The sequence below is a fragment of the Grus americana genome, chromosome 25 (genome assembly GCF_028858705.1).
Source record: "Grus americana isolate bGruAme1 chromosome 25, bGruAme1.mat, whole genome shotgun sequence".
In the NCBI taxonomy this organism is placed as follows: Eukaryota; Metazoa; Chordata; class Aves; order Gruiformes; family Gruidae; genus Grus; species Grus americana.
Window position 1 is genome coordinate 3,605,195 of NC_072876.1, and position 260,706 is coordinate 3,865,900.

A 260,706-nucleotide genomic window follows, 5' to 3' on the forward strand; every position below is an offset into this window, starting at 1 on the left:
AAGAAAACCTTAAGCATAAACAGAAAGCATTAGTCATGGCTTCGGGAGCCAGCAGCTGCGTTGGCAGAATACAGGAAAGTTTCAATCTCTTGTATTGTCCATCAGCTCCAAAATTCACAAAGATAATAATAATAATAATAATAAAAAATAAAAGCAAACCCTTGATTAAAGCATACCCTGCTGCACCGCAAAGTTCAGCGTGAAGCAAAGAGCTTTGCAGGGCACCGTCCTAATGCATCAAAGCATCCAGTGCCGCACGGTGGTACAGATACAGGAAGTCTTCTAATGATGAAACAAGCATTATGAGCATCATTGTTAATCAGGTTTTATGGATTTATGAAACAAATATGCACACTTATTTTGTTTAATATTATTTTCCAGTTGGAACCTTCTTTTAATACAGATGCCCTGAAATTATACCATTCATAAATAATGCAAGCAATAAAACCTTTCTCTTATCCCTTAGCGCACACAAATGCAAGCTTAAATGTGGATTTAAACAAAAAAATGGTAGAACTTTGGGGTTAAAAAACAAAACCATGTGCAAAATGCCAGTCACTCTGAAACCTGGTGGGCAAGCTTCCAAGCTCCAAGTCACAAATGAGAGTTTCTTTTTAAGGAGAGAATTCTCACCCTTGGTTTTGTGGTTAGATTTATATCACTGGGTTGTATTTGGTTTGTTCAGACATGGGGCACGGACGTGTGAGCAAACCGGCAATGGAAGCACACGCACCCACGGCGTCTCTTCACCCCGTTGAGCTTCACTGGGGCCCCGGGGACTGGCAGAGGTTTTCATCCCCCTTCGCCCACGGAGTTTTCACAGGTCTCAGAAGGGCCCCCACGGTCTCCAGTGAAATGCTCTTTGGAGGATGGTGGGACGAGAGCGAGCTGCTGGAGGAGCTGGACGCTTGGCACGGGAATACGCCGGCTGTGTTAAAACCCGCCAGTGCTACAGCACATTCTCTATGCATCTTCTGCATAATTCATATCCCAGAGACTGTTGAGAACCAGGAACAATAAATAAGGCAGCAAAATTGGTATTTTTGGTCTGGTTTCCACAAGGCAAAACACATCTAAAAGAAATCTGTGGTCTCCCTCTGCTGAATTTGGCCAAATCTTATGATGGACAGAACTGCATTTCCAGCCAGTAAGAGGCAACTGCCTTTTTCCTTTTAAGTTTTGGAAGAATCAATGTGTCTTTTGTGCTCAGAAGCCTGGGGCCAATTTTAATGAGGGGGGGAGAAGGAATGAAAACCTATGACCTGTGGGGCATTTTGCAGGCACAGAAAGGGCTTAGAGCAGGCGCAGACAGAAATGCCCGTTAGGTTCCCTGCAGCCTGATCTCCTGCCTTGGTACCTCCCCTGCTGCGCACCTCCCAGCATGTTCTAGGAGTTTCTCCAGCCAGCTTTCAGCTCCTAAGCAATCTTCTGCTCCATGGAGATCACCACCTAGGAGAATGTGCTTTAACGGCTTTTTTCTTGCTGTTCAGAGCGCACGCTCTGTGGTTGGAGTTACCAAGGGCACGAGGCACAGAGGTCTGATGGCAGTGGGTCCTGCTGCAACTCCTCCGGCTGCCGGCCTCTTCCTCCTTCCCTAGGCGTGCTGGAATACGGTTTTATGAAATGCATCAGGCCCTGAATGCAAGAAGCCCGTGCCCTTCTGCAGCCAAGAAAGGTGATTTCCCTGCAGGGCAGCCCGGCCATGAGTCCCGCAGGCTGGAGATGCCCCTTGCTGCAGCACAGCCCCGCAGCCCCAGGAAACGCAGGAGACGCGGAGCTGGAAGAATCCTGAGAATTCGAGTGAATTGCGCTGGGGGACTCGGCACAAACCCCGTGGTGTTAGAGTAACAGTCTTTAGAGTAACAGGCTGTCTCAGACTTGTGCCTGGACGCCAGCCTGGGGAGGTAAGCACAAAAAAAAAATCTGTTTTTCCAGCACACGCACCACCGGCAGCCCATCTCTGCTCCTGCCAGCTGGACAGGGTACGGCGCTCCACTGCCGTACAGGTGAGCCTGCAGACAGCAACGACGGCAGCCTTTAGACCTGCTGGCACCACAGCGGCAACGCCAGCTGCAGCCCGGGCTGGAGCTCGCTGCTCCCCCTGACCACGACCCAGCCGAACAAAACCCTGCTGCATTGCCTGGTGCTTCCCAGCCAGAGCTCCCCGCTCGGCCGGGGGCTGCCCCCCATGTGTGTCCCCACCTTTGCACCCCGTTGCGATACCTGCCTGCTTCCTCCCTAGCGCTGGCAGACCCTGCGTGCTCGCTTTCTGCCCGCTGCACGTGTGAGATTGCACGAGTGAAATTAAATCTGTGCGTGAATATGAGTATGTACGTCGTCCTCCCATCATTCATTCCTCCCCCCCCCCACCCCAGCTCTGCGTCTCCCCTTTCAATCCACGCAGCTCCTACCCCTGCACACGCCTGTTTGGGTGGGAGGCAGGCGAATGCGAGAGGCTGCAGAGAGATTAGAGCCTGATGTTTCAGGAAACCGATGCTGACAAACCGCACAGTCATCACTCCCAGCAGCCGCCTGCTCAGCCAGCAAACAAGGGAAGAAAATAGGCTCAGTGGCTCGAATAAGCCCCAGAGCCTGCATTTGAATTTACAATGAGCTGCTCAGTGGAGCTCAATCTGTCAAGCACCATGTCCCATTAAGATGAAAATTTGAAGGTCTCAATAGAGCAGATAGATAACCTCTTTTATTCTCTTTTATTAGAGGATGCTTGTGAGGCTGGCAGGTCAGGCCGGCTCCGGCAGGACCGCGACTCTTGCGAATGCTTCCCCAACAGAGGCCACTGTTTCAATGACTGTGTGCTCCTTTTCTAGCTTGTTTGTTTGTTTCTTGGGCTTTTATTAATTCTCAGCTCATCACATTTGCATCTTGTGCTGGTTTTGGCTGGGATGGAGTTAATTTTCTTCACAGTAGCTAGTATGGGGCTGTGGTTTGGATTTGTGCTGGAAACAGCGTTGATAACACAGGGATGTTGTCGTTCCTGCTGAGCAGTGCTGGCACAGAGTCAGGGGCTGTTCTGCTCCTCACACCCGCCACCAGCGAGTAGCTGGGGGTGCACGAGGAGCTGGGGGGGGGACGGGGACACAGCCGGGACAGCTGACCCCAGTGACCAAAGGGCTATCCCATCCCGTATGGTGTCATGGTCAGCATATAAAGCTGGGGGAAAAGGAAGGGGGGACGTTTGGAGTGATGGCTTTTGTTGTCCCAAGTCACCGTTATGCACGATGGAGCCCTGCTTTGTGGAGATGGCTGAACACCTGCCTGCCATGGGAAGTGGGGAAGGAATTCCTTGTCTTGCTTGTCTTGCTTTACCTATCAAACTGTCTTCATCTCAACCCAGGAGTTTTCTCACTTTTACCATTCCGATCCGGCCGGGGGGCAGTGAGTGAGCGGCTGCGCGGTGCTTCGCTGCCGGCTGGGGCTAAACCGCGACACACGTGCTTATACCGGTGCCTCAGTCCCTGTCTCCTTGTCTGCGTGGTGCCACGCGGTGCAGGATGTGCTGGACTAAAGCCCCCCATGCTACGCTCGGGGGGAGGTGTCAGCATGGACCCGGCTCTGCCCAGACCCTTCCTGCAGTTTGTGGGAGACCTGGGCGATGCTGCCCCAGCAAAACAGGCCAGTAGTGGTGGGTCTGTGGCTGTGAACAAGTACAGAAGGAGAAAACGGGAACATCTGGGTTACAAGTGACCTCTCCCCCAGGCGGAGGAGCACTCAGAGCTTTGGTTTCACCCAGAGCAACGCTTTTGGTCTCGTCTCTCCCTCCTGACAGCCTTGTTCCAGTTCAGAGGTGCTGCCAGTGGCAGCTCCAGTGGGAAACTGCATTTAGCTGAAGCTTTGCACTAGGAGGGGATGCCTTTCCCGGTGTCACCCAGCCAGAAGACGTGTGCTCCTCTTCTGCAAACCCATTAACCCTTCCCTACGGCGCACCCAGGAGTGACGGAGCTGCGCTCGTTACTCCTGCCTTGCCATGTGTTTTGGCTACTGCAAGCACTGAATATTTGCAAAGCATTCCGTGTTTGTTGAAATATTCTCTCTGGATCAAAGCTCAATATTTCTTGGCTTCTCTACACTTTCTGAGCTGCCTTCTGCTCGCTGTTATATATTTGCCATTCTCTCCTAGGTTGTTAATAGGACTGAACAGCTTTTGTTTACTGGTTGGGCTTCCTTTCCAGTACAACCCACCAAAATGCTTTGCCCTCTCAGACCTTCCCCCTCTCCCCCCTACCAGCGTGCAGGTGGGATGAAGGAAACCGGCAGGCAATTTCTCTTCCTTGGCGTCAGATTTACTGGAGTGTTTTAAAACACCACCCAAAACTATCTTTGTGGGGAAAAATTGCGACACTTTAAAAACCAGGTTCTTAGGGAAAAAAAAAAACAACCCACCTTGTTCTTGTTCTGCTTTCAGCAATTCAGGAGACAACTGTTCTGCTCAATATTACAGAAGTCCATAGCAGTGAGCTATTTTCTTAGGCAAAACCCTTGCTCGTGTATCGAAGGCACCTGAACAAAGTGAGGTTTCTCCCTTGCTGCCCGACCCCCGGCGAGCAGGAGACCCCGCCGCTGCGGAGGAGACCCGGGGAGGACGGCAGCTCTCCAGGGGCCTTCCCCACCACCTTACCCTGCCTGGAAACCTGCTGCTGCCTTGCATTTTTAGAGGAAAAATGATGTGGTCTTGCCAGCAGCCGCCAGTTCTTTTTATTGAATTTAGAATCAATAGTGCATCAAGTGGCTTGGGATGTTATTAATCAGAAAATTGGCATGAAGGACCAGGAGGTAATAACACTGCAGCAAGCCCGCTCTTTTCTTGCGGAGTGGCTGTACATGGTTCTGGGTAGTGCTAATTACTCCTTGGGACCTGCCTTTCAACTGCTTTATAGACAAGGCAAACCACTACCTACCGGCACGGCAAAGCCCAGCTGCTCCCGGTTATTTTCCTGTCACTGTGATTGTAACCTGCGGCAAAATATTATATTGCATTTCCTCCAACCCAGAAGAAAGGATGTGAAAGTTGGGTAAAAAAGGGCACACGGGGTTGGGTTTTTTTTTTTTTTTTTTGGACAAAAACCACTGAAAAAATATGGGGCGTCCTGCCAAGCCTGGGAAGAGTATACAGCAGCTTCTCCTGATGCTGTTATTTCCCAGGTTATTACGGCTCTCTGTATATCCAGGCTATAGCTAACAACTGTCTTGCATCTTCCAGATGCTCTCTGGGTCTCGCCGGACAGCATGATGAACTGCAATGTCCAGATCCTGAAGCTGCCTGAAAACTGGGCTGGTAATTGCACGGCGCCTAACGAGGTCTGCCCACGGGTACCCGCAGCCCATCTCCTGACGGCAGTGATGGACAGAAACCGGCCGCTTTCCATGGAAACTAGTTAATCAGATTGACAGCATTTAAACCAACCTCTCTAGCACCTACTTGTCACCTCCACCCCGGCTCCCTAAATGCAGCAGCGCGTCTAACGAGCAGGTTGCGTGTCTGCAGCACCGGGGTTCGTTATACGCGGGTCTGCGACAGGTAAGATATACTCAGCTCTTAGAAGATTTTCCATGATCTGTTTTCAAAGATTTGAAACCTTGTCATTTCTTTTTCACTTACCTTTTATAAAAAAAGCCTCTGTTTGCAGGACCTGTTCAGGGTCAACAGATTTAGTAGTATCTCTATAAAAATAACACAGAATTTTGGAGCCTCTGAATTCATGCCATACACAGCGTGCCGCGGAAAGGAAAGTAACTTGAAAAGTATTAGAACATACTTTAATAAGCTCAGGGCTCCTGCCTGTGACCCTGAAAGTGTGTTTATCTCCGGGCTTGTCTTGAGCAATCGTTATTCCACCACCGCCTTAGGATAAGCATGAATGCATGAATTTGCAGCTGCAAATCCCACTTGACTGCATGTAAGCTAGTGGTTTTCCATGGCAAAAAGGTTTGAAATTCTGCACCTGTCTTGCTTTTGCGGAGGCGGGATTATGTTCTTATATAATTATTGTATCATTGTGTCTAACTGGATTTCCGATGCCATTTATTTCATCATGAGGCTAACCTGGAAGTAACCTCCAAACACATTTATTAATCTTAATGAGGTATCAAATTTGTGACTAATAAACACCAAAGGGAATGGAGACAAACATACTGCTACCCCCACTGAAAGGAGTGTTAGGCATATAAATGATGAAACCTTTTCCCACATCATCCCTCCAGCTCTCACATCCCTCTGCATAGCCACAGGGAGTTGGTCTGTCATCTAAGGACCTCCACATTATCAAATTATTGCTTTCCTGCAGCCTTCCTGGTCTCCTGAGATAACCTCTGGTCTTCTCCCAGGTTCCTCCTCATTCCCAACACGTTATGGAGCTTTTCTTCTCTCGTGACAATTGAAAGACGTAGAAAACATTCCCAAAATTACGGCAAATGTGTGCATCAAGGTATAATCACACGGTAACGGATGGGATGTTTGTGCAGCTCAAGTGTCAGAAGAGGAGCGAGCAATACAGCACGGGCGCTGGCAGCCTGGATCTGGGGCAACCAACCTGTCGCTTACGAGATGTGCAGCGTAAGCGCATTCTGTGTGAAATCGCTTATTCCACGCATTGCTCAGGCTGGGTTGCTGGTGGATAAGGTGACCGTGCGTTTGTTGTACCACCAAACGATACCCGCCGCTGGGTGTTGGTAAAATGGGAATGAGTAAACTTCAAAAAAAAAAAAAATCAAACCCCACAAACTTTGTGCTTGCAAGTCCCCCTGAATAGCAGCTTTTTTTAGATAATAAAGCAGAAAATTAAATATTGTATAATATTGAGTATCTGCCAGGGAAAGTGGCAGTTCTGGGGACAGAGAGAGCTGCTGGAACCGGGGCTGGGCACCGTTTGCAATCAGGCTGTGCCCATGCTGCACCCCATGTGTCAGGCTTGGGATGCGTCCTCCCTGACTCCTGCCCGCATCCTCCTCCGGTCCTTCACCCCCACTTGGAATATTCAGAAAAGAAAAAAACCCCTGATCTTTCTAGCAACTATATGATGGTACCCGGATCCCTTCTAAACTCCCTTCATTCCCGTGTTACAAATAGGTCTTAAACTTGACAGTTTACTGCTATTCTCGTTCAAAGAAAGCCATTCTGCCGCCTGCCCAAGCTCTCATTTCTGCAAGCTGGTGCCCAAAGGCACTCAAATGAAGGCAGGGGTGAGCCTGGGAAGAAGCAACACTGATGGAAAAGCTACAGAAAGCACTCCACCTAAAAACGAGTCTCTCTCCTGATTTTCCCTTCCCCCTTGCACACTTTGTCGGTTAAATCTCTTCCTCTTCCTCGCTGCAGTGGCCAGAAACCCATCCCGCCTCTCCTTCCCAGCCCCGGCAGCACTGACACCACTAAAAAGGGCTCCAGTGCAGAAAACAGGTCCCTGAGAGCTGCACGTGGGCTGAGGCTACGTCCGAGGGAAGCGGGATGGATTTCCTAACGTTAGCATTCAAGCTAGCACACTGGCACGGTGGGCATTCGGGGGGGGGTAAAACTTAGATACCGTACAATAAAATCTCAGTGCAGTAGTTCTACCTGCTCTGTAAAAGGCAGCTGTAGATACCACAGTCATTTCTAATTAAAATGTGTGATCTTCTCAAATGCATGACTTAGTTTTTTAGGCAAATCCATATTCTTCAATTTGTAGGCCGTTCCCATTTTAGGATGATACTGGCAGATCAAACACACGGCAGCGAAGCCCTGTGATCACTGCTACTGAAATTTCAGCTGCTTTAGATCTCTCGTCTTCACTCAGGTTTATTTATTTATTCATGATGATGTCTTCTCCTGGCAAGCTCTTGACCCTCCTGTTTCATGGCTGGCAGCAAAACTTCATCAACAATGACTGCTTTTAGTTAAAAATCTCCCCATCGAGTGGTATCGAGATCAAGCTCTTCTTGAATTTACATCTCTCCGTGGACTGTGATTTTCTCTCTGCTGCTGCATTATGTGATTTTTCATATTGCTTCCAAGAAATGGGGCTGTTACGTGGTCAGCCTCACCGCTCCGCTGCACGTCTGAGAGTCGATTCCTCGTCCCTGCTGCTGCTGCGGCTTCTTCCTCTGATTTTTAATCAACAAAGTGCAGGCATCCTTGGTTTAAGATAGATCCAGGGGCCATAAACAGAAACTTTCAGAGCCTGCTGCCCCCACAATGGGAACTGGCACATAAAATATATTTTTAAATTAAGTAATTTGATTCAATCATCACATGCTTTAGATAGGAAACAAATTCAACTTCTCATCCCCTGGCTTCATGTTTCCCAGCGCGCGGCAGAGCCCAGCTGGGACAGGAGGAGAGGGGCTGAGCCTGAATTGGGGTCCCTGAGCTGGGCTCAGGCGGTGCCACCCGCTTCCTGCCAGGGCCCAGCAGTGGCCGTGCTGGGAGGGGGGACGGCAAGGGGACGGCTGGAGCGAGGGGAAAGATGACAAAAGCAGCCGGAAAAAAACCAGATGCCGGGAGATGCGGGGACACTGGGAGTTTTCCGCAGCACCCAAAGGTGCCGGGGGGAGCTGGAAGGGCTGGGGGGGGAGCAGCAGGGCTGCCCCGGCCACCCTGCGGCTCTTGGACAGGAGGGAGACGGGAGCAGCCTACGGCCTCAGCCCCAGGGCTCCGGGGTACATTTTCCCTTTTTTGTAAGAATCTGGTTGTTACTGTGGGTATTCTTACGGAAAGTATAGAAACAAATTTGGAGAGATACCATGGACACAAGCTGCAGCACGCCCCGCTTTGCACTAAAAAGCCCGCTCTTTTACAGCAGCTATTTGTTTCTAGTCCCTACTATTTATCACCTCAGTATCTGATCACCACGTAGCAGTGTACTAAAGATGCAATTAGCATTCTCACAGATATTATCTGTAGCGATACACAGCAATAAAAGCCAAGAAGAGAAGGCGGCAGCGTCCAGCACAGCACCCACCCTGCTTTCTGCCTGGATTGCAGATTTGTTTTATACGCTGGTATTTCTGACAACCACAAATAATTGGAGTTTCAGTTTAATCTAAAATATAGCAACGGCTCCTAGCATCAAATAGGGCGCTGGTTCACTATCAGTGCGTCCTGCAGAAACACCACTTACTGCTTTTTCCCCGCAGGTTCCCCATGTGAACACCGACCCGCCTCAAACCTGCTGAAGTTCCAACAGCCCCAGCGCCGCATCAGGGAGAGGTACGATCGCCTGCGATTCACCTGCCCAAAAGGAGACCTGTAACCACGTCTGTTGTTTGCCCAGCTAACAAACCCCCCCTGTAATCAAGTCTACAATTCCAGCCCTGAGATGCCCATTTTGCTTGGTGGGGACCTGGGTGCGGAGGCCAGGGAGGTGGGGAAGCGCCAGGGTTTCCCAGCGCTGAGCACCCCTGGGTGCTCAGCTCCTCGCTGGCTCAGGGGCTGGGGCGGGGGGGGGGGGGATGGGAGCCCACCGGCCCCCCACCAGCCCCCCACCAGCCCCCCACCTTCCCGCAAGAGACCCAAGAGCTGCTGCTCAAGAGTGCAGGTACATTTTTCCGCACAGTTTTCATCCGGGCCTGTTTGGGGAAGATTATTAGCATTGGCACCATGTCAAAGATGAGTTTAATCTCCTTATGAATATTCATCTGTTCATGTTCCGTGACAATCTTCCTTGGAGTCTCAGTGTGGCGGTGGCCGCGGCAGGCCGGAGCTGGGCGATTTCCCTGCGGTACTTCTGGCTCCAAATACATGGAAACAACTGTGGGGGAAACTCTACTGTTCAGCAAGTTTATGGGCAATGCAATTTATTTTATGATCAAATTACACCAGGGTAATGCTGCCTTTTGCATCAGACAATTCAGTTCTAGTAATTGCTACCCTGGGGGTCTCTTCCCTTCTCTGTATACCCAGCCCATTTATAACGCTAATGGTAGCAATGTGTGAGCAGAGGATAATAGACCTTAAATAGCACCAACATCTTGCTGGAGGAAAGACAGAGCTTTGTCTTTATATTTCCAAGACTTGTTGAGCCTTATGAGGTGCATGCCTCTCTCAGTGAGCTGTGAAACAACCCGAAAAGTTGATGCCACGTGAACTGATTAGATCAGACGGCTTTCGCCGTGTCCTTCCTCAAACTCTGCTACCTCAGGACGGGTTCTGTTTCCGTAGACAAACGCTTTGCACCTGCATTAGCCTCTGCGCGCATTGGTACACGCACGCACGTGCACACATCCACTGACCAAAGAGACGAGTTCGCGTGCATATAAGTTGCAAAGAACTGAGAAAAACCTGAAAAAAAACTGGGAAAAAACCCCCAGCCTTTTTATTGTGAAATGTAGCCAACTGATTTTTCCAAATGCAATAGGTAGGAAAGGTTAAAGTGCTCTGCTAGGTAAAAATTGTGAATATTTCCAAAATACAGAAAGGCAGACACCGCAAGCAGAACGCAGTTATATGGAATCATCTCTCTGGTTGCCCATGGTAAGCAATAAGGCTGCTGTAAGTCCCTCAGATGTCTGAACATGTTCTATTTTTACACCAGTTTTGAAATTGGAGATGAAAATTCTTCATTCTTACACAATTTTTGGTGCCCGTTCCCGAGCTGGCCCTTGTTCCCTGTGACCTCTGCTGCAACGTCCCTTATGATCTTACCTGAGCTGGGCAGCGTGGATCGAGTTTGCTACTGCACGAGGCAGAAAGCGCAGAGCAGGACAGCGTCTCGGGGGCACTAACAGCCTGCCGCGAGGTCTCCACTCGCTCTTTTACACCATCCCTCCCCTCCTTCCTTTTACTCGCTATTGTATTTGCAACCACCTCATCGTATGATTTTGCTGCCTGTAACACATGACTCTGGACTCCGATTCAGATGAGATAAAGGCTTGGATTGCCTTTTTTTTGGTACACTTAACAAAATACTCGTGTATAAAATCAAGCTCCCCTCTCAAGCACCAAAATGAGGTGAATAGGGCTCAGCATTTTTCATCTTACAGATACGAAGAGCTGAAATGTCACAGAAACACGTTGTTAAGAATGAAAATCTTTTCACAGCCTTCCTTGACTTTTTTTAAAAAAGGTGACAATAATTCTGGGAGTTGAGCATGGTATTGCTAAAAATTGGATGCTTGTAATTAATCAAAAGGAATACAAAAGTAGCTCCAACTTGAAAATCCATATAAGCATTCATTATAATGTGATCTCTAAGTCTCAAACTCCCTTCAGATTTGTAATTCTCAGGTAAGCTGGGATATATCAAAATGGGCTAAATTCAGCCAAACTGGTGAACCTGTATCAGCAGCTCTGGGGACCAAGGTCGGCGTTACAGTCTGCGTGTTCTCCGCTACATCCCCCAGCCGAACGCGAACGCGCTGGGCAACGCTGGCGTTGGTTTGGCCATTAACGGTGCCAGCTCCTGTTGGGAGAGCTTTGCCAAACCCTGCTCCGCTCTGCCAATGCCTTTTTCCACTGTCACGGCTGTACCCGGGGACGGCTCCTGCCGTGTCTCTGGCGATGCGGTTTGGGCTGTGCTGGCAGCGAAAGCCCGGCCGCGTGAGCAACGGGCGCGGGGAAGCTGCCGGAGAGTCTCTGCGCACCGAGGGAGAGCACAGGTCACCGGCTGTGAAGGTTTTCTGCCGTGGTAGCGTGGCGACAGTTTTAGTGTCTAATTAATACCATCCTCGGGAGAACAGGACGGAGCTGAATGCCAAGGTTGCTGGCCGCAGAGAGGGGATGAATAAGAGCTGTTGAATTCAAGTGATCAAGGAGGACAGAAAGGAAAACTGTGCTGGGTGGAGGGAGTCAGCGGTGGCTCGGCCTGAACAGAATGAGAGACTCTGATACCAACGCTGGGAACAGCAAACGTCTGCTCCCCCTCAGAGGTGCCACCCCGGGGGGGGGGGCTGCGGTTTGGAAGATGCAGGTCTGAGGGTACCTACCTGAGCCCCCCACCTGCAGGAACTTCTGCTGCTGAGCAGCGTGTTCAGCCACCGCCTAACCCCTCTGCTCCTCCCGTATTTCTGAAATGAAGATGGCAGTTGCCTTCCTCAGAAGTGACCCGCGAGCTCTGGAGTTAATGCCCGGGGAGCTCTGGCAGGCGAAGGTCAAAGCCTCAGCGGCATCGCCGCGTTCTGCGCAGATTGATGCCGGCCAGGAGGGAGCAGGAGGACGATCTGTCTAGGCTGACGCCTGTCAATGGGAAAGAATCTGAACAAATGACACTGCATAATGTATTTTGAAATAATGTCCTCTATTTTGGGGAAAGTCACACACCGCAAGCTATGTTGGAAGCAAGTCTTGATCTATTTAAGCTGTTTTGCTCGGGGTTTAAAAAGGACGAGAATTTCTTGGGGGTGGGAAAGCAACGGCAAACTTTCAACCAGCTGTATAATTTCCTATAAATATTCCACGGCCACTGGGATCCCAACGCCCTCATTGAACACATGGTGTCGAGCACTGTGGATCATCTCATCCGTGTGACGAGGCTAGGAAAGCGGTTAAAGGAGGCCTGGAGGATACCTGGACGATTGCAAGGACGCAAGGCAGCCCTTCCGCTGGCGCTGGGCTCCTGGCACTGCCGGGCAGCCGGGCTACAGCAGCCTTTTAACCATGAGTTAGATGGATTCTGAGAAGGAGAAATCATTGCCTAATTTTTGCCAAGTGCCTGTGTCCCCACCCTTGGACATCGGCAGGTAAACGGCGGCAGCAGATACACCACGGGCTCCCGGGGAAGGCATTTCTCCCAGTTCTGCCTCATCCCACCCTGGCATTTCACTCGTTTCAGCTGCCTCAGTTCCTGGTACGGATCCCCGGTGCTCGGTGGGGTCCTCCTGCCTGCCCCTCTCCTCCATCCCGAACTGGTGTTATTTCACTCTACCTTTCACGCGTTCTTTCGCCTGGGCTGCTTTCCAACCCTTTTTGCTTTGATCCGGCCCATTAATGGCAATAAGCTATTTTTGGAAGCACCGTTCCAGATGCCTTCAGATACTCTGCTGCCGTCTCCGCTGGCGTCTGCGGCGCAAGAGCATGCATGGCCGCAGCCAGAAGGGCTTTGAATGAAACAGAGAAAGCAGCGAGTGCCCCGCACAGCGCCCGGCTCCCAGGAATCGCGCCGGCGGGTTTGCAGGCACGTAAGCTAATCCGAGGCTGCTGCACGCCCTTACGCTGCAACGTGACAAAAAGCGACTGCTGGCCACGGAGAGCCTCGCCGCAATTATTGATTTACTTTTAACACTTCATTCCTCAGCAATAATATAAATCAGCAAGAGGAAAAGAGGAATAGGAAATAGCTTCCAGCAATGCTGAATGGACTTTTGGTGCTTACGTGCCGCAACCTTGGTGTTACCCAGCAAGGTTACAGCTCGGAGGAGTTACGCTGGTATCTCATAGCTCATATTTTTTCCCCTTATTCTTAAAATAGCTTAAAGTGGTTAAGACATTTCTGTGATATCCCTGGGTGAGCTTCTAGACGCACCGAATCAGTTCAGTGCCTCCGGAAAGTGAAGAGCAGCAGTTCCGCCGGCAGCCGGCTCCCCGTGGGCACCGCAGGGGCTGGGGGGGCTGGGGGCCGCCCCGGAGCAGGGCAGAGAGCTGCGGGCTGGGCACACGCCGGGAACACCGGCTGTGCCTGCACCGTCCCCTCCTGCCACCGCTGTCCCACCCAGCAAAACCCGACCCTGCGCCGGCCGTGGGCACCCTGCGGTGTGTTATCTGGGAGCAGAGAATGGAAACGGCTTCGGTGGCACCGGCTGAGCCCCAGGCACAGTCAGTCCCTGGGCAGATTTGCCGTTAGACACCACCGTCCTCCGAGGAAGGCACTAATGGAGAAGCTCCTGGCCGCTGCAGTTTCCAAGAGCCGCCCAGAGCGGTGCGCTGTGCTCAGCGGCACACTTCTTGCGCAGGGAAGGCATAAGGAAACGCAACCTCTGAACCAGGGTCCTGTCCCAAGCCAGAGACCGCAGAGAAGGGCTGGCCGGGGTCGGATGCGTCCTTAATATGCCCATCGACTGGGTAGGCAAGAGAAATGCTTCTCAGCAGTAATCACCATCACAGAGCAGGACCCGTGTCTGAGCACAGCCCGGCTCCGGCCGCTCATCCCTCGCCCCGCTCAGAGCCGCGTTCTGCCCAAGGGAGCCCGGGAGGATGGGACCCCCGAGCTGCCCAAACCCCAGCTCCCAGGGGAGGGCAGCGGGGAAAGGACGAGCATTTGAGCATTTCGTAGCAGAAGAGCTCAAAGGGTTATTTTAAGAATGAAAGTGTTCCCGTTAGAAAAAGAAAAAAAAGGTTTGGCTGATAGTCTCCCAGGTATAAGGGACCACAAATAGCATAAAGTAAAATAAAAAGGAGCAGGAAATGGGTACCTGCTGAAACAAAAAATAGAGTATACTTCCTCAGCTGAAAATTCCCATTTATCATCTCATGCATAGACCCACACACTTTTTCTACAGAATTATTGTTCAGAAAATTATTGATCCACGTCCACTCTTAAGTGTATCTCTCATTTTTCTTCCACTTTCTGCTCAACAGTCATACTTGATAAATCTCTGTTGTATATGCACTTACCCCCTGACACTCACACTGCGCGCGCGCGCGCACACACAGAGATCCTCTTGCACCTTTAAACACAACTGCTTCGGTATTTCCATGCGCTCACATACATGTATTTGGTCTCATCCAGTCAAGCCGAAAGAGATTTCCTGAATAAAATGTCAGTCCGCTTATGGAAATGAAGTTAAATATCTATCTAATACCTGCCGGAGTTCCCGAGCACCGGGAATTGTGGCTTTTGCGCTGCCCAGCCCTCTCCAAAGCGTGCGGAAAGCACAACCCCACTGCTCCGCATCTCGGCCGTGTCCCCGTCAGCACGCAGCCTGGCAGGCTGTCCGCCTTTGTACAGAGCGCGTTTATTTTCTGCGGACGAGCCAAAATAATCATAATTTGCAAAGATTTTTTTCAGTCTGCACCTCCTATATACCTGCAAGGGTGGATGTGAGAAGTGGGACGTTAATCTCAGCCTTTTGTACGTTTTATCCTCAAGTTAAATGAATGCAGAAACAACATTTTCGTTGGCGTTGGCTTGTCCTTATAGCCTGCGTCGCGGGTGACGGAGGTTTCTGATTTCAGGAGCTCAAGCAGCCTGAAATCTGCCAGGTCTTAAATTTATTATTGATTCCTTCTACTGTCTCCAGGGACCGCTGCGAAAGAGCCGGGCTAAAAACCCTTATTTATGATGCATGGCATTTTCAGCACAGGATGCTGACTGAGGAGGACTTCAGGTACAGCAATTATTCAACCACAAACACACCAACGTTTAACTAATAATCCGTTTTACCATAAAATCCTCTAATCCCTAAGGATTGGGGCACTCGATAGATGATCTCGTAGCGCTGTACCTTCTTGACCTCATCACTCCATAAACAGAATGAAGTCAGAGGTGAGCTGGCGTGGGGAGACCTTGCAGGACAGGAGGACCTGGGCACCCCAGGAGGACAGGACAGGCTTCCTGGCCAGATCCTCACCCTACTCGGTGGACCTTCTAGAATTAGTAGATATGCAGAGAAATAAAAAGACTGGGGAAAATATTAAACGACTAAACTCAGCAAAATTCCTATTTTGGTTTTTGGCAGAGACTCCTTTGGGCAGAACGTCCTCGATCAACATCTGCCGTTGAAAGTGATTGCATTCAGGGGTGAAATGTCCCGAGAGGTCTTGCTACAGGAGGACAGTGAGAAGCCAAAATAAGACCATCTGCGGAGTTGACAGTGGAAGAGCCAGTGCAAGAAATACCATTACATATGCACTTGCAGATTGTTAAGCACCTTTCAGGATTTTAATGAGCATTTGGATTTTGCAATGAATGTTTTCTATTGTGCTACAAGGTCTTTTAACGGCTGTACTGACAGTGAGACACATGTTCGCAGAGGAAACCACTTTCTAGAGAAATAGGGCACCATATGAGCAACTTCTACTTGTAATGAATGAATCTGATTAGAGAACTTCTTCTCTTTCATCCTGGGAGGAGGAGGATGAAAAAGGATTAAAATGGAAAGTGAGCCTGGCGTTAGGGAGGTGCAGGTTTGATTGTGCAGATTTTTATCCCATTTCCCTTTAAAGAGAAGTGCATTTTTTCAGGATTCTTGCAACACTCACTACACTGATGTTCATCCACTTCTCCATCATTTTCCATTTGCCTCTTTTTTCCCCCAGTTGTCTGCAAAGAGACAGATCCTCATGTTTATACACATCTGCATGCCGAAATAAATACCAGGATAGGTGTTACTCTCTAAAATATGACCATGGAACACACAGTAATCTCAATTAATGATGGTGAATCGCAGGCTTTATAGATTGAGGCAAAGTGACTGCTTTATAATTGCCTTTTCATACAAGGATGAACACAAAGCTGTGGCCTCACCACAACGTATTTATTTATCCTGGGTTAGGTTTAACTTGGAAATGCCACCCTGTTCGTTAAATGATTAACAACTAATGAAATCTTGCAGCCAACTTCTCTGAAAACGTCACTTGGAGAAATTAAACCATCTTTTTTGCACTTCTCCTTCCTCCACATGCTTCTGCCTCGCTCAGTAGGAGCAAGAGTTACAATCACTTGCTGCATTTGCCCCCCCGGCCCCGAGGGCACGACATGGTCCTGAAGGTGGACACGGACTTCAGGTAAGCCCCAGTCCCCGGAGAGCTTTTAACAGAGAAACCTCTTCCAGCCAGCTCAGAGCACCTTCAGCACAGATGGGTGACACGGCTTGGCATGGAGGTTGTATGTGTTTATCTTCTCTAGAAGTCAGTTCATCACCTGGATGTGGTCTGCTGTGAAGCCGCTGTGCTGGGAGCCCATCGGGTCTCCAGGTCTCCACTCAATGGCCCGACGCCCTTTGAATAAACCCTGCGACATGGGGCGGACCGAGGGAGGTTTACGGCTATCAGGTTTCCTCATCAAGCAAAAGAGCCGTAAAGAATTACAAATGAGAGCATCAACAATCTTCTTCAGCCTTCCACAAACTGCTGGCGTGTGTCATCCTTCCCTGCACACCCGTGCTAGAGACTTCCCACGTCACCATCAGTGAAGCTGAAACTGTTCTGTGTGTTGCATCTGAGACTTTGTCGATGGCGATGGGTAGTTTGGGGCTTTTTTTTGTCCTTTTCCATCTCTGGTTGAGTACTCTCCATTGGCAACAGCTTCAACCTCAGACCATGCTGTGAGGGAGAGATAATCTACACATCACTGTCTTTTTTTTTTTTTTCTGCCCTAGAATTGTTCTTCATCCCAATATGGAAACATGTGGTTTGAAATATAGCAACCTTTTTTCTTTATATACCTGGAGTATGCTTGAAGTCAAATGGAGATAGAAAATTCACTTGCTACAGCCACCAAAGATTTTTTTCCAGCAAATTATTCAGTTTTATTAAGCACATAAAGACCTACAAAGTTGGTCTTTTAATGTACTTACATAGTCATAAACTTATATCGCTGAAATAATTGCATTTTAATGATTTTTTTATCTTCGCATAATTTGTATATTTAACAATCACACCAACAGAAAGAGAAATGCTCACTGTAGAAGCTTTCTGCTTAGAGATTAGATGCACGCTTATTCCTCATCCCCACGCTGCTGATGAAAGCTTCCTAATTCCCTATTATGTGCTCTTAATGGCTTCTGTGAAGATAATCTAGCCGTTATGACGTCCTGCCCGGGTATCTTACGGAGCCTTGGGGCTTCGCACACCAGGTTTGAAACGCTCAGGCTGCTCTAGAAATGCAGGTTCAGTCCTACCTGGGCAGATTTGCTCTTCTGCAAACCATCTCCGAGGGCAGCTCGTCTCTGTTGGGAGAAGCAGCCAGAGGACTCTGCTCCCTTGAGCCCTGGGCTGAGGATTCCCATGGGATGCAAGAACCACACACGCCTGGACCGCAGTCAGCCAGGCTTCTTTTTTACAAAGGAAAATAAAGAATTATTATTTTTTTAATAAAGCATAGAGAGATCCCCCACTGGTTTGGCTGGTAACACCTTTCGCCTCGTGCTGTATCTGGTTTGCCATCTCCATCGCAGGCGTCCCGGTCCTGCGGGGCTGGGGCTCATCCCGGGCAAAACACGGGGAAACTCTTCGTTACGTTTGGTTCCTGGGTTGCGATAAGTACGCAGCAGTGTTTTAAACTGCCTAATTGAACCTTTAATTTAGATTTAATAACAGTTTAATAACATTTATATCTATAGATAGATATAAATTAGCAAAGAAGTGCTGTTTTCTAACAGCATATAAAATACTGTCAACTGCCACACAGTTCACAAAAAAGACCTATGCAGCAAATGGTTAATTAAGTTCTCGACTGAGCATTCCCTGGAATAATTTCTGGCTATTTAGTGAGATCAGAATTACAAATTATTAAACCCAGTTAATAATTAGTTTAAGTGGACATCAATTAGCATTGACTAATAACCAGATTCTTACTACACCCACTTGCTTATCCAGAGACCTTCTCCTGTTTAATGAGACAGAAATGAAAGCCAGATGAATCAGTAATATTTACAGCTTATTGAAAAGAATTGCCCGAGTCAGAAGGAATAAATTAGCTGCTAATTCCAGAAAAGTCAAATGTATAATTATCGTGCCATAGGGTGTCTTGTCCTGTACCAAGCTCCTGGCTGCTCCTGCTGCTGTCGGGCTGTGCACGAGCTTTTCTTCGTTAATGCTGAGTCTGCCCCGGCCGCTAATGAGCTGCAATCATCAGCACTGCACGAGAGGGGTCTGTGCGGCACTCGGCATCGCCGAGGTCCCTTCTTCAGGGCTGGAGGACGAGTTCAGAAGAAACACTCGTGCACCTTTAAGGGCACGGGAGCTGGGAGCGCATTCTCAAGTTCCGCTGATTTATTTTTTTTTTTAAAGTAATTGAGGTCGAGAGGACTCGAGTCTCCCACTGAGCATGTGCTGAAGTGGCGATAAGAATCAGGCCCCCGTCTCCCGCCGGCTGTCGGGAGGAGTTTTGCTTTTCCAGAAGCAAATACTTTTGGGAGGCTCGCTCTTGCTGCATGCTGCTGTCGTAGGAATGGTGGTACCCCGCTCATCCAAGAAACAATAAATAATCCCCCTCATAGTTAAATTGTAAATGCAAATAAACCAATTAAACGCCTTACACAATGAACTACAAAAACTGAATTCCAAATATACCTTTCTATCTTTGTCATAATTTCAAAGTCTTCACATGTTGGGTTTTGGGGTGGGGTGGTTTTTCTTTCTCTCTTTAGCAAGCTGCAAAATGTTTTATCACACTTTTAGCACATCCTCTGTTAACTTATTATGCACGCGTGTAATTCCTGTGAGGTTTTTTAATCACTTACAGAGTGATGCACAGGTCTTTGCAATCCTTTTCGTTTTGGCTCCTTGCACATGTGGAAATGGGGCCGCAACACGACATGTTATGGCGAAGTTTCTCCTTTCTGCTTTCGGAATGAATTACATTGCGGCAAGCTATATTTGGAGCTCTCCGGCACTGCTCTCCATCCTGTGGCTTTTGATGTTTTATACATTTGTCTGAGCTGCCTGTCTGCCGTTCGAGCTGGCTTGAAGTTATCAAAGTTTTATCATTTCTCAAGTATAAAAACACTTTCTCCAGCCCCTCCCTTTCCAGCGGTTTTCTTCCCAATGCAATCAGCCTGCAGACAGCCCCAGCCCCGCTCCTACCCCCCCAAAATCAGGAGCCTTTTCCTGCTGCATGTCGTTTCATCAGGGATCAGCTCCTGACTGTGCCGGGACCTGGGCAGGGCAGATGAAGGCAGCCGCTGCGACGGTATTTAGGTAAGGGAGGGTTAGCAATGACGATGCTTTGAGCTCCTAACGCACCCTTCATCCAGGAAGCTCCCCGTGTCTTGGCATCCCCTGGTCAGCACTGCAGCCCCTCGAGAGCTGAGGTCCGGGACAGACATGCGTGGGTGGGGAAGCCGGCGGAAGAACGTAAGAGGGATGACTGACTTTGCCATCAATTGCTTAATTCCTTGTATCCCTCCTCCACTTGTATGTTTGCTAGTCACTTGCTCCAGAGAAGTTAAAGCCGGTCAAAGCAATGTATCCGTAGGGAGCTCAGGTGTGAGCGCCCACCTAGACAGGCACAGAACAGGACACCCCCTGGTAACTGCTGTGGGTTTGATTCGGTACCTCCGCTTCGTAAGCCACGGTACCTCCGCTTCGTAAGCCACGGTACCTCCGCTTTGTAAGTCCTGGTACCTCCGCTTCGTAAGTCCTGGTACCTCCGCTTCGTAAGCCACGGTACCTCCGCTTTGTAAGCCATGGTACCTCCGCTTCGTAAGCCACGGTACCTCCGCTTTGTAAGTCCTGGTACCTCCGCTTCGTAAGTCCTGGTACCTCCGCTTTGTAAGCCATGGTACCTCCGCTTCGTAAGCCACGGTACCTCCGCTTCGTAAGCCACGGTACCTCCGCTTTGTAAGTCCTGGTACCTCCGCTTCGTAAGCCACGGTACCTCCGCTTTGTAAGCCATGGTACCTCCGCTTCGTAAGCCACGGTACCTCCGCTTCGTAAGCCACGGTACCTCCGCTTTGTAAGTCCTGGTACCTCCGCTTCGTAAGTCCTGGTACCTCCGCTTCGTAAGCCACGGTACCTCCGCTTCGTAAGTCCTGGTACCTCCGCTTCGTAAGCCACGGTACCTCCGCTTTGTAAGCCATGGTACCTCCGCTTCGTAAGCCACGGTACCTCCGCTTTGTAAGCCACGGTACCTCTGCTTCGTAAGCCATGGTACCTCCGCTTTGTAAGTCCTGGTACCTCTGCTTTGTAAGTCCTGGTACCTCTGCTTCGTAAGCCATGCTGAACTTGAGTACAACAGCTAATCCCAAATATTCATCTCTCTATCGTAGTGTTGCACATTATTTCAGACTTTGCTCCTGTCTTGAGGTGTAAGCCCACAGGACGTGCTTTTCTTGGTTTTCGCGTTTGGAATCGGCAGCCCTCTCCTGGAACTCGCAGATGCCTGGTACCACTGCCAGAGTTTGGCTTAGAGCTGGGGAGAAGATGGGGAAAATGACTTCTGCTGTAAGTAAGGTCTAGCATACTGTAGGCAAAAATTAATTTTCATTGCTTCTTAATGACGATTAGTGATTTTGATACCACTGATCACATGCATTCCCAGAACATTTGATTAATGAGACCATTTCTCAGACGAAATAATAAGCCTGTGGCAAAAATATGACAGGAACATAGAGATCTGTCTGTACTTCTCTCTCATAAAAGGTCCTGACTGTAAAGAAATTCCTAAAGGTTGTAAACAAAAGCCTTATAATGGTTTTCTTCCTCCCATTTCCCTTTCCCTCTCCCACAGGCTGCTTGCATCATTAGATGCATTAGCTGTAGATCTCTTGCTCTGGGATTGCAAGCAGATAATACCGAAGTATTTCTAATCATACCAAAGCTGAATTTCAAAAGCAGTAAAGAGGAATCGGAGATCGACTCCTGCTGATCAGCGGGAGCATCTGCTGCCCCCGCAAAATTAACACGGGCACCTCTTTGCAGGGATGGACCTGAGGGCCTGTGACTGCCATGGGCATCACTAGCACAGCCCTTTGGTGGCAGGCAACGGGTGGTGGGGTCAGTTCAGAGACAGCCCCAGAACATCAGTTCCAGCACCACCACCCTCGCAAGCCCTTTTCCAGCACGCCACGGCAAGTCCCTAAGCTGGTCCAACAGCAGGAGCACAGGAGAGAGGAAGGTCACGGCCACGTTTCTGTGTCCTTGGAGCAGTAAAGAATGTCTTTGGTTAAATGCCCTTACCTGCTCTCACTCATCCAAGGGTGCTGAAAAGCTTGTATCAATTCTCATTTAAACTAAGTCACCTATTTTTACACCAGGTTTTGTACAAAGAACTCACATTTGGACTTGCAGCAATGACCAACCCGGGAAATATTATTTGTCCTTTCTAGTACCACGATGACAATACAAGCGCAGTGGGAATTGTCAATACAATTAGAAAGAGGCAGAAAGTAGTGAAAGAAATGAGTTCATGCCGTGCTGAGGAAACAGCTACTGAAGGCGTACGGAGCCTGTGGCTTTATACGAATACATGGGATAAGCAAGATTAGGAGGAAAACAGACTCTCCAGACAGGCACCGCTTGAGATGGACACTTGTTCTGCCCCAGCCCTGCAGCTCTTGTTTCTGGCGAGTGAGAGTGGGCAATAAAGGTGCAATTATGTTGAGACACAAGAAGAAAGAAGACAAATTATGGTCTTGCATTTATATAGCACATTTCATCCCAAACCATTGAGTTAACTGATTGATATACAAATTACATTTTCAGAGATCACTCTATCCATCCCTGACATGCAGATATATATAATGTAATCATTATTTTTTAAAGCAAACTTACTTATTAATGCAAACCCTACAATTGGGGTGAGCTCTTCTGGGCAAAGATGAATCAGAAGTGACAAAACTCCACCACCTCGTGACGAGCGTGCTTAAGAATGAATGGAATAATTTAGATACTTAGATCCCTCCAACACGACAAGTTCAAAGCCAAACAGAAAATGTCTCTCTTCTCTAAGGATTCAAAACAGACTCTGCTAAAATGTAATTAAGTGCTAAGTCCCTTGAAATCAATCACTTCCAGAAACTAATACCCACCTTGCTGATTAGGCAGTGGGTAAGCCAGGGGCAATTAATGCATTAGTATGAAAATTGTTAACCATGAGAGCAACCAGTTTTGATGGGATAATTGCTCTGAGAAAGACTACTTGATGGTTAATATCAGAAGAAGTGATGTATTGGGGAGAGGGGAATCCACCACGTTAACTGCAGCTAATTAAAAGTGACCTAATTCTCATTAATACTATGTTTGATTGGATACAAACTTGAATCTGGGAGGCTAATTGGGAGCGTCGGCACATGTTGCCCCAGCTGATGCTTTTTTTTTTTTTTTCCTGCTTTATCTCAGACAGGGAAAAGAGGAGGGGAGCTATTCTCATGGCGGTGGGAAGTGTCTGTCGGATTGGAAAGGTTAAACTCTGCCTCCTCGTTAAGTTCTTTTCCAGCCCGCCCCGGAGGCAGACGTCCATCGCTGCCCACCAACTCCAACAGGTCACAGCTACGTTTTGTGGAAAAATGCTTGTAACTGCGGTGTAATCCAGGCTGTAAACGTGTCAGCCAAACTCACTTCAGCAACTAGGAACGAGCCCAGTAAAATTAAGGCCATCGTGTTTAACCGCTTTGAATAACGTGTTACATTTCTAAATTTTCAAGCATGTGTTTGTTCAGTGTGGCTGAGTGGAAGTGTCAGGGAAAAATGTTTGGTTTTCATACTCCCGCAGTTAATGACCATTTTTCCACAAATCATAATAGTCTTACACCATTAGGTTTTATAATTAAGTCTTTATTATGTGACCCTGTTTCCTCAACACACACAGGAATCTGACAGCCACCCCGCTCGCCGTCAGACAGTGCAGAAGTCACTTGTGCTGCAGCACAACCTCACAAATGACGGCTGAGCTCCTCCGACAGCACCAGAGATCGCAACTCCGGGCGAGGAGAGAGGCAATTTCAGCAGGAAACATACAGTAACCCTGACACGGAACCGATGCCGGAGCTGATGTGAGGCAGCGTAGCACTATCCATCCTCATCCGCTGAGAAGCTCCACGCTGGAGCATCACCTCTGCATTGACTTCGGTGGGGATGCCCCGTGGGAGAATTAGCCCCAATGGTATCACAGCCGCCTGGCCGACGATGAGGAGGATGCCCCACGACTGCCAACATCCCTAACAGGCAGCAGTTAAACGATTGCCCAGCTACAACGCTGCTGTACTGTCCTAAGAGGGGATGGATGTCATCAGAAAAGGGAAGCGTGACCGGAAACGCGGGATCCCAGCACGTGTCCTGGCTATGTTCGTTGCGTGGGAAAAGACGCCCTTCAGGTTTTCCCCCAGCCCTCGTTCTGCAACCAGTTTTTCCTTCATGGAAATCGCAGCCAAACGGGAGCTTTGTTGCTTGTGAATAAAGATGTGGGTGATTCACTGGGCAATCAATATTCATTCCAGAAGGGAACAACGGCTGCATTCACTTATGTACAACTGAGGGTGAAAGGTGGTGATCGTTGAATTAATCATTAATTGCGCATTATACTGCTATTTAAATGGCTGGGCAATTAATGACAAAAAACCCCAACCACAAATAATTTATTGAACAAAAATATCAAAATTATTTGTGTAAATTGTTGGCAATAGATAATCTGACCAACCCTTATCAATTCCTCTGCTCATTTCCTAGGAAGGTTTCGAACTGCTGTGCCAGTGACTTTCCGCGGCGGGTGGGATTTGTCACCTTCGCTGCAGACCAGGGTCAGGCCACCCCAAACCACAGCTATCCGTGGGAACAGAGGGCTGTCCAGATGGGGCTTTGTACAGACCAAATAACCAAAACGTCACATAAATAAGCGCTGAGGTTCGGTATTCCTGCCCTCTAGGTCTGTCCGTGCAGGACCTCATCTCTCATCTCACCCACACCACCACCCAACGCCCTCCTCTGCCGACGCGGAGCTCTGCCGCGACCCGGTTTCATGCTTTTCCAAAGCTGCCTTGAGTCACCTCCGCGATTATTCGCCAGAGCAAACGGAGCTAAAGAGGAATGAATATATGTTGGACCTGCCTCATTGGTTTCACACCATTTTAAAGAGGATTTAGAGTAGCATAAAGTTGTTGTGGCAGGGTGGAGAAGCTGAGCGGGTATACGTATTTACATTGCGTTATACTGCTCGAGATAAAGCCCAACTTAAAATCCCTTAACTCTTTCTGACAACAAATTAGTTTCAGATCAAGGGCTCCTGCTCTGTCACAAAATATGATTTTCACTTCCAAATTATTCATCTTGCCAGAAGCTGTTGCTAACAAAAAAGGCAAATTTTTAATGGTTTGTATAACGTCTTGTTCACTTCCAGTTTTCTTCATAGAAAATTCTCTTTGTCACTTCATGCCAGAGAGTAAACTTTTCTATCACACTAATTAAGCAAGGCAGCCCAGGCTTTTGGGTAGAAACCTGTCTGCGGGCGCGCTTTGTGCAACCACTAAACGCAGCATCCCTTGCGCTGGGCTCCAGGCTGAGCGGAGTCTCAAACAATGATCTACAATCCCAATGACAATGATCCAATTTATTACAAAGGTCTTCAAAATCAGAAATTTGAGTCAAGATGCCGGTATTAAAGCTATTTCTGGAAGGTGTTTCAGCAGGCAAGAAACTTCAACCCCCTAAACCCTCCTTTCCTCCTTTCCCTCTGGGCTGTCCACTAGCATCAATTTTCTTTTTCTTTCTTAATGTCACTTGAAGCATCCAAGAGCTGTTCTGAAAACACACGTAAACAGTGCAAGAGCAAAGTCCCTGCCCTTGGCAGCCGTCTGGAAATCACAGCGAGGAAGCCAACCCGAGCGAGAGAGCGGAGGCACAAGCGTTAGGAAACCGAGGCACCGAGTCACGAGGCGCTGGGAGCTGGTGGAAGGCTCACGGCACCCGGGGCAGGAGCGGCGAGATGCGCGTGCGAGGAGGGACGCACGAAGGGGGAGGGCACGTGGATGCACTGAGAGCTGCAACCTGAGGGGAAACCTGGATTTTCACGAATCCCACAGCTACTTGTTAATACATGGAATTTATCCTTTAAGAATATTATTCTTTCAATGCTGCAGTAGACTGAAAACTTTGTCCCCGATAGCTTTTCTATCCCCAGCGGAAAATGTCTTCCAGACAAAATGGATAATAATTTAAAAAAAAAATAAAATCTAATTTTATTGTCTATATTTCCATTTGAGAAAAAGAGGAAAAGGAAGGGTGTCCAGTAAAATAAATAAAACTATTTTGTGGAAAAATCAAGTTTGATGTTCGGATACAGAAAACAATGTATTTTGGGGATGTTACTAACCAACTAATTCAGAGAACAAATGTCCTAATTTTCCAACCTACCAAAGTGGCTTTTCCATGACCGTGTGACTCTACACCACTTCTCCATTTCATCCAAAACGCTGAAGCAGAAGCAGAGATGCCATACAACAGCATCCCTTCCCCGGACCTTCTGGGGCTGATGGCAGGTCTGGTCCGGTTCTGCAGCACCGACTCCAGCCTGAGCAGGGCAGGCGTGCGGAGGGACGGGAACCCAAGCGGGACCCCGGGCTCACCCCCAGCGTCGCTGCAAGCCACGGAGGAGCGGAGCAGCTCCTGCCAGGGCTGCTGTATTGATGATGGAAACGCCAATGCACGAGGCTGGTGCTCAATGAAAGGGGAGGACGGCACCTTGCACCACTCAGCGCAGCTCTCGCCAGCACAAAGGGACGATAACTACCACGAGCTTCTGTTCGCTACCGTTGCCCGAGCAAGCTGCTGGCAGCTCCCGCTTCTCTTGCTGGAGACCATGAGAGGGCTGATGCACGATGACAGCAATCTCAAGGCTCTCGGCTTGTCGTTGCAGCGCTGGGCGAGCTTTAACCTGGCGCAGATCCTGCTAACCGTGGTTTGTACAAGCACCGAGTTTGGCACAGAGCAAGTTTCCAGTTCCTTTAATTGCTCAGAGAGAGAAAAGCAGCTGTAAAAACGCGGGAGCTTCACCCGTCCTGCAGCACAGGGTGTGCCATCCGCACTGCCCGGCGTGCCCGAGGCACGGCCTGCCCGGTCCAGGGCCAGCGGTGGCCGGGATGCTCTGTGTGGGCACAGCACCCTGCCCTCCGCCACACGCACCGGCCCTTCGGCTGGGAACAGCGCGTTCTGAGATGCTGAAGAAAGGATATTACACACGTCAGGGAGAATGGGGATATTTTTCCCCTTTTAATTGTTTGCTGCTTGGCTAGCTATTGATTACCTTTTTTGCAGAGTTGCTATTTGTTTCTCTTTGCAATATATTGGATTCTCGAGGCTTTTAATCAACTGTAATTGATTGTGATTACCACTAGCTGCTCTCGAGCCTGCCTGGCTTATTCCACGTGCTCCAAGCAGGAGCTGTCTCGCTCCACGCGTGTGCGGAGACGCCTGCAGCCCTGCCCGCCTCCTTCCCCCGCCAAGCACGCAGCCAAACCCGAATTTTGGGACAAGCTACATCAGCCAAACACGTCAGCAGAAATGAAGGCATTTCTCCTAAAAATTCCCAGTAGCTCTTCACTCCTTGCAGAGCTCACATCGTCATCCCAGCTTCCCTCTCCGCTTTTGAGGGGAATCCTGGAACTTCTGATTCAACTTTGCAACCGAGCCTTTAAAAACTTAACTGCTTGCTGAACTTGGAAAATTCCGCAGGTGTTCTGGTTGCAGCTGGAGCAACGCTGGGATAAGTCTTCTATTGGCTTAATGATTAATTGTATCCAGTGGAAAATTATTCCACAGGCACAACAATCAGCACTCAGTGTTTCCAAATGTTAGTTTCTTCTACAAATGGGTGTTAGCAAAAAGCAGATGGCAAAGATAATTCACTGTCTACTGCACTATCCTCACCCATTGTCTGTGCCTATTGCTGCGAACTTCAGTCAGGCTCTATTTACAGTTATCTCTTCAGCTGCTGGATATCGCGCTGTGACAGGCTGTGATTTATGGGTATTTTGTCTGCTCTTTTAATTACAAACTTGTTGTTCTGCGATTCAGTTTGAGATCAGAAAGGTCTCTGCGAGGCTGAGAGACAGGGGTTAATTTTGATGTTCTCAGAGCAGCGGTTTGCAGGTTCAACTCCTTCTGCCCAGGCGGATGCTGGGGAGGAACAAACACTGGAGGAGGACGCTGACTTCCCCCAGGGCCACTAACATTTGGGCTTTCTGGCTTCTTAATCACCTGCTTTGGCCACCTGAGCAAAGGTTCAGCCACCCATTAACTGCGAGCACCAGAGGCACATAAATCGCCTGCGGTTCACCGAGACATTCTCCCTTCTGTGACCACAAGTGCCTTGCAATTCCGGAGCTAAATTTTGGGCTGATAAATGCTCCTTTTACAACATTGTAAGGGTCCAGCATAGATTACTTTTGAGCGAAGAGGCTTCCCCCTTGGTATGTGACTGGCTAACCTGGCATCACCTCCAGCCCTCTGCCCACCCCTGCGCCCGTCTCTCAGGACCTCGCAGGCTGGATCTCAGCCTTTTGTCAGCATCCCACCTCTGAGTTCAGCACGCTGCCATCTCTCTGCGGTGTCCCTTGAGCCAGGTATTCTCTTGTTTACAGTTCCACTCAGGGTTTTCTGATTAAATTATTACTTGGTCGCTTTTTCTGTTTGCTTTTCCCTGCAGGCTTTTCTCAACCAGACCATCTACCACACAAACGTTTCTGTAATCTGAAGACGAAGTTGTCCCTGCTAGCCATTCCTTTGCCCCTCTGAGGCACCGATCACTGAAAAAGCCCAAGCAACCTTAACACTCTCAGCTGTCAAGATGTCACGGAAATTTTGAAACATGTCAACTCCTTTTTAGCTTGTGAGACAAGAAATCAGCTAGATGAAGGCTTAAAGGAAAGGAGAAGAAATCGTTCCCCAAACTAAACAATGCCAATTTTCTTCCCTGATACACGCAGAGCATCAGCACCGATAGAAGATGCTGCTTTCAACTGCTCCAGCGCAAAAACGTGCGGCTGCTTCGTGACTTTGATTTCTACGACAGCCTATTAAAGATTATCACTGCCATCTGTTCCCTCTGCTAGGTGAAGGGCTCGCTGGCTGACTGCGCTGCACCGAGAACTCGCCTGAACGTGAACTCCGTCCGTGGAAGCTGTAATTAACCTTGGCCACGGGTGGCTTTAGCCTGCGGTGGGAGCTGATGGTCCCTGCAGGACACGTTCCCACGGGGAACCCGGCCGGCGCTCGTGCAGAGCAATGACCTTCCTCCAGGTCTGCTGAGCCACCCCACCAAACCCTAATGGGGACAGAGCTTCCTATTACGTTTTCCAGGGTGGTTATCCGTCACTGGTTAATACTGTACACCTGTAGACTAGTTTCTTCCAAATGCTATTCCATTCCACGGAAGCCTGCTAATTTAACCTGTGTTAGTGGAAAATCCTCCAGGATACCTTGTGCATGCCGGCTGCAACTGGGGTTTAAGTGCCATTTAACTCTACGGGGTTTGAGACCGGTATGGGGATCTTTCCGGACCAACAGTCACGGGCAAGGCTTGACCTGGTCATTCTGAACATTGCTGAGTACTCCTGGATCCTGTAACTCCTCGGGAATCAAGCTGTTGATGTCCCGTCTGCTTGCCTGCTTTCTCCTAAAGGCATCGGTCGCTTGAAAGGAAACACAAGGTGTCATAGGGGGTCAAATCAGCAAAATTGAGAAACACATTTTCTTCTTCAAGAAAAAAAAACACCCTTGCCATTTAAAAGAAAAGCAGAGCACATCTGGGATGTGTGGAAGGGATGCGATGAAAGACATACGGTCACTTACCCCGAGCTCTGGGAAAGACAAGCACTGAATGCTGTTCTCTCATGGACTTGAAAATATTAAAAAAAACCCAACCCAACAACATCACAGCAAAGTTTCTGATCAAACCTGTTCCTTTTGGTACTCCAGCTGCAACTTTGTATGACGCAAAAGCACTTCCTTCAGGAAATTCAGATTCAAGCACTTCTGAACATTGAACTCAAAGTCAAAATCCAAGGTCTGCAAGTACCCGTGTATCGCTGAGAGAGAGAAATGTCTCTCATCCTCAGAGCCAATGCATAACTCTTTCTGAGGCCAAATAGCCTGCGTAGGATATCCCTCACTAGTGTAATGCAAATAGAAGCCTATTTTTATATAGCATTAGGTCTTGGAGACAATCCAGAGGCAGCTATTACAATCCACGCTGACTTCAGGCTGACTCACATCCTTAACTCACACACGGCATTGTCTTTATTCAGATTTCCCATTTACATTGCAGGCATCTGACATTGGTTAATTACAGCTTTTTTTCAGCAAATATTTCTTTTGTTTCTCCCCTTTATATTTAGTACATTTATAAAGGGGTAAAGCAGGCATTAACGAAGATGTTCCAGTTGCAAAAGTCTGCAGTAGCAGTGGAGAGGAATGGAAAAAATTCTTCATATATGGTAAACAGAGGCTGGAAGCTGGGACCATCGCTGGGACCATCGCTGGGACCATCCCCTGCCCAGCTCCTGGCTGGAAGCTGGGACCATCGCTGGGACCATCCCCTGCCCAGCTCCTGCCACATCAACCAGCCGCAAGTGCAGGGCACAGCCCCCAGCCACGGTGAGGAGCCAGCTCACACCGAACAGAGACGTGGCCAACCAGGACGAAAAAGCCATTATTGTTCCTTAAGGAAGAAATGGCATAAAATTAATTTTTACGTCAGAATCTGCCTCCAAGCTAGGATCTCCTGGATTGCTTTGCCAAGGCTCATACGATCCAGGTCCCCGTGGCTGGGGGACGGGCACCAAGGCAGCCTGGCTGTCAGAGGGTGACAGCCCAGCGGCAGGGTGTCACGGATGCCACGGTGTCACATACGCCAGGCAGAGATGTAAGGAAATGCCCAGAGATGTAAGAGGAGTGTGTCTGTGGATGGAGGAGACAGAGCAGGGGCGCTCAGAAAGATCATTTTAATGCCTTAACAGGGCTTAGCTGAAAATAAAGGCTTTCAAAGATATAACCTAGAGAATGGTAGACAGAAATGTATTTTTTATTACATTCTAGAAAATGGCTTTCTCTCACCAAAAATTGTACAGACTAATACAATTCTCTGTTGACAAACACCGTACAGCCTACTGCAGAGGACATCTCCGGTACGGGGCAACTCTCATCCCTCCAGGATCGAGGGTGTGTTTGTGAGGAGGGAGGCACTGAAGAAGAGCTGGGGGGTGGGAATGTCCCGAGGGGAAGGGAGAATCAATTCTTCCAAACGCTGCCCGGGTACCGTTTACAAGCAATAAAGGGATTTGCTGGCTCCAGAGACAATAGTGGGGGTCCCCAGAGAACGGGCAACCTAACAGCCACCAGTCACAGCAGAAAGAAAAGATGATTAAAAGAGCAATTGCTACATGCAAAGCACATAGTTGTGGAAAGGGTAATTTATAGACAAGGAAAATAACTCATTCCTGTTAACTCAGGTATACAAACTGATGGCATAACACAGAAACAAGGGAGGGAAATGAATCACTCACTCGCACTTGCCAGCTATACGGGTTTTGAAGCACCAATCCATAGCATCCTTGGCTTGCCGTGCAGCACCAGGGGAACTCTGTCCCCTCCTCCCGCAGCCAACACCGTTCCTCTGCACGAGGCGCCCTGTCCTCTGCGAGCCCCAGGCAGATGCAGATGGGAAGCCTCAGCCTGCCAGATTTTATGCAAGACGTTTTATTTATATACTCTTCCTCCCTGATTATACCCTGCTTGAAATAGAGCAACACTTTTTCTTTCCACCAGCGTTCACAAGTCCTGTCTACTAGTAAATTTACACACAGAGAGCGAAAAAAATTAAAGGGATAAAATTCTCCCTGGCTAAGCTGAGCAGTTGGGTTGTAGCTGGTGCTGAGCCTGTGTCTCGTGTCTAACGGCACGGGCCCGTGCTCTGAAGGGACACACCGAACAGCATCATTTGACTTTCCTCAGTTTATTTTACCAAAGACAATTCCCATTTTATTTTGCCTCTTTTTCTGGGGCCACTTCATAAAAGCAGAGAAATGAGAGAGATTAAAGTAGAGGCGGAAACGCAGAAAGTGCTGAATAAAGGCGACGGCGTAAATCCGAGGGGAAATGGATTTAATGGTCTGATGCTACACCATGCCCAAAGCACAGGGCAGGAATAAGGACTCATTAGACCATAACTTCAGAGAATTGGCCAAAACCCGCTAGATTTAACAGATTACAGCAGATTACACTAAATAGTGATGTATTTCTTTGGAGCTGGATTTCACACCTCTGGCTTACAGCCTAACCACACAAACTGGCAGAGAGCTAATCTGGCCGACGTAAGCGAGTTTAAGGGAACGCAAAACACTGTTAACGTGTTGTAAGTCACAGGCATGCGGGTATACGATGGTGCAAATTTATAACGATGCTTTTCCCAACCTCAGGCCTTACACACTTGTTTCCACACCAGCCTCCCTTTTAAATCAAACGGCTGCGACCCGGAGAAGAGGGTGCCGAGGTGGAGTGTCAGGGCAGTCCGCATCTGTGCGGGTGAACAGAAAGTTTCAAAGAAGAAAATTTCGATGAAAACCAGAAATGAAAACGTATGAAGCTTTTCTTGCCTTCTGTTTCAAAGAAATGATGTGTTTTCAAGAATGTATCACTGGTATTTGTGAGCCCAAATACTTACAGATAAAAAGAAAAGCACTGAAAAGTCCCCAGAAACACAGGCAGGTAACAGAGCACCCCAATCTCTGCTAGCCCTTACCCTTCTCTCCCTTGTCCAAGAAGTTTTATCCCAAAAGGAGGAAGGAAAACTGTACGGAAGGCAAGAGGAGAAGTCAACAAAGACTCAGCAAAGAATTCAAATGGTGTGACCGATGTGGCATTCATTCCACTTATCAACTGCACTTTTTATTATTATTATTTTTTAAGACTGGCTTCAGACTCTTTATTCAGTTACTCGGACCTATTGATGTCTCTTGTGCCGAATCAATACACTTTCCTAGAGAACATGGAGTAAAAATCCATACTCCTCCTGCTCAGCAGTAAAATCCTGCAGGCTCGGTGCTCGGGTGCCTGAGTGATTGCTCTGCAGGTAGGGTATTAAAGCTGTCAACTGCGGAAGCTTGGGTAATAAAATAACCCGTTTCCTGCGTCGATCCGCACGCATCCCCTCTTGGCCACTGACCTGGAACATCATTTGCAGAACGCACGTGCAAAGCAAAATGAGCTCCCAAAGACTCTGGGTCCTACTCGGAGACGGTTTTTGCTAGCAAAGTCATGCTGGCCCAGAAGATGTGATGTCAAGAGAGGCCAGGGCTCACATTAAGAACTGTTGCAAACGTTACCCTTGAGCACAGGCGCTGGGGAATGGTTTACACCGGTGGGAACCTGATTCCTCCTGCACGCCTTGGGCGCAGGCGGGTGCTCAGGAGGTGCCACCTCTTCACTGACAACGGGCCGGTGGCAGGGAGAGGTGACCACGGAGGATGTACGTCAAGGGAAAAACGCGTTTCTGGAGAGAACAGCGTGGATCACCGCGCATTGCCTGGGGATCTGCTAACACAGCAGCAGCATCGGCCGCTGTGCTGCACCCGGGCAATCCCCAACATGCTCCTCGTGGCTGCGAACGGTACCCAGGGCACGTGTGGAAATACTGAAAACATTACAGTACACCATCGAATAACCTGTTCACGAAGGCAGCTCTACTTACCAGGCAGCGCAGAGCGTTTTCAGCAGCGCCTTCGCCACCAGAGACGGCATTAGCATCGCCAACGCCGCCCTCACCTAACGTGCTGGAAGTTATTTGTTTTCTGCTAGCCCAGGCAGATGATGATGGCATTTATCACGTTTTTGCTCCGTGCCTAGCTGCAGGGCATGGGGCTAATTTAAATCAACCACCAAAAACTAGATGGAGAAAAAGTGATTTCCTCCATCAACATTTATTGACCACGCACCTCAGTTCTGGACCTGCTGGAAACTGCAGCAAAACCCAGCAAAAGCAGCACTGCTTCGCATCAGCTTCTGCACCACAGGGCTGGCAGGAATCTAATTGTGCCACTGCTCTGTAATTTCAATTCCTTCTCATGGGGAGGAAGCGGGGAAATGCTTTTTGCTGTGATTCCTTCTCTGCCCACCCTGAGTTTAGCAGATCACAGAAGAGATAAAATTGGCTGCCTTTGAAACTTGCTGGGAAAAATACCCCGCAGTCACTTGCACAAGGATTTGCTAGCAACAGTGTACAGCCATTTCTCCCGTTATTGCATTAGTGGATTATGTTATCTTTATATTGTTCAATATAAGTAGGCTGAGTGCTGCTTATAGGCTTCTACTGACTTATTTTATTGGGTTCCTCAAAGTACCTAAGCTACAGCTGGTTGAGGAGTTTTGAGCCATTGTCAGAAGTGACAATTTAATACTTTTGAGTCTTTTCAAAATATTTTGTACTTATCTCAGCAACAGCAATAACGACAAGTCATCCGAATTTTAGTTCCAAACCCCACAAGAACCAGTACATAACAACGTAGTATAACGCAGTCCAAGTCTCACTCCCTCTCACGAACATGGCAGGCAGATCTATAGTGAAGCTCAATTCAGGGCGCCTCTGCTTTCCTGGTCGGGCCTAAAGTTGGGGTTTGTTGTTGGGTTCGGGGTTTTTGTTGTTGTTTGTTTGGGTTTTTTTGAAAGAAAAAAAAAAAGACTCTGAAGAGCTATACAATGTTTGTGGAGTGCACACAGAAACTCCTTCGAGACAGCTAGAGTCTGAGAAATGAAACGGGAATGGAATCAAATTTTGGCCTATTCTTATTTTTTCTACTTTATAACAGAATTATAGATGGACTTTTTTTCCATTTCAATTTTTTCCTTAAATCAAACTGTCTTGTCTTTTCTCTGTATTCCCTCGAGGCTGGCCCTCTTCGTTTCAATGTCTGCTTATTCAAAAATTGGCCAGGCAGCCAAGCCTCGAAACGACTTTGCTCCAGGGAAAAACCCCCGGGAACGTTTGATATCGGTCTTATTTGGATGCTCTTGCTCACCTGGTGAACAGATCCCAACTCCTCTTTGAAGAGGCAGATACCAGGCTGGCATGCTGGGAAGCTCCATTCCAGCACATGGTTTCATTAATCCAAGAGTTTATTAACCCATGAATAAGAAACTGGGTGATTAGAAACTTATGGAACCTGCCCCTGTGAAATAATTGCCCTTGCTCCATCAGCAGGATGAGCAAGAGCCTTCGTGCACCACATTTCCCTGTTTTATCAAGACGGATAAAAAAGCAGAACTGCTCATTAGAGACAAACAACTTATAAGTTGGGGGGTTTTTTTGTTTTGTTTTCCTTGCAGCTCCAAACTACCTTTTAATTGCTTTGACTTGATGCAAGGCATTTTTCAGTAATTTTTTTTTAATATAGCCAAAGAGCTAGGAAAAAATATTTTGGTTGGAACAAAATGTTCGCTTTGATGCAAAGGTTTTTCTTTCCCAACTGCTTGGTTTTCAAACACACACAGAGATTAGAGTTATTTGTTCTATATTGTCAAACATACTGTTTCAAGTGTATAGATTTGTGACTGATTTTTTGAGATCGGATTTATTACGGAGTTAAAAACAACTTACATTAAAATGAAAATTGCGCTCATTCACCCCATTTTATGATCATTGTAATAACAGTCTATTCTGGATCATTTCTCGGTTCATATTCAGTACAAGAGCATTTTAATGAGTCTATTGCTGTGGATTTGAGTGACTTCATTGAAAGATGCTACTAAGCTGCATCTTCCTCTCTTCGGCTTTACGAGGATAATTTTCTCTTGCTGTTGCTTTTCTTTAGCATTCCTATTCCATTTAAACGCGTGAACGTTAAACCCACCCTATAGTGCTTGTGGAACCAAACCCACCCTCCCTCTGTGTCTGGTAGGAGATTTTGCGTTTCGTTAGCGAACCCCAGCATTACTCTTCCCTCCCCGGCCCAGTGAATGCGGGGAGGTGGTTTTCTAAGGAGCGTGTCAATAATTGATCTTAAAAGGATTTATGCCTCTCTCAGTCATGCTTTCCCTGCCACGTTTACTCCAACATATGTCTGCAGTCTACAGGGGCAACACAAACGGATCAGCCGTCCACATGACTGCACTCGGGAGCTAAAAATAACCTGCCGAAGTGAATACATTAAGTTCTGTATGCAAAACGCCTTGTGCTAAGTGTCTGTTTGCTCTACTGATAAAATGTGTGTTGAAATATCCGTGGCCTTGATGTCTCGTATTCACAGAATAGGGCTTTGGCAGCCAAAAATCCCACCCACCACACACGCTTAAATAGCAGGCATATTAATCTGTTTAATTCTTCCGTTCTCTGCTGTTTTGAAGGTCAGGTATTTCCCTACTATGCCTAAACAGCTTTCAAACTACAAAACAAAGAATAGTTAGAAGTAGAGAGGTAGGGCTTAGAGAGAAGTGTCTCTGAGTAGTCATTCAAATCCAAGAGGAAATTTCAATTAGATCATGCTTATTACTCCTTCAGGTTTGCTTTCTGCTAATCTTTGAGCACTTAAGCACCGAGAACATAAAATAATCTTTCTGCCCCTCCAAGTGGGAGCTAATGGATGAGCTGATGAGGAGGAGCTGAAGCTCCGCACGCATCTGGAACTGTGTATTTGCTGGAGCTAGAGGAAATGCAGTTACCTTTCTTCTCTTGCTGTTAGTAATTAATAACAGCTACTGAATTCGGTTATGGAGAAGAAGAAATACCAAACTAGCAGCTGCCTTCGTTGCTGCTGACAGAAACCTGGATGCACTCAAAAACCTCAGGGATTTGCCGGCAAGACGCCCGTGGGATTCTTTCAGCCGTGACTAGGAGCAGCCCGTGGCGCCGGCCACCTTGGGACACCGCGCCAGCCTCCCCACGGAGCAAGCCACCTCCTTGCGTCCTGCCACGTGGATTTTCTGGGCATACCCATCACAGCGCTGGCCTTTCTGGTTCAGCGCAAAAGTCAACCATAAACAACTGTAACCACAAAGTAATTCTTTTACTTCAGGAGCTTTGGACAATCCTTACTGTCAATATTTGCTGCTTTATCTAGTTTGATTACATCCTTTAATATTTTTCCAAAAGATCCGCTGGTTTAAACAAAGTTCACTAAGGCTGAATGCTTTGAGATTTTTTTTTTGTGCCAGTCCTTAAGCGTTTTCTCAATTTTCTCACTATTTGGTTTCTTCTGCAATTATTTACTTAGTCCAAAAACGGATGAGTATCCCATGCACCTTTATGAACATACTCACGCATGTGCTCAAATACATATACACATTTAGTTATTCACATGCAGTGAACGTGCCTACATGTTCTCCGAGCACCCTTATTAACACCGAAGGTATTTGCAAGACAATAAACACTGGCTATGGGTCTTGTATCTCCAGTAACCGTAGTACCTGAATTCACATTATTTCACATTAGTATCCTCAAAACATTTCTGTAAAGCAAGGTAAAACTATGAGCCTTGCTTTATGGGAGGGAAGAGAGACAGGAGAGGCAGCACAGGGACGGACAGACAGATGCTCATCTTCCTCCATTCCGAGCTACCTTTATCTGGAAGCTGTGCATCTGCGCAACACAGCTCCATGCCACGAAAAATCAACAAGCTTGAGTCCTCCAAGTGACAAACATTAGTAAAATTGCATTAAAAAAAAAAAATCCACAGTAATTTTTGCTGCAAAACCAGATACAACTTTGGGGGGATTGTGAGCTTTTCATTAAAGATGCAAAGGACTGCCTCCATGGCCAAGGGAAACAGAATTTGGCGCTTTCATGTTGGCAGGAACTTATTCCTGAATGGCCGTTTGTGCCATTGATCCATCGCAGCGGGAGCACAGAGCCAACGCCAGCGCAGAAGAACCCCGCGAACACACGAGCTCTGTTGTCAGAACAGCATTAGTATGAGCCGATGCACTCCGCGGCAGTCAGAGCTCCAAACAGAGCGAGCTGGAGGTAAACGCAGTGGATTTGCCATCTCCGAGATGTGCCGAAAGGAAAGGAAAGGAAAGGAAAGGAAAGGAAAGGAAAGGAAAGGAAAGGAAAGGAAAGGAAAGGAAAGGAAAGGAAAGGAAAGGAAAGGAAAGGAAAGGAAAGGAAAGGAAAAAAAAAAAAAGGGCAGAGTAGAAGAATGGGCTGAGCTGGTCTGCCTGCCTTCTGGTTTGGAAAATACTCTGATCTTGAAAATAATCTTTATTTTGTATAACACTGAACAGCAAGATTGTTTCTTTCATAACGATAACTGACAAAATTCCTCTGTGGGAGGGAGGAGATGAGTGTCATTACCTTTTCTATTAAGATAGCTCTGTCATGGGAACTCCTTCCCACGGGGAAACCTTACTGCCCCGGAACACGCCATCCCGTAAATTAAAAGAACCCAGACACCCGTACACAGCAAGAGCTGAGCGGGGCAGAGGATGGGTGACGGTACCGACGTCAGCGCAACGCGTCGGCCGCTCATCTGAACCGATCACATCCCCATCGGTACTGTCACCCAGGGGAGCGCACGGGCACACCCCCCGCTCACTTTTCCCCAGGATTTAGTCTGAGAACCTTCTCTTTTGGGCTGTCAGCAAATGTGACACGCGGACACAAACCAGCAGAGACTGCTTTTGACAGCTCACGTTAAAAGAAAGATGAGGTAAAATGGATTGAAATAAAATAAGGAATGAGGTGACAGAAGGGGCTTCATCTCATGGAAAGGATTTCAGAGCGGGATGTCTGATAGCCTTCATTAATCACCATCTACAAATAGGAAAAAGCTTTCATTTGGTTCACACCACTATTTTGTTTCTACTTATGCCTAAGAATTCACCTGAAAGCGAACCAGGCCAGGAACCCGTAGAGCCCCAAAGGGAACGCGCCACACGCCAAAGCCCAGCTCCCCTTCCCGAGCCGCTCGGCACGGCCACGGCCAAACAGGGCTGGGGCCACACGCTCCGGCCACGGGGCCCTTGGCTGCGCCGGCATCCGCAGGAGAGCTGGGATATCGTTGGACACCTCCATATCAGAAACCAGATCAATTAACTCTGTGCAAAACATTTGTACTCAAGAGGAGGGCTGCTGGGTTACAGAAAGCTTACAGGGCAAACCAGAAGTATTTCTGGAGCACAAATAATATCTGCTATCAGAGTCAATTCCGGCTGTCTTTGGCTAACTTACTTAGCCTGAAAGAAGCCATCATCCCCACCTATTCAACAGGATCGCCGTCTCCTCTGCTGTTCCCCAAATGAGGGACGGCTGCTTCTGCTGTGGCACTGGCAGAAGCGTCCTAAGCTGGTTCCCTAATTCTTCTAATTGATATTTCCATAATAAGCTTTTTGCAAGTGAGAGAATTCACATTAAGTAGCTTTTCTTGTCCAATATTCCTCCTCATTTTTCTTCCTTGTCTGTTACTAACATCTGTTGAACAAAATTGATAACAATAGGGGATCCATTACTGTCATTCCAGGGGTGCACCATCAATCCAGATGCTTCAGAGGTTAAAATAAAAAATACTCTGATGTTCCAAAGGAAGGGACGCAAACGCTAAGTAGATATGCCTTATCGCTAAAAAATTAATTTTTTATGGAAGCTGTGTGATATCTGGTTATTCGACTTATTAGTACGTTTCGTACTTTTCTGCTTTGCGCGTCGCTTCCTATTTGTTTTTCTGTTGTTTACAGTCAAACCATATTATCTGGTTGCATCACTCAGTCATCCTGTTAGCTGGCACCAGTCCAGTTTTATCCAGCGAGCATATTAATCTTGACAATGCACCTGGGGTTTCACTCATTCTTACTTGGGCTTTTAATAGACATGTCCCCATGCACTCAATTTATTACCTTGTTTATATCAAAGAGCGAACTGAAGAGCTGTGCACCCGAGTAAATCACCTCAATTATCAAACTCTGCTACTTGACCGAAGGCTTTAAACCATTATAAAGTTATACTTAAAACTCTACGCTCAACTACATGAAGATATCTTACTTTGCATCCCATAATACATGCCTACCCCAGAGAGGCAATACATTTATAGGAGTTTATGTGCTTTTTATATTAGCAATCCTTTAGAAGTTCTTTGAGCAGACAGATGTTCCAGGTAAGAAAGAGTAAAGCGGGCTGTGGCTGTAACGACGTCCTCAAGCGAAGAACGCCCGCTCCACGGTTGACCAAATATTGCCGCCCCAAAAAGCGTAGCTCTTGGCTAGCAGTATCCCAAGTTAAGACAAATTTGGCTAGGACATATAAGCATTGAAGAATAAATAACACATGAATAAATAACAATAAGGCAAGCAGTTTATCACAGGTGTGTTAGTAAAAACAAACAAAACAAGGTACTGTAATGACTCAGATAAAATAAGCAATCCTGACAAGCCCCTGATAGTTTCTATACTTCTCCAAAGCCTTATGAGTCTCGGTTCTGCAAAATTAAACCAGAAATCTAAAAATCATTAGCATTATTCTAAGGGGTTTTTTGCCTGGTATTCCCATTTCTGATCCAATTAGCAATACCTCAAAACCAATTTCTCTCTCCTGGCATTTCAAATTCCTACAGGAGAGCTGTCTGCTTCAGCAGGAGATGTAGCTCCAGTGTGGGCAGAAGCCTGAAAACCCAAGGACGTTGCAGAGATGAGGTCTGGCTGGAGTCAGACGTTGCTGACACCAGAGAGCATCCATTTTCATCGAAATCATGAGAGAGATGTCACACTTAATTCAGACAGAGCCACGTGCCCTCCAAAACAGAAGATCAGGAATCAATGCGGTTATTAATGAGTATTGGAGAAAGAAGCCACCTGAACAGATGAATATGCTGAGAAAACCTGAGCAGAACTACTTCAACGAGCAACCCGTCGAGCGCGTCAGCAACCAAGAGAACCAGCCGTTTGCTGGTGTGCTTCGGAAGCCTCCAGTAACACCCCCCTCTACTCGCCGTCAATATTTAGCCTCTCATCGGGCATCACCTCCTTATTCTGTTCACGCGCTGAGAATTGGGAGGCAGATTTGGAACTGAAGCAGCCACATTTACCGGCACCTTCTCCTCCAAATAACTGGCAAGCAAACTTACTGTCTGACGCATATTTGCATTTCTACAAAGTCTTCTGTTTGGGTAGGCGCAAGTTGGTTTTCCTCGGTTTTGTGCAGGGTAACGTGCCTCTCGAAGTTTCCCTGTGTCGAGGCAGCGAAGCTGATGAAAACACCCTTATCCGATCAGAGACAACAGCCACACCAGGAGAGATTATAACTGTTCCAACATCATTCCCTGCTCTGCCTCTCACGCAGTAATTCGGATGGGGGGGGGCCGGGTGAGGGGTGCAGGGTTACGACCACTTTCATTTAAGACCCCAATTACTTTAACAGATCGCTTTCAAAAGACTCTCTCGGTCCTAGCTGTTTGGTCACGATCTCTCCATCATCCTCATCTCAGGACACGGATCCAAGCTGGCAAATATTTGGGTTTATCATTACGTTAGTAAATTCCAGATTTTCACATCTCCTGCTCCCGTGAGGGTGCCAAGACTGACACCAGGGCAAGATCATGTTCTCCTTTAGCCTTTGCAGTCAAGCCGCTGGCTTCATCCCGACTGAAAGACACCGCTCCCAAGGCCTTGTGCCCCAAGAGCGCCCACCGCTTAGGTGCGTGCTTAAATCCCGCCACAGCCCAGTTAAACACTTTCCTGAATTTTAGACCAGGCTCTGATTCAGAGCAGGCTGCAGAGGGGAAAAAAAAAAAAAAGGGGTCTTTTGGACATGTTTTGAGCAATTTTATTGTTGCCAAGAGGTGGTTTTTTCCTTTCCCATCCAGAGGATGAATTGTTCCATTTCACTCCAAAGGGACATCATTAATTCAGGTGTCTGTGTTACAAATGTGTATTTTGCCGATATGTTCTGTGTGTCATTCAAAGCAAAGTCTCTCCCATCTCGTAGTTCTGCAGCACAACAACTATCACGGTCTGGAGCCAATGCACCATTGAGGAAAATAATTATCCAAAAAAGTAATTAAATTAATTGACCAGGGAAGTGATTCTGTGAGGCTGTGGGGATAATTAAAACTAACACATGTTTTGATGCATTTATAGCATAAACGCTCAGGGCCAAAACTTTAACTGGCGTATTTAGCTCCATTTTTCACCCAGCGACGCCATGCAGGCATCCCCCTCCCTGTCCACTGGTGCAAACTGGAGTAATAAATATGTATAATGCACTTTTTTCTTCACGATATTCACGTGAATGGGACTCACATTCTTGAGGCTCGAGAGGAACACGACTGAGATTTGCAAAACCATAAAGGCAGAAGAGAAGGTTGACGCAGAGTTATTTACCAAATCCCTCAAAAATAGAACCCATTGAAGCTAGCAGGGAGGATGTTTGAAAACCGATAAAAGGAAGGGTTCTTGAATCGTCTGGGTTTAGTTAGTTTTTTAGAGCAGGTAGTGAACTGGAAACTGCTGCCAGGGGAGGCCACGAGGCTGCAGCATGAAAAAGGAATTAGGTGGATTCGTGGACAACGGGTCTGTAAACGGATACCGAAAGCAGCAAGCAGGGATGGACCCCAAAGCCTGGAGGTGAAAGAAAGAAAGAGATTTTCTACCTCATATACTTCTGTCCCTTGGTCTGTGGCATCCCCTTGCTCTGCTCTGCATGGGGAGACCTGGGGACCCTGTGCCACCCATGAGATGTCCCACAGCTCCTGCGTGCGCCCCGGCGAGGCATCCCGGGATGGAGATCTCTGCCACAGCTTCGGGGAGGGTCAAAAGGCTCGTGCTCAGACGGCCACAAAGACATCAAGACCCGCTGAAAGCAAGTTTGCTTGTACATACGTAAACTTGAAACAACAACCATCTGAGCAGGAGAGAGATGGATGGACAGTCTTAAATAACTGTTTCTTGTGGCATATTCTTAATCATTTGGTTGATATTCCTGCAGTCCATTACAAACTTCATTAAATTTACTTGCCTCGCAGGCATTTCTGCCTCATAATCAGCCTCATTCCTGTCAAAGATAAATTGCTTAATGGGATAAGTTGATCCTATACAAATGGAGCTTGCTTTGAACTTGCGTTGATAAGTAGTGTAACACTACGGCACCAGACGGAAGGTTTCTCTGTTGTTTATCTTTGCAGCGATATGCCACGAAATAAAAACAGGTGCGACTTCACTTCAGCAGGCGGCGCAGAGATTAGGGAATACTGGTCAAGTCAAACAAGCAAACCAAACTGAACTAGAACACTTAATAAAAGACTTCTAGTTCTTTGATGTCTGTATCTAATATCGATGTGCTGCAGCTACCAAGACATCATTTTTAAAACTTAGTATCTTCCAGTAGACCGAAACCAAGCTCCACAGTTTAACTCATTGTTTTAAACCATCTCTTGGTAGTTGTACCAAATCCCTTAGTTCATATTTTTGAGAAACAGCTGATAATACCTCATATGTTTTATACCTGTCGTGACTTTATAGCCTCCAAACATCTCTCTGCTTCTGCCCTCCCTTCTCCAAAGGATAAAAACCTCCAGTACAGGGAAACACCTCGTCACCCTGCCTGGGCCAGAACAAGGTGCCCGAGAGCAGGTCTCCGATCCCACCCGTTTTATTGTGTTGCCCCATGTCTTGGGAAGTTGCTTTTCATTCCGTGAGTCATCCCACTGAAATCAGACCGATGGGACTCTGTAGTATTGTGCCATGGCTGGAGAAACCAGAATCTGTTCTATAATTACAGTAACTATAATGCTTTAGTGTTGATGTGGGTGTAATCTCTTAATTAACACATATTTTAAAAAGCGCTTAATGCTTATGACAAAAAGCACGGAAACTTAATGCACTAACTCTAACAGCATAACCTACTTTCTTCCAAATAAGAAAGCAGGGAATTATTAGACATCAATGCATCATTCGCTAATGAGTTGTAATTCTATATTAATTTACCTACTCATGGATTAGATATGAGAGATTTACAAAATAGGTTAGAGATTGTGGTTCCAGAAAACTAGCTCAGTATCAGGGAAAAAGGGTATTAAATTTTCCTCTGTGGTGCACCTGGAATAATTAATTAGTTGGCATTTAAATAAAATTAATAAAAAATTAGATCTCAACTGACAAATTCCAACATTAGAAAGAGCACAGGCGTTTTGCCACTTCCATAGTTTGGGCTTTCCCTTTTGTTTCTGAAGCTATGACCCTAGAAATTTGTTGCCTATAATTTCCAGTTATTAACAGAGTTGGTGCTGCTACTCTGGCCTTTCTGAAAATAAACACTATGAATCTATTGTAACATCAGAAAAACTAAGGCTTAGGGAATTTTCTCTGCAAGATCCACGATGGAAAAGCATTATTTTTTAATGAAGAGAGATGGTTCAAAGTTGCTTCCTGACGCTACCTCCCTTTTACTACCGTAACAGTTGCAATCGTGTATTTCACATTCTCCTAATGCATACGCTCAAGACTTATTTCTGGAAAAAGATAATGAGTAAATAACAGGGAGAAGAAAAACATAACAAAACCCAAGAGATAAGCCCCTGGGTTGGGGTCGGTCTCTGCATACAGAGCAACGCACCCGCTCTGCAGCGAGGATCCCTTCTCCCTAACTCTCTCCGCAGCATCCGTGCACGGGCGCAACCTCGCGTCGTTAACACCTCCGATGGATAGAAATGCTATAGCAGACGTTTATGAAAATACCGTGGTGGATTCAAAGACCCTGATGTGATTTTGAGACCCGAAGGTCCATTTTCAGAAGGGACACAATGAAACTCCAGCAGAGCTGCTCTTGCTGTAAGGGAGAGCCCCATCGACTTCTTCTGGTTTAGCTAGTGTAAAAACATACTGCATTAGCCCCTATAAATAGTTGATGCGCGTATACAGCACAATTTCTAAGATGTGTGCTTAAATCCTCAAGGTTTATAGCTTTCAGAAGAAAGCTCCGATTTCCTTACCATCTGCTACCGATGTTTCCACAGCAGTAACACAGTGCTGGTGCTGCTCAAATTCCCAAAGCGGTTCCAGATTTAGATAGGAGATATTTGTGTAAATTCTATGTAGTAGTCTCCTATGGGTCTGAGTATGGCCCATTACTCAAAAGTCCTATCAACACCATCCTCATTCAAAAACCAAACCAACAAACAACCGCAACTTATTTTCCACTAAAGCATCAAACTTTGCTTGAGAGATTTGAGGGACTGCAGAACTATAGAAACAGAACATCAAAAGGATCTATACAGTAACTGAAACAAGTACTTAAACCCACACATTTCAAGTAGGTCAGACTATGCATGTTTTCCTGCTTGTTATTTGCTACTTTTAATACGCTTTCTTGTCATCCCAGCTTACCTTGAAGCACAGATCGATAATTCCGGAGGGTTTTAAGCACTAGTTGGGCGCTGGGAGAGAACTCCCTCATGCTGCCAAAGTTTCAGGTGTTCCTCTTCTATGTAACACGCTGTTTTGAACATTTCCTGCTTTGTGTTTCAGCTTCTATTTTTAGATTCCTTTAACCACATTGGGTTTCTGTCTTCGGGAAAGGACTGTGATGACATTAAAATACTGCACATTATCTTGAGTCTGTCATAACTCAGAAACGTATCAAGGAGAAGTGTCAAAATGTTAATTTAGGAATAAGATTAGTAATTTATCTATTATATGTCCCCTTTCTGTTTTGCCAATTGCTATACACTCAGATTCATCTCCCACCTTTGATGTTTGACTTTTTCAAGATCTGCTTTATTATATCCTGCACAAAGCAAATTTGAGTTTTGCAATTGTCTATTTTGTGTCAAATGTTTCTCCTTTAACATGCCCAATTAATTCTGCATCTTCCCTGCTTTTGAAACTGCCTTGAAAATTGCGTACATTTTCTATGAGCTCAGTTGTGAGAAACTGTTAAATGCAAGCAACAAAAAAATATCTTCGACGCAAATAAATTAAGCTAAATCTTAAAGCAGGTTACCTGAGCAAGACGACATAGAAATCCTCCCTACCGCTTTCTCTCAAACACTCGCTTCAGAAAACAGAGTTATGGGGATCTGTTGGGGGACACGGTTTTCTTAAAAAAAAAGAAGTCAGCCTGGCGGGACTCATCCGTGTTTGTCCACCTCTTACGTTTCCAAATGTCTTTGGAGGTGGAAATACAAGCAGCATTAAGACTGCCAGCTTTAAAGAAATGACAAAAAGCAATTAAGGATTAGGATAAACAAACGAGAGGAACTGAAAGACCTGAATAAGAAAAACAACTTGCTGCTTTAACTGCAGCAAAATTAAGCACCTGCCCTATTCTTGATGTTTTGCTCCTTTCCCTGGAGCATTTTCCCCATGAAACGCTGTAATCTCAATAGTTCCCGACACAGAACAGTCAGTGGTACCAAGAGGAGGAATCAGGCAAATCCAGCGTCTCATGAATAGGAAAGCGGGATGCTGAGAGGTCTCAGGGTAGAAAAGCACAGATGACATTCCTCACAGTTAGCAGAGGTGTCTTACTCTGCTGAAACTTGAAATAACCAAGAAGAAAGAGCTTTCATAAAAAGATCTCGCACATCTAGAATAGCTGCAACATCAGGAGGGAAAGTAGCACAAGAGACATGTGTTATTGTTGCCCAGGACTGTGAAGTATTTTTGCTCATATGCCCAGAGCTGAGCACCTACTTCCATACATTAAAACCTAAATGAGACATACTTACATGAAGGATCTAATGATCTGCCCACACCACTTACTTCATTTGTCACAGCAGCAGGGGAAAAAAACCCAAATCCCCCCAAAACCCCCAGAACACACAAGACCCTTTCTTCCTCTAATCCTCAGCTTCTGCACTGGCTTGGCAAACTCCTGCCTAGCGTAAGCCTAAGTGATAATTGGGCTTTGTCTCAGCTCAGACTCCGGTTTTGTATCCGATGCAGCGATTTCCTGCAAGGGATGTTTATATAAAAGAATAAATGCCGACACCTGCAAGCATCAGCTTTGGGAGCGGTGCTGCTCTAACCACAGCGAGCTCCCGACAGCCCCAAAGCCACTAAAGCAAAACCCCTCGGGGGTCCCAGCCCCATCCCGCCCCGTGAGGGGCTGCACCCCCAGGCACCTCCCGCTCAGCCTGGGGGCTCCGAACGCTGCAGCAGCAGGCGGGGAAGATGGCACAAGTGTTTTAAGCAGGCTGTGAAATCATCTGAGGCCCATCTAGCTAAGACTATTCTCCTTTTCCTCTCTCTCCGCTCCATTTTTCCCCGCAGAGACCAGCTTTGTTCCAGGAATGGCAACACGAAGCTTGCCACTCCGCCGTGAAAGCGCTAGGTTGGATCAGGAAGATTTCATTATTTTGTCACGCTAAGTCTACCACTCGTCCCTCTGCAAACGGGCGCCCACGGAAGGGGTTGTGCACGCTGAGGACATGGGATGGGGTGGGGGTCAGGGCAGCCCCTCCTGGCAGCAGGGACATGCTGCTCACCTCACTGGGATGGTAAGACGGACCGCGCTGCTTTTCCCCAGGGATGCTTTCTCCATGGGGGTTTGGGACCTCACCCCGAGTCCCTTCTCCATTTCCAGGAGGAATAAACTGCAGAGGGCTGAGCCCCACCGGGCTCCCAGCTGACGACCGAGGCTCGGCATTTTATGCATCACCAGCAGTAATAAAGTGAGTGCGCGGGCCAAATTATTTCCTCGCTTACATCTGTGCAAGCCCATTACCCTTTAGTGCAGTTGCACAGGCGTAACCAAGGGCACAACGTGAAGACGACGCACCCGAACAAAGAATTGCCGCTGCCTCGTCCTTGCGGGTTACCTGCGCCGCTCCGCAAACTCATAGCCAACAGGGGAGAAACGCGCCAGCTGCCGAGACAACAAAATTCAATGCTGAATTAAAAAAAAAAACAACAAAAAACCTCATTGTTTCAACACAGGATTTGAAGCAGTGGAAACAATCACACTAATTGAGAAAACGTGTCCCAGGAAGGAGGCAACTCTTCCGCCCGCTCCCCGAGTAAAGCCCGCAATCGCCACACAACAGCTGGACTCCCTTACAAGAAATGTCATAGAAAAGTACATAATCTTATAATCATTGCCTCTGTAAACAAGTCATAACGTCTCAATTACAGCGAGGGTCCCCTCGGCTCTGGTTGTCTGTATATAATATTGCTAATTTAAAAAACAGAAGAGATTCTCAGAAGTTCAGAGAATTACCCACCTCCCTCCAAGTAGAATCTAAATGGAGTTTTCTGCACTACCCATCTGTTCATTTTATATAATACGTACACTTTTTTCGAGATTAGATTGTTTTCCTCATCTTTATAGAGATCTGCAGAGCTTTTGTAAGGATGATAGACTCAAGCTGTAGTGAAAGATCCCCTGCATTGACAGAGCAGCCCCAATTATTATGCAAGTATTTAAACAAGAAGAAAGAAAAAAAACAATACCACCACTATTTCTTCTCCCAATTATGAGAATTATGGGCAACTCGGATGAGGTTATCAAGGAAATAAAGAAAAAAACATTTATTTCAGGTGCAGGAGCAGGTCAGCCTTAATCCTGCCGCTCATTTGTCCATGTACAAGCTGCTGGCTCGTTCCCACCCGAAGGGGCACGACAAATCAGCGCCCCTGTAAATGTGATGGATACAGGAAAGAGTTTCCCACATTCTACACACGTGAATATTGGGAGTGAGTTTCAAGGAGGAAGAGAAATAACCCGTTTGGGTGTTTTCAGCTCCCTGTCGTAAAGCAGTTAATGACGGTTTTTCATTTATTCATCTTCCAGTGAAATAGGCCTGTGAACTTTTCTGACACAGGTAATGTTCACAACAAATGGAAAATAAAGTGATTACAGGGCAGGGGAATAAACCACACGAGCCCTTGCTCTGCCCAGATGCTGTGGAGCCCCACACCGAAAACTCTTTTCTGCTTTTGTGCAGCACATTGCAGCTGCAGAACGGAGCAAAGCCACCTCTGCAGCAGTCTATCTTCCTTTAGTGATAGAAAGATGCACATCTGGAACATCAGGCAAGAGACTGCATCCTCATAACCATCACTGAGATGGTCCCAGAAACAAGGAAATACAAATTTGGAGGCTTGTTTCATCTCATTGGAAAGGCTTCTTTCAGCTGGAAAAATACATTTAGCAATTAAAAAGCTCCTGGTACCAACAGGCATCCCAAGGAAGAGCCACTGTGGTCACATCAGGGACCCCGCTTCTTTTTCTCTACCCCATTTTCAGAGATCCGAGTATAAGCAGCTGGTGACAACTCCAACCACAGCAAAAACTTCATTTCAGAGATGGCACGATTTTCTTTTGAAAACTTTCCTGTCTCCTTTTGTCCTTTTTTTTCCCCAGACTAAGCGTTTGAAACTCGTGAAGCCCAAATTCAAAAGCAAGAGTCACCAAAGAGACTTTAAACAGAAATAATGAATAAACAACTTCTTAACCTCAGACTCATCCTCCACCTAGACACAACATGTCATTCTGTAAGCCAAAAATTTCAGACTCTGGGTATTGTACTTTTATCTTCCACCATGACAACCTGAGCTTCTTCTAGCTGCTGTGTCCACGCTTCCCCCGCAAGTACGGAGCAGAGCGCTTTGCTTACTGCACGGCAGGCGAGGGAGGACGTGCTTCCTCCCAGGAAAGGGGTTGGTTTGTTCACACTTGGGGAACCCCAGCCCAAGGCCCAGGGAAGTGTCACACTCACAAATCCGTGCTTGAGAAGCCTCAGGAGATGCTCTGGCCATCGGGCAGCCACACGGCTCGCTAGCACACCCTCCGTCTCGTGGGCTAACCTGGTTTGGTTATCGCCACTGCCTGCACGGCACAGGCAAGGAGCTCCAAGAGATGCGGTGGAAGACTCTGCTAGGGGAGCAGGAATAGCACTGGAGAGGTTCTGCAGCAAGGAATTGCCTTCGGCAGAGAAGATAACCGAGGGATTACGTCCAGGAAATGTGAGATAAGACAGTTTCTCTCCAGCCACAGAGACATCTGAGCTCCCAGCCGGAGCTTCCTGCAGATGAGATGGCTTCATGGTCAGCGCTTCCGTTTCAAAGAGCCAAAGATCTCATAATACCACTATAAGCTTTTTCAGGTCTGATAAAAAAAGCAAGCAAATGTACTTTAAGTGAACAGATGCCTTTTTGTGTGCATTAAGATGGTGCATAAACGCCAAGGTTCTCCCTATGCCTCCTCCTGTTTCTTAACCTGCAAATCCAAGACCGGCTGGGCTAGCTGCTCATTCCTTCCGTCACTGCCTACCCTTCTCCGTAGCAGAGAGGAGAAGATAGGAGCTGACAGTGTCTAGATTATTTATAAGGATTAACTCCCACAGGGCTCCCCCTGATGCACAGCAAACACTTGTTATTATGCTATCCCATCCTAGCAAAAACCACTCGGAGCTGATGCAGTAATCAGTCGTCCACAGAACAAGGTCCTTTAAAAAAAAAACCAAACCAAACCAAACCGAACCCTCGCAGGCTCGAGCACACAAACAGCGAGATAGCTTGTGGTTTGCTTTCGTTCCCCCATGGCTCTCATTTCCTTTCCAGGTCTCGCTCTAATAGACCAGCAAGAGTAGGTGCTTCTCAATAATCTCAGACCACATCACAAAGCTTTGTGCACTTCCAGGAACAGACTGTCCCTCCATGCGGGGAACACACTCAGAGTATGGGCACATTCAAACAGGGATTTTTAGCTTTTGTATTGACCCTTCTTACGGAGTTTATCAGTATAATACCTCTAAAGCCGGAGCAGATGTTTTAGTGTAACCACTGTAACCTTTCCAGAGGTTGAGTTAAGGTGAAGTCTCGCAGCTGCAGGAAATTCTGGGCACCTTATGTGAGTCATCCCATCAGTAGGCACCCCCAGGGCTGCCAACCCAAACACATTTTAAAAGCTAATCAGCGCCAAATGAGGTGGATAATTTGGTGGATATTCCCCGGACATTTCCTAAGTCATTGCTGCATTTCAGAGGGAAGCGGGGTGTAAAGGGCAACACCTGATCTGGTGTCTGAGGAACAGGCAGATTGCTTCGCAGATCCCACCCATTGCTCACACTCGACCTTAGCTGCAAATCAGGAGCAGCCAAACGGACCCTCGGTCGCACTGGTCACAGCAGCGACAGCCACTGGCAGGCACGTGGCCGCTCCGTGCGTCAGCATCGCCCTGCTCTGGGCATGCAGAGTCCCCAGCACCGGGGTCCTCACCGGCACCAAGTCAGGGATACGGTACCAGGGTCATCGGTGGATGAAAACTGGCCTGGGCGCACGGGGTGACGCAACGGTCCGTTCTGGTTTTGGACGCACCGAAATCCCTGGGGGGAAAAAAAAAGTATTGCACTTGGCTACTGAGAGAAAAAGCAGCTTTCCTCTCCAGAAATGAGCTCAACTTCCCTGCAGTGCTCCCCCAGCTTGGGGAAGAACATTTCCCCCAGGCCTGACCTCGCAGCACAGTACAAGCAAAGGGTTAAGACCATCTGCAAAGATCGCGGCAGGGAAAACGCTATACAGCACCCCGTAATTTGCAAGAAACACCATTAATGCTAAAACAATAACCCTCTGCGCATAGACTCCCACACAGCCCTGCCCAGCACCGCACCACCGAGGGCTCAGCGGCTTCTGCATTCGCAGTCGATGTAGGTGGGTTGAAAGGAAAGAGAAACGCGTTCTTTTTCCGATGAAGAGAAAAGCTCCAGCAGCCAAAGGAAAGACGTGAGAGTCCAGGCTGGTGAGCCCTGCAGGGCACGGAGCAAGGGGCGTTACGAAGGCAACGGATCAGGCACCGCTTCCAGCTACTGATCTGCTCCAGGCTCTGGCTAATTACCCTTATTTCACCTCGAATTTTACATTCCATTTTAATTCCGTTTAAATTCCAGTGCAGATCTTTGAAAAGCAAGCAAGCAGGAGGCTGGGGACCCCGGGAGAGCGCAGCGAGGTGCTGTGTGGGAACAAAACACTCGCTCCCGGCTGCCTCGGGAGGCTGGGGCTCCCAAACCAAAACACATCCCCCAGAAACGCCTCCCCTTGGTACCTACAGCCGTTCTTCACCCAAGGCCCACCTCAGCCGCAACGATAACACCAAACTAGTCGGTACTGGAGCGAGGCACCGATGGACTCAGCTTGCGCTGGGCGTACTGGCTCAGCACGAGGACCAGTATATCCCCACCGCAGCCCATTTCATACCGGTTCCTGTTACCCTCACCATTACAGTAGGCGACTGTCTGCCAAAAGAGCATTTAGCACCATGACTAATCTCTTCCTCTGATGGTGCTCTCAGCCCCACAAGGGAGTATCTCCAGGGGAGAGTTTCATCGTGTTACAGGCTCTTCTACAAAATAGGTATGTGCAAAACCAAAGTAAAACCCGAGAGTCACGGGTGTTGCTGCCTCGCTGGCTGTTACGTGCTTGCATGGTTTGCTCCTGACTTGTAATTTCTTTTGCATTAGTAACTCCAGTCCTGAGACACATTGTTTAACTAAATTATATTTTGGGCTTTATTTTCCCTGCTGTAGAAGGGTATAAACCCAAAAGCATGCACAATGCTTAATATTTTCCCAAACTTTTATGTAAAAGCATCCCAGCAGACAATAAATGCCACAGATAATTCTTGTGTTTCCAGAGAAAATCAATGTCCTTATCACCAGCAAATGGTAGCTGCAGTTATGAATATTTAACATACAGTGTTGCTACGAGTTTAGAAATGCCTTGTATACCCCCAACCCAGTCCTGTAATAAACCCTATGGTCTTGTGGTTTTGGGTTTTTTGGGTTTTTTTGTTTTGTTTTGTTTTAAATAAAAAGAAATAAAAACCATTAAAGCTAAGTCATTAAGTGCTGGAAGTAGTCGTGAATGCCAAATGCAACCCATCAGTATAACCCAGCCATAAGTCAGGGCCACTTCCTAATGTATTTCAAATTTATTCTTTTTGCGCGATAAAACCATAAAATGTTCTTTGCATTGCTAAATAAACAGCAAGCGCAGTTCACTTTAGGATGATACTAGTACTTAAGAACTGAGCCAAAGAATAAGTCAAAACCAAGGGCAGGCCCGTCCCTGCACGTGTAACTGCCGTCGCCGTTGCCGCAGCATGTCCAGGAGAGTGAGTCGCCGTGGTTTTCCTGGATTTGGCATAACCAAATAGCTTCTTACCAATGAGATATTCTAGAAGTGCCTGGCTGCTGGTGTTCCTCTGTTCCCTCTAAACCCTCCAAGTTTACAGACAAACACTGAAAATAAACCAATAAACCAACCTCCTCCAGGCTCACGAAATGCTTTACAGCTCATTCTAATGCAGTTCCGGGAATGAAAGTTTCTAGGTTTGTTTCCCCGAAATCTTTCAGAATCCTCTCAAATCTATAAAGTTATTAAAAAAACCCTTCTATTTTTCCTTTAGGAAGAGAGAGCTGCCTGACCCGGCCATGCAAACTTGTTGAGGTCCTGGGGTGAAAATATTTGAATGAGTTATTTTTGGTGTTCTTCATAAGAGATCCTGGACTTTATAAATAGGTTATATGATTTTTGGATTGCATACTGAAATTTCCTGTGGAGATCACCCAAAGCCCTGCCATTTGCTGGGTAGGAAGAGATGTGAATAAATACTCAATGTTAAAGTTTCCCTTAAGTAAATGACTCGTATGCAAAAATAACATGGGGAGCTGTCAATAAAATCATCCACAGATTCTGTCAAATAGAAGAGTAATTATGGCTTCTGCTTGTTAGCAATAAAATGATACATTAGCTGAGCTTACACAAAACAAAAACACCTTCTGATTTCATTGAAGATTAATGCTAATGTGCCAAATTGCCAGACTAAACTTAATTGCTCTTTTTTATCTTCATTAAATGATAAGCAGCAACCACAGAAGTGGTTCTGGTGACCTTGGATTTACAGAGACCTTCAGTCACAGGAAAATCTATTGCTTTTATTTCTAACTCGGCGAGTTCACTGGGGGCCGCAGCATCCCACGTCCCCTGCCCAGTTCAAGCCTGCTCTGCAGAGCCCGGCTCTGGGGTTCATGCCTAACGGAAAACACCCGAACCCCCACGGTCCAAGAGAACTACTTTTGCCTCCGTGTGACAACCTAAAACTGAAGTTTTTACTTCTTCAAAGATGATGTGGCTCCTTTTCCTTCCCTCTGTGTTTTGCAACAATATATTTGCAGAAGAAAAAATATCACCCAGCTACTTCCCATCTCCATGGCAACATCCTGCTCTGGCTCCAATTGATAAATACTTTGCAAAACCCTGCTACTGTAGGTTAGCTGTTTGCAAAAATTATGCACTATCACTCACGAATAACTTGATAATATTTGAAACCTTCTCTGCATGAAGAGTAATGGTCTGATTTTAGCCCTTGTACATCTGAGCTTCCTTCGTGTTACCCGTGGTTTTCCAGAGAGCAGGTAATTGCAGACAGAGTTTAAGCCATTTCGGCATCCAAGCAGTGCATTTGCAGGGTGCTGTCAGGTACCTCAATAACTAAATGGCTTCGCACGAGACCGCGGGAGAGGGAGAGTACAAGATCCCACTTAAAACCACGTGCAGTTTCACTTAGAGAAAGCTGCTGTTGCACATCTGTCCACATCTGCTCCTCCCACCCCATCCCTTCCTCCGTAAGCCTACCCCTACAACTACAGAGAGGAGAGGGAGCAAAGAAACGTCCTTGCTCATCTCCTGGGGCTAAAACCTGGGAGGGATTGAGCAGAGAAACCAGGGGAGAAGGGAAGGTTTCCACATTTGTGTTCTCCTGCACAGTAAGGAAAGGGGCAGAACCACTTTGCCCAAACGAACTGGAAGTCTCTGTCCAAAGCTGTGGCCTTCCTCCTCCTCGACTCTTCTTCAGTGGAATCTCTCTTCTTTCAACTTGTGCCGCACTGAGTCAGCGGCATCGTACTGTCCCTGCTGGAAGGGCCCTCCAGGCAAAGTTCAAAAGACCAATTAGTGTCTCTATGTACTTTTAAGCTGCTTTCCCAGCTCGCAAAGGCTGAGTCAGTAACCTTTAAAAAAGCAAAGCTTATCGTGGGATGCTTGCAACTGCATCCTCAGACATCGCTGCCTGGTGATGGGAGCGTGTTGCTGGGGCTTGCTGTCTCATTCTCTTATGCCGTCGGTATTTTAAGACCTCTCCAACATACAAACCAGATCCTGACCTGGGGTGAACTGGCCAGGCGAAGACTTAGAACCACCCCAGAAAGTAACGCTGGTTTGAACCAAGACTCCTGTTTCACGCTGGTCCCTACAGCCTGCACAGCCGGTCAGGGCAAGCGTCCAACGCTTCAGCTGCCAGACCAACCCTGCACGGCACAGCCCGGGTAAGGCATCTTGGGAAGAACGTGGGATGCTCACGGACCCAGAACGTAAGTCAGCTTGGGCTGCCTTATGGGATGCCCAGGAGGTAACAGGCAACCAAGTACTTTCCTCTGTATCGATGAGTGCCGTCGGAGCAGATCGCTCAGGAAAGCATTAGATCCGGACCTGAAGACATCCAGGGAAGGGAGGAGCTAGCCAAATTTTCCCAGTACTTAATGATCCTCAAAGTTCAAAATTTCTCCCTTGTTAATTGGATTTTTCTGGCTTTAGCTCAAAGCTATTGGGTCTTTTTGTGCCTTTCTCTGAAGAAAAAGCCTTTCGGTACCTGGAGCTTCCTCCCTGCAAAGGTACTTATCCACTGAAATTAAGTTACAAGCTTCTTTTCGATAAGATAAACAGACTGAGCTCCTTAAGTCTATCACTGTAAAATATTCTCTCCAGTGCTTAATCATTCTTTATTAATCTTTTCAGCTTGGTGACATGGCAGCAGAAAGGTAAAAAAAAAAATCAGGAAACAAGCAGGAAAAAAAAGAAAGCCTCACTGCAGGAGATAAAGGGATATGCTATCTGAGGGAGTGAACAGTCCAGGATTTCACAAAAGATGCTAAAGTCATTATACAACTATAGTACAAAATTACTCCAAAGACCTTACCGATGTGTAACACCGCTACCCTGAGCGGGGAAAGGCGAAGCGAGCCGAGGGGAAGCTGTCTAATGCAGGTCTGCGATAAATGTACATGTTCTGTATTTCTTAAAGCGTCTGAGACAGGGAGTTGGAGTCAGACTGATAAGGTGGGCTGTCCTTTTAGTCAAGGATGTCAACATGGATTTCAACATGTTCTTACAAAATCCCTTACAGATGCGCATCAGGCACCAGAGGAAAAGGCAGATCTCTATCACAGCGCTTGTGAACCTGCATCAGGGACTACTTCAAAGATTACTTTATAATGAACATAAACTAGGCTTAAATTAGGCAGTGCGAACCGGATAGCCGGGACTCCTACACATTATATTTATTGATTTACAGATTTATTTGCAGTATGCAAGTAACTGAGTGCTCCAAGGATAAACTAAGCCCACTGAGACCATGCTAGTGATTCCCAGAGCTGCGTGCTCACGCGCAGCGCGTTCCTCTGCTCACAATCGCAGTGCCGGGGCAACCACAACGAGCGCCAGCACCCAAGGAGCACCGGCGGCACGGCAGCCCGGCACCCAAGCGGCTCCTTTCCCAGCCCAGGGAAATCTGCAGCAGCACCCTTAGCATCCTGCAGTAGGATCCTTAGCAACACCCTGCCATTGAAAACATGAAGAATACATTTTGGTCCATAAAGATCACTATTTTTTAAATTCTCATCACAAACAGCCACCTGGTAGTTTCTCCAAGACTGAAAATCAGAGCTGGCTCCATGAACAGAGACGTTTGCAGGACTGCGCACGATGCCGAATTACACCCGAAGAGCACGTCGCAAACTGAAGAACAGATTCATTCGTGTTACCCCCGTCACTGGGAGCCCCAGACCACACCGAGAAGAGCAAAACGCCTGGTCACACCACACTGTCCCCATTTACACCATCATTCCTGCTAGTTATGACACGGCAATAATTGCTCTGCTGCGACGGTGAGAATTAATGCTCTTTTTTGCATATTTTACAGGTGCAGTATAGAAATCACATAGGTCGTCTTTTGATATCTTCTAAAAATCCTTGCTCCTGACTTTTAATAGCTAGCAATAGTTAACACTTGCAATTCTCATTTCATTTTTAAAAAACTGGTTCAGTTAAATATGACACTGACAATGACAGCGTCATTTTTTATATTACTGACCCCTTCACTTTATTCATTTATAATTTAATTGTCAGTTACATTTGATCAAATATGTCTGAACTGAAGCCATTTACATTAAAAATAATACATCTTTTCTCTTTTATTCCCTGTATTGTGGCAGGTGTTACTCAATAATTCAATCAGTGCCTGCAGAAAGCTGTTGGTTAATTAATAAGAAAATGGCTAGCTGCATAAGGGGGAAAAAAAAAAAAACCAAAAAAAACAGGCATGGATGAAAATCCCTGATGAGAAACAACGGATCCTGTTAAGGACTACGAGATTCAGACGTTCTCATTTGCAGCGTTGCTGGATTAAGAAGAACCGGACCTTCACGGGGATGGCAGCAACCGCCCGGCGCAGCTTTAGGCACTCGAGGCACCACCAAAGGGACGGGATTCGCTTTGCCCGATACCTCCGGATCTGCGATAGCAGTCGGCTCAGGCTGCCAGGCTCTCCTTAATCCAGCTCCTCCCCGCGGAACGTTTGCGGCTGCAAAATGATGAATAATGTTGCTTTCGCTCGGAAATTCAGTGTTTACAAACCGAGAAATTCACTTGTACACTGTCCAGCCTTGGCAGCCCGCGTCATCACGGGCTCGGGAAATGTCCCGCACTGCCGGGGGGATGATCTGAGAATTGTTGATGCTTCACAGCTCGTGAATTGGAGAAATATATCTGACTGATGAAATGGATTTTTTTTTTTCCTGATTAGTATATTGTAATTAATTCTCTGAAGAATCCTTGCTTAGGAACTTTATTAAATCCCATTAAGACTAATGAATTGTTGTTGTTTCCTAATTATATAGTTGTTTCTAGTTTAATGAACTGTATATTAACAGACTTATAGAATGGACATTTTACTTTTAAGATGGAAATACTTTAAATAAGAGATATATATTCTTGCTAATAGCATCAGCTGTCAGTTACAGTCTTTTTTAATGAATCTGTCGGAAAACACTGCGCTTTTGAATACGGACTTTGCTTATTTTGTTAGCTAAAGAGGCAAACAAAAAAGAAACATGTTCTGATGCTTTATGTAAAGCAGATTTTTTTGCTCCTGTTAATGTATTTCTCATTGCAAAACAAGATCTCCAGGCCTATGCGACTAGCTGACTACTTCTGACTCAAGTGATACCATAGAGGACAAGTAGTACAGTGCAGGATGGGTGCCCGTGGTGCTGTGAAATAGCTTTTAGTGCCACGTCGAGGGGCTAAAAGGCCCGAGAAATTCAGTAACACGCTCCAGGCGGTTTATCGCATCCTGGCGATGCGACACACAGAATCCCGGAATTGTCTTGGTTGGAAAAGACCATTAAGACCATCAAGTCCAACCGTTAACCCAGCACTGCCAAGCCCAACCACTAAACCACGTCCCTAAGCACCACGCGCCATGTCCAGAGCACACCCGCCAGTCGGGCCGATACACGTTTATTTTATTGTCCTCACTAAAAACGCCTTTGCGAGAAACTTCGCAGCCACTCAAAAGTTGTACGGAATTTTCCCCCATGGGACTGAACTCGCTTTAAGGCTGGCGTCTAATGCAAACGCTCCCCGGGCACTTCTGTGCCAGTTTGCCCCCAGAGCTGCTCAGCCCGCGCAGGTCAGCGTTACCCGAGGGGGTTTGTGCTTCATTAATCCCCTTGCAGCCTCCCCAAGGCACGTGTCCTTCCACCACCGACCCGAGGAGCCACTCGTCACCTGAATGAGCTGAAGCCATCTCCGAGCCGTGAAGCCGCTGCACCTCGCTCACAAGCTCTGAAGTCTCGCTGCAGGGTCAAACTCGGTGTCCAGGGCTGGAATAAAGGACAAAAGGGTCAGAAATTCTGTCCTTGTCCCGGCCTCAGGCGTCTGTTCTCCAATGAACTGGTCTAACATAGAGCCTGGGGTACGCTCAGACAGGTACAGCCATACCCGCAGCCGGCTTTATCCAAAGAAGTAAACACGGTTTCTCTGCAAAGATCTCCTGAACTTTTCCTGAGGATATTTTGTAGGACGAAATACATATACGCCTAAAATAGGAGCTGCTTAAAAAGTAAGAATTGCTACTGCTTAAAAAAAAAAAAAGTCATCATCTTGAATGCTAATACAGATAATCTTCAACACACTGCAGCCACACCACAGATTAATTTCAGTGCAGAGATTATGTTAATATACAAAAAAAAGAAGTTGTGATATTGAGTTAGATCAAAGATTTTTCATTTTAGTCGCTGTCTTTGGCGCCAGTCAGTAATGCCTGTTTCAAAGTAAAGCCAAAGGCCTCTATAATGCAGTGAGCTGAACAGTAATTATTACAGGGAAAGGCATAAAGTTTAGACCAGAGCGTTGCTTGATCTTGATCTGACATTAGTTGCTTAAAGTAACGGGTATTTGGTGAGGAATGACAAACTCCTCGTAGGGCCAGGACGGCTCCTTGCAAAGACTTAGGTCTTTCTGCTTCCTAACCTGGGGACAAAACGAGGCAGCGGGTCCAGGTTTCGCAGCCCGCCCGGTACAGACCACTCCGGTCACACGGAGAGTCAAGTCACTGCTTTTTTGGGTTCTGTTTGCACTACAGTTAAACCCCACCGAGACAAGAGCGCCGGGGGAGGCACACGAGGGGGTGCGAGGCACGTTCACGTGCCGTCGGCAGAAGCTCTCAGCATCCTTCTGCTGCATCTGACGGGTGTTTACTCAGAAAGCTGTGAACCATTTAAGTTTTCTGTACTCTGACTAGGAGATGCAATCAGACGGGAAGGGAAGCGCTTCCAGAAGTGAGCCGTTATGGATGTAACACATAAAACTAGCAAACGCTCTTAGAAGCGTTGCTCCAGCTGCCCTAGGACACCCAGCCATTCAAGGACACCTAACCAGGGATGCGCTGGTGGGATGCGCATCCCGGCCGGTCCACAGCAGGGTCCTCACCACAGCAAAGCATCCTCGCTGCTGCAGCCTGGCAGAACCCGCAGCTCATCAGCCACTGAGCGCAACATCTCTCAGCTTCACCTCGGACTTCCCAGGCTGTTGCAGAGATGCTCCCCCAGGCAGAAAGCTGCCATCCCCAGCTCGCTGGCAGCCGTATCGCGGTTGCTGGCTTTTGTTTCGCTCTGCCTTCCCTGACACGCTCTCCAGAAAAGCTACGGTTCCGGCCAGGAACGTAACCCTCAGGTGAAGGCACTACATAACTGTACTGCCAGGGACTGTATTTTCGCCCGCCTGTTCCCTGCAGCAGAGCTGGGTGCTCGCGGGGGGACGGGGAGAGGCTCCGGGAAGGCAGAATGAAAGGCAGCCCCTTCCCCTAGCCCAGCAGCAGCCTGCGGGTACCCAGCCACCCCCCTGCCATGCACACGCCAGAAAGTCCCTGTCTGCTCCCTTTCCATACGAGATAAATACGCTTAGCCCGAACAAGCACATTACGGATAGAAACATTAAGCTTTATAGGTACACTATAGCTGAATGAATTAAGCTTGATAGTCCCTCGGGAGGCTGATCCACAACTAGACCCATACATCACCTTCTCCTGCACTTTAACCACCTCTTTCTCTCCCAGCAAAAAACCAGAGATTTTTCTCCTGTTTCTAGAGTCTCCCAAAGCACGGCAGCTCTTTGCCTTAATACACTGGTGCTTGGAAGGGAAAGTGAAGCCTATTTCCAGGCACCCTGGCCATAACTTCCAGTCAATTCCCCACGGGCTCCCCAGAATGGCTCCTGGCTGGCACCGAGCCCCCGGGAGACACGGAGCCCCCGGCCTCGCTGGCACAGACCGTGCCCCTGCTTCCCCAGCAGACAAGCTGGCTTTTTATTTAAGCCTACTTAGTTAAAACTAATACCTTCCTACAAACTTTTCTGTCAAAGACTTAAATGGTGCATCACCCCATCTTTTAAGAATGGAAATAAAAATCCAAGAAGCCTCTTCTTGCTAAAGGAAAAGTCTGAAAGTACCTTAAAGAAGCCTTGAACGAGAAGCACGAGAAGCCCATCCCCGCTCCTCGGGAACCTCAGCCACCCTCCCACGGTTAGAGGAGAAACCTGCAGCTGGGACAGACGATGCTTTTGTAAGTGCCCGGGGAGGAGCAGCTGGGAGGGGGTGATCACCAACCCGCCGCAGGTGAGCCCCTGCCCACCCGGGGCTGTGCAGGGACGGCCGGGTACCCAAGAGCTTCAGAAACTTTCAGTCAGTGTTCCTTCAAATAAAGAGCAGAGAAATGTCAACTGTGGGAGAACCCTAACAAATTACAGAACAACCACTTAGCCCTTGACAATATTGGTTAACAATATTTAACGCAGGCTCTGGTTAATTACAAATGAGCCGTTCTGCTCAGGCACGGCTTCGCTCCAACCAAACTTCACCTAGGTGAGATAACACCAGTTCTGTTACAAAGAATGCAGACAGCTACCTGGACAGGGGTGGGACCCACGCAGAGTTCTGCGTTCGCCAGTTCGCAAGGGATTAAATGCTGCTGGGGATTAAATGCAACGTTTTGTCGTGAAGTCACAGCACGGGTACGTGTTATTACCTTGCTCCTACAGCAGCAGAAGCAACATTTCGAGGCTGAGTGGGAGACAGTGAAGGAACGCACAAAAGACCTAATTCTCTGCCGCTCCCTCACTCGTGCGCTTGTTCCTGCCAAGTCTGGCTGCAGCCATTTGATGTCTTCACGTTTACACCCTCCTCCAGCTTCGCGCCTTGGTTTTTTGCCAATGAACACAAAGGCAAATTGCAGCCAACGTCCCATTGTTACGGTTTTGCCCGGGCTGCAAGGACAAGATTTCAATACAGCAAGAATAATATACATGTTATAACTTTGCCATATTTTTCTCCCAGGAAAAGCACAAGGGGAGTCTTGCTTTCAAGAGGCAATGGCATTTTCTTCCAATTTTTCTTTTTGGAAGGCTCCATCAGTATTTGCTTTGCAATATGTAAGTTTGTTGCTGCTCCGCATTGCTCAGAAGTGTTATGAGTTTTAATTAGCAGGTTTTCAGTCTTTCTGGCTCATTATAATAACAGACAAGAAATTACAGTTAAATTAATAAATCAAGTTTCTCTCCTAAATTGCTGTTGGGCAGAACTCAGAATGTTTTTAATAAGTGTAATTATGTTCAAGGATCTTGTCAATCATTATATTAATATGAATCTAACGGAGACTTTTGGAATCCACAGAAAGCTCCGGCTGGGCCCAGGGCAAGCGTTACGTTAATATTTTCTCCTCCAGCCTGCGCGCGTGCTTCTGTACGCTCCAGTGCTTTTCTGTAACGCGCGGAAAACCCACGCTGGTCCCAATCCTGAACATCCTCAGGTAAGCCTTACCAGGGGCAAGGCTGAGCCCAACCCAGCCTGGCAGAGGGGCTGTGTCCGGCCGGAGCTCCTGCCTCAGCCCACGAGAAACCCACGTCTGCTTCGGACGAGAGGGAAGAGCTTTCCCCGGCCACCCCGTCGGCACGCCGGCTCTTGCTGCCGCCCTACTTCCAGCACCGCAGGGAACAGCAAGGCGGCACGATCCAGACGGCTTCTTGTCAGCAACCCACCGAATAAATAAAAAAGCCTCGCTGTGTTATCCTGGAGATGACCAAGCAGAAAAATTCTTTGTTACTTGAATCCCCAGTTCAGAACAAATGCTGATCTGTAATCGCATTTGAGACTCGAGCGTCTTGCCACCGCTTGCCAAAGAAATCTTGTTTGGAGAAGACAGAGAATCACTGGGAAATGGAAAGAGTATAAAAGTCATAAACACATGAACCTTTAAGCGTTTTCCCATTGTTAAAAGTCTGAATATTAAACACGGTTGCTTCTCCAAACATCCCTCCATCAGGTACGGGTTTCTAGTCCTGTCAATGGCACCACGGGATAGATGCATACATTAAGATTGGCAGGATTGAGTTTTTCACCTAAAATTACTTTTCTGCTGTTAGAACCAATTCAACGACTACAGGATGTTATTGGTGATCTAAAACAGATAGGACAGAGACATCTGCGCTGCTGCCCTGCCTTTAGCACGTCATTCAGCGGCGCGGCAAGCCCTGAGCGGTGCTGGGTGCGCTGACCAGCCCGGACCGCGTGTCTGTAACAGCCGCTGTGCTGCCAAACTTCAGAGGAATCTACAATTCCCTTTTTTTTTTTTTTTTTTTTGCCTTTAGCTCTAACAGAATACCCAAAACCAGGCAAAACTGAGCAGTTACTGTGACAACTGTCTATCGCGTACTCCACAGCACACACGGCTTCTCGCTGTTTTGCATTATTTACAAAGCGCAGCTCCAAACAATTCACTTAATAAGGGCGACCAAAAGAATAACAACTTTCTAGGTTTGAAAATACAACATTTGCTGTCCTCTTCAGTGACGCACATGGGCTGGAACGGGAAGGAGCTGAGGACTTGCTTCTCTCCCACTTGTTTACCGTCCTCCAGCAATGCCTGATGGCTGATACCTGGGTGCCCCAGAGAATAGACAAAAATATATGTTCATATATGTTTGCTGCTGCCATAGAGACAGCGCCCCTGGCTAAATGTAGAGTGTTATTTCACAGAGGAAAACTACCTTTTGTGTTCAGAAAGGCAGCAAAGAAAAACAGATGAGTATTAAAATATATACCGCAAAAATATAAAGCGAAAAGCGCTTCTGTAAATTCCTCATAATTCTAACGCAATTTTTTTTCTACTAAGTCAGAACAGTTACAGATTGAATTTTCACCCTGAGATGCCAGGAGAGGTGAGGAAGGCACGTGCTGAGATGCTGAGAGGAGAACATCTCCTCTGCTGCGGGTGCGGATCTGGGGAGGTTCAGACCTGCAGGGAGGATGGGACCCTCCCCGGGGGGAGCCCGGAGCAACGTGGACAGAGCCGGCCGCACTGGTGTGTGTCTTCTGGGTGGGGGGCGGGAGGTTTCCAGCCATACCCGTGGGTCGACTCACAGGTCCACAGCTAAGCACAACTTCTGCTGGCTGGGGAGGGGGTCTGAAGGTGCTGGCAGGGGGTGATGTGCTTCCCTGCCTTTAAAAAAAAGTTCTTCTGTTTGTCTCTCTTCTTCCCCTCCCATGCGGTTGCAAACCAGCCTTTTGAAAACAGACATCCAGCACCTCAGACTGACAACTGAGTGCTTCAATCTTGTCACAATATAAGCCCCGAGTACTTCACAGCCGGAGGAAAATAATGCCATTAATACAGCAAAGGGATCTAGATGCATTAGCTACACCCAAGAGAGGGCTCGCGCTGCACATCTTAAGCGTCCGAGACAGCAGATGGAAAAGCAGTACTAGAAGGGGTTTGACAAGCGTGTCTCTCCTCTCCCTGTTCCATTTAGGAAAGCTCTGAATCACGGAGGCACGATAACAGAGGCAGCACCCTGCCCCCAAGAAGCACTACAGGAGCCCAGGCTGCCACGAGCAGGTCTCATTTTTCGGCTTCAAGGAGCACTCGCAGAGGCTCCCGCCGAGCCCACGCGTCTCGGGCACACGCAGCCACCTTTGGAGCCAGCGTGGAAGGGTTCCCGGCGCCGACCCCGCGCCCAGAGTTAGGTGAGCGAGTGCTAATTGCTCCGGAGTGAAGTGACACAGACTGCCCAGCCTGACACGATGCTCCACGTCAGCACCGGCTCTGCAAAACCACAGGGCTTTACCTGCTGGGTTCAAAGCTCAGCAACAAAATTAATTGAATTAATTCTTCCCTTAGGGAGCAATAGGCTGAGTGACGTGGATTGAGGAACCAGGAGAATACAGAGTGAACCATCTTCTAGATTTCAAACCTTCAGAATTGAGGCAAGTTTAGAGACTTAGCTTCTAAACTGGATTGTTTCATGATCAGAAATCCTTGCTTTGGAACTATTAATGCAAAACTGCAATACTTCCACCCGTAGCTGCAGTCAGCAATATGTATAACAGACAGGTTCCCTACATATTACACACATCAAACACTGGAAGAATCCTGGAGCCATTTGCAGATTGTGCATCAGTGCCTGTGTGTGTCACGCTGTTCGCATCTCATTTTGACACTGAAGAAGAGGAGCATCAGTGTAGTAGTTATTGCTTGAGAGGGGACCATAAAGAGCATATTGCTAAGAGGTTTCTCATTAGTAGTTGAGAGCTGGAGATTGTATGATTCATCATCCCCTTTTTTGGAAAGCTTGCAGAGTATGCAAACAGCACAACTACAGTTCCAGTTGCAACGAAACACCGTGTCTTTGAACATTAGCTTTGCTGGGCAGTAATAATCATCTCCATTTATATTATTTAATCCTTTAAGTGCACAAATGTAAAATGGTTCTGTAAGTACCTAGAGGATAAATGAGGTTAAAACATTCACGGGCAGTGGAATCAAGTCAGGCTCATGCTGGTGTTTCGTACATTCAGCCCTCTATCATTTTTGCCAGAACCATTACTAAGCAATCAGCTTTAAACATTTCAGACCTTGGTGGCAGGGCTTCTGCATAAAATGTCTGTCTGCTTTTACTGAAATCCAACTCTTTATTATAAAAGAGCTGCACAGAAAAGATAAAATGTAATAAACACACCTCACTGTAGTATAATTGCACTGGAATGGGGAACAAACTGCAGGGTTTTTGGAAAGAGACTTATTTTGTCAGAGCTCTGGAAAAGCAGATCCGCGCTGCACTGCAAACCTCGCTGGGTCCCAGGCTGAAGGCAGCACGGCTTCGAACCGGAGGTCTGTACGGAGCGAGAGATGCCACGGGTCCGTGCACAGCCAAAGCCGAAGGAGAGGCAGCAGCCTGGGACGCGGGCAGGGCTGGAGCGGCGCCGGGGGAGCGGGCAGCCCAACGGGCAGGAGGAGAGGAACCCCCCACCCCGGGGTTCGGTTCTTCTTCCCCAGCTGCCGCCGTTGTTGGCGTGGACCTGGCTGCTGCGAAGGGCGAGCTGGGGCCTCCGCAAGGATTAAACACACATAGATATTTGAATTCACTGCAGTCGCCATCTTCATGTAAATCTGCGATATGAAAACTAGGAATAATTTAACACCTAGGGAAGGCAAAATGAAACAAAAGCCTGAAAAGCTTGGCGGTCTCTGTGAAAGCAAAGGCAACATCACAACTCTCTTAAACTGCATCTTCATTTTTGCAGGAAAATTACAAGTCCAGGTTCAGACGTGGTTTTGTTCTGCCATTCTGCTGTGACAGTGTATGCTGGCACCCTCTAACTCATTCAGGAAAATCCACACTAGAAGCGAAGAAGAGAAAACAACAGCTTTGTGCGGCTCCTGTTTCCTCCCTGCCAGGCGGCAGCCGACACCGACTCTCAGCGTAAAGCGGTTTTAGGACTTCCCGAGCCCTTCTTGCCGCTCCTCAGGCCCTTGCCCGTGCCTCCGGATGTTTTCCTCCGGAATATCCAAATCTGAACCATCACGAACTCCCTGGTTCACTCCTCAGCTTTTTGTCTTGTCTAACGGACTTCTGTGCCTGATCGGTCCAGAAACAAAGGGCAAACAAGATGCACAATAATTAACATAGATGATCTGTGCTGTTCCTGTAGCTGAGATTAATACTACACATTTTCGGCGCCCTCAGGGATATAGATTCTGGAAGTCTGATATATGGGTATTATTCTTTTCAAGGAAAATAGATTTACCTAATTTACAATCAGTTCTGATGGTGGGAGGAGGAATTTAATTTTTTTTTCTTTTGATAAATATACTGCAACTTTTCTATAATCCCTATTAATCTGATCTCCTAGGGAAAATTTTGCTTATCCATCATCTTGTGGCAATCTTAATTCCCTTAGTGCCTCCAGGCAGGAGAAATGGATTTCCTCGTGCTAATCTCTTATGCCTCTAAAACTTCCAAGTGAAAAAACTCTCTGGGAAATTCAGCCCTTGTCCATGGGCAAGAAAATGTATCTGCGGAGGCTGGAGCAAAGGTGCCGTGGGGAATCACTGCAGTGCCTTCATAAAGCGTTCCCGTGGGAAAGCTGAAATCCTGCAGGTTCCCTCCCTCCCCGACTGCTCGTGCAGACGGAGACACTATTCAACGCTCTTCTATTGAAAAGCAACAGGGAAAGAACATCTGTTGAAAAATAAATGCAGGACTAATTATATATGATTGAGGATTCGAAAGTGCTATTTTTAGCTTCGCATTAAAAAGATTTGATGAATCAAATGTTTGTGCTCAGCATTTTGAACTAAAAGAGGAGCAGAGTGTTGACTGCAGGACCTGCAGAGATGGAGCACGAAGCCCAGAGGTGCAATGGTCGCCGTAGCCTGCCGCGTAGCTGTGCATCCGTCAGCGTTTGGGCAGATTGAACGGAACCAGCAATTCATTTCAATAAGAAAGTCTCTATTTTTTCCTCCAGTACGAGCGGGAGCAGCTGAACATCAAGGCTCTTTTCATTATCAAGTTTACTTCAGCTCATTCCGCTGGGAAAGATCCAAGCAGCACGTTGCGTTGGTGACACATCTGAAGATGCGCATAAAAGGGCCCGCGTGCATCATCCGAAAGGCAGACAGGTCCCACAGAAGGATTCCTGGGTTCTGCCGGGCTCTGATCTCGCATCGCTGCAATGATGTCATTGGCAGAGAATCACAAGAAAATCTTGACAGAATTGTTTTTCATCTGCTGCATTGAAAAGTAAACGGACTCCGCGGCGATTATTTTAAAGGGGCAACAAACAGAGGGAAGGCGAAGCTGCAGTGAGTGCTCGCAGGCACGGCCGAGCGCCCAAGCTGCCGTGCAGGAGCCGGGCTGGAGCCTCCCTCTGGGAAGTTATGTGCTTAAAGAACAAAGCCGGAGACACAAGAGGAAGATGGACACAGTTCTGGTGTCTGCCAAGAGAGCCATGAACGCCCGGTGCAAACACACTTGCTCAAGCGATGGGATTGCTTTTATTGCCAGCGCCCCGAGCCGGGTGGGATGCTGCTCGGGGGGTCCCATGCTGCACCCAGGACTGCAGAAAAGGCCAGGAGAGCAGCTCCCGGGGGGCTCCCGGGGCCCCGGCGCACAGCCGGGAAGGTTTGGGGGAGCGGTAGCGTCCCCAACAGTGCCCAGTGCTGGGAAAGGCAAATTGTCGCTATCTGAGCTGCTCATCCTGCTGCATTGTCCCTCTAAAGCTGAGCGCAGCTTCATAACTGAGGGAAAAGCGACTAATGTGCAATCAGGAGAAAAGCTGTTTTTCACACTTATTGCCCTTGAATTGGCAGAGTGAGACATCATGTTTTATATTAACTTCATAATAATTACAGTTATTACTGAATTCATGTATACCAAAGAGGTTACAGCTCCCTAGGAAAGCTCATAATATTATTAATGGATATGCCATTCCATTGGCGTTATCGTGTAACGAGCTAATTCAAACATTTTGATATTAAAGAGCGTACCTCCAAAAACCCATGGATTTGCGCGTGGTTGCTGGGAGCAATGGCAGTTACACACATCTGGCACGCACGTCAGCATCCTTTGAACAACTGCTTTACAAAGCGCCAGTAGCACAACCCACGAACGGTCAGAAGCGCTGCCTTTATTTGAAGCAGCGAAACTAAAACTGAAGATTTTTAATACAGAGGAAAGGTGCGAGAAATTAAGAAACTTGCTAGCTGTGGAGAAGCAATGGAAAGGAAGATCTCGCCTTTAAGAGCCAGTAAGGAACTCACCCAGCCTGCTCCCATACTTTCCACATGATTAATTGCAGAGATTTAATTTCTGTGGGCATGTGTTCGCGTCGGCAGACAAACCCTTCCATCAGATTAGAAGAGGTGACCCATCTACGGAGCAGCTGTTATTGTTGCTTAAAGATCCGGAGAGTGGCTAAAGAAGTCAGGAAAGGTCATCTTCGCACCAGAAGGCTGGGGGAGGAAAGCAGGCTGGCGGCAGCAGCCAGGGAAATTCCTATACAAGGGAAAAAATGTTTATGACGAGGATGGCGAAAGATCGGGGCAGCTCCGTCTCGTCCCGTCTCCCCATGCTCGGCACGGCCGAGGACACCTCCCCGGCCCCGGGGCACCGCCGGGCCCCTGCACGGATGACGAGCAGGTTGTGGAAGCAGGAATTCCGTCTCACGTGTGCCGCATCAAAGCGACATAAATTCAGACTGGGCCTATAACCTCCCATCGATTTTTACTGTAAATCTAATACTTGGAGCCTGCCATCAAATGAATTGTTGCACATAAAACCCAACCGTATACATGATAGGAGTAAAATTAGACAGCAGGTCTATTCCAAGACTGTTGCAATTTCCTCCATAATGTCAGACTATAGTAACACATACATATTTCAAAAAAATTAAATTGCTATTAAACTTTCTGACCATCTTTGTAAATTAACCTCTCTTTCATCTCGGCAAGGCCTAGCTTTTGATTTAGCAGGAAATAATTTTTTGAGCAGTTTCCAGACTTCTTCCATTAGGAGTTTGGGCTGTGGTCAATAAGCCTGAGTTAATTACCTGCGTAAAACAGATCATGCTTCTTGCGCGAACTGGTGGCTCGTCTGCACCGCACACGCTGTTTTTCTCCCCTTCTACTGAAAGGCGAAGCCAGCCCCCAAGGCAGAGCTCCCCACGGGAGCTCTAGGCACAATCTACACTTCATTTTTCCGAGCCCTTGGCCATCAGGTCTCAGGAGAGCAGCCGAGCGCATCCCAGCAGCCGGATTTGCCGTGTCCTGGAGGGCTGGGAGGGTGAGCGGAGCTGTGCTGCAGCCTGCGCAGGCTGTGGTCAGCACAATAAATAACCACGCAGCTTCAGCACGTGGTTTTTCCCCAAAAGAAACAGAACATTTCTTGTGAAAACTAAGGCAACAGGTCCTGCTCCTACCTTTCTTGGTGTGCTGGGCAGGACCCTCCAGGCTGGTGCCGAATGGGTCACTGTCACATACAGCTTTGGTGGGATGTCTCTCTGGCCATCAGCAGGCACAAGGTCTTTAAGTCACCCCTAGGAAGATCAATGCCGCCTTCTGCCTTTCCCCAAGACATATTCTGTAACCAAAAGCAGAAATGCAAACCATAGAACCATCGAGTCATTAAGGTTGGAAAAGACCTCTAAGATCATCAAGCCCACCCATCAACCCAACACCACCATGCCTGCTAAACCATGTCCCAAAGTGCCACGTCTACACGTTTTTTGAACACCTCCAGGGATGGGGACTCCACCACCTCTCTGGGCAGCCTGCTCCAATGCCTGACCACTCTTTTGGTGAAGAAATTTTTCCTAATATCTAATCTAAACCTCCCCTGAGGCAACTTGCGGCCATTTCCTCTTGTCCTTTTGCTAGTTACTTGGGAGAAGAGACCAACACCCACCTCACCACAACCTCCTTTCAGGTAGTTGTAGAGCACGATGAGGTCTCCTCTCAGCCTCCTCTTCTCCAGGCTGAACAACCCCAGTTCCCTCAACCGCTCCTCATCAGACTTGTGGAACCAAGCCACTGCACTCTGCTGTGACCGGGTCGGCTGAGCCTTGTCTCATAAAAAAGATCTACGGGGCTGCAAGCAGCTGGCGATGGATTGGGCTGGTTGTGAGCACCTGACTTCAGCGACAGATTGCTTCCGCGGGCGCTGCGAAGCTCGGGCACATGGTAATAAAGTGCTGCAACCACAGGGTAAATGATGTGACCTACAGCAAAAGATCCACCGACCGCGATGCCTGAGGTCAGACACCGACGACGTTTATGGCATCGTTACTTGGACAAGTGAAACAAAGGTACGCTCGGGGTAAGGCACGCAGCTCCCACGGCAAACATCTGGTATTCCGCAGTATTGAACAAAGGGATGTGCTTATGTTGGAACCCTTGATCTGCATCCTGAAATCTCACCTCTCTGATAAGCTGCATAAGAAGATCTGATTACCGGTGTGATAACTTCCCGACATAATCTGCTCTAGATTTACACCTGAGTCTTTGCTTTTACGTTCACGCATTCACGGCTTCAGCCACAAATCAGTCCCTGTGCTCAGCCTGTGCAGCAAGGGGGAAAAAGCAACACCAAAGCGATGGGCTCTTTTTTTTTCCTTTTAACGTGCGATCTTTCACGTGAAAACCTTGGCCCACGACCAGACAAATCTGCGTCCAAACCAGGTGAACCCTCATTTATCCAATATCAACAAAGCCCTAATTGAGAGATCAATTGGGAACCTGCCTCTTCACGCGCAATTTGGAGAGCTGACAAAGCCACCTGTAGGGGCTGGAAAATAAGTTCTGCCTCATTACAAAAGAAATTGCATCTAAATGAAAAACAACATATAATAAGAGCTCTAAAATGCCTGCAAAACGCTGCCAACCAGACAGGTAATCCAGTGATATATAGCACACACCATGTCTTTGACAAGGGTCACCCTTAATTATTCAGCAATTGAAGGAGCTAAACTCATTTCCCCAAAGGCTTAAATGTTTTTTATTATGATGTGTAAATTCCAGGGCAGAGAATTAGCTGGCCAGAACCTAAGAATTGCACCTCTTTGATAGATTAAAACCAAAATAATCATATGGATAGCAAAGCTGAGGCACATTAACCAGGCTTTTCGCTAATATTTTGAAAAGATTTCTAAGTCAGGATACCCTTCAAACATTCCCCTCCTTTTCTGTTTGGCTGTAGCTGTTATTAAAATTTTAATGGCCTAAACTACAAAAGATTTATTAAATCTGCGGGAGGCTGGGTTAGCACATCTGCCAGGCTCCGCAGAAGTTGTTCACGACAGCGGTCCTCGCTGCAGCAGGCGTCAGTCGGATGGGCAGAGCCTGCGTTTTCCATCACTGCAATAAAAGCTACGGGCTCCTCACCAAGAGGAAGCAGAAATAGATGGTTTGCTGTGGGGAGAGACATCTTCAAGGTGTACAGAGCACTTCCTCCAGAAATTTTATCTTCCTTTGCTGAAAAACACGCACTTTTCTAATTACTTCCACAAGTAAATTTAATCTCATCGTATCTTCTTTATGCGTGATTCAGGGGGTTTTTTATTATTGGGGTTTTTTATTATTGGGGTTTTTTTAAAGCACCTACCACAGTTGTGCGTACACGAGAGCAAGTCCGGCTGCCGAGGACGCCGGGCCGATACGGATTCACCCAGTCCATTTGGTGGAGCGCCTTGGTTTGCACGGTTGGGACCGGCTGAGCAGGAGGAGAAGGGCTGTTCCCTCTTGCTGCAGTCTCTCATAAATCTGAGGGAATACAGCCAGCTCCGTGCCAGTTTTCTGGGCTGCGAAATGAGATCAGGATAATAAAAGACATCCTGGAAATAGACAATAATGGTAAAATTATGTTTTGACATGGAGGCCATATATGGTTGATGGGAAAAATTGAACTAAGTCGATGATAGAGGAGGTGCTGGAAAAATAGTCTCTAACAGCTGATTAGACTCCTATTCAGCAGATCCCAGACAAACGTGATAGATTTCATCGAATAAATCCCTAGCTGTCTTGGTTTATCTCCACGCTTCTCTGCTTTCTTTCCTTCAGGATCACATAGTCTCTTTTCTTTTTTTTTCTTCCCCTTGTTGAGGGCTGTGTTTCAGCTGCATCCTCCCAGTGCAAATACCTTGTTCCGTGGCACGCCAAAGCTGGCAGATGAAGTTCTGAAGTCCTGAGGTCCCCTGGCCGTGGAGCTGCTGCAGGAGCAGAGGGTTGGCAGGTTGGTCAGACCACCCCTGCGGTCAGTCCCGGTGCTGGCCGGTACCCAGGGAGGTACCTGGGCGGCCACACCGCGGGGATGCTCGGGGAGACGACATTGGTCCTCTCGGGGACTGACGGTGAAAGCAGAAGCCCCCACTGCTGTGAGCACAGGGTCACCCCGTGGGGTCCCTAGGACAAAGTGCTGCGTGCCCGCGGCAGCGGGGTGCCCCGCCGCCTGCTCCCCTCTCCCAAGCCCCGCAGCTCCGCGTGGGTCTTGCGTTCGCCCTCTGCCCCTCACAGCAGCTGCACCCGTCACGCAGGACCCCAGCGCAGGACCCGCGTGTGCAGCCCCACTGGCACCTCCACTCCCCGGCACCCCTGCCCGGGGCTCTCCTGGGGAGCCGACACCAGGGACCGCTCCCCAAAGACGTTTTCCTTCCCCTTGGCTCTTTGCGATCATCTGCTGGCGCGACGGCAGCGTCGTCGTCCGTGCCTGCCCACTGCAGAACAACGCCTCGATGCAAGATTCATGAACAGAGGGGAACATCGTCAGCTATTAAAAATAAAAGGTGCAAGACGATACTGTTGCAGGCGGGAGTACCACCAGCTGCATCAAGATCTATATTATTTAACAACGTACATTAAATTATTACAGACTTTTTTTTAAACCTGACTCTGCTCTCACACACACCACTGCCAATTCACAATAATCCTCCAACCCGTTTATTTTATTCTGTTTCCATATTTCCGTCTAGTCTCAATGCGCTCGGCAAAGCGCCAGTTTGTGCAACGGCACCCCGATGCCCTGAGGTTCACTTCTTCTTTCATAAAACTTGGGAAAACCATAGAAAACAAAGGGAAAAGCAAGCTCAGAGACAGAAAGGTTATACCGGGGTCAACGCTTACAGAAACGGGGTGCTGGAGCATCAGCCAGGCGCGTGCCTGAAATCGAGTGGGACAAACACTGCTCCCACTCGGCAGACCTGGGGTCACTGATTTTTCACAGGCTAAACCAAAAGAGTGGGGCAAATATTTTGAACCAACCTGAAAAATATGATTTTTCTTTCAAAACCGAGCGTGCCCCAAGACTGGTTTCTGAGTATTCTGTCAATTTTCAATCTAAGCAAAATACTAGTTAATTTTTTTAGGGGTTAGTATTATTTTTAAAGTAAATCTTACTAATATTTTTTAGAAAAATGTTATTTCAGACCTTAAAAACGTAGCCGCTGCATTTAATAAACATCAATAGTAAATGTTTTGACTTTCTGAAAAATGTTTTGGGGATTTTTACATGCTGAAACACTTCAACAAATGCAACATGAATTCACAAGTACTTTCAGCTGACTCAAACCTGCATTTTTTTCAAGAAATAAAACATTCAGCTGAAATGTTTTGCCCAACTCTAATGTTTGTCCTGTGCCTAAGGGTGAATTTCGCTCTGTGTGAATAACAATGCGGTGCAGACAAGATCAATAAAACTCATATTTCGTTTTATTCACTGTCATGTTCCAAGCGAACCTGGCGCACAGCTGTGGCATTACCGCGCAACGCTCACAAAGTATCTTTAATTCCATTGGAATGAGGAGCAAATTGCCTTTTAAATCCTGGTTATACCCCAGATTTGACGGTGAGCCCAGAGAATGATTGGAGTGGATAGTGGCGGGCGTCAATGCGGGCTGGTCCCCGCGGGAGCCCTGCTTGGAACACGGGAAGCTGTCTCACCCCTTGGCTCGGGCGCAGCATCGACTCCAGCAGCTCCTTTCCCCCCCGTCGCTGAGACACGTCCAGAATAACGGAGCCGCGTTCTGCTCGGTGTTTGTCGGCAGCTCCCCAGGGACAGACATGGGCCGGCAGCAAGCCTGCTCCTGCCGACGTTCAATGGGCCGCGGGAGGGAGGGACTGTGAAACCTGCCCAGGGTCCCAACAGACCCCTGAAGTGCCACCTTTTCAGGAACAGTTTAATCCTAAACTATTGGAGAGCGTCCAAAGGAGGGCAGCAAAGATGGTGAAGGGTCTAGAGGGGAAGACGTATGAGGAGAGGCTGAAGTCCCTGGGTTTGTTCAGCCTAGAGGAGACTGAGGGGAGGCCTCATCGCGGCCTACAGCTTCCTCGTGAGGGGAGCAAGGGGGCAGGCGCTGATCTCCTCCCTCTGTTGACCAGTGATAGAACCCGAGGGAACGGCATGAAGCTGCGACGGGGGAGGTTTAGGTTGGACATCAGGAAAAGGTTCTTCACAGAGAGGGTGGTCGGGCACTGGAACAGGCTCCCCAGGGAAGTGGTCACGGCACTGAGCTTGACTGAGTTCAAGAAGTGTCTGGACAACGCTCTCAGTCATATGCTCTGCTTTGGCTGGTCCTGTGTGGAGCCGGGAGTTGGACTTGATGATCCTTACGTGTCCCTTCCAACTCAGGATATTCTATGATCCTAACACCAGTTAAAGACCGTTGCACGTCTCACAGCCATGATGCCCAGGTAATCTGGCACAGTGGGAACGGCTGGTGTGTGGGAAGCAGGTAGTCATGCCAAAGTTCAGGCACCGAGGGTCCTCACAAACACCCTAACCCCGTCACTGCTCCCTGACACGTTTCTTGTTCCCACCCAGGGTCCCAGCAAGTCCCAACCCTCCCGTCAGCAGTCCCACTCCCCTTCACAGACCTAGGGACCCAGTGGAGATCATGGCTCTTGATTTGGGAACTTTTCACTTGATGTTTCCTCACCATTACAGAAGAATAAGTTAAATATTCACTGCTTTTGGATTATCAGGGAAAGTGTTATTAAAAGCTTCCAGGTTAGAAGAGAGACCTGCACATGGCACAGGGCTGCGAGGATGATGAGGGGACTGGAGCATCTCTCCTATGAGGAAAGGCTGAGAGAGCTGGGGCTGTTTAGCCTGGAGAAGAGAAGACTGAGAGGGGATCTCATCAACACTTCTTCCCTCTGAGGGTGACCGAGCACTGGGACAGGCTGCCCAGAGAGGTTGTGGAGTCTCCTTCCCTGGAGAGATTCAAAACCCGCCTGGATGCGATCCTGTGTGACCTGCTCTGTGTGATCCTGCTCTAGCAGGGGGGTTGGACGAGATGATCCCCAGAGGTCCTTTACAACCCCGACCAGTCTGGGATCCTGTGATTCCCTCAAGAGACACCCCACCAGCAGTAAGCCCTGGCTGCTAGCCCGTGGGACTCTCATTCCTCATCCATGGGAGGATTTTGTATTTAAATTTTTTTTGCTTTAAAAAGGCCAGTTCCAGGAATGCACTTCTGCTCAGCATCTTCTCAGAGGCTGCACGGATCGATACTGCGCTGCTCAGCTGCTGTAGCACACCATTATTATTGCATTATAACATGTTGTAGTGAGCTGATCTATTAGACTTTCTGCTTTTTCAGGACTGCGCGAAGACCAGCGTTGTATCAAACAGAAATGAATTTAAGTCAAACCACTAAAACTAATCATGGAAAAGGATCGTGGAGATGTCAGCTTGCATGTGCCTGTGTGGTGAAGGATTTTTCTCCGTGCCATGTTTTGTGCGATGCAGCCATCCTGCTCCAGTTCCCAGGGCTGCAGCTCACCAGAATATAAGCTCAAGTCTTCGCATCAGCTAGAAATGGGTTGAAAACAGAAGACGAGGACCAGCAGCCTGTGCCGAGCTCTGTGCTAGCGAGAGGAGAGCACCGCATCCAGGCTTCATTCCTCTGCTGCCTGCTGTCCTACCCAAAACAATTACAGGGATTTTTTTTTTTTTAATATGAACTACAAAGGGATTTCACAAATCAGTGGATTTTGCATTTCTCATTTGGAGATCACTTCAGATAAAACAGATGTGAAGGGGGAGTTGCTCAGAGGTTACAATAATACAATAATAAGGTCAGAAAGCCATTTATGACCCTACCTCGCAGTGCCTAAGCCCAGCAGGGAGCTGCTGGTTGCTCCGTGACTTGTGCACCCGCTGCTGGAAGCGGCTCATCAATGGACATGCTCCTGGCCACCCTGTCTGTGCAAGGGAAACTGGTTGCCAGAGACCAAAGCATTTATCTGCCAGTCAGTTCCTTGTACAGACAAGAAGGGTAGGGATGCCACCAGCACTTAGGCTGGCACCCTGCTTTGGTAATTAAAACCCAAACCAACACAAAAAAAAAGAACAAATCTTATGAGGAATGGCTGAGGGAACTGGGGTTGTTCAGCCTGGAGAAGAGGAGGCTGAGAGGAGACCTCATCGCTCTCTACAACTACCTGAAAGGAGGTTGTGGTGAGGTGGGTGTTGGTCTCTTCTCCCAAGTGACTAGCAAAAGGACAAGAGGAAATGGCCGCAAGTTGCCGCAGGGGAGGTTTAGATTAGATATTAGGAAAAATTTCTTCACCAAAAGAGTGGTCAGGCATTGGAACAGGCTGCCCGGAGAGGTGGTGGAGTCCCCATCCCTGGAGGTGTTCAAAAAATGTGTACATGTAGCACTTTGGGACATGGTTTAGTAGGCATGGTGGTGTTGGGTTGATGGGTGGGCTTGATGATCTTAGAGGTCTTTTCCAACCTTAATGACTCTATGGTTCTAAAATCCACAGAACAGTTCTCACCTTATTTTCCTTTGCTCTTTCCACACTGGAAAGCCTGGCTAACTGGCACTCGCAGTGGGCTGGCGGTACTTGCATCTTCCCATTTCAGCTACTGTCTTCAAACTGCTTCCCTTACCACAGCTGTAAACATCTATCACCAAGCCAATATTTACACTGCAAATGAAGACCAGCTACATCTGGGATGAGTTTACCCTGTTTTGCTATCTCCTCAATTATTCCTCCATTTGTAAGCTGCAGTGGGGGCCGACACATCGGGGTTCAGATGCAGAGGCTGGGCACAGTGGAGATGGGAGATGCAAAATGCCAATTTTTGCTTCACTCCAGAAAGGTTTGACAATGATGCAATGCTGTTAGAGAATGCTGAGGAACTGTTGTTATGTTGGCCACATTACAAAAATGTTTGGGTGATTAGCTCGTGAAAGGAGAGATCAATCCACTGGAGTGAAATAATTGTGGGTTCATTTTGCTACATGCTCTGTTCTGCATTTGATGACTAATTATCAGCATCTAATAAGAGAATGTTATCTTCAAATCATGTAAAGGTTAAATGCGTTGCTTTTACATGATGTTGAAGACTGCCCACACGAGAAGGCCAAATATTTCTTTTATTGCTATGTTTGTCTGGTTTTATCTGTGTCGAGTAGAAAATACTCTGCTTTAAAAATACATTGTGGCTTCTTTGATTTCCTAAATAGATTTATAATTATCTCAAAATTGAACACACTCAGCTTCTGTACAAGTAATTACCACGCGCTGTCCTTCGCAGGAAGTGCAGCCTTTGGCATATTTTCACTGTTCTCTTCGGATGCAGGAAATGAGGGGAACGAGATAAATCAGCACAGGTTTGTGTAACGGCGGGGCTGAGGGCACGCACGTGGTCGGGCACTGCTGGGTCTGTGCCCTTCCACTCGGCTGGGTGGTTTTTCCTCTGACCTGACTCTCAGGGGAAGAAAAAAAAAGGGACCGCACTAGACAGAGCTGGAGCAACGACTATAGAGACAGAAACTGCAAATCTTCAGGCTGTACCTGCACTGGCTTTTCTTTCCAATATATTCTGAAAGCATTACAAGGTCCTGATCAGGCAGCATTTCTTTCCCTAAGGTGTTGCAATGCCAAGAACCATTAGCCAAACCACTTGCACTCTGACATGCATCTGCTGCAGAACACCTTCTGAAAACTGATAATAATGTCCTCACATTGGCATAAGTTACCTCCTAAAAAAACCTTTTCCATAAAGACATTTATTATTGATGCACACAAAGAAGAGAAGAGAGGTGGAAGAACAAACAGAAACTTATTGGGCATCATCTTAAAATTCTGAGCATTTAAATCTTTTTAAAATTTCAGATCAGGCAGAGCCCAATTTAGGCCAGGGCCGCTCCTCCCTGCCCGTCACATCGCACCGAGGCTCTTCCCCCCGGCATCGGCAGTGCTGCCAGTGAGGGCTGGGCGAGCGTGGGCATCCCTCCTCATGAACAGGAAACTTTAATCTCTACTGAGAACGAAGAGGTGAATGGAAAGCACGAACAGCCCTCCCTCTCCATCCTCTCCCCATGCCGACCCTCACACCGGCGGCTGGCCGAGGTGGGAGATGGCTCATTGAGAGCCACATCTGGACTTCAGCGGCCACCCCTGAGTTTCCAAAAGCTCATCCTTATTACAGCCGTCATTCACGTAAGCCTCCTCTGCAGTCCACGGGGACAGACAGGCACCTCCAGAGTATAATTCAAAGACTAAAACCGAAGGCTCAGGCTCCTGCTGTGAGTCACCGTCACAAAGAGCCTCTCGCCACCGGCAAGACCGAGAGCCAAGAGCAAATGGGATCTGACGGAGATACCGCAGTTAGATGCTAAAGCTGGCAGGATAAATCTGAGCCAGTATCTACAGCGCGAGCAGATCCTAAACCTCTTTCAAGATCCACACAAGCGCAGTGGTCTGTCAGATATCGGACTTCTCGGTTCACACCGGCAAGGGGGCAGAAAAAGCAGAGAGCTGGGAGAAGAAAAGCAAAAATTGTTCCCAGGGAGTTCTGGCCCTGATCGGGAAGGGAAGAGCTGAGCTTCCAGGAAGATATCCTGCTCTCATATGACCGGTGTCACAGCCCAGGTTAATCTGATCTCTCAGGGCTTCTCCGAACTATTCCCATTTTTTTCTTTTTTTTTATTTTTTTTCCAGTCTCAGGTTTAATCCTCCAGTGCAAATGGCATCCAGCCAACTGCTTGCATTTCAGGTTTAGAAATAATTTGTGTAATTTTTGTAACTCAGTAGAGTGACTGTTGTTAGCCTATCCTCAAAAGAAATTGAGGAAAATAACTGCAAGTTAGAGCAAAATAACATAAGCATGCTTTAATTCTGCAAAATCTAGGCAATTCAAGCTCCTCTTTCTAAATGGCACTCAGTGCCATTAAATTAAACATGCCGGCTGGAAGCGTGTCTGTCCAGCATGCTGTTAAAGGAAAGGTTTTCTGAAAGTGAAGGAATAAGTAGAGAGTCATGTCTACAAGAAATGACTGTAGAGTCAGGTCTGCTGCAGAGCCCCAATGTTTCATCGACGCCCTTCGGCAAGCGAGGAGTCAGCCGGCAGAGATGTCAATAGCCAATTTGTGGCTTGTTAGAGTTTACACTTGTTCACTGCCCTTTAAGTAGACCAGACATTGATGCTAAGAAAGTGGGAGGGAAACGGTTTGAGCCAATAGTTTGTCTTGTTGGGAAAAATTAATTTGACTCTGGTCTTTGTGCCCCAAACCGCAGGGATAATCCGTTACGGGAGGACTGGCACTGCTGAAAATGAAATCGGTAACATGGAAGAGTCAACAGCTCCTCCAGCACAAACCCAGTTCAGTGTTAATTTAAAGCTCACACAGGACATCTAACAAGTGCCGTTTATCACAGAAAAATTTAAAAGGAACAACATTTTCTGACATAAATGTCTCTGCTAACAACAAAGACCAGAAGTAGCTTGTGGCCAACGAATAAATGTTTTTCGAAAGCTTAGCAACAGCTCATGCACTGAATGTCATCATCTGCCTCGGAAGGCTAGCACTGTATTGTCAGGATTATGTGAAATTATCCCGAGTCCTGTGTGCAATGGTTTTTTTAGCTGTGCATCTTATCTTTCCGTCTGAAGGTCAACTGAGAATTATCCATCCCTACTCTTGGTCATGAATAGAGGCTATGATTAAAAGTCAGGAAGTGCTAACTGCTATTTATTATTAATAATAGTTGTTATTATTATTATAGTATTTTTGAAAACTCCTGGAAATTAAGAGTGCAGAGAAAATAGCGCATTTTGCAGCCCTGAGCAGTGCTAGCTATTAGCGGTATTGACTGGTCCACGGGCCAAATTCTCTTCCCATGTGCTTTGATATTCCTCTGCAATAGCTGCTAATGCTATTATCTGGATTTCCATGGGAGTAAGTTAGAGCAGGAGGTGGTCCAATACAGAGAGTTGATCCTGTAACATGAGTCATCCCTGTAAAATGCTATTTTCATAAAACCATTTTCTATGTGCACTGGCACAGAGCACCACGAAGCAGCCTTGTCCCAAGTGCCCCCGACAGGGGTTATTTCCACCGCAGCCCTTTGCGGAGGTAGGACGGGCAGGTCAGGGCTCTGCTTTCAGACCGCACGTAGACTCAAGCAAACATAACACGGTGCACATTTTCAAGCTTTTTCTTATTATTTACAGGGGCAAGAAACAAGATTTAAATGAAAGCTGGGAACCTCACTCTGTGCTCTGTTACAGTTTCTGATTTTTCAGAATCTTGGGGGGAATACGGTGCTCGGTGCCTCCACACATCTATACGCGGGTACTTTAACGGGAGGCACTAATCATCTTTGCATCGTGCCGAGCCATCGGCAGGCGAAAAGCACTATATTTCTGTTATTGCTGCCGCTTTGGTTGACGCTGGTAACGCAAGTGATTATCAGCTGCACCGTTCTTTCTTGTTTTCTGTCATTTACCTGCTCTCCAAGTTGCACACGAGTGGCTTTCCGGATTTATTGTGACATGATATGTGCGTATATTTGCAAAGAGACACGTTATAAGAGTATGACCCCAGACCTGGCCCAGTTCCTTCAGCAGTCTTTAACAGGGGCTCAGATAAGTGATATATACCTTGAGTTTCATTGTTTTGACATCTTTCCAGCGCTAATTAAAACCTGAAGTACTGTTTCTTTCATTATTTCATTTTGTGCTTTAGAATCGTAAATGTTTGTTTTTCCGAACAGCAGAGCTTCTGCTTTCAGACCTGAGTGTCCCGCAGGGTCCCTCAGGCTGGAGCCAAGAAAAGCACCTCGATGGCGTGCGAGGCGTTGGTCTCCTTCCCTCTGTGAACCAGCGGGAAATTTAAATGAACATCTATTCATACGTCTGTTTGTACTGGATTAATTAGGAAATCATAACCATTCTCTTCTCCTCACTGCCGCCCTTACGTGAAGGAAGGGCTGTAGCTGTTTCCAAACGGTTGCCTGAAGAGCCCTACGGCAGAAAAGCTCTACATCCAGCAGCAGGTCCGAATGCCACGTGACAACTTTTGTTATCAGCTGGGTCTAAAATCCACATTTTAATAGGAGCCGGGATCCTACAGAGTCAGCCCCCTGGCTACAGACCAGCAGAGCACTTAGTGCATCTTTACCTTTATGCGCATTAACACACCCTTGACTTGCTGGGCCTTTAGGATCCTCACTTTAAACACGCGCTTAAATATTTCTGAGCGGGCACCGCAATGCTCCAGAGAGTCAGCACCTTGCAGGGCTGAGTGCTCAGGGTTAGCTGTGGATTTTACACGCCAGCCCTCCCCAGCTCTGCTTGGCCCCCGGGGCGCAGCCCTGCACGTCGCGTCTGCACAGCCGGGATTAATCCGTGCTCCGTGGCCATGGACCGAGTGACCCCCAGCCATTCCCATGAGATCAGCTTCCCAGTAGGGACTCCTGGAAATAAGCAATCATGGGAGTTCAGCTAGCAGATTTACCAGTTCCTTTGCCTGCATGTTTGAGCGCTTTAGATGATTTATCTGCTCAGAAAAGGATTATTTTTGAGCCTCCCTTTGCCAAAAAATGTAAGCCTTATCAAATGGAAATCAGAATCTATTCTTCGGATCAGCAGCCTGGATCAAAGCTGAGGTGGAAAGGAGGTCACATAAAACGCAGACACTTCCGTGAATATTTGCCTTGCTTTTCCTTAAGCTTTACATCTGAAGGTCTGATCTTGAACACGCGGCGTGCCTTCACACTGCTGCATGCTTCCAACTCCTAACACAGTCAGTAACGCAGCCAGGGGAATAAGGTACAGTTTTATTTGGCTTCTATAATATGTTAGCTTGCAAAATACTGAAAAGTTCTCTTTCCTTTCTTTGTGCCAGTGTTTATAATAGCAATAAAGGAATCCTCAGATCCAAATTCCTAGTTATCCGTGTCACGTCTAACCCAGAATAGTTTACCCCTGTTCCTCAGCTAACTTCATGCAGATGAAGGTAGCATCTCAGGCGGTAGATCTTTGCAACAAATAAACTAAATGTGGAAAAGGTTCTTTAACATTTTGAATACTGAGAAAAAGAGGAATTTTATATGCCTCCATTTCTGCAATCAGCAGAATTAAAGAGCTGCTTCTCTCTCAACTGGCTGTTCTGAGAAACTGGGCAATGTCTGCAAACTCAGTTATCCAAATAAGAAGTGGCATAAAATTGGGAGGTTTCCTCAATACCAAAGCCATCATTTGGCTTGAACTCTATTTGAATGCTATTACATGGATTTATTGCTTGCCATTTAAACATTTCCTATGTTCCTATTTAAGCTGGCTCGTATTATGCCCTGCTACATCATTCTAGATTGCGCTGCTTTTTGTATGTTACTCCTTGCACAGAAAAATACTACACAGTGTTAGAAAATACGTCATCTAAGCATTCAGCTAAGCGATGAATGTTATCTTATCTAATGTAAAAAAGGAGTTAATGTAACCCATTCCTGGGTGAACAATATGAATTTTCATTCTAGAAGGCTTCTTGGTCAGCAACGTGCACACTTGCCAGCTTGTCACCTAATACCAAAATCAGAATTACTAATCTATGAGCAAAACCAGACATATTTAAAAAGATGTGCCAATGTGTCTTAACCTCACCCCTGCCTGTAAAAGAAGTAAAATTGTGTTCAACACCAACAAAGTTTGCATATTTGGTGATATTACACATTTTCCTAGTAGACATAAGCAGCCCAACAGCCATTATCTTTTTACACCGCAAAGCAAGTGGGATCATCTTTCCAACATCTGCACAATCTTCAGACAGTTCATCACTTTGACAAGCCAAGTGAACAAAACCTGCTTTGCAGTTAGTGCCAGGGAAAGCACGGCTCTGCTCAGGCTCTGTTTTCCAGCTGGAGGCGGCCACCACCAACCCAACTCGGGGGCCATTCTGGTAGCCCACAAAGTGTATTGCCAGATGGGACATCGGTAACAAACCAGAAAACCAACATACAGACAAGGTCTGCTTGCTTTCAGAAACCGGGGGTCTCACAAACAAGCAAACATCAGCGGTGTCCCGGCAAAGGGGCTGAATATTTCAAAAACCCCTTTAATGAGCTGCTCTTCCAGCCTGTTAAGAAGCAAGGTCTCCCTCACGTGCACATGATCTCAGAGCAAGAGAGCCTCCTGCCCAGGGAGATGTTTGCATAAATATCCCTTTTGAGCTTCTTGAGAAGCTTAGATGAGAGATTTTCCATTCATGAAGACCTTAATTTAACACTGGACTATCCAAGAATACTAACTGAATTTACTTCCGAGCTATCAGCTACTGAGCAAGAGTAAGTTAATGCATTAGCAAAAGCTCTGTTTCTGTATCAGAGGTCTGTACTGAGGATTAAGATCTGAATTCCAGGTTAGCCCTTAATGACACACATGCACACAGAAAACCTTCCCTTCAGCTACAGACCACATCCTACTATGGCAAGACAGAAATAATGATCTTACTGGATTCAATAATTAAAAAAAATCAGATTAAGACTGAATTCTAGTTATAGAATTTGTCTGCAGGTAAAATTATTTTTAATCTGTTCCAAGATAAAAGAGTAAATCTATTTCTGCCCATTAGCATTCTCTTATCTATAGAGAGGGGCTTGGAATGATCAATTGGTTTGGGGCTAGAATCCATCTCCACTTCCCGCCCCGCGCCAATGACTTGGGAGCCATTCCCTCCTCACCCTTAGGAAACTGTCTGAAAAAACCATCCAGGTCTGGAGGTCCAAGCTCGCTGTGCTCGTGGTGAGACAGCCTTCACCACAGCAAACCTGCCCCAGCACCTGCTGGCAAGGGGCTGCTCCTCCTCCAGACCCTTCATCTCTTCCTAGCACAGACCCGAGCCACAATCCAACAACTGACAGAGAAATCACAGCCCTCACCTCATTTACACACAGTTCACCTGCAGCAAGTCTTGTCTACTCCAGGCAATCAGGGACTGAGGTGGCTCAAAACCCGCAGCAGCCCCGTTCTCACGTGCTGCTACGGTGCATCTCACCCGGACCACAGCACTGGAGGTCAGGCGTTATCTCCAGTAAGGACCTCTCACGTTGCATTTCTCTACCAGCAGACCCGTAGCACAGCCCCAGGTCTGTCCTGGATCCCTGCCCTGGCTGGAGAGGAGAGCGGGAGCATGCGGATGCAAAGTGGGGAAGCTCTGAAGGGGACAAGGTTTGCTGCAGAAAGCCTTCATCTCCTCTTCAAGCTATTTTTATCTTCAATGTGATAATTAAGCAGCAGGGAAAAAAGGGCTTACAAGAAGTAGGGCCTTTCATTTTTATTTTCAACATTTTGTCTGTCTCATTAAAAGTTCCATCAAGGAGGAGAGAGCCACCTCTCCAGCGATGCCATCGTCATAGAAACGGAAATTCACCCTTGTACAGATCACAGCCAAAGTGCTGCGTGAAGCCACCGGGCTTTGGAAGGAAAGGCAACCCCCCAAAAAAATAATCATCAAATTCTTATCACAGGGCCAGAGGTCTAGAGGCACACGTAGGAAAAGGGGAGGATGGGGAATGGCAGCCTCAGCTCTGCTCTCCGGGACACACCAGCAGCCCTTGCTCCTGCCACCTCTGGGGAGGGGTCACCCCCCCACCTCGAAGCTGCCCCAGCACATCACATGGGGAGAAGCTCCTTTCGCCAGCAGACAGGACCTCCCTGTGTGCCGAGGGGAGTGAAGGGACCCACCAACCCCACAGCAGGAGCCCCGCAGGGCTTGGCCAGCAGAGAGGCGGCTTTCACCCTCCCTCTCGGCCCCCGAGAACCATGGGGGTGAGCGAGCACCTCCTTCCCCCACCCCAAACAGCTAACAGGGCAGCTGCGGCTCCTATCCCAGCCTTGCTGTGTACTTCCAAGTGTGCTGCACCAAACCCCAAATGGAAAACAAACACAGGTTTCCTTCCAGAAAAGGGAATTCACTGAGGAGACGAGGTTTGCATCTAGAAAAACAGCAGTTTCCTCCCAAAGCAAGAAAACACAAGAAGTAGGTACAAGAAAAAGCAGCAGCAAAGCTCTTTCCAGGAGCCCCTGGTTCTTCCTTCTCTCCCGTGTCCTTACACAGCCACCTCATCAACAATGGGCGTCCCACCACAGCCCAGGCTGCTCCTGCTGCCTTTTGGGAGGCAAAACTCCCACCGGCCAGCCGCTCAGGAGGGCACGGCACCCACGGGGTGCCTGGGGTCCCTTCCACCTGACAGCTTCCATACTTTATTTTACACACAAATATTTTAACGTTTACTGTCTCTAATTCAAAAGCTCTCTATGTACTGCTGCAGAAAAACATACATTTTTGTACAGGTCTGAAATTCAGTACTAACCTCACAGACACGGGTCCGTGGCCACCAGCCAGCACCGCGCACGAGACGGCAAGAGACGGTGGGTCCTCACGGCACGAGCCAGAAGCGAGCCGAGCACAGCGCTGTAAATCCAACACACCACACAGGTCCCATAATCCAATTAACTCTTTGTCCTGCCTGTCTGGGTCACGGCTGCCCACGCTTGCTGCCTGGGTCCAGAGGGAACCTCTGCCACGAGGGTGGGAAAGCTCCTTCCCTGGATGCAGGGACGCCTGGAGAAGCAGGCTCAGAGCTTGCAAGGAGAAACTGCCAGCCTTGGCCTTTTATCATCTCCCTTCCCAACCAGGCCACACTGATTGATGCTGTATCATGACGATCTCACATGGTGAATAGCTTATAGCGGGTAGGTGAGCTTAAAAAAAAAAGAAAAAGAGAAAAGCAAGGCTCCTGGCTCTCACTGGCCATCCCTGGCACGCTCTGATGAACATCTGCGTAGGACACTAAAACACGAGGGAGCAGCTGTTTTCTACTCCAGTTTGCCCAAAACAAGTAACCAAAGTGCAGGCCTTGGGTAGAGGAGACCTCGTTGCCTTTGATGCAGCCATATACCCTCTATACTGGCCAGCTGAACAAGGACAATCGCTCTCCCAGGTTTCTCCTCCCTGCCTCCATATCTGATAATAATAAAAAGGAATCATGACAGTACAGGATTCATTCCCCAGACAATAGCTAGGCAGGTTGTATATTGCTTTATGGCTGTTGACTTGATTTAAAATGCACTCTTAAAAATGAAAGAACAACTCCTTAAATTTGCAGTAAATGTATAGTTCCACAGATCTGATTTACTGGTTATGAGCCACTGAAAAACTGCAATTGCAATTTATTGTATTGTTGACTCTAGCAACAAACCCTTCAACATCGCTCTGGCTCTGGTAGCCATTCCAAACCTGATAATTTAACATTAATCACTTATTTCAGGTTGGTTTGGGGGTTTGTTTTTGCTTTTCTTTAATTGGTCTCTCAACTTCCAGGAGATAATGATGATTGCTTTGATGGTGACTGGTTAACCCAACGTGTGTGAGATCAAAGGAGTGCAGCTGGCTTCTGCTTTGCTCAGTTCAGAGCTTTTTAGCCTTGGTTGACTCATAATTGCAAGAATTCCCAACTGGCTGGAGACAGATCATTGCAAAAGAAACTTGCTGCAGAGCAGTCAGCTAAAGAACGATGTGTAAAGCCCTGCCTGGACTGCAAGACACTGAAGCACTACCAGTAAAGAGTACAGCAAACCAGCAAAGAATTCGTATGCTTTTACAGAGCTTCCAGCTTTAAGCCAATTGTCCCAATTTCCCTCGTTGACATTGCTCTGTTCTAACTCCCTTGTCTTGGGTGAACGGACCGCTCGTTTTCGCAGTACGAGCAAGAGGCGGATCAGACCTGTTGTAGTGATGGTACAGCAGTACCAGCGAAAAAATGCTTCAAAGTCAGGATGCCGAAACTGGACTTCTCTAGCACCGTTCTCTTCAAGGCGTAAATAAAGGCAAGTCACAGGCAGTATTGTCTCACAAGCAGACACGGAATACCCAGGCACACTAATTCACCTCTCTGCTAATTGATCTAGCAGCACTGCCGTCTTGCACATCTCTCTCTGCTCCTGAACAGCCCTGCGTCCTCCGCTCCCTCCAGCTTTGCTTTCCGTGTGCCCTTCCCTACCTGCCTTGTGCAACACTCCTGGTCTCATCTGTAACCAGGAACATTAACACGAGACTCTCATTACTTAAATGTTTGGATGTTGATAACGTGGAATATGGCCAATTAAGCACAATCTCTGGCGAGCTGTTGCAGTGAGCAGCATCGCAAACCAGCACTGTTATTTTACTCACCGTGTGAAATGAGACTGGAAGAGCGAGCCATGGTATGCACCGGGGAGAGACAGAGGACAGTGGACAATAAATCAAAGCCCGGATTCAGTATCACTACTGTCCTTCAAGGATCTTTTCCCTCTACTATAATGTGTGATCTTTTCTTGATTTGTTAAGGTCAGCTGAGCAGAAAATTTTGCAGCTGCTGGCTAGCTAGCAGAGCTGCTGGACACCATCCATGGCTCTGTCCTCTTCCCTTTTGGAAAGAAGTGGCAGAATGCAGCTGCCTGTGAGGCTTTATTTCGGGTTGGAAAATCTCCAAACCTAGAGGGGGAAAAAACTGAACACGCTGTAACTCAGAGATGGCCTCGGACCAAACCCCCTGGTTTCCAAGTACCAACAGGCAGTGAAAGATTGCAGACAGGGGTAGGGACTGTCCATCACACACCGATGTCTTTGACGGACCGACGGGCCTGAGAACCGCACGAGGATGCACACAATGCCCCTGTAAATTCTGCAGTGTTCCCCAAAATGGAGCTAATAAAACCTCCAGTCATCCTAAATAAAAGCCCCAACCCTTAACATCTCCCTGTATTGAACCTTCTTCAAGAGGTGCTTCAGAATGAGTTGCTTTTTCCTTTGGGATTTTTTGAAGCCAATAACAAGACGCCCTTAAAAACTCCTGAGGGATGCTGAGAGAATTCGGGTTTCATTTTTTACAAATCTCTGTAAAATGTTTCAGGTACTGGTTCTGCGAAAAAATGAAAGCAGAATTGTGTTATGATAGACCATTTATTATGGACACTTTCCAGATTTAATAGTCTAGCTTTCCCTATAAGAAAGCCTGCAAAATTTTGATCCAAATCCAATTTTTGGCATTTTTTTCCTGTGTCAAACTAAATTTTTCACCAGAAGTGTGCTGATAAAAGAAAATTTAGATTAGCCCTAGTGAAAACCATTTCTGCCCCTAAAGCAGACCCCAAATTTTCCAGTGATAAAACATATACATGAGATAGACATAGAGCGAGCAAGATACTGGAATTCCTTCTTCTGCCATGCCTGTGGCATGAAGGCATCTTACTTCAAGCGGTAGATATTTTTTATTGCATTTATAGAATGAGGTATTAAGTGCCTTGTGCCTTCCTTCATCTATTCATCTTTAGGACTACCTGTTCTGCGTGTTTGTGTACCATGATAAGAGGCCCAAGAGAAATCTTGGACGGTGGATAGCTGGAGAGATGGATGGAGAGAAATTTGGGTTTGGGAGAAATGCCAAATCGGTTTGCTTTACTACGCCAGAGTGATGGGTAGACAGACTGGCAAACATACAACGAGATCATTCTCTATGCTTTTATACAACTTATTTCCTTCAGGAATCATATAGTCATTTATAAATATTTATACATTTTGATAATATACTTTTTTCTTAGTAAATGTTGTTATACTCCTCCTTCAGATGGAAACTGGGAAGACAGAGGTTAAGGGACTTAGCCAGGGTCTGCGAGTTTTCGAAAGAAGCAGAGGGATATTCAAGCAGCTGTGTTTTCCAGGCTGTTTCAATCACTAGACCACATATATAATTTTAAGGTTACAAAGACTGGCTCTTTCGCATAATCATATTAATGATCTTCCTTTAATCTATGCAGGCATTTTCACAAGCTTGGATCCAAAGCAAGGAAACTGTTGGCACAATCTATAGGACATAATCAGACTACAAAGCTACAATGTTATGGCAAGCTGTAATTTCAAGCAACCAAGCTAGCTTTATTACTGCAACTGTCATTACAGAATGCTTATACAGCACGGCCACAAAGTCAATGGGATATTTAGATGCAGAATTAATGCAGGATAGCACCCAGTGTAAAGAACAAACACAATAAATAAAATATACGGTAGAGGCATAGGACATAAATACAGAAGAAAATGGCAGAGCAAAAAAAATCAAGTGAACTACATTTAATATTGCTATTTAACCATGCATAGTTTATTCCAGTTGTTTCTCTGCACGTATGGCTTGTTTTAACGCTGGCAGGTTCTACTTTTCAGTAATAGAATGAGAAAAAGTTGTTCAAAAAGTTTTCATAAAGCCTATAATTGGTGCGATAGACCCTAAGGAGATATTCCTAGAAAGAGAGAGAAAGGCAAAGGCAGAAAGAGCAAAAGAGAAAGAGGGAAAGACAGAGTTAGAGAGAGAAAAAGAGAGAAAGAAACAAAGAAAAAGATAAATAAAAAAAAGAGAGAGAAGAAGGAATAATTTCACATCAGACTATCTGCAGCTAGCTTGCTTTTGACTTTCATACTCTATTTAAAAATACAAAATTGGGAGCATTGAAAAAGAGTTCCCAAATTAGCTTTTTAATAGAGATGGGAAGTTAAAAGGGGGCCGAGCCATGGGGGAAAAGCTATTCAGAATCACAGCCCGGCCAGAGCCAGCAAAGAGTGAGGCCAGAGCACGCCCGCATGAGAGAGGAGTCAGTAAGTTTTATGAAGGGATGACATTGTAAATCACAGAAAAATCTCTTATACCAGTAAAAGCCAAATGACATTTCTGGTTTTGCTTTCTTCTGAGCATCTGCAAGAGCAAAAGAGCAAGTGGAGATATAGGAAATATTTTAAAGAGGAAAGCAGCTCTGAAGACGTCTAATAAAGATGGATTCTGGATGCTTTGATGAGCTTAAATTCCTACAGTCACTGAAAGTTTCTCATGCAAGTTGTAGGATTCACCTTGCACACAACTATTCCTGTGCCCAGCATACAACTACTAGTATCCATATTCTGAAGATTATAATATGTAGCGTTTGCATAACCTCATTAACCAGTGAGCAGACATTGTAATGCAGCTTACAAATATTACCGGGGGAAATTGTTTTGGGGAAGGATTACCCAGGACCTGACATTCAGAAATCAGTATTTCAGTATTTTTTTTTTAATAATTGCATTGAATTATCAGGCATTAGACAATGTTGAGACACTGGACTGGATCGATCAGGGTTCTGGTATCAGAGTTTCCAGATTACATTTTCCAAACTGGACAGTCTGAGTGTTGAGGTGTTTGAGGATTTGGAGGGGGTTTTCTAATTTATTTATTTTTTTTTAAATAAGGCCTTGGTTTAAGGGCTCTCAGAAGAAAGGCATGCTATAATACGGGCAGACAAAAATCACCTGGAAAACGGACCCTGGTTAGCGATGGCTTTGCGAAGTTCCCCTTTCCCCCCCGTTTTAAAGCCGCAGGGGCACACCACATCCCCGCTTCCCTTCTCCCGCTGGAAGCGGCACAGCCGAGGAGCATCTGCGGGGCTTTGCCAACCGAAAGCCTCGCAACCTGCCCCAGCGGGGTCCCGCACCCCGCGGCCCAGCGCTCCCCTCCGCCCCGGGAGCCGCCGCACACTCGCTCCGGGTGACACCTGCCGGCGGCGCGGAGGGGCCGGGGCCGGGGCCGGGGCCATGTGCGGGGCCCCCCCGCTCCGCTCAGCCCGGGCCCCCCCCGCCGCCCCTCCCCGCGGAGCTGTCCGCCCGGCGGTGCTGATCGCCGCTCGCCGCTCTCCGCCGCCGCCCCGCGCCCGCGCACTCCGCGCCGCCCCGCGCAGCCCCGCGCCCGCCCCCGCGGCCCGCGGCGCGCCGCTCCGCGCTCCCGGCAGCCGCATGGCAGCGGAGGCGCTCGGCTGGCGGCCGCGGCCGGGAGCGGTGGGCGGGCAGGGCGAGGCGGCGGGTCGGCGTGCCCTGCGGAGGTGAGGGGGTCCGCCGGGAGGACGGGGTCGGGGGGGGGACACACACCGGCCCGGGGACACACACACACACACACACCCCCACACCCACACCCCGGCCCCGGGGGGGGCTCACCTGCGGCGGGGAGGAGGCGCGGCGGCGGCAGCCGGGGGGAGTGAGGGGCAGGAGCGGTGCCCCCCGCTCGCTCCCACCGCCGCGCCCTCCTCGTCCTCGCCCCCGCTCCGCACTCTCCCGCTCCTCGCCTCTCCCGCTCTCCTTCCCTCCCTCGCTCCCATCTGGTGGCCGCGCAGACCGTTCCAGCCCCTGAACTCCCGGCGATAGATTAAAGTGTAATATTGAGCAGTGGAAGGACGCAAGGCAATGGCGAGGCAGCTGAGCTCCTGTGTTTCATGTATGTATCTGTCTTACTTTACGGAAGTCGCTAACTATCGCTGCGGCGCATCAGTCATCGCCGGGAGCTGCCCGGCAGAGCAGGGCAAGACTGGTTTGCTCTGATTTGGGCTTATAGTTATTTATTTAATGGAGATTCACCGGCAAACAGACAAATGAGCGAGGATGCCAGGTCTCTCTGAGCGTGTGGAGTCCAACTTCTGACCGTGGATGAAAAAGGGATGCTGAGGTGGTGTGGAGACAGGACTGGTAAGAGCTGCCAAGGAGCAGGGCAGGCGAGAACAGCAGGACGAGAGGGAAAGGGGACAGGTGGTGGGAAGGAAGAAGCGGAGAAGGAGAGAGGGAAAGATCGGTTCGAGTCTGAATTATTTATTTTTATTCCTGAATGTAGCCTCCTGCCCTGGCTAAGGTGTTGGTTGTAGGTTTGCGATGCTGGAGCAATAGCTCATTTTCTTGTACAGGAGAAGGCACCTCTCCTGCACGGTCCCTGCCTGCCCGAGAGTCAGGGACACAGAGGGAGCTTCGGGAGGGACCAGTGAAGTTCATCCCACACTTTTCCCCCCTTCATCCCTCCTCCTTGTCGCTGCTAGCACATTAGCATGCAGGGTAGGCTCTGGTGCGTATTTAATGACTCCATTTGCCGGTGTCTCTGTCAGCTCACACCGCCTTTCTTCAGTCTCGCTTCACAGCCTGCCTCCCTGGGACCAGCTGGGTCCATCTCCCTGCTGCGTCCAGGCGAGCCAACTCTCCGGGACCTGGGTGCCGTTTCCAGCTCGGTTAGGCAGCGAGAGGAAAGGTCCGAGTGGTACTGGAAGGGGAGGGGGCAAAACGAAGCAAGCTCAGGCGAGAGAGGCAGGGAGAGACTCCATCTCAGCAGTAATGAGGGAGAAGCTGTTTAGTCATCTCTATATATATACTTTCACAATGATGATCACATTTACTGATTGCTTCTGACTGCATTTAGAGAGGGAGTCAAGAGGCAGGCAGCACAGTTCACCTTTTATCCTGAGGAGTGACTGCTCCCCCTTCCTTCCAGTTCCCCAGATTTAGCCCTACTTTCGGGTGCCGAGAGTGTCTTTCCTTGCCAGGTAAGGCATCGCTGCGAGCCGGCAAGATGGGGCTCCCTGGGCTGACTGGGAGGGAGGGGAGAAGTTTGCATGCATTTATCCTAAGCCTGTTGCTTTTGCTCCTAAATCTCTCAAACGGACTGAGGGAGTGAACGTTTCGCAGAAAGTTTTATTATCTGATGCGATTGCGAAGGGAAAGGAATCTGTGACTGACAGAGGACATCGAAGCTTTGGCTGACATATTTTGCTTTAAAGCAAATATACCTTTGCTGTCTGAGCCTGACCCAACAAGGACAGGAAAGGAGAGAACGAGTGATCTCAAGGCTTTTCACTCCCATGAGCAGCGTCTGATCAAGAAACTCACAGTATGTTTATCAGTCGTATTTTAAATCATCCCTGTCTGCTTCTAGAAAGGGAAACACTAGGAGATTTTTGGTTTGTTTCTGCTTTCATGAAACCACGAAGAGCCATTTTTTAAATACGGCATTGCCGGTGGGAGCTAATGTGGTAAGAATCCATCGTTTATTTCTTGACCCTTTAGGGGTGAACAGAAATAACTGTGTTCTCTAAAGTTTTCCTCCAGAGCTTTACTGACCTAGCCGTGCCCGTCAGGTTTTTGTTTGAAACTGGGATGAAACCATGGTGCCCACGAAGCGGCTGCAACGCAGACGACCTGCGGGAGCCAGCGGTGGTCAGGGATGGGGTCGGGAGTCCTGGGAGCCTTTTCTGCCAAATTTGCTTGCACCATTTCACTGTCCTCGTAATTATCCAAAGAGAACAGATTCTTGTCTCTACAGATGCTGGCTTTTTTAAGTCAGATGGAGGCAAATTCTTTTATTTTGTGTACCAGGTCTTCTAAATGTCATCAGCAGGCTACTGATCTTTTGTTAACTAGTTCCTTTCAAATTACATGCAGAAATTACGGTAATTAAAATTAGAAGTCTGTGTATAGCTAAATGTATGCTTGTTAGAAGTAAAGTGTGTCTGTTTGCTGTGCGAGCTGAAGAGGCTCTGTCGACTGTACAGTATATTTTCAGCTCGGCCAGTTGCTTTCCAGCCTGAAAAAACTGGTTAGCAGTTAGCAAAACCCAGGCATGCAGAAAAGGTGGATTCTTTCCACATTCTGTACATAAGCTAGTTGTTACTTCATATTCTTTTTTACTCGGCTTAGTTTGTGCAGCTCTGAATTACAAATCCAGCCCTCTCTCTTAATTTTCTGTCTCTGACTTTGGGGAGGGGTGGAGTTCCAAGGGCTCATGGACAAGAAAAAGCAAAACCTCTGCGACAGGGGATTTCATTACTCTTGTCCCTCTCAGTCCTTTGGACAATGTATAGCTGAAAAAGACTCTGGTTTTGTGTATTTTGAGGATCAAATGGACCAGATTCAATGCAACTTAGAAAATTAAGCTGTGTGCACTAAGTTTTCTTAACCAGCTGCATCTCTTGATCACAGAGAAATAGGAACTAAACTTCCACAGAAGAATACCCCTCTCCTTCTCTTTTGTTTTAATCTCCTGACCATTTCATAGCTGAGATATTTATAGCTTCCCCACATATACTGCCAGCATAGAAGGACCCATTTTATCCTTAAAAATTGATTTAAAAATGTGTAAGTCACTTATGAGTTACCAGTGCTTCATTAGAACAATTATATGTGAAGTATTTATAGTGCCTCAGCAGCTAATGTAGGTAACCTGGAATTTACAACCAAAGTTATAAAAGTACAGAAGAGATTTCTAACCAGGTTCCCCTGAGAAATCAGGGGAGATGAGGATCCCGTGTACTGTAGCTGGTCAGGTCACCGTACATCGCCAATCAGCCCTGGTAGGATGGCTGTGGCGGTGTCACTAATTGAAATTAAGAAGCAGAGAAGACAGTTTACCAGCAGGGAAAACAGGCACAGGATGCATTCTCTTGGTCTCTTGGTTATTTCCCTGTATGTATTTGGTGATTAATGAATGAAACGGTTCTCATTTTGCTGCCTCCTGTTTCGCAGTCCTGTTCTTAAGGCAATGCTTCATCGAAGTTAAAAGATCCACCACTGCGGGTATGAGAAATGGGCAGCTCTGCTCTCTGAGCCCACCGAACCCCTGGAGATCGCCTTTCAGCTAAAGACCGGGGCGTATTTTCAAAGTAGCGCAGAGAAAGTTTGCAGTGCTGCGCTCTGCCTCTTCCTCGCACAGACGAAAGAGCCTGGTCTCCAGGGCTGTCGGTCTGGCACTATTAATGCCATAAATTCCCTCTTTAGGGGGAGAGAAAAAATGGTGCAGAGTGATATTGAACAATCCTTTATAGGCAAATATTGTGGGATGTTTGCTCCAGTGCCATGCATACAAACAAAGCGTCTCCTCGGGATAAGCATCACTATGGATTATTATATGTTTCGTAATTACAAAACCTCTTCCAGCAGCAGCAAGATGCTTGCACGAGGGATTTCAATTGTCCTTTAGATAGTAAAATTGCACAGAAAGATGCTCCACATTAAGGTGATGAATGTTAATGTGCCCTGAAGAGGAAGAGCATTTCTGTGAGCAGTTTAGTCGTTTTCACCACAGATTGATTCTGTCATTTTTTATTCAGTATTTTGATGGCCTCTTGAAATCAATAATGCTGCAGCCTTACTGGCTGGAATGGCAGCCTTCATATAATTAAAAAACTGCCTAGAAGGATACCATGTAGAGGATACAATTAGGCCTTGAGGCCCTGAATCAGTGGAATCAATGGAATTTCCATTGATAAACCGACTTTTGATAGGGCCCCTAATGCATCTTATATGATAATGGCACCTTTCTCCAGATAATTTTATGGTAGAATTAGAAAAACATTAGGGAAGTGAAAGTAAATGCAAGTTAAAACAAAAGTTAAATATTGTAAGAATTCTGACCAAAGACCACAAAGAAAAAGAAAATTCATGGCTAGATCAGAACCACAATAACTACTCTAATTTCAAGAGAATGTTGGCTTCCAGTGGCTGAGGATCTGGACGACTTGGGATATTTTTCATCTAAAAATCAAGCCCGCAGTGAACATATTTCATTTCAACCTAATAATCCTTCACTTCTTAGGCTGAAGGACTTCTGCTTCTGTTAGCTAGGAAATAATCAAGGTTATCTCGCTGCTGGAAGAAAGTTGTCCAAGTTTGGAGGCTTCCCTCATTCCGATGTTCTTGGTATTCAGTTCATAGCTTAATCCATAAGCCTTCACTCCTGGGATTCAAGCTTACTGTTGCTCAGGTATTCTGAGCAATGTTTCCCTGAAAGTCAGAATTTCCCTCTGTCTGATGGAGGCATGCAATATTGCACAAGAGTAAAACCCATCTCTAAATGAAAGAGACCGGCAAAAAACTGCTGCTGAGGCCAGGTCTTTAATTAAAGATGGAAGAAAACTAATGAAAACCAGAGAAGATTTTCTGTTTCTGAAAATGTTCTTAGTGCAAGATTCCTTACATACTGAACTTTTTTAAGATTGGAAGCCCAGCTCAGCCCAGCCGTGGCTTTTCATGGCATACAATTTCACTGGGCGAACTGCAAGCTGATTTCACTGGAGTTCCCAGCTCTTTCTTGACAGCTGTAGTTAAACTGATGAGCACACGAGGCTTACACCTGGGGAATTATGGATTAGTCTTGTTTGTAAGGAAGCAAATATAAATTAGTGTGTTTATGCTACTTTAAAAATGCTTTTAATGAGGAATCATTTGCTATTCAAAATTTCAATCTATAATAATGCCATAACCCCGCTGAGCTGATTAGCATGTGCCTTGTTTAACGTCATTCTTCAAATGGGAGATGAGGGCAAACCAGTTGTTCTAAAGTCTTGTGTATGTACTGATGTCTGACTCTTCAACACAACGGGGCAAGACACCCCGCTTGACTGTGTGTTGTGGTTTTGTTTTGTTCTGTATTTTAGATGGAACTGATCTGACTTCCAGCAGGTCCCAGGAGCAGCCCAACTGTCTTCTCCAGTAACAAGGCCTGGGGTCATCATGGCAGCAGGAGTAGCAGCATGGTTGCCCTTTGCCAGGGCAGCCGCCATAGGATGGATGCCAGTAGCCAACTGTCCTATGCCACTGGCTCCAACGGAGAAAAACAAGAGGCAGGACGAGCTGATTATTCTCAATGTGAGTGGCAGGCGTTTCCAGACCTGGAGGACTACACTGGAGAGATACCCGGACACTCTCCTGGGCAGCACCGAGAAGGAGTTCTTCTTCAACGAAGACACTAAGGAGTACTTCTTTGACCGGGACCCTGAGGTCTTTAGGTGCATCTTAAATTTTTATAGAACTGGCAAGCTGCACTATCCCAGGTACGAGTGCATCTCTGCTTATGACGAAGAGCTTGCCTTCTATGGGATCCTCCCTGAAATCATTGGGGACTGCTGCTATGAAGAGTACAAAGACAGAAAGCGGGAAAACGCGGAGCGGCTGATGGATGACAATGACTCAGAAAACAACCAAGAAGGGTCCATGCCATCCCTGAGCTTCCGGCAGACCATGTGGCGAGCCTTCGAGAACCCCCACACCAGCACCTTAGCCTTAGTCTTTTACTATGTCACCGGTTTCTTTATTGCTGTCTCTGTGATCACTAATGTCGTGGAAACTGTCCCCTGTGGCACGGTGCCTGGAAACAAGGAGCTTCCATGTGGGGAAAGATATGCTGTGGCTTTCTTTTGCTTGGACACGGCTTGCGTGATGATTTTCACGGTTGAGTATCTGTTGAGACTCTTTGCGGCCCCAAGTCGCTACAGATTCATTAGAAGTGTGATGAGCATCATTGACGTGGTGGCCATCATGCCGTACTACATTGGCCTGGTGATGACCAACAATGAGGATGTCAGCGGAGCCTTTGTGACACTAAGGGTTTTTAGGGTTTTCAGGATTTTCAAGTTCTCTCGCCATTCCCAAGGCTTAAGAATCTTGGGCTACACTTTGAAGAGCTGTGCCTCCGAGCTTGGCTTTCTCCTCTTTTCCCTCACTATGGCAATCATCATCTTTGCAACTGTGATGTTTTATGCAGAGAAAGGGTCCTCGGCAAGCAAATTCACCAGTATTCCTGCTTCCTTTTGGTACACTATTGTAACCATGACAACACTGGGGTGAGTATTACTTTTTCTTTTACTGAGCAGCAGGCAAGCATGTACTAGGAGTTGACTTCAGTTACTCCTAAGCATTTTCCTGGGTGCATGTTCGAAAAGGGGCTGGAACTGTTAAGGGCTTGATTGTTCTTTGCCTTACAACTTGTGCAATTTACGCTCATGTGAAGTTGTATAAAACAGAAAAAGCACTTACACCCACTTGACAAATGCTTGGCACAATGGTAAATGAGTGCAGGAGGGGCAAGGCTGTGGAGTAGCAGGTCCTGTTTCGCACTCCTTCTGCAGGAGAGGAAAGTTAACATGAGTGCAAGGGAGCTGGCAACTAGAGCTTATGTTTTTTTCAGACATTCATTCGAGCCATAGATTTTACACAAAGTTGCTGATGTATATGTCGTCTCTTTTCGCGATGTCAGTCATTGTTTCTTCACTTGACGTGCCAGGAACTATAGATTTGTTGAATTCAAATGGATATTGTGGGACACTATACTGAAAATACTCAGTGATCTCCAGGACATGATCTGGTTTTTACTTAATCGAGCAGGATATGGGCTTCTTGTCTGTGTTTATTTGTGAGTTTAAAAAATAATACGAGTATGCTGTAGCAGTTGCAGTAGAATTTCAAACATTCCCATGGACAGGTACAAAGATAATGATATCAAAGCAAGGGGAATGTAGCCTGGAGGGCGCTTTTTTCCCCTTACATTTCATTTCTGTCTTACAGATGTTTCTACTGAGATTATAGATTTGAGCTTCTGTTGCTCTGAACTAAAACCTGTGTAAGCAGAATGACCAAGCCCTTACCCTGATGGGGTTACGTAAAAGAAAGTAGGCATCACTGCTGCTTCGGGCACTCACAAAGCTATGATCGAATGCAATCTCTTAATTCCACACATCAGAGCAATATACTAAGTTCAGAGTTACTTTGCAAAGAGTTTTCCCACTGGAAGGTTCGCATGGTTTAATATTCAGATGTAGACAATTCTCTTTCTTGTAATGTGGTGACCACTTTTTCTCTAAACTGCTTTTGATTTTAAACACTTCTCTGTGCCTATTATACAGGAACAGGCTCGCAGTAGCACTTCTAAATTATTAAAATCATAATTCAGCTGTCAGAAAAGCGCAGAATCTGAGCATATAACAACTGCAAGTCTGAATTTCTTCAGTAAGTGAAAATGTAGAACATGTTTGTCATAGTCACCAAAAGATCCCTTTTTCCTCCTTTTTAACATCTAAGCAAAGTTGGCAAGTTCGTATGGCAAAAGCTACGTTCCTTACCCTGGAAAAGAAGTCAGTGTTTACTTAGAAACCGAAGCTGGGTTTTGGACCCCGTGGTTCAGCTTTCCATATTCTAACTGGTCCATACTGGTCGGTTCCCACCTGCCTGGCCCCACCATTATATCTAAGCAGCGTCAGAGGGATATTTGTCCTGGGTGTCCCCTCCACAGCGGGGAAAAGCACGAAAATACACTTCTATTTTCGGGTTTCTGTTTAATAAGGATCGCCCCTATCTTTCTATCTACACACGCTTATGCACGTTCACACGTACGTTGTTACATCTTTGTGACAGGCGAGTTGGGGTCAAGGGAACGTTCAGTGTTGCTTGGGAACAAACCCTTTTTGTGAGACACATGCGGAATGTGCTGTAGTGCAATTAAGTCTCTGTTCCCATCAGTGCGGTGACTTGGTCTTGTTCTCTTCCCCTTCCTTTCTGAACGCACGGATAGACAAACCAGAGTGCTCCTGAGGACTTTAAAGTGTTCTCAATCTGTTGTAATCACAGAAATTATAGATGAATGAGTGCGTTAAATGAGTTGACAAGAATTTTAAAAATTAGACATTTAAACACGGCTGTCTAAGAGTTCATTGGAAAGGGACCTATAAAATGCTGTCAAAGCCTAAAAAATTAAACTTCTAGTACTACTGATGCGGGATTTTTGTTGCAGGATTTTAATTAAAATAGGTGTCTCTAGCAAATAGTCTATCAGCTAAGTTTAGTGTCGTATCACAGGCTTACAAAAAACTCAGAAACCTCGATAACGGCAGACCCCGAAGAGCCCCCGTGCTCTCTGACAACACCTCTCTGCCCACGACCACGTTCGGTGGGTACCGAGTGCTTCCGTACCCAAGGACCCAGGGACACTCTCCACTGCTTTGCCCAAAACCTCTGCTAGAAAGAGAAGTTGCTACTATGAGCCATAAAACCCTAATTGCTGCCAGACCAGCTCCGCAGAGCCCAGGCTGGGGTCCCTCAGAGAGGCACTTTGCAGAGCTGGTCAGGACAGTGGCGGGATCCCAGTTGCATGGGTGCAGGGACGGCGCTGGTGGAGCAGGGTGCTGGTGGAGCAGGGCACTGGTGGAGCAACGTGCTGGTGGAGCAAGGCACTGGTGGAGCAAGGCGCTGGTGGAGCAAGGCACTGGTGGAGCAAGGCGCTGGTGGAGCAGGGTGCTGGTGGAGCAGGGCGCTGGTGGAGCAGGGCACTGGTGGAGCAACGTGCTGGTGGAGCAAGGCGCTGGTGGAGCAGGGTGCTGGTGGAGCAACGTGCTGGTGGAGCAAGGTGCTGGTGGAGCAGGGTGCTGGTGGAGCAAGGCGCTGGTGGAGCAGGGCACTGGTGGAGCAATGTGCTGGTGGAGCAAGGCACTGGTGGAGCAAGGCACTGGTGGAGCAAGGCGCTGGTGGAGCAGGGCGCTGGTGGAGCAGGGCACTGGTGGAGCAACGTGCTGGTGGAGCAAGGCGCTGGTGGAGCAGGGTGCTGGTGGAGCAAGGCGCTGGTGGAGCAGGGCACTGGTGGAGCAACGTGCTGGTGGAGCAAGGTGCTGGTGGAGCAGGGTGCTGGTGGAGCAAGGCGCTGGTGGAGCAGGGCACTGGTGGAGCAAGGCGCTGGTGGAGCAGGGCACTGGTGGAGCAATGTGCTGGTGGAGCAAGGCACTGGTGGAGCAAGGCACTGGTGGAGCAAGGCGCTGGTGGAGCAGGGCGCTGGTGGAGCAGGGCACTGGTGGAGCAACGTGCTGGTGGAGCAAGGCGCTGGTGGAGCAGGGCGCTGGTGGAGCAAGGCGCTGGTGGAGCAGGGCGCTGGTGGAGCAAGGTGCTGGTGGAGCAGGGCGCTGGTGGAGCAGGGCGCTGGTGGAGCAGGGTGCTGGTGGAGCAAGGTGCTGGTGGAGCAAGGCGCTGGTGGAGCAAAGCACCAGCGGTGCCAGCACCAGCCCTTGGCTCCTGCAGCAGCTCTCGCCCCCGGCTTGGCATCATGGCACAGGAAGTCAGGAACCCTAGAAATGAAACTTTTGGCCTCAGGTCATTGCCACCTTCCTGACTCCCACCGTGTGGGGTGGGTGGGTGGTTAACATCTCCTGGCCCCCTTCACTTCCCCACAAATCCTTTCAGTTTTGACAAAGTGGCATTTTCATAGAATATTTCATATACATCTCTCTTCAGAAGTCATGTCAATATGTTTGGAAGGATCTTGTTACTAATGAGAGCACTGGCAATTCCTGTCGCACGGACGTTGCCAAAAATGCAGCCAAAGTCTCTAATGTGCTTCTTAATGCATCAGACTTTGCCTAATTAGTGGTTGCCAGGTCGCTGCATTTCAGCAATGCTCAGAGCTTTTATGAATATCTTAAATATTTTCTGTTATTTGTCTTTAAAAATTCAGCCAGCGCTTAAAACAAGAAATGATAAAGCACAATGATTTTGCACTCAAATCTATACACATATGGATGTATTTTTTGTTTTGAACACTGAAACATTTAAATTTGGAGAAGTGAACATTTCCCTGACACCGGAATTCCACCATTGCTTGTGACAGAGTGCTTTATAAAAGTGATTTGGAACATGTAAGATAACTTTTCCCACATTATTAAGACATTAAAAAATTAGCTCCATTTATATAAAAGGGAAAGTTTACTTACAACAAACAAGGCTAGCATTAGCAAACCGTTAACTCTCCTACTGTACTGCTGTTATTCCAGATTCCCAAGTATCTTTAGGATACAACTGAATTTACAGACTGACCCATAAATGAAAAGCAATAAAAATGCATTTCTTCTTGTAGGTGAAGCACCACATAAAATAGAGTAAGTGCTGCTTCTGGTGGGGTTACAATGCAAATCAGTTTTGAGAAATCCAGGATGACTTGCAAGCTCCTTAGGTAATTACCAACGCAAGGAGATAGGTACAACAGTTTTTCTGGAATGGGAAACAAAGCAAAGGAATTAAATTATACTGACCCTGCATCTCTGATCCCTCTGCTGTGCTCATCAGCCCCGGTTTAACAGAGGCTGTTTTTAATTTAGCATGATTTAAATTTTGCTCAGGAGGTTTTATAATGAAAGCATTATTCTTGGGTGCATCTTAAATCAATCTGAATTACTGAAACAACTATTCGAAATTAATTCAAAATCAGCTATCCAATTCATGCAGAAACATTTTTCTCAAGAGGCCAACAGCTACCCATCTTCTCTCTTGCCCTTGTCTAATCCACCACTACAACAAGTAGGAGCTTTGCCAGCGCCCCTTCTGTGTTCTGCAGGAGGTTTCGACCCCCAGGACCCTCCAGCTCAGTAACGCAACGCTGCCGAAAGCAGCAGAGCAGCACGGTGCTGGTTCCCATCGTTAGCATTCACGTCCCTGCCTTGGTTTTTAGCTAACTTAATACGCAATAGCCACCGGGTTTACGTCTATATAGAGACAGTTTAATTACCACAAATTTTGTTACCTTGCTACCAGTGTGTTGGTTTTATTCACTTTTAAATAGTGTTTGGTTGTGGATGGGGCAGCCGCACGTTTTGCTGCCCATCAGCGTGCATCACAAACGCGGCTGTGGTACGAGACCTCTCTCACGCTGCTAAACCCCACACCATTTTTGCCCAGAGCGCGGACTCTTCTAAGCTTTTTATAGCTGTTTTCATTTCACCTGACAACGGCCGTACGTTTCAGACTCTTGGGCAGCGTCTGCAACCTGCAGCGCGGGCAGCAAATTGTGAAAACCTAAGTGCTGCATCCCTGCACCATCCCGGGGCACGGAGAGGTTCCCGAGGGATGCAGAGCACCGCAGCCATGCCCCGGCCTGGGGGGGGATACCAGAGCTGAGCACCCGGAGCAGGCAGCATCAGCATCCCCCTCCCCGCCAGAGCCGGGAGCAGGCTGGAGCAGAGAAGGGCAAAAAACCTGCGGTGTGTCCTGGAGAGAATCGGCACCGAGATCTTGGGGCCAAACCAGCAGTCCCGCGGAGCAAGGAACGGGGGCTTTTGATGGATTTGGTTCTGGTGTGATTTTCTATTGCCTCATGAAGGCTGAGCTCCCGCAGCTCAGCGCCCTCGGGGTGGTCCTAGGAGAATCTACCGTCTGACTGTCTCCCTTACAATTTGCAAGAACATAATGGTTTCGAGATCACTATCCCTCTTTGAGATTCGGCTGCACTGGTCAGTGAGTTTGAAAGATACACATCAGTGCACTTGGACAACACAGTCCTATCTATAAAATTCATTTAAGGAACCAGGTTAATGCTAGGAAGTCAATAAAACAGATGTGCTGGCCTGGTTATGTCAACAGCCTGATGTGGAGCAAGATCTGAAATTTCTTACGGTTTTTATTAGCTGAGTGCTCAGAGAGCAGGGATTTAGGGGTAGGGGGCTGTTTTGGTTTGTCTTGGTTCAAGCCGGTACCCTGCGGTTCTGCAAAACGTGGGTCAGAGAGTGCGAGAGAGAACTGACACCGCTGAAAGAAACATCATTTTTTGTTTTGCTTTTTTCTTGGGCTGTTTTATCGGTATTCAATCCTGGACGAGAAACGGGATGAAATTTAAGTAGTGAAATAGCACGTGAAATTCTTGCTGCCAAGCCGTTGACAGCTGGACTAGCGTGAACTTATTGAATACTGACCACGTTTCTTGCAAATGCTGCCAGCTACCGTGTGAACAGAGATCTCTCTGCAGTTAGTTCTCCAATGCAAAGTACCGAAAGCACTCAACCTGATAGTAACCTTCATTCACCCTCCTTCATGCAAACTAAGAGGAGTTTGCAAAGTAAGGAAAATAATAAATCATCTCTGGAGCGCTGCCATTCCCGGCTTCTCCGGAAAGATTGCCGTTTGGCCCAGTAATCGTATTGTGCGTGTCAGTACTTCAGTAACTGCCATTAAACTGAATCAGAAAAAATGCTTTAACAGAAACGCTACTTTGCATATTTAACATCATGGCTGGAAAGATGGATGAGATGTGGGATATTTCCTTTGTAAAGCAAGGCGCTAAAATTTCATCGCTCTCACCGTTTCCCACACAGTCGACAATTCTTATATCCACAGGCCAAAGGACTCCTTGAATTTAATATACAGAAAGTCCAATCAAACAATGAATTGATGGAGCTACACAAAGAAGCCATTTTCCTGAGCTTTCATTCTCTTGACTCCAGCTTCATCTTATACCAAATGTGTATCAATTTTCTTCTCCTAATGGATTTACAGACATCATGTGCGAAATGTCTTTGTATTGGAAACTACAGATGGAACCTCTTCCTTCACTATCTTGATGTAAATCTCAGGCAAGCATCTCATTTTCGAGCTATTTGTATTCACCAGGACCCCAGAAGTATTAAAATACCTTTATGCATTCTCAGGGCAAGTGGAATTCACTGGATTTCTCTCTGTCTTAAAAAAAAATTAAATGTATCTGTCCTTAGGCTTTTTGTGGCTTTGGATATTTGTAACGATTGCACGTCGGTGCAAACACACCATTTTTAACGTGCAAGACAAAATAACTTTCCTTTAAGGTAAACTCGTTGTGTGAGAAATGAATTATTTTGAATAAGGCCAAGTAATGGTACTGGCTAGAATTATAACGTGACTGCTAAATTTACCAATGGAAACCTTGGCAGAGACGCATCTATAGCAACTGATTTAGGACATTTTTCTAAGCTCCTCTTCCTTTCCCCCCCCCCCCCTTTTCTTTCTAGCCTGCATCACAGCAAGTGCCCGAGAAATACAGATTAAAGATAACATTGTGTTTTCACTGGAGATGAAGGGAAGTGATTGGCTTGCTGACTGGATGCGAGCTATTTTTAGTCTCATAAAATGATAATTTCATAACAGCACTGACCCAGTAAAAGTAATTAGTTTACAGAGATCAAAATGAGGGACAGAGTAGCCACTGTCAGTCGGAAAGCAGGGAAAGGGGAAGGGAAGCTAAAGGCCCTGCAACAAATTAGCCCACACTAATTACGTCTCTCAGCTGATTACAGCCTCGGAATCAGCTGTCAGTGTGACCTGGGGAGCAGAGGGAGTTTGTGGAGCCCCCGGCCCCGGGTTAATCCCGCCCCAGGCAGCTGCCCACAGCCGCCCTCGCTCCTCGCAGACGGCATCCGGACGTCACATCCTCACCCAGGCTGTCTCGGCACGGATTTCGCAGGGGGGCACCTAAAATAGGAAACGAAATTCCTGCCCCGCTTTAGTATTAGGAAAACGAGATGAGATTCTGGCAATTTTGTAAGGGATCCATGCGTTCTGGGTGGCTGAAACCAGAATGTGGGAGGACCTGTCACCAAAACCGGCTTATTTATTCCAGGCACTGTAGTGAGACCGCCTCATTAAGAAAAAAAAAACAAAACCCTACAAAAAAAGTGTAAGACAAACAGAGAAACTTTTCCTCAGCATTCGTGCCTGCCGCCATCACACTTACAGCTGGGCTCCAGTCTCCCGCGACACGAACGCTGCTCCCCGTGTAATTCAGTGCGGTTTCGGTGGAAGCCGCGTACTATTTGCATTTAACGCGTCCCCGTCCTACCAGTCCGTGCAGAAGTACAGAGGGAGGGAGCTGCCACAGCCCGTTACCGGAGGCAGGTTCGTTTATTTTTAATGCAGCACAAGCCTCGGACACGGCGATACCCAGCCCCAGCAGCTGGCTGTTGCACGCCCCGTGCGAGCACTCCGGCGATGCTGTCGTGCCCGACCCTGGCAGGCAGAGGAGCCACGGGTTGGTCCCGGCTGCCTCCCAAGGCTCGCCCAAGGGTGCTGGCAGCCGCGGCGATACCCCACGGTCGGCACCACGGCTCGGTACAAGTTGGACACGAAATGAGCTACAATCAGGTCATTTATCCATTGCCCTCCCGCTCTCGCTGCTTCAACAGCTGGCACAGAAATTCTTTTCTGTCAAATTCCACCACATCCACTGTGAATTTATTCATATTTTCCTTTGGTGCAGGCAGACTGCTGGGTGTTTTTCCTGTGGATCAGGAATGGCTCAGCCAAGCTCTGCCTTCTCCTGGACAGGCAATGCCTGCAGAAACAGATTGTGCCTATTTAACTATTTACCACTGCTACATTAGAGCACATTCAAGGGCTGTAATTCACCTCTTAAAGTTACAAGTAAGTGTGGAAGAGTTATTTTAAAATCAATATCTAACAGAATGCCATTGTTCCAACATTAAAACCTGCTGGGAAATTACTAGGAGGCATGTGGCAAGTCAAATCACTGCCTGCCAGAGGAGGAAACAATTCATTACTCCTTTAAAAGGTGTGAGTCTTTATTGGCTTTTCGTTCTGGTTTGCAGCCTCAGAAACGACGCCGGAGCATCTGGCTCTTTCTTTCTCTCATTCTTTCCTGATTTCACTCTTTTGTTCTGGCTCTACATTGCAGACTTTTCCTTACTTTCCGCACGCGGCCGTGAGGGGTTTGGGTCGGGGGATTGTCACCGCGGTCCCTCTCCCGATGGAGAGCGGCACTCTGCGTATGAATTCTCTCTCACCTATAAAAGCATCTGCGACAACAACAAAACCAAAATGGGCAGCCACTCAAAGCCATTTTTCGAGCAAGGCTCTTCACCGCTCGGGTTCAGGAGAGCCATTGAGCAGATCGCCTGGGGAAGCCTGCTGCTTTAATCTTGGCCTGCCATCTGCGGCAAAATTAAAACACAGATCAGCTTTAGCTTTTTGCCTTCAGGACTTTGCAAAATTTGGCTGATGTACATCCCCAGAAAGCCCTTGAGAAGGATTGTTTGCTTCTGAAGAGAGCAATCCTGCAGAACCAGACTACGGGCCCCTGAAACGTAAGCTGAAACAGAGATGCTGAGGTCTCAGTGCAACCGTGCTGCGGAGTCTCCTAATAACAAGGTCAAATAATTCAAGTAACAAGCCTCACACGTAGGGAGGGAAGCGGCCGCTGTCACTGAACGTGCACCGCGTCCAGGTTTGCAGAACGCTCTGCGGCAGCACGACAGAAATAACGCCCTGGCACCCACAACCCTGTCTGACCTGCCGCGCAGCAGGCAGGAGCCAAAGCTGCCACCTTCCCTTTTAACAGCTCCCGTTAATCAAACAACACATCCTCAACATCGTGAAGTACCTTAGCATTTTATTACGGGTAATTATTTTTCGTGTACTTCTTGCTTTATTCTTTCTGCGCACGTGACTCCCCTTTGCCATCTAAGAGGCACAAACTGCGGCTGTTTTTCTCATCTTGCCTGCAGACGCAGGGTTTCACATCAGATGTGAAAACAGCAGATGATAAAATCTTGAGTCACTTTCAGCCTTTTAATATATAAATGCAGGGCCTCGAGATAACAAGATTTCACCCCACAATCAGACAGCCCCTTAGTTCTTCTCTGTGCTAAGGAAAACACTTCTTACTCTTATTTAATCCTGCTTATTTTCTCACCCAGTTGCCGCAATCCTCACTGCCATGTCAGTATGCTCCACGTGCTCTTTTGGGGTGTAATGTGGAGGCAACACGTCATCAACGGTACACACTTTTTTCTATATTTGTATGACCTGGAGCACAAGGGAGCCACTCTCCTTAAATATTAATTACAGTCACTATGATACGAACAAAAACAGCACTTTATTTTTCAATTGAAAAGGTTAATGCGAGCCAGCTATTCTTGCAACTTAATGCTTGGCGGGAGTAAGCTATCTGCAAAAGGAAAGCTCAAACGAGAGAAGGCTGCTCTGAGCCGCTTTCTCCTAGAGTCCCTCTACTTCAGTGCCTTAGTGCGGATCAGGAACGCTCTTTGAAAGGAAACTCAGTCATCCCGTCCGTGCCGCAGCTTGGCTCACAGCGCAAAGAGGTTTCAGAGCGTGCAAACTGCATTCCGCCTGGATGAGACGCGACTGGCAGATGCACTCCAGGAATGCAGCTAATGTGCTCTTACTGCTAATGGGCACTCAGTCCATGGGCCAGACTGGGACTAGTCTGGAATTAATCCTCCCAGAGACGCGTACAGTAGGGATGCTCGCTCCTCTGCACCAGCTCAGCTCCTGTTGAGCCACGCTACCTGCTAATGCAGATAAAAATTTATTCTTTCCCTGCAATTTCAGAACTCATTCTCAATTACAATCCTGTTTTAGTGTCTTTTGAGGTTTGCATAGTTTCTTGGCCTTTTGTCATCAATATTAAATGGAGAAAAGCTCCAACTGCTTCTTTCTGCCTCTTCAGAGGGAAGATAGGAGTAGGCTGTTGTCGATTTAACAGACTCTGACACCTCCGTTACTCCACTGCATGAGAGCCTTTTTCTAGTAATCAGTGTTTGCAATGAGTAGAAACAGGACTTAAATTTACCACTTTGAACATGAATCAATGAAGCATTATTGCCAACACACATCCTTCACTGTCACACATTTTAGTTGTGCTGTTGGTTCAGGAAGATTTAAAACCCTGTCTCCCACCCAGCTTTGCACCTGTGAGATATCCTTTTTATCAAGCTCACTCTCTGATCTCTGCATAATTAACCCAAATATGAAATCCCTAGCTTCTGCCGTGCATGCCTGTGCTTTAAAACTCCCTGCAAGACCCTTAGATTGTGTACAGATGGGCAATCACGGTCACCTCACAGGAGGCAATCACAACTTTTACTTGGTGCCTCTTTCGTTTTCCTGCCTACTTACATCTGCCTAACCGTCTGTTCATCAATCCAGGGAGCATCCATCATGGAATCGGATGAGTCCTACTGAGTCAGACACTCTGCTTCAGTTCATGAAATGAGTTGGCATGATATTCTAGCCTTGGCACGCTAGATGCAAAAGACTTCAGCCCTTTTAGATGTTTTTCTGCTACAGAGGAATAGCAGGCCAGAGTAAATAATAGAAACGTTCATTCAGCAAGACAGCTGTTGAATGAAAATACGTAAACCAGATGAAATTAGGTAAAAGTCATCCCTCTTGCTAAGGGTCAAACCAAGTAGTAAGCTGAGCTGAAGGATACAAGATTTTGGGCTGCAGAGGGCTGAGTAGGATGAATTCCACCACTAATGAGCTTAGTGAATAAGCTCATTACCTAACGAGCTCTATTGAACAAGCTTCATTTCCAGCCTAGGGAAAGCCTTCTTGAACAGATAAAACATAGGTAAACAGCTCCATCGGTTTACACACAAAAGACCTATCTGTAGCCCAAGAGCAAAGTCATTGTCAGATTCTTTCCTGAAGGGTGTAGATGTCAGGATGGATCAGAAAAGCGACAAACAGGAGAGGCTCTTTTCCAGTTTTGACCTTTCCTTACAAATTCTGATACAAACAAGGACGTGCACCAACATGACTTGTTAAAACACACGTGTCCTAACAACTTCCCTTCGCCATTAACGTAGGACCGTTCTACCCTCCATATAAGACACTGCAGAGCTGGACTAGGTAACCTTCAGTGGTCCTTTCCGACCAAAATTATTCTATGATTGTATGAGCAAATGCTCCCGAAATGGCACATCTCTGCGGATCTCCACCTGAAACCCCAGCCTTGCTTTCATGGCCTGGGAAGGTATGTCAGATCAGATGCCGATCTAGCATCTGCCAAATGGCCCAAAGGAAATCTCACATCCCCACCGTCCTGTGACACATCTTGTAGACAATTCATTAAGCAGAAAGGTAGAAGTCTTCAAGTGTCCAGTCTGTAAGGAATGGTACCACAAGCCGTTCAGCATAGTTTGCAATTCTGTCAGCTTGGAAGGGAAAGAAGAAAATGAGATTTCAGAAAAGGAGAATAGACCTACAGATGTTGGAAGCAAAATCTTAATTCTGCCTTCTACTTGGTAACACTTGCATTTATTTTTACCGTTCTTTTCTTAGATTTTCAGCAGATAGTGACGTATCGTTTAAACTCTCCAGCTCCTATAGTTGTGCCACTCTCAGACACTGCCACCGTCCACCCTTTGTCTGTTATTGTCTGAGCAGAGCTAAAAAATGTTTGAAGAGGAAAAGAGAAGGAACACGTCTGAACTTTGCAGTAAAATCCAACTTCTAATTTGGGGGGGAGATAAAGATTTTGAGGAGAAAACAGGTGCTCAGTCTTTAAATATATATATATATTGAAGCCTATGCATGCACGCTCTCAAGTGCACATCACAGGGTAAACAAACGCACGCAGCTCACTCGTACATGTCAGTATATATTCACATGATTGCAGCACCAAAGTCTGGCAACAAATGTACTGTGAACTGAAAATTAATTTCAGCAGCTTTTATGATTCATTTTTCGCCCGAAACAAAGGAGGCGGCTGTAGCTGCCTCGTTAGCCGTGTCCGGGGCGGGGGGTTCGTTTGCTGCTGCAGCACATAAAACCCACTGCTCCGGCGAGGCTGTGGCTGTGCGCGTCCTTCCAGGACAGCTTCACGGACAGCTTTGACAGCCCCTTGCAATTTCTTCTACGTAAATAACTTTTAATGGTTCTGCCCACCCTGTGTATCGGGAGTAACTTCATTAGAGTCAGTGAGTCACACGAGTGAAAAACGAGTGTCGGTGACAGCTAAACTGGGCCCTGTGGATTTGAATAGGTCGGGGTGTAATTTGGGAGACATGTTATGCACTACTTTTATGGGAAAGTCATTACGGCAAGAGAAGCCTTCTGGTGGCAGGGCCTCCACGGAGCCGTATCTCATCTTTCGCGCTTACCAGTGCTTTTCCCGGACATCCCCTGAAGAGCGGCGATTTCCAGCTCGCACTACTAGGTGCACTATAGTCAAGGCACTTAAGAAAACTGTTGGATAGAATTTGTGTGCAGCCATCAATAACTGCTTCCCTGGCAATATCAAAACAGAGTGGGCAGACAGCACATCTACTACCTATAGCACTTGACTGTACAATAAATTAAATCCACCCATTAAATCATCGCAGACTGAGAGAAAGGGCATTTATCTGAACATCTGCGCGTATTGAATGCTTTATCTGCAACGTGAAATACGGTGAAAATTATTGGCGACTAAACGCAAGTCAGGATTTGTGGAATTTTGTAGGAAATAAGCGCAGCTAATGCACCCTGCACTGGGAGCAGAGAACGTGCAGGCGGACAGACGAGCGAAACCATCAGCCGCAGCAGGATGCAGACAGACGCACGGGATGCCACACGGCCGTTAGGCAGCAACAGCACCTTTGCTGAACTTGGTTTACAACGTGAGACAGCTTAACAGAAATGAACGCCGATAGTGTTAGTGCAACACGGGAAAGGAGCAGGAGTTATCTGCCAGTGCCAGTTGAGCGTCTCCAGGCAGAAGTGGGCAGACAGCTTCCCTTTACCTTGATGTGTCCTGTTTAATGGATTACTCTTAGCTTGATCTCAACCTCATTGCTGGATTGCGCAGAAAGATCCGCCTCTTTCTTTAGCGGTCGGCATCACATTTGATACAGGATACCATAAAACATGTTGTAGAAGTAGGACGTCTCGTGTCCTGCGTTTCTGGACAATGTTTCTCCCTCATGAGCTGTCACAGTGGCTTAGTGTAATGGGCTCCTGAAGGCCAGATATAACTGCCAAGGGACAAGGTGAAGGGGTTTTTAGACAGCTGCGACCATTTCTCTCCTCCACTCCTATCACCGGGGAAAGATACAAATGAAAGTACGACAGCATCTCTGCTGCTGTGCAAGCTCTCGCTGTGACTCAGGACAAAAAGCTTCATGTGAGCACGGCAAAATTATGATAACTTCGTGCTTCCCATAGCGACCTTCGACGGGCGTTTGGGAAGGACCCCATGACCGTTTGTCAGTTAGCTGTATGAATCTCCGTGCCAGGATTCTCAAAGTCAAGCCAGGCTTAGCTTCCCACCTCTGGCTGTGAAATGACAGAGCTCCAAACTTTTCTGCGCTGTGCTCTGCTCTTCCAGGCACCCAAAAGCAGTTGCCAACCGCTGGGCAATGAACTTTATAGATGGAAAAAACTCTGATACACTGAATCCCCAGCTATCTGGAGTTTAATCCGGCAAACATGCACGGTCAGACAACCCTCTCATCCCACATTTGGATTGCTCCTGTCACAATTCTGCGGCAAGGCACCATCTCTACCGCACAGCTGAAAGGCCAGAGGTCCGGCGAGAAGGGGCCCTGACACAGTAAATGTGTCAGTAATCAGCTCGAATGGCTTACTTCCAAACGTGCAACGCAATCTAAATAAAATATCAAAGAACTCGATCTCCTCTCGCAGATAAAAGGAGAGAATGGGGAAAAAAATCACACAGAATTTTAGATGATAGAATAAAAAATGTTCTACAGGTCTGGGTCGTGCTTCATAGGGAAAGATCGAAAATGATTTAGCAAAACGCAAACAGAAGTTGTGTCTTTCCCAGACGCCAATTTATTATTTAATACTAAAATACTATAAATAACAAATCTGCAGAATCATCTAGCCAAGAAATGTATGCACGCGTGTAAAGGAGCACACACGTCTCGCCAGCCCCTGCCGGGGGGATTGGCCCCTCCTCGTGTTAAACTTTCCTTGCTGTTTACCCGGTTTAACAGATTACAGCTATGCATTTTGCCAGAAGAAAAACTGTGCACCGCACAGTACTTTGAATTAGAAAGCAGGACATCCGTGTCTCAGGCACCGCAGTTCTTCAAAATTTTACCCAGCAACTTACTGAAGTGGACTATGCGTACTTTGTGACAAGTACTGCCACACAGCAGGCAAAACGTTAAAGAGCAGCCAAATCAGTCCGTTTAAGTTCCGACACAATGTAAGGTTTTGAGCTTTTACAACATAATCCATTTTAAAGTACTCTTAGATACACGGTTTAAGAGTAAAATTAGATTTTTAGCAAAACCTGCCCTACCAAATATAGCCCAAATACTTAGCATAACAGAATGTAATCATAGGAGTCAGTTTGCCATCAAGATGCAATGCATCCTGTAGATCTTTTTTTCCACTGTGCTGGTTTTGGCTGGGATGGAGTTAGTTTTCTTCACAGTAGCTAGAATGGGGCTGTGATACGGATTTGTGCTGGAAACAGCGTTGATAACACAGGGATGCTGTCGTTCCTGCTGAGCAGTGCTTGCACAGGGTCAGAGGCTATTCTATTGCAATTATTATTTTTATTCTATTTTATTTCAATTATTAAACTTTTCTTATCTCAACCCAGGAGTTTTCTCACTTTTACCCTTCCCATTCTCTCCCCCATCGTGCTGGGGGGGGGCGGTGAGCAAGCGGCTGCGTGGGGCTTAGTTGCTGGCTGGAGTTAAACCACGACATTCACTTATCTTTTAAATGCAATTTTCTGTCCCACTCTGTTGAAGATCAGCTTAAATCAATAAAATAAAAATAGCATTGTAATATTCTATCTGGTGGCAAAAGACTAACTTTGCTTCTAGTCAGTAGCCGGAAAAGTGATAAACCCAGACCAGATTTGTCTATGGAACAGGGCCCCGAACCCCAGAGCCCCACGGCTAGCAGATTTGTCACACTATCTTGTCCACAGAGAAACTTCATCAAGAGCGACCCCATCGCCAAATACAGAATAGTGATTACAAGCAGTTTGAATCGCATTTTCATCCATTTCGGAAGCGTTTCGTGGTTTTCTTAAATAATGCGATCTTTCACAAAACAGAGCGTCTGTCTCCTCGGCTGCAAACCAGACTGTTCACACGATGTTTCCAACCACAGGACAGAGAACAGTCATTTAAAAATACGGATTAATAGGAACCCTGAAGAACATTTGTGCAGCTCTGCTCAATCCACCTGGAACTACAGGAGGAAAAAAAAAAAAACCAAACCCAAATCTCTAATTGACCGGAGAGACTTTGCCTGTAAGATGCTCGAGCATCTCAGGAGCACGCCAGCTTCCCAGCTGACAGCGTGCCCGGGCTGCGCCGCGCCGCGAGGCAGAGGAATACCAACAAATGCAACAAATCATCTGCTTAGTCAGTGGGCTGAGCCCAGCCTCGGAATTTAAAAACAATCCCTCTGCCTAATCGTTATTCATTGCGTATTTTTCCCTTGTACGGCTCTGTCACTGGTTAATAAAATACCACGAGACGACTGTCCGCTCCAAGCAATTACGGGCAAGACGCGTAATGCAATAGTCGGAGCCCACGCCACGAACGCTTCCACAGCACAGGAATAATGGGCAGCTTTCATGACCTTTCTGTGGAAATATGGTGCAGAAAAGAAATCAAGTGAGCAGAAGGGACGGGCCACAGCCCAGTGGATAGAGTGAGCTCAACTTAAAATCTGCCATCTGCAATTTTGAATCCCATGAATACCGTGAGGGTGTCTGTCCTCAGCCATAACCCAACATGCCTCCAGCTGGGCATAAATCAGACTGAGCGGGTATGAAAAAAATTCTTGAGGATTATGTGTAAGATGTGAAAAGCAATCACACCACTATATACGATCAAACATAACCATAAAATCAAATACTGAAGGCCTAAATGAATGGGCATTGATGCAAAGTGATTTTTAAGCGTTACCATTCAGATATGGTAGACAATAATATCCCTCTTGCAAAAAAACGGTACTGAGCGGTAGAAAACAAAACCCACTGCAGAAAAGGCAGCCTGAGGAAAGACACGGCAGAAGCACGGGTCTCTCTCCTCTGCTTAGCAAAGCTCATAATTTCCAAACTGTTTTCCTTTCTCGGTGTTCAAACTTCTACAGAATTGCAGAGGAGTTTGGTGTGTGCTGTTAGACAGGTCTGTGTCTGCAGAGCTGCAGCAGAGGATGTGCCCCCACAGTCAGAGATACAACAGGAGTTCGCCCCTCATTTGTTTCTCAAACGTATCACGTCTGTGGACTTTACACTAAAACGATCATAAGTTTTTTACTGCGTAGACATGCTGAAAAAATTGTTCTTCGTGTGCTGATATACTCAGTTAAAGTTGATCTGAGACTAGTTAGCGTAAGAGAGGAATTCAGTACCTTTGGCGGTGCGTGCGCTGGGCAATGCTTTTGCAGTCTGTGTACGTGCCGATGTGCAATTGAACAATCCGAATCCTGCTCTAATTATACAGGTGAAACACGTCAAGCATCACAAGGAGTGGTAGGAAGCGGTCTAAAATTTCAGAGATTAGAGAGATGAAGAGATGGCATGCAGCTGCCAAGAAAAGTCCTCGTGTTCTCCACGTGCTGCCGTGGCTGGAGATCAGTGGCAGGGAACGCCACGCCGCACGGCAGCGGCACAGCCTGTGAACCAAAGGGATATTGGCTTTATGCCCACCATGAATAATGGGCTTTGTCAGGAATGATCTATTTAAAAATGAAGCACTGCTCAGGGTTGTCTTTCAGACACCCACGACCGTTTACAAGGTACCGCAGCGGTGCTGGGGCTCCCACGCAGACGGCCAGGTCTGCCCTCGGCTTGCGGCCGGTCCCTGGGCGGTCTGGGGGCAGGCGGTGAGCGGAGGGCAGGACACCCCGCCCCAGACACTGACCTGCACGGCAAAACCTGCAGGTCCCCACGCTGTCATCGGCTCCGCCGTGGACGTGGAGAAGGGGGACGCCGGAAAAGAGCAGAACTGGTTAAATGTGAATTGCTCATTTCCTTCCCCAAAGGCTTTGCCTAGAGTGACAACAAGCATCACGCTCAGCCCTCCCTCATCCTGCCCGTAGGGCGAGGAGCTGCCTGGCAGAGAGGGCGCGCGGGGGGAGCCCAGTTCCACACCACTTGTCTTCCGTCCCATCCAGATATTCGTTAGTGCCAGTGCAAGCCTAGGGGGCTAATTACTAAGACTACAAGTCTCTTTCTTAGGGACCTAGGGAAGAAAAGAGCTGCTAAGGGCCGCTTATTTCTGCTGCCTCTCCTCCTGTGTTATTTCATATTATGCATCCTGCCCAAATATCTTTTTTTTCTTCCTTTCATCTGAGTCACATTCTGCTTTCCTCTCCCTTACCAGAGCAGTGATTTTGTGCTTCTCTTTAGGGACTGTTTTAGAAAGAGGGGAAGTGTCTGTGCCGCAGCCGTGGCAGGTGACCCGAGCGCGAAGCTGTCTCACAACTTGACTGCTACGGCAGTTGTAGCGCTGCCGCGTCTGCAACCCCGTGACAGCTCTGCGGAGCAAACAGCTGGTGTCTGAGATGATTTTGGTGACGTGAGATGATTTCAGAGACTAATGTTCCCCCAGCTCACTATTGACACATGGGATGGATAAATGAGATTTACTTTGGCATCTCATTCACTTCTCAATCCATCTTCTCTAGTACTTTTCTTTTCTCCCCTCCAGCCTGCACACGGAAAGGTCAATCAGTTTAATTACAGATGTTAGACACATACGTGCCATTTGCAGCTCTGCTAAGCGTGCTCAGGCAACTGGAACTCTGTTGCACACTCCTACTGACTTTTGCAGCAAATATAATGGCAACAGGTTTCTTACTGCAGCAAAGAAACCTCCCCATGTGGTCACTGGACTGATAACGAAATAAATAACTGAAGAGTAGTGAGTTTTAATGACATTTCTGCAGCTTCACCAGGACTGTCAGAATATGCTACAAATATTTATTGCGGTTCACTGCCTTCCTCTACAGACATTGACGTCTCCATTTTACAGGTGTAAAACCCAAGTCAGCACATGCCTGAACCTCTCCTACACAAACCATACAATAAAGAATTCCCCGCTGCCCTTTTGGGGCAGCAGCACATCTTTCTGTGCAATCCCTCAGACCATCACCCGTACCAGAACGGCGATAGCACAGCAAGCTGAGGGCAGCTTTGATCAAACCATTCTGTTTCTTTAATGACCCTGGCTTCCACAGAAGGTCACCAGAACGGGTCACCTCCCGCGGACAGGCAAGGGGTGGCACTGAGATGTTCTGACGTTTGTTCAGGGAGTCGATCCAGCACTTTTCCACCTGTAGTTTTCTTGCTAATCACTGTAACATCACCCCAGAAGAAAATTCTGCTGACAAGGCGGGTAGCTTTGTTACCTGTCACGGTTCTGTTCGGCACTCCCACATTCAAGACCCCTTGAAAAGCAAAGGCACAAAGCCGTTAAGGGGCTATACACGGTTGACTGAGACCGGCGTGTTGTTTCTATCCCTTTAGAGAAACCCACAAAACTCTACAGGGGTCAAAACAAACGCACAAATACACAAACAACCAGTAGTCGCCTTAGTCTTCGGAAACGATTTTGCAGTGTGTTCCAGGAACTCATACTGCAGTATAAACTTCACTTTGAAATAAAGGACACTTTAGGATTTTTAATTGCATCCTAACCTTTCATTAATTGGGCTTTATGCGGTGAGCAACATCACAATAATAGGTCTGCAACCTCCGTGCAGAATGCAAATGGGCCACAATGACGGGAGAGCACCTGAGCATGCCAGGTCGCCAGGCGCCGCGGGAGCTGAGGGACTCGGCCAGCACAACAGAGACTTCCTAATTATCCAGTGGCCTTTGTTTCACTGGAATTACTTTCAAAACGAGCAACGTCTGAAAAGCGTTCCCCACACACCACAGATTTTGGCATTCACTCATCAGAGAGGCACACAACAGCTCGAGAAAGTGATGGCTTTCAGCAGCGCTGAAAAGTCACATTTTAAATTTATTTCCATAATAATGAGTCTAGTGAACAATTTTGTCAGAAAGATTTATTTGCATACCTCACATTTATGTTTTCATGTCATTTTTGAACTTCCCATAAACAGTGGATTTTATGGCTAATAAAAGTAATAGTCCCAAGGGCAGTAACTTTGTTTATGGCTTCGGTTGCGCGCGCGCAGTCTGCCTGCGTCTGTGCCACAACGCCCGAGGGTCCGATCCTGCAGGATGCTCAGCACGGCCCGGGCCACGTCCGGAGCTCACCTGGCTCTGCCTGCAACGCACAGAACCCGCAGAATGAGGCCATAAAGCGTGAACTCAGGGCTCGAAAGACGCAGACCCTGTCCTTGGTGAGAGAAGGGAGAGCGCAGGCAGGAGAGGCTCTCCCCACGGAGCACAGGGACTTCCACGGCTAAGAGCGACGCGTAATCGCAGCCTCACAGCCAGATTTCCTCTCTCTTTTTTTGCCAGGGCGCAGGCTCCCCAACCTCAGCTTTAGGAGCAGAATTCAGGAGCACGATCTGGCTTTCTCCCTGGCCATCTTGGTCTCCCCCGTTCTGGGGCCTTCCCCTTTGCAGCCCCCCCCAGCCCCCAAGCTGCAGCTGAGCAGCCGTTTGCCAGGGACAAGCGCAGCTGCCCGAGCCCCCGTGGGGAACAGAAAGCCTTCGGGGCGGCCAGGCTGCGGGAGCAGCTGGGGCGCAGGACCCTGCCTTGCTGCAGCGGCGCGGGGAGCCCCCCGAACCCCTCTGCTCTGCGGCACCGGGGGGGCTGGGCTAAAACTCAGATCCCATACGCGCCCCGTGCGCGGGGGCAGGTTTTACTCCCACGCTTTAAGGCCGAGATGCTCAAAGCCTCCAGGAGAGCCCGGGTCTCCAGGGCAGCTCTGAAGCTCTCCTCCCGGGACCCTCCCCAAACCGCGGCTCCGGGCAGGGCGAGGGGGCTCTGGCACCAGCGGCGAGGGGGGGCTCGGAGGAGCCAGCAGCACCTGAGACCTCCTCCCGCAGCGGGCTGGCTGGGAAGGTTTCCCGGCAGAAACTTCTTGTCTCCTGGGGATTACAATGCCATTTGTTCTAATTCTTGTTGACATTTCATTTCACACACTATTAAATGAACCCTTTCAGAAGGATGAAACAGAAATTTGCTTTAGAAGAGAGAAAAATAACGCGTGCTTTAGGATAAACAAGCTCATGATTTATTTTTCTGATATAGTTAACATATACGGTGCAAAGCATCCAGCCAACCTTAAACAGTACCGCTCTGTTGTACGTAATACTGCGCTTGGCTGTGGCAGCAAAGTCTCCAACGTAACGCCACGTGCTTCTATTATTATTGCCATTTTTAAACCAGCCATAGTATTTCTAACTAACCTAACCTTTCCCTTTGTTTGTAAGTAGAGTTGAAATGCTTTCTGTAAATACCCAGTTTTGTATCCGCAATAATACGGTACTGGATAATGGAAGGACAAGTGTAAGGGAACTTAAACGAATCATTTTTTATTTGACCAATTTAGCAATGACATATAATATCAATCACTTCTGTACCGGGTCTGTAGAGTAAGCAGATACCCTGACATCTTTTATACCTTTCTTTGAACAATATAAAATGACCTCAGGAGATGGAACAAGTTGCTAAAGGTAGCTGCGAATCCCCTTTACTGGTGAAACGGAGCAAGGAGGAAGAGGGACAGGGCAGAAGGGCACGTGGGGACCACGGCCCCCCCGCTTCGGTGGGATCACGGGACACAGAGAAAACCACAAACTGATGTGAGCAGAGCTGGAAAATCCAGGAGTAAGAAGGGCTACTATAAAAACACAGCTTCCTCCTGCTTTCCGTGAGCCTTAACTCCCAACGTGCTGCGTTTATCTTCTGTGGTGATTAAAGCTCCGTAAAGTCATTAATACTGAGACTTGCTTCACTGGGTCGGGTTAAGAAATAGACTTTCTTACATAAAGAAAACAAGGCCCTTTTTGCCTTCTAAGTCTGCTTTCACAGGGGAAGTGCAATACTGAAAAATGCTGCGGAGTCCATTTGTATATGGCTAATCAACAATTTTATGAATAGTGTAAAAATACAGTTTATGGGGATAAACAAAGGCCATTAAATGCAGGAATCGCACAAGTTCACGACGGCAACGTCTCAAAGCGCCGTGCAGGGAGGTGTCCCACGCCATTGCCCCAGGGGCTGCAAAGGTGGGGCTGAAGCGAGCGGCGCTGTGTCCGTCCGGTCCCCAGGCACAGCGAGGGGCAGAGGAACGGACGCACAGCCCGACCGACCGAGTCGCTGCCGGCACCGTCACTCCTCTAGCCCAGTGCCTGGCAAAAAAGGCCAGAAAGTACAGTGGGGAAAAATTCTTTTGAAACAAGGAAGAATTTTGAGGAAGATGTGAACTTCTACTTTCTCAATTTTTAAACTAGGATTATGTCATATAATATCCTTAAAGCTATTCCCCAGGGCCAGTCACTTTTACAGTGAATAATATCTAATCACCCATTTCTTCCCATATAATATACTACCGCCTTCTAAATTTGTCGATCTAATTAGCTCTTTCCCCTAACACTCACTATGATTAAATCTGTATTAAAACTTTCTGTGCAGCACAAGAGCAGACACACCTGAGCATTTTCTAAATTTAGCAGAGGACAATATTTAATGGGTTATTTTTAATGGATGCTGGAATTGCTGCATAAATGAATTCTGATTTGAATTTCCTCAGCCTCCTTATTTTTTCCTCAGGTCCCTTAAATTGTATATCAAGCAGATTAGAAAGAATAATGGAGAAACCTACCTGCTACCATCCATCACGTATCTTTCAGAACTAAATTAACAATGAGCACTTTATGCAAAAAGAGGTGGAAGAAACTGGGTTTCTTTATCCTTCAGCTTCATCATTTTATAAGATGTGTCAGACTAGACACATTTGGACTCATCTCGCAGTTTCCATGCGCTTTAAACAGGGCAAGCATAAGGGCTGGAAACAATTCCTGAGGAATTTTCATAACTTGCGTTTAATCCAAATTTTAGGAAGATTTGCACGCATTTGGGGTAATTAAAAGGCCCGTTTGCGCATTATGGAGCAACGACCTGATCTCCTTTTCACAGACCGCGTCAAAGTTACTGTTGATATGAATCATCAACGCGTCACAAATTATTAAAAGATTTGCCACGCTCTGCGGACTGCAAGCGCGAAGGCAAAGCCAGCAGCCTTGCCAGCCCGTCCCCGCTCGGCATCCGCATGCGAAGCCCCGTGCTCCGGGGAAACCCGATTTTCCCTAAAGCTACGGGCTCAGGGAGCAGAGAGTCGGGGTTTCCGAGCCATGCGGAAGCACGGGGGAAGAGGAGCGCGGCAGACGTTCCCCACCAAGGGAACCCCTGCTAGAGCAACAGCGGAGCTCTCGGGTCCCAGGACAGGAGCATCTCGGGGCTGTTTCCTGCCCTTAGGAGGGAATTTAAATTGCTCAGTGCAACTGGCAACTACAGAGGCAAAGCAGGAAGGATAGAAGGCCTGACAATATCAGCTCCAAGAAAAAAAGGGGTGAAAAGCTCTGATGGGATCTCTTCCAAATCCTTGCACTGTCATTCATTAGGCGGGTGGATGGGAAACCACACGCCGGTGTTGCCGAGGGCTCTCACCTGCTTTCAGAAAACCCCACAAAAGTCTTTGCGTGCCTCTAATTGGAATACTTTGTGTTGCCAGTGCAGGAATTTATCTGAATCGCGTTGTGAGGGTTGAAAGTCGGTTCTTGGCCCATTTAACTATACAGCCACCTCTTTCATTAGAGTCCACTGGCAGAAAGATAACCAATTCCATCTTCATAATTACAAAGACACCCACAGCAGGAGACAATAAGGTTGTTTCTTATGGAGGATTTGAATTACTTCAATTATCGTGTCTGAAGCCTCCCATTCAGGGAAGCGTGAGGTTTGGGAATACTTTAGAGCAATCAATTGTGCCTGATTGGTTATATTCAATAAAACTAGATGGGAGAATCTTTTTTTGTTCCCTTTAGGCAATACGAGCTCAAAGACTTGTAAAATCTCTGTACCCCCCTTCAGGGCTGTCACTTGAACAAAACAAAGGCACAAGCTGGAGAAAGGAGAAACTAATATTCTGCGTGTATTTAGGCAGCTTCTTCCCAAAAGAACACTTTATCCTCCCACGTCATGCGCTGAATTCAAAGGGCTGTGCTAGGGAGGTCAGCGCCATCACCCTCCCTGTGCAGGTGAAGAAACTGAGGCACAGAGCGGAAAGTGAGCCGGGAAGAGGAATCGCTTCTGCTCATGCCATAAAGGCGGACGGAAAGGAGACGCAGGGCAAGGCTGTACCGGTGTCCAGCAGCGTACAGAAGCAGAGCAGGGAGATGGCGTGAACCCATCCCTGACAAGGGGCAGATCCATTCCCAGAGTGGATTCACTCCGCAAGCAAAATCCAGCCAAGCTGAAGTTTGACCTCCCGTACGAATGAAGTTCTCGGGACTAATTAAAATGCACTTTTTCTTTCTCTTCTCTCTGCTAGTCAATAAGATAAACAATAGGCTGGTGGAATACAAAGGACTTGCTTTGTGCAGCGTGGATTCTCAAAGATGCTTTACAGCGTTAGATAGCAAACACAAAAGCTGAGCTGATGATGTGTTTATTTCTGTATAAATATGTGTTCCTCTGGTGTCACTTTTGGCACGGAAGAAAAGAAACATGTTTCCGCCTAAACGTTTCAGAACGGCCAGAGGATTTAAAGCGGATCCTCATTAAAAGATTTGTAATCCTGTCTCTGGAAGGCATGCGGGAAAATGGGTATGCCTCAAAAACCTACAATACATTAATGTTTTTTTACATAATCCGCTCCTATTTAGCCAGACCTCCAACTGACATTTAATTTGAAGCATAGATATGAGTCCAGACTGGTTTAAAATTCCACATTGAATAGAAACTCTTTGCTGATTTGAGGCCATAGCTGCGAATGTACTCTCATCTCTAGGGGTTGTGGCTGACGTTAAGAACTCCACCAAATCTCTGAACATCTTACTGGCTCCAAGCTTATTAAATTTCCTAAAAGTTTCCCCTAAGAAAAAAATTCTTTTTCTCTTCAATTCCCCCTCTAATCAAAACCCTACCACCTAAGTCAGACCACCCTGTTAAACTAAAACCAGATAATACTTTCAGGTCTGTTTCTTCGTTAGCCCTCAGACCTCTTTTGGGGAGGGAGGAGAACCGTTCTTTCTGAGTGAAACACGTATTTACGAACGCCGCAACCGCCCTGCTCGCAAGAGCATCGCGCCAGTTCAGCGCTCCGTGCGGGATCAGCAGAGCACTGATGCACGCATTTCACGTGGGCAGGTGTTGGGGTCCTGCTGCCTGAAGCAAAGCACGTCTCTAAGCAGGTTGCCATACAGACTGGTTTAAGCATCAGCTTAAAGTCTGGCCTACAGCTCAGCCCTTTTCTGGTAAGCTGCCTAAGACAGCACCATCGCCTCTTTCAAGAGCGAGACAGAGAAAGTTGCAGAAAGTAATATCGTGCGCTCCCCGAGGAAATTAAAGTGGTCACGTTGGAGCTAGTTTCTGCAATGGAGAATGAAAGATGCTTGCATTATCGGTGAAGTATAAGATGTTGTGAAACAGGGCTGTGCTTTTGCAGTTCGTGCCCAAGCTGAAGCTCTGTCTTATCTCAGGACAACCTCGTAGCCTGCTCCTATGTTTGCTTTGGAAAGAAAAGGAGGACATAAAAAAAAAAATTATGAAAAAGACTTTTTTCTTTACTTAAGTGTCACCTGAAGGTTTAAATTTAGTAATTAAAAGTCCCTCGATGCTTCTGCGTGAGTTTTTAAATATAGTCATTAAAAATAAAATAAACCCTTAGCAAGATCCACCTTACATAACTTCCTCCACAATTTAAAAATAACTTGTACAACTTTCTAGTACTCAACGTGCATCACAGCAATTATCGGAGAGGCAGGTACCCCAACTGCAGCACACACGGAGCTCGCACCTCAGCCCATTCCCCGCCGAGATCTTCCTTTACAAGAGCTTTACCCTTTGGGTACAGAATGCCCACCGTGAAGGGGGTACGAAAGCCTCCCCTGACGGACCTGACCTTCGCTGCACCCCAAACCCAGCTCTGGGGCCCCCCTCGCCCCACCAAATCGGTCTGATGTGCCCCAGGGCTGCCGGGTCGGCGAGGAGCAGCCACATGTGTACAGCTGTATCGCGGGGATCTGGTCGTCGCTCCGCGTGTGGCGTTCCCTTACATTGCATAGAACATTTTAAAGAGCCGGTTGTGTCTGGAGCTGGAAGAAGCATAGCTCTGCATTGTAGATTGGCTCGTGGCTAACTGAATTACCAGAGAATCCTAAATCTTATGTTATTCTGGCTCAATAAATATCAAATTGGGGAAAAAGCTCATTAAAAGTCCCAAGAGTATAAATACAAAACAGAGCTGTCTTTGTGCTGGAATCGAGCAAGGCATTAACAGCACTTCATAAAATCCTCTGTGTATTGGTCTATACAGCTCTGCAGCTGAATCCTCTGCTCTGTACGACGGGAGGACCAAGTATGAATGCTCTTCTGTTCCACATAAAGTTCCTGAGAAATTCTCAGAGGCAGCCAAAAAACTGGAAGCCAGTAAGAACTGCAGAGTGGAAAGAAATGACCATGTGAGAATGATAAATGCATTGGAAAATAAGGAGAGCGAGGATATATATCAACAGAGGTATATAAATCATGTAGATGCATGATGAATTTGTTATGCCAGCTATGGCTGTTGAACTGTTAAAGCAACGCTAAAATATGATTGAGGCACATGTGAGAAACTCTAGGCAAGTCTCCCAGGCCTTCATCCCTGTCTGGAGTAAATTATTATAGCTGTACTCACCTAAGTTTACATTAAATTAGGATCTAGCCAGTTTTAGCTACAGAGAGAATTATTACTGAGCATACATCAGGCAGAACGGCATCAGGTAGTCGTCAGGCGCACGTTTATTTTCTATTTCCCAACTGTAGACTGTCCGAGTCCATCCACTACCTCAAGCTCCCTCCTAAACATACGCAGCCCCACTGTGGGTGCAGGAAAAGTCCTTCACATGAACTTCTCCACCTCACAGCGTGGCCCTGCACCAAAGCCCAGGGCAGGAGCCGGGGACCCGACCACGGCCGAAATGGGCTCAGGACCCCGCGGTCGCCCCCGGGGGGAACATCAACCCTCGGCGCATGGGTCCTGCGGAGCCGACGCTGCGGCTCTGCCCGGGCTGCAGAGCCGGCTCTGGGTGCCGGAGCTGGCTCCGCGTTTGTTTTCGAGCGAGGGGCCAGGTCGGACAAACCCCCGGGGTGCTGCCTGCCCGGGCTGCTGTGCCACTGCCGCCGTCCCCGCGCCGGTTTGCTGTGTCACTGCGCGGCTATTTATAGACTCACGGTTGTATCCAGGGAACCGGAGGATGTTGACTAGTATTCTTCTATGAATAAAACATGGATATTTTCCTGGCTTGAGGAGCTAAGAGCTGCTTCAGATTTAACGTTGTTTTCTCTCTGATTGGACTCGGCGGCTGAGCCAGTTACTTGTAATTCAGACACAAGAAAAAGGATTTGAGAGTTGGCGTAAGAGAATAGGTTACAAACGCCGGGTCAATATGTCCTTTGCTGTGACAAAATGGCACTATTCTGTCAATATTATGGAAAAAATGATAAAACTTCAGGAAATCTGCTTTTTCTCCAGATGGTATCCTCTTCTCCAGTTTTTCTTTCCCCTGAAGTCAAAAGATACCCTTGTCAATTGAGCACCAAACGTTTCATTCTGAAATGTCTTTGGGTAATACAGGCCTTGGCAATTTTTTCCTATCTATAATTATAAATGGAATTTAATTGAAGGCGTGCCCACATTTTGTCCAAATACTAAATTGCAGAATAGGAAACGTTGCTTACATCCCTTTCCTGCTGCCCGAGCAGAAGCTGACTTCTACGGGCAGGGGCTGCCCGTTCTGTCCTGAATTCGTACTACTTGGATGAAATCCAACATCTCCAAAAATCCTCACTAGCCGTGGAAGTCTAAGGGGGACCAGAGCGGTGTAATAACACAGACAGACCGACCGACCAACAACGCCCTTGCAAAGGCTGAGACTCCTCTTTTAGAAACATGTTCAGGGAAAGGGCAAGACTCGCTCTTACTGATGTGCCTTTACGCTATTCTGACTTTGTAGCGGGGGGGAAAGAAGGAGCCTTAAAGGGAACGCAATGCGATTTCTCCCTACCTACAACCTTTCAACCATCAGCTTAGCGAAGGGAAGGCAGGCGGGGTGCCGGGATGATTAGCGTTAATCGACCTAGCTTAGGAACCAAAAGCACTGAAGGCACTGCAGGACACAGCCCAGCGCGTGGCTTTCCAGGGGGTTAAATGACTCTAAACCAAGCCCTGTGCTGTTTCTGGTACGTCCCAGCTTGCCAGCACCAAACCCGCTCAGGGATCTCTGCACTGCAAGGAATCCACCATAGGTCTGTCCACAACATCAGTAAACGAGGTCTGGAGTGCACCCAACCACACAAGGAACGGCCCCAATATTTCACCCTCTCCTGGTTAAGACACTGAGTGCTTTGATTTGTTTCCTGCCAAAACCCCCATTTCTTGCCCCTCCTCCTTCTTACAGTCACACATTTGCTAGAAAGCACCAGACCCGATATACGCTGCATGATTCCAGCTTTATGCCATCCTCGTGCTAGAGTTAAACCAGCGCAAACCCCATAGCTCATCAAGGACCTTCTGCACCAGGTCAGTGGACAGACAGACTGAGAGGACAAACAGGAGATTCACCGTCTCTCAGGCACAACACATCCCTTTGTTGATCAATAAGAACACGCATCCTGTTACCTGCAAATTACCGTGTCTACCCCAATCTCTCTCTCCCTGTTGAAAAATTAATGCCAAGTTTCCTACGGTGACATCCGAGATGTGAAGTGACAAAAGGAAGGTCAATTTGGTGGGTGCGTTTCTCCATACAGTTTTGAAGTAGGTCAAGTAATATAGGACTTAGCATCACTCTCAAAGTAATCATAACTGGAATTAAATTTAGATTTCGATAATGAAGGCGCTTTAAAAAGTCAAAACTCCAGGCCTGTTTCTCTGGCCCATCTTTCCTGCAAGAGCAAGCCCACGACTCTATAGTCACCTCAAAGGATCGATAATATACAGATATTGCCAGTTCACCCAAGGGAGGTTTTTAATTTTTGCCACTGTTTTTGTCAACCTCCCTGGACAAATCACCAGGCGGTTAAGCATAGCATTTTGATGGCAACTTTCACCGTAATATTTCAGTTTATTTATGAGCTGTTATACCAAACATAACCTTGTAACTGCCTCTGCAAGATGAATAAACACCATCAGCCTCTGCTTTTACAGCTGAGGATGCTGCAGCACAGGAAGATGAAGTGAGCTGCCCAGGTGTGTACCAGAATACCATGACCAACCCAGAGAGAGCTCAGACTCTCCTGGTGCTTAATCTACATTACCCAGAAAACATTCTTTTCAGGTTCAAAAAGGCTTAGGCTTAATGTATACTTCTCATGGCTCACTAAACTGCTTGGTTTGAGTTGGATTCACAAGAAAAATACCGGAACAGCGCAAGAAGTTTGTTTCTCAGTGCTTCAAATCATCCGACTTTAGAAACTTTGCAAGAAGAAAGCCTGACCTAAGGAGATTACCCAGGCTACTATTTTCAGGGCTAACCGCACTGAGGAAGAACAGGAAGAAAAGCACATTACTGACTGATAAATAAAATAAAACTCATTTTCTGATTTATTCTGTAAATCAAAAAGCTAAAAGGACCTCTAAGGCTGTATTAAAGCCGAGAAAAACGTAACACGAAATCAATGTTAAAGGCCATCTCAGCATCCTTTTATCTAACCAAAATTGTAAACACACTGCTACATTCCCAAAGCACAAAATCCATTTACACTTTGCATACTTGAAAAGAAGTCTAATGCATTTTGAAAACCACAGACTTAACTGCATGCTTCTCCCATTTAATACAACAGGACTTAATAAGATTTGCAGGAGGCATAAAAGGCAAATTGAACCCTATAGCTGAACACACAATTTCAGGTTCCCAGCAGAGAGGCAAACCTAGCGATGGGGAAAATGTAACACCAGAAGGGATCAAAGCAGGATAACGGGTGACCAGAAAATACAGGGAAAAGTCAGAAAACGCAGACTCAGTGCTCAGCTTCTTGCAATACTTCTCTGAGCACTTAGCAGATGATTTGGAACAACAACAGAGGGTCAGTTTTCAAACCCACGTCCCAGGAGGATTTTATTTCTTGTGGATAACTGCATTTCAGAGCTACCCAGGTCTCATTCGCTGTGGGTAACCCAAGTGGACAGCCAAACTCTGAAGGAAAAGGCTGCTTTGGCTCCCGAGCCAGTGCTGCTCTTGCCTGCCTGGAGAAGCGGGTCCATCCTCAGGCAGACTTACACATCTTCATCCTACTCTGGCCATTATCTAGTGGCAGGTCAGTACTTCTACCCGAGAAGTGCAAGGTTAAATTTCCGAATATGATGAGAAAAGAGCAAATTCAAACCACACAGACATGATCTTACAGACAGGTCTCAAGACATCTAAGACTTGTAGTCGTTTGAAGTCATCCCTGTAACTACCCATCCACGGACATACCCCTAACAATTATCCAGCGCCTTTTGATCTCTTTGCTGACATCCCAGCATCCTGCAAAGGCTGCCGAAGCACCCAACAGTGAGTTCGTCATCTTAGAGCCTCCCTTAAACTCTGCCCTGTTCTCAGCACTGACACTCCCACAACCTCTGTGAAGCCCACGATGCTGGAGAAGCATAAACGCAGGTAATATTTTCCCCTCTGCTTAAAATTAGAGGAGCAGACGTTAAGCTTAGTTTAAACCAGTATATACACAGCAGAAAGCTGAGAGCTTATCCACAAGTGGTCTAAAGCATGGCACAAACTCCGATGACTCAACACAACAGATGCTCTTTATACCTGTCTGACTTTCTGCACAACATGCGCTTTGATTTGAAAGCTTTTATGGCAATGCTCGAGCCAAAGATCGCTCAGGAAAACAGAAAGACTCCTGTTGACTCGAGGAAGCCCTGGATCAGGCTGTCACATGGAGGAACTGAGCATCGGTTTTGGAGTCAGTAATGTAAAATGTGCACGCTCAAAATTAAAGATACGCCTCCTGCGCTGTCACCGCGATAACTGATGTTAGTTCTCCCCCCTACAAAAATACCTCTTAGCAATGGTCTGGGAGCAAAGCATCACTCCGGGAAATCTCTGCACGTTGCCTGGCCGCTGCCTTGTCCTCGCTGCGGATGTCGGGTGTTGCCAAGACAACCCGCGAGGAAGGACCGTGCGGGGGCTGCGGAGAGCATCGGTGGCCCGAGGAAAGGGGCAAGGGGTCGAGCAGGTTGGGAGCGGATTTCCATGGAAAAACGGGATACTGACTTTGCAGGGGGCGTATGAAATTACCAGGGACAACATTTGTCCTTTTTCCCTGACTGCCTGCGCAGTCGTGCGCTGAATTCCCCGGTTCCGACACAAAGTTCAGAACTGGGCAAATGAAGGCAGAAAAACCTGGGCTCGCTGCTGCAAACTGCCCTGCAAAGGGGAGAAACCTGACGGGGCTTCTGCACCTTCACTTCGCCGTCTCTCGCCCGTTCCCTTCCCTCGCCCTGCTCCTCTCCCATCGTCATCCCGGATCCAGCAGGTGTTTCCATGGCAACACCGTGTAAAGCGATCCTTCCCTCTGACACGGGAGAAATGGCTGAAAAGAATTGGCTTGGGAAAACCTGGAAATTCAACTAAAAATAGGAAAGGCAATAATGGAAGGTGATGGTGGAAAGCTGCCTGGGGACTTCAAACCCTCCTGGAGGTCTCGTTACAGGCTGAATGCAACTTGCTCTTTCGCTCTGATGAGAGGAAAAAGATTTTTGTTTTCTTGTAAGATGGGAAGCATCCCTGGCAGCGTTGTCCCTTCATTCAAGCCTACTATTAGCAGTAATTCTCCTAATTCTATTTTATCACATAGCAATGATTCTGAGGGACCTAGAGAGCAAGGAGTGAGCAGCAGAGCCTCAGATCCCCCCTAAGGAACGGCTTCGCTTGAAAGCATATACTGTTACAGTAAATCGGTGTAATTTCTGCTCTGATGTCCTGCACGGCTTTACAACAAGTGACAAATCAATCATTATACAAACATCCTTTGATAATCAGTGTGGTTACATTAATTATGATAAATGCTTTTAGCAGCTGCAGTATGTGGACGCAATGCATAATTGCATAGGAATCATATTACCCTACTTTTCTATTCACGTCCCGAAGTACAAAGTCTCTCAAAAATTGCCATGCTTCAACAGCCAAATGCAGAGTTTACAATTCGCTCTTCCAAGTGTTGAATTGTAGAAAATGCAGAGTCCATTAGTATTACTGTTATTAAATATTAAGTAATATTCCTTGAAAAAAAAAAAAAAACAAACACAAAAACATTACCACTTTACAAATTACAAATATACAGGAGGACTATATCAGTTTCCTGACCCAGGGGATTAATCGTAGCAGTTGTTGCACAGCAACACGGTACGGCGGATTAGGACCTCACCTAATGAATAACACTGCATCCAATTGAAATTGCAAGGAAATTTAGCTTGGCAGAATGCAATTACAGAAGCCTAAATCTGATTTGATTGCAATATTTCGGTATTCTTAAAAAGTGCATCTGTAACGCACGGTAAAGAGCAATAGATGAGGAACGTGTAACTCCCATTGGTCTTAAAGACACGAGAGGGCTGGGGGCTGAAAGGTTTCGAAGGCGACAAATTCAACAAACAGATCAATGGATACATCTTCACGTAATGAACCTCGGGGATTCAATGCCACAACGCATCACTGGGAGCAAGAGTTTCCTTTTCAGAAAGAACGAACATTTCTATTCAAACCCAGGAACTGGTGGTCAAAATAATACACCATCAATTTAGAAAAGGTTGTAATTCTTGTGAATTAATAGAGAAATGTCCTTGGTGGAAGGTTTGCCCCTCACTGCCTGCTCAGGGTCTCTTTTTGCAGAAGCAATTCACATTTGTCACAGTGAATGACAGGATGCTGAACCGGACGGATTTCTGGAGCGACTGCTCACCAGAGTGCTCTGTGTTTATATTCCCTCTCATCCTAATGATGGCAAGGGGTCAGAACCTTGGGTTTACATCTTATCATCGTGGAGCTTTAAGAGAGTCTTTCAGGGGATTTTGGTGAAGCAGAACAGCAACGTTAATTGTGTAGGAAACCGAAAGCACGTGGTTTCAGCGCTTGCTACAGCTTCTGCGTTATTCCTGCAGTAAAGCTATCGCGGGGAAAAGGATTTTAAGTTCAGCATTAGGCTGGAAAGACCTTAGTCTTGGATAGTAAAAAAAATCGGCATGGCATAAATATTTGGATAGACTCTAAAGCAGCACAGAGGAAGGACAAGAAGCATCGCAGGAACGCTGCCTTGGGACGGCGGCCGAACGGCTCCTCGGCTTTCCAGCTCCGTTTCTCACCTGGTGCGGACAGTGCGGCCGAGATGATGGAGCAGTTTGACAAGAGCCTTGATATTTTAGCATCGTGAGAAATCAAAAGGAGAAAATGTGCAGGAAGGCTCCAGCTGAATCACAGCCTGGCCTTCCTGAAACGGGGAGGAATTGCGATGCAGACCACACAACTCGCCAGGTCCGAGCAGGAGCCTTGACGAGGAAACTCCTGTTAGGCTAAGCCCAGCTGGGACTGAGCATAACAGCAGCCTTGGGGCACCCTGATGCCCCGGCAGGAAGCCCAACAATGATTAGCAGGAGAGTAATATTTAAAAGCACAAAGATAAGTGGAATTTCTGCTTAAAGGACTATTTAGAAAGGATTTTGCCCCAGAATTTGACTTTTTCAGACACAGAATTGTCATAAAAATAATGAAGGCTGTAATAAATTCTGAGCCTAAACTTCCTATTCCCAATGCTTTACACGTCGAGACCTCCATTTTACAGGTTAAGGGGTCCATCTTATTTGACGCACGTAGAAAGACTTTGCAGAGGGATTTAGAGAAGCACTAATATTTGTGTTTTCAGAATACAACCCACCCCTTCACAATAAAGGAGACTGAGTAGACACAAGTCCAAGGCACCTCCTGAAACACCTCCATGAGGTCCCTCCTGCTGCCTTTTACAACTTAGTCTTTGGGCTCTGGCCAGAGCCTTTCCTTTTCTTTCCTTTTCTTCTTCATCAGGTGAGTTCTCCTCAGGAACCCATGTCCTCAGGTCCTCGGTGATCCAGCAGCCTCAGGGGTCTGTCCCCACCTTCCCCTTTGGTACTTTCAGGGACGTACAGCAATGCAGTTCCAATAGTTGTATCACTTTTTAGCAGAGGGGAGTTTAACCCTGTATTTTCATCAATTTTCCTTAAACCTCTTGGCATTGAAAGCTCTGAAAAGAAACTCTCTTTCATATTTGGTGTGGTTTTGGAGTCTGATTTAGAAATGGTTTGAGAAGAGCTTTTTTCTTCCTTTTTAGCCTTTATATCAGGCATTTTATCTGATATATGATAAGCTCAGATGAGTTTAAACTGATTCATCCTATTTTGTAATGTTTAAATGTACTTTGCTGAAGCTCCATCATAATGTCACACACTTTTAAAATGAATAATTCATCCTGCCCACCTCTTCTGAAATGCCAAAAGGATACTGCGCCTTACCAGATAGAAGCAAATACCTTTAGTAAAAAAGTACACAAGGAAACAATATAATTTAGGGAAAAATACCAACCCAAGCTGCACCACTGCAAATCTCAATACTGCAATCTCACGTGGGAGAAGACATTCGAAGCCTGGAGGGAGGGAGGGAGAAGGTGCTTTTCCAGGGAGGGGTCAGGCCAGGGGTTCAGTTCTTCTCTGCATTAGGCACCGATGGCTCCGCGCTTTCTAACGGGAGTCAAGAAGTATCTGAGAATCACTGACAGGCGCAGATAAGACTCTTCTAGCAAATGCCTGTCAAGGAACTGTGTAAGAAATTACATTGATTTTATCCCCATGCTGGTACTATTTCAGGGAGAGCCTTTGTCACTTCTATATTTAGCTGCTGTATTATGTACCTTGCTAATAGTCAGGTAGAGTTTTGTCAATTTTGAACCCAGCAGGGATCAGGTTAAGTCTCCGGAATGAATGCCACTTTGCGCAAACCCGGTGTTTGCCAACCGGAATAAAACACAGGTATAATGAAAGAAACCCGGAGAACTTCAAATAACAGGCAGCGGAGTTTCCCACAGCTGTACAGCACGATGGTTTCCCGCAGCCGTCGTGCAACGGCACGCTTGCACCCTGGGCTCAGCGGGGTGAAACCTCCCACCCAGCAGCACCCTCCCCAGGACAGGGGGTAGGTGGTCTGTGGGGTGTTCACAGCTCCCAGAAACACCATTACAAACGGCCCAGCCACTGGGATGGAGGAAGAGGAAGGTAGCAGAAACCCCAAGCTAGGCTGGGCACAACGGAGCGCTCCACAATGCCGATAAATGCATCGTGACGCAGTCCGATATTTGAGGGCCTAAATCTTCATTTGTATTTCATAAATATTTTATGCATGGGTATTTTTACTAAATCACGGACAAGGCACGAGACAAACTCTCCACTGGCACCTGATCACTTCAGCTGAACATTCGCAGCACCACTGGGAACACGGGGTGCTATCGCTCACGGCGCACCAGGCGCCGCCGGGAAGAGTAAAGCAAGGACAGGCTCGTATCATACAGTCCTGCTTTTGTGGAAACCAGGCTCTCAGAAAGCCAAATCCAGCTCTGCAAACACCTTTTGAGTCTGGAATAAATACAAATTAAAGCAAACTAAAAAAAAACCTGTAGAACTCTGTAGTCATTTTCCATCAAGAGCCCCGTGCTGCTCATCAAACATTGAAGAGCAGTCTGTGAATATCTGAAAAAGTGACCTCATTGTCATTCTTCAAATCTTCCCTTCAAGCCTCAGAGCGCAGCGACGCTTGCAAAAGAACACTGGATGAGTCTGGAGTCCTGCGGCCACATGTTTTCACATTCACCAGCATTTTTTCCCCTCCCAACTATCTATCTTTATATGGTTGAAATGCAAAACGAATGTGTCGGCGGAGCCCCTGTACACTCACCCAGGCTCCTTCTACGGTAACTTGCGCAGGGAAAAAACAATGAGCCAAACGCTTTAGCAAATCTTCCAGAGTCTTAGCTACAAACCCAAGGAGCTGAACCACATAAAGCATCGTGCTGCTATGGACATCTCCCAGACAGACATAATCGTCAGCACTTTGGGGCAGGACTAAGTGAGAAGTATTTAGATACCAGCTGAGGACTCTGTAATGCCTTAGAAATGATTGAAATAAAATGACTGAATCTTCGCTTGGTCTCTAATTAATCTCAGAGGGCTGATGACGAGCAGTCTGAACCCTGGTGAGAAACTAATGTGTGTGGGATCTCTTAAAAAGTAGGGGGGGGGGGAAAACAAAACCATAAAACAGAAGGTGTGGCCTGAAGTTGGGCAGAGAGACCTGGGGAGGGCACAGAGGCATGGACAGAAAATGATGGTTACGTACAGCTCTGAGCAGGAACTCCCATGATAAATCACTCAGGATTATGTTGTTTCTAACACAGATCTGTGGCAAATTCAATACCTGTGCACATTCTCAGCTCCCGATCCGCCTGAGTCACGCTGCTTTCCTTTCGGATGCGGGATGCTCCTTGGGGAGCATGAGCATGGACCTGTTGTCGATGCAGCGACTCCCTCCTGGCTAGGGTGGTAGAAGCGGTGCAAGGTCCCCTCTGCCACGAGTCAAGCGAGCTGATGGTGTGGCGGGGGGGTCAGGGAGGAGAGGCAGCTCCCAGAGCACGACAGCTCAAGCCTCAGCGCCTGGTCAGGCTTCAGACCGCAGGGACGGGGGAGCGAGGCGGTTGCTGAGGATTCTCGAGGCTCCTGCGGCTCGTGAACAGACCTGGGAGCTGCTGCAAAAATGGATGCAGGCTCCTGCTGGGTGACTTCTCCGAACCCGGTGCTAGCACTGGCTTAAGTGAAGGCAAGTCTGGCAAATCCCTTCCTCCAGAGCACGCTATCAGTGGCAGAGCGTGCCCCTGCGTGCATTGGAGGGAAGGGGCAGCACATCGCAGTTCAGCAGCGGGGTCTTTTGTACACGATGGGAGGCGGAAATATCTGTGCGTCAAACCAGATACTCAGTGCTATACGTCACGCACTCCAGGTAGCGTGCCTGGTGCTAACCCTGCTCTAAGTGAAAAACGAGCGTGTCTCATCCCTCCAAGGGCTGCGACACACCCTCGGGAGGAAAATTAAATCTCCTGCGGCTCCTTTGGGAGGGCAGCCCTGCCTGCAACGGCATCCTGTCGTCTCCATGGTTGTCTGGCCCACTTAGAAGGCAAGCGCTAGGGACCTGACTTCTGTCCAAAAGCAAAATCTAAAAGAGAGCATATGGCGTAGGTTTAAGCATTTGGCTACTATTATAGCTTGGGAAGAAGAGATAGCAGCTAAGTTTTGGATGCCAGTGAAAGCTCAAGTTCCAGCCGCAGAAAGTCCATTCCTGGGGGATAAGACTTATTTAATGTGACTAAATTACCCTTCCACGGCTTCACATTCCTTAAAGGAAAGTGTGCGCGTGATATGTACCTATCTACATGAATCTCTCTACGTGACTGCGCGGTGTTTTCATAAAGCCCATGCAACCGATGAATGGGGGGAAATCCCTTTCCTATAGAACCCACCCCTCACAGACCAGCGGTGTCATTTATAGCTGTACGTAAGAGAAAGTTATTCGTTTCAGAAGTCTTGCCAGACCTCTGGGCACCTGAATGCCCAGCGGGAGAAGCAAGGCGGAATGCACTAGTGAACACACGTGAGATAGGCCATAGGAGATCTGGGGGTCATTAACAGCTTTTAAGGCAAGAAGGGAAAATTGTGATCACCCTGGCGCTGGCTGTTCAGCAGCAAAAGGCAAACCACCCATCTACTTGTAGATATGCCATAACTAGAATGGGCTCATGACCAATTTCCTTAATTTTGAAAAACTATCAAGTTTGGTCACCTCTCTTTATTATCAGTATTTATTAGGCGACTTGGTTTACGCTTTTTTCCCAGTACCGGGCTGCTATGGATGTTGTCAATAGTTGCTAAGAGATATTCTCTGCTGCAAAAGTCTCACAGTTCAGGAGGTGAGGATTTAAAAGCAGAAGGGAGCCGCTGTGCAGATGAAAATGAGGGGCACACAGACCGAGTCCTGAACTATACTGAACTCTGTTCCTGATTCAGCAAAGCAAATCAGCATTGATTTAAACGGTGCTTACAGTAAAGCAGGTGCTTAAGTGCTTTGCTGGATGGTGACGGGGACGCTGAGGGTCTTGATGGACTCAGCCCAGCGTTTCCCTGCGGCAGTTAAGTCACTTTTGTTACATTTTGTTATAATTCTGTCACTTCATGAAGAATATCAAGCTTTGTCTCCTACTAGCCATCTGCAAAAAGAAGTCAAATAAAACTCTGTAATGAGTTCTCACCGCAGAGATCTTTCCCACCACCCATGTTTTGGGCACCTTTGACCTCACATCCCCATAGAAAGTGACCTTTCCTACATCTCATGGCTGTGATCTGTTAACACTGAGTTTCACATTGCATTCATATCCCCTGCGACATGACTTAAATCTGAACCAAGACAAGGGTAAAAGGTGTGAAAAAATCCAGTTACAGCTTCTTTATAAATGATGATTCCATTTAAGAACTAGAAAGTACTATTCAAGAGAGGATAAAAGATACCTTCTATAGGAACGCATAAATTTAGAAAGGGACACACAGCTTTCATGACTCATAGGAGGATTTACTATCTATATTGTCTCTTATCGTGCCAGTTTAAAGCTCATCTGTTGCAAATGGTTTCAAATTAAATTTCTGGGGTACAAACATGCAGAAAATGATCCGTTGACTACGGTGCTAACCTAAGGGATTGGCTGTGTGGGTTCAAGGTGCTCTTCTGCTCCGGAGTCTACGTGACCACAGTATCTTGTGCCTCAGTAAAGGTTGTGAGTCATCCAGCTGCTGCTGCTGTTACACAGATGAAGTTAATAACAGAGACAGGGCAAACATCCTGTTTTGTTCTTAATTCATATCATTGACTAAGATGTAGCTTAATTAACCAACCTTCTCTCCCTATAGGACAGTCTGTCTATCATCACGTACCGTATGTAAAACACTACACAGTGTCATTATGTACTGTTCGGGATACTAAAAAGCCGTATCGCAATGTCACCATGATAACTGAACCTACTGTCAGCAGTCTAGATAGAAATGCCAAAGATGTAATGGGTCAGAGAGACTTCAATACCCTCTCGGCTCTAGAGCTGATGCCTCTCCCACTCATACATGCTATCGAAACCACACGTGGAGCAGAGCTAATTCTTGCTGAATCATTCAGAAGCCTTTTTCCTGCTTGTAAATTATCCCCAACCTGGCTGCTCTCCTGCCACATGCATTAACATGCAGCATTTCTCAATCAAAACATCCAGCAGGCAAATCCTCGCCTGTGAATTGCTGTCAAGCTCTTCCCAGTAACAGTCCTCTCATCTATAAGCCTGTGACTCCGGTGGGATGCCTGGCACCCCCATCCACTCGCTTCCCGACTGACTGCTCGCAGGTATTTACGCAAGCTTTTACAAGACTCTTCTCAGACATTCAGTAGTCTGGATGCAGGTGAAAGCACCTCAAAAGATGATGCAGTGCAGGAGAACATCAAATGCTCCATCCGCTTCCCTCGCCCTTCTCCTCCCGCTTGCAAGCGGGTGCTGGGAGCCAGGGCTGGGGAAAGCAGCAGGTCCGGGCACGCTGCAGACCCATCCTGCCGGTCACGCGAGGGAAAACGATGGGAGGTGGTAAAGCCTCATGGCAACCAAAGCAATAGAGAAAAGGAGATTTTTGTGTTTGACAACTAGATGAGTAATCATCCTGAATTCCCTGCTTCACCTAATCCCCCGCTGAGTCACTGGGTCCCTGCTCGTACCCCGGGCTGGGTGACTCCTCTCTTGGAGGCTGCCAGGGATTTTTGCCATATGGCAACAAGGAGATTTGATTAGTTGACTGTTTCCTATTTGTTTTAATTAGTAGTTTATTAGCCATATGTTAAATTGCACATTTCAACTACTCAGCAGTGTTACTGGAAGTCAGAAGGTATCTGGATGGGCTTCTGTTGCCTCCTGAGCCACGTGGGTATTTGCTTTGAACGTGTCACCTGGTGGGAGCGCAGGACTGCTCTCCTGTCTCATCCCATCTCACCTCATCTTATCTCATCTCTTCTTGTCTTATTTCATCTTATCTGCCGCCTCTGCCAGCGCCGGGCAGGGAAGCAGGTCAAACCTCTGGCTGCCTACCAGAGCTGCTTGTCACACCGGAGGATGCCGATGGGCCTCGGGATTCCCAGGCTCTGAGGTCTGCTGTAGGACACCCAGGGAGCTCCAGGGAGAACCTGCCCCAGGAGTAATCTGGTGGTGCTCCTCTGTCTGGGCAGAATAACAGGAGCTTGAAACCCCTGCACTAATCACACCGTGGTGTTTGCACCTCTTTGTTTCTGCGCTCCCATCAATCAGTCATATAAAAGTTAATGGGAAATAGATAAAAAAAGGTCATAAACAGCAACAAAGTAGATTCGGTTTAAAACTCACTACAATAGCCACAGAGACCCGAGAGCAGTTTTCACCCAGCCCTGATGCACGAGCTTTTATTGCAGACGGATTCTAGCACCGAGGACCGTCACCGCCGTACATTTTGCCAGCATGCAGCTAAGAATAGCTAACCAGTTATTAAACAAATCCCGTACACCATCCCACTTCTTGTCAGGAAGCCGCTGGAAAGGTACTTGCAGCACACAACTAAAACCACCACCAGAAAGTGCTGGGCAGCTCAGGAAACATCCCAGGTCCGGCGGTGCCTCTGCGTGACGGCGGGCAGAGCGCCCATGGCAAGCGTGCCTGGCCCGTTCCTGGTGCCGTCCCACCGGCCACAGGCCACTCCTGATGGCAGCGGCTAGAGAACGTGTTTCTTTTGCCTCTAAGAGAGTTGCCCATGTAAGTTTTCAAATGATAATCAGATTTTTCCAAAGATTTGCCCAGGGCTTTTCCAGCTCCTGCAAGTTCTCTCAGCGACCAGCCTTGATGGCGTTTAGAGACTTCTATCAAAGTTCCATTTTCCGGTGCTACAGCTTCAGGTTTTGCTACTTCTGCACACGGAAATGCATGAACGTGCTCCTAATTTTACCCTTGACTACCTTTACTTTTTCATATTCTTATAATCTTTCTCCATTATCAGACTAGATGTCAAAGTAATTGCACAGAATTAAACACCAAATTCTGGTTTACTGGCAAGGTTAATTTGTTTAAATTAGTTTCATTATTTTTTTCTGAAAGAACTGTGAACATCATTTTATACAATTGTCTCGATGGCCTCTCCACGACTATTTCCCTTCTTCGTAGAAATGTTAAATATTTTGTTTCACGCTTGCACCTTCTCTTGGAAAACATCTTTAAATTAGGTTTTCTTGATTCCACGCAATTTAGAAATGCAGATTCCTAGATCTTGGGATTGATTTTGTATCCTGGTTTTTTCCATCAGTTCAGGGGTTGCGATGGTCTCAAATGCAGTAACTTCACTCAGATACTACATTTAATCAACATGTTACTCTGATTCACTCTTATACACTTGCTCCCTGTGTGGGCTCAGATCAATTTTTAGATTCTAATGACTGACACATTTTTAAAATACATTTCAGTTGCATGCTTACAATAGATCCCAGGTGCAAATTTGCAAGCGCAGATGATTACAGCCCCAAACCCTTGCCATTTGCAATGCAAAGGCCGAGCAGTGGGTGGAAGCGCTCCCAGCCCCGCTGCTGGTGGGAGCAGGCTAGAGACTCTGGCACCGCTGCAGCAGCTCCTGGTGCTTCTGGGCTGCTCCTGGGCTGCGGAGCTTTGTCCCCCGCCCCGGCACAGCTCCTCGCACTGCCCGCGCTCCCTGCCCTGGGCTGACAGCAGCGACCAACGGTCTCAAGTCTTGCTCCAGCCCAGCAGATACACAGGTGGTTTCCACGAGCCCAGGGTTGAGCACGTAGCTCCAACTTTACTCAGTAACCCAGAGCAGAACAGCAATGCTGCCTTCCGTGGCTCAATAATAGAGTTTCTCGAGCTATCCTGTTCCACTGCCCTCGAAGCGATTAGTACATCAACCTATTAATACGTCACGTCCTCTCCCCAGCCTGGGGGGCTGTGCTCCCCGTAATATTCTCCTCAGAATAATCTGGGGGTGGCATGAGGAAATTGGGGTTACACGGCTGTCCACCGAACAAAAACCAGCAGCAGCATCCCTCCCTTGGCCTCGTGCCAAGCTTGGTAACATTTTGTCATCTCTGCTGGGACAAAACATAGGTCCTCGCTACAAAAGCATTACAAAGCATTGCTAATGGCAGGAGAGTTTGATTAGCAGGCCCTGGAGAAGGAGTTAGACCCAACAGTGAATCCTGGAGCTTGCTCACACTGCTCCTCCCTTGCTCACATCAATCCAGCAAGCCCAAGCCCGCAGGCGCTGATGCACAGACAGTTCCTTTTCTCCAGGAACCAACTTCCCCGCTCGGTTTCAAACGCGTTTCAGCTCCCGCGCGCATCCCTGCGCTCCCCCGGGTTGCCCCGACCCGCTCTCTCCGAGACACTGGAGTCGCAGCCCTTGAACGTGACACCAGGGTCAACGAGCTCTGCCAGGGCAGGGACGGGAGGACATTTGTCTCCACGCTCTCGATGGCCGCAGCGCCTTCCAGCGCGGCAAACCTCCTGACATTGCGTTTCTCAGTATCTCGAGAAGCAGGGTCCCCCCCATACCCCATCCAAATGAATCCGACCCATCCCAGCTCATCTGCTCTGCACCGCAGAGGAATCACCGACACTCCTCCTGCAGCACAAGATGCTCGTTTGTGTACAGAGGCAATGAGAAAAACCTCCCCCTAAGAAGGGATGAGGAGCTTCGTATTTACTCTGCCTGGTATACGAGAGATTACAATATCACGGGTCACGTTAGTAAACACTGACAAATGTGACAAAATATGAAGTTAATCCTTGAAGCCTGCTGAAACCAAATATTCCGTCCGATTTGGTAATGAGTACAGATAGAAACACGCTCTGCGGCCTCAGCGTAGTCATATTAAATATTTAAAGTTACTTACTAAATACGCAAAGGGTCTGAACTTCCAGCTGACGGTTGGAACATGCAGATTCTGGGGAAGAATACGGAAAGGCAGGCATGCCAGCAGCTCCGCCTGGGTGCGAACAACGGGAAGTTATCCTTCAGCTGGAAAGTAAGACAAATGAGACAGTATTAAAGCATCAGATAAGAAAAGATGTTCCCTTTATTAAAAAATAGCAGTACATTCTTTACATTTAGCATAAAATCTGCTGTAATTACCTAGCAGTTGGAAAGCAATTTGCAACAGGCTTTATTGTTCAGCATCTGTACCAAATTCTCAGGGAAACATCCACCAGGGAATAAAGTAAAATGAGATGTGCCACAGTAACTACAACATTTAAATGCTTGCACAATGGAAATTTCAGCAAGGCTTAAACAAGCTACAGCGCAATTCTACTTTTGTGCTGCTGTTTTTGTTTTGTTACTTAAAGGGCTCTGGGTTTGACTCCCGCTTCTTTTTCTCCTGTATACACACACCCACCAGGAATGCTATAATCCACACAAACCAGTAAGGTTATATTACCAAAAAAAAAGTAATTTTCAAAAGAAAAAACAAGCCCAATGCAGCCACAGAACAAGAAACATTCTGACAGGTACCACCACCGGGACTTCACTATTTATCAATGCATGTACCTCTCTGGATTTAATTTCTGCAATAAAGAGAAAAGCTTGCAAGTTAACTAACGACTTGCAAATTCATCCCAGAGTAACCGTTTCATCCAGAGGAGAAAACTGGAGCTCACACGAGGTTTTGTGGATGCTCAAAGGAAGCTACGCTTTACTCCTGCTTAGCCTGCTATCAATCTGGCCTAACTTCACCACAAGTGAGACAGGCAGTAGAACTGCAATGGAAACAAATCACTTCAATTGTTCCAGTTTAAAAAAAGGAAAAGGAAAGAATCCAGGTTTGCGTCTCCCCGAGGCGGGGAGCGGACATGCGAGGCCGTTGAGGAATTCTGTCTGAGGGCTTGCAGCCTGAGCCACGCAGGAAGAGCGGACGAGCCTGATGCTCTCTGAACGGTTCCTAACTTCCCAGGGGACCTCACATGTCACGTAGTGACAACCATGAATTTATTGGATGCCTTGTTTATTCCTTCTTTCCTTCTTTCCTCTCTGATTAAATAACATTCCCTCTGATTTAATTTCAGACCATCAAATAAAATAGGAATGTATCTTTGCAAGGAAACGTAGCTTATGTTCTGTTCCAGCCTGAAGCTAAACAGCATAAACAAATTCATCCCTTTTGGTAATGAGGACATGATTGCAAGAGTGCTTGGAATTAAGGAATATTAACAAATTCCCTATATTTTTCTCCCATCCAGAATTATGTTTCAGGACTCTGCCTCGTGCTTTGCTACCCTACATTATCCTGTCCAATCAGGCTGTGTGCCCTCAAGCCTCCAAGCAGGTTATTAGTCTTACAAAATGCATAGGATTAAAAGCGCATGTCTTTAAGCTCTACAGGCTGAATTTTACTCGGCGTGATTGCATGGATACAAATGAGAACAGAGCTTGATTCTAGATGTTTATAGTACCACGCAGTTTGCTTTAACACACTGACTTCAGATGTAAGGCGAGCTCCACGAGGAGGAAGTTAATGTCTATGTCCCCTTTCAGATCGGAGCAAAGAACATTCAAATGGGGAAATCAAAGTCTTATTATTAGGTAAAATAATTCCCTCATTCAAGAGAAAAAGGAAAAATTCAACTAATGCTCAAAGAAACAGGATGATCTGGGAGTGAAAGGAGGTGATGCGGATGTGATGACAGGAAGGATGTGACCGTGTGCTCTATGGGTTGGTAGGAAAGCCAGGAAAAATAGAGAGCAAGGAGAATCAGACAGACATTTACAAAAATCCTAGACTTTATTCAATGAATTATTTAAAGTCTATTTCTGATCTGGCACAGGAGGTCGCTTGATCTCCAGAAGGGAGCAACGGGAGCCCCATCACTTCTGCCATTCGAAACTCGAACGAACGAAGTGGTAGGAAACACACAGCACAGAACCATCGTCCCACAGCTCCAGGGAAAGGACCATCTGACCTTAGCAGGCGTCCCCTCCTTCTAGTATTTCTGTCTTGTTTGTAGCCCTGGGAGTTCACAGTCTGAACTAGCTTCACTGGGTAAATACTGACACTTCCATACGCGTGGACCAAAGCTGTGGTCAGCTTCTTCATGTCTGAAGCCTTAGGTGTGCCATCACAAACAGAGTATCAAGCTGAGTGAGGTCTTTCAGACTCACCAAACGCTACCATTAAATCATAACAACCTACTCTTGAAAGACTCATTTATTAAGACAATACCAAATACCGAAGAGGAAGGCTAGATGCTCTCCAGCAAAGCAGCCTCAGGAGCTTACCCCTGGACCATGAAGCATATGAACATTGTGACAGATGAACTTTGTCTTTATCATAGCCTTGTCTAAGAGCTGGAAAAAAAGGATAGAAATACGAGCTGAAAGCGATGAACTAAATCACATGAAGGTTAATGACTTTAATGATTTAGCCAAGGTCTCAACACAGTACACCGCAGCAGTACTTTGGGAACACCGGTGTCCCAACCCAGTTCTACAGCTGTAAGATCATCCTTCCTACTTTGTTTCAGAGAGCGCAGACAGATTAACGGAAGAGATATCTTCCCCCACGCACCCCGAGAGCTTCTGCAGACCTGGCACCTCCGGCAAGGTTCACAGGGTCTGAGTGCAGCGCTTGTAGAAAATGGAAAGTAGATCTTAGGACCGAGGTTAATATCAACAGCCCAGTCTTCCAGGTCCGTTATCTGAGGAGGGGTTGAAGTCACCCTTCGTTTGCCAAACAGTCCCTCTGTTCCCCCACCTTTCTTGAAGTCATGGAGGTGTTTACTCCTCCTCTTTCAAGGTTCTCTTTGGTTCCCTGTCCTACAAATACCCTTGACAACAAGCTCCATGGTCAGAGAGGAATCTAAAAACGTACACGCAGTTTACCTTGTTCAGCACATTCACAGTGGCTGGGTTTGCCCATAAATAACCATACTGCTAAAGGTGAACACGAACAACTTGAGATACGTAGACACAGACAGAGAGAACGAGTTCTGGGCAAAGCCGAGATACACAGTTTTTCTCACTCCTATTCAACTGCAGCAATTTCACATCTCTGGGAAGAAGGGAAAAAAGCTTCAAGCATGAGATTATTACATTTTGTACATTACACCCTGATAGAAGCTAAAAATAGACTCTGACGGTTGCTAAGTGCGTTTCAAATGGCTTTCCTTAGAGGTAAAAATGGGATTTTATTTGAAAAAGCAGAAGGTGGGATTTATAACATCTTGGGAAAGAGCTGAACAGAAAATCGCCAGTTATCAGAATGAAAGAAGCAGGGAGTTTGCTATTCCTTTTCTTCTCAAGAGAGAAGAATACACACGCAAATTCACGGCACTTCTCATCCCCTTCCTTTACACAAAGCCACAACACTCTTATGGGTCCTACCACACCGCGGGGCATGTCCACCCTGCAGACAGCAAAGTAAAACTACCCGTACTGGCTCCAGGTGGTTTCACTGGGCTGGGGAAGCACGGAGCCCGTGCAAGGCAATTTCCCTGCTCCCCTGGGTACGTCTGGCAGGGCTTGGGACACTGGGACGGGGAAACTTCAGCCTTGGCTCGACAGTGGGGGTCAGAGCTCAGGTGAGTCTGAACCCAGTGCTCCACTGCCAGGTGCCCTCAGCACACCAAGCGCCGAGGACGTTAACAGCTTTCACGCAGGCGAACTCCACTTTGTAATCTGCTTTCTGTTTAACCGTTTGGCATGGCAGGTTTCACGTAGAAGAGCTGTATTGGGTTTGCGTGGCAAGGTTTTGGTAGCGGGGGGCTACGAGGGTGGCTTCTGTGAGAAGCTTCTAGAAGCTTCCCCCATGTCCAATAGAGCCAATGCCAGCCAGCTCCAAGATGGACCCACTGCTGGCCAAGGCTGAGCCCATCAGTGACAGTGGTAGTGCCTCTGGGATAGCAGAGTTAAGAGGGGCAAAAAAACCTGTACAACAACAGCTGGAGAGAGGAGTGAGAATATGTGAGAGGAACAGCTCTGCAGACACCAAGGTCAGTGGAGAAGGAGGGGCAGGAGGTGCTCCAGGCACAGGGCAGAGATTCCCCTGCAGCCCGTGGAGAAGACCACGGTGAGGCAGGCTGTCCCCAGGCAGCCCATGGAGGTCCATGGTGGAGCAGATATCCACCGGCAGCCCATGGAGGACCCCATGCTGGAGCAGGGGAAGTGTGAGGAGTCCTCCCCGAGGAGGAAGGAGCAGCAGAGACAAGGTGTGACGAACTGATCACAACCCCCATTCCCCGTCCCCCTGTGCCGCTGGGGAGAAGTAGTAGAGAAATGGGAGTGAAGATGAGACTGAGAAGGAAGGGGTGGGGGGAAGGTGTTTTAAGATTTGTTTTTAGTTCTCATTATTCTACTCTGATTTGATTGGCAATAAATTAAGTTAATTTTCCCCAAGTCAAGTCTGTTTTGCCCGTGACAGTAATTGCTGAGTGATCTCCCTGTCCTTATGTCGACCCATGAGCCTTTCGTTATATTTTCTCTCCCCTGTGCAGCTGAGGAGGGGGGTAACAGTGGCTTTGGGGGGCACCCGGTGTCCAGCCTGGGTCAACCCACCGCAAGAGCACGCGTACAGCGAAGCTGCGCGTGTCGCTGCAGGTAGGACAGCGTGTAAAGGGTGAGACCTGTTTGCCTTTCCTCGTAGGTCCTAGGAAGTGTAGGGACTGACTGCCATCCTCATTAAAAACACGGTGGTTATAATTTTGTAATTAAGAAAATGAACTGTTATAATAAAGATTTATAGTTGTAATTGAAAGACATCTTATGTCAGAACAATTTTTGAGATGCACTCCAGGTATGAGGAGAGCCATTTCCTGCGGTAGTAACTGCTGTAGGACTGGGCGACTTGTTAACATACACACTTGGCAGAGAACAGTCTCGAGATAATTAGAATTACGGCCATGCAAATAGCATAAGTACGCTATTCAAAATGCTTGGATGCTGCTAAAGCTTATGTAGAAACAGTCGCAAGCAGACAGGGAGAAGGACCGTAACCAGAAGCTCAAGCGTCCGAGGCACACTTTGAAGATCAGACTTTTCTGTGACCCCCAGCTCTCCAGAAGTGAGAATCACTGTCCAGGGGGACACTGAAATGTTTGGAGAAGAGTCAAGTAATGGTTCAATGAAAACAGATGTTAAATTAATGGATACTTAGGCATTGATGTGGAAGCACGTATATCGAGATAAAAGAAACCTCATTTATTTTCCTGTATAACTTTTTCCTTACAAACTCACTGCGTCCTTATCAAGGCAACATGACAAAAAGCATTATCGTGACTGAGAAAGAAAGGCTATTTTTCTGTCAAGGGAGACAAACTTAGACACGGTTTTTTGCATGCATTGTCAAACCAAAGACCTGGGCTGTGTGCATCTGTGGACAGTAATTGTATCAGAACAGGTAAGCGTCCTGGACTTACCCTGAACACTCAGTGTGGTCTCCCTGTTCCACCTTTCAAACGATGCCCATTTGTGGAGTGCTGATATTCAGAGGCGTCTGTGGGTAATATGAGAATATTGCTCCAGTCCTGCATTTTGTAGGAAACCAATGCATCTGGGATTTAGGGAGAGAGCTGGGTACGCAGGCAAGCGGTAACGGCCTGGGGGGTACTGGTTCTTCGTTAGCTATGTTCATTGGAACAATTAGAGATGGACTTGGAGAGTGCAGGAGGGAGGCTGATGGGTTTTTTCCTGTTCAGGGACATGCCCTGTGCCCAACATCAGAGTGGAAAAGAACATTTCAGTTCCCAACATGCTCGCTGTGGCTTCAGTTGAATCTCCCTCCTTTTGGATTCATAACACAATGGAAAAAGATAGAGAAAAATCTATTCCAACAAAATGAATTTGCCTCTCAAACTTCCATTATCAGATCAGATTTATAAAAGCAAAGCAGGCAATTAAACCCAACTGAATGTTTCACAAACAAAATCATTGAGGTTAAGGATCTGCATTAATATGACAAAACCCAGGAAATTACAAACTTCTGACTGACAATTTATCCCCAACCACCTCTGTACAAAGGCCTCGGAACATTATTAATGACCCACTTTGTCAGCAACTTCCTTAACTTTAACACAGTTTTCTCCTTTTACTGTAGAATTTGGGACATTTGTTATCAAGTACTAGATAAGCGTTAATCACGATGAAGGTTATAGAGTTTACAGGGAAAGTAACGACGTTTTTCTGATGCGCTGGTTAATAACTGCTGACGGGTCTTCCTCCGCCGTACTCAAAAGGCACAATGGAAACCTCATCCCAGCAAAGCCCAGGTACCTTGAGTAACGTCTGCTTCTATTTCTTTCTTTCTTTAAAATGAAAGCCACTCTTACTTTTCACTCCTGACAGAATTCTACATCTCCTATGCAAGTCAGCGTATGATAAAATAGCAGAGTATTCACCAGTGTCAAACAGAGGATTTCAGCAATAAGCTTCAGTGCAATGTGAAATATTGTAACAATTATTCCTTGTGATCAGGAAGTTAATCTTCCTTTTTCAAATAAGATCCAAGGTTATCAGGATGATCTAGCAGCTTCTCAAAAAATTTCAAAACATTATTTCTAATTATAAAATTCCTATTTTGTGAGTCCCTGGGTTCACTGTGATCAAAAATCATTTCCATTTTCACTCTGTGCAGCTTTCTGACTTAACAAAAATCTAAATTTATGGGTGTTTAAAGATAGCCTAAATAACATACATACATATATATTTGTGTGTATATGAATATACACATACTTACATATATAAGCTTCATTTAAAAATGTAACGGAAAACATTCCCAGCTCTAATTACCAACACTGTGGATACATGAGATATGCCCAAAGCAGTAGGAAAAGTGAAAATGTCCGGAAACAAGTACAGATGGAGAATATTTTCACTGATAATGCCCCACGTATCTGGATTTAAGAGGCTGGATAATTTGATGAATTATTAGCATGCTAATGTAAATGTAATCAAATCTCATGACTCAAGTGTACAGGGATCACCACGGGAAAATAAATCATGAAAAGTTTAATTTTCCCCCAACTCTCAAGTAGTCGAAGGTAGCGCGTGTCAGGTGGGACAGACCTGAGATTGGTTCTGCTGCGGCACAGGGTGTGATACGGAGAAACAGAAGGAGAAAGCAAACGTATACAGCATTAGTTTCCCATACTGCAAACATTTTCCAAGCCTCCACAGAGGACATAAGACAGAAAATAATAGTCGTGTCATCAGACCCCAGTCCCGCCCTGCTACACGCACCACATCGCATCACCCCCTTCACGAGCACGACGAGCCAATTCCCATGCACCAGCGTCAGTGTTTCCCCTTCTCTGCCGGGTACGCTCCATCTGGTACAACCTACACCGACTTTATGTCATTAACTCATTTCAACTGCTACAAAAAGCCTGGCTAAATATTTGGTTTCTGGAGCCTTTTACGACCCGTTTCCCTCCACTTCAAATGGTTTGGCACAGAAATAGCATCAAAGAGCTAAATAGAACTTGTTACTCATAATATCCCTTTAATCTTGTAAACAGCGTTCAGCAGATACAGATCTCGGCAGCGCCGTGAGATTAATGTCCAGGGCCCAGCTCACGAGGAAAACGATGCTGGGTGAGCAGCTCCGTGTAGCAAAGCATATTGCTCAAGGTTGACGTGACCCCACAGAAACATTTGTCAGTGCACGTTGCGCATATTGAGAGCTGGAGAGTCACCCTAAGCACCAAAATACTGTTCGGTGCAGAAAAGGCAAGAAAAACTGTATGGCATAACTGTGGAGATGTTTGTCTCTGAACATACAGAGCGTTGCCAGACACTGGTGACCGTGGCACATGGTGGGGCCACGGAGGACCCGTGTGACGGTCCAGAGCCCAGCAAGGTTTGTTTCCCATCCTGTGCTTTGGTAGGACAGAGCCCAGGGTCTCTCCTCATTGTGCAGACAACAAATTTGGGAAGGAGGAGAACTGAGGAAAACCCAAGAGAGGATTTCGCATCTCTTAGCAAATCCCCGCACGAAGCGACAACATCCGGACTCATGCTGTTAGCAATCTGCAGTGCTTGCCAGGCAAGGGAGGGAACGAGCCGGGAGCAGCTGAGCTTTCATCAGCCCCCACAGCCCCAAAGTTGGCCGGTGTCCCCCATTCCAGAGGCAAATCGAAACCTCTCCTACGTGCTGGGGTGGGATCCGGCCACTTGCCCTTTGCTGGGCTGGTGTAAAGCTCTGGGCACGGAGCAGGAGGCAGAGACTCGACTCCCAGCCCGTGCGCAGGACACCAGCGGGTTTTTATGCATTCCCCTCCGACCGGCAGCTTTCTCAGCCATATGATGCTGATAACAGCCAGCATTTTCTCACCTCAGACAGGGACTATGAGACTAATGTGACTAATGTCTGAAAAGAGCTTTGAGGCAGCTGGATGGGAGCGCTGGCATTATGATTAATTCCATAGACTCATGTGGATTATAATAAGCGTGAAACTGAACCAGTGCACAGAGAACGTATGACATTATACTGCTGTCTTTGTTGGGTTTTAGCCTTTCAGCATCAACTCATAACCAGCAGGAGAGGGCTACATATCACTTGTCTAAGACACTCAACAGCTCTTCACGTCTTCCCAGGGAAGGGTACATAACCAGAGCTAACAGCAAACACTAGAGAAGCCAATAGTACAAGTCACTACAAAGCACGACCAAGGCAAGAGCCTGAATCCCATTAAGAGTTCAAAGACAGCGATGAAACCCGTATGGCACCCATCAGGGTCAACACTGGGGCCGTGACAGCGTTCACAGGGAAATAACTCCTCTTGCTGGGATGAGAGGTGTGCCACAAGCGAGAAGACCTCCCGGCTCGCCCGTGCTCTGCCGGGTTCAGGCTCCTGCTCCCGGGGCCAGGAGGCTCCAGTCAGCTGCTGCCAGGCTGCCCAAGGGGTCGAGCATCAGCTCTTCCCTCCCTGAGCCAACACTACCGCTTGGACAACCTCTCGTGTCTCCCAGCTACGGCCTGACCACACGCATCTTATAGGCAGGAAGGGGACCAACCCCATCGGTATAAAGGCAGCCGGTGCCCATGAACACGGGAAAATCTCTTCTTCTGCTCTACCCTTTGGCAGAGGGGAAGATCCGGATTTGCCCGAGGTCACGCAACAAGTAATTAGAGCTTCAAATAAAATGCAAGAAACACGGGTACCAATCTCACTTTCCAGTCACCGTCAGGGCCGCCTCTTGCAAGAAGCACTTGAGCATCGTGGTCCATGAGAGCAGTGTCGCAACACACACCGTGCCTCAGTTAATGCAGTCTTTGGCAAAAATGATATTAGAATGGGCTGTTTCAGTGAGAGAGGGATCTCCAGTACTTGTGAAACTGTTCCTTGAAAATAATATGTTATACTAAGCTGTCAGCTTGCTTTCATCACCGAGCAAAATACATTTCTTTTCCTCACATCTAACACTCTCCATGGAAGGATGCGATAAGTGCAGACTTTCACTCAGAAGTTTGGGGGTTTTTTAATTAAAAGAAGAATGTTATGTGAGATTATTTTTATATGCAATCTGCAGATTAGCTCTCTGGCTGAGAAACAGTTTGTCTACAACCACCCCTGTGGTTCACAGGTACCACTGCCTATGCGTGTGCCCTTCACGGCAAAATCAAATTGCAACAATCATAAAGATTAGAAGATTACAAAGACGCATAAAATGCAGCGTTTACAACATCCACCAGTAATCCCACACTCCTGCCTGGCTACAGACTCAGTGAAATGTAGTCAGAACACACATTCTCATCAGAATTACTTCCTTCCTGGGAAGGACAGAGATATGGTACACCTCGCAAGGGACGTGCAACAGAGCTTTAAATAACCACTCACCAACTTTCCTTCCAAAGAAAATTACAAGTCAGTCAGTGCCAAGAAATCCCAGGCTAAGATTGATAAACCAGGACTGCCTTCTGCATTTGCGCGAAAGGAATTAAGGAGTCGTGAAAGTTTTTGGCACAGCAACCAGGAGGAGAGGGAATTCTCACTTCTGCTTTTACTAAGAATGTCTGTTTCAAAAGAAAGAGCTGTGGTTTGGTCCTAGCGTAAGACACGCGCGATTTGATTAGGGTCAAAGGAGTTGCATTCATTTGCAACGGGGGGAATTTAGCGCAGGAACTTTATTTCTAAAGATTTCACCTGAAGTCCTATATGAAGCAAATTTTCCTGCTGGGTTACAGCAAAGCTGGAGTCAGCAGGACGTCAGGGTTCAAATCAGGTATCCGCAGACTGGTAAGACGTTTCACCCCTCTTTGGCCAGTTAATTTAAAACAGGATTAATAATTCCTACATGATTAGGATTTTATGAAGCTTAATTAATTAAAGGTCATAAAATGCAATGAGACCCGCGTATGACAGATACCGGATAAATCCAGACTATTAGTATGTAAGTCACGCTGTGTTTGAGACGTACAAGCAGCTCTGCAGAACGACTGCCAAACGATGCCGAAGCGCACTTGCTCCTCGCCCCCCCTGCCCCAGGGCTGCAATGGGGTGCAGGGAGCAGGGAACCCCCAAAAATCAGGGGGGTGGGGAGAAAAGAAAACCCACAAAGGCAGAAGGATTTCACAACAGGCATGTTGTGACCACTGGATTCACAACAGGCATGGGTGCAAAACACCCGGGGACCAGGCTGGCTCCCGAGGGTTCATCCACCTCCGTGCCAGTATGATTTGTACAAGCGCATTAAGTGTGTGTGGGGGGGGTGAGCACGGAGCTGTGCACATCCAGGCCTGCATGCACACACGTATCATTCAATTCAAATGAGCTCACTGTTCTCCAGGACCTTTAATTACTAAAAACGCAGCAAATCCCCTTAAATATGCCAAACTGGGGTGGGCAGAAGGGGCTGTTCAGGATTGAAGTAGGATAAAGGGAATAAAATGCAAATCTCCCTGCAGTTTATACTTATGACTAATACCTATCACAACAGATTCATTTGGAAACACGCTTGTGACGTTAAACTTGTCAATCCTCCCCACCTCTCAAAGCCTCTGCTCTGTGACATGCCTGCGCCAGCTTCTCGAGGCCCGCACAACAGTTGCTCAGAAAACTCTGCATCTCTCCAGCTTTGGATCCTGCTAGAGTCAATGCTCGAGAAGCGGCGCCTGCAGCCAGAGACCAAAGTTTTTGGTGCATGAGTTGACGGCATCCTGAGAAACGAAAATCCAAGCCACGCAAGGGTTTATGAATAAGCATGAGGCATCCCTAATCTGCAAAGCTGAGTTCAGTGGTCCCAAGTTAACCACGTAGGCAGTTTGCAGCGGCTGCTCCTCGCAGAGGCAGGGCTGGGCCGTTTCAGTGGTTCTCGCCAGCTTTCCTCAGTCCCACCACCATGGCTGCGGGACGTCAAGCGTGCCACGGGGCTGGCGGCGAGGGGACTGGTGCTGCATGAAGCCCTGGATGTCCAGCAGCACCCCAGCATTTAGGCAGTCACCCAGTGTGCTGCTCAGCCACCCCAGATGGGAACAAACACGTGCAAATAGTTCCAACAGGGCCAAAACCAGAGAAGAAACTGTCTGAAACTGGTCTGAACTGGTGGGGCAGCTGTCTAAGGGATGACACACACTGAGCTGAATAACTCCAGACCAGAAGAGCACGTGGACGCAGGACGGGGAGGAACAACCTAAGGGAGAAGGCAGATTATTCACAGAGGGAAAGGCTAGAGCCGCAAGCCAAAAGCAGAGATATTAGCGCGCGAGTAGCCCATTTGCAGTTCTTAAAGAATGAGACAAGCAAGCTAAAAAAAGAAAATGCTATACAAGGAGCTGAACAACTTCAGCATAGACATAAACTGCCCTCACTAATTGCACGTTTGGTTAAGCCTTTAGGAAATCCTGCATCTTCCTCTGGATATCCAACATCAGGAGGCAGGATATAGCTTGGCCAGGGCTACACAAGACACCTGAGTTTAATTAAGCTCCTTTTGGGGAGAAGTTCCAACCACCTAAAAAAGAGTTTCTGCCCTGAAGGAGCTGCCAGAAGACCCTTCTCCCACCTCGGGATCTGGAGTGCGATGCCTCTCCAGGGGTCACAGAACCTGGTGGGACCATCTGAGAGAGACGGCAGAGCTGGGGGCTGGCAACCTGGCTGTCCTTCTCTAAGGATCTAGCCCAGAGTTTCCAGCAGCTACTAAATGATTTGAGAGCCACAAGCCTATGGATTCTTCACTGGGAATTAGAATCCTAAATCCCGTATGTATCACCAGCACGGGTGGGTGATGGATACGTGACAGCACGAGGCCCTGCTCTGCCTCCATCTCCACAGAGGAGCTGCGGCTCTGGCTCTGCCTGTATCCTATTTAAAGAAGTTTGTTGGTTGGGAAAGGCTCCAAACCTCTTAACAGACCACTTCTGTCTCAGTGAAATTATCAGGAAGGATAAGAGTGCAATTTATAACTATAAAAAAACCTGCCCTGCATTTGAATAAAGCCATTCCAAATCCATATATGTCTGGATTCACGTTGCAAGGCCAGGTAGCGATGGTCATTTAGGCATCCTGCTTCACTAAGAACCCTGTACAAAAAAGCTTATATCCTGTGAATCTATATAAATACATTAGACAGAGAATGAAAACCGCATTGAGATTAGATTTATATCTCTTAACATCTACGTACACGACAGATGGGATTAGTAAATGAACAGACCACTGAAGGAAGGAGGGAGGATTAACAATGGAAAATAAAAAAGGTCGATAATCAGTGGCAGCTCTTTGGAAAAGAGACTTAGGACAAATGGCACAAGCGGCTTCAATTTATTTACTTCGGCAAATGAGAGATGCAGAATATGAAAATGAAAGAACAATCTTCCTTTAATCTGCAGGGAAAGCGGGGCTGGGTACAGCCCGCACAGGACATCATAGCCGCTAACGAGGAGAGAGTTCTCCGGGAACACGCTCTGACAACTCTAATCATCCCATGGCTTGGGAAGCTTAGAATCCAATTTCAGCTCCAGCTATTATTGCAGAAGTTTTAATCTCCATTCTTATGCAAACAATTTGAGGGAATGATGGATAGATAAATAAACGAACAAATGAATAAAAATCAGGCTCACACACTGACGCAAAGGAACTATTTCTCATTGAGATGAGCATCACACGCTGGTGTGAGCTCGTGAATGATAGTCGGCAAGAAGATGAACATGACAGGCGGAGGTTATCCTCCCGCTTATGCTGGCTTTAGATCAAGTCCCAATTTTATATTCCAGACACAGCAACAAGGAAGCAGTGGCTGCTGCAACAGTGAGCACAAATGCAAAAAAAGAGCACTGTTCCTCATTTATGTCCAGACAAAGATGATCTGACCTATGAAGTCAAAATTTATGAGTGAGATAAATAAGCAGGTGGTGTCTGATTCTACTAGACCCAGGCAACATAATATAAACCCACACTCACTGTACAAAAGTCCACCTAAACATCTGTCCAGGCTCCAGCACTGACCTACAACAGATGTTTACAGATTTATTTTTTTTTTTAAAATACACATTTATAAGCTTGTGGCTCCTCAACTCCTGCAACAATAGGGTCCACAGTATTTTTATGCACTGCAGAACAAAGCACTTTCCATTGTTTTAAGTTTGATACTGCTTACATTGGTGTAAGGAAAAGCAATTTGGATACACACTGGTCTCAGTACTTTTTGTGTGGGAAAATTTGGGAGAGGGGAGGAGATTCTCACCGCACCTCCTGCACTGGAGGCGCTGGCTGAGGAGGACATGGAGACAGAAGTCCACCTCTGCCCCAAAGTCACAGAGAGGGACCGAACGCCAACGTCCACGTTCAGTCTCCCATCTCCTAAACTTGTGTTTCACACATCAGGCTCCCTGCTTGTTCCTCAGCTATAAAGTTTCATCAGGAAAAAACCCATAACTGGTACAATTCCATCTTCACCAAAACATCATGTTTTTTTTTTTCCAAAGACGACTGAAACCGTACTGTCCCCTGCTGCATTTTGCATTCAACCCTGAGATGTTCTTGAGCCAAAGACATTCTGCCCTCAGGCTCCTAAAAACACAACACTTGTCATTTGGAGGATCAGTGCCTTCGCTCCCTCAGAGCCAAGACGAGAAACAACCAAGATTGAGAAGTGCTGAAAGAGCTGGCTAACAGTTTTCAAAGCTCACGCGCTTTATTGTTTTCAAACTTTGATTCAGAAGAAAAGACATACGAAAGTCAAAAAACATACAATCTGTGTTTCAATAGGCTTGACTGTCCAAGAATTTTCATCATTTGAATTTTAATGATTCAGAATAAACTCCACGCTTCCATCAAAACGTCACTGGCTCAGTACAGCGCAGGAAGCTTAGAGAAAGAACCCCCTAACCACCCGCAGGGCTTCTTTGTTTCTGGCATATCCTCTGGATATATTAATCCCAATTCAGTTGGGAGGAGATCCATTTTTACCATTTTGCGCCCGCTCCCAACGTACCCGCTAACTGGTCTCTTTTGGAACAAGCCCCTTGCAAACTGCCACAAAAGCGATAGAACAGAAATTGCCTTCTGTGGGAACGGCTGCATCCGCCCATAGCTGGGTGGGGGGGCTTGTTCTGGACAGCCACACGGAAGATGCTTCCAAGCTGTAAAACCGGTACCTTTCACTTATGCTAAATCATCTCACTAGCACCAAAAGAAAATTAAAGATTATTTTATTCAATCAGCTTTTAGCCCATTCACAACTTTCTGCATTAATATTAAGACATACACTCTCACTTCTGTCCAGACTGTAAAAAAAAAAACCCACATGAATTAAAGATATTTGAAAGTTATTTAAGTCTTGTGCCCTCTGAACGGCTCCCTCAAGAGGTGAACCATTAGGTCTTGGCCTCCCATTTGGATCTGACTCTAAAACACACTTGCTGCTTGTTAGCAGATTAACAGATGAGACAGAGGAGAGTTAAACATAGCCAAGGTGCGAAAAGTAATTATAGGCTGCTGCATCAGGCTGGGAATAAGAAAAGCCAGCATTAAGTGTCTGCTCTAAGAGGCGATATCTGTCTTTACTGGAAGAAGAACAAGGCATAGCTGAACCTCTTTGTATCTTAAGTAGTTGACCTGCATCTCATTCCACGCGTCCAAGTGAACGCTGTTGAGACCGACGGCGCTTAGAGCAACTTTCCTCTTCTCAGAGCCTCCCTTTCTGGAGAGTCAGATTCCGCCGCTGACGCCGGCAAGAGGTGCTGTTGGAAACAAGGGCTGCATGGCAGGTCTGGTAAAACCAGTAGCAAACCAGTAACCATTTCAAGGGACAATCCACTTTCCTAGAGGAAATGGTGTGTGTGTGCGTGTGGGGGTTTTGGGGGTTTGGGGTTTTTTTTTTTTTTTCAAACCAAGGGACGCACGTGGCTGCTTTGCTTGGAAAGGACCAACATTCTCCCAAACTCGTGCAAATCAAAGTCAGGCAGTCTGATGCGCCTGATGTGAAACGTAACAAAAACCTCCAATTTGCAATCCAGAGAAGTGAAGTTCCCCCACTCTCCAAAAGAAGCGATATTAATCTGAAGCTTTGAAACTTTAGAATGGTTACTAGCAAGAGGAGAGCATGCTGCCCGTTACCGCTGCATGCTCGGAACAGGCCGGCGGATTGCATCGGCGATCGTGAAAAGAGCCATTTGTGGGAAACCGGCTCAGACTCCCCTTAAGCCATCTTTTAATCAAACCTGTCCCAGCGTTGTTCCCTGCTTCTTATATTGTATTCACCTGCTGTCTTTTGCCTTGTACTGCGATTGTAGACTCTGGGAAGCAGCGTTTATAGCTTTGTTCGGAGTGAACTCCGGGTGTCAGCGGAGTCAGGGGCGATTTGTCACTTCCATCAGCAGAGGCAGCTTTTCATCGCGTGTGATGTTGCACAGCATCCATCACACCAGAGCCAGGGCAGCCAGGACTGCTCTCACAAATAACGGTGAACGATGCCGCGTTACGTGCCCTACTACCTGTTATTATTTGGCTGTATTATTTACTGAGTGGGTCAAAAGTTTGTTGTTGTGAACTTTACGCATCTTGATGCAAATTCACATCAAGAATGGGAGTGAGACTGTATCAGAAAGTAATATTTTACATCATTTTTCTTGTCTATTTTAAACCTGTATAAATAACTGCACAAGTTGCAGGGCAATAGAATATCGTTCCCTCTGGGGTTGTATTTCTCTAAGCCAGTCCTTGGCTCCTCAGAGGCAAAGCTCTAATGGGGGAATTGTACAGCAAAGATGATCGGAAACAGAAGAAAATAAGATATTCTTTTTTTTCTTTTTAACAACCAAACCTCACCCGCATTCCAATGACTAGATAAACATTTCTGCGATGTAAGTGAAGTAGTTTAGCACTAGTCATTTCACCAGTCAGAGGTTATGACTTATGCATTTTTTGAGTTCATGACTGATTCTTTATGCATGCACAAGAGCTAATTGCATCCAAGAGAGTTCTGTGCCTGTTGGTCTGGAGGTGTATTGCCATATGTTTGGTGTATACTTAATTAACACAGTGCAGCTGCACTGCTTTCCATCTGTATTATAGATTAGAATTCTATTACACATCTAGGCAGGAGTCCCACAATTCATATTTATTAAAATAATTACCCCAAGATTTAGATGGTTGGAAGCACTCAGTCAAGCAGCCCAGCATTACTTTGCACAAGGAATATTATTCAGCTGTGAAGCAAAACTGAATAGCATGAGTACTTAAGTGGTTGACATGCATGCAGTCAGAACATCAGGCTTGCAGACAGAGGCTAAAACAGAGCCTGCTGAGCATTTTTTCCAGGTACTGGTTCTTAAGATATGAAGATTATTGAAGTATGACTTGCTAGGATATTCATATTCAGCATTGGATTCAGATCTTTTTTTAGCTTCCTGCAATCTTTTTCTCTAGGCACTGGAAATTTAATTTTAAACTTCGATTTGTACAACGCGCTCATTGGTCTTTAGTATCTGTTTATGAAGCACCTGTGGTTCAAAATTCATATGCCTGTGCAAATTGTTACAGGTGTAGAAGCTTGAGCAAGGGTGGAAATCGCACGTATGCGTTTCAGTCAAGTACACTTCCAGTAACTTTTTCCCTGCTGTACAAAACCAGCTTGCATTCAAACACACTGAGGTCACAACAGAACAAATCCAGAACGCAAACACATGAATTAAGTGTGAACTAATCGTAATGTTTAGATCCAGGATCCGATTCCAACCTCAAACGCCTTTCAAGAGTCTGGAATACTAGGACCCAGAGCTGTGGCTTGGGTTCGATAAGAAGGGGACATTTAGCATTTTATGTGAATGTTATTGTCTTGTCCAACTCTGAACTGAGGAAGTAGTCTGACTAATTAAAGTCCAAATCTATGCAATTATAGACAGCAACGCATGGCTGAGAAATAATCAAATTTACTTTTTTTATCCATTCATAAAGTCATCGATATAATTTTGTAAGCTGGTTAAGACCCGCACGTAGGAAAGTGAAGATTTCCAATTACCTGGAGAGCACAAAGGGCACGGCACAGCAGCTGAAGCCGCTCTCACGCTACGCGTCCCCCAACGCTGCAGGTCTCAGGATGGTGTTTCTGATCCCATGCAGGCACTGGCCATTGTCTGCTAGAAGCAGACTGGAGATGGACAGTCACTTCAGATAGCCCGATGAATAGATATCAACCGGCACCCGAGAAATATTTTGGCGAAAGATCTTGCAAGTTCAGTTTCCCAGGGAAGTCGATCAGTATGCATTTACTCTTTCAAGTAAGCTGGATTCTTAGGTCTCAATTTTGGGATCCAAAAGTACTCTGTACCTGCTCAATCCAGTTCTTGCACAAAGAAAAGGTAAATCATGAAACCATCCACGTGTGAAGAGCCGTGGCTCTACAGAGAAGGAGCAGTTTCAGAGACGTGCTTGGCTGGGTCCTGTAGCAAGGCGAGTTGTGCTGCTGGTGGAGCCCGCCGAGCCTGACCTGGGCTCTGGCCGGGTGTTTCCATAACGAGTGGGATAAAAGAGCCAGGGATAAGGTACTAGGCATTTTAATGGCATGATTTACGGTAGCTGCAGGTTTTCTGCTATTAGGCAACGTATTGTTTTCCCAACAAAGAACAGGCAGCAGAAAAATGCTGGTTTCCAGTTTTCTTGTGCATTGTGCTAGATGCCACGGCGGTGATAAAAACCGCCAAGACGCTGAGGTCTCCAAATGTTACAGCAGGCCCCAAAGGGGCGGGTGTTGACATGTCTAGACAGTATTCAAACCAGATCAATAACATTCAGACCTTCCAGTGCCATTCCTGCGCTCGGAGCAGATAAACAAGGTCCTTGCGCGGCTGCACCTGCAGGGAACAGCACGGCCAGGGTCCAGTTCGGGGACCAGCTAAAGCCCAGGCATCGTGGCATTCCTTCACGTTGGGCGTAAAGCGAGAACAGCAATTGGGGGGAACAAATTTATACACCACTTGGGTGCCCGATGAGATCTTGGAACAGAAGTTAACGGGGCTGTGAATTGAAGAGATGGGGGGAATTATTGGTCACTGAATCGGCTGCTTCCACAGCCCTTCTGGTAGGGTTATTAGCACGGAAATGTCTAACTTCCCAGCTGAAGAATTTTGGCTGGTTTCTGTTTCGATTTGAACTATAATAGACTTGCTATAACTGGAGGGCAGAGATAGGGAGAGGCCTAGGAAATATGCTTAAACAGCTCATTGCTTTTTTTTTTCTTTGGAATTTTTGCCCGCTTTAAGGAGACTGTTGTTTGAAAACAACAGCGAGGACAACAGTATTATTAAATATTAAACAGAAATGGCAGGAGAGGATGCAAGAGAAGGAACATGACAGATTTTGCTCGAGAAGTTAAGTGCAGTTTCATTGATCCATCTAGCAGCCACAGCTCAGAGGCTGCTTTGTGCATTTGAGCTTTACAAAAATCTCCAAATCCTCGGGAGCAGGCTTAAGGGACTTTATCCACGTGTCAAATCCCCAAACCGAACCAACATACCGCAAGACCTCGGCGGCAGCGGCGCAGTTATCCTAAACAGCACGGAAGGTGCTTACTGCCATCCCAGAGGGGAAAAACAGACTTTCTAACAACTTTGGAGTCTTCCTCTTGCTTGGCGTGCCCTCCTCTGCTCTCCATAACGACGTAAGCCGTAGCCAGCATCAGGAGCATCGTGGTCTGTCAGAGCAGACTGTTCCACACTTACCTTTCCGCCCCTTAACTTTCCATTTTAATTAACATTACAATCTTCAACCAAAGTGCTTGTGATATTGTGCATGAACAGAAGCAGCAGAATAATGTCTCTTAGCAGAAAACAGTATTTTGCAAATGAACCTAATCCTTTTAAAGCTTTTAGCACATGAACACATTTTCTTGCTGGCTGATGGTTCATTTTTATACCTGAGTTCTCACGCAACTCAGAATCATGGTTGAAAATTTCATGCTGCACAAAGCTGCTTATCAGCATCAAAAGAAAAGAATTAAGATGGTTAGGAGAGAAAAAAAAGGGGTTTTTTTTTTTCAAATAATGCTTATGTTCCACTACAAGAGCATATAAAGTGGGTTTGCTTTTCAACTTCAGGAGATACTGTTCCTCCTTCTCTTGTCCCTTTGAAGTACATCTGACTCCCAAAAGCCATATACGAATAACTCTGCTGTTTGTACATAAAGAACTGACAGGGAAACTTTATAGCACCACAGTCACCAGCTCTCCATCCTACAGTATGCTCAGCAAAGGAACATTAATAAACATTAAAGAGGAGCGTAAGCTAGGCATCTTTCTAATTAAGAGTGGAACAGCCTGCCAGACGAGGTCAGTCCCCAGATGGGGTTGAAGGGCAGCGTAAGCATGAGAGAATAAATTCAACGTAAAGGTCATCTATATGGATTAAATGATCTGAACAGTCATTTCCAGAGCCATCTTCCGCAATTAATATTTAATTAAAAATAGAAACACTATAAAGTTTAGCTTTTAACCAGCAAAATTATTTCATGTCCCATAAAACCTTTAAATATAAGATCATGCATTCTGTCTCTCTCCCTATACAAAGTAGGCTTCTGTGGTTGTGAGTAACCCAATAGAGCTGAGCAACCTAAGAAAGGGCATTTCAAGGGCAGCCAGCCTTTGCACCTTAAAAACCACTTGAAATCTCTTTCCAGTGACCAGAGACAGCATTTAAGAACTGAGGGTGGTTTTTTTTCCCTTTTCATGCAGTTGAGAATTAAACACAATTTCTAATGAAAATACATAATGAACTTAAAGAACCAGGTTAGTTAGCAACACCACATTTCAGAGGAGAAGGTGATGGAGAAGAGGCACTTGAGGATGTTTCGGGTGCAGTTGGGGGGTCTCAGGGAAGCATTGCCTTGCGCCAGACCTGGAGCAAGCTGTCGGCGCTGCTTCCCAGCACAGCGGAGCCCAGCCTGCCCCGACCCCGCTGCCCGCAGCTCCTCTCCTCCAGGGACCCTGTTCAGCAGTTCGGAACCAGCAGTTCCTAAAGAACTAATAGCAGCTTTTCACTTTTCCTTGCATATCTCCCCGGACCTCTCCTAAAAGTGCCTCCAGCGTTTGTTTAGTGTGATTTGAAATGTTCTGCCTCCTATGACTTTGCTGCCCAAGAACTAGGCCACCAAGCAAGTCACCAGAGGAATACTTGTTCTTCAGCAGTCGAGTCCTTTGTAACCTACTTGCAAGTTTTTAACCTACACCATCAGAAAGAAGTTGGAAAAAGAAGTTCAGACTCATCATATGAATTCTTATGTTTGGAAAATGCAACAAAAAGTCAGTTTGCCTCTACAATGTGTGGGTCCTTTCACCAGTCTGCAGTTTGAGAACTAGGTCTGGTTCCCAAGTCTATCCCCAATTTCCTGTTTGACTTTCAGAAAGGACACGCTCTCCAAGATTCAGATCCCTGTGAGTGGAGATAATACTAACTTATTTTCACAGCGCTATGAAAATTAGAAGTAATCTAGTTCAAAGACTTGTTTTTGCTTCCCTCAAAGTCAACCATAAAATTCCCTTCACTTCAACAGTGCAGGATCAATGCTTTTTTTCTTTAAGTGCTTGATAGAGCTTCCTCTCCTTATTCTTGGAACTTGGGGTCTTACTGTTTATTTTTACTTATTGCGGGGACAAAACATGAGATTTGTCATTGTTTTGATGCAAGTCAAAATCTCCATGTTTCTGACTTCTTGAAGCTGTTGGCCCTTCTCACAGGTTTTAAGCAACACTCTTGAGAGGTGTGACCACCTCCAATCAGCCTTTCTGGCTGGCTTACATCTTTGCTCAGGGAAACTTCTTGGGACAATCTGGGCTCCTCTCTGCTGGTTATCTCCTCACTTTGGGAAGCTGCTATTAAACCTTATCTGAACTCGCACCGGTACTTGCAGGAGCAGCCTGGGTAATCCTCCGTGGAATGAGGCAGAATCCTCAACATTCACGGGAGCATTCATCCATCAGGAAACAAGAACAGGCAAGGAAAGGCAATCAGCTTTGCCGAGATGCTAATAAGAAGGCGCAATTAATCTCTTCACCTCTTACTCAACCCCCGCTGCATATATAAATTAAATTAGCAGCCATATATATGCACACACATATATAAAATACCCTCTGATTTAAATGGCACTTCTAACTTGGAAATAAAAGGCAAGAGGTAAAACTGTTGAAGTTAAGCAAAAGACAACACATGCAACATCGTTTCTCCCATGACCCACAAGGCCGGGTATTATTCACGTTAGATCACATATGCATAAAAAAACCCCTTTTGAAATCTTTTGAAGTATCAAATATTATTTGTTGCTAATTCTGGTTTGCAAACAACTGCCTGGAGTTTCTGTTAAGATGTGTCAGAGCTGTTAAATGCCCGTATAAATAATAAATGGGAAGGGCATGTACTAAGACTAAGGTCTCTCTGCATCAAGACATAGACAGCACTATGTTTTATTAATAACAATTCAAAAACCACAATGAAGTAGGAAAATGGGTCCTCTGCCAGGTTTTAAATCCCTGGTTCACAACCAAGCACAGGCCAGAGGGTAACAGTTCTAACTATCATACGGACTTTACCAGAACATTTAGACTTGTGCATACAGATTTAAGAGCTGTAATTATCTTTGGTAACGCATTCTTGTTCAGTTCCATGTCTGTATTAATAGGCCTAGGACTGATGGCGAATCCAATGTTGTTGGGTGCAGCAGAGCAATAGGTTACCTGTAATCGCTGTTTGTCATCCCCTAGGACCCCTTCTAGACAAGAAAAACATTTTCTGTTAGATGCTATTACAGTTTAATAACCCCTTAAAACCAGCAAAATGGAAAAATACTATTTTTCAAAAGCTTTTCCATATGTAGCTTTCCTCCTCTGCATAGTCTTTCTGTTTGTTCTCTGCATGATCTTTGTGTAGTTTTATACCTTGAGATCACTTTCATAGGGTCCTCTCCTTTAGAGGACAGCGTCATCCCTACACGGAAGCAGTATTACAAAGACGCTGATAGCCACGAAGTTTTGCCGGGGTATTTTCCCCCCTTAACTAGGTCATTGGCTTGAGCAGGCACGTCTGTTCCCAAGTTAATATTCTACACGCAGTTAAATACTTCAGAACTGAAGAAGGGTTCTGCCTCTAAAATATAAACTATTCTGTGATATCTTTGGGACAGCTGTAAAAATCTTCCTCTGATTTCTATCCATGGCTAATTGTGCTATGATTATGGAAAAATATTATGTCATGGATGTGCGTACACTGATTATTTCAGTAGAAATAGTCTTGTGCATTTCTAAAAAAAAGTCTAAAACCCTTTAGGTACAATAGGCAGTGACAGACGGAGCCCAATTTACATAAAATGACACAAGCATCAAGTTCTTTTCAAGTCAGAGATTCAAAAATAGCAATATAAAATACTTTCAGCCTCAAGATGTGCGTGTATTACAGTTGCAAAATCTCTGGCGATGGATTATGATTCTACTTCTGCGCTTCAAAAATTACGTGTTGGTACACGGTTAGCGTACACCTCTTCGCAGATGGCTCTGAAGAACAATCAAGTTCTTTAAAACAAGAACGAGAGCATAATCAATTAGAAAACTAGGACTTGGGTATAACTTTTCACAACTCCAGAATTCAAAGATTCCCTTAAATCTGAAAGAACAGATTTTACAGCTCCTTTATTTCAAAAATCCTTGTTCTTTGCTTTCGCATAGTAAGAGTTCCAGAAGGGTTTAGCTCCCACTTAGCTGCCCAAATAACGCCCCAATATCCGGAACACAGCCTGTATTGTGAGAATGCCGCTAAACGGCATAGTACTTTGGGAGAAAATCCTTGCTCTGATAGAGATGTTGTCCCTGCTAGCTGCTCACTTCGTCACCTATGACAGTAGGTTTCAGGTGCAGTAACCCTTCCTATGCATGAATTTATTTATCCCGGTATTTTCTTTAATTCCTCTGAACTCCGTATGGAACAGCTAACTGCCATGCAGATTTTCGTGAAAAAGGTGACACCGTTTGTGAAAGGGTTCTTCTAAGCGTTCACACCTCATCTAACCCTTAGCGTGCGCTCTCCGTACTGCCTTCAAAGAGGGGAAGATGGAGATGTCTCGATTTTATATAATTAGTATTTTAAATCTGGAGGAGTTCAAGTTAATTTTGTAGATGCCAAAGAAAAACAAACCCCATCTATGGACACAGCTTACAATCGGAAAGAGTATTTTACCTGGGAAATAGAGCTTTTGCAAAGAAAAGCTGCTTCTAAAACCACATTTATATCACATTAGGCCAAATTCCTCCTTGGGGACAGCCTACAAGAGTTTTGAGGAGCGCCCGGCCATCCCGCATTGCACACACTGGAATTATGGCCCAGAGGTTCAGCTTTTCATTCCACGATCAAAACGTCAGAAAGCCACGAGCAGAAAACCATAGGGAGACGAGCTCCAGTGTGTTCACAGCCAGGCTGCACCATCTAACAAATAACATCTCGGTACAAAACATCTTAACAATGCATTGCATAGAAATAGGACGTACAAGAACACTGAGGCCAAAAATCTGAGCACAGCTCCAGGTCTGCTCTCTCTTTTTTTAACTATAAACACTACCCTAAAGGTTTTGAAATAGTGACTGCCAGATAACTCATGAATATAAATGCGCTTTTTAAAATTACCCAGCTGAAGGCCAACCTTTACTTATCTACAGGGGTGTGCTGCGTATGAAAAATCACTGAAAGTCAAACTAGCCCATTTACTTACTCAGAGGACCTTACAGGAATCTGGATCGGAAACAGCTATGAACTAACACCTTATGAATATTAATGAACTCCCCAAACAACTTATTCTGCCCCTGGTGTAAGTTGGAGAAGTGAAACATCATAGTAGCCTCCAAAGACTGTAATTTGTTGACATTTTGCTTAAATAAAAACCCCTGATCTTTGCTAAGCCACACCTAATCTTGAAATACCAGCGAGTCCAAAGGCAGAGAACACTACGCTGGCATGCAAAACAAACCCCCAACAAACAAAACACCAAAACCCAACAGAAAAAACCCCCCACCAACATATAAATGCCTGATTGTTCCTGCAGAAGTGTCACAGAGATTTAAGCTTCATTTAACATCCCCCCACACCTGCCCTTCTGATCTGATCCCTTTTTCATTTCAGCAAGGCTGTTATTGCTGCAAGGGTCATGCCATAGCTGCCCAGACCTTTGCAAACATTAATCTCTACACCAGACTTGGGACAGAGAGAAGCATTTTTATAGCCAATATCGAAAAGTTAAACAAAAAGTTTAACTTTGGCCCAGCCCCAGAACGACTGTCTTGCTGCTCAGCAGACCATCATTTGAATTGCAAGTGTTCAGTCATAGGAAAAATAATCTATTCTTCTCAGTTTTTTTGTTAATTAGAGAGCACGCATTTCACTATTCACCCAGGATCTACCTGTTCAGCGTGCAGAGCACGCTCGTCACCACGCGACACACACAAGCTTTTCGTTCAAAGGGAAACTTCAGGAAAACATGGAAGACCTGTAGCCACCGGACCACGCTCTGCCCTGTAAGGTACCCAGGCCAAAAAGAGAGGAGGAACTTACAGCAACAGCCTGGGCTCTAGTCTGTGCAAAACCCGTACTTCTTAAATGCCAGAAAGCACTAACAATGCTAAAAGCATCAGCAAGAGCAAGCACTGAACAAGGCAGGAATTCAGCATTTCACACCACCTAACCCGCACACCTCACCCATCACGCCTGTACACCCCGAAAGGCTGCTCCAGCTGTCCTCCTCCTCCTCCTCCTGGGGACGGAAGGGTAAACTTAACTACAGGGTAGCAAGGTTGGTGTTAGCCCCTCGCTTATGACAGTGCGGGAGAATTCCTAGCGTCCCAGCTCAGGAGCCCTCGGGATCCGGGAAGAACGCTCTCTGGCAATGACAGTGGGGGAATCAGGAACCAGAGTCCCAGTGTCCTCTTTTGGCCTTAACAGTGGCTGCTCAGGCCACGCTTTCCACCAGCTGACGCATTTTGCCCATCTGCAAATTATACCATACGTTACGGGATAAGTCCAAGACTATCAACCCAAACACAGACACTCCCAGGTCCCAAGGGAGCACAGGACCCGTATCCGCCATTACAAAGCACCCACCTACCTGTGGGGCTGCACAGGACCCAGCGCTGCCTCGGAGGTCTCAAATCCCACGTGGCACGGAGCACACACTAGACAACAGCAGTAGCATGCTCTGAAGGCTTGCAGCTACTCCCCAGGAGGCAGAGCTGTGCTGATAAGGTTAGCTAGAAGGTTATCACCACAGGGGTCAGGAAGCTTTCCTCCCTCATCACGATGCTCCTGCTTTGCTCTGCTCTCCCACTCAAATCAGCGTTGTCTCTAACTAGCTCAGGAGGAAATAGTTTGCATGCGCTTTGAATACAGACCCCCAAGGTCCCCATCCAGCTGGGTACTTAGGTCAGTCTCTGCTGAGCCCAGCTTACCAAGTCAAGGAGACTGCTGATGGACTCATCATTTAACATGGGCTTCACCTGCCTTGCTGGATTACCCAAAGCGTCTTCCAGGAGAGCGAGTAGCAGCCTGCTGGTGCTTGGTGAAGGACTTCTTGAAGAAATAACTGCCCTGCAGGGTCAGCGAGCAAACCTGTTTCCTGAGAGCTTTTGTCACCTCCGAGGCTTGCGTGATAAATCCATCTAACCGTACGCGTTTGGTTTGCATCTCAGCCAAACAGATGGCTTGGGAGAACTGAGGGGATATTGAATTAAGCTAAGGTGAACCTTCAGGGAAAATTCAAGGGAACTTAATTGTATAGTATTAACTTTTACCTATTTCTCCCTTTTTATTTGGTGAATACTTATGAGCAAACTCTGCATTTAATGAGGAAGAAAGCCCTGATGAAAGGATATTTTTTTTAACATCTTTAATCTGAATTCCTGCTGGTGCTGCATATTTTCCCACTAGAATGCTTACAGGTGATGAGGTTACCCTGTAATTTTTTACTGATTACACCCCGGGCTAAATTAGCTGCAGAATATATATATATATGTACAAAAACTTCAAGATAAACACAAAATTTTAAACTCATCAAACAGAGCCCTAATCCCTCTGCAATTTGAAAGTGCAAATGTTATGTATCGTATGCAATATATACAGTTTTATTACAGAACAAAGAGATACGCACGCAGACCTTTGTCTTCAATGGCATTGATGGCTTGACACGCTAGCTCCGTCTCTAAATTTGTCCAGGACAAACTGTGGTGCAGAGGGGCAGTTTCCAGCAGGGAAAGTCATCGCAGGACTAGGAATAGAATCAAGGCTCTCTCCCTGACCCAGCTCTGGCTCACAGATAAAGTTAAATTCTGAACAGACCCAATCCAGCAGGGAATTGCTCAGTCACCTTGAGTCACGTAGGACTTGAGAAGGAACAACTCTTTCTAGTTAACGGAGTTTCTTCTCTAAGGGCTGAAGTCTAGCGCCAAAGTAATCTACGGGAGGGGTCTGTTGATGGGAGATCGAGTCTTTTGTCTCCAGGCTTCTGTTTTAAATCTAAACCGTATTGGTGCAACTCAAAGTCATCCACTCCTGGCAGCTAACGGGTCGCCTCTGAGAAGAGCATCACGGAATTCTAAACAGGCCATGAACAGACAGATCACCGCAACATCTTATATCAGCATTGATAAATATAGATACTTCTTGTATCAGAAGGGACATTCGGGTCATTGATTTTTAAGGAAGATGTTCTCATTGATTTCCAATAGGAAATTCTGATCTTAAATATTGTATAAAATGGCATTTTGATATTATTAATGTCATCCACTGAATAATATGAATGCTTAATCAGAGTGTAAATAATGATTATGAAAATACATACTGGACATCATGTCAGTGCAAAAAGTCCCTTATAGAAAGAGCAAAAAAAACCACTAGGGATTACAGAGAAGGAAACAATAACTCCTCTCCTTTAGAGTAACCGAGGAGAAAAGAGCTTGCTTAGCCTGTCCAAGGTCACATGAAGAGCCAAAAGTCACATCCCTTAGAGCACTTGCCTACCACTTTAACATCCCGTAGATGACATCTCTCCGTCTCCTGCACCAACAGACCTCCAGGCAAAAGCTTAACCTGGAGCGGGAGGTGTGGGAAGCTGGCTTTGGGTTAAAGCCCATGCTAGAAATGACAAATGAAGGACAAACACGGCAAGTTTATCAACTAAATAAATCTTAAAATAAAAGGATTTAGGAGCACTGTAATGATCTCACTGCTTACATCAAGCACAAGCTGTGCATATCTTCATATTATGTTTACTGTTATGAAAACATAAACTGGATTACCAGGGCTTAGTGCTTAGGCAGCCTGTTTCATTAGGAAGGCAAGGAACTTCGGCTGTTCTGATGTCACAGATGTGACTTAGGACAGAGAAAAGACGAGGACCAGGATGTGTTCTTGTTCAAAGCACAACAATTATACCAAATAAATAAAATTAATATCACAAAACCTTACCAGCTCATAGACATAAATCCAAACTAGGCTGGAGGTTCTGAACTGAGCAGCCTTGTCCCCAGAAGGATGTATGTGAGCTCTGTGAAGTCATTTAGAGTTTTAGCATCATTTTCCTGAGGTAATATGAAGCCTATCACGCTCTCGCTGAAAGGTAGGGAAGTTTTTTCACTGTTTTCAGGGGACAATGTTACTCTGTGAGGTACAACTATTAAGCGTAATGATGGGAATCAGGCTCATTTTACCGGGAAAATTCTGGTTCCGCTGAAATCTAGACCAACCCGTTCATTTCAACACTGAAATGGTTTCATTTTAAAAACAAAACCCCAAAAGAGCACGAAGAAGTCCCTCCCAGCACAGCCACAAGCCAGGGGACACGCTGGCCGGGTTCCTGCCGCAGCCCCCACGGCCGAGCTCGGAGGCGGCCGGAGCCGCACCGGTGCAGCCAGCGACCAAACCCTCTGTCAGCTGCGACCGCCGGAGCTCTGTCGGCGGAGACCTGCACGCTTGAAGTCCCTCTAGGATGAAAACAAAAGCGCTACGGATTCAAGGAATTACAGTTTATTTTCACTGCGGTGAAAGGGTCCGCAGCAGCGCGCGGCAAACAAATGCAAAACTTAAGCAGTGTTTCGCTCAGATTTATACCCAGATACACTACTTATCAGGCTTCTCATACCCACATCTCCACTCAGCCACACTCGTACAGCCCAACTTTAATTGCGTAGCTTTAACTGCATTGCTTTTCGGTTTGCTCCACTGGATTTAAAGTAATACTAAAAACTGCATTTCCTACGCTACAGCTGTTCTGAATTTCAGTAGCTCAGCAGTCTGGGGAGGGATGTCTTCCACTCCTCTTGCCTGTCTTCCTCAAAAGAAAGCAGAGGTTTGTGCCCCTAAGACACGTTCAAATGTGAGATATTTTAGAAGCTATTTCTGATCCAGCACTGGATAGAAGAGGGCTGAAATCTTACTGCTGCTGGTTTAGATTTGCAGGGGCTTAACTGTCCCGTGAATACGAAAGGAGCAAAACATAGCTTAAAATGTGCGGAAGTCAAAGGCAATCCGTGTACTGAATCCAGTCAGCTTAAAGGTCAGCCACAGATTTTCCTAAATCAGGATGAGTAAAAATCTGGTTTGTTTCCCATTTATGCAAGATCTACTACAAAACCCACCCAAAGAAACAAACCTACGGCACGTAGTTTTCCCTTACCCGATTCCCTGGCCAAGCTGGTGAGAACTGTTTGTAAGTTATGTCACTTTGTATGCCTCTTACCGCTGTCGTACTAATCTGCAGGGAAAAGGTACAGCAGCTTCCTTGCCAGTCACAATATAAAATGTTGACAGATCCAAATGGCATGCTGCACTACTTTTGCAGAACATACTGCGAGACATTTGAATTCCGACATCTCCCCTTTTTCTATGGGAAAGACAAGAATAAAAACGCACGCTGCAGATCTGGGCTCCTGGTTGTTTGTTTTAGGGGTTTTATGTTTTGTTTTGGCTTGGTTTTGTTAGCTTGTTTATTCCAAAATCACCTTGGGAAATGAGCCTGCTGCGTATCACTCCCATAGATAAATTCAAATAATGTTATCTGCGGTGGTTTGTACCTGGAGGAAGGATGGTGAATCAGTAATTGCAAGAGAATGAATTCACACTCAAGTGTTTTTATGAAGGCATCAACTCAGACTCAGCATTCGCAGTGTCATATCTACAGGGAAAAGCTTGACTTTCTGAGAGGCATGTGTAGCAGCAGGAAGAAAAAGATATCACAAGTGGCAAATGCAGAAATGCTCGCTTTTCTCCAGGCATCTCCCTGTAATCTCCTAGAGAAAATAAAGACGGAGGGAAAAACACGATGTGCCTTAACAACTACCCGTACCAATCTGGGAAGGAAAGAGGCTTCTTCACAGCAGACACGGGAACGAAGTAACAGATGATGGTTTGAATCTCAGATTGTGCAACTAATGGAGAAAAATCTTCTAAGACAGAAAGGAAATTAGAGAATGAAATCTGCTGACAGGGAAGCTGTGAATTTACCAACTCTGCAAGCAGTGATGGGAAGGGCTAGACACAGGATTTAGGACTAGACAAAAGATTTACTGGTGGAAACTGCAAAATGGTAATTTCACCATGTAGTAGTGATGCCAGAAAATGGACGAGACAACCCGGTCTTTTGTTTTTCCTGAAATACTTATGAATGTGCACAAAGATCTGGTTGCTCAAATGCATAAAATATATGGAAAAGGACCCAAGGTATCTGCAGAGACCAGAACCATCTTTCAGCTTCATCCCAAGGTGCAGACTACAAATAATTTATTCTCGTAATCTGCTTCTAGTCATGCAATACTTAAACACACTTAGGGAAACAAAGCAGGGTTTGATTTTGGTGATTGTCCCTTTGCGTACTCATTATTTTTATTAGCAAGTTAATTTTCATGACAAGCTGTCTGCTTTCTCATCTGGGAGAAACATATTTATAAGGCCAAAAGTTCAAAATCAACTTTCTGAGCGTTACCAGAGGAGGAGAATATCGTGCACGTTATACAGTCTTGCAGGAAATACATTAGAACATAATTCTGAAGATCAAAGCGAACCCAGATGAGACCACTCAGACTGTAACGTGAAGCACACGCGTGTACGCACACTCAGTCGTACGTGGTGCTACCAGAACCTGCCTGTGACACGCGGCAGGGAGGAGAGGAGAGGTTTGCTGTACCGACGAGCGGGCAGTTGGGTGGGATGGGCAGGGTCCGACGGGGCTCCCTGGAAGCAGCCCCAGGCTGGGGCGTTTCGGAGCTCAGCGTCACCCGTCCCGACACCTCCCTGCATCACCCGTGGGACGACACCCTTCCAGTTCCGCCACCGACCGGAGCTTTTCTGCAGCTCCAGAAAAACACGACCTGCGTGTCTAGACACCCTTCGGTGTCTTCAGAGGTAGACGAACACAGGAGAGCGTGCTCCCCACCCCGTCCCAGCACCGGCAGAGCTCGGTGCCGGTTCTCCTGGCAGCCCGGCGGGCAGCTTTGCCTTGCAGAGCGACGTGCGCTGCCTGGGCTGGGAAACTCGTCCCCGTTTTCTTAATCCGACGTGATGTTCGGAGTGACAACATGGCTGGCGCAGCTGACTTTTCAAATTGCACAAAAGGGAATTTTACACTTTGGCAACCTGCCTACCTGAATTCTGGAGGAATGAAAAAGGAGAAAACAAGTTTTGACTAGTAACATTTAAGGTGACACTATCAATCACTGGCAAACTTCGATAACTCCAGTTAATTTTTGTTCAGAATGATAAAATACTCCACTGGTGAAGAAAATAACAGGGAGTTTCATGCAGGGCTATTTTTCTTCTTGTTTTTCTTTCTATTTAGAAGAAAAATCATGTTAAATCTGCAGCATTTTTAATCAAAAACAGACAAGGGAAATTGAACTATGCACAAACAAGCCTATGCTTTTCAATTGGCTTGTGTTGCTTTCAGTTAAAAGTTTACAGTTTGGAATTTTTTCTTCCTAATATAAATCCAAAACGTTTTGAGAGAAACTGATATTCGTGAGCTTGCTCCTTTAGTCTGTCTTTGAAGAAAGAGGAGTCTGAAATAGAATAGAATTATTCAACCAGCTCTAGACTCAGAACACTTCCCTGGAGGCGTAGATCTGGCAGTATGTAGGTGACTTTGATTTCTTACTCAGAAAAATTATCTATGTGTTATTAATATTAACACATGCTTAGAGGAACAAATGGGGAAGATATTCTAAAATACAGATAAAGATGGATCCTAGAGCTTGAAGTCCCGGTAGCTCGGGTAAGGGGGTGAGGTGCAGCCAAGAGGGAAGGCGTCGCACCGTTTCCCGCTTCCAGGTGGCCACCTGGATGGAAGTTCATGGCTACCAACCACCGCTGGAAGGGAGGGACGCTGCATGTCTTCACTCCCCACCTCTGCCCTGGGAAGCAGCCTGTGGGTACCCATGCAACCCTGTAATCACAGGGAACAAGCGAGCAAAGAGTATGTTGGTATTCTCGGCAGGATCACTTTCCTCAGAGTCCTGCCAGCCTAGCTGTGTGCTGCCCCATCTCGTCAACCGCTATAACGATGACCAAAGAGCAAAACTGGTTTCTGCTGCAAGTTTAGATGGGTCCATAAGCTGCTTCGGAACCTGCAACAGATACATCCAGATGGAGAGAGTGCTAGAAGAGCCTGGACATCCGTAACGTATGAAGCCATAGGACAGTCCCCAACCCTAAGATCTGCAGCTCACCAAAAGCAAATCCTCTCAGTTGGTCTAAAAGATGCTGTTGTCCCTTCGTGCTGGCTGTGCTCAAAGGGAGCGGAATAAAATCAAGGGATTGTTCAGGGCACGATCATAGCATTGGTCTTCCATTCGAAAAAAACTACGTAAGAAAGGAAATAAAGATTCTCTGATTTGTCTGTCAGACATTTAATAGAATAAATTTTGTATTGCAGTGTGGTGTTTAAAGCTCACCATTTTTTTAATAAGGCACTATTAAAAGAAGCTAAATAGATAAAAGAAGATAAAAGAGGAGCTAGCCTAAGAAAAAGCTATTTGTTTTCACTGTCTTCTGTGACAACCTTTTGCTGTCCTGCACTAAGTAGCTTTGCAGAGGGGCACGTGTATTTCTTGGGGTTTTATTATTTGTTTTTATTTTCTGCTATACAGAGTCATGAAACGAGGGGAAAAACATTATTTCAAGGCTTCCAAAAATCAAAATTTATTCATAGAAAAAAAAGCAGAAGGGACACAGTTATGAGCAAGGAACCCTGAAGTCATCTAGCTTGTAATAAAGTCTATAGCTAGCTAGCCACAGGTGCTCTTTACATCCCAGAAGCAAATGCAAGTATGATTGATAGGGATACGATAATGGTTCTGCAACCATAATACAGTCTTTCTGGAGTACAGGTTTGCACCTGCTCAAAGACAAGGCATTAATATTTATTTAAACAAGACCATTAAAAAGAAGGGGGGCGTAGAAATCATTAAGTCTCTAACCCAAGGTAGAACAAAGCATGCCCACGCCAAATGACAGTCTTCTGCATTGCAGAGGAAACACCCCAGCTTTGGTTCGCAGAGCTAGGCACAGGTTCTGGATACCACCTCCCAATTTCTCATGGTATATAATGTTCAGACCGTGCCTCTGCTGCAGCATAACCCTCTTCCTACTGGCTAGGTTGCCTGACATGATCTGAAATCAGAGCGGATTTCAGTCATCCATAGTGTCTGTGGCCAGGTTTACAAAATTATTTAGGTGTGTAAAGATGCAAATAGCATTAGGCCTGCACCAGTGCTTCAGTGATCCCTCTTATGAGCCCAATTAACTTTGTAAATCCAACCCTCCGACAGTTCTGATTTTGCTCACCAGTCAGGTGAGAACATAGCCACCAGAAGTCAAGCAGTGCAAGGCTGAGAGGACAGACTCAAGCACTACATGCTTGCTGCACGTGAAAGCATCGAAACGCGTACCTACAAGTCTTCAATTCACCCCAATTCTGCTTCGCTTAGGAGTAAAGGCTGAGACAGTCTGTGCTACAAATACATTCTGCCCGGTTCCTCAGCTCGTGCACCCTAAGAGAGATCCAGCAACCTGTGCTGCCTTCCCACCCCGTGACACGGTCTTACAACATGTGCAATATTATTTGTGATTTTACTGAAGAGCAATAAAGAAAACTCCTTTCGAATCTTTCTGATCTCAGTAATATCCTGTACACAAGTCATCCTTCAAGGACCACTTCCACACTTGAATTTCCGGATTGCCTTTCAACCCGTTATTACAAGGATTTGTCCTTGTTACGCTCCCAGGACTCGAGCAGCTGCACTGAAATACTTTCTGCAGAGCTTCCAAGTACTCTCTGCAACAGGAGCACTTGGATGCTCATGTAATTCTTCCTATCATTGAAATATGCCTTTCATTTACGATGTATGCCTGATCCAAGTAAATTCTTAATTCTTTTCATATGTCACTATCTGATGACAAATGCCGCATTATTAGATCACTTTCCCTTGGAAGGGACAGAAGTGTATATTTAGGTAATATCCAGCCCCTGGATAGCGTTTGCAGGAAAAGAAAACATTAATCAGGTCTAAAACTAACTGGAATTTGTACGCAACTTTCCATTACCTTCAACGAAGTGAGTTTCCAACAACACTATTTTAAAAAAATATGTATTTGTGAAATTGTGTTTATTAGGGTCTGTATTGTACGGATAGAGATAATAGGATGTAGAAAGAAGTGTGCACCTCACATTATTTTTTAGACACGAGATATACCTTTTACTTCTGCCAGATCTCTCATTCCAATAAACCTGACATACTTGATGCACTTCACTATTTGAATATAATTGCTAGACTGTTGAAATAGAACTTTTGATCAGGAAAGGTAATTCTATGCAAATTTACAGAATTATAGCTATTCTTAAATATAAAATATTTCAAACTATTATTTGAAGAGGAGCTTCGGTGCTTAAATACAATTAAAGGAATCAAGCTTCTAAGGAGATGATCAAATGAAAACAGCTTTACTCTTCCAATAAACCAGTCAAAAAGCCATTCGACAGGAACTGTAAGAAAGAGGTTAGTTGTGTGTCTGTGCGTTACTGTACCCCGTATAAAGCGCAGATACGACCACAATTCTGTGACTTGGCCAAATATCCAGAGCAGACTTTTTCTACGTCTGCGGTCATGAACACGGTGGAGGGCGCTGGCCAGGCTCCAATGGTTTTGTCCCTGTGGAACGGCTCTCCAGACCATCCAGGCACTGCATGGCATTCCTCTCTCAGAGAGCTTTTGGAGTGTGAATCAATTATACATACAGCTTCCCGTGCATCTTCTGACCAGTACAGAGATGCCTGGGATGTGTAATACTCCATTACAATTTACTCCTTTTTTCTTCTGCTCACTTCTTCGACTCCTTTGAAACTGCTTCCAAGTCCAAGTTCAACTTTTCCACAATCTGAGGCTTTCAAAAAGCCAATTCTTAAAAAGCTAATTAATTCCCCATAGGCTTTTTTTTTTTTAAACTCAGTAAATATTTCTGAGATTGCTTTTTGTATAATCAGTGTCAGCAGCTCATTAAAATGCACAGTATGTGTATCATTTTGAATGTGACATGGCTCAGCATGGACGCTCAAGCTGCTTAAAAAGACAGAAAAGAAAAAGATGAGGATAAAATGAAAGCAAAACCCCAGCATTTCCTTTAAGCTGACACCACAGTTGAGAATTTAAGACGGGGCAGGGAGCCTTCAACCCTGCTGTTAGGTGAAAAGTCTAATTGCTCAATGCACTGACTGCCCTCTCCAGCCTGTATGTTTTCCAAAAAGATTTCTTTTACAGAGAGCTTTAAGGTGCTAAAAAAAAAAATGGATTCTACTATCTGGTAATTGTATAAGGTTTTCACTCCAAGTAATGTGAGGATTCTTCTTGAATTAATAATGAATGAAGTAATTTAAAAGGCCTTTAGTGTATGCAGCCAGAAATAAATAATGCCTTAATCTGGGGCATTTTATTTTCCATTAAAACAAACACTTTTTAAAAAGTGTGTGTTATTGAGAAGAACTTTGTTGCTAACATGCCAGATGCCTGCATCAGATGATGGTCGGATGGACAATAACACTCAGGGCTTTTTCCTAATATTTCCTGAGTATTGTTGATGCTTGATGGCTGTAGAAAACATGAAGGTTTAAAATATTGCTTTGGCTCTCCACGAGAAAACCCAAGAGGAAGGGCTCGCCCAGTAGTGGGAGGCTGCAAAGCTGCCGTTCCACTTTAATTAGCCTTATTTCAGTTGGTGTGCGCTCTGTATTGGATAAAACAGACCTCCGTTCATTTGCGGGCAAATTATAATGATGGACACGCTAGTAAAATGGTAACAATGCTAAATGGTAAACTAATTACTAAGTGTGTAGAGTAACTTCTTTAAGCATGTGATAATCACAGGCTGTTAGGCAAGACACCTCTGAGCATCAGAACTGCCATTGCCTGCGTGCAGGGAGCAGCCTATAGCCCAGGTTAATCAAAATAAACTAAATAAATAAACAAAGAGATCAGAGCGCGGTGCCTCATTACCACTGGAACGCACGCCACAGCTCGGCGGTTTAAGAGCCAAAGAGAAGCCGCGACCGCCCCGCACCATCGCGAGGGCTAATTCTTATAAATGGATTTGAGTCTTAGTGCCCATATTAGAATTTAAATTAAATTAAATATTGACCAAAAAAGAACTTGCTGTCAGGTTCAGGGTGAAAAGCTTCAAATACCAAGGAAGCAGGAGTCCTTGAAAGTAGCATCATACTTTCACCTTCACAGGGGAAAAACCCCACGATATGCAGATACACAGCAAGGGGTGGGCTTTTTTGTGTTTGTGTATGACAATAAATCCCCACTGCTATGGTAAACCAGCGAGCTTTTCCTCAACTGATGATGAAGAGAAAGAGAGAGAAAAAAAGAAAAAAAAACTAAGAAAGTTTTTTCTGCATAATCTATCACCACCAAAACTGAGATTTGAGGATCAAAAACTTAGATGACGGCATAGCTGCCTGGCGATGCAGGAAGCAAAGGAAAACCCAGATCACTTCTTGTTAGATATATCAGCGTTGCAAGAACTAAAAGGAATAGAGCTTCCTCTGAAAAGCTGAATTAATAAACATCAGCAATAAAAGACAGTAAGGTGTGGACACTAAGACTGGAGGTCTCAGCTTTTCTTATATTGCTTCTACATTGAACCCAATTCCTCTTTTTCTCTGAGTAACTGTTAAATCAACAGTTTAAATTTTCCTTTTTTTGGGCGAAAAACTAGTTAATGCTTTATTAAGTGGTCATGGAGAAACCTGAGAGATCATAAAAAAAGAAAACATCTATTTTTCGTCAGCAAGATGCGTATGACATAGTCAAGTGCTATTTCTGCTAAGCAGCAATCACCGTGCACGTCATTTCTGAGTTATATAGACCGACGGGATGTTCAGATTTCAGTCCCTACTTCTGTTATCCTGCCAAGGATCGAGGCAGACCATCCACACCTGCCATTAAGGGAGAGCAAACAGGAGGTCTCTGGCGCTCTCTCTAAAAATGCATTTGCTGGCAGAGCTGAAATGCAAGCAACTCTCCATTCAGAGAAATGTCATTTCCAGCGGTAGTTTGAGGGGAAAAGGAGAGGAGTAATGACAGTGTATTAGCTTGAGTTTGCCAAATGCAAAGAACAAACATTCATCTTAGTACCGTTTCAAAAAAAAAATATATGAACGAGCGTGTTATCAACTTTTCAGCGAACAGGAATTAAGTATGTGCTTAATATTAAGCAAGGGCTGAAACGCTATGCTGAGCTGCGTCAACCGGTACAGGTTTCCCGTTTGCTTTGAATAATCCCCATTGGCTACAACGAGGAAAGATTTCTAGCAGTTGGCACACATTTGGAAATGCTGAAGAGCAAAGAAATCACTGACTGAAAGTCTCAGATATGGTGCAAGTCACAATTTGCAGAGGCGATGAAATGACAGAACCTGAGTCAGGTGGATGACAGCATTAGTGTGGAAAGGATTATTAGTGCGAAGGTATTAATAGAGGATATGCAAAGAGGCTCTCCTCTCAGCACTCCTGCGACTGAAGCAGGAGATAAAGTTGCCGATGTTCCCATGAGGAAAACCATTCCCGTCTCCAGCCCAGCCTGCAGGACTTTGGGAAGCGACATTCTTGGGTCGCCCCATCTCTCGCACCAAAACAGGTCTGCAAACGCGCAGGTCTCCTTGCAGAAGGAGGGTGCTTGCACTCCCATTGTAATCCCTTTTGCAAAGGTCTCTAATAATATTTCCTCCCCTGCTCCTTTTAATGAATGGTAATAGAGAACACTTGATTAGAAGCCTTTCATCATTTTAGGACTAGGGGCTTTAGCTTTCTGACCTACTTTCCTTGCCAGTGAAACTCCATTTTTAGCTTCAACTCAAGGTCTGAATGTTACCCAAATTCAGACCATCTGTTTTAACTGCCTACAGGCTGAGAAGTTGATCCAAGCCAGGAAGAATAAATGGAACCAGTGTGTGCATATATTAAGTATTCTCGATGTATTAAATAACCTACTCAGTTTATTCCCGAGTCTCCATAAACGTTCCTGGTTCTTGGGGCAGTGCCTGCTGTTGCTGTAAGGAATATTTATGCCACCAGTTGCTCTCAGAGACTTTCAGCTAGGTCACCTTTCTTGTACAAGTACAGGAACGAGCAGGCTACACCTGACCCCAAGTCCATCTAATCCCTTCTTTTGGCGTTGGGGAGGGTCGGTACGGGCTACCCAGGATACAGATCCCCCGTAAGCGAGTCGATGGCGAATGGCCTGCCTCTCTTTTGAATTCTCACTGCTAGAGAAGCAGCAGAACTTGCATCTCCTCAGAGTGATCCTTTTTCATCCCAGGTGATGTAACTACGTGGTCTCAGTGTCAACAGAGAGATAGCTGGCCAGTCCTTCCGTGAACCTCTAGCAAGGTCCCCCAGTATCTTGAAACAGTGAGTTCCAATGAGGCAACTTCTTGCACTGTACAGAAATCCCTCTCGGTTCTAAACGTCCTGTCCTCCCATTTCACTGCACATTCACTTCTGCTAGCGTGAAAAAAGGGCCTAACAGCATCGCACCTTTCTTCAGGATTTCAGATACAACTCTTAGTCCTTTTATTATACAAAACTCGGTAACAAATATGGCTTAATAAACCAGAACAAAATCAAAAGGCAAAATTTCCTGGAAAATCCCTACCAAATAACTGCTGACCACAGCTTTACAAAAAAAATCAAAACGAATCTGAGTGCTGAAGATGAGCTTCTGCTGCTAGCACTGATAGGCATCTACAGCACTCATCCCTCGCAGCTCGGCTGATGGATGTAATCTCAGCAGAATATCTAGGGAGGATGAGAGCAGCCACGAAAACATTAACAAATAAAATATGCCAGGAAAAAAGAAAACAGTAGTGTAAAACCAAGCCAGATACTGCAGAAGTTGAATACCCAGCTGGGGAGCTGCCCAGCTCAAAACAAGGCAGAAAATAAGTATATTTAATGTAAAAGAATCCTAGCATGAAATAGGCTCTGTACTTCCCCGGACACAGCTGATTTGCTGTTCAAGTCTCTCATTTGACAGCCTGTTTATAGATTCTGTCCCTTCAAAGCCATTACGGCTCTGTTTGCAGCACGCTCTTTCCGGAGGCACCACAAGGCTCCTCACGTGTCAGGTTTCTCAGGCATCCGTCAGTGCATCCCATTCCTTCCAGGATTAGTATATTTAAAAAGCTGACATAGCATACCAGACTGTCCTTATGGACATGGATTACTGAGCCTGCGTCTGCAAAACACTTTCAAAAAACTTCTCCTATATTTTCAAAATATCATGTCAGCATTAACTAATTAATCCTCACAACACTTGTCCGGGACGGCTCTGAAAATATCTTGATCTCACTTACAGACATGGAAAAATCAGACAGAAAGTGGACCTGTCTTTCTGAAGCTATAAAACAAGCCCATGACAGAGACAGCTTTCCGACTCAGGAGCGCTCCATCATCAGTTCTACATTGCATGTCTGCATTCAATCCGTCGGACGATACCACTGCCTCAATAGCTCCAGAGCCCTCCTCCCACCTTCCCGGTACATGGGAATTTAATAAATCACATGTGAAAGCTGGTATGACTCTGCTGAGAAAGGCACCAGCATCTTTACATAGCTGGAGGTACGAATACACGCCAGGATAAAACCCAACCGGGCAGGAAAACGGCACACGGGAGCAGCAGCTCGCTGTGCTCCGGAGAGCTGCGGGTTTTGATGGGGTAATTCCAGCAAGGAATGATGAAACAGCTAATGTGGCAGAGGAACCGTGAATTAAATCCTAAACAAAAGATCTAACTATCCCCAGCCCCCCGTACCATAGCTGTTAATTCCCTGCTCATTTGTCATGTGCAAAACAAGAAAGGAATGAGTAATATTTGCTTTTGTTTTCATTGTATCATTGGAAATGACATGATCATTATTTCACTGGAGGTTCAAAGCAGCATTAGCATGATTACATTGGACTTGTACCTATTAAATGGAGGGACATGAGCTCCTCTGAGCTGTCAAAAGCAACATACGCAGTCCTGCGCTGCGACTGAAACATTCTAGCTGAATTTTAGACATTTTTTTTCCTCTTTTGTGCAAATCAAAACATTGCGCAGCGATTTACTTCCAGTATAAAAAAGGATCTCTTGCACCTGGAAAGCTACATGCTAATTCCATGCTTTATTCTCTCTCTTTTATGCAAAAAGCTTTCAAAATCATATTCTATTGTACGGTATATAATGTTATTATTCTGTACTTATTGTTCTAAAAGCAGAAGCTTACAGGCTGGAGTGAAATCTTCTTTTGACTCTACTGTGCCGGGCAAAAGGTTAGAGAGATAAAGAAGCTCTCAAAGAGCCGTTAATGCCAGCATGAGGCAGAAATACTAAATCATCTGAAGCAGCGTTGTTTCTGTTTCCATCCTCCATGAGCTATTTCAGCTTTCCTAGGCTGTGTGTGAAAACCACCAGGTTTTGCACCACTAGGCAGGAAATGTCCCTTGACCATTTAAACATAGCGACTAGAAAAAGCACAGCCCTCTTCCGACCGGCTGACCCCCGAGCCAGCCATCCCCACGTTCTCGTGGGGGCTCTGCCACCTTAACCAAACCTCCCGGGGCACGGGAGCCTGCACCGGCGCTGCTGGACCCGCTGCTCGGTGGGACCAAACCTCTCCTCTGCAGCTAGAGAAACCCGTGGAGACAAGAGCTATGCAATAACGGTAATTTATGAACCGTAAGCCCCTCCCCAGGTGCACGCCTTGCACCGCCTGAAAAGTCAGCACATATAAAGGCTGCTGGAAAAGAGCATCCTCTGAAAAGCTGTTTCATTGTCCCCACGGAGCTGTTATTGCTGTAGCACCTTCCAATGCCTCCATGCCATAGGATCTTCCAGCTTTTTGACTATGATTCCCTATTTCTAGGGCTGTGAATGTTGCACAGAGGGACAGGATCATCAGAGATGCTGCTGAGAGTCTATTTTTAGCGCGAGTCATTTGATGAGCTGTTCAGCACCTTATTTATTGCTGTCTCCAGCTGGGGAGCTAAGCAGCGTCCAGACACCTCTACCGCTAAAACCAGAACTCAGAAGCAGTGACCTCTGTTTGGTAACATTCTCTGTACTGACAGAGAGAAAAACAACAGCACGTTATACTGTCAAGGCTAATAGCTGCTAATTAGGGTGAGTGACATATCACCCCTTTTAGAGTCAAAGACGACACAAGTCCCAGTACAAATAATAAAAAAAAAAAAAAATGTTCAAATTCTGCATTCAGTCTTTTCCAGTCCAGAGAGCGACCACTTAAAAGTAATTTCCTATTTTGTTTTTTTCCCTGGTTTATCTAAGGCTTTACTTGAACTTTACGTTATGTGTACAGCGAGTAAGAGCCTCAGTGTTCGCAGCATTTCCTTGGTTGGAAAGGGGGCTTTGAGGGGACACCAGGAGGAAAAAGGGGGCAAACCGTCGCTATGTCACTTGAGACACGGGATGCAGGTGTAGAGACTCCAGAACCGCTCCGTGCGCAGAGCGGCGAAGGGACTGCGGCAGCAAGGGCAGCTCCTCCCAAGGGTCGCACGCCTTCGCACGCCCCGCTGCTCGTCTGGCAGCCCGTGTATCTCACCTAGCACAGCCCGGAACCGGAGCTATGAATTCAGCAACTGAAAACTGGCTGAATCTGTTGCCATCTAACTGGATTCCTGGCAAAATAAATAGAAAAGCTGTTTATCTCTAGGCATGTTCCGCATCTGACCTAGCCAATACAAAGCATTTATCTCTGGACAAGCACGGAGCCACGTGCAGACTGTGTATACTCCAGAATTCTGTACAACTGCCTTGCGTTACTAATATTTGTAACGCAGCAGCACTTTGGGGTCACTGCTGGGTGTTGGGTATGTTCGGAATGTGGGGCAGCTCCTGCTCTGAAGAACCTAGCACCTACTTAACCAAGCAGGCAAAGAATGAGTAACCAATTGCCATTTCCTAAATGGGGAACTGAGGTACAAAAAGCTGAAATGATTTACTAGAGGTCACATTAAAAAAGTCTACTGAATTTGCAGCCTCCTGTTGTTTTATTAGAGGCTCAAACATCCTGTTAGACCCTCTGAATGTTAATCATTACCTAACTCTTCTATCTTCTTGCTGCTCTAATGAGGTTATTGATGAATTACTTAAAACGCACTTTCTGTAGAAGAAATTTTTTAGGTGACAAGTTGCCTTTTACTAAACAAATTAATGGGAAAGTTGAGTTCTCTCATTCCAGTCTGGGGAAAAGAAGTTTTGGGTTTAAAATGCCCAATTAGTACTAACTGAAATCCAGTATTTGAGATTATTTGGCACTGTATCTCTTATAAATATGCCATGTGGCCATTAGTACCTCGTGGTAGCATCAGGACAAAAATAGTCACTCCAGCAATTAATATTGCAGTAGCTGCATATGTCAATATAGGAGTAGAACGAGTGCAGCTTTATAGGTTCATTCCAAACCCCGTCAAAGTCAAAGGGAGGTTTCTCATTAAGTACGAGGGGATCTAGACCAGGCTCTGCTGAAGCATAGCTGGGTTTTACTGTGATCAAAAAGCAAGGACCTTTCCAACATCGGTATCACTCACATCACAAAGGCCAGAGAACATGGCTGCAAGCGCACGATGTGCCATGCAAGCCCAGAGGGACGAATCCATCAGCGTTCTCTCCGCAGGTAACTCTGTGGTAGGTCCAGAAGTCAGCGTTACAAGTTTTAGGTCTCATTCCTGTGCAGCCAGTTCCAGCCAGTGCAAAACGTCTCACCGCGGCATCTCTCATAATAGTTTTGCAAATGAAGTTCTACATCTCCCCAGCAAAATCCTCCGTGCTCCAAGACAGTTTGATCTTTCCTGATGGGGTTTTAAAGCACTTTCTCTGAAGTCCCAAGTAATGAGGTAACTCTCAGTCTACACGTAAGAAAAAAAACTCTACAAGACAGACTGTGAGCCAGACACTTATTATTCTACTTTCTACAAATGCACAGAAGGGCTTTCTCTCAGTGCTCCAGGTCACTGAGATCATGTTTGAGGCATATGATTAATTTTCAGCCTTATTGTGTTAAGAGGTGGCAGGAGAAAAGTAAGAAAGATTTTTTTTTTTTAGAACAGTGTTAAATGAGACAGAAGACCTTGTCACTTAGCAAGAGCTTTTAAACTATCTTTGCATAAAGCAGCAGCTAAAAAGTTAATAGACATAAATAGGGTTTTATTGATTTGAGGTATTCTGAGGGGTTGTAATGCAGGTGAAGGCAGGAAAAGGATTCTGCTTGGGATAATTAAACCTTAGCTAGTGAAGCCTGAAGCATTTACACCAAAAAACCAACCAATCAACCAACCCCAAAAACCTGAAAACGTCAAAGAAAAGCTGTCAGCCTGAAACTAAGCCTTTCCTGGGACACAAGCGAGTGTGATAGCCCAGCGACAATATCTTTTATCCAGCTGCTTGGCCACACTGTCTCGCCACCCATCCTAGAAGGAGAGCACATGAGAGACCCCCAGGAGCAAGCAGTTAATGTCTAATGCATTCTGCTTTTCTTCAGAGACCTTCATACCAATGAGTTCTTGGATGGGGGAAAGACATTCAGCTGATAAAAAAGGTGCTTTGAAATACGTGGGTTTCCCCTTGGATGTAAATTACTCTTAGCTCAACTCTATTCCCATAAAAGTTCTTTGTTGGCCATATACTGACATCAAAGGTAAAAATAAAGCCTCAACAGTAAATCATAGAATCATAGAATGGTTTGGGTTGGAAGGGACCTTAAAGATCATCTAGTTCCAACCCCCCTGCTGCGGGCAGGGACACCCTCCACTAGACCATGTTGCCCAAAGCGTCGTCATTTGCCTTTTCAATATTTGCTGCATCAAGCACCAGAACATCCCAAAGAAAAGCATGGAAACGCCAAACACCATCTGCTAGCAACTAGGGGCCTCTCCAGATGTCAAGCACCCTAAAACAAGGGATGTCTTCCTTAGACTCAAGGTTTTAGTTTTACCATCCTTTCCCTGTCTACTGCAAAACTTCAGTAGGTTGCAGTAGGTCCTGCCTAGGACCTCCCCTCTACTCCAGGCTGTAGGCAGGTCACATAAACCTGCTTGTAGTGGGATTTCAGAGTACAGCGTGTCCTCCTGAGTCAGAGGTACTTTGGGAATTCCTGTCCCCAGTGGTTTGCACACAGTCATTTCAGTATCAGAGATTTTTTTTTTAAAAATCTGTTGTTATTTGGCTGCTTGCTTTTCCCTTTCCTCCAGATGAAAATTACTTCAATGAATATTGATATTAATATATGTTTGCACACAAGCATGTAATAAACGGCTCACTGTAAATTCAGTCAGTGGCTGTGCTAATCATGTTCCTATCATACTCCAGGGGCATTAGCTACAAATGAGCTCTTTGGTACATGATCAGAACACACTGCAATCCACATCCAGCTGTCTGGATGGGTTTTTATTTGCCTATCAACCATTTGCAGAAGAAAGCGGTGAAATCACTTGTAGAGGGCAAACTGCAGGAGGGTATAGAACTAAAGTGTAGAACTGCTGCAGAAAGGTTCTACAATGTGCAAAGTAAAAGCACAAACAGCAAATAAACACTCAACAGAGTAGTGATTTCTGTTGCGTGGAATCCACAGAACCTAAACCAGCATCATCTTCCATCTGTGTAAAATGGATTATTCCAACTCAGATTCTGCTGGTATTATTTAACGTACGAATTACAATTGCTAATGAAGATTGCTGGGTCAAACCCAGTGCAGAGGATTGAATAATTTTTCAGCTAGTCTCATATTCCTGACAATTCGCCCATTACTGAATCCAGACTTTGAATGAACCCCAAATTTCTGACTGTGTAGATGGCAAGGAAACTGCTGGGTTTTGAAACCAGAGTGTAAATCGGTCCTCATTTGCACCTGGATACAAGGGAATGAAAACATATGAACCTGCTCACAAGCAGACATACAGTTTTAAGTTTGTTGGAGCTCATCTACATGGAGAGGTAGGTACTAAACGAGCGAGGATGTGAATTTAACGTGCTCAGCAGCTACCTGAACTGGCACGTCTACTCTGGAACAAGAGTGCCTTTCTCTGGTTTAGCTTAATTCATTGCCAAAGCGTGGCGTGAATCGTCATCTCCAGGATGACAGCACCACACGAACTGGCGCTTGCATGGTGGATTTCTAAGCTTGAGTGTCTGACCCGGACACTCACCTTGCTGCTCGCTCAGGAAACCTGAAAAGGCTTTTGGTGCCGTTGCACTTGTCTGAAGAAGGGGCTTCCTTTTTTTTTTTCCCCCCCTCTAGTTATGGTGACATGGTGCCCAAGACAATTGCTGGGAAGATATTTGGCTCCATTTGCTCCCTGAGCGGAGTGCTGGTCATTGCTCTGCCGGTTCCAGTCATTGTTTCCAACTTCAGCCGAATTTACCACCAGAACCAGCGAGCCGACAAGCGGAGAGCACAGAAGGTAAGCCATCCCGCGTGGCCGCCAAGGGCTCAGCAGCTGCCGGGAAATCTCAGCCCCTGCTTGTCACCACGGGGCTCGGACACACCGGGGACAATTCTGAGCATTGCAGAGGGCATCCCGCACGCACCCAACCCTCCACCTACACCCGCGTGGACTTACCTTCATGCGCACCGATAACTACCTAGTTATAGGTAAGCTAGTTCACAGCACGCACGGCGTACTGGCCTATCTTTAAAGACTGGAAGCAACAGGGCTTTTATTGCTACACACCAGTCTGAAATAAATGTATATATATAGTCATAAACCCTTAAATCGTGAACAGGAGCTGTTTATCTTTCTGGCTGCTTGGTTCCTGTTGTCTCTGGAGGTTTGAAAACACCCATCCAGAAACATACACTTAGCAGTACACGTTACCCCTGGAAGCTGCAGACTGTAACACAGACAAAACACTGGGGATACACAAAAGCCCCTGGAAACGTGAGGGGATTACTAAATATTCTAAAATCTGAACAGTTTGTACCAGTATAAGCTTACTGATTCACAAAGAAAGTCTAACAGGTTTACCGTATCTCTATTTCAGTCTGCTAAATTACACCAAAACCAGAATCGGGTTTTTACAACTGCAAACTAAAGGTCTGGGGTTTTTTTCTCCCTGTGGAACGCTGTCTGCCAGCAATTCAAGACTCAAGGGACCTGATGGAGAATAGTAGTAGAAAGATGTGCTATTTCTGCTTCAGGCAAGCATCTGGGCCGTGCCTACTTCTTGCATCTCAGGGAGCTGACAGCAGAGAGCTGAAATGCAAGACCTACAAAACCACAAAATTTGGCAGTCAAAACACATCAGGAGAGTAGCGGAGAGAGGGAGAGAATCATGCAGGAATGAGCTGCAGTCTCCATAGGTCACTGCTGGGTTTTATACATACCTGCATTAGGTTTGGCATTGTACACGTGAAACATCAAGCTGCAGCAATTTTGGGAGGCATTTTTGAGGGAGAGTTGTTTATCTGGTTAGTCATACAACATAATACAGACAAAAAAACCCCTAAAGATATCATAATGAAAGTCCACTCTGTACCACCACACACTGTTCAGTCAGCAGCTGGACAGTGGGAAACCGGTATGGATCGTTACATCCATTTAATGAAGTTCAGTGATTTGCAGAGTGGGTTGCCTAACATGGGGCTACACCCAGGCATAAGGTATCTGGATTTAACTTGCAACAGGAACATGCTCGGTGGCAATGCGCAGGAAGGACTGGAGTGCTCGCAGAGAGGCTTGTTAAGGGGACAGTGTGCAATAGCCCATTTAAATAATTGAGGACTGTGAGAGAAAGCACTTGTTCTACTGAAATGGCACACGCACACAGACAGGACCTGCTTTACAGTACAGTCTAGGCAGCAGATAAATAGGCAAGACAAATAAACGGACAAGATTTGTGCATAACCATGGATCACAGCACAAAGAAGCTCCAGGACTGACTCCCGGTCTGCGCTTTCAGATGAGGCTGTCCCTCTCGCCAGGCAGCATACCGGAGCTCTTGTTCTGATTCACCTTCTCCTTTATTTGTTGGACTGTGATCCCCTTGGTGACAAAGAAATGTGCCACCACCTTTGATGCCAATATGATTGATTGCAGCTTTTATGAGGTTTGCTGTATTGACACACACAGTGTATAATTTCCCCCCATTTGAATTTCTAATTCCCTTGATATTGGATGAATTTCTGGGCTAAGAAAGTTTTCTCAAGTCAGAAGTGTGAGTAATTTTCACATGATCATCACCGCATGAATACTAAAGAGAACGAAAGAGACAGAAGCACATTAACGACAGTCTCTCTGGAGATGGTCAGGACGTCCACGGGGACGTTAAGAATCTGCTTTGATAGCACACTTGTTCCAGCATCATCCTCCAGTGAGCCGAATCCCTTCGTCAGGAATAGGAAAGTTCTAGCGATAGGTAAAACTCCATCCCCATCTAATTAAAGATACAAAGACATTTGCATGGCTTTTTCAAGAAGGTTGGAAAAAGCTCTTTGCACTCTCGCAGTCCTTGAATACCAAGAGCCCAGCAGCAGCAGCACCTGATAAGCAGAGTTTAGAGGACACAGCTTTGACGAAATAACACAGACGTCTTTCTTAAGTTTCTAGTGTGCCAAATAAATGATTTTTCTCTTTTAATTGAAGAGTAAATAATTTGTAGGGTATGTATTAGAACTTCTTCTCAAGTATTTCTACTATTTAGTTCAAGAATCGTAACTATTATAACCTAATCTTGAAACTACTTGTACATTATAGACAATATTTATTGTTTATGAACTCAGGCTGAAGTTTTCCAGTGAGAAATAAGAAAGGCAGAAGTACTGTAGGGGTGTCAGATTGGCTGGCTGTGACATTACCAGATTGGAAGGTCGAGGCGTGAGCAAACCTGGGCTCTGCAGCGCAGTGGGGCTTCTGAGGGGTTGCGCTCCAGAAACCAGGAGAACGCAGCACAGCCCCAACGTCCCTCTGGGTTATAACGTGCTCACTCTTAACTTTGTCTCCTAACTGTTGAGGAGGCTCTGGTCTAGCAGGAAGAGGTATTTAAATAGAATGAATAAAATATCGGGAGGTGGCTGTTACTCATCAGCATCTATTCTTCAACTAACTAAGGGGAAATGTTCCTTAAAAAAGAAAAAAAAAAAAAAACCACCACCCCAAAACCAAACTACCAGTGATTTAATCACCTTGAAGATAAATTATTCTTTGCCAAACCTGCACTGCAAGAGAATTAATTACAAGGAGATCTGGCAAACTTAATTTATTGTGCTGTGTCATCAAATTTTGTCCTCTGGCATGCAGCAAGGACCGGGTCAATCTGAATGGAAGAGGAATTGATCATTTCTGACAAGGTTCATTTTGGTAAAATTGTTTTTTTTTTCCCCCAAAGACTTTTTTTTTTCCTTTTTGACTGATGTGCTAAGAATAGACCTTCCTGACTTTGAAACAATGCTGTTCTCCAGCGAATGTCACAGCCTCTGATTTTAAAAGAGAATTTGACACTTAAAAGGCTTGACAATAGAATGACTTTGTAATTCAGGTAATGGTGGAGTCTCTCTCGCTGCTTTCAGTTTGCAGCATGGATGCAATGTGAAGACGACGACAAGTATCTGGTGCTGGTGTGAAGGACTACACCTCCCACTTTTCAACCCTAGAAAGAGAAAGCAGAGGCAGCTACCAACAGCTACTGAAATGCTGCTCCTTTAGCAGCAGTAGAAAAAAAGTGAAGCAGTTCATGGTTTAGCGAATACAGCCCCAAGCCACAGCTATTCCCACCGGAGCAGGGCAGTAGAGAAATGCACGGCTGAAAGACTGCCAGATAACACGGTACTGAAAGGAATAGATGCAGCCTTTGAGCTTAGTGCAGCAAAGACCCCAGAACCGCAGATCGCACTCCCAAGGTTTGCAGGAACGTTGTAGACTGCTGGACTCAGAGACTGGTCAAAAATCCTGCAGGAATGATCCTTCTTGAGTAAACTCTAGCTGCTGACAGGCAAATGTAATCCCATGTCCTCAAGAGGAGAGCCGATACTAAAATCAAAGGCCCTGTCTTTGCACAAACAGCAAGAAAAAAAAAGGAAGAAGGAGGAGAAGAAAACACTAGACCTCTTAGTGAAAACAATTCTAGAAAGGTGTTTTTCAAAGAGTTATTTGAGCCTTTGTTGGTCCTTAATCTCCCAGGTCCAATGACTCTTGTCTTTGTCCAGCTTTAGAATAACCAACTCGGGTCCCTCAGCTGGAAAGATTGTGCCAAGTGCAGCAACGTGAGTGTGCTCTTTTGGGCGTTCTTGTTCCTGGAATGATGCTTCAGAAAAGACAACTAGAGATGCCTTCAGTATCTCCCCAAACGGCTCCAATCCAGTCCGACTAATCAGAGCAGTACGACCCCATCGGCTCCAACGTCCCTTTCCCTTGGGAAACAGGAGTTGGCAATAAACTGCACAGGAGCTCTCAGAAACGTGAGTCTGCTCAGGTGGGCCAGTGACTGACAGACAGCAACGTGCAATAGCAGCTTTTCAGTAAGAAAAAAAATAGTAAGACAGAGAAAAATACTGTAACAAGGGCAACAGAGCATTACAGGGTAAGCCTGCGTGGTTGGGAGCCCCAGCTCCCTGCACACGTGAACATACATGCCGATGAAGACGCTAAGGCCTCAAAAGCAGATTTAAAGCAGTTTTGAACAGCCTCAGAAGGCACATGGAACTAGAGTGGCAGCTGAAACGTCTGGAAGTAGCTACAACAGCCTAAAGCAAACCGGTCTGTAGACCAGCCTCCTCAGGGCTAAAATTTACCCAACTGAACTGTTCTAGATCATCTCAGTTTGGGGGAAAACAGACGTTCGGAAAGGGGCCTCTTGCACAATGACGTGTGCCTCCTCACGTTTGCACAACAGGGGAGGGAGAAACGTAAATGCTCAGATGCTGTGAAGAAAAAAACCCTGTTTAAAGTGCATTTATCATTTAATGGTCAGATTTGCAAAACGAGCCAGGATACTGAAATGGCTGATAATCTCAGAGGGATTAGCATGGGTTTAGTGGTGCATTTCACAGGGGCTAAACTGAAACTGCCATCTACAAATAAAAAACTTGAGTAATCGCAGTGCTTGGTTTCAGGTCTGCAGTAAATATGCTTTTGAGGACTACAGCTTCTTAGCCTGTTCAGTCCATTTCATTTATTATCTGGTGGCCTTTGACTCTATGAGAACAAGCAAGGTACTGCAAAATCCTTGAAACAGACTTCTCATTTCATCCTCGAGGCTGTAAGTTTCCAGGAAAGAACCAAACACCCAGATTTAGGCAAGGAAAGGACTACCCAGGACAAAATCATTTTGCAGAGCCGCTCTCACATAAAACTATAATAGAGAAGTGAAAACTGTAACGCAGGCTGTCAAAGAGTAGGTGGTATAAATTAGGTGAAGCAGAGAAGTGGACATGTTGCCTGGTGGATGAATTAAAGCATTCAATCACAGAGCCAATATCAGCAGAAGAAAGGAAGGAAGGGGCGAGGAAGAAGCCGTCTCTTTTCAGATGGAAGTCGATGAGAGGAAGTAGATGGAGGAAGGTTATTCCTGACAGCGAGCGCTACTCGTGAGATGGTTGCACACAGGCAGCTATGACTCTGCAGACTGATGGAGAGGTAACTATGGAGATGCTCAAAAGGGGCTTAAGCCAAAAGGAAGGAAGAGTAAGGACACAAACGTCTTTCTGGTTGTTCCGTAAGAGGCACGTTAGAAACAGCCTGTTCCAGACCCAGCCGTCACTCCCAGAGGCACGGCAAACAGGACTGCAGTCAGCAGAGCGGATGAAGAGAGAAGACGGTGATGAAGAGAATGCTTAATACCGATTTATGTCATCATCGTACCCATGAGAAAGACGGCCCACACACCTGTCAATAATGAGGCCATTATAATAATTGATTTGCTACAGAGCAGGGGAGTCAGCTTTGAAATGTTCTGTTTTGCAGCTGACACCCTAAATTTTGGAGGTGGGTTAGTGAACTTCAGAGTGTGGAACAGAACGGCCAGAAAAAGCGACTCGAGCAAAGCTGTGAGCTGTCTAAGGAGAGCTCAGCGACAGAACATGACTCAGATCCCAGCAGGGGATGGGGTTGGGAACTTAAGGAGAGAGAGAAACAATAAGGTTATAACTGGAGCTGGCTGACATTTAAAAAACATGGGTTTTTTTCAACCACAATGAATCTGTGTGGAATATGTTTTTGTTGTTGTTGATATTTAACAGTTTTTGACAGGGGGAAAAAAAGGGGTTTTTTAATTTTATTTTTAAAAAAAAAAAAAAATTTCATGTTTGCTGCAGTAGGTACCTCTTTCTCTTCCTCCTCTGCTTCCCATTTGTCACATCCCCTAATATAGTTCAGGGGAGGAAAAAAAAAAACCAAACCAAAACAAAAAAACCCTAAGGAAATAAACCAACCAGGAATACTTCCTCTTTTCTTTCGTATCATCCAGGAAAGCAAAATGGCATTTTCCATCAGTTCAGCTAGTTCAAATTCCCTGGATCCCAAATTGTGTAAGACAGCTAGATGTCCCCTCTGAAAGGAAGGACTGAAATCACTGAGCTAGAGCTTACAGGTTCAGCCTCCAAAGCAAGACCATACATCTAAATATTTACGCCTGTTGCCAATAGTGGCCCAATGCCCAGCTGAAGTTACTTCCACACACATCCAGGAGCCACTCTACATTGGTTTCATGCCTTGAAGCCTTTCACGTCATGTCTCGGTCACCCCCAGATAACAGCCTGCAATGCGTAAGAACCCGACTAATCCATCCTTAGGGTCTCTCCTCGGTCATCTCAGCAAGAGGGTGTCCCCTTTCCGCTGTTGGAAGTCTGGGTTGTGCATGGCTGCCTCGGTCCAGATGGCTCCATTATGTAGCACAGTTGGTAGGATTTGTAATGGCTGATGTTGCCCACTTCATCCCAGATGTCTAAATAAACACAAGCTGAAATCGCCTTGTCAAGGAGACCCGCGTGCAAAACATTCAGCCAAAAAACGCTGGGAAGCCCTGCCCTACTTTGGAACTGGGTTCTAGTGATCAGATTCTTTGCTGTTACCTTCATTAATTAGTTATTTTACCACTCTGCCTAAGTAATGCAGAATCGAGTGAGCTGGGTGCAGTTTAGCTCCCATGCAGGTCCCAGCCTACGTACTGAGTCTGGCTTGAACACCCCTGCGCCAACTGCAATATACGGTCTAGATTAATGGATACAGATACATCCACTGGATCAGGAGAAAACATAACTAAAAGTGGGTGTAAATGGCAGTAAAGCTTATTGCAGTTACTAATTTGTACCATGACAGCGATATGCAGATGAAGAACAAGGTTTGTCACTGATACGTGTTGTGCTGGGATGGCAGTACGGGTGTCCGATCACGGATGTCAGATAGATGGGAACACTGCAGTCTACCAGCACATCTCTCAAGGGCCACTGCAGAATTTCCCTGCTTACACACTGCCAGATGTCTTACACAGCCCAACTTGAGAAGCCCTAGAATCTCATTACCCCATTCCTCCCACTCCACCCAGCAGCACTGGTCTGCAAAGTCTGACTCAGAACAAGCCTCTGTTGTTCCAAGGTCATGAAAATCCCATCAAACAGCAACTGCTGATGACTTCAGCATCACATCGGGCTCCGAACCAGCACGCAGCAGGCCCTCTCTGGGCCTGAACAGGAGCCTGCCGTCCTCTTTTGCCTCCCCACTACAGCCAGGCTCACTGTTTTGACAAACTCTGATGCTGCAGCAGCATCGCCCTTCCGTACTTCCCTCTCTGACTCAGGGTTTTTTTCCACGCATAAAAATCCATTTCTTTCCCTAGCTCGGTGGCTCCTTGCAGAGTTACTTCACATACATGTACGAGGTTATAAAGTGAAACCGTTTTATGGTAATACAATTCATACCCAGAATTTTAAATGCATCTATCTGAGCTTTTGCACTAGCAGTTATTGCTGACTCACCAAACAAGGCAGCAGAAATGACAGCACATGCTTTCCTGACCAGTCACGGAGAGCAAGCAGAGCAACAGTAAATACTGGCGGAGAACGGTTCATGAGCAGGCAAGAGCATGCATAAAACTTACAGATAATTTGAAAAAAAATAAATATATCTATATGGGGCAATCACAGTCTGCCTGTGAATACTGTGCAGGAAGAAAAAGCAGTTCAATTCACCAGACAAATTGCTCTATAGGAAATAGTTCCTCATTTCTGCTCTTTGTCACAGTACAGAACTCTTCTGTTTACTATGCAGACCGCTGCCTGACAGCAATTCAGCCACCTGTTCCCCATGTAAGTGCAGCCATTCAGACCGAACTCAGCATTAACTCCGAACAAATACAATAATAGAGAGCAATTCTACACATTGTCCACAAGCTCCGGTACCCAGGCGCCAGTGCGTTTCTGTCCACATATGAAGCATCAGCTTCGTTAGCGATTGAGTCAGGACAATTAGGAGCCATTCTAGCAGGGAGAGCGAAGCGATGCTGGAATGCACAAACAAGGGCCAGAGCAGCGCGTAGCCATGACGACTCGGCAGCTTTCTGCTGACGAACCGGGACCCGGGACATCACGCCAGGCAGGCTTCTCCCGCCGCATCTGCCGAACCACGGCACGCAGCCAACGTGCTGTGCCTGTCAGTGTAAGGACGTGAGCGGAGACACACGATCTTCTAAGAGCCTTCGTTTACCAAGCAGGACCATGGGATGGGTATGTGATGGATTTTTTTTTCCCCCCCAGAAGCCTAATGCAAGAGTTTTGTCCTGAGAGACTCCAGGGGCAAGAGTAACAACTTCAGTAAGAAAGCTAATTGCACTGCACAGTGACTTTATTGTCATCTGATGACTTCTGAGCAATTTGGTTCTTCACCAAGCAACGCTTCTCTCAATTCATGGTGAAAGCTCGTAGCACAGAGAAGCGGGACGAAGCACGCACAGCTCCTGGCCCTGCCCCGCCAGCAGCACCATTGCCCACACTCGCACTGAACCCCGTTCACTCCCCTTGCTGCCGGTGGGTACCTGCCTGTCGGAGACCACACGTAATCCAGCTGCCAGCGAGCACGCAACGAGGCAGGAAAACAGTCCCACCATCATCTCTTCCCCATGGGCTTTGTTCCACGAGGGAGAATGAAAGGCACGAGTTCTACAAATTTGTTTAGTTTTTCCTGAGTTTCATGCAGAAGTTGCGTGGTCGTCATCCCCATTCCCCCTCCCATGTTTTCACCATCTCCCTGGGGAAGGTGTGAGCAGCACTGTGTGAAGCAATTACCTTCATTTTCTGTAGCTCATCCCAGGCCTCCACACCATTAATTAGTGTTCATATATCAGGTCTAGTAAGTCAGCATGTGACACTAGATCAAATTCTGTTAATTTCTCCATCCCCTGAATTCTTTATAGCTATTAATTAGGGGTGTGAGCTGTGTGAAAGATGTTATAGAAGTGAAATCTGGAAGCGCAGACAGACAGATAAATCACAGGCAGACAGATGCTCATCACACTTCGCTTTCAGTGAAACACAGAACCTTATTTTAGGATAATGGAGAACAGCAACCTCTCAATTAATGATGCAGAAAAACAGGAGGCTATTTTCTTGAGATGTTTATCAAGTAATACATTTGTAGACAAATTCTGACACCCTAATTTACACCCCAGAATACTTCACTTCTAACTCTAACAAACTATACCAGATTCCCTCTACAATTGGTACAGCACCTCTTTGACCACACATCCCTGGCACGATTTTGACCCAAGTTCTAAAATCTATCACAGCATTAAGAATACAAAAAAGGGTACGTAGGAATTTCTTTTATTACTATTTTAAGAGGCAAACTTAAGAGGCGATGAGAGCAAGCTTTGTCAGTCAGCTGGAGTAGCAGGATAGGAACCTCTAGAGGAAGCTTTGAATTTCAGCCAAGGTGCAATAACTATGTATAACCTATATTTCAATCAAGGAACAACTGTCCATAAGGTCAGTTCTTATAGAGAACAAGGTCTGACTGTAAACCTTACTGGGTGGATGGATAACTTAAAAAAAAAAAAGTGTTAGAAATAAGCAGGGCGTCTACAGAGGATAAAAATATGAAATGGCCTCCAAAAAAAGCTTACTACTCAAATGTAAAGCAAAGGAAAAAAGCAAGAATTGTCAAACTCTACAAAAAATGAAGTTTATCCTATTCTTTCCTGGAGAATGCAGCAAATACCAGAAAGGCAATGGTCTGTGTAAAAAGAAAGCATCAATACAATGCCAACTGGATAAAATTGGCAACAAATACATGCAGGCAGGAAATCAGAAGAAATGTTCTAAATAGAAAAATGAAGTTCTAAAATAAACACCCAGTAGGAGTTAGAGCATCACTAAGCTTAAGCCAGAGCTTGTTAAGTTCAAGATGAAAACGTACGAAAGGAAGTTTGCAATAGGAGGGGACTGGTCTCAGTGCTCCAAGGGCTTCCTGACTGTCCTGCATTTGTCTGCAAGTTTTGCATATTACGACACTTTTTTCAAAGTTCTGTGTTTAATCAGCCAGGATGTCTATGACTAGTAGAGAAGTCGAGATCCATTAAACTCCATATTCTGTGCATTGTTCTATAAATAGATCGAACATCATGTTCTTCAGTGTTGGAAAAGATTAAACGATATAGCGCATTTGAAATGATGTTCTGTTGCTTTAATGGTGCCAAGGGTAAGGTAGGATTAAAAGGAGAGCCACAGAGGAGGGGAGGGGAATCTTTCATCTCTGGAAAGTAATGAAGAGGCCCAAAATAAGATCAAGGTCTGACTGTAAGTGGTTCTATCAAATTATATAGGAATATAATGAGTTCTACACTATCTAATTTCCATATGCAGCTCTACAACATCTCCCCCAAAGCAAAAATGACAGATTATTTAAACTTGGCTCAAAAGCTGTTCAATGTAAAGATTTGAGAGGAAAGAAAGCCCAAACATGCATACTTTGTTTCTTAGGAAAAAACAGGTTAAAATGACAGAAAAATGATCTGCAGAAACTAACTTTTCTAACACTGCTGTAACTCCGCTGCCTGCCCAGCACAATAGCCAGATGGAACGATGGCTAGCAGAATAACAACTAGTACTTATTATATGGGCCATTTGCTTTTTAAACAGCCATTATCTCACTCGGTGTTCAAACACATGTAATAACCCCGAGTCTTAATTTGGCAGTCCAGCCTGTTTCCAGGCTTTGTTAAAGATGGCGTATCAGCTTCCCAGAGCCATAAGTAGGACAGATGATCAGCGTTGCCTGATTACATTGAGAAAAGCACCCCACAGACAGTAGATTTATTTGTCTACTCTATTAGTTTTGAATGCTTTTTCAAAAATGAAGCATTTTCCCTTTTCTGCTTGGCAAGGAAGAACTACCACAACAGGCCAGGGAGCTAAGCGATTTTCCACCAGATGAAGGTTTCATCCATTCCAAGTTACATATGTGCACCGAGTTCCCACTCGGAAGTACAAATTCAAGTCTTTGCTGAATTTCTTTCTGCATTTCATGCTAAAATTAGTCAAAGGTACCACAGACCAGATCATTTTGGGAAGGTGAGAACATAACTACAAGAAAATACTTTTTGTCATTCCATACTCTAAGCTCTGTTGTTAAGTCCGCAGAAACCTCTGTTTAACTGTACAATCTGTTATCTTCTCCATATCCTAAAATCGACCGTGTTCTTTCCATCTAGAATTTAAGTTCAAACCCAAACTAGCACCAGACGCAGACAAATGCAGGAAAATCATGCACTTACTGAATGACTGTGATATTGCACCTTGGAAATAAAAAACAGATCAAAAGTATTCTGTTGATTACTTTTGAGAACAGCTTCATTTCAGTCTGAAAAGTGGTGTACACCTATTGCACCACTGGACTCACCGCAGCAGTCAGCAACAGTTCTACTCCTATTCAAACTACTAATTGTTTAGGAGGAAAAGTGTGAAGCACTGCTAATTACCTAGTGTAGCTGCATTTGCTGCCAGGAATGCTGTTAGTGTGGTTTTAGCAGATCAAGTTAGATATGGAGTGGAGCATCTCTCATACAAGAAAAGGCCGAGAGAGCTGGGACTGTTCAGCCTGAAGAGAAGGTTTGAGGGATGTTATTGATGTATACAAATACCTGGAGGGAGGGTGCAAAGAGGACTCAGCCAGGCTCTTGCCAGCAGTGCCCGGTGACGGGATCAGAGGTGATGGGCACAGACTGAAACACAGGAGGCTCCGTCCGTACATCAGGAAACGCTTTTTCACTCTGAGGGTGACCGAGCACTGGCACAGGTTGCCTGGGAAGGTTGTGGAGTTTCCATCCTTGGAGATATTCAAAAGCCACCTGGACACAGTCATGGGCAACTGGTCTAAGTGGCCCTGCTTGAGCAGAGGGTTGGACCAGATGACCTCCCGGGGTCCCTTCTGACCTCAGCCATTCTGTGAGGGATAATAACTGGAGCTAATAACAGCTCCAGTCCAAAGAGGGAGGAGTGGCCATAGGACCTGTACACAGACTACCTGATATACGTGTACTCCAGTCATCTCCTTGCTCAAGTACAGAAGATCTGGAAAGCTGAAGATGTCTGGCAAATGTGAAATTATGTCATAGGCTGTAACTTAATAGTTTATTATATCACATAAATCAAGGGTGAACATTATCTCCATAAGAACTAGATGAAAATCATTAATAAATAATAATTAGCTGTTTCCTGGGCCTGCCATCTGGTAAGCATTTTTCCTAGCCAGCAACTCCTGCTCCTTGCACTTCTCCGAAGCAGCTAGAAGATGAAGACAGGCTATTCTTCCTCCTTTGTCAGCCCCTTTGGGAAACGTGGTTACCCAGGATGCTGACAGCCACTTACATTGTCCTCTCCACCATACCTCAGCGCTCCATGAGTGAGTACAGGGCTTCAGTCCCCTTCCTGCTTATTCCGAGTCCCCAGTTTCTTAAAAAGCAGTAAGGAGCCAGAAGTTCTTGAGACCTGCCTTCCGTCCTGCTCTCAGAAACACGTGGGCTCCAAGATAACCAAATTAATCATTCTAACCTGTAAGTGGCTGTCATTAGTATTATTATTTTCATCATATAAATGATCTTCCAGATTAGGTCATATGCATTTTGAGATCCTGTGGTTTCCTAGCAACTCCTCTTACCACTCCACATGCAGACACAGTGTGCCGTTTTCTTTTCCTTTTTTAGTCTCTCCGTGCAGGGGTTACATTCAGTAACAGCCATCTCGGGCCTGGCCCTGATGACCTTTAGTCCGTCACATCCATGGGATAAGATGCAGAAGACTGCTTTCCCCCCAAAAAACCCACTTAAACTCATTGTTACCATCAGGCGTGGTCAAAGTACTGCATCTCACATAAACGTACAACATGTACCTAAATATCCCGTAGAGCTTGTGTCACTTGATAGATATACTTTTCAAATAATGCGCATTTACACAGACTTTCACGTAAAAAACATGAACTATGCTTTTAGAGTTGTTTCTAGTCCAACGCAGGAAACTGTCTGGAGGGCCAAACCAATTTTAGGCACCAATTTTAATTAACTTCTCTAGCTGAGTTAATCAAGATATCTACCAAATTTAATCATGATGGGGGCACAGAGTTAGGCGATGTGACTATCCTAGAAAGTCTTTTGTGTAAGGACAATAGGATTAACTTCTGTCCTGCCCCACTGACATTTTTTAAAATAACAACGTCTGTTCTAAACTACAAAAGCTATGGGGCTTAATTATTTAGATAGCTAGTGGCCCTGTTTCAAAGAAGAAAAGAGAACAGACCTCAGAAACGAACCATCTCCAGTCCACATGGAGTACAGCTATTAATATTTGATCCCCTGCTAGCCTGGAGGCAAAGGGAATAATGTTCTTTACAAGAGCCTAGGACTGAATCCACTTGAACAACTGACTGAACCAAAGATAGGATGAAACCTTTCCTGCTATAGGTGAGGTGAGTTGGGGGCTCGTAATTCCTGCAGCAAAGGAACTGATATTTTGTCCAGCACAGAAAGGAAATGGAAGTCTTCTGGGGTTGCCATCAGAGCCTCACTGTCAAGACCATCACTGGGGCCACCATCCAGTCCCGGTTACGGACGAGATAAGATCATTGCAGAACGTGAGGAATAAAGACATAAAGCCATATAGTTGCAAATGGAAAAAATAATGCAATGGAAATGTAATTAACAGGAACAGAGAAACAATGCCACGTAACTGGAAAATGGAATATCCCTTACCCCTGCTCTCTCCCCTAACTCACATTTGGCAGTAGTAGCCTCTGTGGTTTTTGTTCCGGATTACAGTCCCAGGCCAGTCCTACTCGGGGCCGAGAGCAGCACAGCAGTTTGGGAAAGCCTTCAGAACAACTGAAGGTCCAATTTCATTTTCTTGTTGTGTCCTCGGTCTACGTCTTGGAAATAGAGCTCATGACCAGATAGCCCTATGAGATACCTCGGCCCCGGTACAGAGGAAGTTTCATCAGAGATTTCACTCTCGTATACTGACTTGCAGTCTTAACGTTAAAATGGGACAATGAAATCTCGATGAAGTATAGAAAAGAAAGTCAATTTTGGATGTTCCCATTTTGGGGTGTCAAAGCAGCAGACCTATTTTTCAGACTGGTCATAGTCTGTGTCACCTAATTAAAGCTGCAAACTAGTATCCTGTACATGTCTTTGCCTGAGAAATTGTCTGCTTAAGCAGAAGCTCTTAAGGTTAAACAAATCTTTCAAATATTGAGGGCCAGAGTCACTCACGTGTGTACGGTAATAAAGCTCCTGGAATTATTACACTCTCCGGACCCACTGCAGATATTTGCCTCTTGGCTTTACTCTTCCTACAGCGTATACCCATTAGCACCTCTAATTAGAAAGGAAAATCACGAGTTCCATGTTATTTAAAAGATTATGCAGCATTTTAAACTACAGCACAATGTAATTATTTTTTAATAACCACAGCTATTTCATGTATTTACTTTTAATGGTGTTTGAGTCATAAATTAACAGTAGAAAAGAAAAAGGCAAATCAGCACTTGACAGAGAAGCAGGCAACAATTGAGAAGAAAAACTGAAATGCTAAAAACTGTGTGATCAGAAAGGAATAGGGCCTCATTTTCTTGTTTGCTTTATTCTGGACTGCTTTTTATCACCAAATTTGTCCCCCTGAGGGTCAAGAAGGTCAGGGATACACAAAAATGAGAACGGTTGGATGTCTGTGTTGTTGCAGAGTGATTTCTGTCAGTTTGTCAAAAAATCCGTATTTTTGGACAGAGTTATCAGACACCAAAGTTAAGCTAGCACTGCCGCTGCAGAGGACAGCCCACCACCGCTGAGGCCCGGGTGTCACCATGCTAGCTGCTGCGCAAGCAGAGCGGGTGACCCCGCAGATGGCAGAGCACAGAGCTGAAAGGTAAAGAGAGGATTAAACAACCAAGCACGTTAGAGAGAAGGCGAGCCATGAAAGCAACACGCGTGCAGAGCACGCGCACGCTGCTAGATCACACGCAGCCACCCTATGCCAGGAACATGCCCAAGACAAGTGACTCTAGTTGCTGTGCATCTCACCGCAAAAAATGACTATTAACTTTTGAAAGGATCAACAAATCTGCAGAACCCCACCTCTTGTCTCTGGAAAGGCTATTAATGCTCTGTGGCAGATTATGTTCTTCAGACACGTGTGCCTGTCTGACTCCTGGAGACGGACCTGCGCTAGCTGTTCTCAACAGCACCTTCTCCTGTCTGCACACCCCTTGTATTGCACCCCAGGCTTTTTCAGGTAGAGCGAGAACCTGCAACTTCCTTCCTCCCGGTATTGCCAGCACAGGCCAAATCCCTCGGTGTGCCCAGGTATAACGTCGGCTTGTTTGCTTTCTTCACAGAAAGCCCGGCTTGCGAGGATTCGAGTGGCCAAAACAGGCAGCTCCAACGCTTACCTTCACAGCAAGCGCAACGGTCTCCTGAACGAAGCCCTCGAGCTGACGGTGAGTGCAGAGACAGTATCTCCTTCCGCAGAGTCTGAGACGCTCCCTATCCCCACTCCTCTCCCTGGGCTCCCTCCCTTTCTCTCCCCGTTGCCACCTAATTGCTCGTTATTCAGTGTGGCAGCATGGTGTTATGCTATAATTAGGCTCCCGTGTACTGTATGTGCCATGTGGATGGGCAGCTGGAATCCAGCTGCAAGACTGGATGGGAGGAAGAAGCTTCCTTGGGTTCCTCCTTCAGCTAGGAAAGGATCTGACCTTCCAGCAACGACCAGGTTCCCTCAAAGCTCTGTGTGATGGAGCTGTACCGATTTACACCACCCAGGGTCTGCCCATACTACAAATATCCACTCTCTTTCAACATACAGATATTTATTTTCAAGAGTCTCCCTCTAATCTGGACTATCTGATCATGCCCAACAGGACAAGAAAGTATTCCCTAGCTCCTATTTCAGGCAGTCTGGTGGTAGGTTTATTTTTAACAGAAAAGGCTCTGGAGGCTAATACTAGCTATTCATGAGAAGAAAAGTTTTAAGTGCGTCAGATTGCTCAGCAGAATCAGTGAAAATGAGAGGAGGTTATTACATTAAGCCTGATCAACACCAGAGCAGGTATTAGCACATTTCATGGATTTCATTTCAAACAAATAAGCCTCTCGTGCACGTGGGGAGCAAAGAGCGAGATGAAGAACACTTAATTGAGCCACCAGAGCTGCCTAGCACTTGTTCCTGAATCCTTACTTGGGGCCTAATCCTTCAAATGTCTATTATTTTCCCTGGCACACATCCTTGCATTTGTAAACTCAAAGCTGAAAAACCTTTTCAGCTCATGGTGAAAGGTGCTCACTAGGACCTAAACCCATTCCTACCCAAGTTGAGTGGGTACAGCACATGCATGGAAATTGTGCAGCTCCTTATTTTGCATGTAGGATGCTACTCGGTGCAGACTGAGATAGAGGAATCTGGCCCTTGACAACTGGAATAGTTTTTAAACTGACTCTACAAAAGCACTTCACACGAAGCACAGATTTGGAAGGTAGGGTGCCCGGATCAGTTTCTGTTCTCCTCTCCAAAACAAGTTTCATCCTTCTGACTACACATCTAATGTTGTCTCCTACTCTGCGAATGGCAGCGACACTCAGAAAATCTGTTTCTTGAACCATATGTTGCTGTTGAGCAGTTCAAGAAAAGTTTCTTTATCAAGAATATGAGAGACCAGGAAGACTGGTCATACCTGGTCCAGAGCCTTGTCCCCATAAAGGAAAGGCTCTGGACTGGGATGCCTGCTCAGCTGAGATTCTGCTCTTTCATTACCCAAGAACATGCAAAAATTTGACTACAAATTTCAAACTTCCTTTTCAGCTTTAGATTTCTGGGTTTTAAAAATGCCAGAAGAGCTTAGCAGGGACACTCAGTTTGCACTTGATCTTCCAGCCTGTCATCCCAACAAGAATCTCCTCACTTCCCTTGTCAACCAAAACTCCCTGCCAAGACCACTCACGGAAGAGCAGCTGACGCACCAATGCTTAAGTCCAAAAATGCACGAGGTTGAGAGAAATATTTGGCTGAATGGGTTTGCTTCCTGGCACCTGCCCAAAAATAACTGGAAGAAGGGTCATTTTGTTGGCTACAAGCTACTGTAGACACAGGAAGGAAAACAAAAACATTTCTAAGGAGGTTCTAGGGGATTATTTTTTTTTTTTTAAACTCATTAATAACTAAATTTAGATATATAGTAGCATCTAGAGCAGGTCTTCCCAAGCTTTCCTGGGTGCAGCTTGCTTTTTGGTGGGCTTATAGCTCTAAATGCTAAGATGGCACGCAACCCCCCCCCGCCCCAGCCCAGCAAGATCCACAAATCCTACTTTGAAAAGCACTTCATGTTGTGTACAGTTGTATTAATACAGTGTAAAACATATCCCCAGCCTAAGGAACTTCCTGTTGAAACAGTCAAAAGCAAAGGGTATGGGGAAGGAAGAATTACCATCCACCTGTGACATACAGGACTATAGTTTCCTAAACCAAGAAACTTGCCAAAGCCACGCCTGGCATCTGCACGATGACCAGGAACTGACCTGGCTACCTGAGGACTAGCCTCATACCCGAATCAAGAACCAAAACGTGTCCCTCCATCCGCAGGTAGTGGCATTAATTAATTACAGAACTGCAGAGCATCCTTTGTTGTAAAGCTATACATGTCCAGTTTAACTCCACAAGGCAACATTTTACATCCTTACATTTTATGGCAGGAGAACAAACTATTCTTAAGAGTACAAAATGTGAATGACAGCATAGCCTAGCCAGCCAAATTTTTTAAGCTGTAAAAATATGAAGGAATGTGACTTCTGTAGTTGCTATATTAGGGACCAAAATATTACCTACATACTGTGCATATCTGTCGGTCAAATTAGTATCAAACTGCTTCATCAGTCAGGTACACATCCCATTTTGATACCTTGCCCAGGACTCATGCTAACTTTAATGGACTTCACATGGCCAGATTGCCATAGGGCTGGTTTGTTACCCAGCAGTAATTCCAACTGCAATTACTACATGGCCACAACTAGATATTATCACTTTCATCATTAGCAATCACACAGCACTGTGATCAAGGTATAATTGTTTTACACGTCCCAGCAGATTGCCCTGCAGTCTGACACCTTGAGGGTTTACCCAAGGAAAACACCTGCCCCAGAATGTATCCTGGCTGTGGCTCTGCAGTCAAACTAATAAATTGAGAAATAAGGACTGTTCAAGATTCCGGAACATGTGCCAGAATGTCCTTTCATTAGCACCAGAATGAATACACTGACACCATCTTTCAAAGGAACAGCATGTCTTCAGCCTGTAGCCTTGTATCAAAGCAAAGAAAAAGCAAAGAAAAGGATTTATCGAAGGACAGCAGCAGGATGGAGTTCTGTTCCTAGCAAGAATACACACTCTCGCTTCAGAAACGTGTGGATTTGTCGCATTTTGCATTTGCCATCTAGACACGAAGTACTCGGACCGTTTTCTTCTCATTTACAGAGATTTTTAGTGGGCTTTATGTCAGAAGCGCTCAAGGGATGGTGAGCTTCTTCCAATGGCAGCAGCCTACATATCCTCTTAGCGTTAATCTCCTTGTACAGCTAGCTGAAATTCCCTTTTAGCTAAAATGCTAGGAGGTGTATATCCTAGGAACAGTAGGTTGTGAGGTCTTGTGCCTTTTCACAAGCAGAATCTGCTTAGCCATAGATAAGCGTTACGGCCATTTTCACGGGAAGGGACAGTCTAACCACTGAACCAGTCCCTCTTGGTTCACCAGTGTCCAATTTTGTGTGCTGAAGCACTACGTAGAAGAGGTAAAGAGAAGTATTTTGGATTTCAGAACTGACACTACAGTGTGTTTCAGTCTCCCTCCAAGCAACCAGCAGTTCACTGAATGTCTTCCAAGAACAAACTGAATGGTAGCTGGCATCAAATCCTTGCAAAACTGGCATCCCAGCTCAAAAAGCAAACCATCTCCTCCTCCCCCCCACCAGCTTTTTCATTACAGCCAGACTCTTCTAATGAAGACACAGATTTTGTTTGCCTGCAGTAACGTAGGTACCACTGATGCAATCTCTATAGGTATACATTCCTCAACAGCACTATCAAAACACCGAGCATTTGTGTGATGTCGGCACTCTCACTGTCCTAAGGCAGTAGTTCCTGCAGATCTCATTCTTAATCTGCACGCTAGGATGTTCTCCATGGTTGCACGCTCTTTGTTTCTGAAACCACTGAGCTGACTGAAGAAAAAGTGAAAGGAAGAGAAGGTACGAGTCACACTCACTGATGCTACCCCTTATTCCTGGTCCCTGCCATCCCTCGATTCACTTCCATCAGCAGGAAGCCTAGCCTTGGGATGGAAGGCAGAGGGAGAGACTAAGTTGTGCTGCCAAAATTTAACAATTGGCTTAGGTCTTCTGCCAGAGGTACAGGAGCTCTGCCTTTGCTTTCAGATTCCATTTCAATCTCCTCTCAAGCAAATCCTCATAAAAAGACACTGTTTGCAATATGTGCTCTTTCTCTCTCCTTTTCCAGTGTTTTAGTGCAGCATCATATTTGCTTTAGGGCTTGCAAGGACCTCCATGGGAAATATTCCAACACAGACTTCAGCAAAGTCAGTAATCTCAGCAGGATACGAACAGAACCTGCTTGTTGTGTTAGCTCACTAGGAGGATTGTTAATAAGAAAAATGGAACTGATTTTTTTTTTTTAGGCCACTTCTAAAAATACTTCTGGGAATGCTCCATCTTCCAAAACAGCAGCAACAACAAAATCCATAACCTGCCTAAGATGCATTCCCATAGGAATCTATTAATTCCGTGTACAGTAAGTCAGCTTTCTTAATGTACCAGTTCAGCTATGTTTTGGCATCTGTCAGAGACAGAGCTATTCCTTCACTTCGGGATCACAGAACCATCCTGGAAAAGGCATCCAGAAGACACATTTGCAGTGAACCACTTGGACACACGAGTGTATTTAAAAGCAATGCTCTAAGCATAGTTGAATTTGACCCCCTTGAGAGCAACAGACAACGTCTTGGCACTTCTGCCAAGATGTTCTGCCATGTCTCCCATCCCACCCATTTTCTCTCTAGAACAGTTAGATACTGCTGTTTCGTGTCTAAGTAGAGATTCAAGCCATGCACATCAATTTTTGAGTTGCAGATTTAGGTATTACAGAAGGCACCAGGCACCCCTTACTTATGGGCCACAGGGAAACATTTTAGCCCACCTAATTGCCATTTTAATGCATGTAATTGTCTTTGAAAATGCTAGTCATCAAAGACACATGCAGATTAACGTATCATGAAATCACAGTGAATTTCAAGATCAGGAGCTTAAGTAGTAGCAGTAGTAAGAGAACATCCTTAACAACCCAGATCTTAAATCTGCCACCACAGAACAGAGAAAATGAGAAAAGGAATCCTGGCTCTCAAACAGCACAGAAACTCTCTAAACAACCCCTGTTGCTTCTTTCCTTCCATTTCTGAGTTGTATCTGATCATCAGATCACAGGGTAAGCAACACGCTATATTTTGAGGAATGTAAGCATCTGATTCACTGATACAGCAGAGATCAAAAATACAGAGTACTGGATTTCTCCCCCCACATCCAAGTTGACTAAATTGGCCTACTGCAGTTTTGATGAATACTTGATGCCAAGCTTTCTGCATGAGCAAAACATTACACACATACCAAACTCAAGCTCCTAACCTCTTATCCATTTCTATTTCAGCTGTTTCAAGCAGATCAAACTCCTCAGCTTAACAAAAGCACAGATACTGGTCTGAGATCTGTAGCTTATCCTAACTACTACTAACACTACAGTCTGAGCAGTCTCTCCCCCAAATCACCACAAGCACACATACCTGACGTAGAAGCCGAGAACAGACCAGCAAAAGTGCCCCAATAAGTCTTTCCAACCCAGAGCCCTTAAATCAGCACACCACAAACAGCTCATCCCCCTCAACTCTTCCTATGTCCTCCTAGGAGGGGCCACTCCTTTAATAGTTTTTCCAACCTAAATACTGTCAGCTGTACCCAATCCCTTCCCAGATGGCACAGGCTGCCTGCCTGACTCCAAGCACACCCTACTCTCTGAATTAGCTTACAAATTCCTTAGCCACATATCAGCAGTTTGAGTACACAGGGGCAAAGGGGGAAAGCTAGTCCCCAATCGTACGGGTGTTGCTGTACAATGAGTATCTGGAGCACGAGGTCTTTGAAACAGGCTTGCCTTGTTCTGGTTTTGTGCTAAGTGATGTACAGAGGGTTCCCGATCAGTTCACAGCACTCCTGGGCACTGTGTTACTACAATGTAAATCACAGTAAGCCATCCTACTGAGTGAAAGCCACAAGCAACTAATGAAGATGGGACCTTCCTTCTCCTAGGGAACTGCTGCCACATTTCATGTGAACACAAACCCTTTGCAACTGCTGCACAGTACTCCTTCATTTGCCACATGCTTGAATAGGATAGTTTATATATAATAACTCTTACATAAGTGGTGCCTGCCTGTTCCTCCCTTCTCCCTGCCCTTCAAAGAGGGCTTCGCCACAGGAGGGGTTACACACCTTCAGCTTGCACCAAACCCAGTCCTCAGGACCTGCTGTAAACTCCCCACCAACCACCATATACACCGATGTAGGGAAAGAGCAGCCCCCTCTTGATACGCTGCAGGCACAAAGTGCGGAAAGCAATCGGTCCTGTCCGCGAAGAAGAGAGACAGAGCCAGGAGCCCTGTCCCTAGAAACAGCATTGCAAAGTCCAAGATGCAAAGCCTGGATTCATATTTTCTGATCTGGCATGCAGCCGTGACTCAGGAGGCTTTGGCAATAACAGATGCAAGTTCCAACAGCCCTGGCTCTGTGCAGCCCTGAAGGTCAGGCAGAGCCAGGCTTCCAGCTCAGCAGAAGCAAGACAGCTTGTGTTTGGTCTCCTACCAGAGACTGGAGTTCAGGGTACATCTGTTGGCATTCAAAGGTCACGTCAAGCTTAAAAGTCTTAATGTTTTTGGCAAAATAAACCAGCATAGGTTCTTTTATTCTTTACCTTCTGGTTCCTGAGCCTTGACATTGTATGTCAGCAGTATTTCCCAGGTTTCCTCCACAGCTACAAAATGGCTAGAAACATGCTGGTTTTGAATCACAGCTGAGCTCCTCACCTGAGTTTACAAGCCAAATCATTAAGAAAAAAAATGAGGTAACCTCCTTAGTCATGAGAAAAACCTGAGAGCTGGCAACACTGAAATGATCTTTATCCCGGTGAAAGCTAAAGCTGGTAGTTCTGTTTGTTTTCATGGTTTTACACCTGGTTTGGGTTTTGGGTTTCCCCCCCCCTCCTTTTTCTGGCTATTTAGGGATCCACTGAAGACGAACAGCACATGACTAAAGGCACCTCCTTAATTGAAAGCCAACATCACCACCTGCTGCACTGCCTGGAAAAAACAACCGTAAGTAGCAACACGATCCTTCTACATCTTACTGTGTCTGTGCCTGGCCCAGGCTTGCTATGGGAAAGAGGTGGCACTCTTAGACATGCTCAGTAGACCTACAAACTATGCAGGAGGGGGCTGACAAGCTCCCAAGAATATTGTGCAATGGGATAAATGCACTTCTATTTCACTGTCATCTTTTTAAAGAAAACAATCACTGTGCAAAGGGATAAAGATGTGATTATCTGCTACTCACAGTCATCTACACCAGTACAAAGTCAATAGCAGGTGCTCAGTCAGGTTCACCTGAATGCAAATAACTTTTCAGCATAGGGTTAGGGAGATCCTATAAACAAGGTGTACATTAAGCTTAATTTCTTCAGTGCTTCTGAAAAAGAACTGCATTTGTCTCGTGCTGTCAGTCACGCATCATATATACTCGTCGCTTGTGCTAATTAGTAATAAAAGACAGTTCTGCCGCCTTAAGAGGAGGAAGATGCTGTCAGTGGCTCCAAAGTACAACCTGGTCACCAGTGCCAACAGACTGGAAAAAATAACCTTTAGCCCTTTATATGGCACAGAGCAGATGAACTCTCTTATTGGGTTTAAAGGCTGCACATACCTTTGCTCACTGCGGTTCTGGCTACAAGAGCAGGTAATTTATCTCCAAGCCAGTCAAGCAGTTTCTGTAACATGACTTTTCTGTTCGCATCACGCAAGGTGTTGGGAGTGAGAATTTTATTTTTCATTATTAAGTGATTCTGTATGCAGAAGTCTCTTGGAACATGTCAGATATTTATTTGATACATATGTTTCACTTCCAGGTTTATATAAAAGGTTCTGCAGTAAAGGAACACATTATCTATTCTGTGATTCATTCTAGAAAGAATGAAGAGAGGTTAACACTTGAAATATTCATGCCTTTTCCCATCTGCATCCATCATCAAATGTACTTTTGATTTGTGACTTGCAAGAGCTTTCTTTTAGATAAATCACCTTCACTTCCATAGTTTGGCTTATGCTGGAATAACCCCACTTAGGCCTCAGCGATACACTGGAAGATGACGAGTGGTTAATTGCAGTGACCCGCTGAGTACAGCTGGGTTGTCACAATGAGCTATAAAGGTCACCATTCCAAGGACAGCGAACTGTCTTCCTGTATCAATGATTACTGAATTTATAAGACTCATCTTGCCTTTAGTTCTTAGTGATTTTGGATGTTACATAACAAGCAGATACTTCACAATCTGACTCTTTGGTTTAGAACTTTTATACTTAAAAGCTTCACTCCTGCGACCCGTATTTCTCAAGAATACTTTCATTTGGAAACTTTAACAAATTGGCTGAAGCAAACAAAACCTGACAACCCTACTACCTCCAGGGTCTGCCCTTGTAAGGCCCCGACCTTGTAAAGGCTCAGAGAAATTCTGACCTCTGCACGGGCTGGACAACATCTCTGGGAGCTGCAGGAGTTGCTCCATTACTAATGAGCCGGTTCGGGTGCTGGACGTAACGTGGCCAAAGCCTATCCTAATTTGTGGATGTATTAGCCTACCTCACTACCAAAGCTAGATTGCCTCCAGCACGCAAGCCTACTCAGACAGTGAGTCTCAGTGGCTGAGAATGTTCCAAATTTTGCTTTTTTCAGCAAAGAGCAGCAGTAACAGCAATACTTTGAACTTTGATTAAAACCAAGAGGGAGGATCTGCCCAATATTTAATGTGTTTTCCCCCACGTTTTTCAGCCCATTATTACCACGATGTTGCATCAAATCACATAGCAAATTTGGATTCTGGTCTGAAATTATCAATCAGCTTGTGCGGAAATTCTGTAGTTCATATAATCTATTAAAATACTACACAATAGTTCTCCTCCCAAAATTTTAAATCACAGTAAAAGACTTTTTGAACACTGAAGAGTCATTTTGTGAGCAAGTTGCAGGAATGGAATGAGGAATGTACCGTGGTTGCAAACTTGTTTCAATGGGCAATTCACCTTTCCTTAAGCTAGCCAAAAGGATTCTAAAAGTACATTGTTTATTGTCGTGGTATCTGCATCACTAGCGTACAGCCTTACAATTGAATGGCTGTGAATGGCTCACAAATCTGGCGTGTCAGATGACAAAGTGACCCTGAGGTACTTCTAGCTGCCATAACAGAGGTTACTTTGTCATTTTAACACAACAGATGGAGTTTGTTCAAACAAAAGATTTTTTTTTTTCCCCACTCGTTCCAACTCCCAGATGGAGTGAGGACATTCACATGCCATGTTTTCTCCAAGCGCTGAGTGCACGGAATCCAGTCCTTCAACCCAAACCTTTCTTCTGTGTTGCCACACTATGATCAAAACCCATATCCATTGGTGACCCAACAGCAACGCAATTCCGATTTGTTACTTGTGAATCAGCAGCTGAAACTTTGTTTTCCTTTGCCTTCAGCTCTCAAAAGATCAAAGCAATAAAGCTGTTACCAGTTTCATTCTATTTCCAAGATCATATGCATTAAAAAGCTTAAGTGTGAGAAGGAAGGCACAAAGGGGTCTGATTCAGGCAAGGTTTGGTAAAGAGAAGGTCTGGTTGCCCATTCAAACTTGAGCGAGCCGGCTGGAATGCTGAGGCAATAGATGCAATGCTGGGACTAAACTTCTGAATGCCGGAATGGACAATCAATTGTGTTTTTATCTTTTGTTGGCATGTTGTCCCGTAGGGATTGTCCTATCTTGTGGATGATCCCCTGTTATCTGTACGAACTTCCACCATCAAGGTATTTCCTTTTTAATTCAATCTGTTTTCTCTGTGGTCTCTGTGACGTGTCTGGAGAGTGTTTGCTTCCTTTCTTGTTCCTGGTCTTGTCCTTGGGAGTTTGTGCACGTGGCTCGTTTTGGCTATCCAGTGCTCTTGTTTCCTGTGAGGGTCGTTAGTTGTTCCAATGAAAACTAATGTCTGCCTTCACCATGGTTGCTTTTGTTTCCCATCCTTTCTGATGCTGACAGGGACTGGATAAAGTATGTTCACTAGAACTACTTGGGTGTTCATACACACACACAGGAGTTCTTTCTTTCAGGATTTCTTGTTGCTAAGCGCAAAAACTTTACAGATAGAGCTTTCTGAATTTCCTTCCCCTGTACACTTCCCACTCACCTGCCATCTTTATTCCCACTCAGCTAGCAGCACCCAATGAACTGCAGGTATGCTTTGAACCCAACAGCCAATACAAGCAACATCCTGCAATTAAGCTGTAAGTCAAGATGGTCATGCAAATACAATACAATCCTGTCCCCAGGCACAAAGAAAAAGGAGCATGAATCTCCTGTTGGGTTTCATAACCACGTGGCATTGCAGACTTTTTGAAGCCACTTTTGGAATCCAGACACAAAAATGAAATTCTGACACAACATAGTAACCATCTCAGACTGTGTGAGCAAGGCAGCATTGATAGACTATCGTGCTTTTGTCACTGCAACAGCTTATCTTATTCCCCTACTGATGCAGGAGGGCACAATCTTCTCTTGGTTGCAGTGAGTGGAAGGGCAAAGTAATTTCCTTTTAAGATCTGCCTAGTGCAAATATTTTTTACGCATAGAGACAGAGAGCATCTCACACAGACAAGGGGCTGACACATCCCACCAACCTAGCAAAAGGTGCTGTTGAAAACAAACTGCTGTCGGGCCAAAGCTGTTGGTGTCACCAGAGAGTAATGGCACTGTTTTTTCCCCTGCCAGAACCACGAGTTCATAGATGAGCAACTGTTTGAGCAGAACTGCATGGAGAGCTCGATGCAAAACTATCCTTCTTCTCGGAGCCCCTCCTTGTCAAGTCACCACGGACTGACCACCTCCTGCTGTTCTCGCCGTAACAAGAAGACCACTCACCTTCCCAACTCCAGTGTGCCAGCCACCCGCCTCCGGAGCATGCAGGAGCTCAGCACCATCCACATCCAGTGCAGTGAGCAGCCCTCACTTACAACAAGGTACAGTAAGTAGGCTCTTGCTGCTAACTGCTGCATGCAAACCTCTGAAGTGCATTATCCAACTGAACGTTCTGGCAGGCCAATTCTCCAGCCAGGGAGAGGGCTCTAGTGCCAGGAGCAATCTTTGTTTCCCTCCTTACGACAACCCAAGGAAAGAGACTCCGAGCTGTTTCGGGAAGAACCAGGCCAAAGCCAGACTTAGTGCAGCTCTTCTCTGGCCAGAGTGGACACAGAAGAATGAATTCCAGCTGACGCCTGCCTGTAGTGCCGATCACACAGGCAGGAGCCAGCAGTTCCCAGCTGTGAGCCGCTTGCCAAAGCTGGTGCAGGACCACTTCACAGCCCACCTCCCAGATAGCCCAGTACTTCCAAGCCCTTACTGGGAGTAGGCAAAGACACCCAGCTAATCACCATCAGTAAGAGCTGTTAGAACACTCCACCATCTGACACAGTCCACCAGGGACACTCACTTCACTGATTTTCATTGTCCAAAAGTCCAAATCGCAACTGTAAGCATGAAGCATCACTGGGAAACAAATAAGGAGGAATTTCACAACGGTGTGTTAGTAGCTCTCACCTAAAAAGCCATTAGTGACCCAGGTGAAGAAGTGGCTCAATAGAAAATTTTGGAGTTTTCATTTTATACAGAACTTGCTGAAAAAAGTCATTTCTTCACCATATCTTTCTTGCAAATATTAAATTACTTTCTAAATCCCCCTCAGCCCATTAAGCTTCTTGTGCACCGGGCTGGTTTTGAACTTACCGTTCTTCTCCCCGCTCCTATCAAAGGGATCTAGAAACTGAAACAAAGCTGCCTTTAGGGCAGCAAGTGATTACTTTGTGCCACGGTGAAGTCAGAAGGGCATTTCAGAGAATGAATTATGCATGAATAAGCACAAAACAAGTCTCTGGCTATTGCAGATTCAAGATGACGATAGTTTAAACCAGCACCTGAAACAGTAATTTAGGGGAATGTCAACTATTCTGCCTATTTCAGTGGGTGCTAAATCAGATGCCAGTGATATTTTAAATGTCAACACTGTTATTTCACTTGCTTACCAAACTGTGTAAGAATGCAGAAAGAAAAAAGCTTTTACGTTGTTTTTCATGTGGAATGCAACTAACTGGGTGTACTGGTTACCACTGGCAGAACCACCCAGTCCCTAAGACTGCCCCACTCTCAGCTTGTGACTGAGGCAACCGGGGAGCAGAATGGGTTCTGCCGTGTTCTTGGGATGCTTGAGCCATCAAGAAACATCCTCTTGGTGAGTCACTGAGATAACAGCAGCAATAGCTGTTCCAACTGGGAGCTTTACATTCTAAAAGGACAAGCCTTGTGTTTAAAATGAACATGTTGGGTTGGTAATAGCAGACTCCTGTAGCTGTGCAGATGTACAGAAATCAACCTATCATTTTCCCCTCTGTAATTAATTATAGGATGCAATTGATGCAGATCTAATAAGAATGCTCCCAGCTGCCAGATCCTTGAAACTACTGCAGAGAGATGAAAAAATAGAAAAAATCAAGGGACAGTGAATTTGAAAGAGGCATTTGAAATGCAAGGAAGACAACATCTCTTTCTCAGAAAGAACTACCTGTGCTCTGAAAAGATGCAGTACACAGGACAGTATATTTAGATGTCCTCCTAATTAAACTAGAATTATGCAAGAATGAAATGGAAACATGGAACAATTTGCCCTGTGAAAAGCTGTATCCTAACCAGGGGCGATATTAAAAAAGCTTAGTGTACTCTGGGTAGAAATAACTGATGCCTTGCAGGAACTGGGGGGGAACACTGAAGTGGAGTCTTCTGAATATTTCAGTGCCCTTAGTTCAGAGGAATAAGATACTGATTAAGAACAACTACCATTCCCATCCTTTCTACTGTCTGGGTTAAAAAAAAAAAAAAAAGCCAAACACTAAATTTGTTTTCTAGTCGTTCCAGTCTCAACATGAAATCAGATGATGGGCTGAGACCGAACTGCAAAACTGCCCAGATAACGACAGCCATCATCAGCATCCCCACACCGCCGGCGCTCACGCCAGAAGGCGAGAGCAGGCCTCCACCCAGCAGCCCCAGCCACTCCACGAACATTTCCACCACCACCACAAGCAACATAGTCAAGGTCTCTGCCTTGTAAGACATCTCATGCACAGAAGGAGGCTGGAAGACCCGTGCCCCTCTCCCTCCACACCTCCATGTTCCTTTCTTGCTGCAAATTGTGCCTGGACGGACCAACCTGACATTTTGTCATCAAATTAGCAATGGAGACCTAACGAGGCAGCTTTCTTCAGACTCGCATTCATGCTGTGGACTGAGGAAGGATTAGGAAAGGGAGGAAGAGGCTGGTTAAAGGAAAAACCTGCGTGGAGAGCGTGTTGTGCCATGGTACTGGGCAAAAATCACCTGTGGAGGCTGGAGGGAAAGAATCATCATGGCAACAAGAGAGTCAATAAAGAAAACGGAAATATAACACTGTGTATCGCAGCACCTTTTTAAAGGTTTTTAATGGATAATATTTATTCATGAGGAAATGACTGAAAAGGTGAAAAACAATGGATTTTGTGAATTTTTTTTCTTCATGGAGCAGAACCTTTAAACCAACCAAAATTTCACATTTTTTTTCTTTTATAGGAAAAGATTTAGACAAAGAAGCCACCTGTCACAGAAATCTATTTCCATTCCGCTGTGTGTGTGCGTGCGAGTGTGCAGCAGATCCACATCAGAGCAACACTGAATTACAAAGAGCAGAGCATGTTTCCATGATTGGGTGCACAGTAGGAAAATACAGCATGTGTCAGCACATACAGGTGCACACGCACACACACACACCTATTTCACCCTGGATGGCATTCTTTATTTAGACAATTTTGTATCCGCCTTTTAAGTCAATACAGTGCAATTGCAAACAGTGTGTTTGTCTGCTAATTATTGTCTGTGAAAACATATTTGTGAAAAAAAAAGAAAAAAAAGACAGGCTTTAGTAGAGTTTTAGTCCCACATGGGTATCTGCTTTCTATTTTTGTTATCATTTACTTGTAAGAGTGTGACTAGACTACCAGTTCTGTATTTTTAAAAAGAAAAAAAAAGGTAGGACTCTTTTTTAATACTGTACACACAAATGGCAAAGAATGAGAAAGCACTGAACTCAACTGCATCAAGCATTCATAAGTCTAACAGAGGTTTCTTGTAATGTATTCCCATGCTTTTTTTATTTTTGTTTTCTATATATAAATTTCTTTGCTAGCACTGGACATGCAACCCATTGTAAATAGTAGCCAAATAATGTCTGGATCTATACTTGATAATAATTAACCCTAGAGCCAAATATCTTGCATGGACAGAGAGGTATTTGGCTTTTTCACAGTCTTAGGGCTCCAGTTGTCTCATCAATGGCTTCTGGGTTGCACTGATTTTAGGGGTAGACTAGGTAAGCAATTTTAGTTCTCCAGTCCCAGCACAGGATCTACAGCATGCATCCACTTGAGAAGGGGGAGCAGTTACTGGAGTTTGGAAAACATTTGAAGTGTGGTACAGACAGCTTTTTTTTTTTTTTCTGCTTTTTTTTTGCAGTTCTACACTTAGTTTGGGAAAAGTTATGTACTTCTAGTCAACCAAAAACTGAAGTGACACTGTGTGGTACTGCCAAGAAGCTAATACTTCTAACTAAGCTGTGGTCAGTCCTAGCACCTCTTTCCGAGATCTTTCTAGGAATGATTTATTGTAAGGAAATACCTGGCCCTGAAACATAACTGATTTTTCCCCTCCCATGAGAAGAGTAACTTTTTTCTTCCATTCTGCCTCTCTCAAGTCCCCGTTTCACAACCGGTGCGATTCATGAAGGGCAGAGTGAGGAACAAAGTCACCCACCTTTTCACTTGTCATACACTCTGGCTAATTATTGTAGTCATGCACAAACGCCTCTTCAAAGCCCTGTACACCCCCACGAATGGCGACGCACCTAGCCCCCACCAGCTTGTAGATAATAAGGAATCATTTCAAGTCAAGTCCTGTTTGAACAGTGATTTTACCAACACTAGAATTAAAAACTACTCAAAGCATGTTTGAGGCTGATTCAGCAAAGGGATGACTTTTTTTTTAACATCTGTCATAATCTATCCTGATGTAATATTTATATACACATATACACACATACACATATAAATAAATACAGACACATACATGTATAGATAGATAAATAGACTTACATGCTGACTTAAACATATGAGCTAGCAATCCGCTTTGTTAGCACTCCTAACCTATTAGTCTATAGAGTGGACTCAGAGGGCTGATGCATTAACTCAATACCCTCCTTAGAAACCTACAACATTTTAGGAACATTAGGCTACGGCTAAGCCTTCAGCAGCTGCACCAGCTTATAGTCACGTATTCCAGTGCTGTAATATGTTACCCAAAACTATGTTTAGTCCTGGTTTAAATTATTAAAGTGCTCTGCCTTTGCTGCTTCCTGTAGGAGGTTATACTGCAGTTAATCTTACCATTATTGAGTTTTTCTTGGTATTTTAATTTAATCTTTGCTTTAATTTCATTATTTGTCATCACCTGAACACCCTCACCCTTGCAGATCAGAGGCCTTGCTCTCCACCACTTACCACCTTGCAACCTCATTTACACTGGCACAGAAAGAGGGTTAGATGCTACCGTGCTGACAGGGTACAGTGTTCCTTCCAACCCACAGGAGTAAACGATTACAGAGAGTCAGGGACTCCACATGGATTCTCGGTGCTGCCTTTCTTATTCCTGATTTACTGTGGAGTGGTAAACAAGCCACTTCATCTCTCTGCACCCATTTCTTTATCTGTAAATAGCAATCATGGCAGCCCTTGTCTAAAGTACTATTGGTGCATTTAATTGCTATCAATCAAGGCGCTCTTTGGGGAAAAAAAAACCCAAACATTTTTTAAAGGCGGGGGAGGAGGAAAGCCAGCCCTTGGGATTTCTGGCTGCCTGCTTGGGCTCAGATTGTAGAGACAGCCATAGCCTTTGTTCTCTTCCACAGAAGAGGAATCATTGTTATCCTTGCTCAAAAATACATGGCTTGCCTCTTCTACCATTAACTTAGCAGGTGCTGCCCCAAGCAGTCAGTACCTCACCACTGACTTTCAGAGGATAAAGACAGACAAAAATTAAGGAAGTTTGAGCCTAGAGGAACAGGGCTAAAAATATTTTTACTGGAAGCATTAGCTCCTGTTATACGCTGATTTGAAGTAGACTGAGTAATGCTTCCAAAAGCACTTGAAAATATGGTTGTACAAAACCTCCCTGGATTGCCCAACACAGCTACATCCTCGTTATGAGCGCACTGTGCATTCACTGAAACAGAGAAGCCAAGAATCTATCGCCATCGTATCAGTGGTTGGTAGGGCATAACATAGCATCCTTCAAAGGAAACGCAGGGAAGAAGAGAAAGCATTTGCACAGAAGAGCACAGGAACTGCACTACAGCCACTTATCCCTACAATAAAGGGAGGCAATTAGCTTTACTACACTGAAAGGCTCTCTATAATCTTTCAAGAGCAACTTACAAACCATTGCTGAGATAAGGCCAAGTCAATCCTGAAAATTCCTAGGCCAGAACTTTAACGGAAGGATTGGGACCATTCCTTCCAGCGGTCCCCAGTACTACCCTGTCTTACCAGCATCCCTCTCCCCTTCCCCAGGGCCACACACGTACACCGACACGGACACAAAAACCAGCACATACCCCTGCAGTCCTGGGCACTCCTGATGCATGTGGAAGTGGGCTTCTTCAGGTGTGGGTTACCTCCGCGAGGAGCAGCATCCAGAAACATAGGTAGGCTCTAGTCCTGCTACTTGTCCTAAAGGCAGGTGGTACAAAACAGACGGGTTAGCAAGACTGCTCCACAAAATGTCAAGAGTATGTTGGCAGTTCATTTTAAAAGCCTTCCTCCTCCCCCTAATTCCTTACAACTTTTTATAGTTTTAGAACAGTTCATTAAAAAAAAAAAAGATAAAAACAGATTGTTTGTACAAAAAGCAAGCAGAAGGGGATTATTTTTTCAGTCTTTCATAAAGCAATATCAAAAATATCAAAGGAACACCACCTTTTTCTGAGCATTTTATTTCCTTTCCAAAGCCTTTTCTGAGGGAAAAACATTTTCACAGATTTTCAACATATTCTATTAATAGATTTACTCTCTTCTCACCTGGCATTGGGCTGCTAATAGAAGGAATCACACCCAGTTGGCAAAGAATGATGAGAAATACCTTTCACATCTAGGCTTGATTTCCATCTACTCTTTTGAAAACCCACCTTTTACTTCCCTTTTCCTTAAAAATCTTAAGGACGTCCATAAAGAACAGGCCACAGATCACACACCTTGGTACGTAAAAATTAAAGAACTAAGAAAGGTAATCCGTCCTCTGCTAGCACAAGATCCTTCAGTGCAATATGCTGCATTGCTTTCTCTGGATTAGATTTAAAATTCTCCAAGGAAAAGACTCCCACCGCTTCCCTGGAGAGCTTTTTCCAGACTAATAGATCTCAATGTCAAGGATTCTCCCCTGCTGTTCAGCTATAATTCTTTCCTTATTTTTATCTCTCCTGCTGCCATTGTACTCCCTCGCACCATGTTAAATTACTCTCCTCTCCACATTGCAAGTTAGCTGCCCGCAAGCACAAAAGGAATATAAAACTTTCTACAGCAAATTCCTATCCCAGAGACTACTTTTGTCTGTCAAATAATTATCATTGTTAAAAGTGAACTGGGGAAAAGCTAAAATAAGTAATACAGATGGCTTTAGTGTGGAATAAAGTTAGTAGGTAATTCAAAATACATCCTTCTTTACAGTTACCAGAAATACTAAATTTGAATCAATGCTACTTGTTTAACCTGAAACAGTTGATAATATACTAGTATGGCAAACCAGCATTTATCGTTCTAGCATAGACAGCTTAAGGGGTGCGCATGAAAATCAGATTAATACCAGCTAAAGAAAGCAGTGTTTCTTCAAATAGTTTGCTTTTTTAAGTAAAGAGATTGTAAACACATTGTATCTTACATGTATTATAGAGCAAATTCCGTATATTAAAAATCCCACTGAATTTATGGGTTGCAAACATCCCTTGGATCCTGTAATATTTTTTCTATGTCAGACCATGGCAGAGTTGCAGAGTCAGCACTCACAGATGGCTCGCGAACATCGGCAGCTTCGAACTGAAGACTTTATTCTGCTTTTAAAGTTAGGTGAATAATACACCTTTTCCACGTAATTTACCAATCAAATTTATCTTGATTTTTTTAAAAAACCACTTATTTTTCTCCAACACTTTAAGCAACTGCACTAGATATATGACTTCAGAGCTCAAGTTTTTAGGCTTCACATTTAACGATGCCATAAACACTCTTCCTAATGGTTTTATCTTTCTAAAACTTTAAAAGCAAACACAAGGCAGCGTGCACATTGATTACAGCTAGGAATTAGCATCAGGAACCTGTGTTCTACTCCTGATTGTCTTGATGAATCACTAAGTGACCTCGAAGAAGTCATTTCACCTCTCTTTGCCAATTATACAAGCTGTATAGAATTTAATACCTCCTCTTTCAATAGTGAAGTTCAAATCATGAACACCTACAAAATACTACCATAGAGAACTCTTGAGAAAGCGTACCAGAAAAGTACCGCTACTTACGTTCAAAATGCAACAACTGTGCCAGAAAAACTTCAGGTGGATCAGTCAAAAGACCAGGTGACAAAGAGCTTGTGACAATTCCTTCCTGAGTTTTGGTCTCAGTCAATAGTCTGTTACTTTGTGTGTATACGTGTGCACGTGTTTCTTTTCATTTTGATTTGAACTAGTGCTAGTTACAGAAGTCACGCAGCTGTCTGGGTGAGAAGGTAACAACCATACCGAATGCTCTTCACCGTTCTGTTGCAACTACGACTGGGAGCTCCCACTGGCTCCTTGGACCAATGAAGTATCTTACAAAATGCGTGTGATGGTATATTTTTGATAAATCAGTAAGGCATTCCAATGCAATGGTGTTTTCTTTAGGAGTTTTATGTTATGAGAAGCTTTCAACCTTATTATTTTCTATTTTCGTACTATAAATGGGCTTTGCTTACGAACATCAGAGGACAGATACAAAGTGTACTGTATACAACTGCAGGTAGCTTCATTTGAGAACAACTTTCTAGAAGAACCAAGTTTCCTGTTGTCTTCTTTTGGAATTGTAGTGCATATGTTGAAACTTGTATATCATTTACAGTATTGAGTCTTGTGCCACTGCTGTACCTGATGTATCCAATCTGGATTAAACAGATTATGTGCCACAAATACCGAGATGATGCTGTAGATTTCTTCTCTCTGGGAGGTTCTTTTGGAGAACTTTGGGTGTTGGCCTAAGCCACTCGAGTTGCATTTAAATACTAATAACTCTCACTTAAGCAACCATTAATGAAAGCAGCAAGATGACTGAGATGTTATAGGAGAGCAATAATGCAGATACCTAAGTGCATCTCTTACGGTATCATCCTTTTGAACGTTAAGAGTTGCAAGAAAATTGATCTTGGAAACAAAATCATATTGTCTTGGCCTTTCCAAACTATGCAGATGCCATCCTGGCAAACCCCCTCCCTGGGGTAATTTGTTGTGACACAAAGGGAGTAAAGCAGGGAAAAAAGTACAGAAAGAAAAATACTTCTCCTAACGAGATTTACTATAGTTAAAGAGCACATCTTATGCCTTTCTTTTAAAAGGCGATTTCATCTTGGCAATTCCATTTAGGCTGAAGTCTTGCATTCTGTATTGCAGATACAGTCAGTTTGTTTCAACCACAGAACAAGTAGAGCTGATCCCATCTTAACCATATCAGAAAGTGCCACTCAAGAGGCACTTGTAAAAATTTTCAAAAATCTTTAAGCAGAAATTAAACTTACTTATTAGGTGACCACTAACACCCAGTGAGCGGAATAGAAGAGTTTGCAGCCCTTTTCTCTCTTGCAGCAAAGGCTGACACCCACTAGAGGCCACCATTGCCCCAGCTGCAGGAAAACCCCAAACCCACTCCCAGCAGGACAGCAGCCTTGCTTCCCCTATCTTGTGCTAAATTTCTAAGCCACTCATGAGCTAAATCAATCTTACAATTCTCCTGCACAGTGACGAGTCTGAATTGCGTGGTATAAAGTTTAGACCCACCATTCCACAGAAAGGTCAGAAGTGCTGGCAGGGACACCACAGGATTTGCACAGGGAATTTTGCAAGAACATTAGGAAGGCTCAGGCAGCAAGTGATTTACGTGAGCTGAGTGAAAACATACTGCCTTTCTCAAAATGAATTTGAAAGTTGCTGAAGGCGAGCAAACAAGCATCCCTGAAGACATCTGTTTCACCAAATACAAGGCGAGTCTCCTTGGAAGTACAGTTCATAGCAGGTAGGAAGCAGGGCTTTTACTAAGAAAATTCCATCCTTGCTCTGCTCAAGGAAAAAAAAACAAAAACAAACAAAAACAAACCACAAAACAACAGACTGTACCTGGTCTGGTGAACTTTGAGAAATCAAAAAAACTAGCTGAAGAAATCTGTCTCTCTGATCCCAAAACACACTAAAGGTAGAGGATGAAGTTTCAAAATCAGCGCGGAGTCATCCTAGGGTCAATACCCAAAGCCAGCCAGCACTCTCTTTTCCTGCTTCAGGACAGCTACATACAAAGCAGTGCAACCCAAACAGGAAACATCAGTTAGTTTTAGTACTAATAGGTAATTTCATTTCTAATTAAAGCTTTCCTAAGTGTGGCAAGTCTGATATTGCTGCACCCAGAGGGACAGACCAATTATGATTGCTGCACATTTTCTACATAATTAAACCATCCTCTACTGCACAGCTTGCCATACACCTAGCTATAGAAATGTTATTTATACAGTGTTAATTAACTGGATTTAAATTAGCAATACAGGCATGGGGACACAGGTTTTACTTTTGTCCCTTAACTGGTATACAATCAGTGCCTGGTGTTCAAGAGAGAATTACAGAAAATGGAATGATATCAAACTATAAACAGACTATGTAGTCTTACAGTGAAGTCATCTTCACCCAAAAGTCACAGAGAAGACAAGCCAAAAAAATAAAACTGGGCTTGGTTTGTATTTTCTCCTTACTGACATTTCTTACATGTAAGCAGCTGCCTTTTATCTTCATCGGTTTACTCTGGACTGTAAAGATTGCAACCGACCATCCAGCTGTCATTCATTTCCTTTTATTAACAACTTGTTGTAACACCATCACTAGAATGCACGTAAGACATTTACCTAGACACAGCTCACTTAAGAAAGACAACATTTTTCTTCAGTCTTAAGGAATGTCTATGTTTGTCAATGTACAGGTAGACCAGCACTTTTTTCACAGCTAATGTCCATTCATGGCTCCAACCAGCCTGTCCCTACCAGCAGCGTCACTCCATCAATCACCACTTTTCAGCAGCTCCTGAAGATAGACTGAGTTGACATGATAGGCACTCATCCAGTTAAACTGTCTGTAACTTCTCCTGTAGTGTGACACTGCAGCATAGTAGTTTTGCCATGCTTGGTAATAGGATTTCCAGTAGTTTTTGTACCTCCAAGCCTCATATGGAACACCATCATCCCAAGAGCTGCAGGAGCAGTCGTCTTCAGTTTTTCCCATGGAAGGACTAGGGAATTCATGGTAATGTTTTTTCTTTTGTTTAGCGTTTTGTTTCAGAACTTTCTTTTTCACTTGATTTTGCTTGGGGATTTGTGATAGCTCCTGAGGCTTCTCTGGTGTAGGACAGAAACCTTCGTGACTCCGACGCCTCGTGGGAACAGCATTTTTCTCCTGTGTATCTGAAAATGTTTCAAAGCATGAGTTATTGTCCCTGCTGTTGGAAGAAGCCCTGGAACTGTACGAATCATCACTGTCACCAGACAAAACACCGTTTGCTACCAGCTCTGTATTATGTTCCACCTCTTTCCACTCCATATCACCATTTCTGGGGAGCTCACACTGCTCTCCTGGGCCTGAATAGCTTCTTAAAATTTCAACCTCTCTCTCCAACCCTTCTTTAATGAAATACTCATAGTCTTCAACAAACGCTGAGAAGCTCCAGGGATTGTTCTGTTGGTTTTTGAAAGAAGACAAGCATGGAATTCTGGGAAGATTTTTTTTTAAGGTCTCCTCATTTGGAGTCTGAGTGTTACGTTGTCCATCCGTTCTGGAGATAGTTTTGAGTTGATTCCTGTGTTCTGGGTGGCAACTGGAAGTTTGGGGGTTTCTATTACCTTTTTCTCTATTTGCAGGATTTGTGCACTTTTTTATCTGCTTTTGTTTCAGAGAATTTTTTGGCCTTTCTGCAGAAGAGTTACCAGCTGGAAGGTTAGAAAGAGGCTGAGGTACCTCTGCAAAACTGTTTTGGCCAGGCTGCAGTACTGGTTCCTCTGGTCTAAGACACACAGTGTCAGAATTCACTGAAGCACCTGTATGTATAACAGGTTTGACTTCTACCTCCCCATCTTCAAATTGATCCATCATTCCAGGAGGGATAGGCTCTGCACAAAAGGGAAACAAGCAGGCACTCAGTTAAGTGCATCCCTCCCTCTAGAACTCAAACAAGTACCGAAGTAAAGCTATGAAAAACTGCAGATAAGATGTTAAGACATATTAAGTTAGGGCTACAAACCAACCCCTTCAATTCTTGAAAAAGCTCAAACAGCCAGAACATTTTCTTCCTGGGAGGCATCAAAAAGTTGGTCAAGACAAGCAGCACTGCATTACTTGTCACCTATTTTTCATATCCTACGTAACCAGGAAAAAATCAGAAATTATGTAAGGAGGCAAGTACTACATTTCTAGCAGAACAGCTTCTGGAAAAGCAAGGGCAGCAAATCTTTCCTTCTCCTACTGTCTTAGAGCCTGAGAAAGGCTTAATACTAGATTTCTGGAAATCCAAGTAGTTAGGTAGTTGCTTAAGCAACAGCTGGATGCCAAGTTCCTCTCCCTGTCTATAGGGCCTAGCTCGTTTTCTATTGCTTTGCACAACTGTGGCAGCTACACAAGCAGTCATAGCACAGAGTATGAAAAACCTGTACCAAAATGAATGCAACTTCAGCAGAGAAGATACACGTCAGTTCCCTGTGGACTTGTCTGAAGCTTTGAATAAACAGAAAACATCAAAAAACCTCAGTCATATTCATAGGACAGAGCGTACCTGGTAGAGGAAGAAGCTGCAGATTACATTTCTGAGCAATTTTCATCATGGTGTTTTCTTCCTCTCCGCGGCAGCAATATGTCACCGATAAGCCTAAAGTTCCTGTGATACACAACAGAGAGTGCAGTTACCTAACCAGGGCCAGGGAAGGTAGCACAAGCTCAAGAAATCCACATGACTCTCTTTACCAAAGCGCCCAGCTCTGCCAATACGATGCATGTACGTTTCCCAATCTACAGGTACATCCAGGTTGATAACCAGATTCACTTTTTCAGCATCAATTCCGCGAGATGTCTGAAGAAAATGGGAAGGAGAAAAGGGAATAGATAATTGAGTATGCTGAACAGATCTTTAAATACATACATTTGGGAGTAACTGCTCATACAATAACTTTCAGTTGTTACAATACACCATAAATCACCTACAATTTTCCAGTCAGTTTACAGTATAACATGTAAAATAGGCATATTGCATTAAAACTAGGGATCATTTTGCTTAAAAAAAAAAAAATTAACTCCGCAGCATGCAGTAATCTTTTCATGACAGGACCTCAAACAATCAGATGAAGAGAAAAATACATCAACCACAAAAAAGCCGAGAGCACCTCATACATAACCACTGCTGTATTTAAAGTTGTTTGGGATGTTACTATTGTGAGCATCACGTACTAGAGAAACAAACTATCCCTTCCCATAGTGCCTACCAAAGTAAACAACTCTACTCCTCTGAAATACCTATAAGCTTCTGCAAGCCAACAGATAAATTAAAAATTATTTTTGAACCAGACTGAGGAATAGGGGACAATTTCCAAGTTTCACAGTGAAAATAAGTTGCACACAGTGCTCAGGTCACGTACTTTATCAGTACATTTATGTTCTATTCAATTCCAAGTCAAATCTAATTCTCTGAAGTAACTTCATGAGCAATACTCATGTGTGCTACAGAGCGCTAACTCACCAAGTCTGTGGAAATCAGAACTCTACAGTGGAATTGCTTTAATTTAGCCATAGCATCAAGTCGTTGATTTTGATTCATGTTACCTAAAGACAAAAATTAGAAACAGATTATGTTCTTCAATTTTTTGTCCCTTAAGTTCTGGAAAATACTACTTTGTAAAACTGTAGATGAGATCAGAAATAAGGTTGAGAGAAACTTCCACAAACATCGGTTCCAAATGAATAAGCACGGAACGAATAAAAACTTGAAAATATGGAAATCCATTACAAAAATAATTCTTTTGCTTGTTTTTAAAGAGAAATCAATTATGCAGATAATTAACCCACTTGAACAACGCTGACTTTAGACAGATTTTACTTAAACACATAAGCCATGGAAAACACTGTTGAAGTAAAAAAATCAAGGTTTCTAAAAAGCTGATAATTGGCACCTCACGTTTACTATAGAGAAGCTAGAAATAAAAATATTAAAATTTAACATCTGCATTCTAAAGAAACACTGCTTCAATCTGCAAATGTAGGTAAACTTTCTCTTTACAAATAAGCCAATGCACTCATCTGGACAATCATAAAAATTACTCTTAAACAAATTTGAAAATAGTAAAGTTAATTGATATTTAACTTTTACACTGATTAAGTCCTAAAGACCTATGAAGGTTCAAATGCTATTCTTAGCTATTTAACCAGAGGCCACGCAAACCAAGATTTAAGACTAATTTTCCTATTTTAGGTCACATTTATGCAGAACTTCAATAGAATCAGAAAGTTTTGAATGGACTTACCCGAAATGCACTCAGCAGGAAAGCCTCTGGATGTTAGTATTTCAGCTAGATGTTGAGCCCTGACAACACAATGACAGCTGTAAATAAAACTGAAGACCTAACAACCCCTGTGCAGTTCTCAGACTGTTCTTTACAGCCAAGGATTACATTCCAAAACCATCACTTTCATTTTTATGTCTAGAGCAGTCACCTCACAGATGGAAAAGAACAACAGGATATCAGGTCTCACTGTACTCTAAATAGCGTATGAGTTACCGTCATGCTAAAGCATTCCTTTATTTTCCATATTTTGTACTGCATTCCTCTGGCTGTATTTCAGATCTGAAATTTGCATACTGCTTTGAGACCTTACAGAAGGTCTGTGTGAGTTTCTCCATCACTGGACGTTACAACCACTGCTTTCAATCATGCTGTTTACAGATTTTATTTCAAATGTATTACCTGCTATGCAAATTTGAGAAGACTAAGGCTTGATTAAATGGAATCTTGCTGAACAGCTCCTGCAGGTGCTGGGTTTTTTCCTCAAATGTTTTATGCGGAAGCGGGTGGGAATTCACAATCTTGTAATACTGTTTCAGCCCTGAGCATGAAACCAAATATACTATCAGATTAAGGGTTTCCATAAACACATGCACAGTAGTATGCTGCTGCCAACATCTGTAACTGCAACTAAAACAAAGACTTTAAATTTAAACAAGCACAGACACATGCCACATAAGAACCTTCAGGACAGGTTTTTCTTAAAAAGCTGGAATATTTTTTGAACAGATAGAAAAAAACCAGAAAGTTACATTTATCACTGAGGTTTTAAATACACTGGGAATAAATACTTCATTTCATACTTCATTTACTCTGTTCAACAAGGCTCAATGCTGGGTCCTGCACTTGGGTCACTACAGGCTTGGGGCAGAGTGGCTGGAAAGGACCTGGGGGTGTTGGTCCACGGCTAGCTGAATACAAGCCAGCAGTGTGCCCAGATGGCCAAGAAGGCCAACAGCATCCCGGCTTGTATCAGAAATAGTACAGCCAGCAGGACCAGGGCAGTGATCGTCCCCCTGTACTTGGCTCTGGTGAGGCCACACCTTTAACGCCATATACAGTTTTGGGCTCCTCAGTACAAGAAGGACATTGAGGTGCTGGAGCATGTCAAGAGAGGGGCAACGAAGTGGTGAAGGGTCTGGAGCACAAGTCTGATGAGGAGCGGCTGAGGGAACTGAGGTTGTTCAGCCTGGAGAAAAGGAGGCTGAGAGGAGACCTGATCACTCTCTACAACCACCTCAAAGGAGGCTGTAGCCAGGTGGGTGTTGGTCTCTTCTCTCAAGTAAGAGGTGATAGGACAAAAGGAAATGTCCTCAAGTTCTGCCAGGGGAGGCTTAGATTGGATATTAGGAAAAATTTATTCACCCAAAGGGTTGTCAAGCACTGAACAGGCTACCCAGGGAAGTGGTGGAGTCACCATCCCTGGAGGGATTTAAAAGACGCGTAGATGTGGTGCTTAGGGGGATGGTTTAGTGGTGGACTTGGCAGTGCTGGGTTAATGGTTGGACTTGATGGTGTTAAAGGTCTTTTCTGACCAAAAAAATGTTGTGATTCATAAAATAGTCAACTCACCTGTGAAGGGAAATTATGAAGAATCACAAATTCTAAAACCACATGTTTTGGTTTTAGTATACCCTTCTTATTCTATTTATTGATAACAACATCACTAAAAATGAACTTGTACTTACCAATGAGACTTGGATCAGTAGGGTTCAACCTCACAAACGTTGGCTCTCTCATGTACCTGGTCAAAGCATTAGCTAATGATTCAGGATAAGTAGCAGAAACAGCAAGCATCTGTTTATTGGCTGGCAGCGAAGAGTAAATCCAACTATGAGACAAAAAAAAGGGAATAACTAACAAATACGTATCTAATCTACTGATAAATGCACAAGATAAAATTCCATCTTACTTGATTTGCTCCTGAAAGCTGCCTTCTTCCAGAAGCTTGTCTGCTTCATCAAGAATGAAAAGCCGGATACTGGCTGTATTCAAGTAGTCCAACTCTATGAGCTGCTTTATTCGACCTACATACGAAGAAAAAAGGAAAGGGAAATTCAAAAATATTGAAAGGTTCTAATAATGAATTTTGTAAATTTTTAATATTAATTTTAATAAGCCTTTAAAAAAAGCACATTTGGAATAATCTCTCACCAAAAATACCTGGTCTAAATGTGTGTGGTACTGGCCTTTGAGACTATTCTGTATTACTAAAAAAATAAATCAACCTAGAAGTATAACACGGTATCCGACACCCAGCAAAGCTCCTCCATACCTGGGGAGCCAACCGCTATGTGGCACTTCTTTAGTCTGACTTTGTCCTGGTTCAAAGGAGTCCCACCGATGAAGACATGGCATTCCAAGCCTTCCATCTTTATTCCAATAGTTGTGATTACAGCATGAATCTGCACAGCAATCTCCCGCGTAGGAGCCAAGATCAGAATCTGTACAGGCCAAGGATAAAACGTGAAAGCTGCAGAATAGCTCCAAAGAGTAAAGCCCAGCGTCGAGTCATACTGATTTCAAATATTACATCTCACAGGCGACGATGCTGTTTACTTAAGAGCGATTCCCCCTCACAAAGCAAAGCCCCCCCCGGTACCGGTAAAGGCGGCCGGGCCAGCGCGCAGCAGCAACCGGAGCCCGGGGCTCACCTGCGTGGCGGGGCTCTCCAGCAGCACCGCGTCCAGGGCGATGGTGGAGAACACGCAGGTTTTGCCAGTGCCGGACTTGGCCTGCACGATGAGATCTGCAAAGAGCCGCCACAGAGATCACCGCAGGCTCCAGGGCGTCCCCGGCCCCCGCACCCGGCCCCGCACCCGGCCCGCCCGCTCACCCAGGCCGCAGCGCCCCAGCGGGATTGCCTTCAGCTGGACCGGTGACGGCCTGTGGAACCCCGCCGCCTCCAGCCCCGCCAGCACCGGCGCCGACAGCAGCAGCGACCCGAAGTCGGACGGGCCGCCGGGCACCAACACGTCGCGCGTGCGGAACCGTCCCTCAGCCACCACCGCCTCCGCGGGCGCCGCCATCTTGGGGGGGGGAGGGAGGAAGGAAAAGGCGGGACCGGCGCTTCGCGAGACGCGCCTTTAGCCCGCGCCGCGCACGCGCACTGGGCCGTCCCCGCAGCGCGCCGTGCCGCCAGGGGGCGCCGCAGCCGCCGAGGGGCTGTCGGGGCGGTGGCGCTGGGCGGGGGGGGCGCTCACCAGTATCGGCAGTTCCACCAGTTTGTGCCGGGAACTGGGGCCGGGACACCCCGGGCGTCTCCGCAGAGAGGCGTTATCCGCAGTTATCTGCAGAGAAGCAGCGAATGCTGATGGGCACGAACCAGCAATCCTTTAGGTGCAGAAAGAGAAACCTTTGCAGCTAAGCAGCTTTCATGTCCCGGGGTCGTTTGTTTTATGAAAGAGCACAAAAGTTTCAAGTTGGAAATGTCGCAGAGGACAAACCCTCTGTGTTACAGGAGCGGCAGTAAATCGGGGAGAGCTGGGGCTCTCGCCACAAGCTCCGAAACCGAGAGGTTTTAAGTGGAGCGTGAGCGTGCACGGCAAAGGGAAGCTGAGGCCCAGGCATGGCGGAGGGCGGCCCGAGCCCCCGGCAGGGCGATGGCGGGCACATGGCCGGTGGCCGCGGGAGGGAACGGGACAGGCAGGAGAGAGGAGGGAGCAGGGGGAAAGAGGGAGTCCTAAGAGGGAAGGAAAGGTCAGCGAAGGAATGATGGAGAAAGCTGCAAAAAAGGATGAGGAGGACAAAATCGGTTGTGTTGGCAAAACAGCGTCGACGAGCTTGCTGACCGTCGGTGCCCGACGTATCTTTATCTCCGTGAGTTCGGAGAGAAAGCAGTCGCCACTAATCTCTCAGCTGTCCTACTGTAAGGAAACAGCGGGGACGTTTTGTCTGGACCCCTCGATGTTCAGCCCTCCTCCCGCCGTCCTCAGGATAGAGAGGAGTTTCTCGTCAGATGCTCTGTGTCTGGGGTACGGCCGCGCTGCACGCCGAAACAAGACTTAAAAGCCACGGCACTGCAAAAAATTAATCGTATAGCATTCACTTCAGCAAAGGCCAACTGTATTAATCTGTTGTATGTGCATTAATTACTGCCCTCTGTAGACCACTTATTTTAGATCATGGGTGGTTTTATGCGTATCAGCTTTTATTGTCATAGCAGCCCAGAGGCTCTGGACATGCAGCTTCCATTCATTGCAATGGGATTTGAAATATCTCAACAGTGGCTTCTACTGTACAAGCACATACACTGTGTCATTATTCTTACATCGCCAGGCAGCCTAAATGAATTTCAATGGCTTTGGTGTACCACAGGCTTTGTCATGCCTTTGAAATTCCTCGTGTTTATTTCCTGATGGGGGAGAAAAAAGTCTGGCGAATTCTATTCAGTTGTTATTTTTTAGCATTACGATATTTTCACATGGATATCTGAGTACCAACCAAGAGTGGGGCCTCGCAGGACAAAGAACAGTTTCAGCTTGGAGAGCTTACCCCTACCAAGTGGGGACGGACCAGATGGTAGGGGCGAGAACTGTGCCCGGAGCAGAGGTAACAGGATAGCTAACTACAAGCATTCTGTTAGTTCCAATTATTTTTTAATTTTTAAGTGGATATTCCCGTCGGTCCTCAAGGGGAAACGAGTCTCCAACATGAGAGAATTATCTCTGGATAAATCTGGGAAAGGAGACAAAGACACCTGGACATAACAAACGTTTGATTAAATACAGCCTCTCGTAACCCTTTTAAATTGATGTGATTTAAACAGACAACGAAGAGCAGTCAGAAGTGTCTGTTCCCATGGGGGAAGGGCAGAGATGATGAAACGGCCCCAAACAGCCATCCCAACGAACCGCTCCCCTCTCTGTTTTCCTCACCTACTCCTTTTCTCCCCTGAGGTTGCCTGCACATTGCAATACAACCGAGGTGATTCGGAGACAGATGCTATTCTCTGCGGCACATCGTTAATGAGACTTCCAGGCACACCACCTTAATTCAGAAAGATGCTGCCGTTTGTAGGTATTTATTTAATTTTCCAGCGGATGCTGGAGGGACGGATTCCAAACCATCTCACCGTCTGTACACTGAGAAACCCTTCGACACCACGACCGGCAGATTTATCGTCCCTCTCCCTTTGGTTTTGGCCCTTACTGATGGGGCTGGGTCAGATTTAGGTCAAGCTCCTGCAGCTGTATCAGTTGATCTAATGGCAAGTTTTGTTTCTCCTTTAACCCTTCTTCCCGTAGAAGATCTTCACTGCTACTGCTACTAACTTTGTTTTAAACCCTCTGTTGTGTACTCTGCCCTGAGCCGGTGTATAAATAGCAATCCTCAACCTTCAGGCCTCATTTTACCTCAGTGACTCTCAAGTACTGAATTCACGTTGTCGACGTTCACGTGTCAGCCCAGCCAAGAGGAATCTGCAGTTTTGCCATGACATTGCTTTGCTTTCGCTCGCGGTAAGATCCGGAGGAAGTATTCTTGTTCAAAGCAGCCTTTGGAAACCTTGACAATTAATCTGAATGCTCTGCAGGCAGAATAGGTCCTGGGAAAGGATTTAGGTTGGTAAAAGAAGTAGACAAGACCTCCTTCTGAGCTGTAATATTGAAATAATAACTGGTTCTTATGAAGGGATATAAACTCTCTAGCTCGGGGTCAGAAACCAAACTCTAGCTTTTGGGGCTTAGAAGAAAACTCTTGCTAGGGAAAACTCTTGCTCCCATATCTACTGAGTGCACGTTTTATTCCCCCAAGACAGAGCTCACCACTTTTTGTCCCTGTTATGAAGTGCAGATTACATATTTGATTTTAATTCCACCCAAGATTCATTTTCCTCTGAATCTATATATCAATATATCAGCTTTGCATAAACGATAAGACAGACGTCTGTGAGGTGCATGGTGCTGATACTCAAGGCCAGGTTCTTGCTCTTTCAGACTAGCAAGCGGAAGCACTTGTCTTCAAACTCCCAGCAGCAAGGCAAAGGTCCGTGTCCCCCGTTCGATGTGTAGTTTGCAACGCGCCCACACCTCCTAAGGCTAACGCGTGCAGTGCAAAGAAGCCGGTACTCAGTAGCAGTACTAAGCAGGCACCACAGATTTATCCATCTCTTCTTTCTGTGGAACTTAGTCGTCATTTGCAACAGCTTAATTCTTTAAAAGACCGGGATAAACTGCTCAGGGATAATTTGCATTGGCTTCCAGAACTATCGGGTTGTGTATATCTTTTAAGAATATATTCAGTACAGAATTGAACATTGCTACTGTAAACAAGCACCTGCCTTGTCTTATGCCTTCTGCTTCTAAGGACTTGTCTTTCATATCTGCCAAGACATGGAATTATTCAGAACGAATCTTGGTTTACATAATATTTATAAAATATTTTTCAAGTGAGATAATCTCATCCTCCTCTCCCAGACGTGTTCAGATGAAGACAGTGAACTTTCTCCGTTCTTTGCAGCACGTGTGACTCACTCTTCAGAGCGTGGTATGTATTTGTGTTTACACTGCCATGGAAACTGTATTTGTTCTCTGTACAGTAAAGCACATTACAGTGAAAGGGCCATTGATACTAGCATAGACAGTGACTTCATATTCACTACCAAAAATTGACTCCAAGCACCCTGCGCATTCATTTTCCCTTTGAAAAAAAGCTGGATGGCAAGTTACCAATGAGTAGCAAGTCTCTGAGCAGCAGAATCTTCTTCCTTGCTTCAGTAATTGGCAAAGACTTGGATTTTTTCCAGCAAGCCTGGTGCATGGAGTTGCTATAAATGATGATGATGATGATCATTGATGATCATCGATGATGATGATGTCTTACATCCATCTAAGGCTCATTTCAGTGCCCTTCTGCTGAAAGGATTTGGTCCCTTGTCAGGCACGTCCTTGGGAAGGATCCAGAAGAACTCCACAAATTCCAGATGAAACGTAAAAGGGGGGGTCACCGCAGACGCACGTACAGATGCAGCTACAGATTAAAAAAAAGCAAGCACCAGGATATCCGTTCAGAGTGGGTTTTTTCAGCTATAGCAGTTAGAAGTGCCAGTAGTTTGCTCCTGTCGTTTTCCTCCAGATAAATAAATATCAGCCCATTTTAATCTTAGATATGCTTTTATACCAAGGTTGGCTAAATTATTTTTCAGCTAGTATGAGCCGGATCTAGGTCACCAAAATGCAGCCAGCTGAGATGTAATCCAGTAGTTCTTTAACACACACCGGCACAGTGAATGCACGAGGATTTCCCTACCCTGGTACTTACTCCGGGCACTCCGGCACAAGCAGAGCAATGTCAGGAGCTGGAATTTGGCTGGAGCAGAGGCAAAAGTTTTCCTTTTGGGATGGGGGCATAGTGAGGTAGGGACTTGTCAGGACCTTTAAAGGCCACAAGACTGGTTACACTAAATTAGGCTTAATGGAAGAAACAGTCAAATTTTCAGGGGTAATTTATCTCTTTATGCACAAATATAAAACCAGATTTAAAGTTTTGACATTATATTCTTACCTATTTTGGCTGGATGTTTATGCTCCAGTGGATTTAAACAAAGATGGATGCAATTCAGGTCATGCTGCTGCTTAAGTGGCAAGAAATTCTGAAAGGTTTGCCTTCAGTGTGCAAGGAAGTAAAAACGAAAGAAAATTCGGCAATAACCACGCTTGTTAGTTCAGCAAAGAACAGTCGCGTGAAAGCTCTGAGAAAACAGATCAATGAACTGAAAGGCAGCAAATGAGATAAGCCTTCAGCTGTGAAGGGATGGATGTTTTCTCAAATGGGAAGGGATGAGGCAGTTCATGAAAGTGGAATACACCACCCCAAAAAAGCGTATTCTATTTTTTTGCCCAAGGATCTCACTTTTTCATTTTATCCTGAAATAAGCCATGTAGCTTTCTGCTTAAGGGTGTTTTATTCGCAGCTCTGTATTTTCTTGGAGACCTGATTTTCCACTGCATCATCTGCTCATGGTTTGTACCACGGCAGAGAGGAAGGAGTACAGGGCCTGGCATGAAGTGTCAATGTTGCATTGAACCAGTTGTCTACACGGAAGAGAAAAAAGTCGCTTAGCGGGGAAATCCTCCTGAGAAAATATTTCAGATTTTTCTCTTCTCTTGTAAGTTCCCAGGAGTTTGGAGCACATGAATATTCTGGTCTTTTCTTTAGTCTGTGCTCATAAACTCCTTTGGAGGACATGAGCAGCTCCAGAGGCAGAAAAATGAATCAAAAAAAGACCTTAAACAGAAGCAAAACAGAGGCTAAAAATTCTTCCCTGTTCACCTGCTGGCAGATCACACAGTTCAGTGTCCTGCACGTGTTGCAGGAGCTTTCTGGAGCACAGCATTTGCTAGTTGCCGTGTACACGTGCAGTTGGCCTCCTGAATGCTAGACGTGCTGGAAAATATAATAGTGTTTAACTTAGATTTGATGCTTCAGGTAACCATGTGTATCTTTTGTATTGGAATATTCAAAGCACTGTGAAAAGCATCAGTTAAATTCAGCAATGATATGATTTAAAAAAAAAATTGCTAATGGAAAGAAAATGTTGGTGAGAGCATCCTGTGCCTGGGATAATCCCTGGTCTGATTTCATGCAGTTTTTCAAGTTGCCAAAGCCATCAGCAGTCTGCTTTGTCTAGACACGATAACCTTGGGAGAACAGAAGTCATTCCCTCTTGATGCCCACTCTCAGTCTATTCCCTACCAAATGTAAGAGAGTTCCTAAAAATACTGTTGGTCAAAGCTGGCTTGAACTTAAGCTCACGGTCAGTTTTAGGCTCAAACCAACTGAACTGAGGCAACACAGAAACCTGGACTCTGACGGCGTGGCTCTTCTTGAAGACGGGTCCTTGTCCGAGGCGCAGAAAGAGGAAAGGGAAGTTGGGTCATTCCCTGTACTATTAATAATTGGCAGAGGCAGGCGTTTCAGCTTGTAGTCTCCGCATGGTGCCATCTTTTTGATTTTTTACCACTGACTGGCTGTTCAAACCTGCCATATGATACTTGACATGCTTGAGTAGGCTGGGGACATACATACCCCAACCACGGCCGTGGGGAACAACCAGCTGGCCAACAACTCCAGCCGGGTTGCGAGAAAAAAAATTATAGCTGGGTGAGTTGGCTTAGACTTTAATAAAGACTCAAGACTGGCAGGTATCCCACTCACAGCATAGCATACCCCGTTGGAAGTGATTAACTTTTTGATAAGGTCATTTCTTTAAAACGTTAATGTTTACTGTGCCACGTTCTACAGATTCTTGAAGAGAGAAGCAATTTTCACGCTTCCTTAATAGATAGGAAACAGAAACCCTGAAACGAGCAAAAAGACGGGAAATTTTGACCCATAATAAAAGAGATGCCAGGAGAATCAATAAATGTTAACTCTAGAGCGTTTCCCATACATACATGAAAGGCCAGATTGCAAATTTCGTATTTAAATTGGATTTTGACACAAAGGTCAGCTTTCAAAAACACCAAGGCTGATTTCTACAAACAAACAAAATCCTATTACCGACTATAAAAAAAAAATCTTTTCCTTCAACAAATAAAGACCTGGAAAGACAATACTCAGATTTCTGGGAAAAAGCAAGTAATTACATTTTTCATCCCAGATTTGAAAACACAAATTAGTAGTTCTCATCCTATCCATTTCCTTACCATTGCAGAATGATTCAGACAAGCCTCGCTAACCCAGTACAGGGGAGTCGGCATTTATCATCCAAACAACACATTGTGCACATAAGCCGAGAATCATACATACATACATATATACATATATGTATGAAATGCTGAAAAATGTAAACCCTACAAAAATCCTGCCCTTGGAGGAGTGCATCTGTAGCACCCATAATATCCCTTAGACGCAGAAGTTTCCAGTTGCCGCTGCGTTTCTAGAGTCCTGTCAGCCGAAACGCTGCTTGTAAAACACAGTAAGGGAAAAACTGCTGTTCGGAACATAAATCCACGCTAAGAATTTTCAACACCTGTTTCTTGCAGCTCTCTAGACGTGCCGGTCCTGACGAAGGGCGGTTTGGGAACGGCACAGTCATGGGCGAAGTTCGGGGGTTGTGGTACCGCCACCTTCCAGGGAGACCCGCGACATCCCCCATGGTGGCAAAGAGCAGTTTGACCCAGGAGGGATGTGTCTTCACGCAGCAACCCAGCCCCCAGTTAGAATAAAACGGGGAAATCCACAACGGGGTGGCTTTGCAATTTGTCGTGATTAAGGCCCCGTAGGTTAATCCACGCTTTTGTTGGGGTGGTCTGTCCCTGCGGAGCAATTTGCAGAATCCAGACCACAACAAACTAAACCACGGAACTTCTCTGCCGGGGGAAGGGACCGTTCCCCGCACAAACTCCGGCTCTAGCAACGTTACCGAGAAGCCATGCAAGCAGCCTCTCGGCGTTCGTCGCTGTCACCGGCACTCCCAGGCCCCGGAGCCGGGCGGGGGCATGAGACCCCCCCGCTCTCCAGCCCACCGCCGCCCGGGGAAGCGGCTCCGCAGGCGCGGCCCCTGCCCCGCAGCCCGGCTCCGGACGAGCCTCCCGCCAGCGCGGGCTGGGCTCTGTCCCGGCGGCAGCCGCCGCCCCCCGGTGCCGCCCCCCGGGCTCCCCGCCGCGACCCCCCCGCCCGGCTCCGCGGGTGGCTGGGCGGGCGGAGCGCTCGCATGGCGGGGCCGCGCTGAGCCGGGCCATGGACCACCACCTGCGCCGGCTGCGGCAGGAGCTGGTAAGGGGGCGGCGGGCGGGGGGGTCCCCTCACCCAGCCGGTGGCGGTGCCTGCGCGGAGCCCAGCGGGGCTCGGTCCTTTGTGGGGAGGAAGAGGGGGGGGGGGAACGGCCCCGTGCGAAGGCGGCCGGGCGCGGAGGGGGTTCCGCCGCGGGACGGCGGGTGCCGGCGGGGAGAGCGGGGCAGGTCCCGGCCGCATCCAGCCTTCGCCTGGCCGCGGAACTTCGGGGGTCCCTACGGGCTGCTCCCCTGCTGCATCGCCGTCGGTCGGGGGCAGGTCTCAGCCTCCCAGCGCCGGCTGGTCGGATGCCGCCGGTCCGTTCGTCTGCGAGAGGGAAATACAGCGCTCGGGGGGCTCGGGGGGTGTGCGGTGGCTTTAAAAAACAAGATGCCAGCAGAGATCAGGAATCAAAGAAACATTTACAGAAATCTCCGATAAGAATAAGTTTACGGGAATCAAAATGATGTAAAGGGAGTGTGCGATTGCCACCTCCAATACCCTCTGCAAATACTTCTTCTTTAATAGGAAACCCTTTGTCATAAATCAACACTGTTTTCTCCCTCCTCCCGCTCCCATTCGGATGGTAACCTCGCTCGCTGAACTTGCTTGGGCTTGTCCACAAGCCCGTAGGTATTGTTGGCACCCTGGGGTTTGCTAGGCGTGGATGGGTAGGAAGCACTGCTGCTTCCCAAAATCGGGTTCCAGTGCTTAGTGGGTCTGGCTGGGGAGCAGTGCGTTGTTCAGATAAACAGATAATGAGAACAAAAGGGGAAGACAAGGCAGGGCAAAAACGAGCGGGTGAAGTTTCTGACTGCACAAAAGCATCCCGGTTTAGGACTTCATAGGATGCTGATTTCAGCATGGGTTTATATACGGGATTGCTATCCTGCCTGCATTACAGGAAACGTTTTGCATGTAAGCAACACCATTTGAGTCAGTACAGAGGCAGGCAAAGTTAGAGCTGTGCCCAGGGCAGGATCACGGACTCCCTGCTGCTGGAGAGAGCTGTGCTCCCGCAGCGTGGACGTGTCTCGTGAAACACGGGCTCAGGCAGCAGCGTTTTACTCTGAATAAACGTGGCAGCAAACAGTGACATTTAACCTGCCGGCGTTACCGGTGTTTCCCTAGCAAACAGGAGCTGGAAGACAAACTAAAACAAAGGAAAAGGAGAGTCACTGGTGTACTGTACTCTGGGTGTGATGGATGAAATGCAAACTGCAAACCAGGACACGTACAGTATAATCTGGAAGACCTTTAAAATCTGAACAATTTGGAAGGCAAGACAGGTAAAAAGAGTAACTTTCAAAAGGGCGTGCTTAGAATAAGTATTTTGTCCACTTAACTAAGCAGTTTCTGAGCAGTATTTTTAATAGAAGCCTAAACATTGCAGCTCTACTTGTGAGTCTAAAACATGCCTATTTTGTAGCACGCAACATACCTTCTGAAGAATTTGAATTTATTCGAAAGAAAGGCAGATCCCTCACACTTAATATGAAAACAAAAAAATACTTACATTGAGAACATTCCGGTTTTGTTCATACCCTTGCTATAATGCAGTAATGTGGGGTTTTTTTAACTGTAAAAATGCAACAATTTTTATTATATTAATAAAGCAAAACCTTAGTCTGGCAAAGATTTATGCATGTGCTTGACTTAAAAACCTGGGAAGGGGCAGTTGTTTTCAGTAGGACTGCTTAAGTAGCCAAGATCTTCATACGCTTGGGGTTTACTAGTCACATTCTTTCCCCCTCCCACCGCCCAACTTTTGTTGCTTAAACTTAAAAACTTACTTCGACAACAAATTCTCAGGGTATCAGAGTGCAGTCTCGGAGCTGTTGTGAGCACAGCCGTGCCAGGACAGCCCGCAGGGTGACAGCTGGAGAGACCCTCTGCCTTACAGCACGCCAGGAAACAATTCCTTTCATCAGCAACTTAAGCGAGCTGCAGATCGCATTTAGTGAAGGTAGGAGGACTGTCTTAATTACAACAACCATAAATGATATTCTGAGAAAGAACAGCTTTTAAAAATCAATACTGTCAAGATAGCCTGGAATTAAAATAGATTAATGTTTCTTTAAAGACCAGCAAGCAGTGCGGACAGACAGCTGGGACCATCTGCATTGAATGGTGAGTGGGAACTGAACCTCTTGACCCTGCTTCTTTACCACTTTCTTCATTACTGGGCAGGTCATGCCTCCAGACGTTAAATGCACCATAACCAAGAATCATGCGGGAGGAATGGTGGGAAGGACTTGGCCAGATCCAGACAATGAGCCACCTCGTGCGCAGCTAAACGGGACTCCGGTTCCAGGGCATCACTGCGAGTTCAGAAACAGTGGTTTGCGTTATGTCCAAGGAGCAGCTCGGGGCGGGGGGGAGGGATGCTGAGCGGCAGAGCGGGTGGTATGCAGGGCTGTTCTGCAAAAATGCCCTATCTGAGGAACCAGGCTGCTGAGGCTGGTCAGCGTAACACGTGAAAGTTAAAGGCCGTTCAATTAGCAGAAGTTTAGTTTGCCTCGGTGCAAACTACTACAGCCTTCAGCTGGTTTTGAGGAGGGGATTTTTCTCAAAAAAAAGAGCGGATGTTGGCACAATTCCCAGTTCCCAAGGAAAGGTTATCTTCAAGTGCAACTCTATCCCCCACCAGTGTGGGATTCGAGGATTCCAGCTCCGATTTTTCTTTCTCCTGCTTTGTGCATTAAAAAACACATTTAAATAATCGTGGGCTTGGTTTGGGCTGCTGGCGCGCGCGGACGTTTCAACACACAGCCTGTGCATTGAGATCACGCCGTGCTTTGCCGGGCAAGTCGCAGATGAGCGTGGGTCCGGGCGTGCTTACGCTGCTCTTAGCGTTACCTCTGGGAAAGCTCTGCCACGGCCCCCAAGGATGAACCTGACCCGTTTCAGTCAATGAGAGATCTCCTATTCCAATCGCATGTTTTCCGTTGTAAGCCGATAGTTTCTGGCATGCGTGGTGTCCCTTTGATTGGAATTCATTCAGGAGCTGCCCCCTGCAAATGCTTCACGGCCAGGAGAGCCTCAGCTGACACGGCCGTCCATCCCAGCCGGGTGTGGGATCGGGGCAGCTTGGCAATCGGATTGATCGCCGAAGCCGGGGTCCTCGCACCGCTGCTGCCACTGGTCCACGGAGCTGTTTTGGATGAGCTGTGCCAGCTCTCTGCACCTCGGTCTCTGTATGTAGAAAATACAGAAGACCTTGTTCACCTCCTCTGAAAGCCCCTGGAGATTTATGGATGCGATGTGGTTTGCGAGAATATGCAATGCTGGTTTGTAGGCCTGGCACGGAGTAAATTGTGCTTCTCCATTCCTCCTGTCCTCTGTCCTTCGTATGGCAGTTGTGCAATGTGCTACAGAGCTTGTGAATCTTCCATTAACGCAATTAATCCCGATACTAAAATTCCTCCTGATTTTATCGGCTGGATTCGGAGTCTGCAAACATCATTCCGAGGCACAGAAATACGATGTCTGCTCTCCGAGTTACAGAATGTTATCTCAGCTGAAAGATCAGATTTAACAAGAATTGTCTTGCTCAGGGATTAGCAGAGAGGAATTTCATTTCCGCCTCTCACGCTGCAGATGACATTACCTCCGTAAACTTTCTGACGCGGGGGTTGTTTACGTTTATACATAGTAACATCAGCATCCGTACCAAGGAATGGGGGTCCAAAGGCTCTTCTATGATAAAAATAAATCACTTATTGTCTAGCCAGGGACTGGCGAGTTCATGGGGCAGATTTATCTTGCATTTGGAGTTTGTATGGCTGTAACGGGCGAGAGGTCACAGCCAAGTTAGCTGTAGATGTTAACTTTTACTTTGCATGTTTTGGTCTTTCTTGAGGGATCCAGGATATTTCTGAGCTTTCTGTTGCTTTTTTCTAGGAGGAAAAGTATTAAAGTAGGTATTTAAAACAAACCTCACCACTCTGACTTGAGCTGTTGAAGGTTCTCTCGGCACATTCATCATAAATGCATCACATTATTGAGTTTGATAGAGTCTTATTCCCTTCCTACATTAATTTATGTCCTAGTAGACAATGTCTCTTGCTATGAATATCCTGCAGGAATAGAACATTTGGTCTGAGTGAAAAATACAGCCAATTATTTTTACTCTTTGTCTCACACTGGATCCTATTCCGGTAACTGTGTCATGCTCGAAGAGGACTCTGCTGTATTTTCATTCCAGCTATTTCTGAAGGAGCAGCTCTTGTGATTTGCGGTAGAGTAGGCATAAACGACAGACCTCAAGGGCTAACGTCACCGTTCACAACCCCAACAGGTGGAAACACGCAGCTCCGTTGGTGTCTCTGCTGATAAAACGGTCCCTTTAGGGGTGGCTTTACCCATCGCTGCTGGAGATGGCGTTAGAAACTTGGGTGGTTATCACAGAATCTCGTTCCTTGGTGTTGCCTTAAGGGAAGGAGTAACTTGACAGCAGATGTCCTGTCACATATAACCTGGGGAGAGAAAAAGCAGTCACGGGCTTTGTCCGCTTGTTTATTTCCAGAGAAGACTCCTAAAGATGACAGTGGATTTTTTAAGTCCCAGCTGCACGTATTCAGGAACGTTAAAGACCAGAGTCCCCAGTGAAGCAGACCATTGGGCTGAAAACCAAAACTTTTAACCATCATCTTCAATGGTCAGTCTGTACATTGAGGCTCGTGGTCTCTCTTTTTCCTGGGTTGTGAGTAAAAATCTGAAGGTTGGAGTTCTTTTTGGTCCATTTATTTCCTGGTTGTAGAGAATCGATTTTCTAATTCACCTTTAAATGTAGCGAGTGTCATTGGGAAGCACGGAATGACATCGTTGCGATGGAAAGGAAGGCGATTGAGTAAGGAAGATAGTTAATTGAGTGATGTGAGCCGTGTCTTTTGTGGTTAACATCTGTTTAAGATCTATTTAAACTATTGGGGGGAAAAAAACCCACTTTCGTGAAGTTTCAGCATCCTTCCTCTTTTAGATAAACTGAGACCTCACAGTTAACATGCTAATTTACGCCTAAAATACTCTGGAAAGACAAGAGGTAAAGACTTGAAATTCTTGTGATAAAATGCAAGGACAAAAAGATGATTGCAGGCCCTTGGCGTCCATCAAGGGAAGGAAGCAACATCAAGCTGGAAAGCGGCTCTCCGAGCCGTGCAGCACGCTCCGAAGAGTTATGCCCAGCCACAATTGCAAGCTTGTTGAAGATTAATCTAGTTAGTGACCCAAAGGAAAACACAGAAACAATATCATCAGCTCAGCAGTTCTAAAATAATTTTGGTCTCTATTATGTCATCCCCTTTAAACACCAATTGTTTGTTGCTGGTTCGGTTGCCTATCAGCACTATTATTAAGAACCGCTATTTGCCATTTGTTCTTTCCTGTCCTCTTAGCAATAACTTCCTCTCTTTGCATTTCTTTTACCTAAGAGCCGGACATCTGTCTTCCTCCTCATTATGACAAACATGCTCAGAGCCGCTCTTTTCAGTCCTCTGTGCTCAGCTGAAAGCCGCGGTCTGTTAGCTGGGTTTTTTCCTTTCTCCCGTCAGCATCACAAAGCTGCTACAGTCCTGGGCGGGCCAGATGTGCGGATGGGCTGGGAACACAGACAGCTGTGGCTCCAGGGGATTGTGGGAACTGAATTCGGAGAACTCGGTGGACGTAGATGCTAACAGGAAAATATTATTTCCCAAAGTGGGTTAAAATGTTACTTATTTACCTGGGAAGTGACAAGTGAAATCTCTCTTATCTCAGGTATTTGGGGTTGAATTTGATAAGGTGCCAGTAACTGCTGGAGGATGTTCCTTGGGGCAAGTTGTCCTCCTGCTGTGTTAATCGGTGGTGGAAGATCATTGATTTATATACCGTGTAAACCAATTGTGGTTGTAGTTTTGGGAATAAGTATTTTGAGGAAATAATTCAAAAGGCATGGCTTACAAAGTCATTGATGCCTTTGCCACTCACAATGATAGATTTTCAATGTAAAAAAAAGCCAACAAACTATATTCGAACTCCGCCAGTTTTGCAAGATGCTCACTGTTGGCTTGTGATTTTTTCCCCTCAAGTTGAATATTCCTTGATGATCATTTGAATTTTGAATTTTGCACTTCAATTTTCAATATTCAGGGTGACTATAGTTTAAGCAAGCTTTGCTTTGGAGAAGCGTGTTAGCCAGAGCTGCCTTGTTCGTGCCCGCAGAGGAGGATTGATCTGGAGGTAATACTTTACTGCTGGAGAAAGAAACGTTGAACATCAAACGTTGAACATCCCAGGCACTGAAGTGGAACACGCACGTCGCAACTGGGCTCAGCCCTGCGCGTACTTCCCTTGCTATAAAAGGCATCTGTGCTAGCTTGTTCCGAATTCGACTAAAACTTTGCCGTGCCAATTTTTAGGGACTGCAAAAGTTTCAGGAATAATAATGAGATTCAATTTGAGGCATCTGATTTTTAACTGTTTTATAGAGATAGATTTGAACATCTGCAAGTTGTCTAATTTGGCTTTTCTTGGAAGCAGCAGTGCCAAACAACCACTTGTATTGAAGCACAAGGTAGCTCAAATTAGACACCCAGAGTCCCTTAAAGTGCTGCCATGTTTGTGCACCTTGAGCAGAGACGAGCAGATACCAGAGGGGAGGATGCTGACAGGCAAGGTCTGTGCTAGACCCGAAGTTTTGCAGTGAATGCTGTTTCCCCGGCACTCTGCTCCGCAGCACGACCGAGCGAGGGGCTGATTCAACAACAAGTTTGGGATTTACAGCTCACAAACATGCACAAGACAGAACATCTCCTGATGCCCCGTGGTGGCCAGCTTACATAATGTCACTTGCATAACCTCAGCCGGTACGGGCAGGGTCTCTCTCCATGCCAAATTAAGGCTCTCTGGGGTTTTGTGTCACATTCACGCTCTGTTTAGAATTGCACTTCAGTTCATCGCAAATTCCAGTTCCTTCTACATGAAGCGTGTGACCACGGAGCCAGTGAGGCTACAAGGGTTGTCCCTTCAGCCTTGAGTTCCCACCACCTTGCAGTCAGAGCATCCCTTTGACTTCCAGCCCAATCTGCTGGATTATTCGCTGAAACTTTTTTCCTCTGGCAGCCCAGATAGTTCAATCTTGAACCTTTGCCGGGGCGATGGTCTCTCTTCTGTGGGAAATTGTTCCTTTCCTGGAGAGTCTCAGAGAAGCCAGTCTGAACTGGGAAGAACTGAGATCTTGGCAAAGGGGAGAGAGTGGCTGTTAGATTCTGGGGGAAATTTTTTTTTAATTTTTTTTTTTCGTCTCCAGAGTTTTCTCTCCGGGGTGAGTACTCTTAATAGTACTCTTAATTACCACAGGGTAATTACTAGTGGATGAAATCCAAGCCCCTGCAGACTGCTTGGTCACCAGGCAGTGACTTCGCTTTGGTCTGGGTTTCACTCCCTCTTCGGTTCCGTAAAAGACTGAACGGATCCCGCGAAGAGCAAAAGGTAGAGCAGAGGGGGTTGTTTGCTGGGTTTTTTAACTTGCACAACCCGAAGTTTTAGCAGTGTTTGTAAGCAGAGTTAAAAGCCTCAGGATCTTTAAAACTCACTTGCTGGTGGTGGGATTCCCAGGACACTGAGGGCAGGATTCGTCCCGCCCAAAGCAGGTTGCTGAAACAGGACAGATGTGGCATGTCCCAAAAGTGCCCGTTTCTCCCCCTTTGCTGCGAGGGGGGCGGCTCAGCCAGCGCTGGGTGTCGGGGAGAAGCCTCCAAACCTCGTAGTCACTTCTGGGAAAGCATTTCCACACATGAAACGCGTCCACTCCTCCTCCAGCGCTCGGGTTCCCCAGGCTGGGCTGGCGCCCGGTTTGGCAGAACCAGCTCGTTTGTTCAGAAAGAAAAGTGCCAGAGTCTGAGCTTTTGGGGCTCACGTCTTTTCTTGTCGGAGGGAGACAGGATCCGCCTGTGAGAAATGACCACGCTGACGGTAAATGCTGCCCATGAAATTTTAATGCTTAATAGAGCCTTGCTGGAGAAGGCTCGATTGTAATGATACCACCCATCATGGGGGAGTTAATTGAATCAATGAGGTGAACAGCGGCGCCGTCCAGCATATGCTGAGGGTTTGATCAGCCCAGTCATTACCGAGGACCCTCGTCACTCACCGTGCCGTGATTACAGCGCTGCGCGGCCGGGGGATTTGGTGGGAAGCGGCCAATGAGGGGCCGAGCTGGCTCCAAATCCAGCTTTTTGCAAAGCCCCAGATAAAGCAGACTTCCATTAATAAGGCGAGAAAGGTTAGGACGAGAAGCATTACAGCAAATCTGGAGAGGTAAGGTGATAGTTTTGTCTGAGGCTTGTAGAGCATATGGCCCCAGCTTTTGTACGGGAAACCCAGGAGCTCGGTTAGTCTGTAAGGGGGGCGTTATTTGCATGTCTGCAGAAGTAGAGGTTTATTCACTGATGTTAAAAAATTAGATGGAGACGCTTGGTAGTGTAATCAGGAAGCTAAACACAGAGATTTTCTGCATCTTCATAGCTTGTGTGCTTATTCTAGGGGATAAATAAGTTTCTTGGGAGTGAAGCTCTGAAAAATCATCGTAATCTGCCAGCTAGTTTTAGGTTCTGGGTTTTGAGATGGAGATTTGTGGTCAGAAACTGTGGAGGAGCTTTCCACTTACAGAGCTAGATTGTTACAGAGGATCCAATTTTTTGATGACTGCTCTTTCTCACTGCTCAAATCCAGGTACAGAAATGGAAATAGAGCAAGTAATTGAACTAATCTAGTTAAAATGCAGAGGTATAAGACTAAAGCTTGATAACGTAAAGCTGAACATAAGATGCATCTGCCCTTTTTCACCCTAAGCGCGAGAACTATTGCTGTACAAAAATTGTGATGAGCCTTTTAAACTGTTCACGACAGCACAGGCTGAAGCTTTTCCTAGACAGTGGTAATCTCTTCTGCAAACCACCTTACATCAATGTGACATGTCTTCACCTCCAGCCCTGCCGTCCCCTGCTGTTCTTCCCCTCTCCTCCTCATTCCCCCTCCCTGCTGGGAAAAAAAAAAAAAAAAAAAAGTGGCAGCTGTTGGAAAGTATAGCCCATTTGTTTTATGATGCCGCTTTGGGAATATGATCCAGATCCTACATGAGAGAGAGGAAGCAACAGAGCGAAAGAGAAGAGGGGGGGGATTTAGAAGCTCTGGAAAATAACTTGCTTATTTTAAGTCTAGTATAGAAAGTTAAATCTTTAGAGCAGGGTTCAGGGATAAAGCAGAACTGCTGCTAAAGGTCTTAGCTTGGGAATCAGAGAGATTCCCTAGTTTAGCATAGGCAATTTTAGAGTTTGTTGTTTTGTACAAAATTCCAAGTGCATTGAAGTGTCTTTGATTGTCCTCTAATGAGAGGTGCCTGTAATGAGGGTATTAAGACCTGAAGAGATGCTATATAGTAACAATCTGATTCTTACTGGGGTTTATTTTTAATTTACTTCAGCACTTTAGGTAAAGAAACAAGGTTCTCTGTGGAAGGCACTTCTGTTCATTATTCTGACTCCTGATTTCAGTTAGTTACAGGGCACAAAAGACACAAAAGCAGAAGAATATGGTAAAACTGGAGGCAGCCCAAACCATTCATAGTTCTATGCCTTGGGATTCTGCCAAGCAATTAATGGAAATTCAATCTATTTATTTTTATTGTCAGGTCAAAAAAATCCACTCCTCCTGTCAGCTTCACTTATTCCTAGAGGGAAACTCTAGAAAAATCTAATAAATACCCAGTTGCTGTTCCACAAAATGGATGGATAGGTAGGATGCCTCTAAGATGCAGTCAGTGGGAAGAGGCGATGTTTCAGGAAGCTGCTCAGCCCGGCTCTCCTGCCCTTCGGTCAAAATCTCCTGCTCTCTCCTGGCTCCTGGAGCCACTGACTCGATGTCTGCTTCCTTTCCTCCGCAGCTATCCATGAAGGAGGTCGGAGACGGGCTGCACGAGCAGATGAACTGCATGATGGGTGCACTGCAGGAGCTGAAACTCCTCCAGGTCCAGACAGCTTTGGAGCAGTTGGACATCTCAGGGAGCCGAAGCACCATTTCTGGCACCGAGCAGCACCAGCGCTGCCGAAGCAGCAGAGATGTGCCCGGGGCCCGGCAGGACGAGCGGCCACGGGGGGAGGCATCGGTGGAGGAGCGCAGCCCCACGTCCTTCGCGTGTGCCGTGCCACGGCCGGTGGGTTTGTCCCGTCCCGCTGTGCTCCCGGAGGGTGGCCACCTTAGAGAGACCCCCTCCTCCTTCAGGAGCATCGCTGGTGAGGATGTTTATCACCCAAAAGGACCTTCCTCAGCTTCCACCAGAGCGGAGCAGGTCCGCCCGAGGACATTCAAGCCCAGTAGCCAGGGCACGACTGGGGGGTGGCCGGCATGCCAGGAGTGCCCAGGATGTGACGATGGCCATGACTGGACATCCTCCCTAATGTCCCAGAGCAGGAATCGGCAGCCGCTGGTCTTGGGGGATAACATCTTTGCAGACTTGGTTGGGAACTGGTTGGATCTGCCGGAGCTGGATAAGAAGGGGGAGAAGAGCGAGGCATCCCTGTCCATGAGCAGATCCCAGGAGCTCTGCAGGAAGTTCTCCCTCACAGCCAACATCTTCAAGAAGTTCCTGAGGAGTGTTCGGCCAGACCGAGACAGGCTTCTCAAGGAGAAACCTTGCTGGCTTCCACCTGAAGACACACAGCCCGAAATTTCTAAGAGACCCAAAAAGATGAACAAACTCAAGGGGACATTTTACTTCCCACTTCACGGGAACATCCAGAGCCATCACAGCAAAGCAGAGAGGTGCCCAAAGGCGGAAAGCAATAGCAAGAAAACCAAAATTGGCACCAAGCAAGTCCACAAGACCATAGACTACACCCAGTCTGGGTTTGACATCAATACAGCTGTTTGGGTCTGAGTTTGTTGGCGTCCTCCGCTCTGCCAAGCATTTGTTTCACACCGGCGAGGAGCTTGAGGCCGTACGTGTCTTTTCAGGAGACTCCTGAGCACTCAGCGGGGACTGAGGTGCACCAACATGCTGTGGGCTTCGGTCACCTGCAGGCAGCATTTTCCTGAGCGGTCCGAGGAGCAGCTGACAGCCCCACGTGGGGAGGCTTTTGGGGCCCGACGTTTGCAAAAATAATCAGAATCTTTAGGGTGAGCGGTGCCACGGACACCCAGCTCCTGGAGCCTGGCTTACGATAGCCATGTCAGGTCCCTTCCGTCATCTCTAGTTAAAACAGCTGCAGCACCAAATTCACTGTGTGCATGTGTGTGTATGAGTGTGCAAATATATATAGTTTTTTTTAAAGGAAAAAAAAATCTATTCCTGCTTGTGTGCACTTAAAACTGGGTTATAAACCAGGCAATTCAAGTGCTGCACCCAAAGCACTTGTTATTTAAATTGAAAGAAATAGGTTTGATTTTGTAAGACTTGAACAATTGCTAAGAGGGGGTGTTGAACCCCAGCTTTGCTGCATTTCGGCTGTGGGGTTTTCCCCCAAACTGCACCTCTGCCGTGCTCCCAGCATCTCTCCTTCCCCTGCCAGTTAAACCAGTAAGCCACAATGCTCCTTTCATGGAAGTTTGTGACCCTCGGGGGGTTTTGCTTCTGTCCTCGTGCCCTTGGCCCCACAGGTCACACCAGATGCAACCTTGCAAAAGTTTATTGTTGAGGTTGCACCGAGATACCAAGTTGCAACAGATGGTTGTTGTTGTTGTTGTTGTTTCCTTTGCTGTTGTGTACAAACTTCGTCTTGGAAGAACCAAGTTCTTCTTCAGTGTCTAGCTCTCCAAGAGTTACCAATAAAGTGGCATCAGTCTCCAGCGTTTCGTGGGGCTGTCTCCATCCTGGGGCCACCCTCAGGCCTGCTGTTCTCCAGCACAGAACCTTCTGGGGTTTCACCGTCATGAAAACCCGGCCGAGCAGCACGAAGGGCTCGTTTGGTGGAGGTCGGAGCCGGGGCTGCGGCCGGGAATGCGTGCGGTTTGTGTCAGCCTGTTCCCAGCCGGGACCGGGGAGTTTGGGGAGCGGCCAGGAGAGTTTCCATTCGAGGAGAGGTTATAAATCACGGCAGGGAGAAGAGCTGCAGCCAGAGGTCCCTGCCAGGGTCCCGCCGCAGCCCAGACACATGCTCCAGAGCCTTGGGGTAACGCTTCAGCGTCCATCCTCCTCCCCCAGCACGGGGAAAGGCAGAGAGGGAAACGCTGGAGGGACAAACTGCCGCTGAGGGACGGGCCTCAGAGCCGCGCAGCCCCCAGCTCACGGAGGGGGGACAGGGCCACGTCGCCCCAGGGCCGCGCAGGTCCTGCCATGGGTCCCCTCCTCGCTGTCCCCAGCGGCTCCGTGAGCCACGGCGTGAAGATGGCGCAGAAGCCCGTCCATCACGTTGCAGCAGAGGGGAGCTGCCCTCGGGGTGCCCCCGTTGCCGTTAACCGGGGGCCACCAGATGCTTCACGTGCACAGCAGGGTTATGTTGCAAAAACCTGTTGCGCTCACTCCAAGTTTAGGAAGGGCTTATGTGCAAGCAGTAGGGTTATTTTTTTTTAAACATGCAATTCTACGCCTGTTGTAACTTCCCAAGACAGAGAGGCCAGTGGAGCAGAGGCAAATTAAATATAGGCACCAGACAAGCCCTGTTCCTGCCCATACAAGGAGAGAAGAGCGGGGCAGCATCTGAAAGCGACGCTCAGCACTTTTTCAGGAACCCGAGTTGCAAGCAAGCTTTTGTTTTTCCTCCTCACAGGCTTCAGGTCTGGTTATTTTTTCCCCCCTTCTTCATGTTTCCAAATGCCAAAATGCTGTTTGTAAAGCATTTTGTTTTCCTCCTGTCAGCAGTTCATCCTGTTTGTTACAAACACACCCTCCCAGCTCCCACCCACCCTTCCACGGGGTCAGCAAAGAGGAGAAGGAGCTTTCTATAAGCTGTAGCACAAGAGCACCCACTTTTTCCTACACTCACCTCAGTCCCTGGGGAGCATGGCCTCACCCCAGGGCTGCCCAGGCACAACCCAGGGCACCCAGCCCCCGGCACAGAGCACCGAGCAGGATGGCACCCCCATCCCCAGGGGCACGTCCCAGCCGTACCTGCCTGGCACCGAAGGCTGAGCCCCACGGAGAGAGGAGCACCGTGCTGGATGGGGAGCGGCTCTGGGGAGCTGAGCACCTGCACCAGGGGCTTTGTAAGCTTGTCAGCGAGCATTGCCCTCAGCTGTGATGAGTGGGGGGGCAGCAGGCAACGGCCCAGGCTGAGCACGGGCAGGGGCAGGGACAGGGGCATGGTGACACTTCGCCCGAGAGATGAAGGGTACATTTCTGCAGGTGGTTACCTCTGCAAGGCCGTGTATTATGCAGGAAACAGGATGTGTTTATGCAGGACACGGGGTGATCTGGAGCCTAAAATGCACATTGGGAACATAGTTCTTGGGGATTTGCCACCCCCATCCAGCCCCTGCCTGGATGCTCCTCTGCCTGCCCGGGGACCCTGTGTTAATCCCAAGGGAGGGGATGACATGTGGTCCCTTGCAAATGCCGGATCCCCCCCCAGCAGCTGTCGTGGTGCCGCTCCCCCCATCGACGGGGTCTCGCGAGGAGCCGACGGGAAGTTTCTCTTGAGAACAAGCACTTCTGGCAGCGCCGGGTCATCCTGCCCGCGCACGCTCGCGCCGGGGAGCTGCTCAAAGATCAGCTGCTAAACCCAGCCTTTTCTGTCCCTGCTCGGAGGAAACACTATTGTTTTTAGTTTCACATGGAAAGGGCAGTTCTTGGCCCCAGCTGCCGCCCACGTGTTCCTTTCCCACCCAAAATAATCGCTCCTGCTGCAGCCTGCGCTGCCAAGCCCACGCTTGCTCCCACTGAATCCCCGTGAGCAGGATCGGAGCCGGCAATGGTGGGGTCAGAGCCCACGCGGGGTCCCTGCACACACCCCACACCCCCCCCCGGCACCCACCGCTCCTCCCTCTGCTTCTGCCTGCGGTCGCCAGCGAGGCGAGCGTTCGGCCTTGGGGACCGCGAAGGATGAACGTCGGTGTAAGGATAGAGGTGGTGGCGTTTGCTTCGGTTCTTCTTTTGACAAAGGACCAGATCCCTGCCGGGCACTTTGCACAGACAGCTGACCGAATGCCCAGCGTAGTTTCACGTGTGTTTATGTTCTCTCTGCCTCTTATGTGTATTTTCAAAGGATGTTTTGCATTGAAAGAGGATTTTCTGGGGTGTTTGCCCTGACAAATTCAGTGTGACCTAGGCTTCAAACAGCCACTTGAAAACTGCAAGTAAATGTAGCTGAAAGTTCTTAAGAGAAAAAAATATTTAATAAATATTTTTTAAGAGGCATTCAAATAATAAAGAGTATCAGCCAAGCCAGACATCCTGCCTAATTCAGTCTCCAAAGCAGGATCTGCTAATAGATCAGGGTAGGATTTGTGAATTACCATTTCACTTCTCCAGGGACTTTTCCTGAAATTATAATGGCTTTTTCTCCTCTTTTTTCATGAAACTGCCATGAAATAGTTCCCCGTTATTAAGTACGAAACCTACCTAATTAGCACAATGACAGTCTTTAATGAGGCCCTGGCTGTGTTCTGCATCTTTGATAGGAATGGTTAATACCAAACACAGGACAATAATTATAGAAACACGTTCCCCCATGAACTTGCCCTGTGGAAGGCAGCAATGGCAAATGAACCTTGGGCATTCAGATTTATTAGAAATCTCTGTTCTTGGGGTACGTTAAGCCCAGATGGGATCAAGCGCACTGGAGTTAATTTGACGCCAATAATGTTCAAACACCAGGGATTAATAAACCGGCGCAAGGGGAGCTGCTGCTCAGTGCGCGCCTGGTATTTGCAGCCGAGGGGAGGAGGTTGCTGCCGGCGTTGCCTCCTGCGAGAGGTTGGAAACCTCTCTCCAGCGCAGGCGGGCAGAAGGTACGGGCAGGTCGGAGGAGGAAGGTGGTACGTGCTCTCAGTGCTTGCAGGATTCCCGTTCTGCCGGGGGTGCCGGGCTCCTGCTCGGCCAAGGGGCGGGTGAGTCGCGCAGCCTGGCCCCTTCCAAAGCCCCCGGCATGCAGCACCGCGTCTCTGCCGCTGCTGAGCGGATCCGGCACTGCTGAAATGGATAGGCGCTGGATCTGGCCCATACGGCTTAATGTATAGAGTGGATTTGGCTCTTAACATTACTGGAGTGCTTTTCCAGGAGCTGCTCCTCGCTCTGCCTCTCCGGGCTTTCCCTTCCCGCCAGCGCCGATGCTAACGCCCCGCTCTTCAGCCAGATGGCCTCCAGAAGGCTCACAAATGTGCCTGTAATTAAAAAGCCTTTATTTTCATAACCATTTCGCAGCTTATTCTTCTGACAATGGGATGGGGCTTCTTAAGCTAATGCTGGGCAAAAAGAAAGGAAAATACAGGCTGGCTGCTGCCCGGCACGTTTTCCCTTCCCGTTGACGCAGGTTATATTTACTGTTTACCCGCTGAAGCTGAGGGACCCACGTGCCCTGCAAATTTGTACCGTTGCTGAAGCCTCCCCAGGGCCGGCGCTCGTCTACCCTAACGATGCTCAGCTCTGTCCCCGTTAACCATCCGTGCTGATGCGCCTAACTAACCTGAAAGGCTTTCTGACTGGAGGCTGAGCAAATTTAATAATTTCCCCTCAGTTCCCCTCGTACTGAGTCTGGCAGGACAGAAGCCAATTGCCACATCCTTGCTGAACGAAGATCCATTTTATTCAAAGTCCAGCACCGTTTTATTCCCTCCAGCACATTCCCAATCACCTTCATCTTACTATTAATCCACAGCAGAATCTCTTCTACTTCTTTAGGCAGCGTGCCTATAAACTGGACCACACTTCTGTAGCGTCCCTGTCTCTGCAGAAATAGGCTGTATTTTATTTCTCTTTCCTTTTGTTCAAGTTCATTTGTATCCACGTGGCATTTCTAATCAAGAAATCGTACCCCCTTCCAGCTGGCAGGCAGTCGCGTATGCTGGTTTTAAAGCATAAATAAAACCCAGTTTTCCGCAACGATTTGCCGAGGCCGTGCTGCGGCATCGCTGGGGGAGCACCCTCGCCCCTCTGCCCTGGCCAGACGGGGCTGTCGCCCAGACTCTGCTGATTTCCTCATCCTCCTCCCTTGCTTTTCTGCAGCTGGAGGGTTCGGTCCCGGCCAGGCGCTCGCCCTCTCCAGCGACTTCTCATCTGCCTGTTTTTCAGGAGCGTTTCCTGCAAGAACGGTATTGAGCAAAGCCTCTGAGCTGGCTCAGATTTCTTGGCTTTTGCTGAACAGGAAAGCGAAAGGGGGAAAATCAATATCCCAGAAAGAAGAAACGCCTGATCCTGTGTCGGTCCTCACCTTGGGCCAGCTGGAGGTTCCTTCGGAAAGCACCTTCCGACAGGCTATAAATGCAGCTTAAATCCCACCGCAGCTCCGGGATGCGGAGGGGAGGCTGGGGGGGTCCCTGCTCACGCTCACTCCGTCCTTTCCACCAAAGCCCACCCGGGCCCCTCCACCGGCGCGGGGGCAAGGGGCTGGATGCGGCCACAGCCTTGGTGTGGGAGCGGAGGGAGAGCAGCTTCGGGCTGACCTCGCTCTCCGGCTGTTGTCCCCTCCCGTGGGGTTTCACAGGGTCCCCGGGCAGGCAGAGGAGCATCCCTGGCAGTGAGTGGAGCCGGGTGCTCGTGGCACAGAGGCGGTTCATGCCGGCTTTGCCACATGGCTCCTGTGCTGGCTCCGGCACCGCCGCGCTACCGGGGGGGCCACGGAGGTCCCACTGCTCAGGCACCGAGGAGGGAGATCTGCTCCCTCATTAACAAAGCCGGCAATTCAGGCTGGACCTTCCCAGAGGGCTTCGCCACGTTCACGACGTCGGGCTGGAGTTTAGCGATGTGACATTTCGAACCTAGAGATAACGAACGTGACATTCTGTCAGGTTTAATTAGTCCCTTTGCTCTGCCGGTGACAGCCGCTGCGGAGGCAGGGCCTGGCTGAAGGCTGGCAGAGCAGAGGGCCGTCGCCTCCAAAGGCTTCGCAAGCCGAGGGGAGCACCGGGAGGAGACTCTGGGGCTGAGATAAGCAGTTGCCCAATGAAGTGGATGCTTTATTCTTAAATGCATATGCTAACCGCAACCTCCCTTTGCTTCGTTAGGATAATTGAAGGGTCACTCCAGGCCCCCACATTGTATTTTCTGTCCTCTGTGGTCTGTAACAATCGTCTGGGGCTGGAAAAGTTCCTCAGAGGAGTGACCGGGTGTCTCCAGAGAGCAGAACATTGCGGAACGCCTTTCCCCTCTGCCCCAGACTGAAGGCATTGCAGCAGCAGGTCCCGTCTGAAGGGCAGCATGGAATGAGGTCCCGGTTCACTCGGCCGCTCGGTAGCAGCGCTGTCAGCAGCGTGGGCAGAGGCTGTGGCGTAACGTGGCAAGGACCAAGGTCTCTGAACAGGTCCGTGGGCCCGGTGACTCTGCTTACGGTGCCCAGCCCAAGAGCTCTCCTGTCAGACAGCGCGGATGGCCAAAGCAGCCAGGAAAAGTGTCCTGGGCACCTGGGGGACCCCGTCTCTCCCTCACCCAGCTCGGGTCCCGGGAGCCACCAGTGTCCTTGCGGAGCCCAGCGTGTTCCCTTCCTCGGGGCCGCGATCGCGTAACCCTGCACGGCTCCGAGGACGTTGCTCACGTTTGGTCCTGTTCTGGGGTCACTCTGCTGTCCCTCCCGAGCTACGGCTCAGACTATCCCCCTCATCGTCTGTTCGCTCTGTTCCAGACCAATTACTGATTTGCACCCAAAGGCAGCCAGCCAGGCATTTATGCATGCAGCTGCCTGATCTGCATGCGCTCATGCTAATTGTGTGGAAACGATTCGTGGTCGGCTTTGTACTGAGTTTCCTGTACCCTGAATTGAGCTCTGCTTGTGAAAAGGAGAGATCAGGCCCTCTGGATTTAAAAGAATTCCAGAGGGGATCTTTCTATTTACTGCTCACCTGGTTTCAGACATGGCGCTGACGTTAGCAATGCTGTTAGCAAAAGTATCTGAGCTTTTCACAGAATATATACGTTATTTGCCTTTTTAAGGTGTCTCCTAAGATGAATGGGAACAAACACTCTACTTGCAGCTACAGACAGAGTCTTGGGAACTTCACCGGAGATAGGATGCATCGCCAGGAAAAGTCGAGCAGAAGTCCTCCTTCTGCAGAGGTTTGGTGGGACCTCAAATTGCTATAAAGATGGACAGGATAAGACACTCCTACCCTGCCTGTGGTTTCTTACAAACACCCGGCGGGCGATTCCTCCTACCTCCTCCTCTGCCTGGCAGCACCGGTGCAACCCTGCCTTGCTGCAAGGACGCGTGCCAGGGCCGGCTCTCACCTCGCGTGCCAAGCCCTCGCTGCACGAGCAGCCCCGCGCCGCCAGCAGCACAGCAGGGTGACGGCGCGGCTGCACGGCGGGGACGGCGCTGGCATCCCACCGGGCAGGAGGGACGTCGGCTGCCGCGTGGCGAGGGCTCGCTGAGGATGTGCTCGTGCCCTTTGTGTGTGATTTAAATCTCTGCCAGAACAGCCTGTCACTCCTGCAGCATGTCAAAGGTAAATTTGCTCGTATCCCTACCGGAGGGGATTATGTTCCCAGCAGGGGTTCAGGTTTTTTGCCATAATATGATTTAATGTGACAAGTATAATTAGATGTGACGCATCTTTGCAACAATTCACTACCTTGGAAAATCACAAACAAGCTCCAAATAAAACAGAATGCATAGACTCACATCTCTCTGTACATCGCAGCTGGAAAAAATAAGCACCAAGTTAAGGACTTTTCAGCGCTTCCTTTGGGAGACAGCAAAGTCATGAACACGATACTATAAATTAATTATTTAGATCCCAGCCCTGCAATGAGAGCCATCTGGCCAGATGCCTTTACCCTTACCAGAGCCCCCTTGGAGTTAATAGCCCTCCATGCAGAAAGAAAGATCTACCAGGGGTATCTCTTAATGGCCCGAGGCCTCGGCGCCTGCCCTGAAACAGGCAGAAATAGAACAAAAATGACTCTTAGCACTTGGGTCCCGGAGCCATTTAGTTTCCTCTGGAATTAAGACAACGCATTAAACCTACAGTGCCTTTGTAAATTTAAGCTTTTGTACACCGAGACCTTCGGTCCAGGCTGCTGATCCAGCCCGAGCTCGCGCCGCCGCTCGTCCTTCCCGGCCCCACGACCGGGTTTCCGCAGTGGAAAAGCGCCCGGACTGGGAGGCTGCCTCCGAGGCGGCTACCTGCGCTGCAGGGCGAGAGGCTCACACAGGTCATGATGCACATCAGGATTCATTCTCGTTTCCACTCCGTGGGGCCCTCAGTTTGCAGTTCGGTTGCTGGCGTGCAGCGCTGCGTGAGACGTATTTTCGTTTGCCGCGGTCTTAAATGAAAGCGGGGAGTTGATTCTGTTTTCTCAGAGTTTCAGATGTTCGTGGGCTTCAAGTTGCAGCGTTCCCAGTGTCCGCCACATAGCACAGGGATGGAGACTGGGGGGAAAGAAAATCCCGTGTTAGGAGGAAGCACTGAAGGAAGCAGGCAGAGGCTTTGGAGATCCTGGAAAAACCTCAGCAAGGGCAGCGCGTGCGGAGCAGCACGGCCGTCGGCACAGAGCAGCCCTGCCTGCCTTTCCCGGGGAAGGGACAAGAGGGAAAGAGTTAAAAGCCGTCTCCAGGCAGGAGAACAAAAACGCTATTGCACTCATCTTGCTTGCTGTGCTCATCTAATTACGTTATTTAACAGGATACCCTCTCATTGATTTTAATTACTCACATAATTTGGGAAGTAATTCACAGTACATCCCTGCAGGGTGCATGAGTCTGAGTTGGGAACAATGTGCTCAGGTCTTCCTCGCTACATGAAAGGAGAAAGGAGATGGGGAGGACGAGTCCCAGCCCGGCAGGCGGGCAGGGGAACGTGCCCACGGCGGTTCTTTCCCTCGGGGAAGATCTCCCCGGCAGGGCAGAGGCTCGGGATGGTTCCTCCACCAGCGCTGGAGACATCAGCCAGGCCGGGATCGCGCTGCAATAAAATATTATCACACGCGGGTACTGATGCAGAGCCGGTTCTGGACGGCCATCCCCACGTCCCACCTGCACTCCCCCTTGCCCCGGGGGGATTTTCAGGATTCCGCTTCTAAGAGGAGCCGCGATGCCGCGGCCCCGGCCCCCAGCTGCTGCCCGCGTGGGGCGGCTGAATGCGATTCAAGAGGTTCCTTGTCTCCCGCCGTCCCCGTCCCCCCTTGCAGAGCAGCTGCAGATTAATTGGCCCTTTGATATCGGTGGGTTTCTGCCAGGGACGATTCGCTCGCGTCTCACTGATGGGGGGAGACGCTCGTCCCTTGCAGCGCACCCAGACAGCCGCTCGCTGCCCTCAGCTCTCTCTCCAAACACTCCTGGAGCAAAGAGCTGCTCTCGATCCCTGAGGACCATTAATCAAACAGTCCCTGTCGTTGTTGACTATTAAAAACGTTTATAACCACAGTCTTCCTGCAATTTTAATTTTTTTTTTTTAAACGGGGTTGCACACAGATTAGCAAAATTGGGTTGTGCGTCCCCCAGCACGCGCTTGTTTGGTTTCTTCATCGTCTTTTGTAATTTCCCAACTTAATTAGGATGCAGACGATCCCAGAGAAATGTTTAATTAATATTATAAAGCAACAATGGGATGATTAAGCAAGTCTGGGCAGCTGCTATTTATACACAGGGCATGTGGCACTTGTTGGGGGTGAGCGTGTCAAGTAAAAAAATCATTCCGTGGACCTCTGCGCAGTTTTATTGCTTGTTTTAATTGTCTGGCTCAGTCCTTTTCTCCTCTTTGTGTTCGCTCAGGCAGAGCGAGAGAAACAGAGATTTAGCTCAGAGTCTCTTGTTCAGCTTAATTATAGAGTAAAAGCTTTCAACCGAGGAGCCTCTCTCCCTCCCCTTCTCCTCTTCCCCAGCCACGAGCTCTCCAGAAACAGCCCAGCAGAAGCTTCGGGCAACGAATGCCCTAAAACTGGTCCAGAAATAGCATCGGGGAGGCCCCTTCGAGCAGAAAAACACCCCAGAGGACAGAGCAGGCTTTCGGAAGAGGCGGAGGGGCTTTGCCAGGAGCAGCAGCGACCGCTCGGCTCCCCCGTGCAAGGGGACGGGGTGGGATGGGGCACATCACGGGCTGGGGTGCGCGAGGCTGTGAGCAGCATCGGGGTGTCCGGAGCAGGCAGCCAGCACCGCCCCCCCATTAAATTAAATGTGCTCCTCAAATGGTTGAGTGATGTTCTCATTGCACAGTGCCTTCACGGCATTGGTTTTTAGGGCATTTGCTATTTAGAAAATATTTCTTCTTTGCTTCTCAGCAGCCTGCATGCAACCTGAAGTAATTGCATTTGCCTTGGGTTGAACTCTTTTTGGAGTTTCTAAAAATAAACACTTGATAGTTTCTACTTTCCACAGAGCTGAGGGCAGCAACCAAACTGATCAAAAATTAAAGCAAGTGGGAAATCCAACAGAAGTCAAGCGAGACGGCAACAGCGCACCCCCGAGCCTGTTAGGAACGTACAACTCACGTAATACAACAGCGAGTAAATTCCCATTTTCCAGAAGGCACCTGACTTCCAGAGGCAGGGAACACCGCTGGGCCCGGGCCCCGGCTCCACGGGTGCGCAGGGGCACGTGCGGGACTCCGTGCCCGCCTGGCTGACGCCGAGCTCAGGCTGCGCCGTCCAGGCCCCGGCTCGGAGGAAGCAGAAGCGGCTGCAGCCCGAGCAGCCACAACCCCGACAGCAGCGGGCACCCAGCCCAGAGCACCCAGAGCAGGCTGCAGCGGGACTTGGGGTGCCGTGCACCCCAGCACAACCCCCCCAGGGAAGTCCCTCCCCTAGAAAAATCTACTTCTGGCAGCTTGAAGAGCTCGGTCCCGTCACTGGCAGGCAGGGAAGGAGACACGGAGGAGCCTTTTCCCTCCTTCCCAAGGGCAGCGGCTTTGCCTCCAGCGGCTCTGACTCATCGTTATGTGTCTTATTCACCGCCTCTCGCTTATTCAATTATTACTTCAGTCCTGGCCCCGCTCTGGGAAGCTTATCTCACACCAAATCCTTCTCGGTCAAGCCCTAAACACCGATTGTTTCAGAAGGAGAGGGCCAGAAGCTGCCTGTCAGCTGCTAATCAGACTCCGCATCGCATATTGAATAGAAGGGAACACCCTGAGCTCAGGACTGCAGCAAATCCAAGTCCTGCTCCTGCAAAAACTGCTGTGAAATCCGCAGCGGGACACCCCAGCTGTGGCACAGTCCTACGGCCGTTTTTAACACACGGAAATTGCAGCCTGGCTCAGGCGCGCAGAGCCCGAGCAGCAGCGAATACCAACCAGGAGAGCGGCTTCCTCGCTTTTTGCTCTGCTGCCGTCCTGACGCGTAAATCCCGGCTCGGGATGGGGTTGCAGCCAGCACCTCCCGGCAGAGGCTCCCCAGGGTCTCCCCTCCGTCAGCTGCTGCAGGAGCGACCCACTAAGGCGGGAGCGGAGGCTGTAAGGGGAGAGCAGCCACAACTCTGCTTTTTGGGGGTCTGAGAGACCTGAGCCCCATGTTAGAGGGCTCCTGTGGCTTGACTCCATCTCCTGAGGACACTCGGTTCTTCAAATACCTGGGGGTGTGCAGAAAAGCTCCAAAAATTTACTGGTAACGAGGAAACCCTTTAAACAACTGCTAAGGAACAGGACATTGAGAGTTTCTTGGAGCAAAACTCTTTCAGGTTAGTCTTTTCAGCTGAGAGAGGGCACTCAAAGAGTTAACCGTGCAAGTCCCACCTGATGACAAGGCTGTACGTTCACCCGTCTCTTTTAAACCCGAGGTGCCCCGTTTTTCAGCCCTCCCCAGGCTGATGGACACATTTATCCTCCCTGTGCATCAAAGGCCTTAATGGATTTTCATTTCAGAACCAAATTGATACATTTAGATCAGAAAACTTAACTCCCAGGCGAATGAAACGTGCGTTGTCCTTTGCTCAATTAGGGTCCCTGATATAACGAGAGGACAAGTTATATCCCCCCGTGCTAGAGTCCTGCAGAAAATGGATGCTTTCTCTTGTTTCCATTGAAATTCATGTACATTTCTGACGGGATTCCAGGAAACAAGAGGCTTCTGTTTGCCTTTTAGGTTTCTTGCCAGATTTCTGGTACTCCTGCAGTAGAGTCAGTTGACCAAGGTGCGCATTACAGGAGAGAAACCCACGGGTACGTAAGCGTTGGTTTTACTGCATTCCAGAAAGATGCTCCAGGTCAGTTGGTCTTTGCTGTGATATTCCAGGCCGATCGTGTCGCAGGTTTAGCTGCTGGTTTGCTGAAGTCCAGCCTCTGCCCTTTGCTCCGCACACCCGGAGCGCGCTGCGCCTTTCCCTGCTCCTGCAGATGACGGGAGAGACGGCCGGTATCGGGTCTCCCTCATTTCAAACATCATTTATCATAA

The 260,706-nt window shown here is 46.4% G+C and overlaps 3 protein-coding genes across 14 annotated transcripts; 2 read left to right on the forward strand and 1 right to left on the reverse strand.

Moving 5' to 3' along the window:
• Window positions 1-90,925: 90,925 nt before the first annotated feature.
• Window positions 90,926-215,351, forward strand: KCND3 (potassium voltage-gated channel subfamily D member 3). Of its 7 annotated transcripts, XR_008574135.1 has the most exons (9): window positions 90,926-91,093; window positions 96,455-97,639; window positions 185,963-186,125; window positions 201,531-201,632; window positions 208,521-208,613; window positions 211,301-211,357; window positions 212,316-212,563; window positions 214,500-215,109; window positions 215,199-215,351. XR_008574135.1 is itself a non-coding variant. In XM_054803534.1 (8 exons), the coding sequence occupies exons 2-8, from the start codon at window positions 96,531-96,533 to the stop codon at window positions 214,702-214,704; spliced, it is 1,977 nt and encodes a 658-aa protein (XP_054659509.1). In that variant the 5' UTR covers window positions 90,926-91,093; window positions 96,455-96,530; the 3' UTR covers window positions 214,705-215,351. The 7 variants fall into 7 exon arrangements, 6 of the variants coding, with proteins under 6 accessions (XP_054659509.1, XP_054659514.1, XP_054659513.1 ...); XM_054803534.1 differs by having other exon boundaries at window positions 214,500-215,351; XM_054803539.1 differs by lacking the exon at window positions 215,199-215,351 and having other exon boundaries at window positions 214,001-214,618.
• A 171-nt stretch (window positions 215,352-215,522) lies between these two features.
• DDX20 (DEAD-box helicase 20) lies at window positions 215,523-229,581 on the reverse strand. Of its 3 annotated transcripts, none has more exons than XR_008574133.1 (13): window positions 229,381-229,581; window positions 229,199-229,293; window positions 228,820-228,988; window positions 228,457-228,571; window positions 228,233-228,375; window positions 226,947-227,085; window positions 226,506-226,564; window positions 225,725-225,807; window positions 224,956-225,061; window positions 224,768-224,869; window positions 222,855-224,108; window positions 222,082-222,247; window positions 215,523-218,404 (listed from the first exon to the last, which is right to left on the reverse strand). XR_008574133.1 is itself a non-coding variant. In XM_054803533.1 (11 exons), exons 1-11 carry the CDS (start codon window positions 229,571-229,573, stop codon window positions 223,006-223,008), a joined length of 2,307 nt encoding a protein of 768 aa, XP_054659508.1. In that variant the 5' UTR covers window positions 229,574-229,581; the 3' UTR covers window positions 222,787-223,005. The 3 variants fall into 3 exon arrangements, 1 of the variants encoding a protein (XP_054659508.1); XR_008574134.1 differs by having other exon boundaries at window positions 217,298-217,333; window positions 218,290-222,247; XM_054803533.1 differs by lacking the exons at window positions 215,523-218,404; window positions 222,082-222,247 and having other exon boundaries at window positions 222,787-224,108.
• A 6,830-nt stretch (window positions 229,582-236,411) lies between these two features.
• On the forward strand, window positions 236,412-249,083 carry INKA2 (inka box actin regulator 2). 4 transcript variants are annotated; one of them, XM_054803742.1, is made up of 5 exons: window positions 236,412-237,263; window positions 238,392-238,549; window positions 239,073-239,226; window positions 239,344-239,390; window positions 247,183-249,083. In XM_054803742.1, the coding sequence occupies exons 4-5, from the start codon at window positions 239,388-239,390 to the stop codon at window positions 248,173-248,175; spliced, it is 996 nt and encodes a 331-aa protein (XP_054659717.1). In that variant the 5' UTR covers window positions 236,412-237,263; window positions 238,392-238,549; window positions 239,073-239,226; window positions 239,344-239,387; the 3' UTR covers window positions 248,176-249,083. The 4 variants fall into 4 exon arrangements, with proteins under 4 accessions (XP_054659717.1, XP_054659718.1, XP_054659719.1 ...); XM_054803743.1 differs by lacking the exon at window positions 238,392-238,549; XM_054803744.1 differs by lacking the exons at window positions 238,392-238,549; window positions 239,073-239,226.
• Window positions 249,084-260,706: the final 11,623 nt, after the last annotated feature.

What these genes read in the sequence shown, in the direction of transcription:
- KCND3 (XM_054803534.1), top strand. Translation starts at nt 96,531, where the DNA reads ATGGCAGCAGGAGTAGCAGCATGGTTGCCCTTTGCCAGGGCAGCCGCC. An exon ending in ACTGCCTGGAAAAAACAACC is followed by an intron (nt 208,614 to 211,300) that starts GTAAGTAGCAAC and finishes GTTGTCCCGTAG; the next exon opens with GGATTGTCCTATCTTGTGGA. An exon ending in CAGCCCTCACTTACAACAAG is followed by an intron (nt 212,564 to 214,499) that starts GTACAGTAAGTA and finishes TTTGTTTTCTAG; the next exon opens with TCGTTCCAGTCTCAACATGA.
- DDX20 (XM_054803533.1), bottom strand. Translation starts at nt 229,573, where the DNA reads ATGGCGGCGCCCGCGGAGGCGGTGGTGGCTGAGGGACGGTTCCGCACG. An exon ending in CATAGCGGTTGGCTCCCCAG is followed by an intron (nt 228,572 to 228,819) that starts GTATGGAGGAGC and finishes CTTCGTATGTAG; the next exon opens with GTCGAATAAAGCAGCTCATA. An exon ending in TGGCAGAGCTGGGCGCTTTG is followed by an intron (nt 224,870 to 224,955) that starts GTAAAGAGAGTC and finishes TGTGTATCACAG; the next exon opens with GAACTTTAGGCTTATCGGTG.
- INKA2 (XM_054803741.1), top strand. Translation starts at nt 237,228, where the DNA reads ATGGACCACCACCTGCGCCGGCTGCGGCAGGAGCTG. An exon ending in GCCGGCTGCGGCAGGAGCTG is followed by an intron (nt 237,264 to 247,182) that starts GTAAGGGGGCGG and finishes TTTCCTCCGCAG; the next exon opens with CTATCCATGAAGGAGGTCGG.